This window comes from Mirounga angustirostris, unplaced genomic scaffold (genome assembly GCF_029215605.1).
Source record: "Mirounga angustirostris isolate CCGP_5_RB_7025 unplaced genomic scaffold, mMirAng1.0.hap1 SCAF_11, whole genome shotgun sequence".
Classification (NCBI taxonomy): Eukaryota; Metazoa; Chordata; class Mammalia; order Carnivora; family Phocidae; genus Mirounga; species Mirounga angustirostris.
This window is the reverse complement of record NW_026991719.1, coordinates 112350860-112639217: the sequence shown is the minus strand read 5'-3', so window position 1 is coordinate 112639217 and position 288358 is coordinate 112350860.

The window sequence follows — 288358 nt, the reverse complement described above, 5'->3', positions numbered from 1 at the left end:
GACTCTTCCTTCTGCCAGTCCCCGAGCAGTTGGGCAGCAAGCGCTGGGGCCCTCAGAACACTCACTGGGAAAGACAACTCCGGGCTGCAGGCCACAGCCGCCTTGAGGACCCAGAGGCTGAGCTAGGAGCTCGCATGGGTGTTTCTTTGGAGGCCTCTTAACATATTTTAAATGCAATAAAATAAAGCAGTATTTCTAGTAAATTGCCCCAAGCCATGCATTTTGTGGTTTCAGCTTTTTGGGTGGCTGCCAAGGCCATGACAAATTCGGTCACCAGCCAGAGGCCTGGCCAGGGACTGTCCCTGGAAAGCTGCCCCGGGCTGCGCAGACAGTAGCAACAGAGGTAAGTAAGCTTAGCAAAGGTGTGTGCGCGTGCATGTATGTGCGCATGTGTGTTTCAGATCTCTGCTTTAGAGGCGCCTGGGTGGCCCAGTCCGTTAAGTGTCCGACTCTTGGTTTCGGCTCAGGTCATGATCTCACGGGTCATGGGATCGAGCCCTCGGTCGGGCTGCGCGCTCAGCAGGGAGTCTGCTCGAGACAGGCAAATAACTTGGCCCACAGTTTACACCCTCCATGAAGTTAGTCATTACTGCCTTCTAGTGAAAACCCTGACTGTACACTTTGTGCAGTGGGGTTTCGGGAGCTTGGAGAGATGGACAGGGTCTCTGAGGGTAGGCTTAATGTTTCAACTGCTGTCTGATCCACATTCTGCTGAGAGGAGAAATGTTGAATTGCATCGGAGATTTGAGAATAGCCAGGGAAGAAACATAGGCGCCCACAGGTCCATATTTAAATAAATAAATAAATGGGGAGAAGGAAAAGCTTTTTCCTTACAGGGGGGAAAAAAAGAAACCCGACTAATAAATGTTTAAGGGGTGATTGAATTAGAAAATCACCATTTGGCAACCATCATAGTAATAATTAATCGGCCAAGAAACATCAATGGATGCTAAAATTAATGGGTGAAAGTTTTATGAGGAAGGGGATATTGACATAGTCTCAGAGTACCTCCCCTCCCCACAGAATACTTATTAATTACAAAGGGAATAACTTTCCAGTGGAGAAGGCTGGCAGATACTGCCACCTTAATGAAGTGATCAAAGTGAACATCATTAGTAATGGGACAAATTGAAATCATGGGCCACCTGATAGGATGCGATGAGAACATAGCATCGCTTCTGTGCTGTTCCTGCAGAAGATGCATAACTTGAACCTAATCATGAGGAAACATCAGACAAACCCAAATTAAGGGCCACTCTACGACAGCTATGGCCCTCTACCCTTCAAAACGTCAAGATCATAAAAAGCACAGGAAAAGACTGAGGCACGGTCCAGACTCAAGGAGACTGAGAAGACGGGAAAATCAAATGTGCCCTGTGATCCTGGATTTGGATCTTTTTGCTATGAAGGACATTATTGGGGTATTTGGAGAAACCCGAATGGAGTTTGAGGCTCAGATGGTCGGTGTCAACATCCCGCTTCTACTGTTTGTGTTGTGGTGATGTAGGAGAATGTCCTTCTTTGCAGGAAACACACACAAGCATTCAGGGGTGACGGGGCATCAGGTCGACAGCTTACTATCAAAGGCTTCAGAGTAGAAACACATATCAATACTGTTTTTGCAACGTTTCTGTGAGTCCGAAGTTCTCTGAAATGCAGGTTCTAGAAAAAGAGGAAAAGTGTGCCCAAACACAGACCCTGAAATCCCCACACCCACTTACAGGGGCTCACACCTGCTTCAGCACTTGGCAGACACTGCAGCAGGGAAAGGGGCTGAGGCATTATTATCCCCACGGCATAGCTGGCTAAAGCAAGGCTACTCAGAATAAAAGATGATGCTAGAGCTAGAAGACAAATCACATCCAGGAGCCCAGAGGACTTGCCAAGTTCTCAGAGTCAGGGCTGAAACGGAATCCAAAGGCCAATACCACACTGCTTGCACCAAATTGCATCTCATTAAAAATATGTGCTGTTCATTTGACTTTGTCCATACGATTATTAATTTTTTAGAGGGGAGGGGCGGAGGGAGAGGGAGAGAGAGAACTTTAAGCAGACTCCACGTCAAGTGTGTGACCCCGATGCGGGGCTCGATCTCCCAACCCTGAGACCATGACCTGAGCAGAAATCAAGAGTCAGATGCTTCACCGACTGAGCCACCCAGGCCCCTCTGTTCAGAAAATTACTATGTTCTGGTACATTTAGAGATGGGATAAAATTGGGTTGACAAAAATGTGACCGAATTTGTAGATGGAACAAAATAGAAACATCCAGCATAAAAACCCAAAAGCAGGGATTGTGCAAGTGTGCCTGGCATATGGCAGACCCTCCACGAAGAGTTGTTGAATGAATGAATACTGTTCGAAACTTCCAGGAGAAAAAGGTAAAAACACCCAGGGGAATTGTTTGCTTTTTGCCCCCAAAGAAGCCTCGACCTTCCCGGTCCCCTCCAGGAGACCATGCTGATAAGCCCAGGCCCACCAGGCCAGGAGAACAAAAGCAGGACAGGACTGCAAAAGTCTCCGCGAAGAGGATGCGTGGTTCTTCCCAGAGGCCTAGGTCATGGTTAGTTCTCTGGGCTCCCTTCTAATATTTGCTGTCGCTCTTTCAATGGTTCTGGCTTTTCCACACTGTGGTGGCTCCGTGCGTGGTAACGGGAGCCAAACTGCCCGTGTGTGTGTCTGTGTGTGTGTGTGTGTGTGCACGCGTGCTTGTGAATCCGGGCTCTCCCATTTACCAGACGTGTGATCTCGGATCAGTTACTTAACCTCTGACTCCCCATTTGTAAAACAGATATAATAAGACTGAGACTAATATAATGCTGTATGTTAGCTATACTGGATTTAAAAGTAACACACACACAAGATAAACAGAGATGGTAAGAATACCTAGAGATCATGGGGCCGTGGTGAGGAGGAAGCTAGCATATTTATATAGTAAGCACTCTAGAAATGTTTGCGATTATTCCCAGATCGCCCCAGAGGATTCTCCCAGACTGTTCTCTGGCACATCCACCATAAATTTGTCCCGCTTGCCTGCCTTTCAGGGGCTGTGTCTCAAAGGAGGGGACACTTGAACTAGGTCTGAAGGATGGGTGAAGTGCACGGGATGGACGGGAAGGCACCAGAATACCCCACAAAGGGTGCCCAAGGAGCCAGAGGTTCACAGGTGACATCTCCCCAGCCCCTGGGGGGCCCAACCTTGGGCTGAAAGTCATTTACCCAGAATGGATTGTGCTGACATCATTTCTGTTTACTTAGAGCTCTGGCATGGTCTGTAGTTGGCAGTTTGAGGTGACTTAAAAATAGCACTTTGAAAACCTTTAGAAGCCAAAGTAATGAAGTGACTCACAGAGACAGCAGAATGCAGTGAGCATGGACTGTCTGGGGACAAATCTCAGCTCCACCGTTCCTTAGCTGTGTAACCTTGGACAAGTTCCTTAACCTCTCTGTGCCCCAGTTTCTTCGTCTCTGCAATAGGAATAATGATGATAATGGTACCCGCCTCGTGGGGTTGTCAGGAAGCATAAATGAGTTCATATTTGTAGAGTGCTCAGAACAGTGACTGGTGCAGAGCATGTACTCTACAGAAGTGTCTGTTTAATAGCACATAAATAAACTATGACAATACTCAAAACTGAAACAGAAGATGGGAGGAACCATCCATGTAAACAAACATAATAGTGATGAATTAGTCATGCCCTCATGAATGGAACCTCAGACGTCTTCACTGTCTGTTCCTTCCTCTGTGCATAGTCTGGGGTGGGGGTAAAAATCTCTCTCATTATCAAGAAGACAGAAATTATTTTTAAGTCAATCATGAGTTACGTATTGCAGATCGAAAAAGGCCAAAGCAGAGCGTGTGTTGGGGGGGGGGACACCTGTCTCTATTGCTGCTAATATTGCTTCCAAACGTGAAGACTCATCTGTGCAAATAGATTTTGGTGACTACTTGACTCATTTTTACCTCTTCATAAGCCGCATTTTAGAAACCCTGGCACTGAGTAGAGAAAAGCATTTTCCTCACCATGAAAAGGTCAAAATGAAAGGAAGAGAAAAACAAATCAAACCACTACGTGCATTTTACCACCGTCATTACCTTCAGGGAAAGGAAACATGTCTTCCAGTGACTGATAGGGCATGAATAAACACCTGTTTGCCTTGCTTCTCTACTCCTAGCGGTGATGCAACTGGGTCGAGATGCTGCGAATTCCAGCACATTCGTGGGTGTGGCGTTGGCCTTCGGAAGCCACTGGACAAGGCGCCCCGTTTTGCTTTTTGGCCCCCTCAAGTCGATTCCGATTGGAAGTCCCCACCCGGAGCGCGGCTGCCTGGTTGCCCGAGGAATCACATGCCGGCTAATTGACTGGGACAATTAGGGAGACTGCAAAAGTCGGGTTCCGAAGGCACAAGCCAGAGCGCGCCCGCAAACGGCTCCGTAGTAGCCCTATGCAGATGTCACCCAAATGCAGAGATCTTGAGAGAGTTTTCTTTCCAAAGCTGGCAGAGATGTTGCTGGTATCAGGTGTTCTGCCCACAAAAATGATAAGTGCCAGTTAATGTCAGTCCTTGGCTAAGAGCAACAGGTGTGCTGGGGGGGGCGGGAATTGTATAATCGAGCGGAGCGGAGCTCTCCTGAGCGTGGCAATGCGCAGCTCCCAGTACGTTTGCTTGTAAGGATGTGTTCATGCTCCCCTGGGCCGCCTCTCCCCCCACCGCAACTACACAGCCCGCCGTGGAATCCGAGTACTTTCGCCCCGCAAGGTACAAAGACAGGAAGACGGTAGTGTCCGTGGGTCTTTGCTTCTTTCGTGCCTGCCACGCCTACTTCTCGGGGAGCGAGCATTCACAGGATCACACGAGAGAAGGCTGTTGCCAGGTGTACGATGATATCCAAGTATGGGGGTGATGATGATAATGATTTTGTAGGTTCTCAGCAAGAACTAACCCAACGAAGACTGGTAAATCTCTGAATGTTTAAGTAATGTCACTTCAAATGGCCCTGAGGCTACAGTGATTCTATGTAATCTTAATAGCTCTAAATAATATCTTAATTTGGGGCGCCTGGGTGGCTCAGTCGTTGAGCGTCTGCCTTCGGCTCAGGTCATGATCCCAGGGTCCTGGGATCCAGCTCCACATTGAGCTCTCTGCTCAGTGGGGAGCCTGCTTCTCCCTTTCCCTCTGCCTGCCACTCTGCCTCCTTTGTGCTCTCTATCTCTCTGTCAAATAAATAAATAAATAAATAATATCTTTAAAAAATATCTTAATTTATTATAGCCATTTGAAAATCAGCCTGGGGTGGTAAATAGTACCTCCGTCCTCCCGTTCGCCATCACACTTCTTAGAAGACTGGTTTGTACTTCCGGCCTGCATTTCTTTCTAAGACGTACTCCTTAATCCCTAGTGATTTGGCTCCTACCCTCAGTATGTGAGTTATCTATTACTGCCTCACAAATTACTCTCAAATGTAGTGACCTAAGACAACACACATTTGTTATCGCCCACTTTTTGTGGGTCTGGGAGTTGGGTGTGGTGGGGCTGGAGCTTCTGGCTCAGAGTGTCTCAAAGGCTACAACCTAGATGTCGGCCGGGGCCGTGCTCTTCTCAAAGCTTGACTGGGGAATGATTCATTTCCAAGCGCAGCCATGTACTTGTTGGCAGGATTCAATTCTTCATGGGCAGCTGGACTGATGGTTGTTGGTTGTTGGCCAGAGGCCATCCCCAGTTCCTGGTCACGTGGGCCTCTCTGCCGGGCGGCTTATAACACGGTAGTTGGATTTGTGAGAGTGAGCAAGTGAGAGGGCAAGAGAGAGAGAATGTGAGCTGGGTAGAAGTGACAGTCTTTTTTTTTTTTTTTAAGATTTTATTTATTTATTTGAGAGAGAGAATGAGAGACAGAGAGCATGAGAGGGAAGAGGGTCAGAGGGAGAAGCAGACCCCCCGCTGACCAAGGAGCCCGACGCGGGGCTCGATCCCAGGACCCTGGGATCATGACCTGAGCCGAAGGCAGTCGCTTAACCAACTGAGCCACCCAGGCGCCCGAAGTGACAGTCTTTTTAAACTTAATCTTAGAAGTAAGATGCCATCACTTTCACTGAATTCTAGGTGGTAGAATGTATTCTGTGAGAAGCAAGTGGACAGACCCAGCCCACGATAAAAGGGCAGGGGTCACACCAAGGCGTGAATACCCGGAGGCAGGGATCACGGGTGTGTGGGGGGGTGTCACCTCAGAGGTTTGTGTACTGCACGGAGATGGCTTGAGATGTCATCACCAAAGCCAAAGAACTTTTGATAGGTTGCATCCTTTCCCGCCTCCCTGGAGCCTCTCATCCAGGCAATATCGCCAGCTTGAAATGCTCTTCGCTGCGACAGCAACAGTGCTTCACCTTCCCACCTCTCTGTCACTCCTTTCTGGTCACCACCTCTCCTCCTCTTTCTCCTCTTGCCGGGCTGTGAGCTTGGCCAAGCTCGAAGTGGGCGCACCGACAAAAACGTGGGGACTGACGGGAGCAGTACAATGAGTGTCTCGAGTGTCAGTCCTTGACTCTCGTGCCCACATCTTCCCTTTCTACCGTGTCTGCCCTGGCAATCTCGTCCTGTTCCCCATCTCGTAATAGCCCTTCGCTCATCATCTCCATAGAAGGAAGTCGGATATCTTCATCTGCGACCTTGTATCTCTCCCGAGCCTCACTTCTGTCTAGCTGCCCATAAGGCATCCGAAAGGACGGTGTGCTGAGATCCTCAGACCAGCGGATCCGGCCTTTGCCTTCACTAAACCCCGCTCTTCCACTAGTCCCAATCTCTGACAGTGCCATTTGCCCAATCGCCCGGACCTAAAACCTCAGGATGACATCTGATTCCTCTTTTCCCTCCACCTCTCACACCAGTCACTTATGAAACTTTGTCTACTCTACCCACACATCACCTGTCCTCTCCTCTCTGTCCCCTTAGACTGCTGCCATTGGTCTCGATCTGCCTCTGGGCTCTATCCTTTCTCATCGATCCTATACATTCCTTTCAAATGAATCTTCCCGGAGTGCATCTCAGATCATTCCACTTCTTGCTCAAAACCCATCACGGGTTGCCTGCTGATTACAGAATAAAGTTCAAATTCCTTAGCTGGTCTGTCATCCAAGGCCTGCCACGATCTGGTCCCATCCGTGGTCCCTGCTCATTTCATGCGCTGCGTCCTCCAGTCATGTGGAAACTCCTCATCTAGCTCTCAGGATTTCCTGCCTTAGTGGCTTTGTTCTTTTGCTCTTTGTCCCCTCAGCCTAAAATTCTCTGCCACCACTCCTTACCACTCCTTCTCCAGCGTCAGCTCCTGCCTGCCTCCAAGGTCACTGCCCACACAGAAGTTTCCCTGAGCATTCCACCTTCTCCAAAATCTGATTTGAAGGTAACACTTCTGTACTGTGAAATCCCAGAATCCTGTACTTCTCTACCTTATGGCACTTTACTTAGGTATTTCGGCTCAAATGTGTTCTTTCCTAGTAGACCGGGAACTTCTTGATGGTAGGATGTGTGCTTGATTCATTTTTAGCCTACGCAGTCTATAGTACCTTACATACCCACATCACCAGTCGATTTAAAATCTTTTTATAATGCCCCCATTAAATATGTATACTCATTTGCCTCATGGTCACAGAAAATGAGAGGAGATGCAATGAACACAGTGTTACTACTTAAAGGTTAATATTAGGTTTGGATGACATCTTACAGCTCATTATTTCCTTTTATGCTCTCCTTGATTATATCTGAATTTCTCTCCAAAGGATAACAATACATGTTGTGACCCTAAGAAATGATGTCTACATTTTCCTGTTGGAAACACTAATTAATAAATGTATCAGTCACAACTTCTCATGGGAAGACAAGCCATAGTATTCAGTTCCATAAATAGTCATCAGGGATCTACAATGGATGTTAGAGAAGTAAGACCTAATTCCTCCTCATAAAGGCCTTTCAATGGGGGATCAGAGTATAAAACAAGGTGACAAGTTATAGTACCAGCTAAATTTCTCCCCTGCAGTGTCCAAACAGCTCAGCCATCAATGAAGGTGCAGAAACTCATTTGCTACACATACAGTGTGGGAGATCTCGAGGCAAGAATCAGCCAGTTGCAGACGTCTGTGCGTGGACGCCCATGATTCCCTTGATTGGCGTTAGAGCATTGCTTCTCAGCGTGGGGCCCAGAGCAGCAGGGGCATCACCAGGGAGCTTATTAGAATGATGCAAACTCTTGGGCCCTACCCTAGACCTACTGACTTGGAAACTCCATTGGTAGGGCCCAACCAACTGGGTCTTAACAAACTCCCCCACCCCAGGTGATTCGAATGCACTGACTTAGGATAGTACTCATCTCTTCAAGTTCTTCTAGTTCAACCTGACCCTTCTCCAAAGAGATCCCATTGGTCTTCAAACCGGGGTCTGTATTTTCCTGGGAGTCTGTGAAGACTTTTGATGAAGTTTTAAGAGAACCAAGTTCCGGATCCTCAGTTTCAATATGTATTTTTTTTCCCCTAAAACTTATCCACCTGAGAAAGTATCCATGGTGGGAACAGCAAGCCAGTCTGGCTTGTCTACCTTTCCTTTCGCCTCCGATGTTCTCACACTTTACCAAAGAAAGGCTAACTTTCGCCCATCCCAACTCTCACTCTGGTGCATGGCCCTGGGAATGTAAACACCTCTGGAGAAAACAAATAAGAAGGCAATTTGAAATACTGTGCTAGTGTCAGAAAAGTGGGTGACTCTAATCAAGACTGGGTAACACATCCCTTTGCAAGTAGGTGGTATCCAGTTCTTTGCTTTTGACAAAATTGAAGGAAGGTCGAGTTGTATTGTCAGCTGAGTGATCATTTAAAAATATTTTCCAGTGGAACTCTTGTGCATTGCTGGTTGGGATGCAGCCAGTGTGGGGGACAGTATGCCAGTTCCTCAAAAAAAATTAAAAATAGAACTATCCTTTGATCCAACAATTCTATTTCTGGGTATAAACCCAAAAGAACTGAAAGCAGAGACTCAAATGGATATTTCTCCCCTCATTGTTCACAACAGCCCAAGGGTAGAAGCAGCTCGCTATTCCTGGTCACAACAGCAAAAAGGTGGAAGCAGCATTATTTACAAGAGCCAACAAGCAGAAGCGAGTGGTAAGTCCATCACTGGATAAATAAACAAAATAGAGGACATACGCAGAATGGATGAGTATTCGGCCTTAACAAAGAAAGAAGTTCTGACACCTGTTACGTGTTCCAACATGGATGAACCCTGAAGACATGATGCTAAGTGGAATAAGCCCACCACAAAGGGACCAATACTGTCTGGTCCTACTTATCAGGGGAACCTCCAATTCCTAGCAACAGAAAGGAGAAAGGTGGTTCTGCAGTGGGATGGCCCCGGGGCAGGGGGGAATGGGGAGTCAGTGTTTAGTGGGGACAGAGTTTCAGTTTGGGAAGGTGGATGATTTGTAGAGAGGGATGGTGGCGTGTACTTAAAATCACTGACCTGCACACTTAAAATCGTTAAAACAGGAAATTTTGTGATGTATATTTTACCAGGATGTAAAACAATTCTCAGCAATAATCATTATGTGATTTGGGGAGCATGTCACATAAAAAGAGTTTGGAAAACTCAGGTGACATTTGCTCTAACAAAACTCCACTCCTTCTTCTAGTCCAATATGCCTATTTATGTAAGATTTCTTCCTAAATATCTATAAAAATGAAAAAATGGAAAGAAAATCAATGTTGAATCCTATCCCCTTCTAGCAATAAGTAATAGTTATCTCAGGTACATGAACTAATCAGGCAGAAAATCCTCATCAACGATTGTCTGGGGAGGCTGTGGTGAAATGGGGAGCCCCATGCACCGTCGGTGGGAATGCAGCTGGTGCAGCCACTCCGGAGAACATATGGAGATGCCTCAGACAGTTAAAAATAGAACTACTGGGCGCCTGGGTGGCTCAGTTGGTTAAGCGACTGCCTTCAGCTCAGGTCATGATCCTGGAGTCCCGGGATCGAGTCCCGCGTCGGGCTCCCTGCTCGGCAGGGAGCCTGCTTCTGCCTCTGACCCTCCTCCCTCTCATGTGCTCTCTCTCTCTCATTCTCTCTGTCTCAAATAAATAAATAAATAAATAAAAATAGAACTACTGTACGATCCAGCAATTCCACTTCAGGGTATATATTCAAAGGAAATAAAAACACTCTCTCAAGGAGATGTCTGCCTCTCCACGTTCATTGCAGCATTATTCCCAATAGTCGAGACATGGGAGCAACCTAAGTGACCATTGACAGATGAATGGATAAAGAATGTGTACAAACACACACACACACACACACACATACACACAGGAATATTATTCAGTCATACAAAAGAAGGAAATCCAACCATCTGCAACAACACGGATGGACCTTGAGGGCATTAAGCTAAGTGGAAGAAGTCAGACAGAGAAAGACAAATACTGTATGTTCTCACTTATATGTGGAATCTAAAAAAGCCGAACTCATAGAAATAGAGATTAGAATGGTGATTGCCAGGGGTTGGGGGGTGGGGGAAATGGGGAGATGTTGGTCAAAGAGTATAAACTTCCAGCTGTAAGATGAATGAGGTCTGGGGATCTAATGTATAACATAGTGACCATGATCAACAGTACCCTATTATATACTTGAAAGTTGTTAAAAGAATCGATCTGAAATGTTATCACCACAAAACACCTTATGTCAGGGGCCGGAGGTATGAACTAACCGTGTGGTGGTCATCATTTTGTAGTATATACATGTATCAAATCATCACATAGTATACCTTAAACGAATACAGGTTATATGTCAACAATAAAGCCGCAGAAAGCCATTTTTAAAAGTATATTGTGCATTATACTCCATTAGCCTAAAAAATAAGTAAATAAGAATATGTGTGAGGGATGCTTATTTTTTCAAAATTATTTTAGAAGGGCACAAGGGCAAAAAGTTTGAATATATCCTTGCTTTGAATCCTTTCTTGCCAACTCCTCCTCAGTTACACGTTATACACTCCCAGTCTAAGATTGAGTTCTTTTTCTCAGCTCCCTCTCTTCATGGAAAAGCTGAACACCGGGTGCACCTCTTGATTTCAGATTGAAATCATCATTCTCAGGGACTCTCAGTGAAACTCCTGAATTCTGGTAACAGTGGTTCTCGATCAGGGATGACTTTGCACCCCCCTCCAGGAGACATTTGGCAATATCGGAAGACAGGCTTGGTTGTCACAATCGGGGGAGGTCTGCTACAGGCACCTAGGGGGTAGAGGCCAGGGATCCTTTACACTTAGGACAATTCACAGGACAGCCTCCCACCACAAAGAATGATCTGGCTCAAAATATCAATGGTCCCGAAGTTGGAAAAACCTGTAAGGCATGTATGCCTGGATGATTGGACAAATGAATGAATGAACGATCATGTAAATGAATAAACAAAGGAATCAATGAATGAATGCTAGCTGGTAAAGTCTCCAATCAGTACCATGGGGCAGGTTCCATGTGAGGCTCTCAGAAAATACTGGTGAACCTGACAGACCCAAGGCCAGCTATTCTTTTTCCCCCAGGCCAGCTTTAATGGAGCTTAGGTGCCAGCCCAATACAGTATCTTTTCTAGGCCCAGAGCACCTTGCTCAAATAGCAAAACTGTCCCCTCTATCCAGACCTACATTCTTCTTGCCTTTGGGGTGCTCTAAAAGCCCTCACCTTTGTATTTGCTTGGGTTAGGGGCTTCCATGTTCCCTGTTGAGCCTCCCTCCCTCCCTCAGGTAATTACCTGAAAGCTGTCCTCTCTGTAACACTTCCTCTTCTGTCAAACATCCTCAGGACTCATCAGCATGACTCCTGAGTAGCTGCATTCTCATCCCTCTGGTTCTCATCAGCGAGCTGAGAGCTGAGGTCACCGTGACCACAGTGATCACCCTGGGGAAGGACTCTGAGCCCCACATACCTCTGAAGAAGTAACATGTACAGTACACAACCTCATCTACATACCCGATCCCTAGGTTTTCCAACTCTGTCTAACCAGTGGCGTCTGAGAATGTCCTGTCTTCCAAACAGTGGGCGAATCAAGTTAACTATTTAAACTGTGATAACTGCAAGACGGTCACTTCACAGAGGGCCCTAAGAAGTTGCTGTGTCCTTTCAGCCTCCTGTTCCATCCTGAGTTCTCAGAGCCTGAAGGTTCTGTAGGAAGATCTTCACATCTAGGAGTCCACAGATCCAAATCTTCAGGAATGCAGCCCTTTTGCAACAACTCTAAATCATAATCGCTAATATTGATTGACTGCTTATCATATGCCAGACACCGTGCTCTCATCAGACCACGACCCTGCTGGCACCTCTCTCTGGGGGCCAGCCTACAGTGGGCATCAGGCAAGAGTGATGGCCACAGGCCAGTGAGGCTCTCCTTCTACAGTTTATACAAGTTCTGATGATCTCAGACTTTAAGGCTGCTGAGTATGCCCATAAAACAAAAGCTATTCATCCCCCTCCTCTAAGACATGGTCCTGACCTTCTGATGCAATAGCCATTTAGCGGGCAAGCTTGAGGTGCCTGCCTACCCACACACTCTCTAAGAACTGCTTCCCACCTGTGGTCGCCGATAAAGAAGGGAGCCCAAGCTGTCCAAGTGAACGTGTCCATCCTGCCCTCAGCTGATGAAATCCACCTAAATCAAGTTGGTCCATTCCAATCCCTGTGCTGCGAACATGGAACTGAGGCCCCAGGAAACCGAGCCAGGTAGCTATGGGAAACAGCCATTTGAAGATGATCCTGATGCTCCATGTGCAAGCAGATAGGGGAAGTGAGAAAGCAGGTCCGCAGTGAGAGTGGAGGAGATTGGAGATGCCATGGGACAAGGACTGTGTGATCTGTATAGTATCAGTTCCTGACGGCTTTCAGCTCCTACAAGGCCGGACTTACTTTGTTTATTGACCTTGGGTTCTCTGATAATCCCCCCTGTCATTTATTTTCAATGAACTCTCCCTTTTTTGAGCTAGGTTTGGTGAATGTCTGTCTATTCCTTGCATCCAGGAACTCATGAACCACTAAAATAAAACCTTCACTGAGAAGCTACCAGACAATAAACACCTTGCTAACTCTGGAGTATCCTGGTCCATTGTGATTGACTCTGAAAACTTATAGTGTGTATGTTTTGTATTCCCCAATCGAGGAATACTTACTACTTACCCGTAGTAGGTTATCTACTGTTTTTATTCATTCATCTAGTCATTGAACATTTCTTGGGTGGCTACCATGTGCCCAGTGTTCAGAAGATCACATAAAGGACAGAATGGGACACCTTCTTTCAACAAACTTACAAATTCACTAGCAATTTGAAAGTACAAAGCAAAAAACAGTTTCTGTCATAAAATGCCAATAAAGCACAAGATTTCAGAGGAAGGAGCCACTAGTTTTCCTTGTAAAGGCTGGGGAAGGCTTCCTAGAGGAGGTGCCTTCTGAGCCGAAGTTTGAAGGATGAGTGGAATTTTCGCAAGCAAAGAAAGGAGGGAAGAAGAGCAGATGAGGTAGCTGTTGCCACAGTCGTGCTGTGTAAGAAACCACCTCAAAACTAAGCGGCTGTGCATAATAATCATTTGTTCTTATACAGCTGTATGTTCTCTGGCGATCAGCTGATCTAGGCCGGGCTCCACTGGGGCTTGCCTCCATGATGCAAGTGTGTGCACATGTGCGCTCGTTGCATGCGTGCGCGTGTGCGTGTTGCGTGCATGTGTTCCTTCTGGAGCCCAGGCTGAAAGGGAAGCAGCTGCATAAAGACAGCTGTTCTCACGGCCATGGCAGGCATGTGAGAGAACACATCCAACTACTCCATCACCTCTAACATCCTCCTGACCAGAGTAAGGCACCGAGCTGAGTCCAAAGTTGGAGGGTGGAGAAGTATGTTCTGCCTCTCATGGAACTGCAAGGTTACCGGGCCTGGATACAGGGCAAAGGAATGATTTGGAACAACTATGGCAATCCCAGGCCGAGAGATTAAAGAGATAATCAAAAGCATGGAGGTAAGAATGTATATGGATTGTTTACAGGGAGGTAATAGGGTAAAACTTAAAGTTAAATTTTAAAAACCTTCCAGCAAAATTATGGAGAGCCTTGAAGGTCACAGTGCGGAACATGGGCTTTCTTCTGCAGGTTCCAGAGAGCCAGTGGGGTTCACGGGATTATATCCAGGTCTTAGTAATATTAAAAGCAAGGAGAGGATAAAATTTAGGAGGCCAGTATAATGGTCTAAGAATGTATGGAAGTTGGGTGGATATGAGAGATGTTTGGAATATTTTAACATACGTCCACAAATTATTTGATACTGCCCTTTTTAAGAGGAAATTCATTGTTCTTTCTGAGTGTGGGCTCTAGCCAGTAACTTGTCTCCATTGAGTAGAATATGGTGAGTGAGGGTGTGTAACTTCTGAAACTCGGTCATAAAAGACAGGTGGTCTCCTGTTTGCTCTCTCTTGAATCCCTCAATCTGGGGGAAGCTAGCTGTCCTGTCATGAAGTCACTCAAGCAGCTCAGTGGAGAGGCCCATCTGTGGAGGAATTAATACCTTTTGTCATAGCTAATGAGGAGCTGAGTCCTCTTGCTAATGGCCACATAAGTGACCAGTTTTGAATGCCAATCCTGCAGCTCCAGTCAGGCCTTCAGGTGACTACATCCTTAGCTGACATTTTGACCACAACCTCATGAGAGACTCTGAGACACAGCCACCCAATCTAAGCTGTTCCTGGATTCCTTACCCACAGAAATTGAGTGTGATAGTAAGTGTTTACTACATCAAGATGTTAAATTCCGGGATAATTTATTACACAGCAAGTCAAATGTTAAAATATTCCAAACATGGTCAGTTGGAAATACAGCCGGAGCTCAGAAGGGAGATGCGGCTGGGGAGTCATTGGATCACTGGCATTTGGAGGCAGATGAGCTAGATCAGCCTGAGAGAAAAAGAACACAAGGGGACAGAGGACGGGAGCTAGGGCGGTGGGAGGGGGTGGGGGTAGCACCTACGATTGAGTGGTTCAATGAAGACAGAGCGATGGCTTTGAAGGTAAAAGTCAACCACAGCAGAAGTGCAGGGAGGTTTGGAAGCCGGAGAAGTTGATCAACTGCTCAGGAAATTCATGTAAGAAGAGGATCAAGACAGGGCCGTTAAGATTTCGAATTAGAGGTTCGTTGCTGGCCTCTGTGAGCAGGATCATTTGGCTTCCGAAAAGCCAGCTTACAGTGGGTTGTGGTAGTCACTGTGACTCCACCCCCTCAGCCCTCCGGGTCTCCTTCCAGGGACAGATGTGTTGCTGGGCGGCTGGCGGTACTTTGTGCATGTGGTCTGCAGCAGCCAGTGCTTCAGAAACTGCCTCAGCTGCATAGAGTCCCCTCGCCCCAGGTCAGGCTTCTTTTCAGGGTGGTGTACATCTAATGACTGATCCCATGGCAGCATGAAGGTCTAGCCATGGCAGCCGAACGCAGGGCAACTGAAGGGCCATCTCCCTCTGGCGAGCCCTGTGCGGCCGCCGAGCAATCACGGGGCCTGCGTCCCAGCGCATCTCCCTCAGCCTAATCAGCCTTCCTCTCCCTGCCTTCCACAGATGCTAATCCCAAGGGAGCCCACTCATAAATCTATTGTGTTCTAACTCTGTTTCTGAATCTGCTTTCTTCAGGAAGAACCCACCCTGAGACATGGGCTGAAGGAAAGAACTAGAGGCCTCAAGGATAGACTACTCCTGCAAGGCCTCACAGAGCTGAACAAAGACGGGCCATAGCTGGAGGGCAAGGGTTTTGTCCACTAAGTCTCCTTCTGTAGCAGGCACAGAGCTGGACACACAGCAGGTGCTTTTGCCTTGACTGTAGAACTCCAGCAGGAAGACAGAGTTGGCAGTCGGATGACTAATTCTTCAGATTTTTCCTTTCACACATTCAAATGAAAACATGAGGCCAGAAAATCTTAGATTGATTGGTATTGCCTCCTTCCTGCCTCCAGTATCCGCCCCCCACACACAGGCATGCACACACCCCTCTATTTCCTAGAAATAACGGATCCCCTTTTAGCACTTCCCAGGCCCCGGGTCAGACAGGAAAAGTGATTACACTGTGTGTCTGTTCCCCGTAGCCAAGAAGTGTGCCGGGAAAGGGCAAGAGGGAAGGAGACGGAGGAATGGCCAGAAGCACTTTCCATTGCTGATAGTGCGAGCAGCCCTGTCAGCCAGGGTCAAGCCAACCACTACACTTCAGGCTGAACTACTTTAAACTTACTCCTCAGCTGACAGGAACTCAGTCAACTGGGAACAAACGCATGGCCGGGTTGAAATGTCTCGGGGAATCATGGGGCAGGTCCAGACGGAAACTATCCCATTCGCAGCAGTCCTCCAACATGACAGACCCCAAGCCTCCTCTCCGGAGAAAATGGGGCAGAAAAGAATGCTTAATGAGGTGCGTTGTGATCACTGAAGAGGGAGCTTCCCCGCCAAGGCCCCAACCTGCAACTCAAAGGGCTCCTTTTCCGCACAGTGCTCTGACTGGGAGCCAGTGGGGGACACGCAGGGAGCCAGGTGGGGACCCTGGGTGTCATGGATGACTCAGGCCCCAGAACTGCAAAATGCAGACACTGGGGCATTTCAGGAGGTGCAGATGCTGACTGCGATCTGCCTGAGCACAAAGTTCAGGGCCCTGGAAAAGCACAGAATTATAGGGATGCATGCAGGAAAGAAAACAGGAAGCATTTTACAGGACCCTTTGCAACAGCCTGGTGAAATCATCGATCGTTGGAAGCTTATTGAGTGAATGGTAACAAGGAAGGGACGGAGACATGAAGGGCTGTAAGGGTAGGGTGCACTGAGTTTAAAACAATTCTCCAGAAATGTTGTGGGGAAAAGGACATGCTTCAAACACTGTCCCAGCGTAAGATGCTCTCCAAAATGTCTCTGGGGGTGCTTTGTATTTGAGGTTAGGAGGGTGCTATCCTAGAAAATATGGATGTTCCATGGGCAGAAAAAGAGACAGGAACGAAGTCATAAAAGCTATAGGTTTTTGTTTTTTTTTTTTAAAGGAAGGCAACACCTATAGGAATCTAAATGGACTTGAATTTCTTATCAGTACAAATGGAACAATAATGCTCAACTCCCCAACAATTGCCTTTAAATTAAAAAGCTGCACAATGGGTTTTAAAAACTCCATCCCCCCTGCCCCGGTCTGGGAAAAGAAAAAAAAAAAAAAAAAGAAAAGAAAAAAAAGTTCAAACCAAGGAAAGGCAAAAGAAATACACTCCAAGGATATTCTTACACTTCTGCTTCAAATTACCACCTCCTCCAAAATCTAGTGGTTTTTCACTGAATGGTAATGTTATTGTGTTCCATGGCCTGCTCAAATGAACGTGATGAGAGCAGATTCTAGCATGGGCCCTATGTCACCCCACAACCAAGGTGTTCTTTCCCTTGACTTCTAGTAACTGACTGCTTGGTGATCTACCTCAATTCATGAAACTACAGATTATTCTGAGTCCACCATCCTCGAGTCTCCTCAGTCGTTTTCAAACTGTACATGGCATTGTCCAGTCTTCACCTGCGAATTCAGCACACTTTTATGGCATGTGGCAGGAACCGTGTTAGGCCCTGCGGATACAGCAATGATGAAGCCTGAGTCTCTCTGCCTGCCGGCAGCCCAGAGTCCACACTGGGAGACCCTCAAGTAGACAGGCGACTAGAATATGGAGTAACAAGGGCTGTGGCCAGGGGTGCACAAATTGCACAAGAGGGGCCGAGGAGGGGGCTGGGGAGCCATGGAAGGCTTCCTCCAAGAAGTGAGGTCTGAGCTTCACCAAAACCCAGCCTTTGCCATCGTCAGTCGTGAGCTCTGGGAGAGCAGGGACTGTCTGTCACCTCACCAGGTGTCCCCAGCGCCTAGAGGAGTGCCAGGCACATAGTAGGCACTCGACAGATGATACTCAGCATGTTAGTCTTTCCTCGAAAAGACTGTAAGGCAAAGCAAGCTGCTTGAACATTTTCCCCTTTCCATTTTCTTTTTCTTTTTTTTTTTAAAGATTTTATTTATTTGACAGAGAGAGTGGGCGTGAGCACAAGCAGGGGGAGGGGGCGGGGGCGTGGCAGGAGAGAGGGAGAAGCGGGCTCTCCACTGAGCTGGGAGCCCAACTCAGGGTTCCATCCCAGGACCCTGAGATCATGACCCAAGAGAGTCTCCCCATTAGAAGAAATGCCAAGTTGTCAAGAAGCTCAGCTTATGTGTATACAACTGCTAGTATTTTAAGTTTGGGGGCAAATCGGCAGAAAATCTGTAATCTGATTTCAAACGGTGCAAATCTCATGAAGACTCTTTGCTTTGGTGTGAAGTTTAAACATAAGTAATGCTCGAGCAACCCTTGAAAGGCGTGGAGGCGCCCAGAGTGGAGAACAGGGGTTTCTAGGAATGGAGAGGAGAGGGAAGAAGGGAAGGCTGGCACATGTTGATTGGAACTGAGACTTTAAATAGACACTGCTTAGCATGGCATCCAGCACTGTGAAAGAAAATGTAGAATTTAGAAAGAATCTAGTCAGAACCTCGACAATAGGTAAGCTAGGCAGGATGGCAAACTCTCAAGTAAGGTGGATGGATAGGAGTCAAACTCAGCCGAGGGCGGTGTTTTGTTTGGTCACTAGAGCATTGTGTTTTAAAAAGGGAAGAAGAATTTGAATGTGCTTAGCCAGGACAAGCAGTCCGGTTTGACCTAGCTCCTACCACTCCTGATTGCCTTACGCTCACCCACCCTGCCCTCTAATGTTCCCTGGCTGACCCCTGGGAAGGCATTTGGGTTTAGGACCCCTGAGCTAGGGACTTTTCATTCCCATTCAACAGCTAGATGAGCAAATGCTTCGAATTGGCACTAGGGAACCCCTAACTGTAGGGGGAATTTTGTTTTTTAGATTTATTTATTTTAGAGGTGTGTGTGGGGGGGTGTGTGTGGATGGGGCAGGAGAGGGAGAGAGAGTCTCAAGCAGTCTCCGTGCAGAGTGGACCTGGGGCTCCATCTCACCACCCTGAGATCATGGCCTGAGCTGCAATCAAGAGTCCCACGCTTCCCAGACTGCGCCACCCAGGCTCCCCCAGGGGGAGTTTTAAAAGCGCCAGTAGGTTAGCAAATGCTAGTGAGGGAAACTGCAAGTGGGCCGGCTGCTTTCTGAAATGTCCCGCTGGGATGTTGCCCCAGGTCCCCATGGCTCTAACTCTTGGCTTTCTCATCTGGCAGCACTGCCCCTTACCGCTGCCCGAGTGCCAAAAGTGAAGGGGGCAAGGAGTCCCGGTCCCTCCCACGCCCGCTCTGTGGTCACTTCAGGGACGAGAAAGCTTTTCGTCCATGCTCATTTCCCACTGCCAGCCACTGGAGAGGCAGAGCAATACAAAAGCAGGAGAAAAGACAGTCGGGGCATTGCCTGGAGCACGGGGAGGAGGGCCAGAAGCGAGAGCCCGAGAGCCCCGAGCAGAACAGACAAAGGCCAAGAGGACTCGAGGCAAAGTAATTAGGCAAGAAGGCGCCAGCAGAGCCCTTGAGAGCCTCATTGTGATCCTGGATGCGAAGGGAGCTCTGCTGAAAGGTTTCTCTGCCCCTCCCCGGTCACAGACTCAGAATATCCACACTGGACCGGGCCTAGGGCAACTGTCTGGCCTGACCTTCTTGCAATCCTGAGGAAGGGAAGGACATCAGGAGAGACGTGACTTGCCCAAGGTCACACAGCTCGAGAGCGGCTGTCTGAACTGAATGGTGAACGAAGGGTTCCTGCAATTCCCCCAGCGCTTTGCACTTACAACCACGCAAGGGCTTGGTGGAGCTGCTTGGGCAAAGCATGTCGTCCTAGCTGTCTCTTCCAAAGTCAGTGTTGCCTAGGGTTGGGGCGCGGGAGGGGGCATCCGTTCATTCATTCATTGGAGAGTAAGCACCGAGTACATGTCAGGCGCTGTACTGGACTCCAGAGACGCGCGAAGCAAGAAAACATGGTCTGTTCTACTGCTGGGCCCAGAGTCCGTGTTTAGTCGCCAACTGTCTAGGGAGTGCCCAACAGAAACAGAATTTGAGGCGCCATTGTGAACTATATGTGTAACTTCTATTTTCTGGTAGCCCCACTGAGGAACAGTAAAAAGGCACAGCTGAAAGTAATTTTAATAATATATTGTATTTAACCCAGAATCATTTCCACATGTAAAAGATGAAAAGTATTAATGAGCTATTTAGCATTCATTTTCTGTACTAGGCCTTTAAAATCTGCTGTGCATTTTCCACCTAGAGCATACCTCAGTCCGACCTGCCACACTTAAGGGCTCATAGCCACACATGGCCAGTGACCACCGCACCGGACGATGCTGGCCTGAAGTGAAGGATGGCACTTCCTCCCAAACACCGAACTCTGCCAACTGCCAGCCTCCCCCATCTGTACCTTCATCATCCGTGAGCCCTCAGCTGGGCCACATAAGGCTGGGAAGTGCGGTGGGGGGCGGGGGGGGGAGGAAGGTTCCAGAACACAGTAGACCTCAGGCCTTCAGGGAGTTCATGATTTTGCCTATTCAGGACATGTCTTCAGCCGCTCAGCCAGGGCGCAAGTGCAGATCCACAGCTGTCCATGGCTTTGTTGTTGATTTTAGAAGTTTCATGCCAATTAAGAGTGGAATAACAGGATCAGCGGTAGCTGTACTCTCTGTGGTCAACAAGTCTACTCTACACTCTAGACAAACACGAGAAAGCCCAGTTCAAGCCTCTGCTTCAGGTGTTCGCCTCAGTGTAAAAATCGCGCAGCAGAGGAAAACCAAACCTTCGCTGCTGAAAAGCCCCGAGGAGCACAGAAGTGTCAGAAGTGACAATGGCATTCTTGATTCTGAGGGAAACCAGGAGAATGTGCCGGGCCCACTCCCGCTTTAGTCTTCTGGCCTGGCCCCAGAACCCGAGTCTCCCCTTTGGGAAAAGTGCCTTGGTCTCAGGCTTTTGTTTTCTCCAGAATCTCTACCTGCAGCTCCCCGCGCGCTGCCCAAGTCCCGCCTGGGAGCCCCTGGGAGCCCCTGGGAGCATATGGCTCCCACCACTCAAGAGTGAGTGTTGCTCTCCAAAAGGCTCTCAGGCTGGATGATGCGAAAAGTTAGTATCACGGTGGTCAGCATTGCTTGCCACCTTCACCCCTTCCTGCCTGTTACTCTTTAAGAAACCATGGTTTGAAGACCCTAGAATATGAAGATTAAAGTCTAAGTGGGCTCAAATTTCATTCTGTTCCCAGAACCGCTTACTGTTAGAGCAGGAAGGGACCTTAGAGGTGATCTAGTTCCCCGTCTTCGCCTTTACATTGCGGGTGAAGACTCAGAAACTCAGAGAGGGGAAGAGACTTGCCTAAGAACTCACTGGAAGGTCCTAGAACCAAGGGCTTTCAGTGTCACATCCAGTGCTCTTTACAACATTGCCAGCTGCCTCATGGTTTTGAAAAGGCCTAAGTGTTTCAAGGTATCATGGCCACGCAGCAGACATCGGGTCTGCGTTCAGTGGAAACTCTGACCCCAACTTCATACCCATCAAATCAAGATTTTAAAGGCCTCTTTTTCCAGTCCTGTGATACTCTTACGTTTCAGAAACTCTATGGGTGTAAAACCCTCTTGTTCTCTTTGTGTCTAACCTACAAGAAATAGTCGCTTATTCTCATCTCCTAGATCTCCATGGGAGCTCCATTCCAAAGAGCTTAGGCCCACCATTCCAGCCCCCACCTACCATTGTCACCTCCAAATCTGGAAATGGGGTTTGACAGTGACGAGTGTGCCCTCTGCTGACCGGATGTCTGCTCTGCACTCATGTCCGCACAATCCACACTTGGACTTCGGGAGCCTCAAGCCACCTGAGAGATAAACAGAAAAGACACATGAATGCGAGTCCCCTTACTCCTTCCAGAGAATCTATACTTTTTTTTTTTTTTTGGCAAACCAATGTCCTTGACACTCTTCATCGGTTTTTCTAATGGGAAAACTATTACTCAAGAAATGTCCAGGTTCTGATTTTGTACAGAGTTAGCCAGAGAAGTGCATTTCTAGCATTTGCCACCCTCTCACCCTGTACAAAAAAGTTAAAATGTATAAACAGCGCTTTCCAATTGTGGACTATAACGCAGTACAATAACAAGCTTTTAAAATAGAACTTAAAAGGAGCCCCTTTCCTGGGAGCATGAAAAGTAATTAGAAATACATTTTGAGTCCTTCCTAGATCCCCAGGTCTCCTGGGGTGTGCTTTAGGATGTGTCACTTTTCTCACACGCCTCCTCCTGCCCTCCCCCCACCAGAGTTGCCTTGGGAGACCTGAGCCTCTCATTCTCTGGCCTTTTCAGCTGGAGGCCTCCCAGCGCCCTCCCAGTCTTGCTTTCTTCTGGGGCCTCTCCTTTTCCACTTTCCCTCTCGCGCTTTCTCTCTTTCTTTCTTTCCCTCCTTCCTTCCTTCCTTCCCTCCTTCCTTTCTTTCCTGCCTGAGATAAGAGAGCCACCTCCAAGACAGCCCCACTAGGATGGACACTGGAATGTGTTTGCAGTCAAGTGTGATACCACCGCAGAACAAACACCAACCCGTTGGGAAGTCTCCAGGAGTTCAATGTTACGATTAAAGCATAGATCTAGTTGGGGGTGGGGGTGGGGTTGGAGTCTTGTGATTGCACATTCTCTTAAGCCACCTGGGGGTCAGCACATCCAGAGTTCTGCTTGGGGTTCTGACTCCACTGTGTAGTTGGATGGTCCATAAGGGTCAGGAGATGAGAGGACAGCAGAGCTGTCCCAGAGCTTTAGAGCAGGAAGGGGGGGCTGCAGGGGATGCTTCAGGATAAGCTTCGGGTTTGGAGAGAAGAAACAAAAGAGGGACAGGAACAAAACCCGAGTCTTCATTCAATCCAAAAGATCGTCTGCAAAGACAGGAAAATGAGGGCCTTCCCCACTCACACCTTTTCTGCCAAACAGAGGCGGGTGGCCTTTCGCTCATAGCCTAGCAGCCTGTGGTCCCTGTTTCTGAATCTAGTGAAGGAGACCCCAAAACCCGGTTAGAAAGGACAACTGTTAGAATTCCTGTTGACAGTAGTTTAAGGTATGGGCTCAGTTTTTTTCCGGGGGGGGGGGGGGTGTTGAATCAAGACGTGGTAGGAAATGGCAGACAAACTCTCAAATACTATGGCGAACACAGATTCTTTCCTATTTAATTAGAAGCTGAAAAAGATCACCAAGAGAAAGTTTGGTATGGTCGTTCTTGTTGAGAAAAACTCCACCCCGGGGCTGAAGGAAAGAGCAGATAGGAGTGGGGACGAGGGGGCTCGGGGTGGGGGATGAGGTGAAGGGGAGAGCCGGGGGGGGGGGGGGCCGCTGCTCTGTCTCTGGAGGGCTGGAACCTTATCTTAGCCGCTGCCCAGAAGTGTTCCGAGGACAGTTGGAGAGGTAGCACCCAGCTCCGACGACGGGCCACTCCTAGATTTTGTTTCTGTTCCTTTGATCAGAGGTTTCCTGGATTTGGCGACAAGTGGAGGCCCGGGGGTGGGGCGTGGACGAGTGAGCCCTGGGAGTGTGTGCCCGCAAACGTCCCAGGCTACTAAGAGATAGGGTTAGGCTCCTCAATTTGTGGAGATCGGCTTGAACTGGACCTGGCGAAGTTGTGCCAACCCGATTGGCTTTTAACAGATGTTCCCAGGGGGTCGCTGGGAACTTGGCGTCCACGTTCTTCACGGGACGCGTAAAGCGTGCCAGGCGCTGTACCAAGCGCTCAAGATCTGGGGTTACTGCGCTTAGGTTGGGCTTGGGTCAGGGTTTTTCAGGAGCATGCTTCCCTCTCTGCAGCCCTACTTCCCTCACTTTCCACCTCATCCTCCGGGCCTGGAGGGCGCCTGCGTGGCCCCAGACCTCAAGCCCAGCAGCACCCTCTCCCCCGCCGTGTCTACCTGGAGCTCTGGGTCCTGGAACCCGGGCTGGTCCGCATAATGAGTGCGTTGTGCGGCTCTCTGTGTTGATTTAATACAAGTGCACCGTGAATGCGGAAAAATAAATAGAAGGACCGAACATATGACTCGCCGTAGTGAGAAGTCTTTTCGAATAAATAAAAAGAGGCTGAGTTTTCACTGTTGAATGTAAATTCCTTTGAAGTGGAACTAATCATTTCAAGGATAGTTCACGTTGTCCTAACAACGCGGGTGAATGGCAAGGGCCCTTCTTTTTGTTAAAGATATGTTTTCTTTCTTTCAGTCAAAACTGATGATGATACCCCTTTCACGCTCTGTCCTCCAGGATCGTAAATCTCCACTCCCAGCTACCCAAATCGCACTTTCAGATGCCAGGCCCCGCGGGTGACCGCTTCTCAGGCGGGGCCGGCGCGCACCGAGCTTCCCGCCCCCACCCCGGGACTCCGGGCTCCCCGCGCCCGCGGGTCCCACCTCCCGGCCGTAGGGGGGCGCTGCAGCGCGGGGGGGCGGGGTTGGAGAGCGGGCCGCCTGGGCCCGGGGTGCAGCTGCGTCCTGGGGCCCGCCGAGCCCGGGAGGGGAAAAGTCCTGTGGCGCGCAGGCTGCAACTTCAAACTAAGCGGGACGCCGCGGCTCCCACGTCTTCCAAGGCCCCTGTCAATCTTCCCCTGGCCCCAGGAATGTGAAAAATGTTCACCATGGCCGCATGCATGCCCCTTGCCCGACATCATCAGCTGCTGGTGCCCACGTATTGGAGAGAAAAGGTCATCCCAAAACAATCCGGGGGGGGGGGGCAGGCGGCTCAAATCTGAACTTTTCTCTCCCAGCCCGCGCCTCCCTCCACGATCCCGAAGACCCTTGCGGCCCGCGGCGCCCCGGTCCTCCCAGCCCCGCGGCGCCGGAGCCCACCCCTTCCTCGACGCCCTGGGCCCTCGAGCGGCCACGGGGCCGAAGCGGGTGGTGGCGGGGGAGGGGGCTGGGATTCGCGTCCCGGGAGAGTGTGCTCTTGACCTTGGACGGGAGAAAGTTGCTCCTAGTTCACCAACGCCGAGGCCCGGGGGTGGGGGAGGAGATCCAGAGGGCCAAACGGTCCCTCTTGGGTCCCAGAAATGCTGAGCCCAGGGCAGGGGCCCCGCCTAGCTGGGTTCCCCCGTTCCGGGGTGAGGCGGACCAGACGCCTTCCTTCTGCGCCCCCCCCCAAACGGGGGAAAGGGCCCCACCAAGGGCAAACGGAGAGGTGCTGGGGCCTGAGCAACGAATGCGGCCGACCGAGAGCCCCCGCAGGCCTGGGCCTGTGCCCGGCGGGCCGAGACAGAAGCCGGGCCGCGGCGCTTCCCCGGAAGCGCCCGGTTCCGCCCGCGGACAAGGGGGCCCTCCGGCGGCCCGGCCCAGGCGGGGCCCGCTCGCTCCTCGGGCGCTCCGGGCCGACCCGGGAGCGCCACCCAGCCGGAAATGTCGAGGCGGGAGGCGAAGGGCCCATTTCTTCGCCTGGTTTCGCGCCGGGCGTTGCCTCGTGGGCAGAGAACGTGTCCGCGATGCGACCCCAGCGCTGACCGTTCGCCTCCGCCGGGGTTTTAAACCCCTCGCCTCCGCCGAGGGTGGGGACCTGCTGCGCGCGGCGGGCGGTCTGCTGGGCGCGCGGGGCGGGCGCGGCTGCCCCAGGGGGCGGAGGGGCCGGGAGGGCCACTCCTCGCCGCTGCCCCCGGGCTCGCGGGTGGCGGCCCAGCGCGCACCAACCCCGACCCCGCCGTGGCCCGCTGGCGCTCAGGGACCCAGATTAGCGGCTCCCGGACCGGGAGGGAGCCGGTCGGGGAAAGTTCACCGGCAGGGCAACTCCGAGGAACTTGGAGCCAGCGGTAGCTCAGCTTGGGCTCTGATTATTCAAACGAGCTCTTCTTTCTTTAAAACAAAACGAAACAAAAATTCCACCCTCGAGCCGCGGATTGTGCGCCGCCAGCTCGGAGATGTGGGCTGGACCCTGCGGCCGGTTCTGCCTTGTCCCCACGCTCCCCGCACTGAGTTACCCAGGACAGTATTTGGAGGGCTCTGGCGGGGGGGGGGGGGGTACCGCAAACTGGGGAAGGTTTTGTGAGAACTTGCCTTCTCCTTCCCAAAGAGCCAGGCTTCGCGGGTGGCCCAGGGTAGCCGGGACTTTGTTGGCAGGTTGCTTGCCAAGGGCCCTTCCGGCCTCAGTTTCTGATTCTGTTTAGGGGGAGCGATAGGACCCTTTGCTCAGAGAGGGGCAGCTAATTGTGAAGCTCAGGGTCTGGCGTCCGGCAGGTGCCGAGAAAATCCGTATTCCCTTTCCGCCGCAAGCCCCAGCCCCTGAACTTGCCCAAGTATCTGGCCAGAATGGTTGAAAAGAAAACCCCGCCCGAGCGCCGAAAGCGGCTAGGTCGTCCGGATTCTTGATTGCTGTCTGTGAGGGGGCCTGGGCCCCTCACCCTGGAGCCCACGGCCCGCACGCGGGGCGGCGTGTACTAGCCACCGCGACTCTCTCCGGGGCTGCGGCCTGGGGGCCAGGGCGGGGGACAGAACCGCCAGGTGCCCCCTCCTGACCTCCCCCCCAACCCCCAGCCTGCTGGCCTCTGGCCTTCGCGCCGAGAAACGGGTTTAGAGGCCGGCGTCGAGCACTACGGGGAGCAGGGAACAGAGCCCAGCCGCAGGACCCCAGGCAACCTCGGCAGCTCCGAGGACGCAGGCGGCCCGCGTCTGCCACTGAACTGCACTCCTCCGGCCACCGGGGCCCGGTCGGGGCGCGGCCGCCTGCGCTTCGTTTGGCGGGACCGAGGGCTCGCGGAGGGCGGGCAGGCGGGCAGGCGGGCGGGAGGCGCGATTGCGACTGCTCCTTCCCGCCACTGCGCCGCCGGCTGCGGAGGTAACATCTGTGCCGACCCCCCTCACCCCCCTCCGCCCGCCACGCCACCTCTATTTTTTTTTTTTTTTTAGAAAGAAAGAAAACGAAAAACCAACCTTCCTTTCCCTCCACAATAGACACACCAGGGGGCCTTTCACTTGGCCAATCTCAGGAGTTTCATATGAACTTCATTAAATCAATTACTCGGTGAACACATCACAATTTATTTGCAATTAGTATCAAAATGTCTTACTTTTCCTAATAGGTCGGAGCAGATGTAGCTACAGAAGGGACAACGCGTTTTCGTGAAATCTATCTCTTGCAACATATTAAATCTTCTGGTCAGAAGAGAAGGAGAAATTCAAAGGCAGTTTAGAGGAGGAGAGAGAAAACACGCTGGAGACAAATGCGATTCGTGCAGGTGTTGGAGCAGCTTGTGTTATAATTGTGTCTAGCGAAAAGGTTGCCTTTATTATCCGTAATGATCGAACAAAAGTCACCATAATTAAACGTCTGGTTCTCTCTGATGACTGAGAGGTGCGTGTCTGAAAGGCGCCGGGCACAGGGAGGGACTGCAGAAATGGTTAACAAGACGCCCCGTTCTTTGAATAGTGGCTTTGTCTTTGGGGGGGGGGGAGAGACAGAAAGAGAGAACAGTTATCTAATTTTCATTGCTCCAAACCAGAGATTTATTGATTGCGACAACAGTTTTATTGTACTCGGGGAGGGGGTTGCTGCAGGTTTATAGAAACTGATTTACTTTCGTTTGGAAGTGAAATCATATGCAACAGTCTCCCGTTGGAAGGTTGGACCTCAGCTCCTGTTAATACCATTAGTGACACAGGATCGAATTTCAAATGAAGCCTGGTGACAATTACAGACGGAAACAGATGCCCTTGGAAATTTAGGTCAAGTGTTCAAGATTCTGGTTTCATGGTCAAGGTTGTCTTGGGGGTAACCTTGAGGAGACGCTCATAAATCTGTCCTCCTCTCCGAACTGGGGATGCGCCTTCGGGGGGGGGGTGATGTGGGGAAGACGGGGGGCAGAAAATTTATTTAGAGGGTCCTTAGGTCACGGAAAACAGAAGAGATGCCGAAGGGCTGTAAAACGAGGCAAGCGAGCCTGGGCTGGATAGCGTGAGCGTGTGTGGTGGAGGGCAGCAGCTACGCCTGGGGGAGCCGCGGGGAACCACCAGTGCGCGGGCGGGGCGTGCAAAGACCCCTGGACCCCCGCGTCCTACTTAGCAGTCCCCAGCAGGCAGACCTGGAGGCCGCCCCTTGGCCTCAGAGCCTTTTTTGTACCCATCCGCAAAATGGGAACCATGGGCCCGGCCTGCTTCTCCTGCAAGAGCAGCGTCAAGGATTAAGCGCGACAACGAATTTGAAAGCGTCTAGGGCTTTCAGACGTAAGGTATTATTCTGAACGTGCAGCCCCCTTCCTTTGCATTTTAATCACTTGCCCTACAGCCCAGGGAAAAAGACATCGTGTCTCTTCCCTTCTCCCCGCGGGAACCTTCCCGGCGAGCTGCCGGCTCAGCTCCGGCAGCACCAGCGCCTTCCTTCGGGGTATGAAAACACGTTGCCTTGCCCGGGCTTGCCAGCCCAACCGGCGTCTGTAAGCGTGGCAATCTTCGGGGTTTACGTCCCTCTGGTGAGTGTTTCCCATTTGACAACTCTTTTAAAGACATACAACCATATTTTATTTACTGCCTACTATAAATTATTTACTAGCAGGCTGAGGTAATTCCATTAAAGCCGCACGGTTTGTTTATACTAAATAGTTATCTGGGGACTCCTTGCTCGCCTTAGAGCTGCGAGGCTCCGGGGAGGTGGGGACGGTCCGCGCGGCCAAGAGATGCCCATGGAAAGGAGAGGGATCCAATGGAAACGAAAACGGCCCCATTTCTCTTGATGATTCATTAAAAATTAAACACAGTCTAATAATTGTCGTTTGTGTTTGGTGTGAGGTGTCATTAGCGCCCCCGCTGGCCCTCCCCCCACCCCCGGGTGGACTGGCTCACACTTGATGGCGAGATGCCTTCTTCCAAGGCACCGACTCGACGGCGGTGGCATCAATCAGATTTGGGGGAGGATGGAGGATTTAGCCGGGGGTTGGGGGTGGGGGATGCAAGGGGCTATTCCTAGGATGCGGGCAGGGGGAGGGGAGGGAACTGGGGGGGGGGTGCCTCCTGGCCCGGGTTGCTGGCGAGAGAAAGGAAGCACGGCAAACTTTGCCTCTGGTCCCCTCCCCCAACACGTGCATCCAGGCAGAAAAGGAGGAGTAGAAAAAACCAGCCTGAGGGAAGGCACCAGGCTTTAAGATTGGCTGCGCGCACGCGTGTGTGTGTGTGTATATGTGCGTACGCGCGCGCGCGAGCCTCTGTCTCTCTCCTTCTCTCTCCAAGATTTTAGCGCTGGCCCAGAGTTACTTCTTTCCACCCTTCTGATTCTCTCTGTGTTGTGTGTATATAAAATTTTTTATTTCCATCTCTCAGTTTAGGGAAATACCAAACACCCCAGGAGATACATTGGCCTTTGGGGGAAGGTAAAGGGGTTGGACGAATTAACCATAAATGAAATTTTTCTCTGAAATCGCTGCCTTGAGTTACGTTGGCCTTGGAGAAGGGGGGGGGGTGGTTATCTATTTCTCCCGAAGGCTTTTTTTTTTTTTTTTTTTTTTAAAGGGGGCTCTAGAGGAATGTAGTAATGCTGTGTTAGTTTCCCACCTGGTTTTGCAGATGGGGATTTCAGAATGGTTGGGTTATCACCATAACACAGGGAGAGATAAACATGACACCTGGACAAAAAGCCAGTTGTTTGAAGCAGCTCGGAAGGAATCTACAATAAATAGAAAGGTCGACTATTTCATAAGAGTGTTTTTTCCCCTCTTTTTCTTTTAGCTGAAATAGACATGCAAGGTAGGGAAAAAATCATATTGGTTTCAGTGCATGAAAGACCTACTGCTGTTCATTACAGAGCTGAAGGACTGGAATTGACTTAAACATTCAGGACACATCTTGCATTCCCAATAGTTAGGTTCACCAATCATTTAAAATTCAATGACATATTTTTAATATTCTTGGATTATATTTCTTGGTAATTTGGTTACCTTTATTAGCTTAAATCCTGTTTTATCAAAAAGGGGGAGAAAATTATAATATGTATAAACACCTTAAGTATGCAAGCATGCATGAGGCGTTTTGTGATGATGGAGATGCAGGTTAACCCTGTGAACACCAAGTTGAATGTACACTACAGAACCACACATTTCGACAGCCACATATATACACATTTTTAAAAAAATTGAGGTACAATTTACACCGCATAAAATCGACCATTTTAGAGTGAACAATTCAGTGGTATTTAGTACATTCCCAATATTGTTAAACTGCCACCACTGTTTAGTTACAAAACATGTTCATCAAGGATAGTGATGATAGGAATGTACCTAATACCACTGAGCCGTACACTTTAAAATGGTTAAAATAGTATACATTTTTAAAGTTAACTTCTTCTCATTACTAAATTCAATCCTAGTCCAATCAGACAAAAACACCTACTATTTAAAAAACCCAAGTCCAAACCAAACCAAATGAAAAATAACCGTGATCATTCACCCAAAATAAAACACTCTACCCAGTAAATCATTACTCTCCATTCTCTCCAACTCCCAGCCCCTGGCAGGACTTTTTATTGGTGCTTATATCTCTTGAAGCAAGTATTTTCCTCAGCAGCAAAATTTCTGTATGCCACTATTTCCTTAAAATCTATCTATTCCATCACATTCTATTCCACACATCTAACTATAGATACAAAGAGGGGATAAACGACATAATCTGCTTATTTGTATTTGTTCTAGAAGCCAATAGAAGGTTTCCAGATTGGTATTTGCAACATGGGCCTTTTTAATGAGCGGGTGGATCCCTGGGCAACACTTACAAATACTTTGTTAGTCATTGTGGGAGGGACCTGAGTGTGAGGCAACAGTTAATCTTGCTGTCATCAATAGAAAGTGGATTAGAGTGGTATTTTCTCTTTTGAAATGTAATTCATAAAGTTTAACAAAGCCATAGTTATCGTCAACCTTTTGGAAAAAAGAGCACTAAGATGAGTTTTTGCAAGTCATTTGTTTCTGGGCATCAAAACTGTGCCCTGAATTCACAATTATGGAAAAACTTTGTGAACAGCTTAGAATTGTCAGAGTCCTATCTCCTTGCTCCTTGTGTGTGCTGACGCATTCATTTATTTCACACGGTTCACCACAAAGACCAAAGGAAATATGACCTGCAGCTCAAGAATTTTAATCAAAATCGAAGCTACCATTCACAGAACTAGACCTCCGGTGTCTCAGGCCCTCGGAGAAGCTACTTCTGTTAAGACGGTAGCGAGAGGTCAGGGTTGGCCCAGAGTCATGAGCTCTGAGTGGTTTTGTGTGTTTTCTTTTTTTAATTTTAATTTTTATTTAAATCCAATTTAATTAACATATGGTGTATTATTAATTTCAGAGGTAGAGTTCAGTGATTCATCAGTTGCCTATAACACCCAGTGCTCATTCCATCAAGTGGCCTTCTTAATGCCCCTCCCCCAGAAACCCCCTTCCCCCAGCCCCTCCCCTCCAGCAACCCTCAGTTTGTTCCCTAGAGTTAAGAGTCTCTTACGGTTTCAGACAGGTTTCTGAACCCTATCTGCCACCCTGGATTAACGTGAATTAGAGGAGCAAAGAATGTGTTGGTGGACAAAGTCACGGGAGGTCAGTTCTGTAGTGCAACAGTTTGCTTCATTCTACTTGGAGCATGATACGTTGCAGAGCAGTTAGCTGATTTTGACCCACATGGATAAACTACCAAAGGCATATTTTCTGTTTAATTTTTGAACTAGCCCATCATGAGGGGGAGATAAAGAGTGCCACCTAGAACTGTTCCATTTCCTCTGAGACATTTTTCCCAAGAAGCTTATTTCTTTTTTGCCTTGAACATTCTTTCAACAGCAGGGTTTTCCAACCTTATCACTACTGACATTTTGGACTGCACAATTCCTTGTTGTGGAAAGCTGTCCTGTACCTTCTGGGCTCTGCGCAGCCTCCCTGGCCCCAACCCATTCGATGCTGGTAGCAGCCTGGGCCCCTAAGTCGTAACAATGAAAAATGTCTCCAGAACTTGCCAAATGTCCCCTTGGGGGTCAAAATTGTCCCTGGCTGAGAACCACTGTTCTAGTGTTATGTTTGATTTTCAAACAATTTGTTTTCTTTTTTGATTGAATTTTGTAATTTTGCAAAACACACAGTCTTGTTTTTTAATTCATAGTATTTGTTGCTTTAATGCATGATGATTAGAGTTGAAGTGGAAAAGTTTTTTTTGAAGTGTAGTTGTCACTAAAACACACCATCTTAGAGTCAGCAAGGAGCTTGGAGATTCACTATTCATCAAACGGGGAGGCTGGTAAGAGCATAGACTTGGGTGTAAATTCTATATACTAGTTCTGTGACCTCTGGGCAGTCACTTAACCTCCCTGAGCCTCGGTTTCCTTCTCTGTAAAATGACCCTCAAAAGATCCATGTGGGGTGTAAAATGACCCTCAAAAGATCCATGTGGGGTGTGATTCACTATTCATCAAACGGGGAGGCTGGTAAGAGCATAGACTTGGGTGTAAATTCTATATACTAGTTCTGTGACCCTAGGGCAGTCACTTAACCTCCCTGAGCCTCGGTTTCCTTCTCTGTAAAATGACCCTCAAAAGATCCATGTGGGGTGTGAATAAGTGCCCAGCACACAGTAGGCAAGTAATAAGCATGCACTACAGTGAGTCATGGTGTGCCTACTGGGCGCTAAGCAGAGTGTGAATGTCTCCCCTTCACGGCAGGACTTCTGTTCCACAGCGGGGACACATGGGGCTGGTGAGGGCTCAGCCTTCCTTATTAACACAATGGGCTGTAAAACATGACAGTTCCCCTAAGAAGAGTCACCAGGCTGTAGCCATGACCTCAGGCCTTGTTTCTTCCCCACACTCCTGGGGCTCTCTTCCTTGGATTCTCCAGGCGTCTCTCACTCTCCCCGTTCCTAGTCCCCAAGGCCGGTCCAGTTTGGTACAAAAACCCCTTTTTCTCTTTGCCCTTTAGCACAGCTAAGAAAGTTGACATTTTCCAAGAGAACTTTCCTACTCACTAAAGGGATATAAAAAAGGAAACAATTATGGAATAAACAAGCAGCATAAAGCTAGATTTCTAAAACAGAGGTTTCTGATCCCTTAATCTCAGTCAAGGTTGCAAAGAAGCTTATAACTACGTTCTGCATTCTAATGCAGTCCCTAAGAAGACAGGTGCATTTGTTCATTCACTTATCAAATTTTAGTGCCGTGAAAGCAACAAAAGCAGGTACTGTGACAGAGTTGACTGGGTTGGAGTGGGAGAAGTCAGGGGTGTTTTCTCGTAAGATGGTATTTGTGCCGCAGTCTTAAGGAAGAAGAAGGTGCTGGCTTAGTGAAGACCTGGGATAAGAACATTCTAGATAGAAGGAACAGCAAGTGTAAGTGCCTCGAGGCAGGACTGATCTGGGAATAATAATAATAATAATAATAATAATAATAATAATAATAATAATGCTCACTATATTCCAGGCGCTATTTGAAGAACTTTTCATATGCAATCTCACTTAATCCTCTCAATTAAGTGAGTTAGTATCTATGAGCTAGATACTATTATTATTTCCATCCTACAGATGGGAGACATTGAGGTACAGAAACCTTGAGTAAGTTGCCCAAGGTCAGAGTTGTGAAGTGGTTGAGCCAGAATTCAAGTCCAGGCAATTCAGACCACAGAGTCCAGGCTCTTAACCACTGTCCTGTATCTCCTGGAGCATGGAGAGAGCAAGGGTGAAGGTGGGGTGAGTGGAGGCTGGGGAGGCAGATGGGGGCCAACCCATGCAGGGTCTTTCTAGGTCTTGGGAAGGAAGGTGTCTTTATCCTAAGAGCAGTGGGGGAACCCCGGAAATGTTTTTTTGTTTTTTTTTTTTTTTTTAAGATTTTATTTATTTGAGAGAGAATGAGATAGAGAGAGCATGAGAGGGGAGATGGTCAGAGGGAGAAGCAGACTCCCCGCTGAGCAGGGAGCCCGATGCGGGACTCGATCCCGGGACTCCAGGATCATGACCTGAGCCGAAGGCAGTCGCTTAACCAACTGAGCCACCCAGGCGCCCCCCCGGAAATGTTTTGAGCAGAGGAGTGGCATGACCTGGTTTACACTCTCACAGGATCACTCTGGCTTCTTGTTGAGCAAAGGCTGGAGTCAGCACGACCAGCTAGAGGCTATTGTGGTCATCAACGTGCGAGATGAAGAAGACCTAGACCAGGATGCTGGTGATGGAGGCATGGAGGCTTTTAGCACATCCGTTGACAGTAGAGCCAATGGGACCTCCCGGTGAACCAGTTGCAGGAGGGTATGAAAACAGAGAAACAAATCGAAGATGACTGATCAGTTTGGATTTGAGCAACTAGATGGATGGTGGTACTTAGCTTCTTTTCCACTCTTGACCTGTGTGGGTTCTGGGTGCCATCTTGCCTTCCTGACCTCTAGGAACTATCAGCCACCACCTCTTCTTCTTTCCCAGGACAAATGTCTATGCTTTTTTCCCAGAATGCTCAGAATGCCCCAGGTTCTCCCCACTCAGCTGCGGTGTTCATTATGAGCCAACACCTTGTTCACTGGTTTGCATGGCCAACATCAGTGGTTTACACCCTTGAGACAGTTCTCTGTTCACCCCTAAAGCATTCTGGAATGACTCCTTCAGGTAATTCCATTTGCCATATATAGGCAGTATGACATAAAGATAAGCAAGTATAGTATAGAGGACAAGTTCACTGGCTCTGGAGTCAGACACATATTCAGATCCCTGCACCACCCCTGATTATCTCTGTGACCTTAGGCAAGTTACCCAACGTCTCAAAGCTTCAATTTCTCATCTGTAAAATGGGCATAATATCTTTTCCATTGTTAAAGGAAAGAAGGTATAGTAAGTGCTAATTATAAAGTGCCCAGCACATCATGCATGTTGAAATCAATCTTTGTTATTATTACTATCGTTTTTCACCCTACTAGTTTTAGTTCTGTCCTGGAAGCAATATAATAAATACTCTGGATGATGGGTATTAAAGAGGGCACGTTCTGCATGGAGCACTGGGTGTTATACACAAACAATGAATCGTGGAACACTTCATCTAAAACTAATGATGTAATGTATGGGGATTAACATAACAATAAAAAATTAAAACAAAAAACAAAAATAAATATACTGCCTCTTCCTTGAGGCAGCATTTAGCGTATGTGACGAATTTCCACCTTTCCGAAACTACCCTTCTGGAAAATGCCTAATTTTTTGATCGGTGCATGGGGTGAATACATTTGCACACCCCTCCAGAGCCTCAGCTGGTTCATAGGAATATTGCGAAGAACCAATGAGGTAATGTTAGTGAAAACGCTGAACTGAGGAAGAGCTAAATAAATACTCGCATTCCTCAAAACTGATATAGATGATACATCCTGATAAGTTATCCTAATTTGCATATGAAAATTGGGGCACCAAAATTCAACTGAGACAAATCACGAAGTTCTAAATTTTGTTCTTACGTTATTGAAAGAAAAACTGGCCATACACCGTGAGCAAAGACAACCACGCTGCAGGAAACTAGCTCAAATGTTTGAGTAATTCCCAGGATATATATGATGGTGTTTCGAATGTTTATTACCTAGGCTAGAACTAAACCCTGACATGCGGAGGGCAAATGCCATACTTGATTCTAGATTTACAAATTCCACTCTCTTCTTCTAAATAAAAGGAATACAGCATGCTTTTGTGCCAGGTTCTGTGCTAAATCACATCTTTATCTTTAAAAAAATTATACTCAGTATATCCCACCAATGAAAAGACTACTATACGGTATGCCTATTAAGCAAAATTATTCATAGGTTTATAACCAAAAAATTCCATGTTTTAATTAAAAAATACACCCATGCTTTATGTGAAAGAGAACTGTTTTAAGTATACTTGTCTCAGGGTGATTTAAAATTGTGAACTAAAATCAGTCTGGCAGTCTTGGGGCGCCTGGGTGGCTCAGTCGGTAAGCGTCTGCCTTCGGCTCAGGTCATGGTCCCAGGGTCCTGGGATCGAGCCCTGCGTCGGGCTCCCTGCTCCGCGGGGAGCCTGCTTCTCCCTCTCCCACTCCCCCTGCTTGTGTTCTCTCTCTCGCTGTGTCTTTCTCTGTCAAATAAATAAAATCTTAAAAAAAAATAAAATAAAAATAGAATCTGTCCGGCAGTCTCTCATCATGGCCCTAAAATCTTAGAAATGTTTGAGGTTGGACAGCCTCATGAGAGTTAATGAAATCCTCTTTCTGCTTTCCACAAAAAACCTTCAACACTCTTTGTATTATTGAAGTGGTTCCAAAAGCAAGTTCTTTTTGGCTACATAATAGTTCTAGAAAAGAAATTTGGCAAAGTACTAACAACTGATGAATTTAGGTCACGTTTCTATGCTTTACAATTTTTTCGTCGTTTTAAAACTTTCAAAAGGAAAAGTCAGGGAAGCACAGAAAAATACAAGTTTTCACGAGCCACAGAAATTTCAATGCCTATTAAAGTAATTAAAACATTAACGATACACAAACTGTAACTGCCTTGGCAAAATCGAAATTACATTTACTTTGAGATGTATGGATTCACAATTAACCTACCATTAATATGTGGAAAAACGCATTTTTAAATTTTATTAAGCTACATTTTTTACTGATTTTTAAAAGGACTTCTGCAGTTACCCCTTCCACAGATATTTATCGAGCGCCGCCCCTGGTGGCTAGGAATTGTCCAGATGCTATGCGAGATAGGAAGATCTGTAAGACACGGCCTGTGCCCGCCAGGAATTTACAAGCCAGAAGTATCATATTCTTCAAAAAGCTTTGACAGTGTAAACAGAAACTATAAGCTTATAAAAGAAAGCAAGCAAATCTACTCCAGAAGTGCACTATGTGATATTACAGCCCCAGTCGCTGCAGGTTGACTACTTTCTCTAAAGCAGAGAGGGTTCCTATCACCGCCTCTTCGCCCTCTTTGTCCTTCTCTTTTCCTGCTTCCTCCTCCTCCTCCCTCTTCCTCCCCCTTTTTCTCATTGTTCGAACCATCACGTTTTCATTCATAGCTTCAGAGCGCTTGCAAACCCTTCTTAATCCTGAAGTTACTTAATTGTTTTTATGCTTTTCAATGGAAGAAAAAGGACGGAAGCACCAACTATAATTGAGCTGGGAATGTTAGAAACATTGTTAAGTAAAACAAAAACAGCGTTCGCTTCACACCATCAGTGCTTTCTCCATTACACAGTGGTTTTATCATGTTAGGTAAATTGATCCAATAAGACATTCAGACATCTTTAAAAATCCCATAGTAGAGAACTTCCTGTGTGAAAAGAATGCTTCCTTTATGGTCCCCATCCCTTGCTCCCCTGTGGCCCGGCCTTAATTCTGTTTTAGGAGGATACTGCATTTTAAGATCCTCAGAAATACGGGTTGAGAGGTGTGACTTTTGCATGTTAACAACAATTGTCATAGAATATTATTTCTTCCTCAGGCCTGCCTCTTTAACTGCTCTGGGGCCTTTTCCCTTGCAAAGGAAACGAGGTAATCTAATACCTTCTGGTGTTTGCATTTACCTAGAGAATGATGCTCATTCCCTGTCAGCAAAACATGGGGGTCCGTGAACAACGGCAACAAGAGGGGTTAGGCTGATTACAAGATTCAAAGCTGAGGGATTTTTTAAAAAAGACTTTATTTTTTTAAGCAATCTCTCCACCCAACACAGGGCTCAAACTCACAATCCCAGTAAAGACTCACAATAAAGAGTCACATGCTCCACCAACTGAGCCAGCTAGGCGCCCCAAAGCTGAAGGATGTTTTTAAGGGAGGAAGGGAGAGCATAGCGGTAAGAAGTAAAGAGGATGCCTACCCACCTCCTTACAAGTCCTTATAAACCCTGGAGGTCTTTCCATGCTGACAAGTATAGATCTACTTTATTCTATTAATCTGCTACATACTATTTCATAATGTGGATGGGTCATAATTTATTTAGCCTTTCCCACAGCTAATGGATATTTCTGTTATTTCTAAATATATGTATTTTTAAGTAGGCTCCATGTCCAGCAAGGAACCCAACGCAGGGCCTGAACTTATGACCCTGAGGCCAGGACCTGAGCTGAGATCAAGAGTCAGACACTTAACTGACTGAGCCACCCCTAAATTTTTATGTATTTATTTATTTATATTCATTTTATTTTTTAGGTTATTTCTTTTTCTAAAGATTTATTTATTTGAGAGAGAGAGAGAGAGAGAGAGAGAGATCATGGGGGGGAGGGGCAGAGGGACAGAAGCAGACTCCCCACTGAGCGCAGAGTCCAACGCAGGGCTATCCCAGGACCCTGAGATCATGACCTGACCTGAAACCAAGAGTCACACACTCAACCGACTGAGCCACCCAGGCATCCCTGTATTATTTGATTTTTTAAAAATTTATTGACACTTTGTTTTATGGCATACAATGGGGTACATGTTGATAAATGTCTCATGTGCACATGAAAAGAATGTGTATTCTGATGTTGTTAGGGCAGAGCATAATATAAATGTCAATTAGGTCAAGGTAGTTGATAGTGTCTTTCCAAATTATTGTGTCCTTGTTGATTTTCTGTGTACTTGTTATATCAATTATTGAGAGAGAGAGTTATTGACATTTTTAACCAGAATTGTGGATTTATTTCTCCTTGCAGTTCTATCCTTCTCCAACTTTCTCTGCCATGTTCTTTCTCAGAATTATCTGGACCATCTTGACCTACATAGGGATTTTAGATTAGCTTGTTGAGTTCAATGAAAAACCCATGATTGGGATTCATTTAAATTACAAATTACTTAGAATAAAAATTCTTCTCTTCGATGGACTCTGAAAAACAAACTGCGGGTTCTAGAGGGGAGGGGGGTGGGAGGATGGGTTAGCCTGGTGGTGGGTATTGAGGAGGGCACATTCTGCATGGAGCACTGGGTGTTATGCACAAACAATGAATCATGGAACACTACATCTAAAACTAATGATGTAATGTATGGGGATTAACATAAGAATAAAAAAAAACCTGCTAGAAAAAAAAAATTCTTCTCTTTATGATACTGTGTCTTCTTATCCATGAATACAGTATGTTGTTCCATTTATTTAGGTCTTGAATTTGCTTTCCTATAACTTTTATTTATTTATTTATTTTCAGTAAAGGTGGTGCAAAGGAAGTCAACTAATCAAATATATATTGACTTCCCATTTTGCATCAGGCACTGTGTTAGGATCTGCTGACAAGTAACCAAAAGTAGACATGGTCTCTGTCTTCTTGGAGCATTATATTTGGGGGTACAGTGAATGAGCACCTAATAAAGAAGTAACAAATAAATAAATAGAATATTTTCAAAGGATGACACATCCTCTAAAGGAAGCAAAACAGGGTAATGGAATGGAATGGTGAAGGAAGGTTTCATTAGATTAAATAGTCGTTCCAGCCTACAGTCAGTTGAGCGTCCAATCTTGATACTGGCTCAGGTCATGATCTCAGGGTCAAGAGATCGAGCCCCGTGTTGGGCTCTGTGCTTAGCGCAGATTCTGCTTGTCCCTCTCCCTCTGCTCCTCCCCCCGCCTCTTCTCTTGCTCTCCCTCTCTCAAATAAATAAATAAATAAATCCTTAAAAAAAATTAGAGAAAAGAGGCATTCAAGCTTCTCTGAGGAGGTAACATTTGGGAAGAGCCTCAAATGACAAGCAGAGGCTGACCACAAGAAATCCTAGGGAAAGAAAAGTAACATGCAGAGAGTATACCAAGTGCAAAGGGCTTGTTGAAGAAATAGAGTAATGTCAATACCCCTGATAATAAGAGCTGATGATTGTTGACCATGTCATTTGTATTGTACCAGGCCCCTATTTTAAGCACCTTGCTTTTATTATATCATTATGACTATACACAGTAACTCTATGAGACAGATAGTTATTAGACCCATTTGGAAGATGAGGAAACTGAGAGAAAAATCAAACAAGTTGCTTAGATTCATAGGGCTGGTAAGTGCCAGAGTAAGACTGCGAACCCAGGTTAAGCAACTGCCTTCGGCTCAGGTCATGATCCTGGAGTCCCGGGATCGAGTCCCGCATCGGACTCCCTGCTCAGCGGGGAGTCTGCTTCTCCCTCTGACCCTCCCCCCTCTCATGTGCTCTCTCTCTCATTCTCTCTCTCAGATTAAAAAAAAAAAAAAGACTGCGAACCCAGGGAGCCTGGCTTTCAAGCCCATCTTCTTAACCACCATGGATTACTAAGCTTTCCCTTAAGTACAAACCAGTGTGGCTGAATTGTATGGGGTAATTTGTATGAATTCTGTGGTAGGACTTGACATTAGAGAGGGAGCATTTTAATAAGGCCCTCCCAAGTGATGCAGAGTCTTCAGAGATTACACACAAAAAAGAATACAGACTTGGCATAATTCAGAAAGGTCACTAAACAAACATATTACGGTAGCAACAAGGAACAACAATAAACTCTGGGAAGGGAGAGAATCTGATTTGCAGAATTGTCACATTATATTGTTTAAAATGCCCAGTTTGGGGATGCCTGGGTGGCTCAGTCGGTTAAGCAGCTGCCTTTGGCTCAGGTCATGATCCCAGGGTCCTGGGATCGAGTCCTGCATTGGGATCCTTGCTCAGCAGGGAGCCTGCTTCTCCCTCTGCCGGCCACTCTCCCTGCTTGTGCTCTCTCTCTTTCTGACAGATAAATGGATTAAAATCTTTAAAAATAAAAAAAAATAAAATGCCCAGTTTACAGCAAAAAAGAAAAAAAAAATGAAGCATAAAAAAAAAAAGAAAAAACCCACCCCCAAGAAATTATGGTCCATACAAAGGGAAAAAGTAATAATAGAAACATGTCTTTGAGGAAGTTCAGATGTAGGATTTGCTAGATGGTGAACTAAAATCAACTAAAATCAACTATTTTAAATATATTTAAGAACTAAAGGGAACCGTGTCTAAAGAACTAAAGGAAAGTATGAGAAAGAAGTCTCGCTAAATATCATAAATTATTATTTTTTTTAGAGAGGGAGAGAGAGAGATGGGGAAGGGGCAGAGGCAGAGGAAAAGAGAGAATCTTAAGCAGACTCCCCACTGAGCTCAGAGCCTGACGCTGGGCTTCATCTCATGACCCTGAGATCATGACCTGAGCCGAAATCAAGAGTTGGACAGTTAACTGAGCCACCCAGGCGCCCCTCTTATTTTTTTAAAAAGAAGAACCAAATGAAAATTCTAGAGATGAAAAGCAGAACAACTGAAATGAAAAATTCGCTAGAGCAGCTCATCAGCAAATGTGCTTAGGTAGAAGAATGAGGGAACTTAAGATGATCTAGTCTGAGGAATGGAAAGAATAGAAAGAAGAAAGAATGAAGAAAAATGAACAGAGCTACAAAGAATGCTTTAAACTCAACAATAAGAAATCAAACAATCCAATTTAAAAATGGGTAACAGATCTGAATAGACACCTCACTAAAGCTATACAGATGGCAAATAAGCCATCTGAAAAGATGCTCAGCATTAGAGAATTAGAGGGAGGGATGGGGGACTGGGCAAAGTGGGTGAAGGGGAGGGAGAAATACAGGCTTCCAGGTATAGAATGACCAAGTCATGGGGATGAGAGGCGCAGCGTAGGGAACGTTGTGAATGGCATTATAACAGCGCTATATGGGGACAGAGGGCAGCCACACTTGCGGGGATCACAGCATAACATATAGATTTGTTGAAACACTATGTTGTACACCTGAAACTAGTGTAACACTGTGTGTCAACTAGACTCAAATACAACAAATTAGATAATTAGGTCATTAGGGAATAGCAAGTTAAAACAACAATGAGATACCATTATATAGCTATTAGAGTGGCCAGAATCCAGAACACGGACAACACTAAATGCTGACGAGGATGTGGAGTGAGGGGAGCATTTCATTGCTGGTGGGAATGTAAAATGTTACAGCCATTTTGGAAGAGAGTTTGTCATTTCTCACAAAACTAAACATTCTTTTACCACATGATACAGCAATTGCGTTCCTCGGTATTTACCCAAAGGAGTTGAAAACCTATGTCTACACAAGAATCTGCACATGGATATTGAGAGCAGCTTTATTCATCATTGCCAGACTTGGAAGCAACCAAGATGTCTTTCAGTAAGTGAATAATTAAATAAACTGCGGTACTTCCAGACAATGGAATATTATTCTGTGCCAGAAGGAAATGAGCTATCAAGCCATGGAAAGACATGGAGGAACCTTAAATGCATGTTACTAAGTGAAAGAAGCCAATCTGAAAAGGCTATATCCTGCATGATTTCGGCTACATGACATCCTGAAAAAGACAAAACTATGGAGACAGTAAAAAAAAAAAAAAAATCAGTGGTTGCTAGGGGTTAGCAGGGAGGGAGTAAGGGATAAATGGGCAAAGCACAGAGGATTTTTTAGACCTGTGAAAATACCCTATATGATACTATAAGATGGATACATATCATTATACATTTGTCCAAACCCATAGAATATACAAGAGTGAACCCTAACATAAACTATGGACTTTGGATGATAATGATGTGTCAATCTAAGTTCATCATTTAAACCACTTTATTTTTTTTAATTTTATTTATTTATTTGTCAGAGAGAGAGAGAGAGCACAAGCAGGGGGAGTGGCAGGCAGAGGGAGAAGCAGGCTCCCTGCTGAGCAGGGAGCCCGATGCGGGACTCGATCCCAGGACCCTGGGCTCATGACCTGAGCTGAAGGCAGACACTTAACTGACTGAGCAACCCAGGTGTCCCCTAAAACCACTTTAAAAATAAAGTCCATTTAAAAAAATAAAATTGTCTCATGTATTTTGGATCTCTCGTTAAGTGCATATATTTATAAGTGTTATATTTTCTTCAATTATTGGCACTTTTATCATTATAAAATGTATATAAGAAACAATTGTTTCTAGAAATGATTATTGTCTTAAAGTTCATTTTGTCTCATATCAGTATGGCCACTCCAGCTCTTTTGGTCACTGTGTTAATGTATATCTTTTCCTATCCTTTCACTTTCAAACTACTTGTGTCTTTGAATCTAAAGTGTGTCTTTTGTAAACAGCATTTAATTGTATCATGTATTTTGCATGAATTTTGCAAACCTGTCTTTTAATTGCAGTGTTTAATTGATTTACATTTAGTGTAATTAGTGATAAGGTGGGATATACATGTCACTTTGCTATTTGTTTTCTATATGTTTTATTTTGTTCACTTATTCACCCATTAGCACTTTCTTTTATGTAAATTGATATTTTGCATCTACTATTTTAATACTTGTGCCATTTACTTTATGGTATTTTATGAGTTACTTTCTTAGAAGTTGCCCTGGGAATTTGCTATGAACACCTTACCGTAACAATCTAGTTCACATTAGCATCAACGAAATTTCAATAGTATATAAAAACATTGATCCCAGGGGCGCCTGGGTGGCTCAGTCAGGTAAGCGCCTAACTTGTGATTTCGGCTCAGGTCATGATCTCAGGGTCATGAGATTGAGTCCCACGTCGAGCTCTGTGCTGGGCATGGGGCCTGCTTAAGATCTCTCTCTCTCTCCCTCTCCGTCTGCCCCTCCCACCCCACTCTCTCTCTCAAATAAATAAATCTTAAAAAAAAAAATTGATCCTGTATATCACCTTTCCTTCCCTTCTCCTTTATTCTGTCACTGTCATACAAATCACAACTTTGTCCATTTTATAGCCATCGGTTGACATTTATAATTATTACTCTATGCAGTTGTCTTTTAATTCAGATAGGAGAAAAAAGTGTTATAAACAAAAAACACAATTCAACAACAATATTTGGAAACTTCAGTACCCACATCTGATAATAGATAGAACAATTTGAGAGAAGACCAACAAGGAAACAGAAGACCTAAGCAACAACATAGGAAAACTAGAACTGATATGTATCTATAGGTGACTCCATGCAACAACAGCAGAACACACATCCTTTTCAAGTGCACATGAAAGATTTCATAGGATAGACCACAGTTTAGGCCATAAAACAATAAATTTAAAAGGGTGTAAGTCATAAAATGTACTCTGACCACAAAGAAATAAAATTAAAAACCAAATGTATGGTGATTAACATAATATAATAAAATAAGATTAAAAATTAAAAACCAATAACAAATACGTGGAAATTCAAGAACATACTTCTAAATAGCCAATGAGTCAGAGAAGAAATTGCAAAGGGGATTAAAAATACTTTTGGATGAATGAAAATGAAACACAACATACCAAAAAAATTTTTTAAAGATTTTATTTATTTATTTGACAGAGAGACACAGTGAGAGAGGGAACACAAGCAGGGGGGAGTGGGAGAGGGAGAAGCAGGCTTCCCGCTGAGCAGGGAGCCCAATCCCAGGGTCCTGGGATCACAACCCGAGCCAAAGGCAGACTCTTAATGAGTGAGCCACCCAGGCGCCCCACAACATACCAAAATTTATGGGATGCAGCAATAGCAGTGCCAAGAGGGAAATTTATAGCCGTAACACATGTATTAAAGATCTCAAACCAATAGCCTAAACCTCCACCTTCATAAACTATAAAAAAAAAATGAGCAAACTAAACTGAAAGCAAGCAGAAAGGCAATAATAAAGATTAAATGAAATAGAGAACAGAAAAACAATCCAAGAAAGCAACAAAACTTTGAAAAGATCACCAAAATTGACAAATATTTAGCTGTACTGACAGTGAAAAAAAACATAGAAGACTCAAAATTCCGAAAATCAGGACTGAAAGAAGGTACACTACTACTGACTTTACCAAACCAAAAGGATTATAATGGGATTGACTATAAGGGGATACTACGAATAGTTGTAGGCCAGCACATTAGATAACTTACCATATGATGCAGCAATTTCCCTCCTCGTCATATGCCCAAAAAAACTGAAACAGAAAAGGAAACAACCCTAAAGTCCATCTAACTGATGAATGGATAAACAAGATGTAGTCTAGCCACACAATGGAATATTATGCAGCCATAAAAAGGAACAAAGTACTGATCCATGCTACAGTATGAACATACCTTGGAAACATTATGCTAAGTAAAAGGAGCCAGATACAAAAGGCAACATATTGTATGATTTTATTGATATGAACTCTCTAGAAAAGGCAAATCCATAGAGTGAGGAAGGAGATTAGTAGTTTCAAGGGGCTGGAAGTAGGAGGCCATGGAGAGTGTCTACTGAAGGTATGGTCTTTCTTTTGGGTATGATGAAAATGTTCTAGAATTAGATAGTGGTGATAGCTGCACAACTCTGTGAATATACAGTGGTCTCCTCTGTTTGGGTTTTTTTGTTTGTGTGTTTTAAAAATTTTAATTCCAATGTAATTAACATACAATGTTATATGAGTTTCAGGTGTACAATATAGTGACTCAAGACTTCCATATATTTCTCAGTGCTCATCATGGTAAGTGTACTCTTCATCCCCTTCACCTATTTCCCCCATCCCCCCCACCACCTCCCCTCTGGTAACCACCAGTTCGTTCTCTCTAGTTCAGAGTCCGTTTTTTGGTTTGTCTCTCTGTTTTCCCCTTTGTTCGTTTGTTTTGTTTCTTAAATTCCATGTATGAGTGAAACCATATGGTGTTTGTCTTTCTCTGGCTGACTGGTAGCAGGTCCCCTCCCATCCAGTTTCACTTTCCATGGTTTCAGTTACTTGCAGCCAGCCGCCATCCAGAAGCAGATGATCCTCCTTTTGACACATCATGGGAAGGTCAAGAGTAGCCTAACGCTAATCACATGCCTACGTCGTCCACCTCGCTTCGTCTCGTCACACAGGCATTTTATCATCTCACATCATCACAAGAAGAAGAAGGGTGAGTGCAGGACAAGAAGATATTTTGAGAGAGACCACATTCACAGAACTTTATTATTGTAGATTGCTACACTCGTTCTATTTTATTTGTAGTTATTGCTGTTCATCTCTTACTGTGCCTAATTTATAAATTAAGCTTTATCATGATTTTGTACAGGAAGAAGACATAGTCTATGTAGGGTTCAGTACTATCTGTGGTTTCAGGCATCCACAGGGGGTCTTGGAATGGATCCCCCTTGGATAAGGGAGGACTACTGTTCTAAATACCACCAAACTGTACACTTTGAAAGGGTGGATTTTATGGTATGTGGGTTATATCTCAAAAAAAAATTTTTAAATAAAAATGTATAAAGCCAGCCTGCCTGTATTTGGATCTCAGCTGTTGACACCATCATTCACCTTAGCCAGGTTATGAATTGGTAACCATGGTAGACTCAATAATCGGCCCCAATTCTTCGTGACATCAATAGTGGTATTATACTTGTCATTGCATTCTGGTGAGCAGACTATACTTTTCTACTTTTTGACTTTGGGCTTGGCCATGTGACTTGCTTTATCCAATAAGATATTAGAGGAAAGAGCCAGCAGAAGAGTTTGAAATATGCTTGGGCAGTTGAACTTGCCTTATTGCACTTCTGCCCTTGCCTGAGAACTTGCCACCTGCTAGCTGATGGTCTTCCACTCTGGACGCTAGAATGAGACACGTGGAGTGGGACCACCCCCACTGACCTGCCAACTTGAAAGCAAGAAATAAATGTTTACTACTAAACACCATCGAGATATGTCGCGTGTTTGTTTCACTACCAAAGGTGACAAACGCATCAACAAGTTACCCAAGGATTCTGGTGGCTTATGATCACGATGGTTTAATTCACAGTCGTATTATGGGTACTGTGTGGGTCAGCCTCAGTTCTGCTCCATCTGTGTTCGTTCTCAGACCTGAGATGAAGGAGCAGCCCGTCTCTCAAACACTGTTGGTCGCATGGATGAAGGAGAAAAGAACATGGTGAATTCTTAGCTGACTTTAAGGTGTTTGTTTGGAACACGGTACTTCTTCTGTTTATGTGTCCCGGCACAGAGCAAGTTCTACGGGCCAAGCCGGGTGTCAATGCAGAGGGCGAGAGGATCCACAAGTAACAAAGCCAAGGCTGACAGGGAGGAGCCCTTGATAGTTTAAACACCACTACAATCCACTACGGTGAACTCGAGCATGTTATTTGACCTCTTTGCACCTTGGTTCTCTCATCTCTAAAATGGGAGTAATAATAGAACCTGCCTCATCGGGTTGTTCTGAGGATTACAAGACTTATTCTAGTAGAGCACTTAAAAGAGTGCCTGGCACGCCGTAAATGCTAGGGAAGATGTTAAATAAAAGTAAATAAAAGGTTTGCTCAAATGATTCTTTCCTCTTGCCAGAGTGAGCATCAGACCTTCAGCTCTCCGTTATCTCCACGCCCAGAAAGAAAGGTTCTTTACTTATAGGCATTCAAAAACAAGACCTTTCTGTTTTTGGAAGCCCGTGATTGTAAAATTAAGCCCCAAAGAGTTGTGTCATTGCTTAAACTCCTAGAAAGATGCTCCTATCATGGGCTCGCAGTCAGATGAGCTCTTTGTGGAAAAGGGGCAAGAGTTTCTGTATGGTAGGAATAGGACAGCAGGTGGTGGTAGCAGAAAACAGAAGAAAAGCCTCACCGCTGAGCAAGGATGGCAGCCAAAAGGTCCAAAAAGCTGTTCACAGCAGTGACTGGAAAGAGCATCACAGGCACCCAGGTGTAGAAGCTGCTGAGTTGCCACCGCCCTTGGAATAAAAGAATTCCTATTCACATTATGTGTTTCCCTTTTTTCCTGCTATACTCTGAGTGCTCGGTTGTGTATTTTGATTGAAATACTCTGCTCACTCAGCATGTCTGTTAATCCCCTCCAGGAACACTGAACACACACCTGGGATTTGCTAAAAGCATTGAAAGTTGTTTTTTTCCCCCCCTCGGTCTCGTTGCTTCCTGAGTTAAAAAAAAAAAAAAAATCCATCATTGATCTATACCTGAAAATAAATCGGGAGAAAATGGTAACTGCAGACAAATGCAGCCTGTTCAGTACCTCTTCCAATTCCTACCAAAATAACAACTACTTGTGTGAAAATTGGGAAAGGAAAGATCTGAACTTTTTTTCTTATAGACCCTGCCCTGCACACAAAAAGAGTTTACTAAATGCCTATGATATTACACTTTCCATTAAGTACTTTATATATCTTTTCTTTGTATGTCTTGGGATCTTTAAGGTGCCTCCCAGTCCTGCACATTCTATACTGGGTAGAAATATAATTTAAACCTCACTGTAGGAGTGGGGGGGAGCATCTCTAAGTCCCTCTGTTTCTGATCATTTATGCTCTCCAGTCTTCAGTTAGAAAGAGGCGATCCATTGCCATTAGAATGAGTTGATTCACCTTCCAGGTTAGCCGGAAAGGCTCAGTCTATTTCCCAATGTCTGTAGATCAGATTCATGTCACAGACTCTACCGACCTCTCCAGCCTGGAGGGCTGACAGTAAGGTAACAGTAACTGTCTTAGCTGAGATTCACTGAGCGTTTTTACCATGTACCAAGGGCATGCACTGTTTCACCTCATTTTCCCAGGGAGTTAGGACTTACCCTCTCCTTTTCACAAATGAAGAAATGAAGTCCCCGCAGCTAATATAAATTGCTCAGAGGTAGCATATGCTGGTGATTGAGGGCATGGATTCTGGAATGAGACAGCTTGGGTCGAATTCTGACTTTGCTACTTACTAACTGTTTTAACTTGTCTAGTTTATTTGCCCTTCCTATGCCTCAGTTTTCTCATCTTTGAAAAGAAGATGGTATCGATAGTGCTTACCACTTAAGATAGTTGTAAGGATTAAATGAGTGAATTAAAAGAGTTACTTGTGAATTGTGCATGATACACAGTAAGCATCATAAAAATGTTTGCTAATTCAACATCCATTCATGATAAAAAAAAAAAAAACTCTCAGCAAAGCAGGAGTGGAGGGGGACTCCCTCAACCTGATATAGAACAGCTACAAAAAACCTACAGCTAACATATTTAATAGCGAAAGACTGAATGCTTTCCCTCTAAGATTGGGAAAAAGGCAAGGATGTCTGTTCTTACACTCTTACTCAACATAGTGCTGGAAGTCCTAGCCACTGCAGAAAGGCATTCAAGGTAAATATAAAGTATGCAAATTAGAAAGTAACAAATAAAATTGTCCCTATTTGCAGATGACGTGATTGTCTATATAGAAAACTCCCAAGGGCCACACAAAAAACTCCTGGAACTAGTGAGTTTAGCAAGTTTGCAGGATACAAGATCAACACAGAAAAATCTATTAAATTTCTGTATACTATCAGTGAACATGTGGACATGGAAATTAAAAATGCAATACAATTTACAATCGCTAAAAAAGTAAAATACTTAGGTGTAGATCTAACAAAACATATATAGATTTTATATGATGAAAACTACTCAATAATGATGAGATAAATCAAAGAAGATCTAAATAGATGGAGAAGCAGGGGCACCTGGGTGGCTCAGTCAGCTAGGCGTCTGCCTTCAGCTCAGGTCATGATCCCAGGGTCCTGGGATGGAGCCCTGCATCAGGTTCCCTCTCTCCTCTCCCTCTGCTGCTCCCCCTGCTTGTGCTTTCTCACTCTCTCTCTGTCAAATAAATACACAAACTCTTAAAAAATAAAATAAATGGAGAAGCATATTATTTTCATGGATTGGAAGATTCGAAAGAGTAAAGATATCAACTTTCCCCCAAATTGATCTACAGGTTGAATGCACTTCCTATCAAACTCCCAGTAAGATTTTTGTGGAAATATTCTAAAATTTATAATACCAATCAGCAAAATGGAAAGGGAACCTATGGGATGGGAGAAAATATTTCCAAATCATATATCTGATGAGGGGTTAATATCCAAACATATAAAGAACTTATACAACTCAATAGCAAAAGCAAAAAATAATCGATTAAAAAATGAACAGAGGAACTAAATAAACATTTCTCCAAAGAAGACATACAAATGGCCAACAAATACATGACAAGGTGCTCAACATCACTCATCATCAGGGAAATGCAAATGAAAACCACAAAGAGATATCACCTCAAACCTGTTAGAATGGCGATCATCAAAAACACAAGAGATAAGTGTAGATGAGGATGTGGAATAAAGGAAACCCTTGTTCACTGTTGGTGAGACTCTAAGTTTGTGCAGCCACTATGGAAAACAGTACGCAGGTTCCTCAAAAAATTAAAAATAGAACTACCATATGATCCAACAATCCCACTTCTGGGAAATGAAATCAGGATCTCAAAGAGGTATCTGCACATGCATGTTTATTGCAATGTTATTCACAATACCCAAGATTTGGAAATAGCCTAGGTGTCAGTCAAAACATGCATGATAAAGATGTGAATGAATATATATATATAAAGGAATATTATTCAACGATGAGAAAGAAGGAAATACTGCCATTTGCAACAACGTGGGTGGACCTTGAGGGCATTATGCTAAGTGAAATAAGTCAGGCAGAGAAAGACAAATACTGTATGATCTCACTTTAAAAAGCCAAATTCATAGAAACAGATAGGAGAATGGTGGTTACCAAGGCCTGAATTGGGGTGGGGGGGTAGGAAATATTGGTCAAATGATACCAACTTCTAGCTATAAGATGAATAAGTTCTGAGGATCTAATGTACAGCATGGTGATTATAATGAATAATACTCTATCATATACTTGAAAGTTGCTAGTAGAGTAGATTTTTTAAAAGATTTATTTATTTATTTTAAAGAGAGTGAGAGATAGTGTGCAGGGGGAGGGGCAGAGGAAGAAGGAGAGAGAGAATCTCAAGCAGAGCCCCACTGAGCTGGAGCTCAACTCAGGGCTCCATCCCATGACCCCAAGTTCATGGCCCCAGTGGAAACCAAGAGTCAGATGCTTAACTGACTGAGCCACCCAGGTGCCCCACTAATAGAATAGGTCTTGAGTGTTCTCACCACAAAAAAGAAATAGTAATTATGTGATGGGATGGAGGCATTAGCTAACACTATGCCTAGTGTTAGCATAGTGTAGTCATTTTGCAATGACTACAATAAGTGTATCAAATCAACAGATTTTACACCTGAAACTTACACACTATGTCAATTATATCTCAATAAAGCTGGAAAAAATAAAAATAAAATTAACATGGAAAATCAAGGAAACTAGAATAGCTAACACAATTTTGAAAAATAAAAAAGTGGGAGACTCACCTTTTCAATATTAAGGTTTTCTACATCTACAGGAATCAAGACTCAATGGCATTGGTGGAAAGATAGATATATAGATTAATGGGACAGAATAGCTAACCCAGCAATAGGCCCACACAAATTTGCCCTGCTTATTTTTGACAAAGGTACAGAAGCAAGTCAATGAAGTTAGAATAGCTTTTTCAACAAACGGTCTTGAAGCAATTGGATACCCATAGGTAGAAAGAGGAACAACGACCCATCCGGTATATCTGACAGTCAATTTGAAATGGTTTATAGACTTAAATATAAAATGTAAAACTATAAAAAGTTTTAGAAAAAATAGGAGAAAGTCATGAGGACCTAGGGCTAAGTGAAGAATCTTTATACTTGATCTTGTAATCCTCAGAACAACCCGATGAGGCAGGTTCTATTATTACTCCCATTTTAGAGATGAGAGAACCAAGGTGCAAAGAGGTCAAATAACATGCTCGAGTTCACCGTAGTGGATTGTAGTGGTGTAGTGGTGTTACATGATACCTATTTTTACCATAAAAAATTAAATAAGCAGTTCTGGGGATGTAACGTAGAGTGTGGCAACTCTAGTTAATAATACTCCATTGTGTATTTGAAGGCTGCTCAGAGAGTAGATCTTAAGAGTTCTCATCATGGGCGCCTGGGTGGCTCAGTCGGTTAAGCGACTGCCTTCGGCTCAGGTCATGATCCTGGAGTCCCAGGATCGAGTCCTGCATCGGGCTCCCTGCTTGGCAGGGAGTCTGCTTCTCCCTCTGACCCTCCTCCCTCTCATGCTCTCTGTCTCTCATTCTCTCTCTCTCAAATAAATAAATAAATAAATCTTTAAAAAAAAAAAAAGAGTTCTCATCATAAGAAAAAAATTCTGTAACTATGTATGGTGACAGATATTAACTAGGCTTATTGTGGTGGTCATTTTGCAATATATGCAAATACCGAATCATAATTTTGTACACCTGCAATTCATACAATGTTTTATGTCGGTTATACCTCAATGAAAAATGCTAAGATTTTTAAAATGGTAAATGTGGTAGATAATCATGCCATAGAATACCATAGGACAGTGCAAATGAATGAGTAGCAGCCCCACTCATCAACATGGATGAATCTCACAAGTATACTACTGAGAGACGGCAAGTTACGAAGGAGCATGAAATATAATTTTATTTGTATAAATTTCAAACATAGGCAAGCATAAACCATGTTGTTTCAGGACACATATATAGGTTCAAAATATGAAGAAAAGCAAGGTAGTGATTACTTCGGCAATCAGGAGAATGGTTAGTTTTGAAAGTGACTGGGAATGGATTGATGGGCTTCTGGCACCCTGGCCATGTTCTGTTCCTTGGTGAGGATGGCGACGACCTGAGTTTTTGATTTATATTTATTGTTTCGATCTTTGCTACCAGAAGCCCTGGAAATGCAGAATGTCAGGCTTTACCCCAGACTTGCATTTGAACAGATCGCCAGGTGATTCCCGTGCATATGAAAGTTTAAGAAGCGATGCTGCCAAGTTTAACTATGTTTTATGCGCTTTTTCTGAAGGTGCCATACCGCTGGGAATTAAAAAATATATATATATGGTCCTCGGTTATTTCAGGTTCTATGAGGCTATCAGCAGAAGAGTTGTGTTGCTGTACCTCGAGTCGTATATAATAATCATGATGATAACGAGCGTCCGTGAGGCAGCAACCAGGTCTTAAGGCCGGGCCCTCGCCTTTCCCTTCCCCTCTGTAGGTGGCCCGCTGTCCTCATCTGGCTGCACAGGGTGCTGCGGTCACAGTCAAGGCCAGAGCCCGGCCGGCCAGCGAGCCCTCCCTACTTCGCACCCCACCTGCACCTGGGAAGGCGGTGCAAGTCTTAGGCTCCCTGCAGCCGCGTCACCCGCAGTCCAGAGCCCTTCACTGCGCGTCCACCCGTGGCCGAACTGGGGCGATTTTCCGAAGGAAACTGGGGCCGGAGTGCACGGTGGAAGGCGCAGACCTTGAGCTGCAGGGGCTCCTCTGTTTCCAGTCCTGGGCTGTGTTACTTTCCGCGCCCAACAAGAAATAGACCTAAACGCTGCAATTTTCTGATATCCACCCCTCATTTTTTCCCTGCACAAACTCTCTCCACGTGCATCACAATATAATAAAATGTATTTGCCACTTAGAGGCGCTTTGAAAATTACCTTGGGTTTCCACTTAACGCCCTTAGTTAACTCACAACCCACAGCATTAGTTTCAAAGTGCAAAATTATTTGTGGCGAAGACGGCAATGAGAAAAGGCTTGGGGGAAAGCCTTAAGTGCAAAATGCTTTTAAATACCAGCACCATAGATGGTAACCTACTACAGGAAGTGATATTCTTTTTCCAGTGATTCATTATTCATTACAGTTACAATGAAAGATGCATGATATTAGGACTTAAAGTAGAATGAAATGTTCATTCTTCGAGCTTTACAAATCCAGCTGTTTGTTTTCCGTATTTGTGTATACCTACTAGTTTTAATCACACTAATAATTTCCCTGGGTTCTTAAATTTACATTAGCTTTTAAAATACAGAGAAAACAATCCCCATATAATTTAATCATTTGTGCAAATGGTAGACAGGGAAGTTATTGGTTTGTATTGTAATTATTGTAGTTCATGTTTTGAGCTCATTTGTACAATTGCTAAATTAATAATTATCATTTACGTAAGCAGATTAGGTCATCTGCACTCATTTACAATTATAATTCAGAAATGATTAGATGTTCTTCAAATTGCCCGATTTCTTTAATGCCCTTATTAAAATTGTACATTAAAGAATTTTCCAATTAAGTCTATTATAATAAGTAAATTTGGCTTAGTACCAATAATTACTCCCATGCTAGTGCATATAAATTTTCGATTAATCCATCTCTTTTCCAAAGTGTATGACAAAACAAGTTGATTGTCATAATGTTGTTCGCAGCATTTGCTTAAAAGCCATGCTTGTTAAAATTCACAAGACCAAACCACAATGAGTAGTATAAAATAGTATAGGAAATTCTTCTATAAAACAGGTATCACATTACATATCACTAGAATATTCCTAGCTCTTTACTGTGATGTCTTGTTTGTTGGAAGAGAACTTTGGACCTACTGCAGAAATTCTTCAATAACATAGAACGCCAGGAAATATTTAAAATCCACACACAGTTGAAAAGACATTTTTTTCAAATTATAAATGTAATGCATATTTATTATATAACATTTGGAAAATACAGAAAAGCATGCGGAAGGCAAAAAAAAGATCATGTGTAATTTCGCCACCAAGAGATAATCTTTGTTATCATTTTGGTTTTCATCTTCCAAGGCTCTTCCCTGCATTTTTATCTATCCATTTCTGTGTGTTGTGCAGTAATCAAATTGGAGTTGTATTATATAGACGTACTGTTCCAATTCTTGGTTTTTATGGCTCCAGTGAAAAGAATGATGTTTCCTTCCTTTGTATCTTTGTCACAGAACTGGCTTATTTTTGTATTTATTACAAAAGTTCTATACTTTGAAGAACAAAGATCCTGGTAAGCAAAAGTAACTGAATCCCAATTCTCATGCTTACTAGCCCTGTGACCTTGGACAAGAGACTTAACCACTCTACTATGCCCACAGCCTCCCCATTAGGAAAATGGGGATACTGATGGAGTACCCACTTTAGACACTTGTTGTGAGGATCAAGTAGAGTAATTTAATACGAAGGTCACAAACCAGTGCCTAACACGGAAGCACCGCGTGTTTGCTCTATGAATTACTTTCCCAGCTTTCCGGAGCTTAACTATTTAGGGTGTTGCTAAGGTACCCGAATCTTGGAGATTTTATTTTAGGTTAGTGGTATTATTACTGCGTGAGAGCAATGCACATGAAGAACGTCAAATCTACTCTGTATATGCCACATGAAGACCAGCCCGGGTATGGAAAATGGGAGGAACCAATTTAGAGACAGTACAGAAAGGGTAAGGATGAAAGGATTTTTTTTTTTAGTTAGAGAATTATTAATGGGCTTTCCCAAGATGCTACAACTACTCTTGTTTAATATTTCTATGAACGCTCCGAGAGTAAGAGTACAGATTTAAAGGTTTGTTTTTGCAGGGACGCCTGCAGGGACGCTCAGTCGGTTAAGCGTCTGCCTTTGGCCCAGGTCATGATCCCGGGGTCCTGGGATGGAGCCCAACTGAGTCTCGCTTCGGGCTCCCCGCTGAGCAGGGAGCCTGCTTCTCTCTCTCCCTCTACCTGCCGCTCCCCCACCCTGCTCATACTCTCTGTCAAATAAATAAAATCTTTAAAAAAGGTCTGTTTTTTGCAAATAACACTAAATTCTTCCAGTAGCAAAAAGTCAAATTCATAGACATAAATCAGAGAGAGGTCTTACTAGTTAGTGGGCCAAAACCAGAAAATGCGATTTTTAAATGAAATTTATTGGAAAAGTCAAATTCCTAGACATAAAATTAGAGAGACGTCTTACTAGTGGGCAAAAACTAGAAAATGCGCTTTTTAAATGAACTTTATTGAGGTATGATTTACATACAACAAATTGTGCCCATTTAAAGGATACAGATGGATAAGTTTTTTTTTTTTTTAAGATTTTATTTATTTATTTGACAGAGAGAGACACAGCGAGAGAGGGAACACAAGCAGGGGGAGGGGGAGAGGGAGAAGCAGGCTCCCCGCAGAGCAGGGAGCCCGATGCGGGACTCGATCCTGGGACTCCAGGATCATGACCTGAGCCGAAGGCAGTCGCCCAACCGACTGAGCCACCCAGGCGCCCCAGATGGATAAGTTTTGACAAATATATTCATTCACCTGAGTAACCACCGTCAAAATCACTTTCCACCCCGGCCCCACTCAGAGACTCAGAGAGCCACTGATCTTTCTGGCCCCGAGTTTTAGTATTTCATATAAATGGAACCATACAGTATGTACTCTTTTGTGTCTGGCTTCTTTTATGCAGCATAATGTCTTTGAGATTCACCCATGTTGTAGCAAGCGTTAGTGGTTTACTCCTTTAAATTCCAGAATGGCACTTCATCACACGGAATATACCACGATTTGTTTACCCATTCACCTGTTGATGAACATTTGGGTTGTTTCGAATTTTGAGCTAAAAATCAGCAGCTGGCTCACGCTGGCTTGCGGGGAGCCCATGGTGCACACCTGTTCTCAACTCCATGTTCAGTGACCCAAGCTGGTAGCTTGAAATCAACCGTGGCGGGAGTATTTACACCAAGGAAATTGACTAGTTGCGACTTTCCCCCCACCCCAGGGAACCAGTTTTACCAGTACTCCACTGGCTATTGTGAGTGGAGATGCAATGAATATTTGTGTAGAAGTCTTTTGTCAACACCAGTTTTCATTTCTCTTGGGGACATACCTAGCTGATTAGGATTTCTGGGTCATATGGTTGGTGAAAGTTCAATTTTATAAGAAACTGCCAAGGAGTTTTCCAAAGCGGTTGTGCCATTTGACATTCCTGCCAACGATGTATGGAAGTTCCGTTTGCTCTCCTTCCTCAGCAGTACTTGGGATGGTCAGGCTTTTCATTTTGGCCATTGCAGTGGTTGTGTGGAGGTAGCTCATGCAGTTTTAATTTGTCTTTTTACGAAGATGAGTAATATTGAACATCTTTTCATGTGCTTATTGGCTCCTCTTATTCATGTCTTCTCTTTTGACTCTATTCATGCTTTTTGACCACTCTGGGGGGTGGTGTTTGTTTTCCTATTGGGCTGTAAGACTTCTTTGTATATTTTTGGTACAAGTCCTATATCACATATAGGTATTGGTAAGATTTTCTCCCAGTCTAAGGCTTGCCTTTTCATTTTATTTGTCTCTTTCAAAGAGCAGAAACTTTACATTTTTATGAAGTCCATTTTATCCATTTTTTATGGTCCATATTCTTTGTATCCTATGTTAAGAAATCATTGCTTAATTCAACATCAAAATTTTTTCTATATGTTCTACTAGAAAATTTGTAGTTTAGCTCTTACATGTAGATATGATTCATTTTAAGTTAATTTTTGTGTCTAGTGTGAGATAAAGGTTGACTTATCTTTAAAGGTTGTTTATTCTTTCCCTATATGGATATTTAGTAGCTCCAACATCACTTGTAGAAAAGACTGTCCTTCCCCCTAACTGAATTTCTAAGGCAGTATCATTGATAATCGATCGACTGTATATGTGTGGATTTATTTCTGGAATCTCTCCAAATCCATTGATCTATATGCCTGTCCTTGATTAACATAGCTTCACAGTAAGTCTTGAAATCAGATAGTTTGTCTTCAACTTTGTTCTATTTCATTTGCTTATTTCTTAAAATGCTTCAGCTTTTCTGTGTCTTTTCCATTTCCATATACATTAGAGGTTCAGTTTGCCAATTTCTACAAAAACAGCATGCTGGAATTTTGATTGGGATTATGTTGAATCTATAAATCAATTTTAGCCTTCTAATCCATGAACCTGGTGTATCTCTCAATTTATATGTTTTCTTTAATTTCTTTTGACAATGATTTCAGTGTACAGGTCTTTCTCATATTTTGTTAAATTTATTCCTAAGCATGCCATGATTTTGAAAGCTATTTTTTTAAAAAAATTTTAATTTCCAATTTTTCATTGCTAATACATAGAAATGCAATTGTTTTTTAATTAATTAATTAATTTTTTATTATGTTCAGTTAGCCAACATATAGTACATCATGAGTTTTTGATGCAGTGTTCAACGATTCTTTAGTTGCATATAACACCTAGTGCGCATCACCACACGTGCCCTCCTTAATACCCATCACCCAGTTACCCCATCCCCCCACACCCCTCCCTTCTGTAACCCTCAGTTTGTTTCCTGGAGTCCAGAGTCTCTCATGGTTTGTCTCCCTCTCTGATTTCTTCCCGGTTTTCCCTCCCTTCCCCTGTGGTCCTCTGTGCTATTCTTATGTTCCACATATGAGTGGAACCATATGATAATTATCTTTCTCTGCTTAATTTATTTCACTTAGCACAATATCTATATTGTCTTTGTACCCTGTTATCTTTCTAAATACACTTATTAGTTCTAGTAGCATTGTGGGAGATACTTTAGAATTTTTTTTTAATGTATACAACCATGCCATGTGCCAATAAAACCAGTTTTACTTCTTCTTTTTCAATATGTGTACCTTTGATTTCCTTCTCTTGCCTTTTCCTTCTTCTTGCTCTCTTGCAATAACTAGGATGTCTAATACAGTGTTGAATAGAAGGTGTGGAAGTTGATCTTTGCCTTGTTCCTGATCTTAGAGGAAAAGCATTCAGTCTTTTTACAAGTAAGAATGATATTTGCTGTAGATTTTACATAAATGATTTTTATTAGGTTGACGAAGTTCCCTTCTATCCATGGTTTGCTGAGAATTTTTATTATGAATGGATGTTGAATTTTATCAAATGCCTTCATTGTTTGAGATGATTATATGTTTTTCTCTTTTATTCTATTAATATAGATAATTATATTGATTAATTTGGATGTTAACCCAACTTCGCATTCTGGGGATAAACCCCGCGGGGTCATGTTGTATAGTCTTTCCTATATGTTGCCGGATTCAGTTGCTAGTATTTGAAAGAATGTTCACCTCTGTTTATCAGGTATACCAATCTATAATTCTTTTCTTGTAACAAACACAAAACATCCTATTGCTGTTCTAAGCCGGTCTCAGCAAACTATGGCCTGTGGACTAAATCTGGCCCATAGTCTGTTTTTGTAAATCAAGCCTTATTAGAACACCGCCACATTCATCCATTTATGTATCATTGTCTATGGCGGCTTTCACAGTATAATGGCAGATTTGAATAGTTGTGAGAGAGACCGTATGACCTGCAAAGCCTAAAATATTTATTCTCAGGCCCTTTAGAGAAAATGCTGGCCGATTCCTGCTCTAAGCCACTTCCCCATCCCCCTTACTCCATTTACCTGAATGGCCGTAACACTTTTTTCCAAGTCCAATGACTCTAAACTTTGGCGATTGCAATGAGTGCTCCATATCCTTCTCCACGGTCCAAATAGTCTCCAAGCCCTGTTCGTTTTCTGTAGAATTTTCTTCTCCTATTTAGTCATACTGGTGCCATTCTGGCTCAGAGAGGCTTTGCCTCATACATTCGCTTCAAGGCTTGGCTGATGACCGCTCCCCACACACCAACCACCAGCACCACTGTTGATGCCTTCCCTGGCTGTGGTTCACACTGACTTTGCAGGCAATACCTGTACTTCTTCTTCTTCTTTTTTTTTTTTAAAGATTTATTTATTTATTTATTTATTTATTTATTTATTTATTTATTTATTTATTTGACAGAGAGAGAGACAGCGAAAGAGGGAACACAAGCAGGGGGAGTGGGAGAGGGAGAAGCAGGCTTCCTGCAGAGCAGGGAGCCCAATGCGGGGCTCGATCCCAGGACCCTGGGACCATGACCTGAGCCGAAGGCAGACGCTTAACAACCGAGCCCCCCAGGCGCCCCGATACCAGGTACTTCTTGATTTAAGATTTGATGATATGTAGTTTGGAGATGTTTAAACCATACGTTGGTTACTGTTCCCCTCCCCTCCCCTTGTTAAAACCCTCCACAGTGACTTCCCATTGTACTTAGAATAAAATCCAGACTCCTTTCCATGGTCTACAAGGATCATACGATCTACCCTGCTCCACCTGTCCATTCTCATCTTGAACCACTCTGCCCATTGCTCGTTTCTCTGCAGCCACACTGGTCTCCTCAGTTCCTAGAATGTCGCCAAGCTCTCTCCAACCTTAAGACCCTCTACCATGAAATCTACTTCCAATCCTGCCTCCAAATCTTTGTCCAACTCCTACTGATTCTTCAGGGTTCAGCTCCCAGTTTCACTGACTCAGAGGAGCTGACTCTGAAGCTTTTTCTAGATTTGCCTCTGCAGTTAGTCTTTTTCATAAGATACTGCTCTTGCCTCCCAGGACTTATCAGAAACTGCGATTACATATTTATTTGTGATGCTAAAAACAAGTCTGTTTTACTTATCAAGACCATGAAGGCAGGGATTGTGTCTGTCTCTTCCCTTTCTAAGTTTAACAGTACAGACCCGGGCACATCACAGGCAATTAAGATAAATGCTTATTGAAAGAGGGACTTTTGGGGTGCCTGGGTGGCTCAGTTGGTTAAGCGACTGCCTTCGGCTCAGGTCATGATCCTGGAGTCCCTGGATCAAGTCCCGCATCGGGCTCCCTGCTCGGGAGTGAGTCTGTTTCTCCCTCTGACCCTCCTCCCTCTCATGTGCGCTTTCTCATTCTCTCTCTCTCAAATAAATAAATAAAATCTTTAAAAAAAAAAAGAAAGAGGGACTTTTCATTGTAACAGAATGTCTCCTATTTGCTTGCCTCTGATACAAACTGAATCCCACTTACACTAAGCCATACAATCCTTAAGCCCCCTCCACACTATGGACTAATCTTATTAAGTTGTTTTGACTGTAGGACTACCAGACCCCTGCTCCTGGTTTTATTAGGTGAGATTATGCCAGTCACTTGTATTAATTTCCTAGGGTGTTTCCAAGAATTTCTGCCCAAAATAGCCTTTACGGTTTCCTTCAAGGTGGTTCCTAGATGATCCCCACTGCACTCCACTGTCCAAGCCAACCACTGTCACCGTTCCCAGGCCATTTTCAGAACTTGTATGTTTTGACTTACTTCAGTCAAGTCAAGCCATGAATGTAAGATGTCAATCCTTCGGGGGGCGGAGCAAGATGGCGGAGGAGCAGGAGACCTGGATTTCGTCTCCTCTCAGGAATTCAGCTGGATAGGGATCAAACCATTCTGAGCACCTACGAACTCAACAGGAGATTGAAGAAAAGAAGAGCAACAACTCTCTCATCAGAAAAGCGACCACTTTCTGGAAGGTCGGACGTGCGGAGAAGTGAACCAGAGGTGATATTCGGGAGGATAGACGGCGGGGGAGGGGCCTCCGTGGGCCGCTTCTGGCAAGTGATAGAACCACGGAGCACAAAATCGGAACTTTTAAAAGTCTGCTCCGCGAGGGACGTCACTGTGGTGGCTAAGCGGGGGGTGGAACCCTCCGGGACAGTGTGGTCTCAGGACCCTCGGGGTCACAGAAAGACTGGGGGTGCCCGAGTGTGGCAGAGCTCCCAGGTATCGGAGCAGGGAAGCCGGCTGCAGAGGCGGAGCCCAGGCGCGGGCTCTCAGCTCGGGGTGGCCATAAACCGGGATCCGCGGCACCGTCGGGCCCCTGCTCCTCCAGCAGGGACCCAACAAGTGGCAGATCCGGGGAGACTCACCTTCCTCCCCGGGAGGAGCCGCGCGGGAGGGCACCGCAGGGATCTGCTGGGTTTGGAGACTCCACCCGGGGTCGGGGGCCAGAGAGAGAAACGCGCGGTCACAGGCCGGGTGAGCACGGAGTGCGGCCGGAGACTGGGGAGACGGGAGTGACTGACGGCTTTTCTCTGGGGGCTCACTGAGCAGCGGGGCCCTGAGTTCTCGGCTCCTCGGGGGCGGAGATTTTGGGAGGCCGCCATTTCCACTATCGGCCTCCAACGCTGTACGGAAAGCTCGCAGGGAAAAAAAGCCCCGGAGAGCAAACCCGAGCAGATGACTTAGCCGGGAGGGGGCAAGGGCGGGGCACTTCCGCCTCCGCAGAGACATTTGGAAACCACGGCAACAGGCCCCTCCCCAGAAGATCAGCGAGAACAGCCGGCCAAGACCAAGTTTACCGATCAATGAGAACGGCAGAACTCCAGCGCTAGGGGACTACTGCACATAGAATTCACGGCTTTTTTACCATGATTCTTTAGTCTTTTAAAGTTAATTTTTTTAACTGTCTTTTTGTCTTTTTATTTCTTTTTGAATTTTTCTTTTTCCCTTTTTCAACCAACATCTTATCAATCCCTTTTTTAAAAAAAAAACATTTTTATTTTTCATTTTTAGAGTCATATTCTATCCCTTCATAGTAGTTACCCATATTTTTGGCTTATATATATAAGTTGTTCTCTCTTTAAAATTTTGAGATAGTTTCTTCTAACAGATTAAAATATACCCTAAATCTCTAGTATATGGTGTTTTCTATTCCCCTGCCTGATCACATCCTCTCCCTTTTTTTTTCTTTTTCTTTTTTCTTTTTTTAAATCCTCTTCTTTCTTTTTTCAAACAACTTCTTATCAATTCCTTTTATAAAATTTTCTATAATTTCCATTTTTACAGTCATATTCCATCCCTTCATCATATCAACCCTTATTTTTGTACATATATAAGTTTTTCTTTCTTTACAATTTTGGGAGGCACTTTCTTCTAAAAGACCAAAATACACCCCAAATCTAGTGTGTGGCACTGATCTATATACCATATAGATCATATTTGATCACATTCTGGTTTTGTTGTTGTTGTTTTGTTTTGTTTGTTTTTGTTTTTATCTTTTTCTTTTTCTTTTTTTTCTTTTTCTTTTTTCTCTCTTTCCCTTTCTTATCCCACTGCTTCAGGTATTTTCTGATTTGTTTAGAGTATATTTTCTGGGGACGTGGTTACTCTGCTAGCATTTTGTTCTCTCATTAATCTATTCTCCTCTGCACAAAATGACAAGACGGAAAAAATCACCTCAACAAAAAGAACAAGAGGTAGTACCGACTGCCAGGGACCTACTCAATACGGACATTAGTACGATGTCAGATCTAGAGTTCAGAATCATCACTTTAAAGATACTAGCTGGGCTTGAAAAAAATATGGAAGTTATTAGAGAAACCCTTTCTGGAGAAGTAAAAGAGCTAAAATCCAACCAAGTAGAAATCAAAAAGGCTATTAATGAGGTGCAATCAAAAATGGGAGCGCTAAGTGCTAGAATAAATGAGGTAGAAGAGAGAATCAGTAATATAGAAGATGAAATGATGGAAAATAAAGAAGCTGAGAAAAAGAGAGATAAACAACTACTGGATCATGAGGGCAGAATTCGAGAGATAAGCGATACCATAAGACGAAACAACATTAGAATAATTGGGATCCCAGAAGAAGAAGAAAGAGAGAGAGGGGCAGAAGGTATAATGGAGCAAATTATAGCAGAGAACTTCCCTAATTTGGGGAAAGAAACAGGCATCAAAATCCAGGAAGCACAGAGAACCCCTCTCAAAATCAATAAAAATAGGTCAACTCCCCGACATCTAATAGTAAAACTTACGAGTCTCATAGACAAAGAGAAAATCCTGAAAGAAGCTCGGGAGAAGAGATATGTAACCTACAAGGGTAGAAACATTAGATTGGCAACAGACCTATCCACAGAGACCTGGCAGGCCAGAAAGGACTGGCAGGATATATTCAAAGCACTAAATGAGAAAAATATGCAGCCAAGAATACTCTATCCAGCTAGGCTGTCATTGAAAATTGAAGGAGAGATAAAAAGCTTCCAGGACAAACAAAAACTAAAAGAATTTGCAAACACAAAACCTGCCCTACAGGAAATCTTGAAAGGGGTCCTCTAAGCAAAGAGAGACCCTAAAAGCAACATAGACCAGAAAGGAACACAGACAATATATGGTAACAGTCACCTTACAGGCAATACGATGGCACTAAATTCCTATCTTTCAATAGTTACCCTGAATGTAAATGGGCTAAATGCCCCAATCAAAAGACACAGGCTAACAGACTGGATTAAAAAACAAGACCCATCAATATGCTGTCTGCAAGAGACTCATTTTAGAACCAAAGACACCCCCAGATTGAAAGTAAGGGGGTGGAAAACCATTTACCATGCTAATGGACACCAAAAGAAAGCTGGGGTGGCAATCCTTATATCAGACAAATTAGATTTTAAACCAAAGACTATAATAAGAGATGAGGAAGGACACTATATCATACTTAAAGGATCTATCCAACAAGAAGATCTAACAATTGTAAATATCTATGCCCCTAATATGGGAGCAGCCAATTATATAAGGCAATTAATAACAAAAGCAAAGAAACACATTGACAACAATACAATAATATTGGGGGACTTTAACATCCCCCTCACTGAAATGGACAGATCGTCTAAGCAAAAGATCAACAAGGAAATAAAGATTTTAAATGACACACTGGATCAAATGGACTTCACAGACATATTCAGAACATTCCATCCCAAAGCAACGGAATACACATTCTTCTCTAGTGCCCATGGAACATTCTCCAGAATAGATCACATCCTAGGTCATAAATCAGGTCTCAACCGGTACCAAAAGATTGGGATCATTCCCTGCCTATTTTCAGACCACAATGCTTTGAAACTAGAACTCAATCACAAGAGGAAAGTCGGAAAAAACTCAAATACATGGAGGCTAAAGAGCATCCTACTGAAGAATGAATGGGTCAACCAGGAAATTAAAGAAGAATTAAAAAAATACATGGAAACAAATGAAAATGAAAACACAACTGTTCAAAATCTTTGGGATGCAGCAAAGGCAGTCCTAAGAGGAAAGTATATAGCAATACAAGCCTTTCTCAAGAAACAAGAAAGGTCTCAAGTACACAACCTAACCCTACACCTAAAGGAGCTGGAGAAAGAACAGCAAATAAAGCCTAAACCCAGCAGGAGAAGAGAAATAATAAAGATCAGAGCAGAAATCAATGAAATAGAAACTAAAAGAACAGTAGAACAGATCAACGAAACTAGGAGCTGGTTCTTTGAAAGAATTAACAAGATTGATAAACCCCTGGCCAGACTTATCAAAAAGAGAAGAGAAATGACCCAAATCAACAAAATCATGAATGAAAGAGGAGAGATCACCACCAACACCAAAGAAATACAAACAATTATAAGAACATATTATGAGCAACTCTATGCCAGCAAATTAGATAACCTGGAAGAGATGGATGCATTCCTAGAGATATATCAACTACCAAAACTGAACCAGGATGAAATAGAAAACCTGAACAGACCTATAACCACTAAGGAAATTGAAGCAGTCATCAAAAATCTCCCAAAAAACAAAAGCCCAGGGCCAGATGGCTTCCCAGGGGAATTCTACCAAACATTTCAAGAAGAATGAATACCTATTCTTCTGAAACTGTTCCAAAAAATAGAAACGGAAGGAAAACTTCCAAACTCATTTTATGAGGCCAGCATTACCTTGATCCCAAAACCAGACAAAGACCCCATTAAAAAGGAGAATTACAGACCAATATCCCTGATGAACATGGATGCAAAAATTCTCACCAAAATACTAGCCAATAGGATCCAACAGTACATTAAAAGGATTATTCACCATGACCAAGTGGGATTTATCCCTGAGCTGCAAGGTTGGTTCAACATCCGCAAATCAATCAATGTGATACAATACATTAACAAAAGAAAGAACAAGAATCATATGATCCTCTCAATAGATGCAGAAAAAGCTTTTGACAAAGTACAGCATCCTTTCTTGATCAAAACTCTTCAGAGTATAGGCATAGAGGGTACATACCTCAATATCATAAAAGCCATCTATGAAAAACCTACAGCGAATATTATTCTCAATGGGGAAAAACTGAGAGCTTTCCCCCTAAGGTCAGGAACGCGGCAGGGATGTCCACTATCACCACTGCTATTCAACATAGTATTGGAAGTCCTAGCCACAGCAATCAGACAACAAAAAGAAATCAAAGGCATCCAAATTGGCAAAGAAGAAGTGAAACTCTCACTCTTTGCAGATGATATGATACTTTATGTGGAAAACCCAAAAGACTCCACCCCAAAACTGCTAGAACTCATAAAGGAGTTCAGTAAAGTGGCAGGATATAAAATCAATGCACAGAAGTCAGTGGCATTCCTATACACCAACAACAAGACAGAAGAAAGAGAAATTAAGGAGTCGATCCCATTTACAATTGCACCCAAAACCGTAAGATACCTAGGAATAAATCTAACCAAAGAGACAAAGGATCTGTACTCAGAAAACTATAAAATACTCATGAAAGAAATTGAGGAAGACACAAAGAAATGGAAAAACGTTCCATGCTCATGGATTGGAAGAACGAATATTGTGAAGATGTCAATGCTACCTAGAGCAATCTACACATTCAATGCAATCCCCATCAAAATACCATCCACTTTTTTCAAAGAAATGGAACAAATCATCCTAAAATTTGTATGGAACCAGAAAAGACCCCGCATAGCCAGAGGAATGTTGAAAAAGAAAAGCAAAGCCGGCGGCATCACAATTCCGGACTTCAAGCTCTATTACAAAGCTGTCATCATCAAGACAGCATGGTACTGGCACAAAAACAGACACATAGATCAATGGAACAGAATAGAGAGCCCAGAAATGGACCCTCAACTCTATGGTCAACTAATCTTCGACAAAGCAGGAAAGAATGTCCAATGGAACAAAGACAGTCTCTTCAACAAATGGTGTTGGGAAAATTGGATAGCCACATGCAGAAGAATGAAACTGGACCATTTCCTTACACCACACACAAAAATAGACTCCAAATGGTTGAAAGACCTCAATGTGAGACAGGAGTCCATCCAAATCCTAAAGGAGAACACAGGCAGCAACCTCTTCGACCTCAGCCGAAGCAACTTCTTCCTAGAAACATCGCCAAAGGCAAGGGAAGCAAGGGCAAAAATGAACTATTGGGACTTCATCAAGATAAAAAGCTTTTGCACAGCAAAGGAAACAGTCAACAAAACCAAAAGACAGCCGACAGAATGGGAGAAGATATTTGCAAATGACATATCAGGTAAAGGGCTAGTATCCAAAATCTATAAAGAACTCATCAAACTCAACACCCAAAGAACAAAGAATCCAATCAAGAAATGGGCAGAAGACATGAACAGACATTTTTCCAAAGAAGACATCCAAATGGCCAACAGACACATGAAAAAGTGCTCAATATCACTCAGCATCAGGGAAATCCAAATCAAAACCTCAATGAGATACCACCTCACGCCAGTCAGAATGGCTAAAATTAACAAGTCAGGAAACGACAGATGTTGGCGGGGATGCGGAGAAAGGGGAACCCTCCTACACTGTTGGTGGGAATGCAAGCGGGTGCAGCCACTCTGGAAAACTGTATGGAGGTTCCTCAAAAAGTTGAAAATAGAGCTACCATATGATCCAGCAATTGCACTACTGGGTATTTACCCCAAAGATACAAAAGTAGGGATCCGAAGGGATACGTGCACCCCGATGTTTATAGCAGCAATGTCCACAATAGCCAAACTGTGGAAAGAGCCAAGATGTCCATCGACAGATGACTGGATAAAGAAGATGTGGTATATATATATATATATATATATATATATATATATATATATATATATACATATATATATATATACAATGGAATATTATGCAGCCATCAAAAGGAATGAGATCTTGCCATTTGCAACGACGTGGATGGAACTGAGGGTATTATGTTGAGTGAAATAAGTCAAACAGAGAAAGACATGTATCATATGATCTCACTGATATGAGGAATTCTTAATCGCAGGAAACAAACTGAGTGTTGTTGGAGTGGGGGGTGGGGTGGGAGGGATGGGGTGACTGGGTGATAGACACTGGGGAGGGTATGTGCTCTGGTAAGCGCTGTGAATTGTGCAAGACTGTTGAATCTCAGATCTGTACCTCTGAAACAAATAATGCAATATTTGTTAAGAAAAAAAAAAAAGAAGAAGAAGAAGGTAGCGGGAGGGGAAGAATGAAGCGGGGGAGATCGGAGGGGTGGACGAACCTGAGAGACGATGGACTCTGAAAAACAAACTGAGGGTTCTAGAGGGGAGGGGGGTGGGAGGATGGGTTGGCCTGGTGGTGGGTATTGAGGAGGGCACGTTCTGCATGGAGCACTGGGTGTTATGCACAAACAATGAATCATGGAACACTTCATCTAGAACTAATGATGTAATGTGTGGGGATTAAGATAAGAATAAAAAAAAAAAAAGATGTCAATCCTTCTGAAAAACACTGACTATTTTATACTCAAGTACTCAGATATATCTCCGGAAACTACTTCTTAATAGAGGCCCAAAATGTAGGCCTCTTGAATCAGAAATGTGGGAAGAAGATGATCCACATAAAAATCTAAGCCGTGCCTCAGGTGGGGGTGACAGCAGGTTATGAGTCGATTAGCAACAGAAGACAGAGAAGGTAGTTTTCCTGATTAATTAGAATTGCTTCTTCAGGGCCAAGCCCTTTCTCACTTGCCTTGTCCCGGTGGGTCTGCACTTCTTTGTCTACACAGTACAATTCACCTGAAGATGCAGTTTAGCACAGTGGCTAAGACTTTGGACCCTGGAATTGGCCTGCTGGGGTGCAAATCCTTGACTTCAATATTTCTTAGCTGTGTGACTTGAGTAAGCTACTTAATCTGTCTGAGTAATAGTTTCCTCATTCATAAAATGGGGATAATGAAAAATGATGCTAATACTGGCAGGTACTACGTAGAGTTATAAGAGGATACAATGAATTTATTTTTGTAGTGCTTAGAACAGTGCTGGGCATATGGTAAGTAGGCCATTACGTTAGTTCTTTCACTTTGAATGAAGCTCTTCCTCAGAAGGAATGTGCACGTTTTTGTATATAAACACTGGCCCTTCCCATTCTTATCACTGGTCATTTTTTGAATTTAGAAGTTATAAAAATGACTGCATGGCAGTGGGATGTCACCTAGAGTAGCAGCCCCTCCTGTGAAGTCATGTATGGCTTCCCTCCTTGTCACTCTTCCTGGGTGTGGGTTGATGAGAGAGTTATTGACTACTGGGACCCAAGGATGCTCCATTCTTGTCTCTGATGCACTGAAGATCTCTAGGGGCTTGAACAGACTCAGGTATATGCCAGTCCATGAATCTAGAGCCGTCTAGAATCATGACATTAGGCCCAACTGTGTACATTCCATTGTCCAGGGTGACCTACCATCCTGGTTTGCCCGAGATACCCCTAGGTTTAGCACTGAAAATACTGCGTCCCAGGAAACCCCTCAGTCCCAGGCAAACTAGGACAGTGGGTCACTGTATCTATCGCCGACTTTCACTTGCCTAGGCAGGTCTCAGAACCTTGTACCTTGCACATGCATCTCTGATGTAAAGCTATCAATCCTACTGTCATCTAGGGGGTAAACTCTATTTTATTTTTAAAAAAGATTTTATTTATTTGAGAGAGAGCACGAGAGAGAGAGAGCACAAGCAGGGAGGAGGGGCAGAGGGAGAGGGAGAAGCAGGCACCACACTGAGCAGGGAGCCCGACACGGGGCTCGATCCCAGGACTTGGGACCACGACCTGAGCCGAAGGTAGACGCCTAACCAACTGAGCCACCCAGGCGCCCCTCAATTTTTTTTTTTTTAAAGATTTTATTTACTTATTTGACAGAGAGAGACACAGCGAGAGAGGGAACACAAGCAGGGGGAGTAGGAGAGGGAGAAGCAGGCTTCCCGCTGAGCAGGGAGCCCGATGTGGGGCTCAATCCCAGGACTTTGGGATCCTGAGCCAAAAGCAGACGCTTAACGACTGAGCCACCCAAGTGCCCCATCAGCCATTATTTCTTCAGATGGTTTTTCTGCCTCTTTGCTCTGTCCTCTCCTTCTGGGATTCCCATATGATGATATGCTTTGTGGTGTCCCACGGATCTCTGAGGCTCCATTCATTTTTCTTTCTTCTTTTACTCTCTGTTCCTCAAACTGGATAATCTGAACTGACCTACTTTCAAGCCCATTAAGTCTTTCTTCCATCTGCTCAAATCTGTTGCTGGGCTCCTCGAGTGGATTTTTCATTTCAGTTATTGTACTTTTCAACCCCAGAGTTTCTGTTAGGTTCCTTTTCATAATGTCTATCTCTTTACTGATATTTTCTATTTGGGGGGGCCATAGTTCTCATCCTTTCTTTAGTTCTTCAGAGTTGCTTCTATTTAGTTCTTTGAACATGTTTAAAACAGCTGATTTAAAGTTTCTATGTAGTAAGTCTAAAGTCTTGGTTCCCTCGTGGATAATTTTTATTGATTGCCTTTTGACCCCTGTGTATTCCTTATACTTTCTTCTTTTTTTTTGTATGCCTCACAATTTTTGTTAAAAACTGGAAATTTTATAGCATATGGATCTCCCCCCTTCTCAGGGTTTCTTATTGTTGCCGTTTGTCATTGTTGTTGCTATTTGTTTAGAGATATTTCTGGATAAATTATGTAAAGTCTGTATTCTTTGTTGTGTGGGGTCACTCAAATCAGTGCATGGTTAGCTTAGTGGTCAGCTAATGATTGCTTGGAGTTTACCTTAAATTCTTGGAACCAACAAGTCTTCCAGCCTTGTGAAAGGGTTCTGTGTATGTGTTGAGGTATATCTTCAACCCTAACCCTCAGCTGTGGGTGACCTGGTTCTGCCTGGGTTCAAACCCATAGTCACTCTTTGATGGGGAAGATACACTACATGTGCTATTATTATTTTCTGGTGTAGGTTATTTACTCTGAACTATAACAGAAAGGTATAAATGGTTTCAATAAAGTCCAAAACATTAACAAAATCATTAGATTCCCCATGTGTTTTATTAACTGGAAGGTAACAAAAACTATGTTATAACTAACTTCTTATTGTTCCAACTTCTTTTTGCACTAAATTCAATGCTTTTGGAGAACTACTTCATTATGGTTTGCTGGGCTTAGAATTCAGTTTTGTCCTTGAACTCGACTAAGCTATCTTTTTGGTGTATATTTTATTTTTTGCCCATTAAACTAGTGTCTTTTCTAAGATATGATCTTAAGACATGATCCAGAGGCATGTTAGTGAAGGGTCACTTTGATTTTGACTACCTATGATGCTATCAATATAATTCCTTTGATTTGGTTTTATTAAACATGGAGCAGGTTATGAAAAACCCATATACTTTTAAGCTACCATGGAGTTAGTCATAAAAGAGGACTGGGAGAACTGTTTGATAGTTGGAAATATTTTGGAGCAAAACTTTCCTTGGCTTAAAGCTGAGAAGTCATTTGAGTTAGTCTAGCATGCAAATTAATGTGCTTGATTCTAGTGAAGGAAGATATGTGAATGTCTTGAAGTTTAACAGTTAGGATAGTAAGTGATAAGGAAGCATGACAAAGTGCAAAGAAAAAATGATTGAATTTAATAGTCTCCAAAGAACAATGTTCCAAATCTTCCTCAAAAATTTTCAGACTGCAGTTTTTCTTTGGTACCATGATCATTTAGGACTTTTGGAATAGCAAATAGAGTAAGAATTGACCTCAGTGGAGGAGAGTCATGCTCATTGAAGGGGAAAGTATATAGGCAACAATCAAATGCCAACTCTGGAAAGTGCACTTGTAGTGAAATACCTCATTAGACTAGGGCCTGGCAGGGTGACTGGGTGGTTCAGATGGCTGAGCGTCTGCCTTCGGCTCAGGTCATGATCCCGGGGTCCTGGGATTGAGTCCCACATCGGGCTCCCTGCTCCTTGGGGAGCCTGCTTCTCCCTCTGCCTCCCTCTCTCTGTCTCTGTCTCTCATGAATAAATAAATAAAATCTTAAAAAAAAAAGAATAGGGCCTGGCACACAATGGTCACTCGGTCAGCATTTGTTGAATGAATTATACTAAAATTTATTATGATGAATATTGGGCTGAAGTTCATTTTTTATTGAGCATGGAGGAAAAGATTTGCTAAGCAAGCATTCTTAATACAATGAAATGTTAGCCTCGTTGATAGCACAGGCTGCCTGTGGGGGTATAGAGAAAATATTTTTTGTATTTGCAGCGTTTGGGGCCTTATAAATAAATTTTGTTGAAAACTTGGGATCTTGGGCTAAGATAAGCCTTGGCAAGGTAATTTACAACTGTATAGATAGTGACAGAAGGCCAAGGATATGTGTCTAACTCTGGAGGTATATGTTTACACTTTAAGGAAAAGTGAGGCCAGGGACCTTGTCGACATTTCTAGGTCATACAAGTTGGAGATATATCTGGTCCTTGGAAAGATGCATTTATACTCAAAAAGGTTGGAGTAAGAACCCAGGACCCTTTTCATTTTTCTCCAAAGAGCAAAGGTTTCACTCCCTCCTTTTGGGAGGGCAGGATGAAGTAGCTGCCTCTTTCTCCTATACGTGAAGAAGAGAAAATACATTTTTCTCTCTGTTCCTCACCTGTGATACAGACCTTGGGTGTGCGGGACATTTCACCTGGCTTTCCTCAGGTCACCCCAGGGGCAAGAATCAGAGTGTGGGGAACCTAGGTCATTATTTGGCTTTTTAACTGCATAATGATAAGTTGTCTCTGATCCGGAATATTCCATGTGTGCATTCAGAATAAAATTAATAAATAGGACTATTAATACCATCACAGCAGCATTGGCATTCAAATGAAATGTGTGATTTCTTCCAGCACTTCCAGGATTCTTAAGTATAATACTTGAAAGTAATAACATTGGGGGCGCCTGGGTGGCTCCGTCGTTAAGCGTCTGCCTTCCGCTCAGGTCATGATCCCGGGGTCCTGGGATCCAGCCCCGCATCGGGCTCCCTGCTCCACGGAAGCCTGCTTCTCCCTCTCCCACTCCCCCTGCTTGTGTTCCCCCTCTTGCTGTGTCTCTGTCGAATAAATAAATAAAATCGTAAAAAAAAAAAAAAAAGAAAGTAATAACATTGTAGGTAACTTTTTTAAAAGTCCGTAAGTCTGAGTTCTCCCCAAATCTGATTGACCACCTGATTAATAGGGCCAATTATGGGGGCTTTACAAAAGTTCAAGCTCATTTGAGTTGTAGGACTCCAAAGAGATAAGAACTTTTCTTTAAAAATCAGACCAACAAATGCTAAAATTGTGAAGGTTTTGTATCATTGTTAAGATGATTCCACTTGGTCTTAACTAAAAAAGAACATCTCATATCAGCTGGGAGACAGGCCTTATGAAGGAACAGCTACAGATATTATTTCATTTCCTGCCCATGGACATTTCAAATAGCTCAGAAAACTTACATAATATTATTCAATTTGTGGTAAATGAAAAAACTTTTGTGTTCGATCTTTTCGTTACATTCAGGTCAAAATGATAACAGACACAGAAAAGTCAGAGAATGAGATTCTGGAAATTAAGCTGACTTTGTGGCAGCACAAAATAACTGACCTCTCTTTTCATTTTGTTTTGCTATGAAAGGCTTTCAACTTGGATGCAGGAATTATACAGGCAACCCCGAAAAGCAAGCAGAGAAGGAAGGCGCATCGGTGCCCAGCTTCCTGGCTTCCATTAGAGGCTCAGGCTTCTTGGAGTAGATCCTCGTGACCTAGCCCAGTTTCACGCTTTCTCCCTGATCCTATCTCCTCTCCTCATCTCCTGATAGATGTTATGCTCCAGCCATGATGGGTTCCCTAAAATTTTTCAATCTTGCTGATGGTGTCCCACCTCCATGTCTTTCAACATATTTCCCCCCGCATTGAGAATGGTCTTCCCACCTTGTCTTAACCACCTTGTGTTCCTGGAAAACTCCAGTTCATTCCTTAGGATTCTACTCAGGCATGACTTCCTGCTGTCAGATCTTCCTAGATTCTACTTTCCTGTAATATCACCATGGCTCTCCTAGTCGTACGTACCTCCGTCTTGGCATGCATCAACGTATACTGTTTCCATCTCTTTACCCTACATTTCTGTGTCTTCTATCTCCTGGGCTTGCCGCAGTACCTCACATAATAGTCACATGGGTGTTTGTTAAATGAATTAGTGAATGGCTGCTTGGATGGATAAATGGCATCAGAGAAAAAAAGAATTTAGAGTATGAAAGGGATAACTTTGGAAATTACCTGACCTGGCTCCCACTATGCAAGCATCCTTTCTACAACATCCCCACAGGAGGCTCAGCCAGCTTGAACATCTCCAGGAAGAAGTCTCTAATTTCTGAGTAAATGTATTCTATTTTCAGATAGTTTTTCTTTTTATAAGGTTTTGTTTATTTGTACTATTTATCTGTAACATACTTTCTTGTAATTTCCATCTATTTATCCTAGAGCTTGCCTCTGGAGTAATGCGAAATGAGCCTACTGCCTCTTCTTCTTTTTTTTTTTTTTTAAGATTTTATTTATTTGACACAGAGAGAGAGATAGTGAGAGCAGGAACACAAGCAGGGGGAGTGGGAGAAGGAGAAGCAGGCCTCCCACTGAGCAGGGAGCCCGATGCGGGGCTCGATCCCAGGACCCTGGGACCATGACCCGAGCCAAAGGCAGACGCTTAATGACTGAGCCAACCAGGCGCCCCGACTACTGCCTCTTCTATTATCAAATCATCATGGGTTCATTTAGTCTTCTTCTCTCCAGGCTAAACATATAGTTACTTCAACACTTTTTCATCTGTCTTGGTTTCCAGATCTCTCCTCAGCCCAGTCACCTTCCTAGGTATAGTCTCACACTGTCACTCCGAAAATGCGGTATCTACATTTGACCACGATGCCCAGGTGTATTCTGACCCATGCCCGGTAGAGTTAGCGCTAACGACCTATGTTGGCTGTTGGCTTAAGAAGCTAATGTCACACATGGCCATCTTCCCTGTAAATCTCACCACGACTTCACAACCCTGGAGTTCCCTCTGCCTTTAAATGGAGGTTCTACTTTTTCTTTCATAGCTAGTGATTTGTCCTTATTATAAAGCTTAATATGGTGAGTATGGGCTTATGGGCTGGTGAACAAAAATGTTTCACAGAGGCAACAATAAACAAACTGGTGCTAAGAGATCAGGACAGCATTATCTTAATGCACAAATTGGGCCTTCCAGGCAGGCTGACAATTACTTTCAAAACTGTCACTAGCTCAGTCGATATAATAGAAGATATAGATGGGATAAAGAGGCAAAGCTTTTAGCAATGTTGTTACGTGCGGGTTCAGTCTGAAGAGACAACCCCACCTCACAGCTCCACACATGAACGTACCAAATGATTACTTCGGTCTGCTTGCCAGTGTCCTCGCGAACATTGACACGAGCGAGAGACTCTTCAGCAACAGATGGAAGAGACGATGATCACACAGCTTGCTCTTCCAGGAGACACAGATTCAATAATACCCACGTAGGTGGGCAACATGAGGCCTCCTGGTGCCAGCTAGAACTCATCTTTCCAAGTCAACCTCTTTTACAGGCTCATGTGGCCACTTTGGCTTCAACTTGGTTGACAAGGGGAAAAAAAACAAAACACAAAAACCCCCATGCAGAGGAAGACCCAGACTCCTGTCTTGTCATAAAGCCTTTTGATTAGTTACTGGGATCAAAAAATACTTTTCACAGTCCTATCTTATAGTCTGTGCACATTGGCTATCAAAGGTCTATATAGGAAATGTTAGCCTGAATTCAGAAATCTCAGTCTCTCTCTCTCTCTCTCTCTCTCTCTCTCTCACACACACACACACACACACAGGCTCAGCATTTTAAAACAATAATACTGGGTTTGTGCTGGGGATTTGGATTATTTTTATTCTAGGAAGTTCCATAAGCCTGCCTCAGTCAATCTCTTCTCCCACACTTATAAGGAGCTGAATGTCTCCCCAACCGCACGCTGCTCACTGAATACTGATAAAACATAGCCACAGTTCAAAGTGAATTTCTACAATCTTACATTTACAAAGATTACAGAGAAAAGTCTTTGGATTCCTGACAAACGCAGTAAATCCTCTACCCCTTTCTTTCTTATGGGCTTAAAGCACAAGCTGATGGGAGAATCAGTGGTCTCTATCCTCTGATGTTCCTCCATGTAGACAAGGAGTATTAAATATTTGCTTTCTCATTCTTTGCATTTCGGGGAGAAGAATTTTATTCAGAAACAAGTTTATGAAATAAGGAAGAGGAATGACGATTGGTGGGCTTTCTTATTAATCAACTTGTAGCAATTGTTTAACACGCTGTGGCTCAGTTAAGACGTGTTTTCGTAGTGAGAAAATGAACACAAAATCTCACTTAAAATGAGACTAAAGAATTTCCTGATCCTCAGGGTTCACAGAAACTTAGAGCCAGAAGACCCGTCGTGATTTAATTGAACCAGGATACTAAGAAGTGTTTGTATTTACTGGTCCCTCTGCATCGGGCACTGTACTGATCATGTACATGTATTTTCTTATTTAATCCTCATAAAACACTATGTTACTATCTCCATTGCTTGGGCAAGGAAACTGAGGCCCAGAGAGGTTAAGTGACTCTCTCCAATCCACACACCTGAGAAGTAGGAGAAGCGCCTCTTCTTAACCTCTGTCCAGTCTTGTCCTCCTAATTTTAGAGAAAGGGAGCGAGGCCCCGAGATGCTCAGCAATTTTTCCCAGGTTGTCCAACTAGCTCGTGGCAGAGTCAGGGCCGTAAGCCTAACATTTTGGCTTCTGATCCAGTGCCCTTTCTATGGCTTCTAGCTTCTAAGCTCTTCAGGGAACTGGAACGTGTTCCAGATAGTCAAATCAATATCCTTTCTTCAACAAAACTTAAAAACAAAAGCCAAGCAGGAAGTCACCTTGGTTTTGTCTTACAAAGCTTAGTCATTAAAAGGAATAAGAGGGGCGCCTGGGTGGCTCAGTCGGCTAAGCGTCTGCCTTCGGCTCAGGTCATGATCCCAGAGTCCTGGGATCGAGCCCCGCGTCGGGCTCCCTGCTCAGCAGGGGAGTCTGCTTCTCCCTCTCCCACTCCCCCTGCTTGTGTTCCCTCTCTCGCTGTCTCTCTCTCTCTCTCTGTCAAATAAATAAATAAAATCTTAAAAAAAAAAAAAAAGGAAAAAGAAGATCTTCTGTCCCTTAAAATCGCCCTTTCTGGGCATGCGGCTACATAATGGGCATCCTCAGGCAAATGGAAGCAGGTCAACAGTGGGGCACAGAACCGTCTCTGCAGAGAAAATGACTCCGTATACTGCAGCTCATTGCTGCTTTAGGCCCTAGTTATGTGAAAAATCCAGTACTAGGGAAAAGCTAAGAGCAGTTTTGAAAAACAATTTTCAATAAACCCAGAAAAAAATGTGATCTATTAAAAATAAGAAAATATGTTTCGGCTATTGTTTTTGACGCCTGGATGCTGGTCGATATTTAAGGCAGAGTGAGGTTCGCTGGAATGCATTTGAATATGTGTTTCATGTGAACCTAAAGGCGACACTCGGTTGCTGGGCTTATCCAAGTTTGGTGCAGGTCACAAATGAAAATCACCGAACTGGGTTTCGGATAGAATATCTAATGGTTAGACATTGTCTCGGACTTGTCATCCTATTTGGCCCCTGGCCCCTGCTTTGCAGGGTCTCGGCGCCAAGCACAGATCATAGCATATAGTAGGTGCTTGGTAATTGTCTGCCGATGCGATGACTGAGGGAAGGTTTGGCTCAGATTACCCAGGTTTGAAGTAGGTCAGATCCTGCCTTCTAGAAGGATTTAAGAAACATAAAAGAGGACATAGAGAAGCTATCTGCCCATTATGAGGCTCTTTGGATGAAACAGAAGGAGGTTTTTATGTATTATTTGCTGTTTTATGTGATTTCAACTGCAATGTTTGAGATCATTAACCCTATGTCACAATACGGTCTTGGGAAAACTGGTGTGCGCTTTGCCAAGTTCCCAGTGATAGCAAAGTGCTCGCCTCCCACACACTGCCTCCCTGTAGGGCCGGCGGGGCCACAGGAAGTCCTAATGAAAGAAGGAAGCTCATCTCCTGTGACGGATGAAAAGAGCAACTGAGCCCTTTGGCATCACCCATCCTTCACCTAGATGTCCCCTTGGTCCAGTCTTCCCTAAAGACACTTCCCGAATGTCATTTATAAACTTGAAAGGGAGGCAATTGATCAGAGCAGTTTTCCAGGGAGGAGAGCGGTTCCAGTTTTCCAGGGAGGACAGCTGGATTTAAAATAACCTTAGGGGCACCTGGGTGGCTCAGTAGGTTAAGCGACCGACTCTTGATTTCGGCTCAGGTCATGATCTCAGGGTCGTGAGATCGAGCCCTGGGTCGGGCTCTGCACTGGGCGTGGAGCCTGCTTAAGATTCTCTCTCTCTCTCTCCCTCTGCCCCTTCCCCCTCACCCCCACTCGTGCACGTGTGTTCTCTCTAAAACAAAGTAAAATAACCTTAAAATGTACCTGTAGCTGTCCACTTCTCAGGGCTGTTTTGAGAGGAAAAGGTCATCGATGAAACCTTCAAACAAGTAAATGGTACCTTGCTTCCAAAGAGGTCATACGTTAATACCTTGAATTTTATTGCTCAGAAGCAATAAAATAATCCTTTTTTTAAAAACCTAGTAAATGTCCGAAGTATGGACTTCCCCAGTTTTCCTGGCCTTTCTCTCCCAGCCTGTTCAGCCATGAACCCAGCAAGGCAGCTTTGAGGCTTTGCCCTTTAAACTTCACACAAAAAAATGGAGAAACTCCCTGGGTCCTTGGGGCTGCTACTTTAGAGACAGAGGGCCAGCTTATTAGATGGAGTTCACTGACTGCAGGAAAGAGCCCACGCCTGGGGAGAAAAAGAGACGGTTTTGGTTCGGCCACTGTCCACTGTGCCCCAGTGTCCTCTTCTATAAGAGGAAGGTGGGTGGGCTACATGCTTTCCGAGGTCCTTCTGAGTGTCAACAATTTATGATTCATCGTCATTTCTGACTTCCTCACGATAATGGTGCAAGAAAAGCAAACGAAACAAAAATAGTTTTATCTGTAGCAGGATTACCAATTTCCAGGGAGTTGGATGTGAACCAGTGCGATCATAAATTTCTCTGAAAAAAAAAGCAGAAGCTGTTTATTTGGCATTACAACTGCAAAAACATGTGCTCATCAAAATGCCATTTCCTCTCGGTAATTAAAGCCTTGGCCAAAAATCCAAATACAGCCAAAGTTGCCTGGCAGCCGAGGTGTGGCATGGAGTAGCTCGAAGAACATAGGGATGGAGTTTGAAGCTCAAATTACGGCTCCACCATTTATTAGCTGGGTGACTTTGAGGAAGCTGCTTAAGCCCTCTGGGATTCAGTTTCCTCGTCTGTAAAATAATGTCCATATCTCCAGATTGTTGTAAGAATTAAATCAGATAACATACCTAACTACCCTGGCAGGTAGCAGAAGCTCAATGAATTCATCCCTCCCTCCCACTTCCCACCTCCTCCCCCAGTATAATACAGGGAGAACTCAGCTCCTGCTCTTCAGAAACGTATAATCTTGTGATCAAATCAACAGCAATACATTTGAGAACAATTAGGTAACAGTGTCAGACAGCAGATGAGTGGTAAAAACCCAAAGGTGTTCTCAAAAAGACTGACGTGGTCATGGAAACTTCTTAGAGGAGGTAGGATTTACTAGAAGAGATCTCGTTTTCATCTTTGCATTTAAAAATGTATTGGGAGAGGGCGCCTGGGTGGCTCAGTTGGTTAAGCGACTGCCTTCGGCTCGGGTCATGATCCTGGAGTCCCTGGATCGAGTCCCGCATCGGGCTCCTTGCTCGGCGGGGAGTCTGCTTCTCCACTCTGACCTTCCTCCCTCTCATGCTCTCTGTCTCTCATTCTCTCTCTCGCAAATAAATAAATAAAATCTTTAAAAAAAAAAAGTATTGGGAGACTTTTGTTCTAAGTGTACAGGTGAGGAAATAAGCTCAGAAAAGGTAAGTGACTTGTCTGAAATCACACAGCTTATACTGAGAAGAGCTGGGACTTGAATCCAGGTTTCTGGTTCCAGGTGCAGCGCTCTTTCCAAAGCAAAGAGGCTGAGCCAGAGTGGGTAGAGAGGGTTTGCTTAGGGCGACAGAATATGAGGCTGGACATAGAGCATGAAGAGAGCTACAGATGTGGCAACATGGGCCATCAGAGCAGAACAACCTCCTCTTCTCAGCACAATTCCATCTGCCCAGATACACATACACACTGCTTTCCCTCTGTTAGCAACAGGTAATATGCTCTTTCTTTTATCCAAGACCAAAGACTAGGTTTCAACGCATTTCCCCTTGTTAAGGGCTTGGCGCCTGCAATTTCCTTATTTCTTGCTTCTCATCAACTTCTCCCTGTTCACAGAAAGAGTCTTCAGGATGGTTGTCTCTATTTGCTACCTTTACTTCCTCACTTCCCTTCCCCTTTTCTCTGGCTTCCAATTCTACCAGTCAACTGAACTGGTAATCATCAAGGCCAACAATGACCCCTATCTTGGCCCAAAAGCCAATGGTCACTCTCAGTTCTCATCTTCCTTCTTTTCTCAGCAGGATTCAACATAGCCAATTACTCCTCCTTTTCTAAGACCTTTCTTCTCTCGGCCTCTAGAAATTCATGTTCTCCTGGTTTTTCTCTTATTTGCCTATTACTTCTCAGTCTTCTCTGCTGGCTCCTCTTTCTTCTTTGCCTGACTTCTAAATGGAGGACCAAGGCTCAATTCTTGGATCTTGTCATGGGCTGAATTGTGCCCCTTCAAATTCACATGTTGAAGCCCTGACCCCCAGTACCTCAGAATGTGACTGTGTTTGGAGTCAGGGCCCGTAAGGAGGGGACTAAGTTAGAAGGAGGCTGTCTGGGTGAGCCCTAATCCAATCTGACTGGCGTCCTTATAAGAAGAAGGAATTCGGACACACAGAGACATCAAGGGCACATGCAGAGAGGAAAGACCGTGTGAGGACATAGTGAGAAAGAGGCCATCTGCAAGCCAAGGACAGAGGCCTCAGCAGAAACCAGCCCTGATGACGCCTTGATCTTGGATGTCCAGCCTCCAGTGTTTTGTCACGGCAGCCCTAGCGAACTGATACAGACATCTTCTCTTCTCTGGAGTCCAGTTGGACGTCTAACAGGCATCTTCAACTCAAGAGGATTTTTTTTTGTTTTTAGTCCAAGACCCAAGCTTTTAACCACCATGATAAATTAGAGCTATTTCCTTGTACACATCTACTAATGTGGACTGTGACTGTGATATTAGTTTTTTTCCTTGGTCTATTTTGTTTTTGTTCTTATCAAAATACTGGTGACTCATACTGTGCTTGAGATATTCTCCCCTTGGAGGTCTGTCAGGACAAATATTCCTCATGATGTACTTTGGCAATTGATTTTGAAAACCTAAATGCAGTTCTTTCACTTTATCACTTTATCCTTGTTAAATTTCTTCTTCTTGGTTCTGACCTATCCTTATAGCACATCGAGATTTTGAAACTTAGTTCTGTCATCCATCATGTCATTTTCTCCCTTCTCTTGGTGTCATTCACAAACTTGATAAGCAGGACCATTTTCATTTAAGTCTCAAAGAAAAAGTTGAACAGTGCAAGAGCAAGAAGAGAGCTCTGTATGCAGAGCCCCCCACCAAGTTGTCCTAGGTCTGATAATCTACACTCCGGCCACAGCTACGTAACCAGTTGTCGATCTAGCTAACTAAACCACCACCTAGCCCTTATATCACCTTCTTGTCCTCTAGGATAGCATATGAGACTTTGTCAAATGCCCTGCTGGAATCAAAATATCACAAAATTATGGCAGAGCGGTAGCAGTGAGACAGAAAAATAAGAGATAGGCTGTTTCAAAGGAACATGAATTTCATGGCACTTGGGTAGGAGGAGAGAGGAAAGACATTCAAGCACAGTACAAGTACAAGGCTGCGCATCCTGACATCTCATGGATTGCAGAGGTGGGTTTTGTTTGTTGCTCTACACAGAGATTTAAAAAAATTTTGATAGGTTGCCCAACGATAGGCGTGACAGAAGAGTACTAACTACAGTTCTATGTGTATGAACTTCTAGAACATGAAAACTAATCTATGGTGGAAAAAATCAGAACAGTGCTCACCTTGGACGGGGAAAGGTAGGATGTGACTAGGAAGAGACACAAAGGAACTTTCGGAGGTGACGGAAATGTTTTCTATCTTGATGGGCATTGGGGTTATACAGGTAGATGTATTTGTCAAAATGCATCAAATGGTACACTTAACATTCAGGCACTTCATTGGTTGCAAAACTGGCCTCAATAAAAGAACAAAATACTGTGAACAAATACCTAATGCAAGTGATATACATTGTGAAGTGACACAAATGACACACATTGAGAAGTATTTAGGGGGAGCATCCTGATACCTGTAGCGGACTTTGAAAAGCACTGAAAAGCTGAGTTGAGAGATAGATACATGATAAAGCAAGTACAGGAAAATGTCAATGGTAGAATCGAGATAAGGGGTGAATATATATATGAGTATTCAATGTAAAAGTCTTTTAACTTTTCCGTGTATGTTTAAAATTTTTAATAATAAAATGGTAGAAATAAAACAGAGAAAAAAAACAGACAGGTTGCCCACATTTAAAAATTGGAAAATTTTCCATAAAGATCTAGATATCTGGCCTTTCTTAAAAAGTTGGAAGAAGACCTGATAAGGCTAGTTTTCTCTACAGCTGGAATTGAGTTGTGCCCCATGGGACCCACCACTCCTATTATTTCCCTGATGGGGACAAATTGCATTGGTCTTTGTTTGCTGGGATCTGGTCTGCTTTGCTTACTTGCCTGGCAGCTCACAGGCAGCTAAGTGTTTGACCTCTGCAGTGGGTTTAAGCACTCAGCCTTTGGCTTCACATGGACCTGGACTTACTCCTGGAGCAACTTTATATTCTCTGAACCTCAGTGTCTTCATTGGTAAAATAATCACAATACTTACCTCACAGGACTGTTGTGGAGATTAAATGAGATAATGTAAGTTTCTAGCACAGAGTAGGTTCTTAATAAATAATAGGATTCCTTGCAACGACACGGATGGAACTAGAGGGCATTATGCTAAGCGAAAGAAGTCGGTCAGAGAAAGACAAGTACCGTATGATTTCACTCATATGTGGAATTTAAGAAACAAAACAAGAACATAGGGGAAGGGAAGGAAAAATAAAATAAGATGAAAACAGAGAGGGAGACAAACCATAAGAGACTCTGAACTCTAGGAAATAAACTGAGGGTTGCTGGAGGGGAGGAGGGTGGAACTGGGTGGTGGGCATTAAGGAGGGCACTTGATGGAATGAGCTACCTCTGAAACCAATAATACATCCTATGTTAACTAAATTGAATTTAAATAAAAAATTTTTTAAAAGTCACAGGATTCTTTCTTAAGGGTTTGAGTCGAAGTTGTTGTCAAGATCAGTAGTCTCGATGAGCAGTAGATAGGAGAACGGTGCTAACCTTGACAGAAACAGGGTGGTTGAGTTGGGAAGAAGAGCAGGCAGAAAATAAAGACGTGTCCAGTTGTAGGCAAGCAGAGGAGAGGTAATGGTTGGACATGGGAGTTGCAGCGTGCTCTAGGCATCTGAAGACAGGAAAGTGAAGTTCAGGGCAGAGATCAGGGCTGGAGACAGACTTTCAGAGAGTCCCCTTTAAATAGGTGATCGTTGGAACCATAAGAGCGGGTAAGAACTTTGAAGCAGACCGTAGAGATGTGAGCGGATGTTCAAGGAGTGAACCTCAAAGACGATCACCCACAGGTTGGCAACAGGAACGGCAAAAAGAGGGAGAGAAGCTGGAGTATTTCCTCAAGACCAAGAGAAGACAGTGTTTAAAGGAGAGAGGGGTGTGAATAATCAGAAGCTTGTGGGAGCATAATGCAGAAAAGTGGTCTCCCCTTCCCTGTCAAGCAAGGTTTTCAGATGGCAGTCAGGCCCCGGGCTGCCACGTGCAAACTAAGCGTCATAGTCTTTAGGAAACAGAAGCACCATCTGGCCGCAATCATAATTCTGGTAGTCCTACCGAGGTTGAAACAATACACGCCGTCACAGGAAAGAGAAATAAAATGTCTTCTTTATACCAGGCAGTATCAGACCTTGGGGGAATTGGAAGAGGAGATAAGTGACAAGCTTTTCAACTTTTCATATTTCTTTCCATGGTGACTTGGTATGAAACTGATTTTGAAATCAACATTATACTTGGTATCAACTTATCAATATGGGACTCGAATGATATTTAGTTATGTTATATATTATATTATAACCCTAAAATCCGTGGCTGAGTTGACATTCATTCTTTCAACGTGGGATAGTAAATGAAAATGTTTTAAACCAAGGTAGCACTATGATTTGAAAACTGGTTTTTGGAATCACTACTTTAAAACAATGTTACTGGGGCGCCTGGGTGGCTCAGTTGGTTAAGCGTCTGCCTTCGGCTCAGGTCATGATCCCAGGGTCCTGGGATGGAGCCCCCCACCCCCCCCCCCGTCAGACTCCCTGCTCAGCAGGGGAGCCTGCTTCTCCCTCTGCCTGCCGCTCCCCCCCGTGCTTGTGCTCTCTCTGTCAAATAAATAAATAAAATCTTAAAACAAAACAATGTTACGGTGGAGATATATAGTCATTGTTTTAAGCCTTGGATTCTACTCATATATTAATGTGATTATTTAGCTGTGTTGGGAAAGAACACATTTCTTATCTGAGCTCAGTGTCAAATTTTCTGTTTGACCCCAGTCGTACATTGATATTAAAGACATGTATAAAAATGCATTCTTCACGTTTCAAAAAAGTGATGATATTAATTCCCTAATCAGCATTATTTCCCCAAATTCCTCTTAAAAGTGCTCTTAGAAAATGTATTTCCAGAAGCTCATGAAATTGCACCTGGGATTTCTCCTGTTCATAAGCTGAGCGTGCTACTGGTTTATCCGCTTAGCAAATAAAGCCACAGGAAGGGTTTTGCAAGTTTCATCTATTTCTGTCGTTACCATTTTCCACTAGGCTGCCTAGCTCGCTTCTTTAAGCCTAACTTAAATGTTCCCAATGTTAGCAGTTTTCATTTACAGCTTCCAAGTGGTAAGATCTACAGAAATTTCAGAACTCCTATGTGGAATCAAATTCTTAAGACTCACCACACAGATCTAGCTGTTCAACTTTTCCAAATGCCAGGCCCAGGGCTCTGTTGACTCACTGACAGATCTCAGCCAATTATCCAGGTATCTTCTGTTTTCCTTCTAAAAGGTGGCTAAATACACCATAAGACAAAGGGAATTTGTGCCTTCATCCTTAAATGTGCTCACACTTTATTTCTCACGGGCACCGTTTCAGCACCGAAAATAATGGGTTGTATTTAAGTGAATAAAAATTGTCATTGTTGCAAATGGTATGTCTTGAGATAAACCAGAAGTCTCTTCCAGCATGTTTGAAAATTAGTTATAAACTAGTAAAGGATGGAGGCTGAAAAAAAATTAACGAGACATCAAAAAGCTTCATCGCAAACCTGACTTCAGCCACCAACGTATTTTGACACCACCTGACATGTTTTTCATCTTGAATAGTATTAAAAATTGTTTAATTAGGATTGCACAGTTTGCTTCAAATTTAAATCCAGTGAAGATGTTGTTGTATAGTAAGTTGTAAAAGATTTTCACAACAAGGTAAGCTGTAATTGCCTGGTCTTAAAAAGGAAGGGGTTTTAAAACAGTCTTCCATCCTCGAATGAAAACAGAAAATTGTATTCTTTTGTATTTGAAGTCATCTATCTTCTTTTAAACTTCATTTATTCCATGCTCTCTAACCTTCAGTATTATTAGTTCAATCTTTCATGGAATTCTTTGTTTTCATGTACAGTCAACTCTTGATTATCTCAATTCAACAATACAATTGAACAAATATTTATTGAGCATTTGCTAATGGTACAGCTAATCTGAAATAGCAGACCATTAAAAAAATAATTCATATTTGGTTTCATAATACATTATGATTTTATTATAAAAATACCTTGATTTGTATAGTGCTTTATAATTTTCAGAGTACTTTCACATACATTATCTCATTTGATTTTATGCAGATTCACTTCCCTGCTTAGGAGAGGCTGATTTGGCTTAGGCTGATTGATATTAATACTAATTTGCATTCACTAAGCACATTCTGGCTGAACAGCAGGAGCGGGAGGCTGCTGGAGTGTGCTGGGGAGAAGTGAGCTCGCCTGCGATTACAGCTCTGAGCCGGACAATAGGGCTGATGCACATAATAAGGCAGTAATGACCACACATACACACGGGCATATATGCCTTAATTTATTTTCCCATTGCTATTAACCACTGAAACAGGCATTTTGGAGGTTGAAAATGGATAGCTAATTATGATGGGCAAATAGGATGGCATAATAATTGTGTTTGGATGAGTCACTCACTCAAGATCTAGTAGTTGAGGAAACCTTTGTGACTATCAGTCCTGATTCTGAGAAAAGAACTTAAATGGAAATGAACAAAGTAACCACAGATAAGACTTCGGCATCAGCTCGGGAAGTGGAGGCTGATGGCAGCAAATTCATTAGCAGAGGAGCATCAGATGCTGATTTTAGCCAAAGAAGGAGCGGCGGCCATCTTAGCTCTGGAAGCACGCTCATACTTGGGCTTCACTGGCAGGGTAAACTGAGGTGTGCGGAGAGTATTGGCACCCGTGCTAGAGATTGGGTTTGCATTCCACATTACAGCTGGTTAACTGTGAAATTCAGCTGTGCCGGCTGCGAAAACAGTTCACAGTTCACAGCTCACAGGGTTGTTGTGGGGACTCCAGGAGATAATGTGTATAAAGTGCTCCACACAGGGCCTGACACATCGTAAGCATGGGTAAAATGATAGCTATTACTTAGAGTAGTTTTTAAAAATTACCAACACTCATCACTCATCCTCTCTAGGAGCACAGCCCATGCTCTCCAGCCCATGGCAGCTATTTGGAAACAGAGGGCCTGTAGCAGGCAGTAGGTAGTAGGTGCCGTGCGCAGGGGCTGGTAAGTAGAGAGGAAGGGAGGCCATATTCATTTCCCGTATGCAGACAGTGAACTCGGGACAGACAGGAGTTTGAGCAGACTGGCCAGCAGAAGCATTTAGACAGAGGCTGAAAGCCAACCTCACTGCTTCCCACAGAATGATGAGATGCGCAGAAGCAGGAGAGGCCCTTGTCTCCTCTTTATTGAGCGTAGATCACATGGAGCCTTGTCGTCCATGACAGACCTCCCCACGTCGCCTCCAATTGCCAAAGGTAGACCTTGGCTTTGGCACCCCAGCAGCCTAGAATGGCAAGAGAGGACCGGAGGGGTCTAGGCCTAGAGAAAAGAACATTAAACAAGGATCCAACTTGTTTGGCATGACGAATCAAGGCTTCTGTCAGGAGAGGAACACACACAGGGGACCAGGAGGGAGAGAAGCTCTCAGAAACGAAGAGGTTGTGGGAACAGGAGAAATGATGTACGTAGCAGTCAAGCTGGGTTAACGCAATGCCTTCCAAACATAAAGGCAACCTGATAGGTTAGTTCAAGTTTTTCAAACTGTGCAAAGAGCCGACATGCCCTTCAACAGATGAATGGATAAAGAAGATGTGGTCCATATCTACAATGGAATATCACTCAGCCATCAGAAAGGATGAATACCCACCCTTTGCACTGACATGGATGGGACTGGAGGAGATTATGCTAAGTGAAATAAGTCAAGCAGAGAAAGTCAATTATCATATGGTTTCACTTATTTGTGGAACATAAGGAATAGCATGGAGGACATTAGGAGAAGGAAGGGAAAAATGAAGGGGGGGGGAGATCGGATGGAGAGATGAACCATGAGAGACTATGGACTCTGAGAAACAAACAGGGCTTTAGAGGGGAGGGGGGTTGGGGGATGGGTCAGCCCGGTGATGGGTATTAAGGAGGGCACGTACTGCATGGAGCACTGGGGGTTATACGAAAACAATGGATCGTGGATCACCACATCAAAAACTAATGTGTTGTACGGTGACTAACATAACAATAAAATTTTAAAAATTAAAAAAAAAAAAGTTCAAGTTTTTCAGATGGGGAAGTTGCTGTTAGTCTCTTTGGGGCTGCAGATCCTTTTGGAAATCTAATGAAAGCTATTCTCCCAGGAAAGAAGTAGATGGGCACCTATCTGCAAAATGTGACATGCAATTTTAAGGGGTTTATGGACCATGTTAAGTTCAAATTAAGAACCTCTGCTATCCAAGGACACAGGTTAGCCTGCAAGTGATATCTCAAAAGATGTGCTGGGAGTTCCAGATCTCAAGAGACCGCAAAATTGTTGCCCAGTGTTTACCTCAGTATTGAGTGAAATGAGAAGAGACTAGTTAAGCTTTCTCATCAGGACAGGGGCCCTAATGATCCCAAGCAAGGATACCATTTTGTTACCAATAACCTCCAATTTCCACCAAAGGAATCATACTATCACTGGTGAATTCCTCCTGGGTCCAAGGGGCTGTTCTAATAAGGAGAAATAAAGGAAGAGTGAAATTCTGGAGAGAGGTGTTCTTCCTTGTTGGGCAAGAGATGGTTTCAGAATTTCAGCTCATAATCTGTCATATGCGTCTTTACGTCTCTGCACTGGGCACTAAGAAGACTCACTGTCGGGCCCCAGAGCCCCTCTTTATTTTATGCACTATCTTTCCCTACCTCGGCTTCACCATCAGCACACCCTACCAGCAAAAGAGGAAGACTAGCTGAGCACTTCAGGTGGTCACAAATCGAGTCACCACCATAAATAATGGAATATTTCTTGTTTAGACACTTTCAAGTTCCGCAACTCCAGAAATAGCAATTTAAATGACTTAATTTTCTTCTCCATTGACTTTAATGAAGATCTCCTTGGATTCAGCCATCCGGCAGACGTCAACTCTCAAAGAGTGCTGCAAGTGTTTGGCTTGGGCCAGGAACATCTGAGAAATGGACTCTGGTTATGCAACTGAAATATGAATTTAGATTAAATGTTCTCATGACAAAGCCCTAAAAGGTTAGGTGTTCATTTTAAAAGCTTCTGTACTCCAATATGACTTCAGTGGCATTTCAAACACTCGAGTGGATGGACCTCAAGCCCACAGACGTTTGTGTTTCTTCTTTTCATGTTGTTTTATTTTTCCCTCAAGGACACCTTTAGCATCCTGTTCTTATGCTGGGAGGCTTGGATGCTGGAACTTTCCTCTTTCTTTTCTTGCCCCTGGAGGCCAAACTAACCTAACACGGCCCAGGGCACGGAGATGGCAGATACTGGCTTTGAGAAATCTGGAGGCTAGACAGGAAAGAGCCAAGCTAAAATAAGTGACAACTATGAAAGTAAGTAGGTGTCAGAAAGCATGGGAGGGGGACAGAGCAGTAAAAGTTCTCAGCCCAGGAACACAGCCCGATTTTAGATTTAAGGTTAGGATGTCGATTTGTTTGGATTTAAGGCACTGGGAGCCTAAGAGTCCCAAACTGCCTGGGATGGGCATGAGCTTTATTATAAACACTGTTTTTTTCTTTTGTTTTTTGTTTTTTGTTTTTTGTACTCTGTGATGACCTTAAGATGACATTAACAAAACGTGTCGTGTATTCATTTAAATGTAGTGACGCTGTTTAAATTAACTATTGTTAACTATGCTCCTTTAGTAATTGTAAAATGAATTGTCATTTAATCATAAGTTTGTCCTAGGGCTAAATTGATAATTATCATAAGCCGAAAACCCCCCTCACTTGCAGACATGTTCGGTACATTAGGGCCACCGGTTTTAAAATTAATTTCCCTGAATGGTGTCAACAAGAGTGACCTGATTGTCAGCATGGGCCAGCACCTCTCCACCCGGACACACTGAGATTCAACTCAGAAGAGCCCAAACATCTTAGATGGATCGGAGAGGTCCAGAACACCCAGAGGGATTAGGGTGAGACCAGACACAGACCCCTGTACCCTCACAGTCTCAAAATAGAACTCCCTTTTGGGCACTGAGCTGATACCTTGACTCCTGGGAGGTTGCTGGCCTTGGATCTGGCCATGTTTATTGTACTCTTCTCTTCCCCTCTCCCGCTACAAGAGTTTGAGTGGTTATGGATTGTTTCTTTGATTAAAAAAAAAAGGATAATCAGACCTAATGCTGTGCATAATAACTTATGTTTACTTAGCCTTACTGTATGCCAGGCACTGGGATGACCCTCATTTTATAACTAAGGGGCCCCAAGGTTGTCACTGTCCAGGGAGACCCGTTTAGTAAGGGGCAGATCCAGGATATGAATGTGGGTCTGGCCGACTCCAAAGCTCATGTAGCAGGGCAATTCTGCCTCCTGGTCTACAAGTGCTTTTGCGAGTGTTGCTTTGATAAGGTTCATACCAGCTCTCAAGATAACAGAACATCATAATACCAGGAGGCCACTGGCCTGAGTCTATGGTGACCCCGAGGACTTAGAATTCGCATGTTGATCCCCGTATTACACCACCTACCTCCTTGTCCTCGCCCACACTCTTGTGTCCCTTGGACTGATGTGATCTCATTCAGGATCCGGAAGATCCCGTCTATCAGTCCCAGGGCTTTTCTTCCTTTATGTGCTGAGCAGTCAGCCTGGGTGTGGTGTGGGGACAGGGAAGAGATAAGACGGGGCCCAGTATTTGTCCTTGAAAAGCTCATGTTCTATCTTGTGTGGATTCTAGAAAAGCCCAGTGGATTGACTGCAGAAGCCTGTCTCCAACACCACTGGATACCTGTACGTGATGGTTTACAGGGACGCAAACTGTGAGCCCAGGGCCATGCGGTAGAAGGCACCAAATCCAACTCGTCTGCGCAAAAGCTTTTTTTTTTCCCTTTTCTTTTTAAGGTTATTGCCTTCTCCTTCTCCTTTCCACAATTAGACAATTTAAGCATATGAAAACCACCAAATAGGTCGTGTGCTAATTAGTACGTTTGTGGACATGGAGATGAGCCCTGAGAGAAAGTGTGCATCATGGAAATTCAGTCACAAGTCAAATATTCCCCCAAAATGTCTGTGGCTAATCAGAGAAATTCAAGTACAGGCTTTGCTGATTGATAGGCGTGACCAAGCAATTCCCCACACTATAAAGCGGCCTCCATGCAACCACCCACATATTTGCTGATACCTGGGAGAAGCACAATATAGTTCAAGCTCTGGCGATAGTGAGAGGAAACTCTGAAAAGGCTGTTTTTTCCAGCCCAGAAATAATATATTGCCCATGACCATCATTCCTCAATCTCCCTAAAGAACCAGCCTTCAAAGATTTAAATAACTACAAGGGGATTTAGAAAGTCAGACCAGAAAGAGCCACAGGCAAAGATTAGTGTCAGGAAGGCTGACAGGTAAATTGTCGTTATGGTGTGCTAGGTGGAGAGAAATGTGTGTAGCCTGTCACTAATTTCCCTCACTAATTTCCCCTAACAATGGGGTGGTCCAACCCACACGATCCAGCTCCATGGATTAGGAGTATAAATCAAGCTTCCTGCATCACCAAACATATTATTATTACTTAACACTTAATGAGCACCCACGATACGCTGCAAGTTGGTTCATCTCAACAATAGAGGCTCAGTTTTATTCATAACCCTTCATAGGAAGCCGCAATAGGAGTTCAAGTTTACTTCAGGCTTCTCGTTCTTCAGAGGTGAGGGATAATGTTGTTGGGGCTGGGCCAGCTCTGTAAGGCCTGTGAAAAATCATTCCTTTGGGCTCCTCTGCTTCACTGGGACTAAATAATAAAAGAAGGGAAAAACGAAGAAAAAGGAAAGAGGAAAGAAGAAAACCCTTCACAGAGGGAAACAGATCAGGGGAAAAGCAGACCAGATTCGGAAATGGGGCAAACCACCCCCATCAAGGAAAACAGGCAAGTGCCCTGGTCCTGTGTGGAGAGAGGTTCCTTCAGCAAGCACGCATCAGCCTCTGGGCCCTTTCCGGAGGCGAGTGTAAAGCCCGTGCCTGGAATGGGGCAGTTCAGTCCCGTTTGCCCCAGGGAAACCCACTGCGGTCTTATCCCTCCTGAGTCGCGTTCCCACCGGCCTGAGTCCCGGCACTGGGCCTGGCCTGCAGTGGGGACTCAGGGACTGGCTCTTTACACAGCAACTGCTGAGACCACAGGCAGACCCGACGTGTGTACAGAATCTACAAATAGGCCATATTATTGGGTTTGGGGGCTGGTTTTAATAGGTGTGGGAAGGAGTGGCTAGAAACCACTGTGTGGAGAGCCAGGACCTCAGAAAAAGTAGCAAATATAAAAGTCACTTATAATTCATCCAGAAATTACCACTGTTCGCATTTTATTTATTTTTAAAGATTTTATTTATTTATTTGAGATTGAGAGAGAGAGAGAGCGTGAGCAGTGGGGAGAGGGAGAAGCAGGCTTCCCGCCGAGCAGGGAGCCCAACGCGGGGCTCGATCCCAGGACCCTGGGATCATGACCTGAGCCGAAGGCAGATGCTTAATGACTGAGCCGCCCCCCATTCACATTGTAGGATAGTCTTTGTTTTTTCTTGATCTGGATGGTCCATTGGATGGTATCTGTATGTCTTTCTCCACTTTCTCTCTTCTCCTGGGGCCGTGTCCACGGCCATTGAGCACCCATTTCTTTCGCATCTCACAGAGCTCCTAGAAACCTCGGAGTGGGAAATGACCTGAGAGGTCATGTCCTCCCAGCCCCTAATGTTGCACTTGAGGACACTGGGGGCCAGAGGGAGGAAGTGACCTTCCAAGGTTGCACAGCCAGTAAGTAGCAGAACCAGGATTTGAGGCCAGGTCAGGGCAAGTTCAAAGTCAGATACTTAGCCACTATAGTCTATATATGAAATAGGCTTCCTTCCCTTCTCAGAGGGAACAAGACCTGTTGTTTATGAAAAGCTGATCTCTAATACCACAGAGGGGCAGAGAAGGTGAATGAGGAGAGATAGGAACCCGACCGGCAGGGCCCAGGCCTGGCAGGTTGGGGGTGATTTAGCTCATGCATGTAACGCATAGGTGTGTTCTGAGCCAAGCCCTGCAAGTAGGAAGCTGTCGGGCCGAGAGAGAGACGGGGAGGCTGAAGAAATCAGCAGCCGCTAGGAGCCCGTGTTTCCCCGGTGCACAGGGGGGTTGGGGGGGGTTGGGGGGGGGGGGAAGGACGCTGACAGAGTGTAAATTGGTCAGTGGGAACATCCGGGTCCTCACTCCCTCCTTCCACGCACGTTTATTTATTTTTATTTTTATTTTTATTTTTATTTTTTTAGATTTTATTTATTTATTTGACAGAGAGACAGCGAGAGCAGGAACACAAGCAGGGGGAGTGGGAGAGGGAGAAGCAGGCTTCCTGCCGAGCAGGGAGCCCGATGTGGGGCTCGATCCCAGGACCCTGGGACCACGACCTGAGTCGAAGGCCGAGGCTTAACGACTGAGCCACCCAGGCGCCCCCCATGCACGTTTATTGAGCAGCTATTACGTCCAAGGCACTGAGAGCCGGCGGTGGGGAAAACACACACAGTGTCTGTCCTCGTGGAGCCGACCGCCTGGTGGGAAAGACGGATTTCCGTGGAGCAATCCCTCTCCTGTGGGCTCATGCCGAGGTGGGCCCGAAGCCAGGGATGCCGCACGAAGGGAGCCACGCCTGAGGCAAGGTGTGAGAATGAGGAGTCCCCGGGCTTCCCGCAGCCGCCTGGCCCACCTCCGACCCGGCACCGTGTCCCAATTGCCCGCTTACTTCTCCGCCCTTGAGAGGAGGGAGCGGGTCTGTCGCGGTCACTGGTTCTTGCTGGCTCCCAGCAGTGCCCGGCCCGTAGCAGGTGACCAGTAACTACGTGTCTGGTGACTTGGTGAGCGCGTGTATGCAGGTCGGGGTTGCCGGGATGCGGCAGGTGCTCAGCTAACGGTAGCTCTTTTCTGCCTCTGTACCGTCTCCCTGCTTTCTCAGGAACGATCTCACAGTGCGTGTGTTCCAGACTCACTTTTCTCATGCAATTCTCACAAAGACCCTTCGAGACAGGCATCTCGAGTTTACAGCTAAAGACATAACTAGGTTCAGAGAGATGAAGCAACTTGTTCAAAGTCACTTCGCTCGTCAATTGCAAAGACGGGATATTGACCAGAAGCTGCCTGACTCCGACTCCTGAGCTCGGAGCCACCGAGGTGAAAAATGCGGGGGTTACCCGGAGCTGGGTGCTTCTTGCTTTGCCGTAGCCTCTGATGCCTAGTCTGAATGTCCCTGTGCTCCGGGGGTATCCAGCAGAAGCGAGAGAAATACAGTGGCCAGGTGGCGCCTGGGTGGCTCAGTCCTTGGGCGTCTGCCTTCGGCTCAGGTCATGGTCCCAGGGTCCTGGGATCGAGTCCCGCATCGGGCTCCCTGCTCTGTGGGGAGCCTGCTTCTCCCTCTCCCACTCCCCCTGCTTGGGTTCCTGTTCTTGTTGTGTCTCTCTCTGTCAAATAAATAAATAAAATCTTTAAAAAAAGAAAGAAAGAAAGAAAGAAAGAAAGAAAGAAAGAAATACAGTGGCCAGAAGGCCGTGGAGGGGGGAGGCAGGAGCCAAGGAAGAACAGAGGGACTCCCATATCCCTGCTGAAGGGCCACAAGTCAGCGAGAGGACTTTGACACACAGGTGCTTTGATTTCCCACCCGCGCCCACCCCCCGCCCCCCGCAGCATTTCTTCGAAACCCTCTAAAGCCATGATTCTCACACATCTCTGTCTCAAACGATCCCTTCACGCTCTTAAAAATTATGGAGAACCTCTAAAGGCCTACGGTTTATGTGGCCATATCTACTGCTATATATTGAATTAGAAATTAAAACTGAGAAATTTAAAACTACCTCTTCATTCATTTGCAAAGAATAAATAGTCCATCGCAGACATTTTTATGAAAAATCACTATGTTTTCCAAAACAAAAGATTTAGTGAGAAGAGTGGCATTTACATGTTTGCAAATTTCTGTAATGTCTGGCTTAATGAAACACAGCTGGACCCTCCTCCGCTTCTGCATCCAGTCTCCAGCTATGTTGTTTGGGAGGCGGTGGATGTGGAAAAACTGTTGCACACAGAAATGTAATTGGCAAAAGGAAGGAAGCCTCTCAGGGTTCCTCTGATCCCATTTGGAGAACCCAAACTCTGAGACTGACTTGTTCTTCCAAAGTCTGCTTGCTACCTGCAAACATTATATTAGGGCCACGTCTTTGCCAAAGAGAAACAAAAAGTGCCAGACCTTTTCAGGAGGAAAAACATTTCGGAGCTGCCAGCCCACCACAAAAATAGACTTGGCTTAAAAGAACAGCCCTCCATGAACCGCATCAGTCCAGGAAGCTAAACAGCCTGATTGCCCAGGCTCAGAATGGGCTAATTGAAGGATTGGCAGAAGGGCATATAATATAGCTCGGGAATTAGGGGCATAACTCGCTTCTTCCCCAAGTGCCCAGCTTGAGAGGACCTTCTTAAGCGGTCTTATTTTTATCTCCGATTTTGAGAATGGCAGGGCCAATTAAACACCCACTCCAGTGTTCCAGGCTAACCCATTATGTTTCCATTCAAATGTCATTATTATTAAAGGTAATTGTAGGCGGAGGAGCAGAATCCAAAAGTGCCCTTTGAGACCATCATGCTTTTTTCTTTCTTTCTTTCTTTCTTTCTTTCTTTCTTTCTTTCTTTCTTTCTTTCTTTCTTTCTTTCTCTTTCTTTCTTTCTTTCTTTCTTTCTTTTTTTTTTTTTTGAGAGAGAGAGAGAGAGGGAGAGAGAGAGAACAGGAGAATACATTTTGAGAAGGAGAGAGCCTTGCTGAGTTCTGGGAATCGGAACCAGGGAGGAGGAGAGGTGGGTGTTCATTTAGGAGCTGGCAAAGTACAACCTCCTGACTCCTAGGGAGTAGAAGTTTCCTCCATGTCGGTTACAAAGTAACACTGGACCTGACCACCAAGAAAAGCCAATACCTGTTTGAGTCTCTTACTGGAGGGGTAAGAGTGCGGATGGATAAGGGTGCGGAGGCACTGTACTGCCTAAAAGCCCAGATGTGGAGGGAGTTTCAACCCTGGCCCCCAAACCCGGGCAGCCCAATCTTCTGCTTCTGATGTCAACGTCTACTGATGACTTGAAAAATGATGTCACTTAAGAGCATGAGCAAGATGTCCTTCTCTCAAATTCCCCCAGGGGTCCAGGAAAGGCCCAAGAGGAGGTGAGCTTTGGGGGACCAGCAGGCTGTGCCTTGCCACCTCTTTGAGGGGCAGGGACCCAGCCCCCAGACTGCCATCTATGGACATGAGCTGCCCTCCTGCTCAGCAGGGCCTTTCCTCCTTTGGCAACATCTGGTCTCCTGTCAGTGTCATCTCCGGGAGTACCTGTTGACTTGCTGAGATCCAGAAAAGGACCTGTGAACCTCTGTACGTAGCACGTTCCGCTGTACGAACAGCAGACAACGCACGGAAATCATTAAAGGGAGGGGGGCGTTCAACTAGACAAATGTGCATCTCCCCACGCACTCCTTGTCTCCTACCCTACTCCCCCCATCCCCCCCAGACATGCACACACTCCCATACCACATGTTGTGTGATGCTATTTTGAAAGGTGGCAAAGTTAGGTAGGTGGGTAAACATGAGCTCAGCGACGACATTTTTGTGGTGAGACAAAATTTCATGTTGTATCTAAGCATCTGTAATTTGGAAGCTCATTATCATTGCCGTTGGGGCCTTCTGTTGAGGGATGGCAGAAGGGAAGTCAAAAGAGTCTTCCTGAGTAATTAGAGCGATCTGGAAACGCTCTGTGTGTGTGTGTGTGTGTGTGTGTGTGTGTGTGTCTGGATGGTGAGAGGATTGTGGCATTTCTGGGACTACTGAAGGGCTTTGTGACGTTTCTCCTGCCCTGATTGGGCTACAAAAGTGCCACCTGGATGTATTCTGTCTGTCTCTCTCTGCCTGTGTATCTCTCTGTCTCGGTCTCTCTCCTTCTCTCCAGCCCCATTTCACTCCCTCTGTTGCCCACACAGCCACACTTCAGCAGCAGAGAGCTTTGCAGAGGGTAGTAGTTACCCCACCCATCTGTCCCTGGATCCCCTGCATCTTAGCTGTCACTCACCCTACAGAATCTCTCGCCTCCTCCAGCTCGGTCACCCTGGGGGCTGGAGCCCTGCCCTCCCAGTTGTCCTGGCTCAGCTACTCTTGCTCTCTCCCCAGCAGACCCAGTCACTCTCTGGCATTCACCAACTGTGAGCTCGGGCCCCTTCAGATGGCCTGGGCCCCTGAGAACTGCTCCATTGGCCTCCACCTGCTAGGTCTCCCCAGTTGCATTGAGTTTGGGAGGGCTTCGGCTCAGTTCTATCCGAGGTGTGAACAGGGCTCAGACTTCAAAATGGCCACCTCAAGCAGCAAGACTGTTCACAGAAGGACTCAACAGGGTAAAGAGAGAAAGCAGGTTTTCTAGAGGCTTCATGGTGTAACAGCTTGAGAGTCTTCTAGAACTCTCAGTCCCCATTTGGGCACTTAACTAGTTGCACGATTTGGGGCTTGCTATTGAGCTATCTGATGCCTCGGTTCCCTCACTGTTTGAGGGCATTCCAGGCCCACTCCCCACAGTTGGCAAAAAGACCACGTGAGATGGTGTGTGTTGTGTGCTGGAAAAGACGCTAGTTTTCTTCTCCTTGTGGCTAACTGTCCCCAATTTTCATACAGACACTATACTAATAGAAGCCTCTTAGCCCCCAAAGTTCCCTCTGTGGCATCTATTATAGAGAGAGAGACACTGAGGCCCAGAGACCTCTGGATGTAATTTTCTTTGAGTGTAGGCCAAAGGCACAGCAGATGGTGGGATTCCAGCCCCCAGAAACCCATGGTCTGGCTAGCCGAACATACTAACCCTGGTGTGCAGTGACGGAGTGGTTTATGTTGGGGGGGAGGGTGGGGGAAGGAAGTAAAGTCAAAGGTCCTTCAGTAAATCAAAGGCAGAGACAAGACCAAAGCCCTGAAGCTTTAAGCCTGCGCCATTAGATGTCACCTACCCCCCAAACACTTAGAAGGATCTGTGATTGTCTTAAAAAGATAGGCACGGGTGATGACAGCAGTAAATAACCAAATCCCCTGGCCATTCTGTCTTTATCCGCTGGCCACACTTCTAATCTTGTCTCTCTCCTCTCAACAGCAGTCTGGGCCTTATCTGCCTGCTCTTCTCTTGTTCTAGGCTTTCCCCTTCTCCAGGCCTTATGGGGTACCTGGGCAGAAGAATCCAGCAAACACTCACCTGGCCAGGGGCCTGGGATTGAATTCCAAGTCCTTGGTCTGTGAGCCAGGGAGTCAGCACATGACATTCTATCCTCAGCTTGTCCTTGGCACTGAGGCCTGGGGTGGGAGAGAGAACTGGATTCAGTGTGTCCTTGGGACAAGAAATTAGCAAAAAGCAACTTAATGAGCAGAACAAATGGGAATGACTTTGAAGTCATTGGCCCAAGGTCCTCAAGGGGAACGGGTTTCAGTGGACTGTATAATCCCGGGAGTCGCCAGAGTGGGCATTTTGAGCACCTTAGTGAGGGCAAGTAGGAGAGATTCTGGGAGAATGTCAAGGAAACAGCCTTCTTTGAGTGCTAGAGGAGCAGTGACATGGCGAAGGTGAAGGTGAGGGAAGGGACGAGGGCTGTGTGGGTGAGGCGCATGCGCGCTGGTCTTCCTCCAAGAATTCCCCCGCTGACCACAATGTGGTCTCACAGTTGAGCACTCTTTCTCACTGAAGCTGCTGATAGAATGACAGCTCAAGTCACAGCCCAGGACACCTCAATGTAAAGCAAAAGCTATTTAATACATTAAGGAGAACGGTACTCAGATAATGTCCATTTCCTGTGAATTTGATTCCTGTAGCCTCAGCCTCACCCATGAAAACTTTTATTTTAAAAATAATTCAGATGGCCTCTGTAGTCACGAACACATCCATAACACATGACTGACGAAGCACAATTATTTCAAAAGCACAAAATATGAGTAAGGAAGGCAACCAGTGGGTTCTATTCTGTTTACTGTTTCAGGGGCTGAAAGGTGATAGTTCTACTCAACTACTCCTTGATTATTTTTATTAATCACACCTCTTCCTAGCTAGAAAAGAGAGAGACACAGAGAAAGAGAGAGAGAGAGAGAGAAACCATGGCACTGGAGCCAGTTCTCTTCACCTGCAAGTAGAGGTCCAAACCTTGCTAGGAATAGAGGTAGCACCAGACGTATTCGTGAGCAAATTCCAGGTGTTGGCTTGTATCAGCCTGAGTTTACTTTACTTTCACTAACACCGGTGAGGATTAGGGGCCTTCTTTTTGCAGGGAACTGCCTTGGGGGAAAATCGCCCTGAGTATGTAATCTTTCTCACATCCTAGCCCGTCCTCAAGAACAACTGTACCAGTCCAGGGTGCCCAGATGCATTATCACGGATGTGAGACTGATTGCAGTGCATGCCAAGTGGGCAAGCAGACAAGCACGGCCATGCAGTCGGGGACTATGATCCAGTCTCATTCAGTGCCCAAGAGACAAATCAGATTTTGGACCCTTTGGTCCTGGACCTTTCAAAGACTCATCCCAGTAAGCTCTGGTCCAGGCTGGTGGGACAGTTGCACTCCCCCTGGACATTTTTTGGTCCCTTTAGCCCCTCAAGGAAGTAGGTTCCCTTAGGTAGGTTTTCCAGTTACTAACTAACTCAGGGAGAATGCCCCAAGAGCCCAAGTCCCCTGTAATGGCAAGTCCCAGCTAGGTGCTAGCATTCGTAGACTGTTCTTGGTGAAGGAAGATGCTCTAGCCCCAGTGCCCGGCAAACAGAGCAATATTTGTTGACAGAATGAATGAAGTAGTGATAGAACATTTCCTCTTTCACTTGTACCTTTTTCTATGATAATAATAACAGGCATTTCTGCGATGATGCGGGCAGGGTATCCAGAGTTCTTTACATACATGATCTCATTTGATCGTTGCAAGAACCCTTTGGAGAACCATCACTGCTTGTCCTATCTTCCAGCTGAGGAATCTGAGACTTGGCGAGTACCATGTGGTACCAAATGCACAAAGCTAGTGAGTGACAGAGGCACGACTCACATCTAGGTTGGCCAATTCCAACAAAGCGGGCTTCGGAGACCGAGGCAGTGTTTATAAAGTGCTCAGCACAGGGTCTGGCTCAGCTCTCTGCTTCCTCCCATCCAAACTCCATGTGCTTTCTACTCTGCCCCACCATTACTGAAGGACGAGGACGTAACTCACTATTGCCTCATCTTCTCGTATCTCATATTTAACTGGTCCTGTACTACCAGCTCCTGTGAGAAATAAGATCTCTGCTTCCCCGGCACCCAGCAGCCCTTCAAAGTGAAACCCTAGCTGGGCTGCATATATCAACATCACCATTTATCAGACTATCCTCAGACTAGCTTATTGATCAGACTTTTCTATTTGTCTCTGCACCTTGACATCAAATATCCTTACAAGAAAATATTTATTGACTCCACTCAAAATGATAGCCCTCATTTCAATAAGAACCTGAGCAGTATCAGCAATCCACTTCAGAATCCCTTCTGGTCAGCTGGATCTGGGAAGACTTCACCCTAGAATTGGCATTTGGGTTGGGTCTTTGGGGTAGAGTTGCACATGTAGATGTGGGGGAAAGGAAGGCTTTTGGAGCGATCTAAGCAGAACAAGACAGGGCAGCTGGAAAGCGAGGCGGGACGGGGGGACCTCAGGGCAGATGGAGTAATCCCATTTGCTAGAATTACAGGTGGACAGGAAGAGGAGGTGGTAGTGCAAGGGAAGAAAATGGCGGAAATGGCAGCCCAGGTGATGGCTCTGAAGGAAGGAGGAGAAAGAGCAAAGCTTGGAAAGCTAGCCTGGGGCCAGATCATAGGAAATGGAGGAGCCATCCAGATTGATCCAAGTATTCCTAGAATCTCAAGTATTTTTGTGAAGGATGAGCACACATGACAGACGAGCATACTCACATTTAGTGGAACCATGACCAGACATCCTGCCTCTCACCTGGGAATGTGACATCATATATCTTTCACGTGGAGGACAGCAGGATGACAGGAGCCCCCAGAAACAAACTTACAGACTTTTAAGATGCCTGTCAGGTAATTATTACAAAGCATTCAAACAAGTAGAAAATTGTCTTAAAACCTTTTTTTTTCTACATTATTTCCCCACAAATTCAATCTTTTCACTTTGGGTTGCTCTCTGATTCTGGGACTAAAATGTAGGGTCCTTAGTTAGGCAGGGTATGTTTATTTCCCACCTGAGGTCATGGCCCTGGTGCCTTTCCTTCTATCCCAAAACCGTTCTCCCAACTTGACTACGCTTGATTAACTGCAAACGTCCTGAGCACAGCCCTCCACAAGCTGGCAGCATATTTCTACAGCAGAAGTACCTTTTTGATTCAAGAATCAATTTTAGTATGCAGCAAAGTGACGAGTCATTGTCTCTGGATGGTGAGATTTCAGATGGTTCTTTTTTTTTTTTTTGCTTATCTGTATTGTCTGGTTTTGCTGCAGTGAATACGTATTACCAGCGAGCAGAAGAGCCATAAGAAAAACAGTCCCAAAGAAGATTCGATTTTATTATAACGTTCAAGTAAATGAAGCTAGATACAAAATTGTATAAGCAGTGTGACCTCAACTTAGTGAAACAGAGAAATGATTCGGAGAACGGACCAGAAGGAAATGTGCCAAAAAATTAATAGTTGTCTCTGGGATCGGGACTATGTGTGCTGGGCTGGGGCGAGCAAGGGGAGCTCTAGGCTCTACAATGTAAGGAGGTGCACGCTTGGAGGTTCACACAAGCACATGATGGGTCCCTGGACAGTGAGTCTGGGCCCTGCCAGGGTGACTGAAATGTGAAGGGGTCTGAACTCTGAACAAGCCTCTTTCAAATGACTACGATTGTGTACTTGTAGGGAGGACGGTAGTCCTGATGTTACCCATTTCCCCCTGTCGGCAGCGGGCTAGCTTTATGACTTCTTTCCCCAGCCTTGTTCCTCAGTCAGCCTGCTTTTCAACTAGTCTTTACCAATACTCTGAATTCATTTGGCCTTTGGCAAAATTCTTACCAGGGATCAGGCAAGCAACTGCTTTCTCTGATCCTGCGTAAGGGCAGCTTCCGGCCTTTGCTGGGGCTTCTTCTTTTTCAGGCGCCCAGCACTCCTGCGTGCCCCTTAGCGGCTCCCCCCTCGGTTCCCCAGGAAGGTGATTTTCCAACCTTCTCTGTCCTCCCTGCCTCTCCCACATCATGTTACCTCTCGTTCTCAGTCAATGACTTCGTCTTGGTTATCAGTCCGGGTCCAGGCAGGAATCAGATGTCACATCCAAACCATCCGGATACTTAAAAGGAGTTTAATGAAGGGACCATTTATAAAGGAGGAGGCCGAGTTCCAGGAAACCGACATGACATAGTACAGACCCCAGGGGCTAGCAACAGTGGGGGTGCTGGATCACTAGGCTCTCAGGGGCCAGGAGGGCAGGCAGTCATCAGAACGTGGCCACCCCTTATAACCTTCTGCATTTTACTCTTCTCGTGTATGTTACCAGGATCGTGATTTTGCTGTCCCTTCTATTCTTTATCCTTACTGCAAGACCTTACTCAAAAACCACTGCTTTTGCTACATCCAGATGCTACTGACCACTCATCTCTATCCCCCATCCTGACCTCGTTCCCATGCTCAAGACCGTCTATGGACATATCCACACGAATGTCCCTCTGGCGTTGCAAACTCCACGTGTCTGAAACCACACTCATGGTCTTCCTTTCATCTTCCATCCGTGCTCCTCAGCTCAGGAAATAGCACCAAATGCTCTCAGCTGCACCAGCTAGAAACCCGGGCTCCCTCTTGAAGTACCCCTCTCCCCAGTTGCGCCCTCTGCATTCAGCCAATCCACCTCCTACTGTCTCTTCTGCTCCTTCATGTATTATGAATTCCTCCGCTTCTCATCGCAACAGTGATTACTTTAGCTTGCCCGCTCATTACTTCTTACGTGATCACTATAATTGTTCCCTAACTGCTACCAGCCTGCTGTCCCACCCCCCCATCCCTCATCATCACCTGCCAGAGTGCTCAATCAGAAATGTGACCCTCATAATGCAACTGCTCCCCATGGCCTTCAAGATCAAGTTTAGGCTCCTTAGAAAGAAAGTCTATCATGGTCTGAGTCCTGCATATTTGTTCGTATCTCTCCCCTAACAACACCGTACACTCAAGTCACACCAACTATTTTCAGGCCCACCAACTGCCCATGCTTACTTAGCAGCTATTGCTGAAATCTTTTGTCTCCTTGGAAGACCCCTTTCCTCCACCTGCCCCCCACCCCCGGCCTCTCCTGACTGGCTCCTACATATTCTTCAAGACTCAGCTTCAACTTCACTGCTTCCTGAATGCCTTCTTGACCTATCATGCTTCACCTGCCATGCTCTAATGTACTGTTGGGTTTACTTTGATACTCTACATCAGAGTCAGCAAACTAGGGCCTGTCTCCTGTTGTTTTCTTTTAAATAAAGTTTTATTGGAACACGGCATGCCCATTCATTGATGTACCCTCTGTGACTGCTGTTGGCGTTTCACCTACAGGGTTCAGTAGTTGCGACAGAGAACACGCGGCCCATGAAACCTAAATTATCTACTCTTTGGCACTTTCCCAAAACATCTGCCAACCCCTGTGGTAGATCTAGAATTCTTGCTGCATAGTCAAACCAGCTGAACTATCCTGATGCTCAGATTGCACCCTCTCCCACCAGAGATTCTGACTTAGTCGTTATGGATGCAGCATTGAAAGTGAAAAGCCTGTTAGGTGAATCTAACGTGCAAGTTGGAGAATCACTGCTACAGAGGGTAAATTCCTTGAGTATAGGAACTGGGTTTTTGCCTTTCATCCCCCCATCCCTGGTTCTAGCACAACGAGGAGTTTGTGGAGTTCCTGGGAGTCAGTACGTGATTGTTGACTCACTGGGCTCCAGGACTTACATACGTTATCTCACTTTATCCTCACTATAAACCCACAATACAAGGACTGTTATTGTCCCCATTTGACAGATGAGAATATTAAGGTTCAAAGAGGTTGACTGACTTATCCAAGGTCACACAGCTAGTAAGGAATAGAACTATGACTCGAAGTCAAGCTGGTGTGATTTTAGGACCTCTGTTCTTAAAACAAATCTACTATGTCACTTTGAAGAATCTCAAGCAACCGGTTAGAGAAGAAAGTAAATTGGTTTGTTGAGAATGAGGGAGTTGAGATGGTGAGTAAGAGAAGCATTTTCTAAAAAACAGGGACATGGAAAGATCATAATAGTAACAACACTATGACCAATAATAATAGCACCTCCCATCTCTTGAGCACTTACCAGTGCTAGATGCTGGATAATCACTCTAAATGCATGATCTCATTTTATCCTCACAACTGGGAAAAGAGTCCTTTGGCAGGGCTGGCAGCTTATTAGGTAGGATAAGCTGGTGAAGCATTTCCAGCACTGAGAAAGTGAGAACCCTGTAGGCCTTTGGGCTCCAGGAGGCAGGAGAAGGAGTGGGTGATGAGAAAGATGAGCTATATCTACCTTGAAATGCTCACTGAGGTCAGCTTTGCCTGCATAAGATAGCAGTACTACTACCAATCACTGAGTGCTATTTTATGCCACTTAATATATGTTAAGACACCTAATATATACCATCTCAAACGACGCCTGTGAAGTAGGTATTATGATATCCATTTTATAAATTTCAAAAACTGAAACTTAGGGTAAGAAAGCTTACCACAAATCATTCAGCTAGGGAGTGGCACAACCTGGAGTCAAAGCCTGTTTCTTTGGCTCCGAAGCCAGCGATCCTAGCCACAGCGTTAGGGAGGAGTAAATCAGTTATATATAACAGGATGTTACAATGAAACTGTTTGGAGGGCACCTGGGTGGCTCAGTTGGTTAAGCATCTGACTCTTGGTTTCAGCCAAGGTCATGAGCTCAGCATCATGAGATCAAGCCCCACGTCGGGCTCTGTGCTCAGCTCGGAGATTCTCTCTCTCCCTCTGCCCCTCCCCCTGCTCACTCGCCCGTTCTCTTTCTCTAAATAAATAAATAAAATCTTAAAAAAAAAAAAAAACCCAATGAAACTGTTTTTGTCTTAGTTGCCAAGGCTGAGACCTGAAGCCTAAGGAAGTTTTACAAAGTGGCTTTTGATTATTAATATCTCTCCAACACTGAGAGCATAAAGGACCATGAAGTAGGTCAGAGAGCAAGAGCCTGTTTTCAACACCTGCTAAGCCCAAAGAGCTCTGATGCTGGATTATCATGGCAGCACTAGCTAAGTAAGGTCCTTCATGCCCCCTTACCTCTCTTCTCTGTCCCTGCTTTGGCCACTGAGGAGGTCACAGGAACCGTGGTTAGCCAGGTGGGGGAGTGGAACAGAAGTGCAAGGTGTAGAACTTGAGAATAAGGTGACCACCATCCCCTATCCCCACTGCAGGCCCGAGTTGAGGGGATAGAGAAGCTTTACCTAAAATAAAAAATATTTTGTATATATTTTAGCTTTAGATAGAGGTAGATAGAGAGCAAGCCATCACTAAGGAATGAGGTACAAATCAACAGTATACTTGGGAGACAGTTCATAAGACCTTAGTTGTGTTTTTTTGTTGTTGTTTAGTTTTTCAAAATCCAATTGCTTTTTATAGTTACATATAACTAAACCTACTGTTTCCATGTATTCTTTTTTTTTTTTTTAAAGATTTTTTTTATTTATTTATTTGAGACAGAGAGAATGAGAGACAGAGAGCATGAGAGGGAGGAGGGTCAGAGGGAGAAGCAGACTCCCTGCCGAGCAGGGAGCCCGACGCGGGACTCGATCCCGGGACTCCAGGATCATGACCTGAGCCGAAGGCAGTCGCTTAACCAACTGAGCCACCCAGGCGCCCTCCATGTATTCTTGATTCCTCGTGCTGTGGGATATGATTCTAGAAGCAATGCTATTGTCTCCCCATCATAAAACACAAAAAGAGAGGCAAACATGATTATTTCAAACAATAGTGGTGTATGTGTGTGTGAGTGTGTAAAAGAGAAACAGAGACAGAGAGTTTGGAGCTGTTGTTGACCAATTGTTGAGTCATTACGACCACGGCCAAAGCCTGGACCGTCTGTTTTGTGTGTCCTCAGTACGACAGTATTATTGCAGGAAGCCAGTTTCCAGGCCGGCAGTGAGAAATGTTTCACCTTTAGCCTTCAAAAATAATGAACGGTCCATTTTTACCCAGAGGCTCTTTCCTTCCTAGGCTGCATTTCCCTCCCTTCCTGCAGAAAGCTCCCATCCAGACCCAAACTGCATTTCAGACTTGAACTGGGGAAATACTAAGACTGCGATTGCTCAGTACCGAAAGCCAGGATGCTTGTAGCTGCATCATCAAACTCCCGACAAAGAGCCACCCCATTAGTCTCAATCTCGGCTAATGATAAGTGGGGAACTGAGCTCATGGTCACCGGCCAATGGCTACATCGCTGCTCCAGAACCACCTCCCAAAGGGCAGAGGTGTGGGGGAGTGGACTTCAAATGCGTCACTTTGTGACTTGGCTGTGGAAGTGGGTCCAACACAGGCAGGTCTGAGTTCACACCCGAGCGTGACACCTCTCTTCTGTGAGCTCCTGTGCCCTTTACCTGTGCCTCCCGAAGCCCCTTACTCCCTTCTGCCCTGGGGTATAGTTCTGCATGTGTTTTATCTTCTCTCCTAGACCACACTGGGCCTGCGTCTAGAGTACGGAGCACAGTGCTGGGCACTAGAGTCGGCTTCAATGGGTAACAGTCGAACGAAGGACAGAATCATATCTTGACGTCGGCCAGTTCTTGGAACCTGCTGGGCAGGAGGAGTTGTTTTCCCAGAATAGGTCTGTTTTCCTATAAAGGCCTTTATGGCCTGCTTCAGCACCTGTGACTCCAGCTTCAGCTTGGGTTACGGTCGGTAATTCACACAGCCAGTCCCATTCTGTTTCGTTCATCTTTGTTGCCCCTTGGAGAACGAATGGAACATTCGTGTCAACCAACATAATGGAGCATTATGTGTCAACCTTCATCAGCTGGTCATGGCTGCCTGGAGCACCCCGGTCAGAAGGGTCCTGACAGCAAATCTGGGCCCAATGGGAGAAGACAACTGTGTTTAGTTGGCAATGTTTTCATGGACACAGCGAGAAGAGTGGAGGCGCAGGTGACCCATGGTCCCCAGCGCCTTCTTAGTGTTTGCCCTCGCGGCCTGTTTTTATCCCCTCCACAAATAGGCTCTCAGTTTATGTGGCTCATAATACGCTGCAGAATCCTAAGTTTTCGAGTTCCTGCTTCACCTCTTCTTTCTCATGAGCAACTGATCTCCACAATACTGTTGGTCTCAATCTGACCTCGGCGATGTTCCAATGTGATAATGGACATGAACAGGATGGGCAAAGAGAAAAATACTACGTAGGCGGAAGGGGCTATTACTCCCTCACTCCATCCAGAACACTGGTTCTCAAGGGTCTCCCTGGAACCGCCGCTGCATTATGAGCACCACCTGGGAATGTGTCAGAAATGCAGATTCTCAGGCTGCACCACAGACCTACTGAATCAGAAATCACTGTTCCAAGCCCTCTAAATAATTCAGCAGCTCAACCAAATATCCGATTGGCCCTGGATTTTGCCCTTTTCCCCGAAGGGAGAAGGTACTTTATTGCTAGGATTAGGCTCCCAAATAGGAACTCCAGCAGGGCCTCTAAGGAAATACATATTCCTGAACCAAAACCAAAACTAAAAGCAACACCTTTAATTCTTTTCCCAATCCACCCAACCAAAATATCACTAACCCACTGGGAAAAGCATTGCATTTTATTATGACTGATGTGATATTTAACATGGAGACTTTGTCCAGACACAGTCTTAACACAGACCTACCACTGGTTTCACAGAATGAAAATTATATCCCAGTGACTGCAAAGTAAAGAGGCTCTTTGGAGTGTGGCTCACAAAGTAGTGCTTATTCTCAGCAGCAAAGCAGTGTTATGTGGATTGTTTGTCAGGACATGAATTGCTGCATGATGACCATCTCCGGTTAGGCATTAAAGTACTCTTGTTCAGAGAGAATTCTACTTATGATATAAACAGCTAGCATTTATTACTACTAGGCATGTGCTAAGGGCTTTATGTCAACTCTCTCATTTACTCTTGCCATCCTTGGGGGAGGTAGTATCATCCCCATTTTCCAGATGAAGAAACTGAGGCTCAGAGGGGCTAAAGGATTTGCTACCCAAAATCAGACAGTGGAGCTTGAATTTGAGACAGAATCCATATTTTTGAGAGCCCAAGTTCTATTTCCTCACCATTCTGTTATAGGAAATCTTCGATTTAGACGCTCTGGGAGAGCCCATTTTCCTTCCCTACTTCAGGCCAGGCGAACAACCTATTCTCACTTCTCTGGTGCATTAAACACACACACACACACACACACACACACACACGAAAGAAGGAGGGAAGAAGTTGCCTGACTTCCTGGGGACCCCATTAGCATTTGGAAATAGACTTCAGTAGAGCATGAGGGATTTTAATAATCCTATTGTCTTCCTTCTATCTAATCTAACTCTGAATCAAGTTACTGGGGGAAGGTTGTTAAATCCCTTCCCCCTCACCATGATTCTTAAACATTAAAGAGCTAATCTTCTTACAGGGGTGCTTGAGTTCAGCCTTCTGTCAGGTTTCACCAAAGTCTGAGAATTCGGATGAATGAAGGAATTATCCATCACCAAACATTGTTTATCTCTTGAAAAATGTCATGATAAAATTAATATTGCCTTTGAAAGAATAAACCATATAGAATCTTAGTAACAAGAAAAAAATGATCTGCCCTCAAGGAGAATACAGTTTAGATGAAGGAAAGAGATTAATTCATCATTTCTACCATTAACAAGCATGGATGGTGTTCTGGTGATGCATCGAGCACTGTGCAAGGAAATGTGGGAGACAAGGGTGTGAAATTCTCGATAAGGATGTTTTCATAGACCATTTGGGCATGGGACATTTTGTTGCAATTGTATCAAAATGCGTGTCAAGAAAGCTGCATCAGGATGTCCTGTGCCCCTTTAAAATATGGATTCTGCCCATAAGAAGCTTGGAGTCATGAAAGAGTTGGTGCTTTATGTGCATTGCCCCTCATTGTCACCAGGACCCACTGCAATATGGATACCATCCCCTTTTTCTGGAAGAGGAAACTGAGGCTGGGAGAGTTATGTAATCTGCCCAAGTTCACACATCAGGTGAGAGACTGAGCCACTGTTGGAATCCAGGTCAGTCTATTTTGTTGGGCCAAACCAATGGAATGGAATGGGGTAGAGGCAGCCAGATTGCAGTGGATGGAGGAGTCATTTGTAAGTAAGGAGACAGAAACAGGGAACGTAGAGGACTTTTCCCCCAAGCCTGGTTGTAAAGTTTGGGAGAGAAAAATGTCAGATATACGAGGGTCAGGGAAAGTCGGTTGTGCTGGCTTGGTCTGGAGGTAGATGTGAGGATGTGCCTGCCTTCTAGGTATTTATAGAAAGAAGCACTCCACAAATATGTCATCTGGAAAACCACTCCCAAAGGCCTGATGTAGACACTACGAGCTCCAACTGATCTTTGGTATTCAGCAAACAAAGAAGGGAGAGCATCATCAGAAGACAGTGAAGGAGGCAGGTATGAGAGACCAGGAACAGGAGAACTGTACCTTCTAGATCTCTCCACCATGGTTCTGTAGCATGAACAGCCTGCCATTCTCAAGAACTAGCTTGACATCCATTTGTGGTGGGCAAGATCCTAAAATGGCCCTGAAGATTTCTGCCTCCCTGGTGCACATGCCTGCCCAATCCCCTTCAGTGTGAGTGGAACTGCAGAATATGATGAGATATCATTCCCGTGTTTGTTACATTATGTGGCAAGGGGAGATCATCCTGGATGGGTCTGATCTGATGGGGTGAACCCTTCAAAAGCAGAGTTTTCTATGGGTGCTTGCAGAGGAGGAAGTCAGAGATTTGAAGCTTGGGAAGGATTTGACATCCAATTATTGCTTTGAAGATGGAGGGGACCACACGGCAAAGAATGTGGGTAGCCCTCGGAACTGAATGTGACCCCCAGCTGGCACTCAGCAAGGAAACAGGGACTTCAGTCCTGCAACTTCAATGAACTGAATTGAGCCAACAATCTGAACGAGCTTGGAAGCAGATTTTTCCTGGACTTGCCAGATGAGGATTCAGCCCAGCCCACACCTTGATTTCACCCTAATGGTAGCCTGACCAGAGAAGCCAGTTGAATCGGGTCCTGCAGACCCGCAAGCTAACAGATGGGTGTGATTTGTAGTTACTGCGCTTATAGTAATAGAAAATGAATATACCAACTCTTCTGAGGAACGTTCCCTAACTAATCCTGGCCTTACACGTCACCATGCCCCTCATTGAGGTCCACGTACGGTTTCACACAATGAAAAGCACTCAGGAGATGAAAGTTGACCGACTAGAAAAATCAGAGAGTAAACATTCCCCTGGAAAAGTAATTCTTGCTTTATCAAACCACAGGAGAGGTGCTCCCTGGGAATGAATGAGCGAGTGAATGAATTAGTGAGTACCTCTTGCCCTTAAGGTGATGGCCTATCCTAGGTCATCCTAAGAACTCAGCCTTTCATGCAGAGTGAGGCCCACCTGCAACTATACTTGCGTTACAAAGTCTGAACAGTACCCAGCTCTGGGTTGGCAACTCTGCTTCCTGTGACCCTCGCACCCCCCGGGTTTACCGTGGCTGATGGAGGATTTGCATCATCCAAACAAGATTCTCCATAATGGATTCGACCAACCCTGTCCTTCACTTGTCATACTGAGACAAGCAGATCAGTTATTCCTCTTTCTCTTCTTCATCTGTCAACAGTTACACAGATGTGGCAGCTAATTTCCCTTGCACTGTGAGAGAATGCGGGGATATATATATCCAAAGGGAGTTAAATACATGTATAAATTCTGCAGGAGGAATAAGGCTTTATGTTCTTTGGAGAACACAGGACTGCTAATGATTTATTTCAACAGATGAGATCGGGCATGTTCAGGGTGGTATGCCATAGACTGATTTATTTCATATAGGCACACATAGTTGTATATATGTATACGTGTGCACATACACACACACACACACACACACACACCCCTCACACACTTTACAGTTTACAAAGACCTCTTTGGCTCTTGGGTTGTTTGAGCCTTATAACTCTCTGAGGCAGACAGGGCAAAGATTTGTATCTTCATTTTCAAATGAAGAAACTGTGGCTCAATGACATCATTTGCCCAAGTGCACAGAGCAAATTAGGAGCCTTGCTAAATGGGCTAGATCTCCCATGCCTAGTGGTGTTGCCTGCAATCATTACTTAGGGATGCCTTTGATGAGCTTTTCATGAACACATAGAAAGACTCATGGGGACCAACTTATAGCTCTTGGCTAACTAAAAGCCCTTAAAAGTGACGTTAAAGTCACAGAACCTCCCTTCATCTCATTCATTCATCCCTTCAACAAATATTTATTGGACACCTACAGTGGACACTGCTCGACTTGGGAGATGGGGTGGTGAACAAGGCAGCCATGGTCTCTTCCTTATGGAGTTTAGATGGTCAAGTCAGTCACTGAGTTACACAGAAATACTGCCATTGACTTCAGTTATAAGAGCCCCTGTGCCTCCCCCTTCTACACCCCCCTGGGTAGAAGTAGCTTCCATCACCATCTCCTTGGGCATCGAAGGACTTTAAAAGTTCTCTGTGCCTCACCTATTTTTTTTGAAAGGTATAAAGAAATGCTTCTGGGCTATGCCACTGAAAACTCAGTTCTTCTCCATTCTTCCCACATGCAAATCCGACAAAGGATGCCCCTGGCAGCTGACAGAGAACACGTGGGTCCCGAGCATCCATGAACACCAGCACCCCTAGAGCAGGACTGTGAGCTGCTGGTCCAGGAAGCCAGCCTGGCCTCACCAGGGTCATCAGTACCAGCTGCTGCAACCAACACCTTCCCCCACCCTACCTTCACCAGCGTCTGCTCACAATAAAGGGCATGGCACAGTCGGCCGAAGGTGAAGCAGATCTCCTCGGCAGCTGTCCTCCAACAAGCCACTGGGAGATGCCTGCTACTTCTGTTGGGCAAGGCCACCATCTTGGAGCTTTTAGCTTCCAGCCGAGCGAAGGGGGAGTGAGCAGGAGGAAGGAGCACACCATTTTCAACTACCTTGGACTGAAAATGACATTATCACTTGCACTGACGTTCCCATTGGAAAGAAGTTACAGCAGCCCTCCAAGAGAGGCTGGGAACGCACTCTTCCTGGGAAAGGAGGAGGAGACAGGGTGGGGAACATAGCACTGTCCTGGCCACATGGTCCGGAGGAAGAAGCGAGTCTCCCAATCCCTTTCCCTCGCATGCTGGTTTTAATCAGCCTCTTTTGTTACGTGGCAAACTACTCAAGTTACCTGCAAGACAAATGGACGGGGGCTTGCAAGGGCATGCATGGGTTGGAACTGGCCTCAAAAGATGCCAAGAACAGAGTCAGCTACTTTCTCCTGGGATCGCTCAGGGGCTGCCATCTCTGGGGCATGCCTGTCTCACCCTGCCTAAGTGCTCTGATCGCCTTTTCACTAACCTGATTTCATGACAATTCTACCCAGTACATTGCTGCACCGGCCACGCTGGCCCTGAGTGTCTCTGATTACTTCCTAATTAGCTGCCCCAGCACGGTTTCTCCATTTCCTAGGTTAAATTTCTGATGGCAAAAGTCTATTGATTCAGCTCCTTTTTTCAAACCAGGCCATCCAAGCCATGTAAGTCCCTGGCTTGCCTACATGTATGAGACGCAATTGAGCTAATGGCTCATCCCAATCACATGGAGCACAGCGAGGAGACCAGGTCACATAATCTACTGACTATTCAACAAGGCCATGGGACAGGAAGCTTCTCTTGAAGTGGACAGGGCAATCAACAATTGACATATTTAGCATGATGACGTCTTTAGGACAATGGGTCTAGCTGAGCACAGGACAGGAAGTTCCTAAGTGCCACAGCCATGCAAGGCCAGCAGACGCTCCCAGAATCAGCTTGTGGGGACACTGTGTTTTAGCTCCCTCCGTCTCCACCACACCCTCCCCCCGCCCCCATTCTGATCTACCTTCTCATACTGCAGAGGCTGGGAAGCTAGAACCTACATTTCACAGCCTCTCTTGCAGCTGGGGTTCTGGATGCAAAATAGGTTCCCTTAGGTGCACTTGCTTGATTTGTCAAAGGCAGAAGTGAACTGTAGGTAACTGCCCTGCTCTTTTAGTTGTTTTCTGCTGCTAAGCAAGGTCTCCAAGACACCAAGTTTTCCCATACTGGGGATCCCGTGTCCCTAAATCTGGTGGTTCCCCTGGTGGCCTTAGGGACAGCAGTTCTCCAGATGAGTCTCTTCTCTCAGGATGTCTAGCCTAGAGCCCACACCTCTAGCCCTTCAAGTAATGTTCCCGGATGAAGTTCCTGTGTTAAATCACTTCTAACTGCTGTACCTTGAGTGGTTCCTGTTTCTGGCGCTGAACCCTGACTGATACCCAACTGTGTCCCGCGCACAGGTGGCGCGGAAAACAAAGCAGACCAAAAACAATGGTCCGTTCATGGGCCTGGCTTTGGCCTGTGAGAGGGTGATGGGGGCCTGAAACCGGGAGGGGTCTGCCCCCAGATTTAACTCCCCAAACATAAAAGCATCTTCATTCATCACCAAAGGCACTCTATCACAAATACGTTGCAGCAAATCTCGGAGTCAAAACGATTGCGAGTTTAGATTCAAGCCAGCCAACAGCAGCCGAGAGCCTCCTCCGGGCCAGGCGTGTGCCGTAAACACTGATCCGTGCAGAGTGCACTGCCTCCGGGCTGGGGACAAGAGCCTGGACGCAAAGTGACACTTGATAAATACCAAAGAAGAGTGCTAGTCCAAATGCAACACCCAGGGAAGCTCTGCCCGAGGTAAGACAGAGAATGAGTCCTTGATGAGGCATCCACCAAGCTGGGTCTTGAAAGATGAGCAGGATTTTGTCGGGAGGAACAATATAGCTCCTCAGGGGGATCCACGAAGCTCTGTCTTCACTCTGTTTCCTTTACTTCCATGTGCATGTATGTTTCACTACGTCTTTTTCTCCTACCTTTGCCTTTTCCGTGGAAAGTGCATGTGAGCCCCGGGTGTAGCTTGGGGCGAGCAGGAAGTGGGAACTACAGATGTGAATTGCACTGTGGAAGCTGCACGGGGCGGGGGGGGGGGGGGGGCACCCATCAGAGTTAAGCACTTGCTGAAATTACTTCCTCTCAGCCAGACAAGATGTAATCAAGTTAAAGGATGCAGGCCTTGGGCAAAACAAGGAAGAAAGAAAACAGTATGAATTATTTTCTAGGGGCTGCACAGTAAAGCAGTTGAAATTCTAGGGACAGGAGGACCCAGTTGAAGGTGCAGGGCAAGGAGCGCCAGAGAACTTGAGCAGCCAGCCAACACTAGTCCAGATTCCAGAAGCCTAAAAACCAAGAAACTAAAGAGGTCCTCAAATGCTTTTATGCATTTATACCAACCCCGATCCTCACTACTTCTATCTCATCTAAAACAAGAGTGACCCATGAATTCACTTTACAAAACCTTTCCCCATGGAGACCCTGGCCTGGAGAATTCAGTGTGAGGATGAACCCCCCTCCCCTCCCCCCCCCCCCCCCGCATTAGACCCTCCTGGCCGTATTTAAAGTCAAACAGCTACTTAAGTGTCAGGGCCGGTCCCAGAACTCAAGTCTGTCTCCCACTGGAGCCCAGATGCTTAGCCACTGCCCAAATAATGCTGAAATAGCCAGAGCACTTACTACCGAATCTTTTCAACCTCTTCTGGAGGTGTGACTATTTGGCATTCTCCCCCACCTTTTTTTAAGAGAAGATGAGTAAGGCTCATGAACTTTATATGCAGTTGTTATTTCTTTTATTTTTAAGATTTTATTTATGTATTTGACAGAGAGAGAGAGCACAAGCAGGCAGAGCGGCAGGCAGAGGGAGAGGGAGAAGCAGGGAGCCTGATGCGGGGCTCGATCCCAGGACTCTGGGATCATGACCTGAGCTGAAGGCAGACGCTTAACCGGTTGAGCCACTCAGGTGCCCCCGGTTGTTATTTCTTTGTAACAAATTACCACAAACTCAGTGGATTAAAACAACACCCGTGTATTATCTCAGTTTTCATGGGTCAGGAGTCGGGGGCCAGCTCTGCTCAGGGTTTCACGAGGCTGTCATCAATGTATTGGCTGGGGCTGGGATCTCATCTGAAGCTCAAAGTCCTCTTCCACGCTCACGTGGTTGTTGGCAGAATTCATTTTCTGGAGGCAATAGAACTTGCGACAGCTTCTACTTCAACGCCAGCACGATAGAGTCTGACTTCTTCTAGTCTCTTCTTTCAGGGAAGGCCTGGAACCTCTTTTAAAGGGCTCACCTGACTAGGTCAAACACACCCCAAATCATCCTTGTTTTGATTAAATCAAAGTTAACTGATTAGAGACCTCAGTTACATTTGCAAAATCCCGCCATCTTTGTCATTCTATTGGTTAGAAGCAAGTAACAGGTTCCACCCACATCCTAGGGGAGGGGATTCCTATGTGGTGGGGGGTGGGGGGGTGGGGGGGGATATTAGAGCATGGCAACTAAAAGGGCCATCTTAGAATTTTGCCGATCCCAAAGTTGAAGCAGCTTTTCCAATTGATGTTTTCCATGTTTCTATCAGAGGCATCCAAGTGATTTCTTATCTCTGAAGACACAATTGCAATTATCGTTTTTAGCACCTTCTTCCCAATAGTTGTGTTTTTATTGCCATTAAACACTTCAAGACATAAATCTACAGAAACAAGTGCTAATAGAAATACTGCCTACCAGGCGCCTGGGTGGCTCAGTTGGTTAAGCGACTGCCTTCGGCTCAGGTCATGATCCTGGAGTCCCTGGATCGAGTCCCACATCGGGCTCCCTGCTCGGCAGGGGGTCTGCTTCTCCCTCTGACCCTCCCCCCTCTCATGTGCTCTCTCTCAAATAAATAAATAAAATCTTTAAAAAAAAAAAAAAGAAATACTGCCTACCTTTCGGGGTTGCTGAGAGGACTAAATTCAATAAAGTACGTTAACTGCACTCAGTGAATAGTGGCCATGGTAAGGGAGAGCCGAGAGGCCCATCCTGCTACAGGAGCTTGCCCAGGTCCCTGGGAAGATCCATCATAGAGGTCGCCATCCACTACTTCCTTTGATCTGGAAGCCCAAGGTGAGTTGGTTATGCTGAGTCCAAGGGACCACTGAAGGAAGAAAAGTAAGAAAAGATCTAAAAGCCTTTGGGAAAAATATGCTAGATGGTAATATAAAGATAATACACCATCCCTTTAAAGGCAAGGTATAAGATATATGCTATTTGCTCTGTCAGACAATTTGAATGTTAAAAAGCATGCTTTGTGAACAAAGGGGGAAAAAAGAGACAAACCGAAAGACAGGCTCAAAGAACAAATGATTATCAGAGGGGAGGTTATCAGGTGAAGTAGGTGAAGGGGATGAAGAGCACACTTATCTTGATGAGCACTGAGTAATATATAGAAGTGTTGAATCACTATTTTGTACACCTGTAACTAATAGGACACTGTTATGTTAACTACCCTGGAATTAACATTTTTTAAAAAGCATGTTCTGTTTCTGAGTCATGAGTTTGTCTTCTTTAAAATGAATAAGGTAGATAATAGGATCCCTTTTGTTTGCATTATAAAAACTATTGATTTATCTCATGTACGCGTGGGCATGTGCATGTGTGTGGTGAAGAGTAATGGAATGACCCTACCTATTCTCTCTTTTTTCCCCTTCTTCTTCTCTTGTGTGCATGACCACTTCCCAGCCCTATATTATTTGGTGACCCCAAAGGGTGTGCAAAGGGAGCAGTGTGGATGAATACCTCAATTAACAAAAAGAACTTTTGAAGAAGCGTATTATAGTCATTATTTTTGGTGTTATATGTTCAGTTACTATAACAACAGAGCAGAGAAAAAGAAACTGTAGTAGAGGACACAGTCCAGGAGTCAAACCCAGTAGGTAAATTTCCATTGCATGAATAAATGTGAGTAAAATCACATTTAGTCAGATGAATTTTAGGTGGACTTCTGTTTTTTTGGCTAAAGCCAAAGCCAAAATAAAATTACATTCCCATCATTCTTTCCAAAGTTTCTCTGCACAGTACAATGCATGGTTGGATGTTATCCTAACAGATGAAGCAATGACACTTTCCATTAATTGTGCATCCTGGTTTATGACAGTGAAATGTAAGGGCCTGACCCAAATACTCATGGTTCTTACAACTGGTAAACCCAGTTAATGGGGCGGATGCATGTGCTCTTAGCTTAACCTGCAACGTGTGATGAATGGGTCAACCTCCATGAAAGTTCAGGTCAGGTAGTGAACTCCACGGTACAAAATTTTGTGAGGGTTGGCAATTATCTGGCTAAATCCATCAATGCCAAGAGGCAGTCATAATAACTCAGATGTTGTGGAATTTACTTCAAGGATCCAGTTATTTAGCTACCCAAAAATGCACCTCAAGAAGCAGAACTATCCTGACTTGTATGTCTATATTCATGTAACTTGGCATGAAACTTGCCATTTCTCCTCTCCCTTGAACACAGCAGACCGAAGTCTCAGTCATGTACGGCTTTGCGTTTCTGCTTCGGAGCCAGAGTAGGATGATAGCGAGGGCATTATCCCACGTGACCTCATCACCTTCCCTTTATATCAAACTGTTCAATAAAGTCCTACAGAACAAGTTTATAAAATGAAATGCTTTCCTTCCTCTTCACATCACATCACCAGGCAGCCAAAAAGTTGGAAGCTGCAGTGACCCTAAGATAGTATGGACACAGCCAACCGCCTCTCAAGGGACGAACCAGAGGAGCAGGTTACGTTCAGCACAGTCACTTTTCCATATGTTTCTAAGAGCAGCTTTTTCATCAGTCCAGGGAATGTGTGCATATCTGAGAGATGGAGTGACTCACGGTATCAAAGTCTCCAGGGCTATGTTTGTATACAATATAATATACCCTCAAAGTAATTCTCAGTTGAAGAAGAAACAAAACTCCTAGAAAGGTAATTATTATTATTGTTATTAGTCATATTCAACGGTGCCTAATTCTAGTATTAGCGAGGAGCTCAATGACAATGAATATTTAAAAAGGTGAGAATAATCATTAGAAATATTTCTTATCTCTCTACAACAGATGAACACTTCATCCCATTATTCTCCAATGTCCTATAGGAAGAAGAGAATATGGGAATTCATCTAGACTGAGAAACTGAAAGAGACCTTTTTCTCTTTTGAAGTAGTAATTTGGCACTTGGTGTATCTGCAACAGTGACTTTTTCCTGGGCTGTTTTGGGCACAGTCCTGCCCAAGAGAAGAAAGCCCAGGTAAGGGTAGGCTCATCTTCCACCGTCCACACACACATCTTATGGACACTCTCCTCAGAGGAGGCCCTGATTGGTGTCCCCTCTGAAAGTCTGAGGACGCGGGATGAAAAGGAATGGACACAAGAGAATCCAGGGAGCTGTGAAGCCAACTAGGACGAAAGAAGAGAGTAGGAGTTGAACGTGGTACTTCCCTAACTTACAGCTGTTGGCCAGGGCACGTGGCTGTCAGCGTGATTTTCTTCCCCCCGCCCTTAAATAGGCCACGGAAGTGTCAGGATGCGAGGTGAAGAAGCAGAGTTTCACGGAATCATGGTCTCACACAGTGGAAGACTGGGAAGGCCCTGAGAAACCACGTGTCTGAGTCCCCACACTTGACAGATGAGGAAACTGAGGCACAAGCACAGTAAGGAACTCGCTTGTGGCCCTAGAGCAAATTAGGGGCAGAGAGGGGGCTTGAACTAAATTGAGAGCTTGTGAGGGCAGAGAGTGCATGTTCTTCTCCGTGGTCTCCACAGGCGTGGCGCTCTGTGCATGGAAGGTCTGCAAACCATTGGTGACTTGCTGTGACTTCAGATGTCTTGACTCTCATGGCTCCTTGTGTCGCTGCCTTTCAAAGTTGACTCTGTGAACCACACATAAAAGTGATGGCCAGTGTGTACCAGATGCTGAGAATAGGGGGTGGGGGCAAAGGACACTGATGGCCTAGACACATAGCCATAGCTTTTCAGAAAAATATTTAACAGAAAAAATAGGAAAAAATGCATAGGAATAAAGGGGCAGCACTCAGCCAGAGGGGGCATCTGCTTTCCGTGCTCAAATGCCCCTAAGACACGTTATTTTTTTTCACATGTCCAAAGGTCATCTTCTTAAAAGATTCTTCTGGCTGATGTGTGGAAAATGAACTCTAAGGAGGCAAGAATGGATATGGGGAGAAAAATCAAAAGAAATCATGAAGTAGAAGGGAGTTGTTCACTGACTTAAGGCAGGCAGCTGGAAAAATACCACTCCTTTCACAACATATGGATAGACGGCAAGGTGTATTTTCTCAATTGAGGGCATAACATTTCAGTGGTTTAATAGGTGTGTTTTATTATACCAGCAATTGATGAACCTTGAAAAGTGATGTTTGGGGATGCTGCTATTAACGTGCACCATTCTGAGAAATTCCAGAAGGCCATTCTAGCGTATTCCTTTATAAAAATAACCTTGTTCATTCTCTAGTCACTTGCTCACACCTCCTCCAGAAAACTGCAATGCTGTTCATCCTCAGAAAGCTTTTTGTTTGGTTTTATTGAGCAAACACCTGCGTATGAATTAGATTACCCTCTATTCCCTTCCCCTGTGATCTGCTAGAGCCAGGGCCAGAGTCTATGTCTTTTAAGCATGTGGCTTTCTACCTCCCTATTATTTTCCAGTGCAATGGTTTACAAATGGTGGCCATGAACCTAAGGATTCAGAACTATCACTTCAAGAGTTCTGCAAACATTTGACTCAGAGGTTTTCTGTGCATGTGTACACATATACATATATGTGGAAATCGATTTAAATTATATTAAAATTTGTAGTAACTTTAATCTAGGCACTCAGATGTTGTCTACACCAAGTTTCAACATTTTGGCTCTCATCATTGCTTTAGCTGGAGCTACCAGGTTGATTCTTTCTGTACATTCCTTGAAAGAAAGCCCATTCCGCCATCTTTGTTTTTGTTTTGTTTTGTTTTCAATTGAAAAATATTTGAGGGGTGCCTGGGTGGCTCGGTCTGTTGAGAGGCTGCCTTCGGCTCAGGTCATGATCGCAGGGTCCTGGGATCGAGCCCCGCATCGGGCTTCCTGCTCGGTGGGAGTCTGCTTCCCCCTCTTACTCTCCCTCTGTTCTCTCTCTCTGTCTCTCAAATAAATAAATAAAAATCTTATAAAAAAAAAGAAAAATATTTGACATATAGCGATGTGTGAATTTAAGGTGCACAACATGTTAATTTGATACACTTATATATTGTAATGTAATTCCCACCGTATCAATAATTAGCACCTCTGTCATGTTATATAACTATCATTTCTTCTCAGTGGTTAGAATAATTAAGTTCCAGTTTCTTAGCAAGTTTGATGATTAGAATACAATTTTGTTGGGCGCCTGGGTGGCTCAGTTGGTTAAGCGACTGCCTTCGGCTCAGGTCATGATCCTGGGGTCCCGGGATCGAGTCCCGCATTGGGCTCCCTGCTCGGCGGGGGGTCTGCTTCTCCCTCTGACCCTCTTCCCTCTGACCCTCTTCCCTCTCGTGCTATCTCTCATTCTCTCTCTCAAATAAATAAATAAAATCTTTAAAAAAAAAAAGAATACAATTTTGTTGTCTATATTCACTATCCTGTACATGAGATCTCTGGGATTTACTTACTACTTGAGGGTCTGTACCCTTAAACCCCATCTATCCTATCCCTGTACCCCCACCTCCTGGTAACTATCATTTTACTCTCTTTCAAGGAGCTTGGCGCTTTTAGATTCCACTCACCATCTTTGTTGATTGAAGCAGATCTTCACATTGCAAGGCAAGCTATTATATTACTTGGCTCAGGCTGCCATAACAAAATGCCGTAGACTGGGGTGGCTTAAACAACAATAATTTATTTCTCACAGTTCTAGAGTCTGGGAAGTCTAAGATCAAGGTCCCAGCTGATTTGGTCTCTGGTAAGAACTCCCTTCCTGGCTTGCAAATATCAAAAGGAGAGTGGAGGTCAGACACCGGCTGTTGGGTAGAGTCATGGATCAAATTGCTTAAGCTAGGAGAAGTTTGATCCATCATTTGGAAGAAAAGGGCAGCTGTGGGGGAGCCGGGAAAAGTAGGAATGGAAAGGATACATACCAAGAACAGCTTCAGTGGCAGGGGCAGGAGGACACAAGGGGCTCATGAATGATCAAGAAGGAATTTCAGAATTTGAGGTCGTGGGGGTGGTGGGGCAGTTCTGAGAGAGGCTGAGGCCTTTGGTGTGATGGCATGGTCAAAGTCAGGGAAAGGAGAGGATCAGGGAAAGGGGAGGATCAGAGACTCAGATATTTGCAGGGTCTTCACGGTACACTCAGAAGTCTCCAAAGATTCTGGCAAAGAACAAGTACAGAAAGAATATGGAGCCAGGGGGCCGGGTGGTGCAGTCGGTTGAGCGTCTGACTCTTGATTTCAGCTCAGGTCATGATCTCAGGGTTGTGAGATTGAGCCTCGCGTGGGGCTCTGCACAGGGTGTGGAGTCTGCTTGAGACTCTCTCTCCCTCTCTCCCTCCCGCTCTCAAATAAATAAATAAATAGGGAGGAAGGAAGGAAGGAAGGAAGGAAGGAAGGAAGGAAGGAAGGAAGGAAGGAAGGAAGGAAGGATGGATATGGAGCCAGAAGACAAAGACCTAGAGACTGGAGGCAGTGTACACATTCAAAGGCTTTTGGAAGTGGCCAGATCTCAGCATCAAGGAAGCACTAGCTCTTTTCAGTGAGAGTAAGACAAAGAAAGTGGGATTCACACTTGGGCTTTCTCTTGTCTCTGGGAAATGTCTGTCTGGAGGACCAGCGGGGTGCTGGATGGGCAGGGTTGGGGCCAGCCACCCGCATGTTCCCAGCTCTGCCCATGATCCCCCCTTCACTTCCCAGAGTTGGGGGCTGGAGCCAGTTCCATAGCCAGCTCCAGTTTGAGGGTTTACTTTTGGCTTGCCCAGAAGCCCCCTGTCTCCAAAGGAAGTGCAGTATCGTGGTTTCATGTTAGAGCTCCAGAATCAGACAGCCCTGTGTGGGGATCCCAACTATGTGGAGTAAGGCAAGTTAACTAATTCGCGGCACCTCTGGCTGTGAGGTGGGGATCATCAATCCAGCTACCTCATGGGATCCTTCATTAATTCGGCAAATTTTTATCACATACCAGGCATGGTGCTAGGTTCTGGGGACACAGCGGAGAACAAAGCAGACAAAAACCTTGGCCCTTGTGGAGACATAAATAACAAGTAGATCCACCCCATGTTACCCAGTGATAAATGCTGTGCATTTATGAGAGGGGCTAGAGTGTGTGTTGGCATTGTGGGGGGAGGAAGACAGGAAGGCCTTACTGAACAGATGAGGATGCGAAGTAGGTGAGGGAGCAGGCCCTGGGGATACCTGTGCAGAAAGAGGATCACAGGCAGAGGGCAGAGGGCCCAGCAAATGCGAAGTTCTCAAGTGGGAACACTGGCGGGCGTGGGAAAGGCAAGGGGGCCAGTATGTGTGGAAAGGGTTGAGCGAGGGGATGGTTGTGGGGATTCAGTGAGGTACTGTGTGGCAAGCATGCAGCCCAGGGCCTGGCACTAAGGGGTTCCTCGGGGGGCTGGGGTCTGGCCGGAAACAGAAACGCCAGCAGGACTGCCGGCTGGTGTCTAGATCTGAGCAGCCCCCTCATGGAAGGACATGTGTGACGGGGTCGTCAGCCTCCTTTCTGAGGAGAACATGGTCTGGCTCGGGCACAGTGAGGACAAAAGGAACGTCAGTGCCATTTTCACCTGGGACCTGGCATCTGGCACCCAGCCTGCTGGCCTCTCACGTGCAAAGCCGCCCTGGCGTGGCGGGGGGGGGCGTGCCGCAGGCCAGTGAAATGTGGCTCTGTGGCCTCATTCTTTCCCATAAGGTTGGGAGGCTCGAGGTATTTCAGGTTCACATAGAAGCACCACGAACCATGACTCAGGCCCAGGCTCAGTGGAATCCCTGTGAGGTGGAGGCCACCATTCTCCCCAGGTCATGGTGGAGACATCAGACACCATGAGGTCAAGTAGTTTGTATGAGACCGAGCAGGTGGTGAGAGATGGTTCCCCCTCTGAACTCGGTGCTGCCACATTATGAACGACTCCTAGACCGAGAAGCACCTGAGGGCCACAGGGCACCCGAGTGGCGGGTGACCGTGGGCACGGCCCCCCACTTGGGCTTTCTGGGCTTGGAGGGCTACTGCAGGGAAGTGGTCGGGGTTGACGACAGATGGATGTTGGGGCTGCACCACGCCAAGATGAGCGGGGGCGGGGGCAGATGTACCTCGGCGGGCCAGGGAATGACAGTATGAAAATCCGGAATAGCACACTGTCACTTCTACCTCCAGGACTGTCCCCCCCCCCTTTGCTGGACTATGCAGGGGGGTCAGAGGTGAAATAATCAGAAGCAAGGACTGCTCTAAGCACACTCCCATCAGTGCCTCACTCGGGCTTCCCAACCACCCTGAGGCAGGGTCTATCTAGCCTTAGCCCATTGTACAGATGAGGAAGGTTCTACAGCCGGTAAGTGGTAGACCTGGGGTTCAAACTTGGGTCTGACCGAAGCTAATGCCTATGCTTTTCCCCAAAGCCCTCTCGATAAGGGGCTGGGATGGACGCGTGATGGCCAAAGACCCTGTCTGAACCCCACCCTCTGTTCCCCTTGGCTCCTGGGACACAAAGCCCAGCCCGGCTGGGAGCTGAGGTTCTGGTGGGGCCAAGGCTTAGCAGGGGTCCCCACTAGATGGTGGGGGAAGGGGTCCTGGGGCCAGAACAACGACCGAAGCTGGAAAGTACGCAGGCATGCTGAGAGCCTGCGTGCCAGGAAGGCGGCCAGAGGGCTGTTGCATGCAAGGGAGCCAGGGGTGGGTACGGAAGTTGGGGGTACTGGGCCAGGAGATGGGATGTAACACAGGCAGAAGGAGAAGGAGAGAGAGAATCTTAAGCAGACTCCCCGCTGAGTGTGGAACCCGACACGGGGCTCCATCTCACAACCCTGAGCTCATGACCCGAGCTGAAATCAAGAGTCTGATGCTTAACCAACTGAGCCACCCAGGCGCCCCACCACCACTTTGTCATGGGGGAAACTGAGGCTCAGAGAGATGAAATGACTTGGCCAAGGCCACGTAGCAAGGGAGTAGCGGAGCTGGCAACCAACTGAGATCTGGCTGACTGCAGAGCCCAGGCTTCCAGTGGCCAATCCTCCTGACCTGAGTGTGGGAAGTATATATTGGTGAGTGGCCAGACCTTTTGAGCCCTGCAGATAAAGAACCTGGTGCCTGTAATTCCTGCAGCAGACAGATCAGGATTCTTCTGTTCTCCACCAACAGATCTCCAGGCGATTAAGTACAACCTCCCAGGGTAACGTTTCTCATTTCTAATTCTAATTTATCATCAATCAAAACTTTCAGAAAAATCTATACACTTTAGGTCTAATTCTTTGTAAGCGTCTAAGTACAGCCTGTAGGAATACTACAGAGATTTTATTCATTTATCCCCTGTACTAACTCATTCATGGCCTATAGAAAGTATAATTAAAAATGAGATGTCACCAAAAAATCAATTAAAAGAATTGAGCAATGCTAGAGAGATTTTACTTTTCAAACCCATTGACAATGGAAAAAACACTATGTCAGAAGTTCCAAGAACAAAGGAGGCTAAGGAGCACCTGACCAATCAGGAAATGCATCCCCCGGTTAGCATTTTTAGAAGCATGGTCTTAGGGAATGAGCCCAGAGTCACTAAAAGTCCTATTTTCAACTTACTGCTGGTCTTGTTGGATGGCCTTGGAATATTAGCCATGCCCAACATTCTCTACTTGTCTCCCCCAGATCCACTCACTACCCCTCTCCGTCCTGCTTTGGGCCCCAACAGGCAGACCCATGTGGACCACATCACCTGGGCTCCCTAGTCTTCTGGCTTCCAGTTGGGTCTTATCAATGAGAAGCACTGGCAGAAGATCAAAGCGTGGAAAGAGAGAGAATGAGCTATTTCCCCTGGTTCCTTTACTGTCTGGGTGCTACAGACTGAATGTTTGTGTTCCCCTCCCCCCAAAGTCATAAATTGAAACCTAACCCCCAGTGTGATGGTATTTGGAAGTAGGGCCTTTGGGAGGTGACTAGGTCAAGAGAGCAAAGCCCTTATGAATGGGATTGGTGTCCTTAAAAAAGAAATCCCAGAGAGCTACCTTGCCTCATCCCTCAGGTAAGGACACAGCAAAAAGACTACCATCTACGAACCAGGAAGAAGGTCCTCACCAGACACCAGATCTGCCGGCACCTTGATCTTGGGCTTCCCAGACTCCGGAACTGGGAGAAATAAATTTAGTTGTTTATAAGGCCCTCAGCGTGTGATAGTTTACAGTAGCAGCCTGAGTAGACTAAGACACCACGCCCCAGGTTGGTAGAGCCAAAAGGCACATCTCCTGCTGTAAAGTCCTTCTCCCACAGCTGTGGCTTTCGGTGGGTTCTGGATCTGCTCCCTCCCCTGTTGCTTCAGGCCAGGGGTGGTCACAGGTCCCTGCTGTGACTAGGCTGGGGCCCTTCACCGTCCCCTGTTAGCTCCCTTTACCTGGCCAACAAACACCTTTGTGTTTTGTTTGTTTTTTTAAGATTTTATGTATTTACTTGAGGGAGAGAGAGCAAGACAAAGAGAGAGCAGGAGCAGGGGGAAGGGCAGAGAGAGAGGGAGAAGCAGACTCCCCACTGAGCAGGGAGCCTGATGCGGGACTTGAGCCCAGGGACCCCAAGATCATGACCTGAACCAAAGGCAGACGCTTAACCCAGGTGCCCCAACGAACGCCTTTGTAAGTAGTCCTTTCCTTGGACTCTCAAGTTACCCTTCTAGGAACACCATCTCTTTGCCACCAATGCCATGATGGATGCACTCATGTAACATCTGTGGGCCTCCAGGCCTCTGGGTAATGGAATTTGTCTTCCAACCATTCCAGAAAGATTCAATGATTCACCAAATGTTTATGGAATGCTAATATGTGCCAGATGCTCAGAGGAGAAACAAGAAAGGCAGAGATGTCCTTGGTCCCCCTAATAGAAGGAGAGGGTGTTTCAGTCCCAGGAGGGAAAGGCGCTTCATTCCATTCCCCCCCATCTCCAGCATTTCCAGCAGGGAGATCAGGGCTGGGAGGGGGCTGGACTCACTCACCGAGGAGCATGTGCCCTCCGAAGGCAGAGTTCCTGCCCAAGAAGCCCCGAACTCTGGGGTAGCAGGTTCAGGGCAAGATGTAGAACAGAGGTGTTGCAAAGGTCGGAGGAGATAAACTTGGCTTATGGGACCTTTATGTGATGACGATAATGGATTAAATGTAAAAAAACAAGTGCGTGGGTTTTGGATCCGGAAAACTTGAGTTACAGGTCCAGCACTTTTACTTGCATGAAGAAATGCATCTAAAGTTCGACGCATAGGACATGGCACCCAGTGAATGCTCGGTTGGTGGTGACAAGCGTGAGGACAACAGTAGCTACTGGTTACAATAGGCCAGCCACTGCTGGAAAGTCCTCTGCACGTAGTAATCCAATGAACCCTTATGGCGACCTTATGAAGTGGATCCTATTATTAGCTCTATTTTCCAAGTGAGGAAACTGAGTCATGAAGATTGTATTAGCCATTTCCTATGGCTGCGGTAACAAATGAGCGCAAACTTGTTGGCTTAAAACAAGAGACGGTTATTCTGTCACAGAAGCATTCTGGAGGCCAGAAGCTCAAAATCAGTATCACTGGGTGGCAATCAGAGCTGCGCTCCCTCGTAAGGCTCTAGGGGGGAATCCATGCATTGCCACTTCCAGCTTTGGCAGCTGCCAGAATCCCTTGGCATGTGGCCACATCCCTCTAATCTGGGATCGCACTATGGTTACGCTGTCTTCTCCTCTTCTGTGTCTAGTCTCTCTCTGCCCCTGTTGTGCATGTGGGCCCACCAGATTATCCACCAGGATAATCTCGAGGTCCTTGACTTAATCATATCAGCAAACTCCCTTCTGCCATGTAAGGTAATATATACAGGCCCAGGGATAAGGACCTAGATACTTGGGGGCCATTATTCAGCCTATCACAGAGAGATTAAGTAACATGCCCAAGATGGCACAGATACCTATTATTGTTAATTCTGTATCATTGTGCGATTTAGGACAAATGACTTTAACCTCATCTGGGAAATGGCAGTGACAATCTCTGCCCTGTGGTACACAAAGAAATAATAAGATTTTCAAGGAGAATGTCAAAGTACAAAGGCATACCCCCTATTTCAGCTTTGTGTGTACCCAGCTCATAATAGGCATGTAGAACAAGTTTATTGAAGGAACAAATGAACGCACCAGTAAGAGCACAGTACATTCACCCTCACCTTCTCAGCTCACAAAGTCTTTTCTATCATCTTATTGGACCTCATAAGAAGCCTGTGAGGTAAGTAGTATAGACCCTACTATCCCAGGTTTATCCAGGTAAAACAGGCTCAGGAAGGCTAATACCAGCCATCACATCAGCTTACCTTAAGGAATGCTTGCTGTATGCGAGATGCTGTGCTAAGTCGGCCCTTGCTCAGGGTTGCATGGCTAGTAAGTTGCATGACGGTGAATGACAGAGCTGAACATGTGAAAAAGAAGCTGGGCCTCTCTGAGCTCAGGGCCCAGGCTGTGCAGGAGGTGGGTGACCACAGGCCCTGGATTTTCCTCCTGGAGACATCTGGTAAACCCCATGTTTGTGGACTGCTAGGCCATGTGTTCTGATTTGGGGCTAGCAACTCCAACGTCAGAGAGACCTTGGTTCCAATGTGGGTTCCATTGCCCGACATGGGCTAAGCTACTATACGTCCCTGAACCTCAGTCTCCTCATCTGTAAAATAAAGATGGTAATGGTAGCAACTTCACTGAGTTGTTGGGAGGACAAATCAAAGCAATCTGTGTAGGACCAGCCTTTGATGTTTAGCAACGGCTGACTAAGATTACTATTGTCCCTGTTACTACTATTGTCGTTATCCACTGCATTGTTCTTTTTAAAGATTTATTTATTTATTTTAGAGAGAGAGAGACAGAGAGAGAGAGAAAGAGAGAGAGTGGGGGAAGGGGCAGAGGGAGAGAATTTCAAGCAGATTTCCCGCTGATCGTGGAGCCTGATGTGGGGCTCAATCTCATGACCCTGAGATCACACCTTGAGCTGAAATCAAGAGTCGGATGCTTAACAGACTGCACCACCCAAGCGCCCCATCCATCGTATTATACAGCCGACCGGGCTTTGGAGATTTCCACTGCTTGAATGACCTTAGTTAAAGGATGTGGCTTTCCTGTCAAAACTCAAAACTCCTGGTACTTGGTACCCCAAGCTATTCTTTCATCCTTTCTTTCCCTCTCAAGGTTGCCTGATGGCCCTTCACTTGGGCCATTTTCCCTGGGTTTCGATGCCTTCCTGGGTAAGAGGCAGAGTGGCACCCCACAGAGGGGCTCTAATGGTGGGCTGACTCTTCTCCATGTCCTTGGCCTCCTCTAGGCCCAACAGTCTGCTACCCAGACACTGTCCAGTGGCACCAGGCTCTGGGCTATGCCTTCCCCTGGCAAAGAGCTGCCTTAGAAGCCAGGACCCCTCAAAGAGAATGAAGCCTTCCCTGGGACCTATGCACCTTCTTCCTGAGGACAGCCTTGCGGCCAGCCACCTGCACAACTCTTAGGTATTTGACATGGGCATGGCTCTGGGGGCCTTATTTATATCTTGTTCAGCGCCCCCACCCCCACCCCTGCTGTTTCACAGGAGATGAGCCCTCTATTGGGACAAGTGAGTCACCTTGCACGTCACCCCTTCACCGTCACCAGGCTGGCTAGGGACTGGGCCAGCTGTGTAATCTGGGAAGCTTTCCAATTCTGTCTTTTAATAAAAACCTGAGCTGCAAACTCAAAGCTGACTGCCGGGGAAAAGGGGCTGCCTCTGAAACTTGTTCTGACCTCTCAGAAAGCTCATGTTTTATGTATTAGATTTTATATAATATAAATAATACGATGCCTCAATAGTAGTAATGACTATTTCAGATTTGCTATGTGGAAGACACTGTAATAAGCATCTATTACTCCCATGATCTTATTTAATGTTCACAAGGACCGTATAAGCCATTTTACAGATGAGAAAATAGAGGCACTTCTCTCAGGTCACTGAGCTAGGAAAAGGCAGAGCCAGAGTGCAGACCCAGGCGTGAGAGATTCCAGAACACGTGCTCTAGATGTCTAACCACTGACACGAGTTGATATGACTGCGCCAATTCTCCTCTTCAATCTCTAACCAGCAGCTGACCGCTAAGCTAACCAAAAAGAGACCAGTGGCCACCCATGACAAAGAATACAGGCTTTACAGATTTTGTTCAGGAAAGTCAATAAACAAACAAACGATGACAGAAAGCCACAGCAATGGATGGTGGTGAAGAGAGCTGGGGGAAAACTGGAAGGTTCCATGTGATGTGAAACCAGGAAAGGAGTATATTTCAAGAAAGAGGGAATAGTCATTTGTGTTGCATGCTGCCAAGAAGTCATGGAAGATGAGGACAGAGAAGTGACCCCTGGATTTGTTAACAGAGAGGTCACGGGTGACTTTGATAAGAGCAGTTTCAGTTAGACAGTGGGATTTGAAGACTGACTAGTGTGGACTGGAGGAGATAAGGGAGGGTGGGCAGGGTGTATAGAATAACTCTTTCAGTTGACTCTTTTTGAACAGAGGCCTTCAGGTATATCAAACTGAAGTAGGTGAATACTACGAAAAGACTATGGGTGTACTTAAATCTTTTCTGAAACACTCTTCCCAACCTCCATTCCACTTTCTGCCTCACACTCAGAAACCACTGGCTAACTGGGTGCCTTTCGTTCAGGTCCTCCCCCTCTGTGCGCCTCACTTTAATCATTTGTAAAATGATATAACAACCCCCAAAGCAAGTTTCACAACATACTAATTGCAACATTTGTTTGGTGAACACAAAGAACTTTACGGGCAAATCCAAGTGGCAAACAAAGTTAAACAGATGATCTTTATTGCAGGACTTCTCAGAGCCTTTAATGGACTAATGTGAATATCCCTTTTCCAAGAGTGGGATATAGTATGCAGCATGACTCTAATCTAATTAAGGAAGGAAACTTCATCTCTTGGATGCTCTACAAACAACCTGTGAAAATAGTGTTCCAAAAAAACACATTTTAAGAAATACTGGATCTCTAAAGGCTCTTCTAGAGATAATCTCCTTTGACTCTTATGCTAATATAAATGTATAATGCATTGATTAATTTATGCTCAAATCAGTCCAAAATATTAAAATTATTATAATAACAACAGCTATTATTTTATTGCATGCTTAGTATGGATGAGATTTGTGTAAAGTGCTTTACATGTATAATGAGAAAAAAATCACCCTCCACCCCATTAAAAACAGGGAAGTGGATGGTAACTTGTCCAAAAACTTAATTAGGTCTGTGTAGGAGGTCATTTCTAAGCCTCAGCCAGACCCTTGCTTATTAAAAAAAAATTTTTTTTGAAGCGCAATGCCAAGCGGGGTGGTTAAGGGCTGGACAGAGCTGAATTGCTTTGCATCAGAAAATAGCAAACATTTAGTTCCTTTGTTTCCAGGAGAGAAGGAGTGGAGAAGAGCCGAGAGAGAGGCCAGCTGAGCAACTCGGAGGGGCCGCCAAAGGACTTCGCTGCAACAACTTCTCCTTCCCCAAACCTTCCCTGAAGTATGCTGTACAATACAGACTCTGTGTGTCACTGCTTCTCTCGTTGTTAATATTCCGGGGCGGGGGGCAGCTTTACCGTGGCTGCGATCAAAGAAGGGGTTTGAAGTCTAAGTTTGGGTTAATACTGGGAGGGAGCTACAAAACCTCAAAGAGCCATAATTTGGAGAGTAGGAAGTCAGGAGTCGGGGGAAGGCCAGAGATAGAGGTCACCGTGCCACTGTAACGTGCCCCCTCCCCGAAATGTGCACATATCCTGGGGAGAGGGAATGGGAGTTTGAGTCAATGTTGTCAAGATCTTAAGGGTTCGAAGACTCCAGCAGCTGACATCTGTGTCACATCAGCAGAATTTCACGTACTCTTCACAAGAGCCCTACGAGGTAGGTACTAGTCATTACCCCTACTTTTCCCCTGAAGAAAGTGAGTCAATGGAGGAGATAACAATGACTTGTCCAAGGTCACACAGCATGGCAGAGGCAGAGTCATGGTCCTAGACCAGCTCCGTGTGACTCAAAAGCTCACGTGCTTAACCACTTTCCCAAACTGCTCCTTTTATAAAGGTCCACAGGTGGAGGGGGCATGAAATAAGACTCAATTTCTGTTTGGAGACGGGGCTTACTGATCTGGCCACAGACGTTAGGACTGCCAATGGATCCATCCTCGGGCAGCCAGCGCGGGAGTGCTCAGATTTCAATCGGGGTCACGGTGGGCATCACAGTGCCCACCACACACTGGAGCCGCAATCCTCTGCTTCTAGAAAGAAATCCCTTCCTGCACCCTGGCTGTCCGATTATTATCCATTATTCTAGACTAAGCCAGACATCAACTCCCTGATGCCCTGCAGACAAAATTATAGCACGTATCGCGCGTCCTTCTCCCCAGCTAGGCTACACACTCCCCGAGAGAAGGGACCCAGCATTAACCTTCTCGGCATCCGCAGTATGTAGAGGAACATGGGGCCCAGCAAACATTTGCTGAATGCCTTTGAATTTTGACTCCTGTCAGGTGGAGACCTTCATGAGAAATGACGGCCCCCACCCCCATGGCAGTCTGGTCTCACCACTCCCTGCACCGTGGACCCCTGGGCTGCCTGCACTCCAATGACTCTCAGCAGAAGGGTGCTCAGCACGTCCACATCCCTTTTGCTTTCTGTCAACGGTCTTATTTTTCTTGGTGGGACACAGGCAGGGTGGAGACGGAGTGCAGACTTTTTATTTTATTTTAGGTTATTTTTAATCTGCAGGAGCCAGTTCTCTGAAATCAGCTCTTCAGCCTGAAAGGACAAAGCTACCTTAAATCGAAAGTCAGCCTGGTATAGCCAAGTGTCATTATATTAATATGCAAAGCTCCCAGCCAGCTAATCTCCACAAACCATTTGTTTCCTTAATTGCCCTCTCAGGGCAAAAGTGAAAAAAAAAAGGGGGGGGGAGATGAATAACAATTTTATTTAATTCACCCTTCCCATTCTCCCCAACTCCACTTACTATTGCAGCTCAGAAGCTGGCAATTTTTTTTTTTTTAAGATTTTATTTATTTATTTGACAGAGAGAGAGATAGCGAGAGCAGGAACACAAGCAGGGGGAGTGGGAGAGGGAGAAGCAGGCTTCCTGCTGAGCAGAGAGCCCTATGTGGGGCTCGATCCCAGGACCCTGGGATCATGACCTGAGCCGAAGGCAGACGCTTAACGACTGAGCCACCCAGGCGCCCAGAAGCTGGCAATTTTTAGCATAAGTGGTCTACCCCCACCCCAGCTTCCCACACCCACGTCAGCATCTGCCTCTCGGCACTTCTGAGTCCCGTCCGCTGACCCCACTGCGAGCAATCTCTCAGGGCTTTGAGCCTCAAGAAGATCCTCAAAGAGGTGGAAGGCAGTGACAAAATGGCAGCGCAGAAGCTGGTTGGAGTCCCGCATCCCCAAGCAGAGCAAGAGCGCCTCAGATTCCGAGTTCTGGCTCTGAAGCCGACCACGAGGCTTCAATCCTAGCTCTACCCCTTACTGGCTCTGTGCCCTCGGGCAGCTCACTTGACCTCTCTGGGCCTTGGTGCCTCATCAGTGGAAACCCGCAGGGCAGGTCCAGGGTTTAACAGTACCTGCCACCTAGGGCTCTTTTTTGTGAGGATTGAATTAGGTCTTGCTGAAGCCTGTAAGGACTTTAAACCTGGAGGATGCTGCGTTTTTATCGTGAGGTCAGTTAACTGCCAACAGGGTTTTCTTTCCCACCCACGGCACAGCCGGACCACGAGAAGCAGGGAAGCTGGCGGCATTTTGGATGGCAGTTGGGATGGCTAAGAAGGGAGGAATGAACTTGGTGATTTCCGTGAACCAGCCGCCTAGGCCCTTCCTAGTCCCCATCTCCAGTCTCTGGAACGGCCTCCCTCAGCAGCCAGTACGTTCCCAGTAGTCTGTTCGAATCTTAGAGCATCAAAGTGCATTCCAACACAATGGCAAAACCAACAGAACCCCCCCTGGGGCGGGTCACTTGAGCACAACGTACCCCTCCAGTTCACAGGAACTTGAGGGCAGCCAGGCCTAGGGTCACGGGGCTCCGGCCCACTGATACGTGATGTGCTGAGCATTATATGCATGTATGCACAAGCCAAAGTCCGAATCGGGACAGATCAGTGGAGACCCTGAAACCATCTTACGGAGGCCAAGGGATGCCTGTGGAAGTGCCCTCAAGTTCCTTCCTAAGGTTTAAAACACTTCACCCCAAGTAACAGCTCTCCCCACCAGACTTGGCCACCGACAGACTCAACAGTCTTTCGCCTGTCAAGTGGGAATAGCAGAATCCACCTCACCAGGGGAGTTGTGAGGATGAAATGCAACAAAGCATGTTATCAATAAAGGCTGGTTTCCCACCCCTCCCACCCCTCATCCCTAGCAAGGCCCCAAGTAAGATCTTGGGCCAAGTCCCCACTTACGGGCCCTGGAGTCAGCCATCTTGGATTTGACTCCTGGCTCTGTAATTTACGAGCTGTGTGACCCCGGGGCAGTTGACAATCTTGTTTCAGACCCTCAGCTTTCTCACCTGTAAGTTTGGGCTGATCCTAACACCTACCTTAATTAAGCAAGAGAATTTCTATGAAGAGCTCGGCAGAGTGCTTGCGCACGGGTAAACACTCAATGCAAGTTTGCTTACAGTAAAATGACAGTAAACGTTACCATTTGTTTTTGTGCTCCTTGGAAATTACTTCTGGGATCTCCAAACATATTTGCTTTCCCTCTCAGTAACTTCCTGAGAATTTCCTATCATTTGTATCCATGCCACTGCGTTCACTCTTGCCAAATCCTAAGTGGAGACAGGTGAAGCCCACTCTGCCTGGGTCTCCTGGCCCTTCCTGCTCCAAGAGCCATGGTCAATGCTGGTGCTTTGGTCAGCTCTGCAGATGCTGCCCCAGATCCCACTACACTGTGGAATTGTAACCCAACCCTCCCACAGACGACTTCATTGGGTTTCATTATTGGTGCTCAGGGAGCTGGCTTAATTACAATTTTTAATGGCGCACATGTTCATACAACTACTATATTAGCTGCCATCTCCTTGAACGCTCTTTAGTATGTAATAAACATTATCCTTCACTGGAGCGGAGATCCTATTTCTCATCTTTAACACATTAGAATCATTTACAAACCTCTGATTCCACTGACATAAAGAGGCTCAGCTGAGACCTTGTGGCTAAGGACAGAACGTGCTCTTCCCTGCTTCCAAGGGAGCCCGTGAGCTCCCCAGTGACTCTTCTGCTACAGGCAAACTCAAGTTTTGAGAGCTGTTGTGGGAAGAGTGGGATGGGGGCTTTGCTGCACTCCTTGGGGGTACCTGTGAGGTGTGAGTCTGGAGGAGATACACGTGCCCTTTGAGCATGACATAGCCCCATGTGGACGATTCGGTGCCATCACGTATGCGCACAGAGCAGTGGTGGCCGAATGCTGTTCCTCCATCAGAGACACTCAGATGGTGAGGAATCTGCCAAGTCTACTCAGAAAACAGGAAAGGCCAGGGAACCCGAGCTCCTGCATTCAGCCCCTGCCAGACCGCCAGGCTCCCTTGCGCTAGAAGAAAGCCCTCTTCGTGACAGTGCAGCACAGGATGAGAGCAGGATGGTTTTATTGAGTGAAAATAAAATTTTATTGAGTCAGAATTCACCACTTTAAAATAAACAATTCAGTGCCCTTTAGTACATTCATGATGTTGTCCCCAAGTACTTCCTCACCCCGGAAGGAAACCCCGTATGCCTCAAGCATTCACATTCTATGGCCCTGGCAAACACTGTGCCGATGTCTCTAAGGATTTCCCTATTCTGGATACTTCATTTACAGAGAGTCACACAGGACACAATCTTTTGTGCTTGGCTTCTTTCACTTAGCGTCGTATTTTCTAGGTCTATCCATGTCGTGGCGTTATTGCAACTTCCTTCCTTTTATTGGCCGAATAATATTCCAGTATGTGGCTACAACACATTTTGTTTTTCTGTTAATCTGTCCGTGGACATTGGGTTGTTTCCTCCTTTTGGTTATCGTAGATAGTGCTGCCGTGAACAATGGTGACCCAGTATTTCTTTGAGGACCTGTTTTCAATACTTCCAGGCATATACCTGTAAGTGGAATTGCTGGGTCAGGTGGTAATTGTGTGTTTCACTTTTTGAGGAGCTGCCAAACTGATTTCCGCAGGGGCTGCACCCTTTCAGGTTTCCACCAGCAATGCCCAAGGGGTTCAATTTCTTTAGATTTTTGCCAACAGGTATATGCCTTTTTTAAAAAAATATAGCCAGGGGCGCCTAGGTGGCTCAGTCAGTTGGGTGTCTGACTCTTGGTTTTGGCTCAGGTCGTGATCTCGGGGTTGTGGGATCAGGCCCTGCGTTGGGCTCTGCGCTGGGCGTGGAGCGAGCCTGCTTAAGATTCCCTCTGGGGCACCTGGGTGGTTTAGGCTGTTGAGCGTCCAGCTCTTGGTTTTGGCTCAGGTCATGATCTCATGGGTCATGGGATCAAGCCAGGAGTCAGGCACCATGCTCAGTGCAGAGTGTGCCTGGGATTCTCTCTCTCCTCTCCCTCTGCCCCTCCCCTGCCCGAGTGTGTGCTCTCTCTCTCTCAAATAAATAAATCTAAAAAATTAAAAAACATATATATATATATTTAGCTCTCCTAGAGGTTATAAAGTGGCATCATTGTGGTTTTTATTTGTATTTCCTTAATGACTAATGACATTGAGTGTCTTTCATGTGAATGTTGACCATATATGTATCTATATATATGGCCTATATCTCTTTCTATATATATAGATATATATATTAGAAATATATAGATAATTAATAATATAAATATACATAAATAAAAAGATATATATAAAGATATATATAAAAGATATATATATATAAGATAGATCGATAGATTAGAAATATCTATTCAAGTCCTTTGCTTATTTTTAAAATTGGGTTGTTCTTTATATAGTCTAGATAATAGACTTATCAGATACAAGATTTAAAAATATTTTTTGCAAACAAATCAGTTGACCATAGATGTATGGGTTCATTTGTAGACTCTCCGTTCCCTTGCACTGATTTATAATTCTCTGCTTCTGCCTGCTCCAACTGGCTTGCTCACTGTACCTCTGCAGTACATTGTGAAACTGGCAAGTGTTAAGTCTTCCAATTTCGTTCTTTTCCAGGATTGTTTTGACTCATTAGGGTTCTCGGTAATTCGACATGAAACCTAGGATCGGTATTTTCACTTCTTCAAAAATAGTTGTTATGTTTTGAATAAGGATTGCATTAAACCTGTAGGTCGCTTTGGATAGGAATGTCATCTTAACAATAGTAAGTTTTCCACCATGAACCCAGGATGTCTTTCCATTTGTTCAGGTTTTCTTTCATTTCTTTCAGAGAGCAGGCTTTTGGGGCCCAACTTTTCCCAGGGATGGTAGTGAAGCTGCGTTGAGGTGAGCTGGAGCAGAGTCATTTGCATTGAGACTGGCGCCTTCTTGGATTAACACAGGCTGAGTTCAGCACATGCTGCCAACAGGAGTGAATGGGGATGAACTTCAGAATGTAGATGATGCTAGCAATTTCAAACGGGGAGAAAGAAGCCCAGAATGGAAGTAGGGGGTGTCTGAGAGGGCATGGCTTAGTGTTCAGCAGATGTCAGCTGCCCCTTGTGGTCTGGCCCAGGGCAACGGCTCTCACACTGAAGCCTGGTCCAGCAAGGCTGACCTCAGGCTTTTGGTTAGAACATAAGCCTATCTCTACTTGGGAGATCTAGAACAGTTTCCTCATTATAGCTAGTTAGCAAACTGGACACTGCACAACAGAGACCTAATGAAGAGGGAAACTGTTCTTCCCATTTATCCGTCCCTGTGAGGTACTGGAGGCGTAAAGTCGGATTTGGGGTACAGAGGCAAAAAGATCCCAGGGTCTTCTGCTCCCCCAACATGCCCCAGAAAGAGCACCTTTTGAACTAGACATCCAAAAACCCAGGCTTGAATGCCACTCTACTCACTGTGTGGCCTTAGGAAAATCACTATAGTTCCCAAAGACTACTTCCTTTTTTATTATATATATTAAATTATACTATATTTTCTCATATTCTCATATATATATGGATTTTTATAATAAATGCCTAACTCACAGGAATGCTGTGGTGTGCAAACAAGAGGTATAAGAAACACTCAGGAGACTGATAATAGCAACGTCGATATCAGGTATCATTGCTGTCCCCACCTGGGGTCTCAGCCCTTGGGGGCAGTTCTCCCACCCTCAAGGGTCATTGAGGATGTTAAGGAGTTAGGGTCTATACCTGTGCCAAGTTCAGACTACAGGGATCACACCAGAAGATAGTGACAGACAGAGAGACAGAGAGAGATTGCTATTCTCTCTGAACCTCAAGGAGGGAGATTGTTGTGTAAAAGAAAGAAGGAAACATGGAATGAATGAGCGAATGAGTGAGGGCAAACACAAAGTGAGAGGGCCTGGTGTTTTGCTGTAAAGAGACCAAGGGGCGCCTGGTTGGCACAGGCAGTTAAACGTTCAACACTTGATTTCGGCTCAGGGCGTGATCCCAGGGTCGTGAGATCGAGCCCCGCATCAGGCTCCACGTTCAGCGTGGAGTCTGCTTGAGATTCTCTCCCTCTGCCCCTCCCGCTTGTGCTTTTGCGTGCTCTCTCTCTCGGTGTCTGTCTCTATAATAAATAAATAGATCTTTTTTTTTTAAAAAGAGACGAAGACACAGTGAGCAAACCACAAGTATATACTGAGTCTATGATGCATGTCAAGGTGTCACATGGAGCTCTGGGAAACGTCCAGTGGGATGTAAAAACCTCCATGGCGGATGGGGGAGGATAGTCTGGTTTGAAGGCTGAAGGTTACTGAGGAGAGTATAAGCTGACTAAAATTTGGTCCCCGGGCTTTAGGGGTTTCTACTAAGTAGGGGACATAGGATATGTACATACAAATAAGAGTAATGGGCAGGAAAAAGTTATATTTAAAAGTAACTAAAACCTGGGGCGCCTGGTTGGCTCCGTCGGTTAAGCGTGTGCCTTCAGCTCAGGTCATGATCCCGGGGTCCCAGGATGGAGCCCCACGTGGGGCTCCCTGCTCAGCGGGGAGCCTGTTTCTCCCTCTCCCTCCACCTGCCACTCTCCCTGCTTATGCTCTCTCTGTGTCAAATAAATAAATAAAATCTTAAAAATAAAGAAATAAATAAAAGTAACTAAAACCCATTTCATGGAGGAACTGGGGAGCAGAATATATCACATGGTTGTTCTGAAAGTGCCCATGCAGAGAAAGCAGTCCTCCTGACTCTGTTTCCTTGTTATAACAAAGCAGAGAAGTTGGGAAAATGTGGTTCTTTTGGAGGCGGGGAGGCAGTATTTGTTTTTGGGCCTATCAACACCCCTGGTCAAGGCTGGGTGTGTATAGTCTGCTGACGCTTCTGTAGGTGTGACCACGTAGACTAGGTCTTTAGAGGTGTCAGGTTAGACAGCAATCCTCACTCTTGATCTGGCCTGGCAGAGGGGTTCGGGGGAGGACTGCCTCTTAATTAAGTCCTACCCTTCCCACTTCCTGCAAAGTATATTGAAAAAAATCATAGTCTCTGCCACTTACCAGCAGCTCTGGGATCCTGAACAAATAAAGTAACCTCCCTGATAATAATACCTACTTCATAGGGTTGGCATTAAAACACAGCACTATACAGCAATTGCTCAATATTAACGGGATAGCTCTTACCATGATTATTTCATGGTTGGGAAGTCTGATTATTAGAGACATCCTGGGATCAGAGGAAAAAATAAAACACCTAGATCCATTAATAAACTCTCCTGGTACCTGAATGAATTCCTAATGAAGCAGGAACTACATGCCCAGGAAAATGTGGTCTAGACTCTAATCTTTCAGTCCTGCAGAACTTCTGATCTCCTAACAGCCAGTCAAGGTAACTCAAACATTTGGGGACCAGGGCCACTTTTGGTGACTCCCTCTCCTGTGGCCTTTCAGTCTATCTTAGTGTGCAAGAGGGAAGAAAAGAAGAAAATAAAGGAATAGGTCAGGAAAAGTAATCAACCACAATGAATATTTCTACGGATGACCCTTCAGAGTAAAGTCAAAGGTCACCCTTTGACAAACATGTTTGTTCCCTTGTTATTCTCAGGACTCCCTCATGGCGCCCGGGGATGGAGGGACTAGGGTATTCCCACTTCCACACTGGACACCAAGCAGAGGTCTCTTGGAAGTACCCAGACCTTGATACATTCTTTCCCTCATTCAGTCTGCAGGTATTTTCTTGGTGAGTATGGCGGGCCCACCACTGTCTGACAGCCTCGCTGGGGGAGAGGGTGTTGGGTCGGGAGGCAGGAAAGAAACAGATAGCAATGGAAATATGGATGGCAGGTGATAGTAACGTGGCAAATAAGAGGCAGGTTAAGCATGGTGGCGAAGGACTCTGGTTTCATTTGAGGGGCTCAGGGATGATCCGGTTGATGAGATGACATTTATTTTTTTTATTTTTTTATTTATTTTTATTTTTTTAAAGATTTTATTTATTTATTTGAGACAGAGAGAATGAGAGACAGAGAGCATGAGAGGGAGGAGGGTCAGAGGGAGAAGCAGACTCCCTGCCGAGCAGGGAGCCCGATGCGGGACTCGATCCCGGGACTCCAGGATCATGACCTGAGCCGAAGGCAGTCGCTTAACCAACTGAGCCACCCAGGCGCCCGATGAGATGACATTTAAACAGAGACCTGAACCAACTGAGGAGTAGCGCTCTGTGGTACCTACATGTCTTCAACAGCCATTCTAGCCCCGTGTTTACCCAACTCCTGACCTTTTGACCTTCTCTCTCCTTTTCTCCCCTCTTGACTCTTTGGTGCTTTCTCCTATATGCAGTTTGCATTGACTGGTTGTTGTCTGGTTCCTCAATCTCTTGCCCCTCGGGGGAGCCCCCCTCTCTTCATCAAACCCTTGTCCTTGGGACCTCACCTTGCCACATGGCCGACACCCTCTCTCCCACATCGGGGATCATACACCCAGTACGCCACCTTGTTTGGTTTGTTGAACTAGTTAGTCAAAGAGGCCACTGGATGGAATGAGCACTGGGTGTGATATACAACTGATGAATCACTAAACTCGACCTCTGCAACTATTAACACCCTATATGTGAATTAATTGAATTTAAATTTTAAAAAAAAATCACAAACACAGACAAACAGAGGTCACCCAGACCATAGGGACGACGGGTTAGCCTGCCCAGGAGGATTAATCATACATGTCTAAGCAGTGCAACAGCATTATTTTGTGTATCATTCGAATGCTGATTTAGAAATGCTTACCCTGGATGGGAAGAAAGGAAAAAGATAAACATAAGCATGGCGTAGACAAGTGGTTGGCTGGTTAGCAATCTGCCTTTGGATGCTTTGGCCCTGCAGAAGACAACGGTCCCCAACCTCACCAGAGCATCATAGTGCTTGACCTTTATGGGGCAGCCTTGCACGGGGGTGCCTAAGAGGGGGCTTTGCCAGCCACGCTTGCAACAGATATTTATCGAGCACTTACTATCGGCCAGGCACCACTTACTAGACTCTGGAAATAGAGCCATGGAACAGACAGAAGTCTCTTATATCTTGGAGATTTCCTTCTAGTCACTAGAGCCTAGTGGGAGAGCCAGGCAATAAATGCGTCATCAAAGAGATATCTAAGGTAATGTCAGATAGGAACAGTTGTCGTGTTATGACGAAAATTTAAGAAGAGTAGAAAGATAGAGGGCTATGGGGCAAGGGTACTATTTTAGATAGACCAGTCAGGGAAGGGCTCTCTAAAGTCATGTTATTGAGAAGAGACCTGAGGGAAGTGGGAAAAACAAGGTCAACGGGCTGAGCGGTAATTCTCAATGGGGCATCAGTGCCCCCCCAGAGGGCATTTTGAAAGCGCGAGTGGGTGTTTCCGGGTTTTTTTGTTTTGTTTTTCAATTGTTCCAGTGATTAGCACTTCCTACTTGGAAGAGGGGCGTGGGTGGCAGGAAAGATCCTAGTTCATTTTGTTTGGAACTTTATCAAGAAATATGCACCATTTTGGAAAAAAACCACATCACCCGCAGCAACGCAGTTCTGTGTATTAGAATAGCCTGTGCAACATGCCGTGTCTCTCACTGTGACTTTTCATCATAGACCCAAAGCTTCTTACTACTTCATTACATTTGCAAGCGTAGCTGTGGCCCAGGATTTACCTATTAAATATTAAACTATGTACTATTTTATTATAAATTATTTCCCTGTGTTTCTTTTATGTCATTTGGGGGGCATTGTATTGATGTTTTAAAAACACATGCATAGGCAAGTTATCTTATGTATACAGTTCATTTCATGATAATAAAAGGGGCATTAAAAGTATTTGTTATCAAGAGAGGGTACTAGATCTTTTAGGGTTGGGATCCTCTAAGGTAGAGGAAGCGAGGGTAGAGCGGTGAGAAATAAGGTCAGGAAATTAACAGAGGGGCCAGGTCATGCAGAGCCTTGTAGACCTTGGCAAAAGCTTTGGCTCAGACTCTGAGCGAGCCAGGGAAGTGAAAGAGGGTTCTGAGCAGACAGGTGACATGAGCGTGTGGAGGGCAGACTTTGGCATATGTGAGTACAAGCAGAGAGGTAGGCTGAAGACTCTTACAAACAGTCCTGGGAAGGAATGACAGTGGCTTGAATCAGGGTGGCGGCAGTGGAGGGAGTGAATGGTGAGACATCTCTGGATATGTATTTTGCAAGTAGAGCCGGGAAGACACGCGGAGGAAACCAACTTTGAGCGGAGCCTTGAGAGGATGGGCGAGGGTAACAGGTGTGAGGACAAGAGCCAGGCCGCACGCGGTATGTTGCGTCTTGAAAAAGAGGAAAAGGAAAGAATGTCCAGGGAAGGTGTCATCACATCCCTTTCAGAGGCAAAGGGCCACAAAAGCCCAGCAAAAGAGTTTTGACATCGAAGCTCTTGAAGGCTTTGGAACAAGACTGGGAGCTGCCGGGCAGAAGGGGTTCTGCCTCCTTCTACTGGGTCCCTTTGTTTGCCATTGTGCTCACAGCACAGTGCTGACAGGTAGCAGGATGTTGAATGGATGGAGTAACATATGACAGACCTTAGGAGGCCAGTCTTTGGAGAGAGAATTCAGAATGGAATTATTTTTAAAATTTACAGGACATTTCCGTGTAGTCCTAAACTCGGTTAGAACTGTGAAAACAAGAGAGGCAATTAACTGTAGAAATGTACAAGAAACATACACTGCTTGGAGGCTGAGTGGGCTTTGCCACTTCTGCAAAGATTGCTGGCCTTCCAAATGACAGAGAAGAGTCTTATCAGATGATCAAACACTTAGGAGTTCCACTTTACAGTTCTTTCCCTTCATCAGAAATCACAACAATCATTTTCTCTTAACTTCATTGTTGCAGGAACAATATCAATGACAGAAATTGGCTTTGTGAGACTCTATTGGACTTTTTAAAAAACTGCTCAATGAAATTATTGTCGAAAGAGTACTCTCCTCCAGCTTCATCAAAAGTACAAGAAGAAACTAGCTGGTGGCTGGATCATTTACATTTATACAGAGCAGCGCTGCAGCTGAACAAGATCCATCAGGCAGCCCTGCTTTCCTGAAATAGATGAGAATCCTCCTCCGTGCAGTTAGCTAGGGTTCCATCAAGTCCTTGAGCTGCTGAGGTCTTCTCGCCTCGCAGACGCTCTTCCTCAGGCTGCACCTAGCAGCTCCTTACCGTGGGGGCTTGAAGACCCAATGAATGTTTTGTTTGTTTGTTTGTTTTTGGCCGTGTCTCAGTGCCGGAGCAAAGCCCGATGAAAGCGTGTGTCCAGGCTCCCCGTGCCTTTGCTCTAAGAGGCTGTGGGGTGGGTAGTTAAAGCACTCCTTGGATCATGGTGTTCTCTGTACCATAGCATTTTCCTCACTCCGGCATCACGCTTCTGGAACCTCCCCTCCACATCATGGGTTCATGAGACAGTGGAGAGAGAGCAAAGTAACTTGACTGTAAAGTAAGCAGCCTTCAGGAATCAATCCGTATTCAGATGGGGTGAGTTTTGGCTGCACCACCTTGTAGGCAAAGCCAGCGGGGCACGGAGAAACCATCCATCTCCCAGCCCCTTGCCTCGGTTCCAAGTTTGGAATTTCTTAATCCATTCGTGCTGGCCCTAAATTCTGGGTGCACTAAGATACCAGTCACAAGCATTCTCATTCACACATCTTACAGACGCTGAGTTTTTGCCTATTATGGGCTAGACTCTGAAAATATAGCAGCTACCAAAATGGACCTGTACTCTCATAGAAGAGACAGGAAATGAGCAAATAGGAGGAGTACTGTCAACCATCAGGAACAGGGTGCCATGGGAGCCCAGAGAATAGGGACTGCACCTCTTACCTAGGGTTCAGGGCGAGGTGCTGGGAGGGAGTGAGGCTCCAGCTGAGCCCTTAGAAAGGAGGATTCAGGCAGGTGAAGAAGAGAAGAACCACCACAACAGGTTATGTGGGAGGCAACCACAGGCTGTAAAAGATACCGATCCTGAATGTGTAAAGAACTCTCCATACGGGGTATGCACTTCAAACATTCATAGCGACCATCTCCGGGTAGTAGAATTATGAGTTACTTTTAGTTTTGGCACAATATTCAGTATTTTCCAGAATTCCTGCCATCAGCGTGCTGGCACCTGTAGTCAGAAAGTAAAATTTGATCTTATGCAAAACAAACCTGTCTCTAACCCCAGCCACGTCAGCCCTCACGTAGTGGCCGCGTCTTTCACTGGAGCCCCTCCAGAGCGCTCTTCCCCGGCCCCTGCTGGCCAGCCAGCAATTTCGAACCAGGGCCAGCCCCCTCACTCCCAGTCAGTTAATGCAACCCTCCCCTGGGAGCCCCCTGTGTGGCTCCACATGCCACACCAATCATCCTGTCACCTTGCCCATCTCCCTACGTTTTCTGAGCCCTGATTTCTCTCAAAAGCCCTATTTTTCTTTCCATAAATTCCCTCCCCTGGAATTGCTGTCAATGGAGATTGCCTGTAAAATAATTCTTGAATGCTACAAACAGTGTTAGTCTATTTTCCATTATGTGCACTTCTGGCCCAGACGGAGAAGGCTACTCTGCAGTCCATCCATATACGATTTTGAAAGACTTTTCTCTGTAATCGGTGGCCCGCTAAGAGTATTTGCTCATTCTCTCCCCTAGGTAATATTTCCCTTCGGAGGCAGGAAAGGAACCAAAGCCTCACACCTGGGTCTACGCGCTACCAGAGCCAGGGACAGGAGTGAGACCAACCGCAGGCCCCATAAAGTAACACTCTGGGATGTGCAGAATTCTGGTGGCGACCTTTCCCGCTTTTCCTTTTACCGGCTCAGACGGCCCAAGTTCAGCCATTGAACTTCTCTGGTTTGAAGTTGTCCTGGGAAACCTTACCGGGAAGCCGTCCTGGGTCTGGGGAAGGTGCCCAGAACCTGGAGGGAAGAGGTCGAGGCAAGGTGGAGGCAACAATAGGACTCACTGGCACAGTTCTACGTGCCCGCTCCCTGGTGCCGTCCAAAGCCTCTGTTCGACAGCTGCCCGGCTGCTGAGCAATGAAGTCTAGTCCTCTCCGAATTTGCACAGGGACAGAGATAAAGGTTCTCTCCTCCTGCTCAGGCCACAACCTAGGAAGTTGTGTGGAAGACTCATAGGGGAAGCCAGAAGGCAAGAAAGGACAGAGAATACTGAGTGAGTTCTAGAAACTGCCCTCCAAAAATGTATCCGAGAATCAGAGTCTTATAAGGAGTTGGGAGGGACATTCACAAATATGTTCCCCGTGACTTATAATGCTTATCTGCTGATTCTGAAAAAGAGGAACAACGTGACGGTTTGCTGGCCCCTCGCTCGATGGGCGGAGGTGTTTGTTTCTCGGCCTTAGAGCGAGGCAGTAGGAGGCTGCTTCCGAGGCCACCAGACGGATAGCCCGTGATGGTATCCACACCCGCCGCCAGCGGCAGCCACCTGGGCCAAGTCAAGGCTTGCCGCCCTTCGGCTGCCGAGCGTGGAGACGTGACATTAGTTCTTCACAGGAGCGCTCAATCCCATCGGCCCCTTCCATTTTCCAGGGCGCCCCCTTCCCAGTGGCCGTGGCTAGTTTCCACTTCCTTCCCTTCTCTAGCAGCCCTTGGGGATGGCGTGGAGAGGGAATCGGGGTAAGCAGATTTAGTCTTACAGGGAACGGATTGTGCCAGAGCACGACGACGGTTTTGGTTGGTGTCGACGGCTGGGGTCTCATTTCTTTGACGAAAAGGGACAGCCACCTCCAATGTGTGCTTAATGCTAAAATCCTGCCTTTTAGAGTGGTAGCACGTAAAATTTTATTTGGCACTTTTGGCCAAGGAGTTTCAAGGACTTAAAACGCTGGCCTCCTCGTCCAGCAGATTCATTCTAGACCTGCCGAAAGCCATGAAAGCCAAAATTGAAGAATGGATTTCTAGACCAGTTTTCCCAGTGAGTCTCAACCTTTTGCTGGGGCCGGGGAGGGGCCAAAGGAAGGGTATAACGGAATCTCCGAAGAAGGGAACAGAGGTAGTGCGTGGAATACAATCACAACATTCCTATAGTTTTGTTTTGTTTTTTAAATATCAACTCTAGAGAGTAAAGCTCTGAAAAATCTTCCTGGCTAGAGAGAATGTGCAGAAGATAGAGTAGAAAATATTATAGAAGGACTAAGTCATAAAAAGGAAGTGAACACTGCCTGGCCAAGCTCTGTGCTCTTGATATGAGGAGAACCAGGTGAGAGGCCAGCGATGGGTCAGCACCAATCGATCTGCAACACTGGAGACACTCTCCCTGATGCAGCCCCTTCTGTTTGCTAGAACACCAGCAGGGCAAACTACCAAGCCAAAGCGAGCTGCTGGAACCACAGCTGTACCGTGTTATCCCTGAGGTCAAAGGCCAGGTCTTATCCACAGCTCCGTCCCCGGTGGCTGGAGCTCTGCCTGGCACATAACGGCTTCCTGATAAATAAATGTTTCTTCTATAAATACACTACGAAAAGAAATGGATCAGCAACACCCCAGACGTGTGTGGTTAACTCCCTTTATACCATATTTCCCCCTCTATGTGTACTCGACAAAATAACTCACTTCAAGAGCGACAGAGGATATACCAAGCAAATAGAATCCATTTGTATTTGATCTACCCAAACAAGGCAAGGGTAGATCCGTTTCCCCCGGAACATAGTGCCTAGAACAGTAACATAAGTATTTCTTGTACGATTAAATGTAGGTGTGACATCAAAAGAAATACATACTAAGAAAATACCTTACAAATAGTGGCCCTATTTTCAGCTTCATGAAGTTCAGAAACGTATCAGGTCAATTAAGACAAATCAAGTCGGCCCAAAACAATACTGAACCACTCTCGCTGGGGGAAGGTGGGCTGCATTCTCAGTGCCTACATAAAGTTGAATATGCTTTTTTTTTTTTCCTGTCCACGATCCAGCAAGGAACATTGCAAAATCATTCCAGGAGCCATATTATATCCGAAGAGCCAGTGGGGGAAAAACAAATGAGTTGTTGAGAATGAAGTCCAGTTGGTATCACTTTCATTATGGGACCAAACAGACTTTTGAAGAAATAAAGCAAATGAGAGGTGATCTGTTTCCTTCATGCAGGTATTTACATAGAACCGTTTGCTCAATCTGGAGAGCTTCCTCATCTCTCCTCTGTACTGCGGGGCCATCTCAGAGACGGTTTGCATAAGTAATGCATTTATTTACTAATCTTCAAAGAGTCTCTATTTTTCCTGCCTTCCCACTGTAGTCATTAGGGGTCACAACCCTGCAGGAAATATGGGCTGCCATGGTAACACAAAATGTCTGCTGCTGGGCTTAGCGTAATTCCTCCCTAATAGAAAAACAACGAGCAGTAAATCCCATCTTTGATAAACTGCCTTATTGTTTTACAGAGCCTCAACCTGGGAGGTGGAGAGCCCCCAGAGCAGTTTTAAATGATACAAATGTGATCTGCATCTGGGCTGATTTCTCATTTTGCACAAGGAACCGGGTAAAATTATACCGGGTCAAGTCAAATTCCTTGTCGCATTTAAAAATCATTGGCATTACACTCAGTCAGTCATCTGCTGGGCACATTTATCAGATGCTGGGTGGCACTGTGCTAGGGGCTAGAACAAAGCAAATCATTTCCCCCAATCGCTTTTAATCCCCATAGAAAACTACAAATGAAATGCACCAACTCCATCATTTTCAACTCTTTAGCGATGATAGCTATTTTATTAGTTTACAATCTTGTGGACCGAAAGTGGGATAAGTCTGTTCGGGGTTAGGGAACCGGACATGAGAGAAAGACATTCTAATGTTGACCTCCAAGACAAATCACATGCAACAACAAGAAAAGGTTCTCTTGCTTACATTTGGGAACAAAAGAAATATAAAGTAGTAAACAGAAAAGCTACTGCCCAATTATTTTGTTCTGAAAGGGAAGTGTTCAGAAAAACATCCTGCATGTAGCAATGATTACTTAAATTACCCTGTAAATGCTAAAAATCATAATTCTTGTCCAAGTATTATCATACTCATCAACATGTCAACCTTTGAGGCCCAGTCACATGGTCACCCCCTTGGGCACTGGCAGGAATATCCATTGGCAAGATGATGATTCTTCTCTCCAATGACTCTAATTCTCTCTCAGATCTCTGAGGCATACTTGGAATCTGTTCAGTTCTTCGGCTTTCCATTACAACTCAAAACTTACTCTCTGCTCACCCAGACTGCCGGTCTCACTGTCCCCTGAACATACCATGCTGTTCTGTCTCCACATCACTGCACACTCTACCTCTCTGTGTCGCTGATCCTCCCCATCAAAACTCTATGAATTGGGGCATTTAATTGCAGTCTGCCATATTCATTGCCTGCCAATTGTTCCCTATATGCAGATCTTGCCTCCCTAAAGGAGACTGGCAAGTCCCTGAGAGCAAGCATCAAGAATCTCTTGCATCACTGGCTACCACACTTTGATAAAGCAAGCTGCCGTGATGGAAAGGTCCACAGGGCAAGGAATGAAGGGTGATCTCTGGCCAACAGCCAGCAAGGAACCGAGACGCTCCATCCAACAGCCCTCCAGGAACTGAGTTCTGCCAACAACCACATGAGCTTAGTTCAACCTTCAAATGAGATCCTAGCCCTGAGCAATTGCAGCCTGTGAGAGACCTTTAAGCAGAGTACCCAGCCCAGCCACGCCTGAATTTCTGACCCAGAGAAACTGTGAGATAATATATGTGTTTAGATGTAAGCTGCTAAGTTTGGGGGTCATTTGTTACACAGTGACAGATAACTAATACTATGAGCCTAGCAACTGGCTCTATAAATCCTTGTGGAGTTAGAGGTACGTAAGAGAGAATTCTATTTCTGGTATATTCTCCAGTGACTTCAGTGTTTGGGGAAATAGCATCACACTTCTTATTAGGTGAAGGCCAAGAACTTTGATTATCTGCATCAGTTGCCAACTTCAGAATAGGGAGTGTGAAGCCCAAGGCATCGATTTCTCATTGGCCCCTTCATGGTTTGTACCAAATAATATCTGTTGAGTTCACACAGGACTGTCTTACAAGCATCCAGTTCACCTGCCTCTGCTTCTGATGGGTCCTCACTGCCCACACAACTAAGTCCAATGCCTTAGCCTGTTGTCCAGGCACTTTCTCAGCTGGACCCCAACTGCCTCCCCAGCCTTGTCTCTCACCACGTATCTTTCTCAGGCCCGTAGTAGTCAGAGTGATCTTTTAAAAGCACAAATCTGGCCGTGCCTTTCCCATGCCTAAAACCCTCCAATGGCTTCTAGTTCCTTTCAGGACAGAGATTCTACACAGCCTAGCCCCTGCCCACGGCTGCAGCCTTGTCTTGTGCTACTGATATCTGAATTTTCTCCTCCCTAGCCATGATGGCCTGCTTTCAGTTCCTGGTGCTAGTTACAGTCTACCTTAGCACTGAGCCCTCAAACATGCTGCCCCTTTGTCACCTGCTTAGCTCCTACCCATCCTTCAGCTCCAGCCATAGCATGACTCCCTCAGAAAGGCATCTGCTGACCTTCTAGACCGGGTCAAGCACTGCATCCTAGGCTTCCATGGCACCATGCACCTCTCCTTTCTAGGACGTGTCATATTTATTTGTGTGACATATTAATGTTAGTACCTCTCATTTGCTGTGATGTCAGCTCCATGAGGCTGGGCCTTTGCCTTGTTCACGGCTATAACCCCAGCGGTTGGCACACACTACGTACTCAGTATGTATGTTTGAGATAAGCGTTGAATGGAAGGTACCTCTCCTCTTTAAGCTTCTATTTCCTCCTCCATCTAGAGAGAGGTAATGTTTCCTTCTCTCTTCCAGGTCAGACAAGTTTATGATTCCAAGTTGGACACCATCACCACCTTTCACCTCCAACTCCTGAGGCAGCAACCTTTCTGGATCACTGCACTCCATTTGCTGAGCCTCCTGAAATAGAGGGTAGATCCCTGGTCCACTTTTCTAGTTCCAGAAAGTAAACATTAAAATTCAAAAGAAATATCAGAGAGCACAAAAATGTTTCTCTTTTGAAGTCAAAAGAAAACCCAGGGAATTAAACAAGGATTCCAAATTGATAAAAGTGTATGAGTCATTTGTTTGTTTGTTCATTTGGTTGGTTGTTTATTTACATCCGATTGCGCCGTAGGAGCTGTCCACACCTTTCCTGGGGTGAAAAGCTATTTGTGAGTGCATCCTCGTGTTCTGATGGCATTAGCCCTGTGGCTACTCAGTAATAACAACTATGGATCTCTTCTGGAAGGCGTCACTGAGTCAAAGAGCTACAAATGACAACAGATGTACAGCTTGAGGTCAAAAATTCCTATAATGTCATACCTGGAAGAAACTTAGAGATAATCTGCTCTAAACTCCTCACTTTATAAAGAGGGACACAAAGGACTAGAGCAGGAGAGCGACCCACCCAAAGGCAGAAAGCTAGGCAGATCACCTACCAAAGACATGTCAGTGCAAAACTGGGACTACAAACCAAGATTCTTGGCCCCCAGTTGCTTCTCTCAGTATCAGCTCTTGTCCTTCCCACCCCACAAGGAAAATCTGCTCACTTTCTTCTGAATCTCTTCCCATCTCTGAATAAGCATTTTGCTGTATGCCTTGCATTTAAGAAAGATTTAATCAAATGAACGCTAAAGAGAAACAAATACCTGCAGACTGACTCTCGGAGTATTGTGATTAGGAAACTAAAGTACAATGAACCCTTCACACTCAGGAAGGGCATCCAGAAAAGGTCATCTCTAACCTCCCCCCAGTTCACAAATCCTGCAATTATATAACGGGCATGTGGTTTCCTCTGTGATACTTCTGTTTTCCTCCTAAGAACCATCACCTCCTGACTAAGCCAATTGCTCCATCCCGTCAGCCTTGAAGTGTATGCAATTCAAATTTATGCCTCAGCAAAATTACAAATTAGTACATGTCATGGGCCTTTAAGACCCACTCATGAATACTTGAAGCTATGAATGTGATATCAAAAAAGGCCCAGGGTCTGCTGATTCTTTAAAGTGACAGTCTCACCAGACCTGGGTAGGTGTTTGAGTCACAGGTCCTAATTCAAAGGAGAGGCCACACTATGCCAATGTGAAATCGGGAAGACTACTGGCTCACGAGCCACATGTGAAAGCCGAGAATAGATCCGGCTTTCCTCGACACATCCGAGAATGTGTCGAGGGGGCCTAGAAACGGAAGAGTAAGGAAAACCAGATCCATCCTGATCATGGAAAAGCTTTCCCTCTCCCTCCTGTCTGGGTGTTGGCGTCTATGTCTACAGCTATGAATGGGGGATTTGTGCCCAGCCCTGTGCTAGGCTATGCTGTGGGAATTTAGGAAGGAATATATAATATGGGTTCCTGCTCTTGAGAAACTTAAGAGTGAAGTTGGAGAGGCCAAGTAAGTGCACTGGAAATTGGTAAAGAGCAGTGCAAGGGAAGAGAGGATATTTAAAAGCGTGGAGTGGAGAAGAAAAGCGTTTGAGCAAGGGAAGACGAAGTGGGCTGAAACAGACTCTGATGGGTGTTTGCAGGAGCCCAAAGATGGACTAGGGTTTGGCTGCAGCTACCCTAACCATTAAGGGGAAACCGAAGGGATCTTTTGCCTATTTTGAGTTTTATATTTTGATCCCTTTGGAAGAGAAAAGAATCCCCAGTGTTCCCCAGCATGGGAATTGATACAGGTGGGAGCTCAATAGTCCCTTATCTGCACAAAATGTCACTGAAGTATAACCTACATGCAGAAATGCACTCAAATCCTAAGTGTTCCGTTGGATTGATTTTCACAAATCAAATGTGCTCTTGGAACCAGCAGTCAGATCAAGAAACAGAACTTGACCAGCCCTCCCGAAGCCCCTCCTCGTCCCCTTCCCAGTCACGGGCCCACCCCTCGAGGTTAAATGGTGTAATCTTCCGTGGCTTTGAACTTTATATAAATGGAACCTTGTAGTATGAGAGCATGTTCTCTTTTGTGTCGGCTTCTTCCACTCAGCATTGAATTCGTGAGATCTGTCCCTGTTAGTGCACGTAACTGTGTATATAGAGCTTTTGGGGAGCAATTAGGCAGTTTATACACAGTTATCAGGAACACAGAATCATCCACTCATTGCTTCTGGGAACAACAAAGTGGGATAGACATTCAACAGTGAAGGAAGGAAGGGAGGGAGGGAGGGAGGGAGGGAGGAAGGAAGGAAGGAAGGAAGGAAGGAAGGAAGGAAGGAAGGAAGGAAGGAAGGAAGGAAGGAAGGAAGGAATGGATGGGAATTGGATGAAGGAACAGACAGGCCTCTAGAGCCAGGTCCTTGAGGGAAATTGGCTCCCAGCAATTAGGTGAAAGGTGAAGGAGACAAGAGGTCTGAGCGGCAGACCTGATTGAGATTAACATAAACCATTAGGTTAACCCGCGGCAAATAGGAGTGGCACTTGAAATTTACATAAACGCTAGGCCCAGCCGCAATCAAGGTTCTGTAGGAAGAAGAGAACTGACAAGAAAACTTGCAACCTGAATTGAGGAGAAACAAGTTGACCTTCAACTGTGTTTGTCTGGTAGGAAGGAAGGGAGACTTTTAGACAAGATTATCTTAAACTCTTAGCATAGATGTTTGTACCCAGTGGATGCTGGGACTTAACACCACCCCTCCTGTGGGGGGGAAGGATAAACATGTGTGTCCTGCTGGGATTTCTGCCAATCCTTCCCTCATCTCAGGTTCCCGGGCCTTTCTGAGACTTCCTACTGGGGGCCAAGCAGTCGGCTAGCTGTACGGGGAACAGACCGAGCCTCTGCCCTCGGAGTTCACGAGCATCACCGCACGCCACGCAACAGCGGTCTGGCGCAGCCACGAACCACACGGCTTGCCTCTGCCACGGTTTTTCACCAGAATGAAAAGCTGCCCCCGTCCCTCCCAGCCTCGCTCTCCACTCCACTCCGATGCAGGGAATCCAGGCGAGGCCGGAAGTTACACACGGTTTACCCATCCTGCACCTCAGGAGAAAGCACCCTTTCCCAGCACCTATCAGTGGCCAGAGGGGAAGGAGATGCATTCTGGGGAGCTGGGACAGCTCCTGGTTCTGGACGGGACATCACAAGTCCAGAGAGTTTCTCCAGGGTGACTCTGAGGATCTTCCTCCCTGCCTACCCTTCCCTTCCCTGCATAAGGCCCATGGCTCCCTGCTTGAGAAAAACTACAGCAAGTTGCTTGCAGTTTGTCATCTGAGATGGGCCTCTGTTTAAGTTCTCAGAAACTGTGTAGCCCGGGACTATTTCTGAAGGCAAGTGGGACTGGTGGCCAACACCGCAGCGATAGGAGCCGCCATGTTTTTGTGCCAAGTACCTCACTTAGTCCTCCCGGCGATCTTATGATATCGGCACTATAATTACTCCCGTTTGACAGATGATGCCATGTGAGCTTAATCAAATTGCCTCAGGTCACAGAACTGGTAAATCAAGGCAGCTGGGCTGGGATTCAAACTCAGACTATCTGGTGCTATAGTTTGGGCTCTAAGCAGCACCCCGTGCTCTCTCTTATGTGCAGCATCGTATGTCACTTTCTCGCCAGTCCTGTGAGGTAGGCGTGATCCCATTTTGCAGAAGAGGAGACTGTGGGTCAGAGAGAATTGCTGAAGTTCTCACAGCTAGCAAGTGATAGAGCAGGACGTGATGCTTCATCTGTCTCTGTAAAACCTCATCTTGAAGCCAGTGGAGTAACTTCAATGGCTCAGAGGCTCAGAGGTGAGGCAAGCAGGTTTGTTTGGTCCAACCATGGTAAGGCTTCTACCCCCAAGTTTTCGCCACTTTGTTCTCTCTCCACTCAACCAAGGGAAGCGAGGTCCAAATCCCCCGGGACAAAGATGAGAGATCAAAACTGTGACCTGCTTGCAGAAGGGGTGGGGGCGAGGGGACTGGATATTTTTATATGATCAAAAGACGAATACCGTACAGCAGTGGAAGGCATGGGAACGAGAGTGTAACCAGCCTGGGCCTGAATCTCCATTTCTGTCACTCGCCAGCCATGTGACCCTTGGGAAAGCCACTGAACCTCTCTGGGCCTGTTTTCCCATCTGTAAAATGAAGATACTAGTTCCTACAACACACAGGTTTTCGGGGGTTATTGAGTAACAATTCTTGAAAGCCCTTTGTTGCGGTACCTAGCTTAAGGGAAATGCCCAGTGAATGACTGCTGGTATTAGTTTAAGCTCTCTTTCTTGCTCTTTCTCCCTGATCACCTGGTGCCTGGTCTACAGTCCTAAGCCCAAGGTGCCAGTTTTCATTCGGGAGACCTGTTGGTATGGAAGCCATCAAGATGAGGACAGGGAGGCAGACCAAAGCCACTTTCAATTGCAACATGAATTTTCCAAATCTAAAATCATTCCTCCCGTAGATGGGCTGGCGGATGAAGACTCTGCCAAAACTCTAAACCAACTTTGATTTTCATAAATGACAAGAGGCTGAAGCGTGCTGCAACTTCCGAGAGCAGACTGTTCCCCTGATCTTTAAGGATGCTTATCGAAATGATAAATGATTACACATACAGCTGGCCCAAGACTGCCCCTAGGTTCCCAAGATAATCACTTCCCAGAAACAGTTTTTGTTGCATGGCTGATAGCTTCACGGGTACAGAAGGAGCACCACCTCCTTGCCAACTTCAAGACGGGGGTGGGGGTGGGAGGGTGGAAAGTGAGCGGGGAGGGAGATCTAGGTCAGCCTGGGCTTCCTATGGCTTTACCAACCCACGGGTTCCGACTGCTGGAAGCTGGGGCCATTTCGACTTGTTTTGCAGCAATCAACGGTGGTTTTATGCAGTCCTGCTCATTTCTTGCCCCATTCCTCAGGAGATGAGGGTAGAGCTATAGACCATACTTCTAAAAGCCTGTTATCTTTTTATAGCACCGGCCAGAAAAGCCACTTCCTTTTCTCCCTGCCTTCTTGAGTCTGAGTTCCAAATGTCACTTGGGACAGAGCTAGGAATCAAACATGATTAGTGATAATAATAATAGTTTTTAAAAATGCTATTTATTGTGCTGGGCACTTAGGCAGAGCACTTTGCCTGCATGAACTTATTTTAATGTTCTTAACAACTATATGGGTCCGGTCTCTGCACTGACCCTTCATTTTATAGATGCAGACGCAGGCCAAGCAAGGTTATGTTAACTTCTGAAGTACTCACTACTTGGCAATGGCAGAGCCAGGGCTGGAACCCAACATATTTTGACCAAAAAATAGAGCGAGGCTTCTTTTGGGGAAAGAAAAATAACTTTCAGGATTCAGGTGATTGCTACCATTGTGTGAGTAAGTCAATTTGTGACTGTCTACCACTGTCCCTGTTCTCAGCATCCCTCAGCAACTCCTACTGGAACCAGGATTCAGACAGGGAAACTCCCAAACCCCAAATGGGATGGAAAATAAAAGTGAAATGGTTTCATGATACTCTACAAAATGAGACAACATTTATATGGGCCGTGTTTCTGCTGTCTCACTATTAAATTTTAAAAAGATCTTATGACATTAAAACTCATTTTTTTTTAAAGTATAAGACCAGAAAGCACATACATAATGATTACAGAAACACAAAAGTGTTTCCGTGGAAGAGAAATTTTAAATGAATTTCAATGAAGTGAAAAAACCGAACACTAAACGCTTTTATTGGAAACAAGCTACCCTTGTGAAGAATTACTTTGCAGCCCCTGAATTTCAAGTTCTAATAGCTGTCAGATAGCATTGTCATATTGTGGAGGAAAATGTGCTCACTTTCTGTAGATGGGCCTATTTCTGGCACTTACTAGCTGAAAAATCACTTGTAAAGAATTAGGTAAAGGATAACATGAAAGGCCTCAGGATTCAGGAAGTACTTTCTCCTGGATTTCATTAAATCTAATGAGTCAGATCACTTTGGGGCCTTCAGATTTTGTGTGTAGTATTTTTTTTTTAAGGGACATCTATTGGATCACTAATAAAAGAAAAAAAAATTTTTCTGTCCTCTGTCCTCCTCTAAACAAGCTCTTTGAAAAAACAAAATCAAATCCCTTTCAAAAGCATGCCTTTGGTGGCCATTTTATTTGCCCTCAAATGCTTGGCTTGAGCTCACTTGAAAATCCTAGTGTGCAGCCTATGCAGAGGGTTTCCTCTACAGATGAAAGCCTGATAAGGAAATCATTATGGACTTGGGTTTTTTTGTTTTGTTTTTAAGATTTTATTTATTTATTTGCCAGAAAGAGAGAGAGAGAGAGAGAGAGTGCGCGCATAAGCGGGGGGAGGGGGTGGCAGAGGGAGAAGCAGGCTCCCCGCCGAGCAGGGAGCCCGATGTGGGGCTCGATCCCAGGATCCCGGGATCATGACCCGAGTCGAAGGCAGACGCCCAACCGACTGAGCCACCCAGATGTCCCAAATAATTATGGACTTTGTATCCCAAGTCAGTCTGAAAATGTCATGGCTTTTCATGAAATGGACTAGCATCCAGTAAGTGCAAGACATGCTATACCAGGTGCTGGGAAGGGCACAAAGATGACTAAAGCCCAGTCCTTGACCTCGAGATGCTTTGTCATGTTGTGAGGACACATGCAATCCACAGAGGGCCAGACACCTTGGACGAGTCTCTCTGGGCCTCCATTTCATATCCGTAACATGACCTCAGAGAACATTCTCTAATTCTGTGAACGTGAACACTCCAGGAATAATACAGACTATAACTGCTGGAGAAGTCCAGAGGAGGGGAAAGGTTGCTGCACATAAATAAGCCTACAACTCCATCCTTTCTACGCAAAAACATATACACGGCATCGTGCTGACTGGCATCTTGCAATTATTATTTCTGGGGGAAAAGCTTGAAAAATGGAAAATAGCACTTTTCAGGCCATAGTCACAAGGAAGCAGACACCTCATGTGATTGCCCCATCCTCTGAGTGATGCACCCAGATCAGAGTAGTCAGTCCACAGAGGCTGGGTCTACACAACGGTAACCAGGTACACAAATCCAGACCATCAGCTTGATGATGCATTTTACCCACACTTGTTTGGGATCTTGTAGATGAAGCCTCCAGATCAAATGAGCAAGAGGCACATTTAAAATTTTTCTGTTAAATTAGGAGTTATTCTGTTCAATTAAAAGGAAGCTTTGCAAATTTCAAGTCTAATGAAATGGATTCCTTTCTCAAAACCCAATTTATGGAACTTTTCTACCGGTCAGCAGGGTGATAACGAGTGAGAACACAGCTGTACCAACCTCTCCACCCTAGCAATTTCCTGAGAGCCTCTTGTGTGCTAGTCATTGTGCTAGGATATGGGGAGGCTCCAGAGAGGAATAACATTCCATGCCTGCCCCTGAAGATTTCTCTGCCTGTTGGGAAAGACCGAGATCTAAACCAAGGATTGGAAATTTTTTTCTTTCAGTTGAAAATGAGACCCTAAGAAAGGTACTCAAGACAGTTTGACAATCAGTGGTTTAGTGTTGGGGGGCATTAAAGCTCAAAATTTCACAGGACATAGGCAAGAAACAGGGAGGATGTGGTAAAGACTGACAAAGTGGAGGTTTGCCCTGGGGGGTGGGGGCAAGCCACAACTCAGTCCTGGTGAGGGCTTACCACACAGAAATGACAATCCAGGGTTGCCAAAGCTTTTGATTCTACCCGCCCCCCCCAATCTAGAAATCCTGATTTTTTTTTTTATAATGCGAAATCTCTCAATTTTTAGATGGTAGCAACTAATTTAAAAACATATTTGTAACACTGTTCAAGGGCCAAACAGATTATCTGCACATCCACTGCAGAAGTCTACAGACTGCCAATGTATCATGCCCACTGTAACCAAGTCATGCTGACTAGGTTTTGGCCTCTAACTGGCCACAAAATTTAGTGAGTCACTTGACTTCTTCTCTGGGCCTCAGTTTTCTCAACTGGAAAATGGGGATCAATATCTACTTTCTCAGACTCTGATACGGAATCTAACGAGATGAGAAATGTAGGAACAGTTAAGAAAAGATTTTTTTCATAGTTCAAAGTGTGGGACCCCTGAGATATTCCAGCTTTGGTTGTCTTGCCTAACCAGCTCATTCCAAATCCAAACAGTCCCAGTGGATTCAAGCAGACCCAGCACGTCTCTTTCCATTTTCATAAGGTGAGGTACAGCATTTCTCTATATGTGAGCTTATTTGCAAATGCACCCAAGTCCACACGACATAAACACTGGGTTAATGGGTTTTGAGTAAATAATAAAACTACATTCATGTGCATCTGATTTGGTAATTATTTAGAATCAATCATATTAGACCCTGCCTGATGCAGAGGACATAATTGGCCTTTCTCAGAACTACAGATTAGCACCTTTGTTCTCACTATTCAAACCGAGAGACTCGATTTTATAAATAGAGAAATCAGTATCGTCTCTACAGTTCAGGGAGATGTTTTAAAGTGTGAAGTTTGAAACATATCTTTAATTCCATTCTGGTCATCCCACTCCGAATCACATCGCTCCAGCCACACTGACAAATAACATGGCAATTTCTAATAAACAGCTGCATTAAGGCCAGTTAAGCTGGAAAGACCATTGTGAATTTAGAGATGGCAGTTCTACTGAATGACAGGTCAAATCAGTTCCTGAGTTTTATCCCAGCTATTCTGCTTGTCTGTTTTAGAGAAACAACAACAACAACAACAACAACCATGTAGCTCCATATGGTTTCTCCGGGATCAAATTTTGTTCTGAGGTTGGAGTTTACTGCCTCAAACACCAAAAACCAACTTTTCAAAGGTGCTGCCAGAAAGCTGAGCAGGATGCAGATTTTTCAGTCTCTGCAATTAGCTCTTTGGTAAGATTCTTACGTGGAATGTCTGCTTTGAGAAGAATGGAGAATTTCATTTGAAAAGAAAATTTTGCCTTTTGAGTACTTGCTTTAAAAACTCTTTTCCCTTTAATTCCATCAGTGTTTCTATGCGTCTTCCTGTCTTTATCATCAAAGAGGCCAAAATGTCCCTTCACTCTGTATACAGAAATCGAGCTGGATTTTTGGACAAAATAAATAAAACTCGTGATTGAAAACTCCCGCAGATTGTGCCTGGGTAGGCAAATCAATCTGTAAAAAGGAACGACCTATCTAATGTGAAACCCTTCTATACAGACTTCTCAACGAACACATCGGGCCAGGGGACGACAGATCAGGGACTCTTGCAGCTGTGATTTCGAGTCTTTTTTTTTTTTTAAATCCGGAGATAGCTTCCCTAAAAGAGAATAGCCCCTTTGGAGACCGTTCTGTGTTTCAGGCTCTTTCATAAGCTCTACTTGACCACCATTGAGCATGTGGACAGACAGATTTTTAAGCATTAATAAATGGACTTTTGGGGAAAAAATTAAAGAACAAGTCTTTATGGCTTACTGATGTGAAATCTTGTCCTAAGAAATGCTACGCAAAAGAACTGAAACATGTAGAACAAAAACTGACTTACTTATTTTTTTGCCTGTACTAACCCCATACGAATAAGACGCATAGTTCTTCAAAATGGAACAATATTTCAACCCAAGGCAAGACCTCCCAGAGCACAGATTGAGGCCATGACAAAACACTGGTCATCAGCATCATGATTAATTGCTTTTTTAGATCTTGGCTATTCTGGTTTTTCCAATCCGTATCCCCCAACTGTACAACACCTGATTTAATCATTCATCTCGACCCTTTGTCAAAGTGGCAGGAGCCGAAGAGCACACAGAAATAAAATATACGAATGATCTCTCTATCCATACAACATTTTGTATATAAACAATTTCCAAAGCATTGCCCTGAAAACAAGAGTTTTCCTTTTCAGTGACACCAAGGAACACTAATTCCTTAAGACAGAAGCAACACAGTGCAATTTTAACTACACAACTACTTTTTAAAAGAAAACCACAACTTTGAAAATACCCAGTTAGAGGGAGCAGTGTTTGTTGACTACATTTGCAACATTTCACAATCCAGCCAAACATCTTTTATGCCCATGGGCGGGGAGAACCCAGACAAACAAAAAGCAACGGTAACTTTCCTTTCCTGCCTTTAAGTGGACATTTCTATACATGCTAATCGCTGCACTGCTGATAAGAAAAAGACATGAGATTCAATAACCCTATTCTATTTTTGTTTCCAACAGAGTCATAAGAACTTCCCAATATTGCCACATTTTAAAATAAAATTATAGCTGTCTTCCAGCACTGCACATAATAATTTATTGTACCTGAATATTTACTCCCATCAAATAAAGTCCATCTGTTTCAAATAAACCTGAAAGACATTTGTGTTTTTTTTAATCTAATTCTCCCAGTTAAACAATATACTAATTAGCCACATATTTCATAAAAGTTACAGGGATGTAATAGCAGCTTGTGAATTGCCTTGCATTGCAATAATATACGATTCCATAAATCATCACAAAGCATAAAATCATGAGCAAGACCAAAGGCTGGGTAAAAAAATAAACTATAAAACACGAGTTCAACTGAATTTATCATTTTCTCTTCTTTTAAGAAGCACTGACTGGACATCTAGAAATAAATGGAGAAAATGTCCATGAAAAGACAACCCGTTTTGTTCAGATTGCAGCCATCTTTGGAACTGGTAGAGACATGCAGAGGAAACAGGATCAGGCAGCCACTGATTTCCATGTTTAAGAGGAATTAATAGCTAACCAACCAGTTCGGATTTGATTACATATAAAAGGTCTCTATTTCATGTGGGGGAGGGTAAGGGGCAGGGATCGAGGTGCCGGGAAAAACACCATAAATGGCACTTACTCAATCACTCACAAAATTAGAAATCGAACTGCTTTTTACCCCTCCTAGGTGACATTAAAGCAGGAGAGGCATCTACTTGCACTGCATATATTTATAACCTCATTAAGGAAATTTTGTCTCTCTTTTCTCCCACTAAATTCCCCGTACTAGGATCACAGAAATGAGGTAGGATTAACCAAAGCGTACAATTTGAAAATCTTTCCAGAAAATGCTTTCCATTCTCTTTACATATTCCGTCTGAATTCAGGGAGCTCTGGTCCTGCCTGGATCTCTAAGTGAGCTACTATTTGCTGTAACCTGCAGATCCCCACTTTCTGTAGCCTTCTCTCAGAAAAGCCAATACGGGATGCTGATTTTTTTCCCATCTAGATACAGAAACACGAAAACAAATAGTCCTACATTTCCTAAGTGTCTTGGACAACAAAGAAACAAACGTCTGTTTTTAAACGACAGCATAACCCAATATTTCAAAGAAAAATACCACGAGTATCAATATCGATAGCATTCTACAGAGACGTATAAGCAATTTTTCTTTATATTATTTCTCATCGAGTAAAATGTGTCCCTTTTTTGCATTTGCACCATCAAACTCCAAAGAAACCACCCCACACCAATAGAAAATTCCATTCTCATATCCAAACGGTCTTACCCAAATACTAGAAACCACCCAACCAACTTTTCAGAATAACAAGTTTTAAAAATCATAGACATATTAATTACACTAAAAACCTCTCCAAACTTCACTTAATTTCATTTACAGCCTCTGAAAACATCATCGCTTCTTTAATACCTTGGTGCCCCCTTTTGGTGTAGATAGATCAAGGCATTTTTTTTTTCAATTAAAAAAAATCATATACACTGTATGTATTCATTCACAAGACAGTAGTGTTTAACTTGGGAAATGTTGATTCACACTGCAGATGGCTCATGGTTATTAGAGCTTTTGTTCTGCCTTTACTATCACCAGTTATTGATCTAAAACATGTGCAAACGAAGCTAACTCTTTAAGTGGGAAAGGAAAAGCAGCCTTTCCTTTAGACAATTGGCATAGCACTGCTCAGATTCCGTGAGTTCTCGTCTCAGTCTTCATGGTAAATAAGTGACCCGTTACCTTTGCTACAGGACATTCAATGGCTCGCTGACGGCTGCATTCAGAAGATATTTTTTGTCTTCGATACATTTATGCTGTATGTCTGTCTATCATCCTGAGGAAAGAAAGGCTGGTGAGTGCGTATAGATCCCAACGTCTATTGACAAACAGCAAAGCCCAAGCACGGAGACACAGTCTAGTAAACAAGCTTTGTCAAAGGAGGAAATCAAAGTTAGCGTTCTAAAGAGTTTGACCGAAATTTAAGAAAAGGAAAGAAATGAAATATCCTTACGACTTTTCATATGTTAGAGCTGGTAATTATGCCTCAGAAATAAGTTCTTTCCACGTTCAACAGCCCTGTGTGAAGAAGACGAGCTGATTTCCAGCAGGGATATTGAATCCTTCCATCTGAAGGACCAATCAAGTGTGAAGTACAGTATAGTTTTAGATTCAATTGAAAGGAAAAAGCTTGACTACTAGTTCATAGCATGACAACTTTCATGGATTAGTTCAGACCCTATTCTCCTCCCTGAAAGGGTATCACAGCATGAAGACAGTTTTCAATGCACTAAACTTTAATAGCTGAGTGGGGGAGCCAAAGCTTTCCTTTGGTCTCTATAGAAACAGTATAGCCAAAATTTGAGGCAAAATTAGGGTCTTTGGTCTTAGGTGCTGTATCTCCTCTCAGAGGTTCCTTTTCACAAACAGACTTTGGCCCTTATCAAATGTACACTCTTTTGGGGGCGACTGTAAAAGAGAAGAGGCAAAACCTACTTCATTATTTTTCCCTCTGAACTCCACACAGGGGCCATTTCAACGAAGCCCCAGCAAGCCAGATGTGTGGCTCCTGGTGTCAGAGGCAGGTGGAATTATCTCTAAGGAAAGACTCTCCATTTTGTTGCGTTGGTGGTGGTTTTGGTTGTTGACAGAAAGCACTTCCTGCTCATCTCTTGGACCACCGCCCTGTGCCCGCAGTGCTCTGCTCTGCCCTGGAGCAGGCCCCTCCCTCCTGCCCTCCCTCGTCTCCCTCTGCCTTCCCCCCCCCCCCCCCCCCCCCCGCTCTTCTGGCCTTTGGGATTTTCCCACAGCGGCCTCCACAGCATTCCCTGAATTGTCCCCCACCCCACCCCCCATCATAACAGCCCATTGTCAGAAGAAAGAGGTATTTCAACAACACCGAAGGGGTGTTAAAGGTAGCACGAATCAGCCACTTCATGAAGCATTTACCATGCTCGAATTTTCTTTGTCAGAATCCTCAAAGGCACCAAGACCCCTCAAACTTGAGGATTCTCTCCTAACAATACAGCTTTCTTGCCCACTCACATCCGCTGGGTCTGAACCTACCTAAAACATTGTTTTGGTTCTTTTCTTTCTCCCTGGTTACAACTTTACCTGCAGTTCAGGACTCCTCAGCTGATAAGAAAGTGTAGGCTCGTCCTCTGCCTATGAAAGGGGACTCCAAACATGCGGTGAAGAAGATCTAGGATTCACTTCCCTGGAGGCTTATAATCACTATCCAAAGATGGGAATGGGGAGTACCTCTCATCCCTCAATCGGGCTGATGGGTTCAGAGAGTGATGAGAAAATCTCTAAAGAACATGGATTAGGGGATGTCAGAGATGGCTTTCTTCAGAAAATCCTATCAATAGCACCGCAATAGAACTGGCTTGAAAATCTATCAAACCAGCCTCTACGAGCCTTAAGACCCCACGGTTGGGGTCCCCTTGTCTAAAACGTCATATTCATCTGATGCCTCCAGTGCTACAATACAGTTGTTACCTAGCATCTGGACTTCCAGAACCCTCAGGAGGCAGCTCAAAAAGATTTTTTATAGTGAAAGAGTGACCCCCTGCCATCCAGCATCAAACAACTTGGCCACAGGGGCCCCGGGTGGCTCAGTCAGTTGAGCGTCTGACTCTTGATCTCAGCTCAGGTCTTGATCTCAGGGTTGGGAGTTCAAGCTGTGCTTGGGTTCCATGCTGGATGTGGAGCCTATTTTTAAAAAAAAAAAAAGGCCAAGAGGCACAGCCTGTGGAATTACTCTGAGTGGAAGGTGACTCCTTGGGTTGCCACCGAAAAGAAAAGTGACGCTCTTAGTAGCTGGCAATATGGAAAAGGTCCTTTTTCACATTTGCAAGCATGGAGCATTGGAGAAGCAACAGAAGAAACCAACAAGAAATGGCCATCACTGACAGCAGACACTGCAGAGGGTCCAAGGAGGGCTGGAGAGGCTATGGTGATGTGGCAGGGACAGGAACAGCTGCTCAACGTGAGAAGCCATGATGCCCAGAAGTTTCTCAAGCCATCCTAATCGATAACGTTTCACCGAATGGAGAAGAGGGGACATTTGCCACATACCGAGCAGAGTGACAAACTCATTCATGCATCCCTGCATCCCACCCATCCTGAGTTACATCTAGGGAAAAGGCATACGTGCATATAGCGCCTTGTGGAAATATTTTCATCAATAGCCATTTACAATTTTAAAGTTGATGTATCAATCTCGAAGTACCTAGGACATTTACCCACCCAGACAGGCTCATTCCTATGAAGGGGCTATACGACCGAGATGTTCCTGGAATGTTTGTGATTCACTAGTTTTACTATATTGATTGAAATTATTCCCAATGCTTATTATTATTTTTAAATGGCCCAGCATTGAGCCATGGACCCAGCAGGCACTACACAACTGTTTGTCAAATGGGTGAATAAATTATGAAAAAAAATGTTAATAGTAAAATAACCAGGAAGGATTTGTTCTGGCCAGCTTCTTTAAATAATTCATTTATGTACTTATGCATTCGACTAGCATGCATTGACTGAATAATGCACAGAATAAGTGTGTGTGTTAGGGGATACCAGAGTTGGCAAAAGTCACTGCGATACACAGCAAAACCCCCCTCGCACCGTTCGATTTCATATCCGCCTGCTGGAGCCATCAGACTAATGTGAAAATATAATCGGCCGAGAAACACTTGAAAAAATATTCATTTTCACTAATAATAAAAGAAACGACAATCAAAACAACGGGATACATATTGATAATTGCCCCTAGTGGGGTTGGTGTAGGTAGGCAAACAGCCTTTCGGGAGGGAATTTTGCCAAGTTCAAAAGCATATGTAGTAACTGTTGGGCTCAGTCATTCCATTTCCAGGAATGTATCCTAAGGTAGTAATTAAAGAGATGTGCACAAAGATTAAACGACAAGGATTTCATCACGATGTTACGTGTATTAGTAAAATACAAAACAACCAGGATCACGGGCCTGAATACTTAATGCTACAGCCATACAATGAGATACTCAACAGCTATTAGAGACCACTTTTGAGACAAATACTACCATTGGAAAGATGGTCATGAAATACAGAGTAAAAAGAGCAGTTTCAAAAAAAGATAGGTATTGATTTTGATTATCAAAGTAATTCATATTTATAATAGTTCAAACAAAATTGAAGGGAGTTAAAAGTAAGAGTTCGCTGTGCTGCCAGAAGCGAGCGTTGCTAGTGGTTCGGTAGACTTCGTTCTTTTACATCTACAAATGTAATCAGCAAGTGGGACTAACAGAAGTCAGGGAATAAAAAGGTATTCACTATCTATTTCCAATTCAAATTTAACTGGGCATCCTGCGTTGTAATTTGCCCTAGCTGGTAGCCTTAGGCCAGAGGCAAAGCAAGGAGCTGGAGAAGATGTAAGGGAGACGGGGAAGTCTTTTTCTTTCTTTCTTTCTTTTTTTTTTTTTTTTAAGGTTTTATTTATTTATTTATTTGAGAGAGCGAGAATGAGAGAGAGAGAGAGAGCACATGAGAGGGGGAAGGTCAGAGGGAGAAGCAGACTCCCTGCTGAGCAGGGAGCCTGACGTGGGACTCGATCCCGGGACTCCAGGATCATGACCTGAGCCGAAGGCAGTCGCTTAACCAACTGAGCCACCCAGGCACCCGGGGAAGTCTTTTTCTTGACTGATACTCTGGTAAATTGGCTTTGCATTGTCTGGGCCCCAAAGGTGTTTAAAATCAACCCTTTTGGGGATGTTTCTGTGATTCCGTGGCTGCTTTTGAGACCCCCCCGCCCCCGACGTTGCAGACCACTAACCTGCAGATCTCCCGTGTGTGCATGCGTGTGTGCGTGGCCCTCGTCTGGTCCCCGGGGACCCTGGCACATTCCTGGCTCTGGCAGCCTCCGGGGGCACGGGCATTTCCCAGCACAACAGCGACACACGCCTGCGTGCTCCCACTGTTAGAGCAATGGCCCCCCTCTCACGGTCTCCAAATGAGAGTCAGACATCATTTCCTCATGCCTCCCTACCTGCAGGCAACACGGAGCAAGCACTCTGCATCATCTCTTGAAATTCCTCTCTCCTGACTTGAGGTAGAGGGAGAAGCACCCTCCACCCCTCCTTCCTGGGGAGAGAGGCTCACAGCCTAATCTCCAACAACCAGATCCTCTTATATCCTTACTGTGGGCGAAGTGTTGAAGAGTTCTGAAGTCAGTTCTTGGTTCTCTACTTTGAAATTCAGACAGCTTGGCCTGTCTCGTTAATCATTTCAGTATCTAGTACCTCTTGATGTCTCAGTCAGAACTGCTCATTGAATATCCTGCCACACCAACGCTCTTACGATGGTAAGATGCTTCCTCCAGTCAGCTCTCTCAACATTCTCTGTGACTGCAAACCTTCTTAGCTGTCCTCACACCCTGCCCCGCCACCAGCATCGGGATTCATGTCTTCCGATGTCAGTACTGTTTGGCAAGCCTGGGGGTTCTCCAGACCGTGGTCCCTGGAAGAACAACATGAGTAGCACACGGGCGCTTCTTCGAAATGTACGTTCTCAGCCCAGCCAGACCTGCTGAGTCAGAATCCCCGCGTCCATGAGGCCCAGCACTCAGTGTTTTAATAAACCCTCCAGGGGATCCTGATGCAGACTCCAGTTGGAGAACCAAGGCTCTAGCCACATGTTTTCTCTCCTACTTTCCACAGATGTCCTGTCAAGCCTTCCTTCTTTTCATACCCCCCCATACCCAATGGCCACCTCACCCTTCACTCCCAGCAAAGGAACATTCAAATTCACACGACAAACTAAAAGCTTCAGATAGAGGTTTTTAAGCTTCCTGCCACCAAATCTACAGACCCACCTGCAGTTGTGCCCATCCTTCTTTCCTATGAACACATGGACAACTGGGGAGGCCTGGGTGGCTCAGTGGGTTAAGCATCTGCCTTTGGCTCAGGTTACGATCCCAGGATCCCGGGAATGAGCCCCGTGTCGGGCTCCCTGCTCAGTGGGGAGTCTGCTTCTCCCTCTGCCTCACACCCTGCTCATGTTCTCTCTCTCGTTCTCTCTCTCTCTGTGTGTCAAATAAATAAATAAAATCTTAAAAAAATAAAATGGACAAGTGTTCCGTTTTAATTGTCCAGGGGCCATTGGACGATGGTCCCTATCCTGCTTGATGTTCAGCCCAATGCTGTCCAACAGAATTTTCTGCAGTGATGAAAATGTCATGTATGCGTGCTGCCCAAGACAGTAGCCACTAAGTACATGTGGCTGCTGATCACTTGAAATGTGCCTAGTGTGACTAAGGACTGAAGTTTTTAATTTCATTTAATTGAAATTTAAAGAGCCACTGTGGCCAGTGGCTACCATATTGGGCAAAGCAGTTCCAGACTATAGGCCACTCCCTTCTCCTTGAAGCGTTTTCTTGTCTCCGGTTTTTGTGTTGTCAGCTCTCTCCACATCTCTTTAGGCCTTTCCGGCTTCCTTTGTTGGCTACTTCTCTGCTATTAGACATTTTAGTTTCTACTACAAGTCCTTGATCTTTGTACTTTATACTCTCTCTAGGCTTCAAAAGCCACCTCTAGGGAGATAATTCAAAAATTTGTATACCCAGGGAGAGTTTGTGCCTTGAGCTGTATGTCTGTTTAGTGTATGTGTTAAGAAATTTATCTTTGGGGCACCTGGGTGGCTCAGTCAGTTGTGCATGTGACTCTTGGTTTCAGCTCAGGTCAGGAACACGGGGTCGTGAGATCGAGCCCCACATTGGGCTCTGCACTGGGCGTGGAGCCTACTTAAGATTCTTTCTCTCCCTCTCCCTCTGCCCCTCCCCACCCTGCTCACATGCACTCACTCTCTCTCTCTCGCTCTAAAAAAAACAAAATGAAATGAAATTACATTTAAACAAAGGTACAGTTAATAATACTGGATTGTATACTTGAACTTTGCTGCGAGTAGATCTTCAATGTTCTCACTACGCCAAAAAAAAAAAAAAAGGTAAAAAGATGGATGTGTGAATTAGCGGGATTATGATAATCACTTAATAATGTGTCCGTATATCAAAACACTGTGTTGTACATCTGAAACACATACAATTTTTATTTGTCCATTATACCGCAACAAGGCTGGGAAAAGAAATAAAAACACAGAGATGCACGCACATACACACAGAAAGTTCTGGACGAGTTAGCCTTCCTGATACTATCTTTCCGGAAAGGAATTTGGAAAAACGTATCAATTTCCACACTCACCAGTACACTGAGACAACCAACCTAACTGTACTATCACGAGGGACTCAGTTCTGAGCTGCCTCCCATTTGCGCACTCACACTGAGCTCGCTTCCTGACTTATCAAGACAAGAAAGCTGAGAATACCTATTCTGAGCAGTGACCCCAGACCTCCCGCCCCCCATGTTTTCATCCGACTTTTCTTTCCTTCCTGAGCCTAGGTTTCCTGGCTTTCCAAGCCAGCTTTTTGTCTTATTTTGTTTTGTTTTAGCCTCCAACATTTTACTTTGAAAAAAACTTTCAAAATGACAGGGAGAATTTCAAGTATAGTCTGGTGAACATTTACATTCATGAATGTAGACTTGTGAATGATTAACATTCTGCAGCATCGGACACCTCCCTCCCCTTCTCTCTTTCTACACACGTGCACGCACACACGCATAGTCTTATCATTATTATTGCTAGTTTTGCTGGGTGATTTTGTCCCTGCATACTTCCCTGTGAATCTCCTGGGAACAGGTACATTCTCGGGGATAAATACAGCTAAATGATCAGGTGTGGGAGATATAGTACTGACACATTATCACCTAGTATGCAGACAGTCCATATTCAAATTTTATCAGTGACATTCTTTATAGCAATTTTCTTTCGATCCAGGCTCACACATTGTGTTTAGTTCTTATGCCTCTCCTAAGCCAGCTGCCTTTAACTATTTTGGTTCTGCTACCCTACCAGAACTCTGTTTCAAGAACAGTAAGACTGTCTTTCCCAGCCTCACCGGAAGCAATGCAGACTGGCTAATGACAACCCCTGGAACCTTTCCTGACTTCCTCCGACTCAGGAACCTTCAGTCTGAGAACTGAAGAGTCACTCTTCTATAATATTTTATCATAATCTTCCCTATGGGAGGGGTCATGCTGGTGATGGATTTCCCTAAAGGGGGCCACTGCCCACAGTGACTGAGGTCCACCTACAGCATCTGGAAGTAGTCTAAGTCAACCCTCAAGCTGAGCCCCAGCCCCAGGCCACCTTGTCGACCCTCACCTTGAAACTGATGGCAGCTTCGAACAACAGGAGGCAAAATTCTTCTCCCAGGCTGGGCACTCTGATGGTGAATGACCATTTGCAGGTTGAAAATGCCTTCAGAAAGCAGTCACCTCAGATGGAGTGACCATGACACTGCGGTTCATGTAGCAGATCATGCCATCTGAAGAGTCACTGTACAGAAGGAAAAAAGAACCCTTAAAATTGACCCTCGCCAACCCAGGGGATCACCTTCCTAGAGCAGGAGAACTGGGTACTTACTAAAGGCTGGTACAACTTTACAAAAACAAACTATATTTATAGCCAGACCTCTCCAGTCTCATATCTAACTGCCTAGCTGACATTCCTTTACAGGTGTTTCCAACCCAGTAACCCCAGACAGAATTCCGGAATCCCAATCTCCCAAAAGCCAATTTCTTCTCCAGTCTTCCCCGTCTTAGCAGGTAGAACTCACATCCACACAGTTACTAAAGCCAGAAAGTGGGGGGATCGCCTCTACTCCCAAGGCTTCACTTACCATCAATATGTTGATCTTTGTCAAATCTAGAACTCTAACTGTAGAGAGTCAAACCACAATTAGCCATAACCTTTCACGTTACCTTGGTCAAATATTACTGGGCAATGGTATCGTTGGGTCATACAGTTATTTCATGTTTGACTTTTTAAGGAACTGCCACACTTTTCCACAGTGGCTGACCATGTTATATCCACAATAACTGATGACTTCGAGCATCTTTTCAGGTGCTTATTGGCTCTCTGTACATCTTGGACAAAATATCTATGCAAATTGTTTACCCGTTTTTAAACCTTTTTATTTGTGAATAATTTTTTTAAAGATTTTATTTATTTATTTAACAGAGAGAGACACAGCAAGAGAGGGAACACAAGCAGGGGGAGTCGGAGAGGGAGAAGCAGAACTCCCCGCTGAGCAGGGAGCCCGATGAGGGGCTTGATCCCAGGACCCTGGGATCATGACCTGAGCCGAAGGCAGATGCTTAACGACTGAGCCACCCAGGTGCCCCTATTTGTGAATAATTTTAGATTTACAGGAAAGTTGTTAATACAGTACAGAGTTCCCATTCTTTTTTGCTCCTCATATACTTTTTAACCAGCTTCCAAGAAACACGTTCATTCTCCATGGTGCATTTGTCCAAACTCAGAAACTATCGCTGGTACTGTTGTATTAACTAAACTACAGATTTTATTTGGATTTCACTAGTGTTTTTTCTCATGTACTTTTTCTGTACCGGGACCTAATACAGGATAGTGCATTCGTCTCCTCCATCCTGGGACAGTTCCTCAGTCTTCCCTTGTTTCTCATGACTTTGAGAGTTTTGAAGAGTACAGGTCAAGCATTTTATACAGCGGCCCTCAATTTGGGTTTGCTGAGATTTTCTTATGATAACACTGCGGTTATGAATTTTTTGGAAGAACATCACAGGCCTGAAGTGCCCTTTTTATGACATCATATCAGGGAGTACATGCTGTTATATCAGTAAGAATGGAGCTGCAACTCTAATCCACAGCGTGGATCAATCTTACAAAGAAAGAAGCCCTACACAGCATCATTCACAGTACATGATTCCACAAGACTAAACTTATTTATGCCATTAGCAATCAAGATAGAGATTGCCCCTGGGGGTGTTGTGAGTAGAAGGAGGCAGAAAGGGGTCTTCTGGGTGCTGAGCTCTGTTTCTTGGTCTGGGATCTGCTTACCCAAATGGGTTCACTTTGTCATAATTCAGTGGGGTTTATATTTATGATTTGTGCACTTTTATGAAAGGCTGTGGTACTTCAGTTAAAAGTTCCAAAAATTTCTCTGAGGGTCAGAGGACCTGGCTTCACATCCTGGCACTTCCCCTTACTGTGCTGGTTGTGTGAGCTCAGGAAATTTAGTTTCTCCAGTTTCAGCTTTCTCATCTATAAAATGGGATAACAACATTTTTACAAGACTATTGTGAGGATTCAATGATATGATACATGAGGACAAGGGATATTAATTTCCAAAAGCATACAGTGATGGCAGTGTGGATCCGGATGGATTCCAATGAGAAGAGAAAGGATTTCACATTTCTTCCTATAGAGCTCTGGCACCAGGACAAAGACAACAGTCAGAAAATGGTATGACAAATGGTTACAGTTTCATGGGGATGTGGTTAATTAAAAAAGAGTACAAATTAAATGCAAGTGCTTATGACTAAAACATAATTAGATGTGGAGCAATCTCTAGCTGCTAGGGTACCTAGAATTTCTTTTTGCACGTCAGCTAGATTTTCATATGAACAGATTTTCAAATAATGATACAGGTAGTCAAATGCAAACTCCCCCTTATTTCAGTTTTATGTCTATTTCTTACCAAATATATTGGAATTAGAAATAATAAGGAACACATTTAAATGCTTTGAGATGGGACCCTAATAATTTAAAAAGTCTTGATGGTCAGAAGAAGAGAGAAAGTTACTATTTTAAACACGGAAGCAGTCTTCCTCCTGTTTTTCTGAGTGGATGCACAGTTCTTGTTTGGGGTGAATATTTGGATGGCATGGTACTCAGCTTTCAAGATGACTACAGTGATTCCTGCCTCCTAATATTCACACCTTGTGTAGGACTCTCCCATATTAGACCAGGATTGGTCCATGTGATCAATAGAATTATGGCAGAAGTGTTGGTATATCATTTCCAAAATAAGGTTGTAAAATAGAATGGCCTCCATCTTCGGTTCTCTCTTGCTCTTACTATCTCTTGAATCACTCACACTGGAGGAAGCCACTGTATGCTAAGAGAACACCCAGGCAGCCTACAGCAAAGAAAGAGCCAGCAAAGAACTACTTAGCAACCACAGGAATGATCTTGGAAACAGATGCTCCCCGCCCCAGCCAAGATTTCAGATGAGACCACAGCTCCAGCTGAGAGCTTGACGGCAGCTTCATGAGAGACTATAAATCAGAGGATCCATTTAAGCCATTCCTGGATTCTTGATGCACAGAATCTGTGAGATATCATGTTGTTTGTTTTAAGCTGCTAAACTTGGGGGATAATTCCTTACGTAGCAATAGATAACTAACAGAGATGGTTACTTCTCTGTGCAGACACAAAGCCAGAATCCTATTTTGCAATGGAGAGGTTTGGGACAATGTAGGGATAAACAGATTTGCACAGTAATGTAAAAAGTTGTCACTCATCTTCATTACAAGCTTGCATCTCTTTAATGATTATGATGATAATGCCATGAAAGTGAGGGGGGCGGGGAAGAGACTCTTCTTCTCTGCTGTATGGGGGGGAGAGTATTGGTACCTTGACTGGAGTATATGTCCAGATCATTCCCAATGAGGACAAATAGGCTGGCTCCACACCGTGGTGGCAGGCTGGGGGTTAGTAAGAAAGAAGGCTAGTTAGGCGATCACCTGGGCAGGTAGCATATTAATCTTGCCAGAAGTTTGCCTATTTTATTAGTCAAAGAAACAACTTTTGTCTTTATGATCTTATTATATCTTTAATTTCTGCTCTTTATTAACTCTTTCCTTCTACTACTACATCTTACTCATTTGTTCTTATTTTAATTTTTAAAATTGGATTTTTAGCTTATTAATTTTTAGTCTTCTTCCTTTTCTTATATAAGCATTTGAGGTCATACATTTCCCTTCTAAGTACTTCTTTAGCTATATGACTTAAGTTTTGATATATAATCTTTTCATTATGATTTAGCTGTATTTTCTATTATGATTTCTTTTTTGATCCATGGGAGTTTTCAAACATACACAAAAGTAGAGAAGCATGTAATAAGGTGCCATGTATCTATAACCCAATATTTTTTATTGGGGTCTAGATCATATAACATAAACTTAACCATTTTAAAGTATACAATTCAGTGGCATTTGGTACCTTCACAATATTAGGTAATCATTACCTCTACCTAGTTCCAAAACATTTTCATCATTTCTAAAGGTAACTCCATACCCATTAAGCAGTTGCCCTCCGTTCATCCTAACCCCAGCCCCTGACGATCAATATTTTTTAAATTATCATGACAGACTCATAAGTTTTTATATATTTTATGATTTTTGACCCACTGCAGTCACTGTTCTTGTTGCATTCAACTTATCGCATATTAGGCCAGTGGGAGTCCAGTTCTTTCAAACTGGGTCCTACATCCTTTTGACACGACCCTTGTAATCTTTGATAACTTACTTGCTTTATGGCACAACAGGATGTATGAAGCTTATATTGTCCATTTCATAATCCAAATCTGTAATCAGTCATTCTGCCAAGGAGCCCTTTATACTATCTAGTGGAAAAATTAAACACCATGATATGGGGGCTAAGGGGGCTCATTTGCTACTAGAATTTTCCTAGCTCTTTTCACTGAACTAGGAAAGAACTATATTTTCAGTAAGTGAAAAATAAATTATGAGATCTTACTATATCCCAAATCAAATTTAAGGACACAAGGTTTTTAGTTAATTAATTATGCACTTCTATCCCTCTTATCTTGAAAATCTCAGATCCTAATGACATTAACATCATTACATATTTGGTAGTTTCAAAATAACACTACCAATATTACTATCCACAAAAAGACTACTTAATGCAGCCTAATAGTCTTCATAGCTCTTTTTGTCCATTGGATATATTCCACTAGGCATGTATGGTCAAAATAGGGTGTTCTCATGTCACTTGAGATAAATTATTTTCCTTGTGTGGTTATGATATATAGCTAGGTTTCCCTTAGATTTGGATAGTCACAATTAATAAAATTTAAACCCATTCAGTATGTCTATTCTTTTCCTAAAAAGGGTCTTAGAACATTTTAACCCCATTTTCCCAGCTTAAATAATTTTGTCTCGGGGCGCCTGGGAGGCTCAGTCGTTACGCGTCTGCCTTCGGCTCAGGTCATGATCCCAGGGTCCTGGGATCGAGCCCTGCATCGGGCTCCCTGCTCAGCGGGAAGCCTGCTTCTCCCTCTCCCACTCCCCCTGCTTGTGTTCCCTCTCTTGCTGTGTCTCTCTCTCTGTCAAAAATTTAAAAAAGAATTTTGTCTCCACTTTGGTTTTTTATATTACCCAAATTAGTGATTATTATTGCATTTTGCTGAATCGAAGACTCATTGATTGTAAGGTGCACCATTATTTTACCGACTCCAAGTAAAGAAAAAAATACTGCCAATTAAACCATAACACATCAGTCTACAAGGGGCATCTCAACTTCAGAAATGTTGAAAAGTTTTTTAAAAGAGCATTTCACAATCAATTAACTATGATATTATTACTGTTTGATACGTTGTTCCTTGTTTAGTTTTACTTATGTTTACCAATTTCTTTGCTCTCAATTGTTAAACCTCACTCCTTTTGATTTAAATTTCTCTTTCAGAAGTATGTATTTGGTAGTTCTTTTATTGTGGATCTATGAATGGTAAAAACTCAAGACCTATGCCTGGAAATATTTTGAAATTTTTTATTCAGGTATAGCTTTCATACAGTCAAATGTACAAATTAAGTGTACATTTACATATTTGTATACCTTTATCACCACCATCCAGTTTCTGAAAATGTTTTTAAAAGGTTTTCCATCATATTATGCCCTCAGTTGTTGTTCTTGTTAAGTCTTCTATCCATCTAATTGTTGTTCCTTAGAAGGTAGTTTGTCTTTTGGGTTGTTTCAACATCATCATATATTTCAAAGAACAGAAGTCTTACATTTTGGTGAAGTCGAATTTATTAACCTCTTTCTTTATGACTTGTACTTTTTGTGTCCTAAGAAACCTTTTCTAACATCAAGGTGGTGAAGGTTTCCTCCTATGTTTTCTTCTAGGTATTTCTAGCTTCCACTTTTTCTTTTTTGTCTATAATCCATTTGAGTTAATTTTTGTGTGTGGCAGCAGATAAAGATTGAGGTTCCTTTTTTAAAAATCTAGATATTTAGTTCTTCCAGCACATTCTTAGAAAAGACTCTTCTTTCCCTAATTGAATTGCCTTGGCACCTTTGCCAAAGGTCAGTTGATCACATACTTGTGAGTTTATTTCTGGACTCTCTTCTATATGTCTGTCCTTATGCCAATACCATATTCTTTTGATCACTATAAAAAAATTGCTAGAACTGATACAAGAATCCAGCAATGTCACAGGATATAAAATCAACACACAGAAGTCTGTCACATTTCTATACACCAACAATGAAGCAGCAGAAAGAGGAATCAAGGAAGTGATCCTGTTTACAATTGCACCAAAAACCGTAAGATATGTAGGAATAAACCTAACCAAAGAGGTAAAAGAGCTATACTCTTAAAACTATAGAACTCTTATGAAAGAAACTGAGGAAGACACAAAGAAATGGAAAAAAATTCCATGCTCAAGGATTGGAAAAACAAATATTGCTAAAATGTCTATACCACCCAAAGCAGTCTACACATTCAATGCAATCCCTAGGAATATACCACCAGCATTTTTCACAGAGCTGGAACAAACAGTTCTGAAATTTGTATGGAACCACAAAAGACCCTGAATAGCCAAAGGAATGTTGAAAAAGAAAACCAAAGCATCACAATTCCGGATTTCAAGCTGTATTGCAAAACTGTAATCATTAAACAGTATGGTAATGGCACAAAAACAGACACACAGATCAATGGAACAGAATAGAGAACCCCCAGAAATGGACCCTCAACTCTATGGTCAACTAACCTCCAACACAGCAGGAAAGAATATTGAAATTCTTTAAATCAGATAATATAAGTCTTTTAACTTTGTTCTTTTCCAAGATCTATTCTAGGCTCTGTTCGACCTTATAGAATCAGATCATCAATTTCTTTAAAAAATTATGCTGACATTCTAATTGGGTTTGTGTTGAATCTCCAGAAAATTTGGGAAGAATTGGGATGCCTGGGCGGCTCAGCGTCTGCCTTCGGCTCAGGTCATGATCCCAGGGTCCTGGGATCGAGTCCTACATCAGGCTCCTTGCTCAGTGGAGAGCCTGCTTCTCTCTCTGCCTGCAACTCCCCCTGCTTGGGCTCTCTCTCTCTCTGTCAAATAAATAAATAAAATCTTTTTAAAAATTTGGGAAGAATTCATGTCCTAACAAAAACACCTGCAAATCCCCCAATCCATTTATTTAGATCTTCTTTAATTTCCCTTGGCAAAGCTTTGTACTTCTCAGTGTGTAAAAGTCTTGCACATACTTGGTTAAAATTATCCCTAAATATTCTGTTTTGGAGTGCTATTGAAAATGGTATTCTTTTAAATTTCACTTACCAATTGCTCATAGCTAGTATATAGAAATGTGTACATTGACCTTGTATTCTCTGAACTTGCTTAACTTACTTATTTGTTTCAGTACCTTTTCTTAGATTTCTTTAGAATTTCTTGTGGAGACAATCATGTCACCAGGAATGGAGACACTTCTATTTCTTCTGTCCCAATCTATATGGCCTTTTATTTTTCACTGGCTAGCACCTCCAGTATAATGGTGAGTAGATGTAGTGACAGCAGATATCCTTGCCTCATTCCTGATTTGGTGGTGGTGGTGAGGGAAGCATTTAGTCTTTTACCACTGAGTATGATGTTACTTATATGTTATTCACAGATGCTTTTGACCACATTGAGAAAATCTCCTTCTATTCCTAGCTGGGTGAGATTTTTTTTTTTAATGGATTTTTAATTTTCTCAAGTGCTTTTTCTGCATTTATTGAGATACTCTCACGTTTTTACTCCTTTATTCTTTTAATATGGTGAATTCTACTGATTGATTTTCAAATGGTAAACCAGTCTCACATTCCTATGATAAATCTCATTTGGCCATGATATAGCACCCTTTTTGTATACTACTGGTTCAATTTTCTAATATTTAAGACTTTAGCATTTGTAGTTTTCAGTCCCTTCATTTCTTGTCCCTGAGGACTTCCGATACTTTGTGAGCCTATTTATGCATTTAAAAGTGTGTTTGACATATATTACTCAGAATTTCTTAGTGTTTGTTAGGCTGTATGTTCATGTAAGGTGATTCAGGATAAAAAAAAAAAAAAACATCTTACTGGTATTAGAATCTTCCATGGAAATTGACATAGTTTGACTGGGACAGAAAGTTTATGTAGGGAAACAGTGGCATATAATATTTTGAAACATAAGATATAGAACCAGATATTTCTGGTTTCAAATGCTGGCTCTTCCATTTCCTTTGGATAAATATCTTCTTTTGTTCACTCAACAAATATTTATTGAAATCCCACATTCTACTGTATCAATTAGTGATAAGCTAACTATGAAGAAAAAATACATTAGGCTAAAGAGCTAGACAGTGACGTAATGTTTTGTATAGGTCATTAGAAGGTTTCTCTGATGAGTTTCCATTTCAGCAGAGACCTGAAAGAAACAAAGGAAGAAAACTCTTTGGATTGCTTGGGGGAAAGCATTTGTAACACTAGTAAGTGCAAATGCCCTGAGGTGGGGGGTATATTGGACTATATAAGAAACAACACAGAGACCAGAGTGGCTAGAGAAGAGTGACTGAGGAAGAGAGGAGTGGATGACTGGGTTGCTTTGAGGACGTAGCAACTACCATAATATGGACTTTAGATTTTACACTGAGATGGGAGCCACTGGAATGTTTCTGAGCAGGGGTATGACAAAATATGACTTTTGCTTAACAGGATCTCTCTGGGGCTGCTGTGCTGAGAAACTACAGTAGGGAGCAGAGGTGTAAGTGGTCAGTATAGCTAGGGAACTATTCCAATAATCTAGGTGAGAGGTGGTAGATAAATTAGACCAGGAGTATAGTGGCAGAGGTGGTGAGAAATGGTTATACTCGGGATATATTCTGATGTTAGAGCCGATGGATTAGGTGTGTGGTTTTAGAAGATGAGAAAATCAAAGACATCTCCAAGACTTTTGGCCTAGAAAACGTGAAAAGTGGAATTATCTCCCCAAATGGAGAATGACTACAAGAGGAGCAGGTTCAGGGATGAGAAAAATCAAGAGTTTAATTTTGAGTATCTTGAAGTTTGAAATAAGTAATCTACATCCAAATGGAGATGTCAAGTAGGCATCTGGATAGACAAGCATTAACTTCATGTGAAAGGGTGAGACTAGAGATGCAAACTGTGACTCAGTTTCTCTGTGTGTAAAATGTGGAGGTTAATTGAACCTGACTCCCAGAGTTTTGCATTAAATGAGACCATGTATGAAAAATGTTTGCCACAGTGCCTGGTACATAGAAATCATTCAGTTAAGTGGTAGGTATCAGTGTAAACTGGAAGGAAAGTGGAAGCCAGACTTTGGAAGGTCTCAGATTATTGTCCAAAGAACTAAACTTCATCCTGAAAGCAAAACGAACCAATGGAGGTCGCTGAGCAGAAAAGTGACATTATTAAAGTGGTGCCAACCTGCAGAGAGGTCAAGGAGGATGACTACTGAGAAGAGGCTGCTTGATGTGAGAGCAAAGAAGTCACCAGAAACCTGACAAAAGACTGTTTCAGTGGTAAGAAAGTAGCTTCATGGTGCAAGTGATCAATATGTAACTTGTAGGGGAGGAATTAGAAGTAAAATCAAGAAGAGAGAACTAAGCAAACAAAAGCAGCATCCAGATAAAAGAAAGAAGTTGGAGAGGTGAGCATTGAGGAAGTCAGCTAACCTAGTAGTCAATTTCTCCAAATCCTTACCCTGCATCCAGGGCCTTCAAGGCCATGCAATCTACAACCTCTACATGTTTTTGTCCCCAGAAGACTGGCTTCCTCACTACCTTCTCCCCTGAACGCACACACAAAGCCAAGCCTTCACACCCCGTGGCCCATGTTCTTAGGCTTACCTGGAACAGCAAGGTCCAACCCACCGCCCACCCCCCGCTCTAATGCAACTAACTCTACCTCCGACGTTCATTTCCTTCTGGAAGCCTGATGTCACTGTCCCACCCCACAGTATGTTGTCCCTCATCTGACCTTCTTCAGCACTTGTCTGTACTCCTCATTTGGTCTTTATGTGCTACCTTTTATTGTTATTTATCTTTCCTGTATATCTTCTCTCTCTCCAAGTGGATTATAAGGTCCTCAAGGGCCTTATTCATCTTCATATTTGCAGTAATGAGCACAAAGAAGCGCTCAGTAACTGGCTGTTGTTGATGAAAATTACAACAAATTGAATTGGGGAATAATGTCATCAAGCTATGGCAGCCTGGTGAGTCACCCTTATCACTACAGAGAGAGACTTATCAAGGAAATAGGAGTACTCGCATTAGCTTGACAGGGCTCTCTCCCCTGGGGTGGTGCCAATGTCACAAGACTGTTTCTCCATGTTGGTGCTTCCATTTAGCTATTTGAACATCCAGCATCTAACTTTTATCACATGCTCTGCCTTCTAAGCCTTTAGCTCGTTTAAGGTTGTTTGCTTCTAGATGAAAACTGGGGACACACCTTAATCTCATGAAAATAACCCTTTGGGCTGCATAATTTACTCCAAATAACTTACTCTACATTTACGATGTGGGGATCCTGGTTAATTTCACAAGGGACTCATATCTCTGTTTATGTCTTCTGTTCCAACTTTTCTCTAATTTCCAAGGGCCAATTGTGTTCTACCTGGGTTTGCATTAATGTAATCAGCAGGGTCACCTAAGGGTTTGAACTAGAACAGAAGGGCCATTTTAGGTGATGATGGGGGAATGATAGGACACAAGTGACTTCATAAGGCTCTACATTGTCTAGCCCTTTATGATTTTTAGCCTAGACTAAGGGCTGCTATAGAAAGACAGTTTCTGAACACCCTTCTAATGTATGGGGTGAATCTTATGTTTAGGGAATCTCTCATCAAACGAGTCGGAGTGAGGCAGAGCTTGTTAAGAAAGAAACTAAAAAATGCCATCCCTGATACTTCCTACAGCCAAGGTGTAGGCACGTGATCTGAGGCTCGATCAGTCAGAGGCGTGGGACCCAATGACACACAGAAGCAGAGCCTGGGCGAAACCGTACTGGGGCTGTAGGCCGGTCCAGTGTCCAGGCCCAGCGCTCTGGGGTTCAGGGTTCCATAGCAACAGCAGTGGTAGTGTCCTCACCGTGGGACTTGCAGCTTGAGTGTGTCTCTGGCTCCGGCTGCAGAGCTGCTCTTGTTCCCACCTGTTTTCTGAGTCTAGTTCTCCTGCCTTTCCAGCAATTCTGTGAATGACAAGGTGGCCTCCCCCACACCCATAAATTTTTATTTTGAAAAATTCTAAACATTCAGGAAAGTGGAAAGATTAGTATAGTTAATTCCTGTATGCCCTTCATTCGGATTCCCCAATTTGTTAGCATCTTGCTGCATTTGCTTTCTCTCTCATATATATATGCACATAGGTATATCACATATTATGACATGCATATATCATGCATTATATATTTGAAAACAATTTGCAGACATCATGAGATTTCACCCCTAAATACTTCAGCACATATCTCCTAAGAACAAGAACAATCTCCTACATAATCACAATACCATTTTCATACCCAAGAAATGTAATAATCATGTGCCACATGATTATTAGAGAAAGGATAAAATCCCTATGATCAATTCAATAGATGCAGAAAAAGCATTTGACAAAGTGAGAAAGGGAAAGGATAAAATCCCTATGATCAATTCAATAGATGCAGAAAAAGCATTTGACAAAGTACAACATGCATTCATGACAAAAACCCTCCACAAAGTAGATTTACAGGAAATATACCTCAACATAATAAAGGCCTTACATGAAAAGCCCACAGCTAACATCATACTCAATGGTGAAAAACTGAGAACATTTCCCCTAAGATCAGGAACAAGACAAAGATGCCCACTCTCACCACTTTTATTCAGCGCAGTACTGGAAGCCCTAGCCACAGCAATCAGACAACAAAAAGCAATAAAAGGCATCCAGATTGGTAAGGAAGAAGTGAAACTGTCACTATTCACAGATGACATGATACTATAATACAGAAAACCCTAAAGACTTCACCAAAAACTATTAACTAGAACTGATAAATTAATTCAGTAAGGTCGCAGGATACAAAATCAATATACAGAAATCTGCTGCATTTCTATATACTAATAATGAAGTAGCAAGAGAAATTAAGAAAACAAACCATTTATAATTACACCCAAAATAATAAAATACCTAGGAATAAACTTAACCAAGGAGGTGAAAGACCTGTGCTCTGAAAACTATAAAACACTGATGAAAGAAATTGAAAACCTCACAAACAAATGAAAAGATGTATCATGTTCATGGATTAGAAGAACAAATATTGTTAAAACGCCCATACCACCCAAAGCAACCTACAGATTTAATGCAATCCCAACAGCATTTCTCACAGACCTAGAACAAATAATCCTAAAACCTATATGGAACCACAAAAGACCCCAAATAGCCAAGGCAATCTTGACAAAGAAGAACAAAACCAGAGGTAGCACAATTCCCGATATCAAGATATACCACAAAGCTGCAGTAATCAAAACAGTATGGTACTGGTACAAAAATAGACACATAGACCAATAGAACAGAACAGAGAGCCCAGAAATAAACTCACGATTATATGGTCAATTAATCTTTGACAAAGGAGGCAAGAATATGTGATGGGAAAAAGTCTCTTTAACACATGGTATTGGGAAAACTGGGCAGCTACATGCAAAAGAATGAAATTGGCCCACTTCCTCACACCACAAAAAAAAAATTAACTCAAAATGGATTAAAGATCTAAATGTGAGACCTGAAAGCATAAAAATCCTAGAAGAGAGCGCAGGCAGTAATTTCTCTGACATTGGCCGTAGCAACATTTTTATAAATATGTCTCCCGAGACAAGGGAAACAAAAGCAAAAATAAACTATTAGGACTATAACAAAATAAAAAGCTTCTGCACAGCGAAGGAGATAATCAACAAAACTAAAAGGCAACCCACAGAATGGGAGAAGAGATTTGCAAACGACACATCCGTGAAGTGTTAGTACCCAAAACATATAAAGAACTTCTACGACTCACCACCAAAAACCCTGCAAATAATTCAATTAAAAAATAGGCAGAAGACACAAAGACATTTCTCCAAAGAAGACATCCAGATGGCCAACAGACACATGAAAAGATGTTCAACATCACCCATCATCAGGGAACTGCAAATCAAAACCACAATGAGAGTACACCTCACAACTGTCAGAATGGCTAAAATGAAAAATACAAGGAAGAACAAGTGTGGGTGAGAATGTGGCAAAAAAGGAACCCTTATACCCTGTTGGTGGGACAGCAAACTGGTGCAGTGGCTACACCAGTTTTGGAGGCTGCTCTAAAATTTTAAAATAGAACTACTCTATGATCTAGTAGTTGCACCACTGGATATTTACCCCCAAAGTACAAAAAACAGTAGTTTATAGCAGCATTATTTACAATAGCCAGATTATGGAAGCAACCCACACGTCCATTCACAGATGAATGGATAAAAAAGAGGTGGTGTATATATACAATGGAATACTACTATTACTCAGCCATCAAAAAAGAATGAAATCTTGCCATTTGCAATGACATGGATGGAGCTAGAGAGTATTATGCTAAGTGAAATAAGTCAGTCAGAGAAAGAAAGATACCATAGGATTTCACACATATGTGGAATTTGAGAAACAAAACAGATGAACATAGAGGAAGGGGAAAAAAAGAGAGAGGGAAGCAAACCATAAGGGAGTCTTAATGATAGAGAACAAACTGAGGGTTGATGGAGGGAGGCGGGTGGGGGATGGGCTAGATGGGGGATGGGGATTAAGGAGGGCACTTGTTGTGATGAGCGCTGGGTGTTATACGTAAGTGATGAATCACTGAATTCTACTCCTGAAACCAGTATTACACTTTATGTTAACTAACTAGAATTTAAATAAAAATTTGGAAAAAAAGAGTACACTTCTCTTAACAAGCACTGAGTAATATATGGAACTGCTGAATCACTATATTATACAACTGAAACTAATATAATACTGCGTGTTAACTACATTGGAATTAAAATTTTAAAAAAAGAAGGAAATCTTGCCATTTGCAACAATATGGAACTAGAGGGTATATGCTAAGCGAAATAAGCCAGTCAGAGAAAGACAATACCATATGATTTCACTCATCTGTGAATTTAAGAAACAAAACAAATGAACAAAGAAAAAGACAAACAAAAACCAGACTGAAATATGGAGAACAAATTGATGGTTACCAGAGGGCAGGCAGGGTGGGGATGGGTGAAATAGGGGAAGGGGATGAAGAGAACACTTATCATGATGATCACTGAGCAATGTATAGCACTGTTGAATCACTATACTATACACCAGAAACTCATACAACACTGTATGCTAACTATACTGGAATTAAAATTAAAAAAGAAATGTAATAATCATTCTATGAAATCATCGAATATACAGTACATACTTACGCAATAAATAGCACATACCTCAGTTGTCCCCAAAATGCTTTGTATGTTTTTCTTTTCCCCAGTCCAGGTTCCAATGAAAATTTGTACACTGCATTTAATTGCCATGTCTCCTTAGTCTCTTAACCTAAAACTATCCCTTCCCCTTTCTGTCTTGACATAGACTTTTTCCCAAGAGTTCAGGCTAGTGGTTTAGAGCATAGCTCACATTGTGAATGTCTCTGATTATATCCTCATGATTAGATCCAGATTAAACACTCTTGGCAGAGGTATTTCTTACATGCTGTTGGTACTTATTATATCATATCAGGAGGCACATTATGTCATATTGGTGATGCTAAGACTGATCACTTAAAGTAGTGACTATCATATCTCACCATATCTCACCACTGTATAAATACGTTGTTTCCTTTGTAAGTAATCTGTGGGGTAATAGCCTGATACCATGTGAATATCCTGTTGCCCATACTAATTTTCATTCGGTGGTTTTAGCACCCGTTGATGATCTTTGATGAATTATTACATTGGAGGTTGGAAAATGTTGAGTTTCTCTCTTTTCTTCTGCATCTGAAAATTAGTATTACTCTAAAAAGAAGAGCTTTCCTTCCACTCTCACCCTCCCTAAGCCCCATCACTTCAGCCTCATGGATTATTTTAATTCAATGTATTATAATCCATTACTAAGATCATTATTTATGATGTTAAAATTGTCTACAATTTGACCAGTGGGAACCCTTCAAACCAACCCCTGTGTCCTTCTGACTTGACCCCATTAGTATTTCAGCTTCCTTTCTTTCCAGGCTAACCTCATACTTTTCACTGCCCCAGCCCTATAATCAGCCATTTCTTCAAGGCGCCTTGGTTCTTTTTAGCGGGGAATGGTATTTAGAAACAAATATCTGAGCTCTAGGTATGCTCATTGCCACTGCGGGGGGTTGGGGGTCATTACTTCTAAGTCTTTTGAATGAATAGAGCTAGGAAAAACATATATACATACATAAAGTAAAATCATACTGATGTTCTTGATTCAGATTTAACATTAAAGGGCTTCCCTTTACTTTCTGTTACTTTATACTTAAATCCCTTTTCTTATACCATGAAAATCTTGGTTCCTAGTAACATGAATATATTTCCTTATTTGCTTCCTCCTACAGTTGATGTAAATGCACAAATATAATGTACTATTAACAATACATGTACTAAATAAAGATGACAATTACTTTGCAGCTCTTTTTGTCCTTAGAACATATTCTACTAATGATGTATATAATCAGAGAACTGTGTTAAAATTTTTGAAACAAAATTGCATTTCCTTTTCTCTCTGTGGTTGTTACAAATGTGATATTTACCTAGGTCCATTTGTTTTTATTTGGAGTATGTTTTAAGGTTTGATTTTTCATCCCTTTTTATTGATTTTTTAAAAGATGTAAAATGTTTGTCTGTTAAAATGTCATAAGTATCTAAAAAGCCACCATTAGAGAAGTTCGTTTTCTATTCCTACCCTCTATACCCAGTTTCCACTAACCCCTTAGATTCTGTCTTATCCTTTCTCTGCTTTTGTAAGGAAAAAAACATATGTATATTGTTATTTCTTACACAAAAAACCATCATGCCATATTTTGCACTTTTCCATTACACTTAATATGTCCTGGAAATTACACCATATCAGTTCATAGACTGTGCCTCATTCTTTTTTTTAAAGATTTATTTATTTATTTTAGAGAGAGAGAGTACGTGAGCAGGGGGAAGGACAGAGGACGAAGGAGAGAATCTTCAAGCAGACTCCCTGCTGAGTGGGGTGCCGGACGCGGGGCTTGATCCCAGGACCCTGAGATCATGACCTGAACCGAAATCAAGAGTCGGCCGCTTAACCAACTGAGCCACCCAGGCACCCCTGTGCCTCATCCTTTTATACAGCTGTTTGCATTCTGTGGTACTCCATGCCTTAAAATTCTTTCTCTCTGCCATGGTACCTAACACTATCTCGGGATGATAGCAGATAAATTACAAATATTTTGTGGATGCTTAAACAAAATAATAATGGTCTAAACTGCAGCATAATCTACTGTGGTTAGTAGTAAGATTAAATTCCTTAAGAATTGCTTTAAGAGGTTGTAGTAAATCTTTTCCTAAGGATCTTAGGAATAACAAGTGGGGGAAACAGCAGTCTAGATTAAGGTATATAGCTGGTCCTGTATCCACGCTAACAAACTTCATTACTCAGAAAATTTCAGAAGCTGAAATAAATTAGAATAAATACTACACCAACGTTAAGACTGTTTTGAAATACCACTGCAGAGCTAAAATATTCACCCAGCTGAGAGCACTTTCTTCACGACACTACCAAGATGTGATTTAGTAGTGAGTTTCCTTAAACGTCTTAAAATCCTGTAATCATAGGTCATTTAACGAGCTCTAGTTTTTTTCCTCTCAATTATGGAGTTTGGCACAAACTGTTCCTTTTCATTGCTTGTAATTATCACCGAGTTTAATTTTTAAAAATATGCAAAAGCGTATGTGTTGTTCACTGGCAAACTTCTCTATGAATGTGAAAAAAACCTGATTCACATCCAGACTTTGATACATATGCCCTGATGCCGGGGTACCTCGTGACGGTCCTCAACAGCTTCATTTAAGTTTTTGTGCCTAGATGCAAATGCTTGATTCTCTAACAACCCAGCATTTTCACAAAACGCCTTGCTTTTAAAGTGTGGTTGGGAGGAACCAGTGTGGAGTCTTGCCATTCAAAGTGTGGTCCAGGACCCAGCAGCAGCAGACGCATCTGGGAGCTTGTTAGAAATGCAGAATCTCAGGCCCCATCTCAGACCTATCAAGTCAGAATCTCATTTTTAACAAGATTCCCCAGGGGATCCGTGGTACACATTAGAGTTGGCAAAGCACTAATGTCACATATGTAGGAGAAAATCAAACAGCTAAACAGGGACATTGCAACCAATTGACAAGTGGACAGTGTTCATCACGTGTGGCTAATAGAGGTGGTGGAGAAAAGATAACGATGGAGTGGAGTCATTGCATAACGTCCTGGGGGAAGGGAGTGGTAAAGAATGATTATTTAGATGATACCCAAACCAGAAGTTGGGTTCTGCCAAAAAGCCAGAGAGCTTTGTAAAATCCCTCTCACGGCAACAAAAGGGCTTGGGGGAAGGCATGGAAAGAGGAAGAGATATAGATAATAAGTACTGCAGAGGATGGAAGATGCCAGAAAATCAGAGCTTTGGTCCTGCTGGCAGATTCATTGTAACTGGAATGCAAATTATTGATGAAGGAAGGATAATGAATAAAGCCCCAGTTAAGAGCAGCCAGCAGAACAACGAAGAGTGTAGGGCTCAGAGGATCCGGCACCCCCCCACCCCCAGTAGAATCCTCTCCTCCCCTTGATTTATCCTCCAGTGATTGTGAGTTTTCTGAAGACGTACATATACCAGATTATAATGGAGATTTTGTGAAACTTTTCTCCTTGATATGCAATCTACAAATTTATTATGTATTTTCTTGATTAATTAAACCTCTTCCCATAATGATGTCTTAAGAGTGCTTGTGCATGTGAGTATGTGTGGGGGGTGGTGAGGAGCAATCAAGTACCATTTCTAGATCTAATAGGAAAAATATACCAGTGAGAAAGTGAGTGAAGACAGTTAGATGTCCCCCAAATTACTACAGAGACCACCCAGTTTGTGCTTGATCAGGACAAGGCTGAGTTACATCCTTAAATTCACAACTGGAAGGCACCATTGAAATCCCTCGACATTTACCTATTCTGTATCTTTATCAATTTCCAATTTAAGACTATGAAGACCCTGTCCCATCCCCCAGGGTCGGGAGTTGCCAAAACGTGAACTAAGTCATCTAAATCTGCTATGATTTGTATTCTTGGTCTACGTGTGAGCGAGAGAGAGAGAGAGAGAGAGAGAGTTTAGATGATGCCAGGAAAGCAATATTTCCCAAAACAGAACCAGGCAATGTAGATCCTGTTCTACCTTCTGTTCTAGTTGGAAAGAGATTTATCTTCCAAGTTTGCAATAATTTGTATTATTTGAGGCTTTTTCCTCACTCTCCCCACTCCTCAGCCTCTTTGGCATCCTTGTTTAGAATCACAGGGAAGGCCAGAGGCACCTTTCACCTGCATTTTCAATAACCCTAGCAAAGAAAGAGAAGCCCAGAAGAAATATTAAGTAGCATGGAGTGTACCCAGCTATTTCTTTTAATAAAGGAACAAGTAAATTAGCTTCACAGAGTAATGCTGAAATTGGTTTCCTCCCCACACAAAACCATGAAGATATTTATATATAATTTATCTTTCTAAGTTGTCATGTGGCAAAAGACCACTCGCTGTGCAGCAGGCTTCTCTTGCTACTTAAAGAGAATTACGTGATTAAATAGAGACCTGAAAAGTTTTGAACAAGCACTGAAGAAGAAAAGGTTTCCTCTTCAAGCCTTAATGAAGTGAGCTCATTCCTCCTCCAACATCAACTTAGCCTTGTGTAGTTTGTTTTCTCGCGGGTTAATCACTGACCAGAGCTGCAGTGCGGACCACCAGTTTCCAATAAACCATAAAAGGCCGATCAGCAGCCTTTGTGCTTTTCTGTAGGGCTTAGCAGACAGCAGCTGAATAAACCTGTTCAAAGTCAGAACAGTCAAGCAGGAGCGCAGAGGCCCAATCGGTGCCTCTGGTGAATCCTGAAAAGCAAATTAATTTATTAGGACATAATTGATAGCATGTGCAAATACACTAGCCAAAGACTCCCCTGTGCTAATTTCAGCATAATTAAATATGGGGCCGTTAATGAAGAGTGTTCCGGGGAAGCAACATTATGATAAATATCCAATTATTACTTACTGTATCCCATACTTGCCATGTTATATGCAGGCCAATGCCTCTGCTTTCGGGGTTTAGAGAAAACCCAGAGGGAAAGAAAAGACCTAACAAACTGTGGTTCCTCTGAATTAAGCTTTAAATAAAGGCTGTTACAAGTGAAATACGCCCAGAAAAAGAATTACTTGAATATGCAGAGAAAGGAGGACATGAAATCTATCAATTACATTTTCATGTAAATGTCCATGTTCTTTCTTTTCTGGAGAGTTTCACATTTGCGAATCTATGGAAAGCCTCTGTGCAAACGTTGTCTAAGCAAGGGCTTCCCTTTAAAACAAAACAAAACAAAACAAACCACTAAAACCCTCCACCTGCCAAGGTAGTACAGAACAAACGTAAAGTATCCGCCAATGTGCGGCTAGCTGTCTGGGGTCATCTGGCGCTGGCTCACTTTTGTTTCTGCCCTTTCCCCGCCAACTCGCTTCAGAAATTACTGCCAAAAGCAGTGCCCCCCAAGGGTCAGGGCCTGAGCTTCGGCAGGCTTTCCAGACTCACGACGCAGTAACAACTCCATCAAGCACTTTCTGATGCAGCCCTTGGCTTCAGACTCCACAGGTTAAGAAAACAAAACAAGAGTGTGGGGGGGGCGGGGGGAGCGACATTCCCTGGCAAAAATAAATAACACCTCGCTAACCGGCTTGGTTGACTGGGCTTTTGAAGTTCAGGCATCAGTATGCATAGGGAATGTCGAATGTCTAAATTGTGCCGTTTTTCTCCAAAGGATCTTTGAAGCAACCTCTGAAGATGGGAGAGACAGTCCCCTGTGTGCTTGTAAACAAAGGTGGCCTTCCCCATCATCACCGCCCCCCCTAACTCCTGAGGCTGATAGGTGAGGGAAAGGTGGACACATTCATTTCCTACATTCATCGACAAGGATTTTCTTCTGAGAAGTCTCAGATCTGTGGAGAGTTCATTGTCACTTGGAGTTATGTTTCTCTTCCCAAACAGGAGGCTCTTCTAACACATTTCAACTGCTTGTCGCCAGTTGTGTCATCAAAGGGCCTGGGCTTTCCAAATTACTTGCTGCTGGTTAGTATGTGACAGATCCGAAAGGCAGAGGTAATAGGAGGCTTCCCCCATCTGCTCTGGTCACTTTCTTTTCCCCAGCTGGCATCAGGGTGTCATTTCTATTCTCCACACCCTTGGATTTCCTGACAGCTAAAGCCGCCAGATAAATGATCATTCTGGATACATTTGTGATGCGTGATAGGCCAGAGAAAGCAACCAACATTCGAGTGACCCTTGGTATCCTTGTCGATATCAGAATATGTGAGTCCATGTGTGCATCCGCTACGTGTTTTCTCTGAGGATCCTGATGGGTTTTCAATCAGCTTGAGATGATTTATTCCAGCTTTGAGCATCATACGAACTTAAATCAACAGAGAGTTTATGCTTTTCAAGACCTGTGCGATCACCCTGTGGCCAGAGGCTGGACACTGCCACTTGGCCTTCAGAAGACAAATAACTATGAGAGATGTCCTTCCAAATTAAACGGCACTTTGGAAAAAGTGAAACAGAATTTTAATCCAAGCAGCAGAGACTCTAGTTACATTTTCCAAAGTAATCCAGAGACAAAAAGAAAAAAAAAATCTAAGGACACTTCAAAGGGGGAGAAGAAAAAAAAAAAAAAAACCTCAGCATTAACTGACTTTTAAAGAGAGACCTGGCCCGGGGGGGGGGGGGGGTAGTTTTCAACAGAGAGCGCGGACCTACAGACCTGGGAGGGCAAGAGAAGTGTCATCACCGGTAGGTAGATGGGAGTCTGAATGGTGACAAAACGTCGGTGACTCACCTGAGTCTCAGCAGCACAGGCCGCTGGGCCAGAGAGGAACCAGCAGCACCATCCATCTGTGTCACATTATTAGGCAGCTTTCCAGTGGCTACTTTATTCCAGGGAGTCTTGCAATGCGGCTGCCTTAAAGTTGGTTTTTTGCGTGTAATTTGCTATTTCAGAGCAGTTTACTTCTCTCACCTGCATACCCCATGGGGGAGGCACTGATTGCTTTAATTCTAACATGTGGAGTGGAACCCATTCATGAAACTCTCTGGCTGTGTGATTCAAACGAAGGCTTCTCTTTCCTCTTTTTGTTCTCACAAGAAAATCAATTCACTTGAAGAGCCTCTTAATCCCATTTTTGCAATCAACAATTGCCACTTGTATATCGCTCTAATAGATTAAGAAGTGGGATGATGCGGTTGTCTGGTCTAATTCAACCCTATTCAGGTGGCCGAAGCCCGAGGCACTTTGTAGTACCAAGTGCAGAGCTCGACAGGAAGACTTTTGCTATCATAATTTCCTGTGGAGCTCTGCACTGCCCCCACTGAGGAGCCTGAATTACTTTGAATTAGGCTCGACAACCACAGAGAGTGGAAATCCAGCAAGCAACAATAACCAACTCTTTGAGCAGGACTTGCATGGGTTATTTTTTTCTTTGCCTTAGCACAGAAAGGAGGAATTTCAAAATGCACATCTATTTAAGTGACAGCGACCTGCCATAAATCAAGTGTGAAACAAAAGGGAAAGCAGTTGAAGGGAGAGAGAAGTTGGAGCGGGGAAAAATTAATCAAAACAGTTTTCAAAAACTTCATCGCCGGAGCCTGTGAAAACGGTCAGGCCTACACGATCACCATGACAACCCCGTGTTGGGGAAGCCACTTCGGCCCTTAACAAACACAGCCGCTCGTATTCAGCCTAAGTTCAAGTCTCATGTCTGAACGCCTGAAAAATCACACACGCACGCACAAACAAATACATATGTGAACTGAAAAAGCTACGCGGGCTTCTTGGGCGCTCTGGTGGCAGGCAAAACCTTCTTGCGCGGTTATCAGCCGAGCTCAACGCCAAGTTCATTCCGAAGCCCCGGCAGACTCTGCCTCAGGTGGGCGGCGCTTGAATCATAAAGCGTCTGCTGCGAAGTCTCAGGCCGGAGTGGCAAAGAGACAGCCCTCCCCGAAACCACGGAGCGGATGCCAAGAATGGTCAAAATCGGGAGCGTGCGGTTATTTCCAGAGACACCAGTTAAACAAAGTGTTCTAGGTTAAGGAGACGCCGATCTCCGTTCGGTTCGCCGCGCCTCCTTCATTGTTACCCGTGCGCTCCCCCACAAAACAAAAAAATGAATGAAATCTAAATAAATATGGGTTTCTCTTCTCCAGAGTTCCAATCCCCATTCCTCCTCTTTTACCTTTCTGTGTTCAGAAAAGAAAGAGGACAAAGAGGAAGTCCCACTGATTCAAAACGAGCAGAACAGCCTAACAACAGAGCACAACTGTTCTCTCATGCATAACTGGGATTAGGAGAAACGCAGAAAAAGACTTCTGAGAAAAAGGAAACGACAAAAGAAACAGGAGTGCTGACAAAACTTTTTTTTCTTTCCATTGAGGCAAAAGAGAGGGAAAAATGAGGACTGCTTGAAAAAAGACAGAAGAAGAAAGATTAAGAAACAGAAGTGAGGGCTTTCACCTCTTGTTTTACTTTTCGCCCAATCTGGCCAGAGAAACAAAACCCAGAAGGAGAGCAGGCCAGGGCCTCAGACACTTTGGCAATTTTCTCGCAGATATCCAGGCTGGGGGACAGTGTCTCCTGCTCGCACTTCTCCCTGCACACCCAGGACAGGATGCCTGTGAACGCATTCTCGGACAGAGGGAAATCGGGGGAGGGCAGGGGAGCTTGGGCATTGGGAGATCGCATTCACAAACTAAACATACGTGTTTAGAAAAGAATGACCCTGAGGGCAATGCCACCAGTGTGGTTACGCTGGACGGCTGGGGTGAGGGATTCAAAGCTCCAGCGACCGCAAACTTTGATTCAGGGCTCCTCACAAAGGCTTTCAGATCAGTCATATTCCGCTGTGACTCCCGCAAGCCCGCTCTCTCCTAGAGGTTTCACAGATCCCATTAGACTCTAACGATCACAGGGCTGAGTAGAACACCCATTTTTACGCGCTTTCGACCCACATCTTGAAGATTCTTACCACAACTTAAAATAAGAATTAGACTCTTTCCCCATGACTTGTAGCCACTTTGATTTTTTTTTTTTTAATTATGTCAGCTCACATACTGGAACCTTATTCTTTCACGATATATTTCAACCATGAGAGTACCAACAGACATAATGCCTGCTCCTGGGATCCTTAAATAAACTACCCTCCCAGCACCTGGAAAGTGAGCAGAAGAGTCTATGTGTAAGTAGAAGCTTCGGTTAGCAGAAGAAAAGGCCTTTTTATGGATGTGACAGGACCACAGGACAAATATTAGTAAGCCATAGTTGACAGTAGGAAAGTATTCTGAGATGTCTAATACAGTGCTTTCCCATTCTGCTTCCCCCAATACACCAAGCAAAAGACCTCACCAAATCCATAAACAGTCGAGGTGCTTTGTGTAACATCTGCTAAGCACCTACTGTGTGCCAGGCGTGATGTACACGCTCTTTCATATAATCCTCTCAATAACTCTGTGACATCCACATCATCGCGATCCCGGACCCCTAACCTGGTCAAAGGTGAAGAACGAGGCAGTGTGGCAAGATTGCTTAAGAAGGGGGAAGAGGGAGTGTGAATAGGAAAACACTTGTGCATTGAGGAACTACAAGGAGAACACGGGGGTGGAGGTTCGTGAACGAGGCCGAGAGTGGCAGAAGATCAGGTGGACAGTGGACCATGCGGGGCCTACTTTACGGACTACTTAAATATTTTTTTATTTCAAGTTCAGTGCAAAGATCTGAAATGGTTTGAAGCAGGTGAGTGGTGGAATTCGATTGCTGTCTTTCACTCTGACTGCTGTGGGGAGAATGGAATGGAGCGGGGCAAGCAGGACTCTCCCATGTACAGGTGCGCAGGCTGCTGGTGCAGAAGAAGGCTTTACCTGGGGGCAAGTGGAGGCTGAAATAGGGCCTGAGCTCTTCTTGTCAAGCCCTAAGTCCAGGATCTGGGGTGTGTCTACTCAAAGGGAGCTTCTTTTTCTAAGTCATACAAAGACATAGTATAGGCTAGTGGTGACTCAGACTGAAAGGAAGGGCAGCAACGAGAAGGCTGTTGAAACCATTCTGGTGATAATCAAACAACTGATTCAGGCCATATCATCAATGAAAACTATGCTAAAGTGTTAGGTTGAAACATTCATGGGGACCTGGATATTTGCATGATGCCAAAGCATTGCCCCAACAGGTTCCTGCTTGCAAGAGGGACATGTAGCTTTATAACGGAGGCAACAGGATGTTCCCACGTGACCTCAGGGATCCATCAATCATAGCATCTCTAATGGGGGGACAATCAGACATTACGATGGAATGCAATGTGAGCATACAACTTCACCTGTGAGGATTATACTGGTTTGTTAGAGCTGCCATAATAAAACACCACAGACTGGGTTGTTTAAACAATGGCAATTGATGTCTCACAGCTCTGGAGGCTTGAAGACTGAGATAAAGGTTTCTGCAGGATTGGTTTCTTCTGAGGCTTCTCTCCTTGACTTGTAGATGGCTGTCTTCTTGCTGTGTCCTCGCATGGTCTTTCCTCTGTGCACTCACATCCCCAGCATGTCTCTCTCTCTCTCTCTGTAGGTCTTAATCTTCTCTTCTTATAGGGACACTTATAAGTCAGATTGCATGAGGGCCCACCCTAACGGCCTCATTTTAGTTTACCTCTTTAAAGGTCCTATCTCCAAATACAGTCACATTCTGAGGTACTGGGGGTTAGGGCTTCCACATGTAAATTCTGATGGACATAATTCAGTCCATAACAAGGATTCTTGCCTAAAGTATTTAACCTGAATCCAAAGAAGTCTTAGATTTAGATCTAAATCTCAGTTTACAGAGAATGCTAAGGACAGAGGAACAAGTTAAACACCACCATAAGGCAGCAGTCATTAAAATCCAGAAAAGTGAGACCTTCTACAGGACAACTGGCTAGCTCTATTAAAAAACTCAAAGTTTAAAAAAAAAGTGGGGGTGCTTGGGGGAGACTAACATTCTAGATTAAAAGAAATTACAAATGCAATACATGGTCCTTGATGGGATCTTCCTGGTTTGATCACATTTCAAAGATTTTTTTTTTAAAGATATATCCATCCACCTGAGAGAGAGAGAGAATGCACAAGTGGCGGGGAGGGGCAGAGAGAGAAGGAGAATCTCAAGCAGGCTCCCCGCTGAGCATGGAGCCCAGATGCGGGGCTCGATCTCACACGCCTGAGATCATGACCTGGGGCCAAATTCAAGAGTCAGACGCTCAACCGACTGAGCCACTCAGGCGCCCGTCCAAAGATGTTTTGCAGACAACTGGGGAAACCTGAATATGAAGTGTTAGATGTTATTAAGAAATTATTGGTCACTTGTTAGATGTGAAAATGCTGTTGTGGTCATGTAGGAATATAACTTTAACTTTTAGAGACTTATACTGAGGTGTTTATGTTGGTAGTTCACCTTAAAACACTTTATGAGACAGATGAAGCAAATATGCAAAAGATTAAGAATAGTTAAATCTAGTGATCCATATATGGCTGTTCATTATAGTATTCTATCTTTCTGAGTGCTTGGAAGTTTCCATTAAAAAACATTAAACATGAGATTTGCCCTAAATGTGAAAAACAAAGAAGTACAGGAGAGAGATAATGATGGCTTGATCTAGGATGACAGTAGGGATAGAAGGAAGTGAATGGATCCAAATGATGAAGTGGGTGAAGAAAATGGGCAGAATTTGGAGGCCTTAGCTGGATGTGGGAGCTAAGAGAGGAGGAGGTGTCGGGGCAATCCCTGGATTTCTGGCTGGGCAACTGAGTGGACAGTGGTGTCTTCACTGAGACGTACAAGACAGGGAAGAAACCGGTTCGGTACTAAAGAGGAGTTCAGTTGAGGGCATGTTCAATTCAAAGTCCCTTTGAGATGCAAGTGGACATATTCATTCTGAAGGTCAGAGGAGAAGTCTGAGCTGGAGACACAAATGTGAGAATTGTTCCCATGTAGCCAGTAATCCAAGCCAGGGGGTGGGTGGAGAAACAGCTTAGGGAGATGGTATAGAGTAAGGAGAGAAACAATAATAAAAAACCCAGAAATTTCCACCATGAGCTAAGCAGAAGAATTCATGGTCAATTTGACACACATTTACTGAGAACTCAGTGTCTAGTCCAGGAGAATTATGTGAACAATCTGAGAACATGTAGAATGTGCTAAGGACACATGGGAGTGTGATCCATTTTGCAGAGACACATCTTAAAAACTAGAAATTCCCCATCAAAAATAATTATATCTAGTTAATTGAAAGTGTGACATTTGGAGTTGATTTTTAATACATAGATTCATGAAATGTTATTAAAACAGCTCACTAAAGATAGTTTCACTGAAATGTGCAAAGTGGGGTTTTCGTTCTTAACACCACAGATGTCACCTGTAAACCTAAAAAACCAACAAAAAAATGCATCAATCCACGAAATAAATAAAAGGACCCGAAGGAAGCAAATCCGTTTGCCTTATAAGAAATATTCCAAATCAGCACATTCAAAAAGCATTTGCAGAGCTGTTGTCACATGCCAGGCACTGCGTTGGTCTCATTTCCACAAATTAGCTCATTAAGTCTTCAACATAAGTAATCTCATGGTTGTAATCCCTGTTTTGGTGGAGACAGCTGCAGCTAAAAAGAGGTGAAGAACAGGCCTGCCCGGGGTCCAGCCAGCTAGCAGCCAAAGCTGTAAGAAGCCTCTTCCTACCAAATTGGAACTACCCTAGAGAAGTGTGTTATTTCAAGAAACCCCATGGCTACTCTTTTTTAAGGAAAGAATAACTTCTTATGTCATTGATCACCCCCTAAATTCCCCATTTTGTAAAGTTTAGGTTTTCATGCAGCAGGTTTCCTTTAAAATATAGCCACCTATATTTTAGAAGCCTTTCAAGAAGCAAATTGTCCCTTGAAATTGCTCCTTACTACTAAAGCTCCACGATTAAATAACCCAACCCAACACCTGCCATGGGAAATGGTAGTCCCAGCAGTACACAGACTACACATTCAGTAAATGCATTTTATATTTCCTCTGGTTTTCCACAATAATTAGGTACTTACTGTTATGATTCATGGAATATGGACCTTTAAAAAAAGGATCTATAGCCACCTCATGGGTTACATTGAAGCTTTAAAAGGGCACTGTTTTAATACCTTCACAAATCAGAATTCATATGAGACCATTCAATTCTCTAACCCTTTACAAGTGCTGGTTAATAATAAGCTTTAAAGGCATGAGCTATTTTTCCTCCTTTAGGCAATCAGGTAACTGTCCAAGAAAAGTCTATGGGGTATATAGGCGAGCAGCATTCACGGAGATGAACGCTACCAGAGATATTTTCCATCGCGATGATAAAGACTTTCTTAAGTGGTCATCTTGGATTGCACCAGTTCTATCCATGGAACATAGTAAAGAAACAGAAAGGAAGTTTTGAGACCAGACCAAGAAAACAAGTATATAATCTAATCAGAAGCATCTGAGAGTAGAGAGAAACTTGCTATCAACATTTTCAGGAATGAAGTGCTTTCTTCATGCACGATGGAGAGCCCTAAAAACAATTAGGGTTTGTCTTCTTATTTTTAATACATTGACCTTTACAATCACCGACATGCCTCTCTTGACCCTCCTCACATGTATGAGCATCTTTTGGAACCCTATGAGCACAAGGCAGATTTACCATGAAGGTAATACAGTTTCAAGCTTCAAAACCCGTCACTGGGAGGGGCCCTAGTAATGTGTTCACATGGCCATGTGTTATTATAAAATTTATAAAAGTCAGGTATTTTTGTATTATTTTTCTTAAGAATACTCCTCCCCACCAAACATTATAAATGCTTTTAGGTACCACAAAACCTGGCTCTTCAGTCAGGAAACTGTTAATGAGCACCCATCCAGGATGTACAAATGCCTCATGCTTTGAAGTCCTTTTCCAAATCAGCTAAACAGAGACCAGATCAAGCCATAAAGGACCTTCTTAATCAGAATTTTAAATCAGCATGAGAACCTCAGAAAATAATGCATAGAAGATCTAGTCTATAACAGGTCCATATTTTCTTGAATCTTCTAATAGTCCCAGTATGTTTTGGATTTAAAAAGCCAATGATCATATGTAACCTTGACGTCCAATACTGTTAAACTCTTAATTTTGTTTTTCAGAAGAAAACAAAATCTTTTTCTCTAAGACCGAAAATGTACCACTAGGATGGAATACATCCTCCACCAGCCCGTGGACTCGGGTCCCTTCTCCACCAGCCCGTGGACTAGGCTCCCTTCTCCAAGAACAGAGTTCTCTCCTGGGACTCACTTTGTACTGCTTTGGCATGTCTGGGATGTTGGGATGGAAATTCCACAATGGCTGAGCTTCTGCTTTTCCAGACTTCTGTTCTGAAGCAAGTGACGCTCTTTCCAGCAAGGAACTTGAGTAGTTCATGACATGAATTCCAACTTAGATATGCAGTTGAAAGGGAGACAAGCATTCTTTCTGCCCTGGTTTCATCACCCATGAACAGGAGGAGGGAGCAGGGAGGCACCATCTGACCTTCATTTGGATGCATTCCAAGGCAGACTGTTCCAGCAGTTTTCCCATTGACCACCGGTTGTCACGATTATAACACACATACACAGACACACAAACTCACAATTACTAGCTTTCTGGCTACAAATATCAGATCCTTAATGAAGGATATTCAGTACCTAGCACAGTACATAGAAAGTGTACAATGTGTACCAAAGGAAATGAGGGTTTGACTGTTTGAGATGAGAGCTGACTATGTATCTCTTTATCAGCATGTATATTCTTTCTGCATTCTGTCACACACACACACACACACATACATTCACACACTCCTCTCAGCTGTCTATGGCTACAGTTCAGTCCTTAAGCGCCAACTGGCCTGGACCCTGGGGATTCAAACATTCCAGCTGTCCATTCCAGATCCCAAATCCTAGAATATTTCTGAGTAGGTGGCCCCTGTCTGAGATTTGGCCAAGATTCTTCCAGTTCCTGGCGACATCCTGTGTCTCATATCTTATTTCTTAAGAGTTTTAAAATACAAAATAACATCACAACAGAAAAAAAATACAAGTTATGAGTTCACCAGGCTTTAACGGAAATACTCTGAGCATGATATATCACCAATATGTCCAATTTCACAGTATTTTGTAAAATCCTGGCTTTCAGTACATTTTTCCTACTCCTGAGGTGGTAGGAAAACATTTTTCAAGAGGTAGTGCAGAGGCAGGAAAAAGTCAGCCAAATATATATCCCACTGATCACATTGCAATGACCCAAGCATCAGGATGGAACCATTCGGGGTCTTCTTCCTCATGGAATGAGTGCTCCAGCCAGTCGTCACCTGCGGCAGCTCACTTGCCTCTGATTTCCCTTCCCGAGTTTAGCCAACGATACCCCTGACATTCCTTATAGCATTTCAACAGTAGGTAGTGCATGAATTCTGTCATCGGGATAGTTCGCTTTCAAATGTATTCTGGAACAACAGACTCTCTTGGCTCTGGGCCCCAGGTGACAGTTCTCCCTGGGTCCTGTACCTGTTACTGAATTTCTGTCATTAAGTATCTGATATTTATCACCAGAAAAAATAAGAGTTTTATGTGTGTGGGAGATACAAAAGTGACAGCGGGTGGTTAATGAGAAAACTCTTTCAGGAGAGGAAGGAATGTCCTTTTAGTACTGCCTACTTATGTTGATTACCATATGCTTTAGACAGCTTTAAGGTGAACAGGTATGTGATTTATAGTTGAAAAAAAAATTATGGCATATGACATTTCTAGATAGAAGTGGGCTGGTGGCTTTTAGATAATATTCTTATTCATCCGACAAATACAAATTGAACATTTGCCATGAAAGAGGAATTATGCAAAACACTGAGAATGCAATGCAGAAAAAGACATATTCCCTGCCTTTGGGGACTTAGACTCGAGGGAGACAGGCAGAGAAACAGGTCATACTAATTCAGTGCTACAGGTGGACATAGGAATGAATGACCCCAGGGTACTATGGGAGCACAGAGAGATGCCTAAACCAGTCTCAAGTGGTCAGGGAGGGAGGGAGGAATATCTAAAGCCGAGATGTGAAAGATCATTAAGAGTGACCAGGTAAAGGAGGGAGTCAGAGAAAACAGTGGTATACTCAAAGGATATGAAAAGACCCTGGGAGGAGAGAAGGGTGGTCTATACTGGAGCTGGAGAAGTTAGGGAGTTTGGACTTTATCCTGAGGGTAGTGGGAAGCCCCCAAATGGCTTTCAGCAGGGAAGAGATAATAATCTCATTTATATTTCAGAAATACCATTCTGGCTATATTGCGGAAGACAGATCAGTAAGAGACGAGCAGGCCCCTGCTCTTAACCACCATATTCTCCTACCTCTTCAGGTAAAAACATCGGGACCTGTTGAACAGATTGCTAGGGTGACAGAAGGGTAAGAGTCAAATATGACCCCAGTTTCCTGGCATTGTCAACTGGGAAGAAGTTTGGGGGAGAGTAGGGGAGTAGTAGAGTGATGCATTCGATGTTGTACATGTTGAGTTGGGTGTCTATCAGGATTTCAGGGTGAATGACCAAAACGTGTGAATATATGGGCCTTGAACTCAATATATGTAAAGAGGCCACAGATCTGAAGGAGAATTATTGGTCACGGGAGCAGGAGAGAGCACCCAAAAGAGTGTGTGGGATGATCTTGTCATGATGAGTGCACCGGGCGATGTATGAAAGTGTTGAATCACTATGTTGTACACCTGAAACTCACATAACACAGCATGTTGACTCTACTGGAATTAAAATTTGGAAAAAAAAAAAAAGAGTGTATAGAATGAGGAGAGGCCCGAACGATTCCCGAGAAGTGCCGACATCGATGGGACAGCCCGAGGAAGTGGGCAGGGCACACACAAGAAAGAAAAGACGAGATGAAGGAAGAAAGCCAGAGAGGCTGGTGGCCTGGAAGCCAAGGGAAAGGGTGTTTCCAGAAGGAAGCAGTCAGGGTTTGCTGAGGCTGCAGACAGGTCAGGTGGGATGCAGAGTAAACCTGTCCCCGGGCTTTACCAACAACGAGGCTGTCCGTGACCTTGCTGAGAGCCTCGCCAGTGGAGGGCGAGAGGCGGGAAAAAGGAGACCAGAGGGGGAGACCGCTCTTTCAGGGAGTTTGGGTGTGAATGGCAAGAGAGGGCTAAGTCCCATATTGTCTCATTGGATTCTCACAACAACCTCATGACCTGGGCCCCAGGATCGCATCGCTCCCATTCTGCAAGTGAGAGAAACGAGGCACGGAGGGGGTCAGTCGCTTTCCGGGCTGACCCGGCTAGCCCGGGGCAGAGCCAGGACGCGACCCCAGGCAGTCCGGCTCCAGACCCCGCGCTGCTGATGGGCACAAGGAGGTCAGCACTCCTGTTTGCGGAGCACTCTTTATACGTCCAGACACTATGCCGTGTAAAGGAGGTCACATTTGCCCCATTTCACAGAGGAGGAGAACGAGGCTCAGAAGCAGCCCACAACACCGTGCTACCTCCAGTAACACGTTTCCCTATAGGAAAAAATCAGCCTTGAGTTTTCTGTCTTCACCTATAGCGCCTATTCCGGGAACGTAACATCTAATTTAAGTACTTGGGTATTTACATCTGCGGTGTAGATATTTCTAATTTGCCTTTCAAGTGATGTTGTTTTAGGTGGCTGATCAGTAAAGAAAATTATGTTACCTGATTCAGAGAAGCCAAAGAGGAAATGGCTCTAGTGGGTGAACAATAGCTAACAATAATGTTATAGTTGTATAGCACTTTAATGTTTTACAAAGGACTTTAACATATTTTATTTGATCCTCCCCAAAGAAGAGTTTCCTGAATATGAAAGTTCTAAGACCCTCGAATACAATACCTAAGGGAAACCACACCTCGGGAGGCTTGCTGTTGTTATTTTATAAGGTACAAACAGCTATTGTGTCTATGAGGGTGACAAACAGTTCCCTCTGGAGGCAGAGGGATGGTCTAGTCTAGAGTAAACTCTAAATCATTTAAAATCTTTGAAACATTGTGAGAACACTGAATTCATATCTGTATTCTGAGGCAGAGATTCCCAATCTTTTGGGCAATAGGGTACCCTATTTTCAATCCCACCCACCTTGGTCCTGAAGGTATCATAGGGCATATTTTTTTAAAACCGTCGTTAAAACCAATTTTATTTTGGAAAATGCTATGGTCATCTAAGATTAGCGGAGCTGTCTGATGTGCCACAAAACGGGTTACGGCTTGAGCTGAAACCTCAGTACTTTAACTCAAAACATTACCATCTGACAATCATGATGACAATGGCAGATTAAAATAGGACAAAATTGGGGCACCTGGGTGGCTCAGTCATTAAGCATCTGCCTTTGGCTCGGGTCATGGTCGCAGGGTCCTGGGATCGAGCCCCGCATCGGGCTCCCTGCTCTGCGGGAAGCCTGCTTCTCCCTCTCCCACTTCCCCTGCTTGTGTTCCCTCTCTCGCTGTGCCCCTCTCTGTCAAATAAATAAATAAAAATAAAAATAAAATAGGACAAAATTAACTGCCTCAACCCCAATGCCCAAGAAAGTCACTGTGCTAAGAACTAAAGTCCTCAAAGATCACTGTGTTAGTCAGGGTCAGGGGAGGCTAACTGGCGGAGCTATAACAAGTAAAATCCCCAACTCTCAGTGACTTAACACAGCAAGAGGTTACGTCTCCTTTGTGCAAAGTCCCATTCACGTGTTCCTGGCAGCTCTCTTTAAAATGGGGACTCGAGCATCCAGGCTCCTGGCATCTCCTGGCTTCACCATCCTCTATGGCCTCAGAGTCCTCCACGGGATACCTTGCGACTGGTTGGTAACAAGGGAAGAAGGGGTGAGCAGAGGAACTCGTGGGATGTTTCAGGAGCCAGACCTGGAAGTGGCACACGACGCTTTTGCCCACATTCCATGGCCCAGAACTTGGCTGCCTAGCCCCAACTGTACTACAGGGGAGGTGGAAAATGTAACCTCCCCATGTGCCCAATACAAAGAAGTTGGATTTGGGGACCGCCTAGCCAGTCTCTGCCTCCATCACGTGACTCACTGTTTCTCAAACTTCAGTCATTCTCCAGTCACCTGTGTGATTTTTGCTATGTGTATCAGCTGTATTACTATTTAATTAGTATTTTTCTGGAAGTCGACTCACCTTTTTTTATACTTAAATACACCTATTTTAAAAGGACTTTTGGTCACTCTACTGAGGAGGAAAGCGGTCTCTCTTCCCATAAATAGAATGTGACCATAAACATAAATACACCCGCACAACGATATTAAATTTAACTAAAGACCGTTTCCTGCTGGAGGCCCTGAGCTGAGGCCCGAGCTCTCTTTGTTAGAAAGGGGAGATTAGCAAGTGTTAAAAAGAGAGAAATCAACTACCCGAGCACCAGTCTGAAACTTACCAGGAAGACTGAAAGAGACCTGGAATTAATGGATAGTAGTCCTAACATTCTCAATACTCCTCTTTCCTGGGAACTTTTTTTTTTAATTTCCTTTTACTAATTACTTGGTTGTTAAAGCATAACATTTTTTAGAATTGGATTTTCTACAGATAAGCAAATGGAGTCCTCCAGAGGTGAAATCACCATGAAATAACTGGCACGGCCACAAGTAGAACAAAGGCCAACTGATGTTTGATTCATAAACGTTCATATGAACTGTAAAGTTTATCCTGATACATGTTCTCTCTCCCTCTATTTTACTCAACTGAAGTCTGAAGTTGGACATATTTGCCCAATTGCTGGCTCCTGTGAACACACAGGGGCAGGGAAGTCATGGTTAGGTTTCTGTAAATCTAGAAAAGAATTACCAAAAAAGTAAAAAGAAAGAAAGAATTTAGAATCTCCTTGGAATCTCTGAAAAAGAAAAGTAACGGAGGGGGAGTTACTGTAGGACTGAATTGAAATGCATTATAAGTCTGTCGACAGGAATTAAGGAGAATGTCTTTTTGATAAAGTTATCGTTTCATATCAGTGGGGGAAATGCGGATATTTCAGGAAAAGGAATTTGAACACCTGGTAGCCGCAGGAATAACAATTATCATAATTTCATCACATACGCTTGCATATACACATGTGCTTATAAGACACATAGACTATCTCTAAGATACACGTAAGACATTGATCACAGTGGTTGCCTCAATAGAGGGATACCAAGTGGTGGACATACTATATGCACGTATTGTCTATTATGATTTAATTAAAACCCAATAAGCATTACAGAATAACACTGATGACTTCACACAACTAACTATCCCTAGGCGACCTAGAATTTTCACATTTTTCTGATATTAGTAAAGCTTTCAAAGCATTTTCTATTTTTATTGCCTATTGTGTTTGTTTATGTTTGGGGTTATTTTATGACGATGACTCTCAATTCTGAGAGCATAGAGTCTCCCAGAGCAGCCCCGTTCTCTGCCTGATTTGACACTCCAAAACACATACACCTGTTTCCAGGATCTGAAAGTTCTTGCTTAGACTATCAGGCTGGCAACAATGCAAATTTTAATAACATGGGCATTCCTAACAGGCCTTCATCCTGTATTTGTCTAAACTCTAAATATTGCCCAGTGACCCAAGAAAGTATGACTCCCAACATTTAGAGCATCAAGATGGGGAGCTGAACACTTTCTAAACCGGTAATTAAATTTTTCTATTAAAATGTTGATTTTTCGGGGTGCCTGGGTGGCTCAGTCGTTGGGTGTCTGCCTTCGGCTCAGGTCATGATCCCAGGGTCCTGGGATCGAGTCCCACATCGGGCTCCTTGCTCAGCGGGGAGCCTGCTTCTCCCTCTGCCGCTCCCTGCCACTCTGCCTGCTTGTGATTCCTCTCTCTCTCTCTCTCTCTGTGTCAAATAAATAAATAAATAAAATCTTTAAAAAAAAAAAAGAGTTGATTTTTCTATCTTTTGGCAAGCCTATCTCGGGATAGATAATCCCTCCTATCAGATAGGGTTGCTCTAAAACAGCCTGAAGGGAGCAGGGGTGCAAGAGATCACTGGAACATTCTCAACAACTTTCATTTAGCTTTTATGAATCACACATACACACCGCCCAATTTATCAAAATACAGTAGCTCAACCATTTCTCATCCTTGCCCCTTTTTCCCTGCACTCACCATGTTGTATCAAAGCCTGATTAAATGGTTCTTGCCCCAGTGAAACCATGACTTCTCAAGGGCAGGGACTGCATAATATTCATTTTTGACTACCCAAGGGTTTCACGTCGTGCTTAGAATATGGTGACTATCCTATGAATAAATGAACGAACAAATGAAGGAGTTCTCTTCAACTAAACAGAGTTGTACCAATGTATTCACATTGTGAATTCTCTCTCCATTTAGCAAAATAATGCATTCACAGAGGTAGAAAATGAGGTGTGGTATTTGTATGAGAGAAAGACATTTGCAAGTATAATTGCAAGTTGTTATTTACATTCTGGATTTTCACTGTGCTTGAGATCCTGGTTCTGGGCTTACTCGCCTTGGGTCCAAGGGAAGACAAATCTGGGCAGGCACTTCTGTAGCCCCAGCTGCTGGAAGTACAATGAAGAACCTGGTGATTCTTTACTTGCAGTCTGATTCGGGGGGTGAGAAAAGAGAGAGGCGAAAGCCAACTGGGCTGAGGTAAATGAATGAATGCTTAACTAAGTCTCTCCACCCCAACCAGTGGCAAGTTACCAGCTGTGCCTTTAATTTAGCCCTTTGTCTTCCCTAGAAAGGCCAGAGCCATTGTGTTTGAAAAGAAGGCTCCTCCAGCAAGCTGTTCAAAAGCACCCCCCCAGAAGGAAATTTCAGGGGATGGGAGAGATAATATTTATTAAAGAAAAATCATATTCTCAAAATGAGATAAAGGGACACTACATGAGAAGCAGAAAAGTACATGAGCAAATTTGGTCCTGTGACTGCATTCTTTTTCTGCAGATGAGAAACCCAGCTCAAAGGACAATCGGGATATATTTGAAAGGTTGGGATCTTGGTCTCTTTTTTATTTAATACTTTAAGACTTAATACCAACCATGGCATAGCTTAGTGAGAGACAACACAGAGCCAAGCCTGAAGTCAAGCACCCCAGGAGCCAGACGCCAAGAGGAACCATCACAGGGTGGTAAAATCAGCATTCAGTTAAGGTTTTCTATATTTTCCCCTTGGGAGGAAAAAAAAGATGCAACAAATTGTTACTGGTTTGTGGTTTGTTTTGAAAAAGAAGCAGTTTCAACATGAGAGACAACAGATATATAAAGCACATAGCGAAGTGCTTGACACATAGCATGTGCTTGGTAGAAATTAGCTATTCATATTTTAACACGATATGAAGGGGGTGGATTCTGACTTCAGCTGCAGCAAAAGAAATGAGCACCGGGCTGGAAATAGGCTGTTACAATTGTCGTCCTGGCTTTGCCATAGCCGGCGCGACCTTGAACAAGTAGTCACTTCCCCTCTCGGGGACTCAGTTTCCCCGTGGGTAATAGGGAGAGGCCGGACTAAGTAATGTGTGAGGTCCTTTCAATGTCCTGGATTCTCTGCAAACCAACAACCTAAACAAATACAAAATTCTCAGGGGTTTTTTGCCCCTCTTGGAAGCCCCAAGTGCTGCCAAGAAGAGTTGCATTGGCTTGTCTGCCTCCTCAAAGCAGCCCACCCAGCATCCTGCAATCCTTTTTAACAAAGGTGGGGGGGCAAACTGCAAAAGCAGCAAGCAGTCAACAAAACAGCGTGGACAACAGACCTTGGGGTCCCACTCCTTCTGCCACTCAGATCTGGCAGGAAGAACAGTCGCCGACCCATCTGACCTCCAAACCACAGCAATGGAAAGAGCACTGATTGACCCCGAGGAATGTGGATCCTGGGCCTAAGCTTTCCTTTTCCCATAGAAAATGGACCCATTTGGAAGGAGCTTTTATGTGCATCTAAGACTCCAACATTTTCGGGCTTGGTGTTGTTCTCTGAAGAGTTGATGTGGCTGAAGCAGGAAATATCAATCCTTGTGCATCCTGGACAAGAGGATGGAGCTCTATGGCCCTGTCCTGGCTCTGACGCTAATTTCCAGGGTCGTCTGGGCCCGATTACTTAAGCTCTCCATGACAGTGTCCAGATTGGTACATGGAAATGACAGGTTGTTGTGAGCCTGAAATGAAGTAACATATGCGAAACTCCTTTGAAGAGCATAATGGTGACACAAATGTATTCTCTCTCCACGTGTCTAGAATGCATGTGTATGGCTAATCCCATTAGGAAAGTAAGGGAGCTTCACTGAATGTAATTACTCATTATTCTCGAAATAGCATTTGGTGTACCACATCACTGGGTTCTCTTTATCATTGACAATCAGATGATCACGATTTCACCTAGGCATTCGCAATCGTTCAACGAAAGAAGTTTTACCGCTCAAGGATTAAAACGAGACCACTGCCCCTGTGAGAAAGCTCATTTGTATCTCAGTGGAAAAGCCGCTTTAAACCCCTCATAACAAGAAATAGACCATCCTTATTTCACAAAAGCAGCTGAGACACAAGCTGAAGTCTCACTGGGCAGTTAATGCCTAATTTTAAGCAACTAGGGACACTGCCTTTTGTGGGAAATTTCAGTTCAAGCCAAAGTTGAGTTGAGGGCCTACTCTATCCTAGACACTGTGGTGGCATTTGGGATCCAATGATCAGAAGAAACAATTCTGTCCTCAAAGGGAGAAGTCCGCCTGCTAGACAGGCCAGTTCTAGGGCATGGTGTAATCCGTACTGTAACAGACTTGGGAAGGAGCAGTGAGCGTCCAAGACCTGGGAGAGGTGGGACACACCAGAGCTCCCAGGGAAGCAGTTCCTAATTAGAGAGACAGACCAGCATGGCGGGGGGGGGGGGGGGAAGGGGGGGTGCCTCCTGCCTCTGTAACTGGCTGGCTCGGCAGTGGTGGTGGTGGGGGAGGCTGAGAGAGGGTGTAACCATCTTCTGCTGCAGAGACTCCTTTTGTCTGCTGTGGCAATATTTCAGAAGGCCACCAGATAGGGGTGTTACTCCGTGGAAAACAGACCCTGTCCTCTTGCCACTGAGACAGGAGACTTCCTTCTTTTCAGAGCAGGAAGTTGTGGCTTTGGCCCACTGAACCCTGGGGAAAGACACTTATTGAGACTACCAGAAAGTACAACGCATAGATAGGAGCAAAGCATTTTAAATAACAAAGTTTCGCACTGTGTAGCTGTGTTAAAAAACTGATCATCTCATTGTAAGTAGCAATGGTAGCTGAGATAGCACAGTGCTTCTAGTTCATTCATCACTTTACTTTTTCCCCCTCATTTATTTAGTGCATTTGTCTCTAACTTCCTTAATTGTTCATGCTTTAGAATTAGAATGTACCTTTCATCATTTGCTATATATACTGAATAGCTTTATTTTTTTTCCAACACCATTTCTTTATCTTTTTTCTTTCCTTTCTTTCTTTTCATTCAAGCACAATTAACATAGTGTTATATGAGTTTTCAGGTGTACAATATAACGATTCAACAATTCTATACATTACTCAGTGCTCATCATGGTAAGTGTGCTCTTCATCCTCTTCACCTATTTCATCCATGCTCCCCACCCACCTGCCCTCGGGCCACCACCAGCTTGCCCTCTGTACGTTACCCAAAGCAATCTACAGATTTATTGCAATCCTTATCAAAACACCAACAGCATTTTTCACAGAACTAGAACAAATAATACTGAAATGTGTATGGAACCACAAAGGACCCCAAATAGCCCAAGCAATCTTGAGAAAGAAAGAGCTGGAGGCATCATAATTCCAGCTTTCAAGATATACTACAAAACTGTAGTCATCAAAACAGTGTGGTATTGGCACAAAAACAGATTTGTAGATCAATGGAACAGAAAAGTGATACAGATGTCCCTGTGCACAAACTCAGACCTGGTAGCTGGGGTGCCCCTCACCCCTCGGAATCACTACATTCCCAGGGGCATCAGTATTCTAACAACACCCCCTCCACCCACTGCCAGGTAATTTTGAGACATCCAGGATTAAGATCTATAACCTAAACCCTTGGCTTATAAATCCTTCTCTCTTCCTATCAAAGATCACCTTCCCCGAGAGCATGCCTCTAAGGGACAGCCAAGTGAGACGAATTGCTCAGTCTTCTTGCCTTTTCCTGCCTCTAGACAGTTGTGACGGTGATCCCAAAGGATCACCACAAGATCAGGTTATCCCCTGGACGGGAGCACCTAGGGAGAAAGCGAGAGGGACAACAGAGAATAAAAAGGACCAGGACTAAGTCCCAAGACACTTGGGCAGTTAGAGTTCAGAGAAGGAGGAAGCAGCAGAGGTGATTTAACTTCTCTACTGGAGTTCAAGACTGACTGTGTTTTTCATCTGAGACGTGCATCACACATTTCCTCACTGCTCAAGGTATTCAACTGACAAGCAGAGGAATTTCTATTTTTATATTAATTTTGTTTTGTAACTGCTATGGGTAGGCAGGTAAAGATGATTCAACTTGCATTAAATCAACTCTTTGGAGGTGATGGGGGTTGACTTATTATGAGGCCTTCTTGTCTTCTGAAATATAATGTTCTGCTTTGTTTTCATGAGGCTCCTCCAATTGACTAATCATTCCGCCTCTGTTCTCATTTCCCTGAGTGTGTTCCAGAACACCTTTCTCAAGAGAGAGGAGTGGGCTAAGTTGGGGGTGGAAGGGGGGGGGTGGCGAGTGCTCGATTGCCTTCCATACACGCAGCTACAATGATCGTGAAAGATTTCTTTCTCTTCCTAACTGAACTAGGAACCCAAGTCTCCGATAGCCATGTCAGATCCCCAAGCTCGCCCATTTCTCCAGTCCGGTCTGCATTTCCACCACCTCTACCAATAAGCTGGGCTCCTATCACCTCCCAAGGGAGACAAGAGTGCAGTGTGCTGGAGTTAGGAGCACAGATCCTGGGGCCGCCTGGGTGGCTCAGTCGTTAAGCGTCTGCCTTCGGCTCAGGTCATGATCCCGGGGTCCTGGGATCGAGCCCCGCATTGGGCTCCCTGCTCCGCGGGGAGCCTGCTTCTCCCTCTCCCACTCCCCCTGCTTGTGTTCCCTCTCTCACTGTCTCTCTCTCTCTGTCAAATAAAGAAAATAAAATCTTTAAAAAAAAAGATTCTGGGGCGCCTGGGTGGTTCAGTCGTTAAGCGTCTGCCTTCGGCTCAGGTCATGATCCCGGGGTCCTGGGATCGAGCCCCGCGTTGGGCTCCCTGCTCCGCGGGGAGCCTGCTTCTCCCTCTCCCACTCCCCCTGCTTGTGTTCCCTCTCTCACTGTCTCTCTCTCTCTGTCAAATAAAGAAAATAAAATCTTTAAGAAAAAAAAAAAAAGAGCACAGATTCTGAGCCGGAGGGGGCTGGTTTCAATCTTACCTGTACCACATCCTAGCTGTGTAACCTTGGGCCAGTTGGTTAACTTCTCTGTGCCTTAGTTTCCTTACTTGTAAAATGGGGCTAATACTAGTGCCAATTTCATAGTCACTTATCGTGAGGATTAAATGAGATCATGTCCATGAAGCCCTCAGAACAATGTCTGGTTCATAGCACATGCCACGGAAGTGCTGACTCTTACTGCAACTGAGGGGCATGCCAGGGGCCCCCCGCCTCCAGTCTCTCTGTGTCTTCTCAACTGCATGGTGCTGTAACTGAGTAATTTGCAATCAAATACCATGATCCAGGCACTGCCCTAGATGCTGAGGATATGGCTGTGAACAAGAAGCACAAAGTCTTTGATTTCCTGCAGTGTGCATTCAAGCCAGAGGAGACCTACAATAAACAAACAAAACAACTCCAAGCAGCAATGTACACGAGAGTTAACGTGATAGAGTGAGACGCTTCTCGTGAGTGATCAGGGAAGTCCTTTCTGAGGCAGTGACTTTTCTTGTTTTCTTTTCCTTTTTTAAGATTTGTTCATTTGAGAAAGCGAGAGAGAGTGAGTGCACAGGGAAGGGGCAGACGGAAAGGGAGAAACAGACTCCCTGCTGAGCTGGGAGCCCGACTTGGGATTCGATCCCAGGACCCCAGGATCATGACTCGAGCCGAAGACAGTCGCTTAACTGATGAGTCACTCAGGCATCCCGAGGCAGTGACTTTTCATCAGCCAGTCAAAGGGCACGGTTCATAAAAGGCACAGGAACAGCACTTGCAAAGGCCCTGGGCAGGGAAAGGATTTTGGCATGTCGGGAGAACAGATCATGGGAGTCCCAGGGGCATGTGGCAGAGGGGGTGAGGGCTCGCCACCACCTGTGCTCTCTTCTTCCTGGGCATCCAGCCAGATGTCATGTCCCAGCCTTCTCTGCCATTATATGCGGGCCTATGACTGAGTTCTGGCCAATGGAATGAGAGCAGAGGGGAACCACGCCATTTCCGGGACTGGCCTATAAAACCCTCCAATGGTGATTTTCTCCCTTCTTTCACCTACTTGTGGGTTGCAAGAGAGTCAACAAACAATTCCAAACCCCGTGGGAAAAAAAAAAAAAAAAGATTTCAGACTCACAAAACGGAAGGCTCGGGCTCCTGAGTGCATGGAGTGGGAGCCAGAGTTGAGAATTTGAGGGTGACCACACCGGCACTAGCATTTCTTACCTCAATACCAGGAGCATGGCACAAGATGAGATCAGAGGGAAGGAAAGGGCCCGTTCGTCCTAAAACAACCTTTTCCCCATCTACCCTACTGTCCGGACTTCCCCAGCGCATCACGTGAGGCCCCCTCTGGTGATGCCCCCCCAACTGCCCACCCCACCAGAATCTCTCCCGGACCTAGATCTTGGCTACATTCGGGTGGTCCTCTCATTGTCTCCTGCCTTGCAATGTAGCCAACCCCAGCAGCCTCGCAGTCCCCACCACCTCGAGCCACCACGTTCTCTGAATGCCTAGGCTTCTCAGCTTTTCATCTCACTGCTCAGAGAGTATTTCACATGTTAGTTTCTTTGCTTTGCAGGCTCAGTGACAGGGTGGGGAAGCCACGTCATATGCTTCTTCTGGATCCCTTGCGATGCCTAACAGAACCGTGAGCATGGAGCAGGCAATTGACAGATGCTTGATTGCCCACACTGAGGTCTTTGAGATGAACTCCCCCCTGCCCCTCTTGTCGGTGAAGGTGGCAATTCTGACAGCCAGGGCTCCGTGACTGTGTGGTTTGCAGAGAGAAGCCACACAAATGTTCCTACCATGGCACTGACTCCCCATTGGGAGGAGTAACTTGGATGTACAAGCTCTCCCTCGAAGCCTCTGCCATTGCGGAGACAACTGAAGCCTCCAGCTCCCTCACAACAAACCTCAGAAAACAAATATTGCAGAACCCCACCTTGGAGACATCTGAAACGCTGGTTGTCTGGGCTCCCAGCTCTACATCTAACATAGCCCCACCTTTCCAGAGCTTCTACCTTGTTTGAATTCCCATTTGCATCATTCCAAATTGAGCAATTTGAGCCCTGGACATCTAGGCAATGTCAGGAGGTTTTCTCCAACCCAGTCTGCCATGACCTCAGTCCCCTCCCAAATACGCTCACAGGTCTCGGCCGTGGGAAATAATCAGGCCTTATCCAGCAGAACCATGGCTCAGGGAGCAGTGCAAGTTTTGTCCAGAATCAGCCCCAACCGGATATTTTCCCGGATAACCAAGGGATCAAGAAAGTACACCAAAAGATATCCATTTAGCTTGATTTGGCTTCTGAGGAAAGGGGCCCTCAGCTCCCCGAACAGACAGCCTTTGGAGTTGGCACCATGAAGGGGAGAGGAAGAGAGGGCCAGGGAGCCATGTCCCACCTGCCTTTCCCGTTAAGGCTTCCATGCACCTCCTTCCCAGAGGGACAACAGCAGTGGCCGGGCTGTGTGTCCATTGGCACGTTTATCCCCAGCGCTGCGGTCCACGTGCACACCGTGGGCTCCCACCGGCACAGATCGGGGTTAACCCTCTGCAAAGAAGACATCCCTTGCTCTGGAATTTGGGCCCGAGCCCAGAATGAAATTATTCACATCTCCCATCCGCCTTTCTTCCCCTTTTCCCTCTGTTCTTCCCATATGGTGGTTTTTTATGCTCGCCTACCTTTTGGATTCTCCCCTGTTTGTAACCACAACAGGGGAGAGAGTTGGCATATGATAAATTTCAACTCAAGTACTGTGCTAAGCCATTTGAGATAGATACCCAGACAGACAGATCATCTTTTACTGTTTTATACCAACTTTACGAACTACTTGTTATCACCCTAATTTTCAATGTGAGCAAAGTGAAGGTCAGACAAAAGAAAGGAGGCCTGGTCTGGGGCCAAATGGTAGGGCTGGGATTTGAATCTAGATCTGGTTGGCTTCACAGCTCCTTCCTCTGCACAACGACAACATCCCCTGTTCTGAAGCTATCACATGCGAATAACAGGGTTGCCGAAAGCTGCCTGTCCCAGTGCCTCTCTAAGTATCAAAGGAGAGATTATTTCCGCACTGTACCTGTGTGATCTTCTCCCGGGGAATGAAATAGCAAGTGTCTATTGAAAAACTCCTTTCGCCAGTGTTCAGCTAAGACCGAGGCTTGGCAAAATGATTCCAGAATATTACTGTGCTGAGTCAATTGAGACTTCTGTTGCCAGAGAAACAGAAGGTACCCAGGAACAGGATATTCAGAATAGCACCGTGGACAAGCATGCAGGCCAGCCTCAGGAAGCAGCCTGCCGGTTTTCATCATCCGCACCACTCAGTAGCTAGAGGAGGCTGGGCAAGCTACTAAAGCCCAAATGCTCTCATCTGTAAAAAAAAAATACCATCTAATACCTAGTAAGACCCCACTGTGTGCCCGGCATGACTCTAAGTACACATACGGACACACAGGGCACTGCACATACGGACTCATTCACTCTTTATATCGACCCTCTCAAGTAGCTTGCTCTTCTAATCTCCGTCGTATACCTGAGAAAAATGGAGGCACAGGGAAAGATGGGCCAATTGCACAGAGTTCCACAGCTGGGAGTTGCGTTCAAAGTGGGCAATCCCATTCCAGACCCCATGCTCCCCACCATGACCGTTCTTACGGGAACAGTGATGATACCTGCTACATAGAGTTGTTAGGAATGCTATGCTAGATGCTGCATTTAAAATGCCTTGCAGTAAATAAATAAGCAGGTAAATAAACAAAGTGCCTTGCACAAAGTAAGCTCTCAATCAATATCAGTTGCTATTATTATAATTATTATTATTATTATTGAAAGCTAGAGTTTTTAACTGTTGGGCAACAAGTCACCTTGAATGGATTAGTTCGGATAGCAGTCTGGGTTTGGACCAAAGGTAAGCCTGGGTATTGTGAGAATGCAAGCCGCACGAATTGCCCCAACCACTCCAATCGTGGTTCAGCACCTCCAACCGAGCCCAAGCATTGACATTCTGGCTCCTCTGGTGAGGGTGGCAAAGTGTATTGTATTCCCACTTCATGAGCTTAGGTTGGGGTGTCAGAGGATATCCTCGCGGCACCTCGTATTTCTCCATAGCACTGAACACATGGGTAGTTCATTATTTGTGTCCTTAGAGGTCTATTAGCCTCTCTTCCCCTGAAGCAGATTGTAAACTCCTTGAGGGTAAGAGCCATGTGTGCTTTTCTGCCACTGTGTCTCCAGCCCCTGGCACAGAACCTGGCACGAGGCAGGAGGTTGGTGAGTGTTTGGGGGGCAGATGAACGGATGGGATGAAGGGGCTACAGCGCCAGTTGATGCTTGTGCTTTGTCTCAGGAGGCCGGAGAAAGTGCAATTCCTAGGTACGCCAAGAGGTGGCAGAGTGACTCTGCAAACAGTCACTTCCCAGCATCCAGAGGAGAAAATGACTCCGCCTGGGAGCTGGGTCGTTGTCAGAGACTGGAAGATGTGGGATAATCTCTATTGCCCCCACATTGCTCAGCACAGGGCACTGCACATCGTCCATCACAAATCTTTGTTGGAAGGTGACAACTCTCCTTTCAGTCATTTCTCTTGCTTCAGTAAGAACTCTCAACAACTATTGAGTGCCTGCTAAGTAGACCCTGAGGCTACAATGGTGAGCAAGGCAGATCTAGTTTCTGCCCTTTTAGAGCTTACATCTAGCAGGGAAGGGGAGGGGGTGAGCCAATTAAGTACAAAATGCTATGGGCCAGGGCCCCCTGTCCTGGTCCAGGAGAATCACGAGAGATTTTTGCAAGTGTCATTAAAGCTAAGGAGTAGTTATATATTTACACACCCATATGAGTCATCGAGCCTTAAGAAAAAGACAATTCCTTGGTTATGTAAAGTGTTTCAAGGCAGAGAGAATGTCAAACATCCAAAAGTTTAGGAAACTCCACCATTGGCCTTTTTCAAATTCACCACCTAGACTAAACGTCACTATTTTTAACAGAAGACATTTGTTGAGAAGGAATTCCAAATACAGGTCAAATCCCAAGATGCAAACGGACTTCCCTGAATTCTCATCTAGCATTTCTTATATGTGTCCAGGGCTTTTCATTTCCTACAGTGTTAGCTTATTTGATTCTCACAGCAGATCTGCCAGGTAGGAAGAACAAACAACGCGAGCCCTGTTTCATAGAGTCTAGCATTTTACAGGATGAAATGGAAGCTCAGAGAAGTTACATGACTTGCTCAGATCCCCACTGCACTGAGAGGCGAAGCTCACACTATAACCTGGACCACTGACTCCCTGTCTGATGGCCCGTGTCCTACCCTAGGCTGTCTGTGGATTACGGTGACACGCCAGGGCAAACACACAGTGCAAACGTAAAGCAGGGACTTCTGTAGGTCCCTCACCTTAGCATGAGACCTGCGTTTGTGTTTGCTCTTGTTCTCTATGCGCTGGAACAGTTTATATAAGAAAGAAATTAGGCATTTTCTAAATTTCTCCTATGATAATAGAACTATTCCCATTTTAAAGCCCTCCTTGAGTTAACTTTGGAAATATATTTTCCTAGAAATTCGTCCCTGGATTGTCAAATTTACTGGCATACAGTGGTTAACAGTAGTCTTTAAAAAGTAATTTGACAACATTTTCCCACATTAGCTTTATGTGTTCATGAATATATACAAGTATTATGTTTTGCCTGAACTATGGCAAGAGTGAAAAACCCTCAGCAGGCCTACTAAAAATAAGAATTTTTCTTCCATAGTAACAATAAAATGATCAAATTCAAGACCTTTAACACTAATACAATATTTTTACCGCATGTACCTTCCAAATTCTAATTGTACTAATTATTCCAATTAAGTCCTTTATGGCAAATAATTTTCTAAGCCAGGCTCCAGTCTAGGATCGTGTATTGCATTTAGTTTAAATCCTGTCTCTTCAAATTCCTAGGACAGTTAGTTCCTCAGCCTTCCGTTATATTTCATTACATTGCCATTTCTGAAGAGTACAAGTCAGTTACGTTGTAGAAAGGCTGTCAGTTTGATTGGCTTTTGGATTGTATTTAGGCGATGCGTTTTAGGCAGGAACACCACGGAAGTGATGCCCAGTCCTTCCAGCAGGAGGCATGTGATGTCAGTTTGCTCCAGGTTTTGGTGATACTCGCTTTGCTAAGGTGATGCCTACCAGTCTTCTCCATCAGAAATATACCTTTCCCCCCCTTTATAATTATTAAGTAATCTGTGGGGAAATAACTTGGATTCACTTTAACAAGCTTGCACCCAGGGGTTTTTAGCTTTCTGCCTACATCAATTATTACTATGTAAATTGAAAAATACTGATTTTGAACTCCATTATTCCCACTACATTTCTTAGTGAGCACTCTGTTGTAGAGAAGAGTTTTCCCTTCTCTCTCCTGTTTTAGTGTATTGATTTTTTTTTTTTCTGTTTTTGGTTTTCAGTATCAGTTTGGACTTGGGGATTCCCTTCACTTCAATGTGTTAAATCTTTTACTTCCATGATTCATTTTGATGGCAAAATTGACCCCATTTCGTTGTAGAAACCCCTTCAAGTCAGCTCCTATATCCTTCTGACATGCCCTATTGGTGTTTGATCACTATCTTACTTTTTGGCACAAGATGGTCCCAGTTTCCCTTAGCCCTTGAACCAGCCTCTTCTCCAAAAGTCTCTGGTTCCTTTTACTGGAGAATGATATTTAGAAACCAGGTGCTTGGCAATAGCTGGGGTGGTACTACTTCTCAGCCTTTTTAGCAGACAGGAATGACTTAATACTGCTACCTCTAATTCCAGTCCAATACCACAGGGTTCTTCCTCTTCTTTCCCCATTCCAAAGATGTATCTTCTTTCTCCCATAGAGAGAACCCTAGCTCTCAACAAATTAATAGAATTAATAGAATTACTTATTTGCTCAGTCCTATAAATACACACAAAGTAGCTTTAGAATGGTCAAAAGTTACTTGGATTCGTGTTTTGTTTTGTTTTTTTCATCTTCTGTGTTGGTAATGTTATCAATTTGGTATATAATTAGGTCATCTATATTCAATTTTAGGGTTTTCTCAACTTTACTGATTCAGTTTCACTTTTTGAATATGTAAAATATTAACATGATCTCAAGAGTCAAAACTATACCAGAAAAGGTCTACCCAAGTCTCTGAAAATGTTTTAATATTTCAATATTGATTATGTTTTCCTTCCTGTTGAATAGGTTGCTTGTTTAAAATCTCTTTTTTTCTTAGACTTGTCAAAGGGTTTATTTTTTATCATTTTATTGGTTTTTTTTTAAAGAATTAGCTTTTGGTTTTGTTAATCAGGTCTAGTTTTGCCCATTTTCCACTTTAGTAATTCTTGTATCTTATTAATTGCTCCCATCTTCATTCCTTAGGTATATGTTACTGGTTCTCTCCTAGCATCTTGAGTTGGATACTCATTCCATTAAATTTCAGGTTTTCTTCTTTTATAAGCACTCTAATTTTCTCCTGTTTTGGCCACTCACCACAGATTTTAATATGGAGTTCCTTTATTTTCATTCAATTCCAAATATTGTTAGTCTTCTATTTTTCCCAAGTCTTCATTTTCAAACTTCCTTTATCATTTAATTTTAGTTATGCATCACTTATAAACTGCATATGCTGTTTTCCAACCCAATCCAGAAGTAATCATGGAATTTAATTCGTTCACATTTATTGGAATTATTGATAATGTTTGAACTTAATCCTCCATCTTATGTTCCTCTTTATGGTGCCTTTCATTTATTTTTTCTTCTCCTTTTCTGTTTTGTTGATGGATCTCAGGACTTTTAGTCACAAAAAGAGAGAAACTCACTTTAGCTAGTTTAGAACAACAACAACAAATGAATTAAGTATTTCAGATCACAGAATCTCTGGTAAGAGAAGGTAAGAGAAACAAGCGTAGAGTCAACACAGTAATGACATCCAAATCACACTGCAGAACTCCTTCCATGGAGACCTTTCCGCTGCTGCTGAGTGCTGAGGACTCAACATCTGCCACGCTACCTCTGGCCAGCTGGATGCATCTCCCACCACCCTTACTAGAATGCCCGCATGGTGCCTCCTCCTCTTTCCAATTCAAAGTGTCACGGGGATGAATCTGATTAAATCTAGGTCCATGACTGTGCCTTAGCAGCAAGGCAGGCTGGGAAAACAACTTTGTGGCTTCTACATTGGAAGGTTCAGAGCCTTCAGGTGAGAAAATTTCCCAAACATAAGGAGAATGCGCAAGGGTACTGAAAATCCAAAAGGAATGATGAACGTCTATGACAGTTGCATTGATTGATTTTCTTTGCTCCATTTTTTCCTCTAGTGGTTTGGAAGCCAAGAATCATATTTCTATTTTTCCAGCAGTTACCTTAAGATTTTAAACATGTTAAGTTTATATTATTCCATAAATATCTACAATCAACAAGCCTCTATGTCCTTTCTCTAAACGAGGTAAGATCTTTAGGGGCGCCTGGGTGGCTCAATCGTTAAGTGTCTGCCTTTGGCTCAGGTCATGATCCCAAGGTCCCAGGATCGAGCCCCACGTTGGGCTCCCTGCTCAGCGGCGAGCCTGCTTCTCCCTCTGCCTGCTGCTTCCCCCAGCTTGTGCTCTCTCTCTCTGATAAATAAATAAATAAAATCTTTTTTTTTTTTTAAGATAAGATCTTTAACATGCTATCACTAACTTGTCTGGTCTCACTGTCCCCTCATCTTCTCTCTCAAGGTAGGATCACTTCAGTTCAGTTCCAGATTCTTACAAATTGCTTTTGCCTTCCACATTAGCAATTATTTAGACTTAACTGAAGTTTTTACCTTGTTGTTGTTCCTCATTGTTTCCTGCATTGGTGTGATGGAGCCAATTCATACTGGCTCACAAGAGCCAACTATTAGCAACTCCTTCCAACTCTGTGTTCAATGGCATGTTGGTAGCTCGATGTCAGCCATCATGGGACTATATATACCATGGAAATCACCAAACACTACAAATACGGGCTCTCCCCCACAAAGAGTCCATTGTTAAATATTTAGCAGCGCACCACTGGTTGCTTATATGTCATGCCTTTTTCTTTATTGCATTACTTTCTAGTTTTAGTACACCCTTGAGTATTTCCCGAGAGGGTTCATGAATAATAAAATTTAAAAGTATGTATTTGCCCTCATACTTGAATGTCAGCTGGCCTAAGAACAGGACTTATTTAAGAGACTGCAAATTGCCTAACCCAAGTCCAGTTTTCCCTTTTTCCTCAGAAATTAAACCTCAATTTTTAGCAGAGTACACTGCTGCCTGGAGTAAACACTATATTTTTTGGTCTTTCTTTAGTCAAGTGTGACCACATGATCAAGTTCTGGCCAATAAAATTAAAATAAATATTGTGTGGGACTTCCAGGAAGCCTCCTTAAAGAGAACTGACAAAACTGGGAAAAGCATCCATTTTCCCCTTCCTCCCACTTCCTTCATCTGGCTGTTTGGATTATGGACAAGATGGCTGGAGCACCAGCAGCTACCTTGGATTGTGAGGTAAATTTAGGATGGAAACCACACTCTGAGAATGTTGGCAACAGAAAGACAGAAGGAGCCTGAACACTGATAACTTCGTGGAGCTGGGTTGATCCTAAATGCCTCGACTTTTTTGATATCTTTCATCTCTTTGTCTGTTTATTTCATATTTGGGGAGATTTCCCCTCCCTAGGTTTCCAATAACTAATTCCTTCTTTAGCCACACCCATTCTATCATTTAGCCATTTTGCTGAATTCTTAATTCTAGCAGTCAGGTTTTTTTTTTTTTTTTAAAGATTTTATTTATTTATTTGACAGAGAGAGACATAGCGAGAGCAGGAACACAAGCAGGGGCAGAGGGAGAGGGAGAAGCAGGCTTCCCGCTGAGCAGGGAGCCCGATGCGGGGCTCGATCCCTGGACCCTGGGATCATGACCTGAGCCGAAGGCAGACGCTTAATGACTGAGCCACCCAGGCGCCCCAGCAGTCAGGTTTTTAATATCCAAAGATACTTTCAAATTTTCTGATTGTGGATTCAATAGTGTAACAGGTTCTGATTTTTCCTCTTCGCTCAGCTCTGCTCCAGATGGATATTTTATATTCACATTACTGGACAGAATGAAAAGCTATAGTAGCAAATGATATTTTGAATTCTGGATATCAACTTCCAAATTACTATCTGGTGCTCTACCTCTGTGAATTCCTTGAGAATATAAAAATAGATAATAGTTCCTTGCTGAGTTAATATTTGTGGTTACATTCACTGCTAAAGATTTTTATTGAAGAATCAATTAACAGAAAAGATAATTAAATATCCATTTTATCCTCTTCCAAATTGCTTCAGGTTTAAGGATGTGAGCTGATAAATAGTTATCATCTAATAAAAACCAAATAGCCATTCATCATTCTAGCTGAGGAATTGGCAAACTTTCTCTGTAAAGGGCTACATATCAAATATTTATGGTTCTGTGAGCCATATGTCCTCTGTTGCAATTACTCTGCCATTATAGTGTGAAGGCAGCCATAGACAATACATAAATGAATGGATGTGGCTGTGTTCCAATAGAATTTACTTATAAGCACTAACATTTGAATTTTGTATAATTTTTAAGTGTCATGAAATATTATTCTTCCTTTTATTTGTTTCAATCATTTAAAAATGTAAAAACCGTTCTAGGTAACTGGCCATACAAAGTCAGGAAGCAGGCTGGGTTTGGTCCACAATGCCTGTTTTGGCCAAACCCTACAGCATTTATGACTCTTCTTTCACCTGAATTTCATCAACTAATGGATGTTTGGGAAGGGATCATAGGTGTTTCCTTTCTGTTATTTCCTTTCTAATCAGCCTTATTTTGGCCAATTTGCATACATATTAAAAGCCTATAGACTGGCCCCAGCATTATTGCTTTACTTTGACTCTGGTTTTCCATCATAATTTTATGTTTAACCTAATAATGATGTAAGCTACACACACACGCACACGGGAAGGGGGATGAAGGGAGGAAGAGAGGAGGGTTCAGAGAAAGACTGAGATGCTGAGATAACCATCCTTCCTCATCACTATGAGAAATTGGGATGGCTGGGTTCATTAACTTTTTTAATTTTGGTGCTTCAGACAATGAATAAAGCCAGTCTTTTTATAAGGAAGGGAGTCAGTGCACCCTAATCCCAGAACTGTGGGTTTTAAAGTCAAAAAGGATTAGAATATTCATTCATGCAGATCATTCCATTTGATGGAACTTAGCTAATTCTCATGTGCTTCAGAACATGGTCCTGGCATCTGTGGACTGAGAATTCTAATCCATCACTGTACTAATTCCTTTAGCCACCTGGGCTTTGCTTTTCTCATTTTACTTTTCTGAAATAAGGCCAGCCAAAATATAATGATAAATAATAAAAATAAGGCCGCCAACTCCCCTAGCTGGTGGTGTTGAGGAAACAAGGTGTGTAAACTTCACAAAATTATGTGCCAGAGCACACTGTCCCTCAGCACCTCATATCATATTTGCATAAGAATTAAAAAATCTGATGTTGATAGCTTTTGTTGTCCAAACAACTGGGCACTTGTAAAGGGTTTGGCCTTATTCTCTTTTTGACACATTCTTAGTAGAATAGAATTAAGGTAAATCTCTGGAGAAAGCAGGCACAGTTGCTTCAGGCTGGGCCACATTACTGAGGTCACCACGAGTGCCAGTGTCTGGTCCTCAGCTTAACAAATTCAGAAACTTGATTTTTATGGCATTCATATAGAGGTGATCAGGCTTCAGGGGGCTGACTCATGCTAACCAAATTTATAAGAGACTGATTAAACGGGAAGCCAATTGATTAATTTATACTGAAAAATAGAAGTGTCAGTGAGCCAGTGCGTCCTCCGTCAGAGAAAAAGATAATTTGGAAAACCAAATTAAAGTCCAAAGGTTGTTTGAAAAATACAAAAGTCAAGACAAGAGTTGTTAGAGGGACCAAAGTACAGTCACCAAGCTATGGCAGCCTGATGAGTTCTGCTTCTCTGATGGAGCGGACAGAACTTTCTAGTAGATACCAAGTTTTATGTTGACTGATGAAGCACCCCTCTCTTGTGACCACTGCTAGAGATACATTGACTATGTCTTACTCTACATAACTCCTTTTTCTTTTTTTTAAGATTTTATTTATTTATTTGACAGAGAGAGAGAACAAGCAGGGAGAGCAGCAGGCAGAGGGAGAGGGAGGAGCTGTCTCCCCGCTGAGCAAGGAGCCCGATGCGGGACTCAATCCCAGGACCCTGAGATCACGACCTGAGCCAAAGGCAGACGCTTAACCAACTGAACCAACCAGGCGCCCCTACATAATTCCTTTTTCAAGTCTCTATGAAAACTGTGTGATATGAAACATAGCCCAGGGCACACAGGCAATATTCTGCCACCACCACCCCGTGGACCAAATATTTCTACATCAAAGTCCACTGTTCTTTCCCTAAACTGCTTTTCTTATAATCTTGGTCCATTTTCTGAAAATTACTTTCCCCTTCTTGCTCTAACTGAAACTCAGCTCTCCCCTGAGAATATCTTTTCCCCTGTCGCCTTCTTGAGCAGTGGCTCTTTTCTTTTTCTACCAAACCCTCCATATTATTGGGTCTAGAGGTGGAAGAGTTATCCTTGTTTTTCATTGCCATTTCCAGAACATTCTTCTTCCTGCCACCAAAACACCTTCATTTTGAAACCCATATTATCAGATCAAACCACTTACTATGCCCTCCTTTTAGTAGCCATCCACAGACCCCAGATCTCTTGAATGTTTTAGCTCTTGGCACACTGTCACTCTCTCTAATGCTACATCTGCCTTAATCCTTGACAAGTTCAATAATACACATAGATCATCTTACCTGCACCCTGAACTCTGTTTCTTGACCTCCTCTTCTCTAGTGATCTTATTCTCCCCTCTCATTTCAGCCGCTCACTCTCATGACCAGACCCTAGAGCTGGTCATTTTACGCATATCTACCCTACCTGCTTGCCTTTGTAATCCAAATTTTATGCATCCCACTACCCCACCACTACTCCTTATTTTTCCACTCATTTCCTCTAGTACTCCATCTCCAGCAATCCTTCAACCCCATCAGGACCCTTAATTCATTGATCCTATCCCCTTTCCACTGTATCTTATCCCTCACAGTCTTCACATCCTTCAGCACACAGATTGCATAGCCAATCATTATAATTTCTCTCTTGTATATACCCATGACTCCCTTGCCCTTGTCTTGCTTTACCATACCCATCTGACAAAGTCTCTACTCTGCTTTAATCAGATTTCTGCCTCCTCTGAACAGGCATCTGTGCAGCTAAACATGCCTGGGGAAAACACACCAAATGGTTACTGGTCTCACTTTAATCTCATGACCACTATTCTCAAGTGGGCCTTTAACGTTGCTCAGTAATTTTATTAGATTTACTCATTCATTCATTCTCCCACTCTTCCTAACAAATAATACCTTAATTTCCCCCCCTACCCCCACTACCTTCCTCACACTTCTCAGCTGATGACTTTGTTTATTTCACTAGAAAGTAGAAGCAGTCAGATGAGAAGTTGTTTCCCATACCCTCACCACCAGCTGACCGCCATCTGTTTACGCACACTGCCTTCCCGTGTTACCAGAGATGAACTCTGTGTTTTTAGCTAAGGCCAGTTCCTCCACTTGTGCACCCAGCCCCATCCCAGTCAACCTACTTAAGGACGGTCTTCCAGCAATTCAGTTCTCTCTCTCCTACATCATCAATTTTTCCATCTTACTGGATCATCCCATCATCGTACAAACATGCTATTTCTTCCCCTATCTTAAAAAAAAAAAAAAAAAAGTTTTCATCTTATATTGCCCTTCAATTATTACCCATTTCTTTCTGACCTTTTACAGAAAAACTCCACAAAAGTGTTGCCCATACTCATCATCCTCAATTCCGCTTCCCTAGTTCTCTTTTAAGCTCATTCCAATCAGGCTGTTACTTCTGCCACTTGACTAAAACTGCCCTTCCCGAGGTTACTGATGACTTCTCCCTTGGTGACCCCAAATGTTCACCTCTCAGTCCTCTTAGCACTTGACTTACCAGAATCATATGAGACTGAATAACATTTCTTCCTCCTGGAAACACTTGCTTCTGTTGGCCTCCAGCACTCTATACTCTCCTGGTCCTCTTCCACTCACTGACCTCTCCTTAGTCTCCATTGCTGCTTCATCTTCACCTCCCTTCCTTTTTCATATTGAAATTCCCTGGGATCATTGCTTTATTGGAATGGTCCTTTACTCTCTCTATACTCTCTTCCTTGGTAGTCTCTTCCAGTCTAATGACTTTAAATGCCATTTATACACTGACAACTCCCAAAGTTATACCTCCAGCCGAGATCCCTTCCCTGAACCTCATACCCATGTATCCAATTTCCTACACTTCAGAGCTCCCCTCAGGTGTATCTTTGGCATCTCAAGATTAACACACACAAAATCAAACTGTTGACATACCTTCTCCACCCATGCCCACTGCTGAAACCTGCTCCTCCTATAGTCCTCACTATGTCAGTGAATGGTGCCCCCATCCTTCCAGGTGCTCAGGCCCAAAACTTTGGTATCACCTTTGATTCCTTCCTTCTTCAAATACTTCACATCCAATTTACCAGCAAATTCTGTTGACACTCCTCCAAAATTTAACTAGACTCTACCCTCTTCACACCACCTCCTTTACTACCACCCTGGCCCAAGCCATCATTATCTCTTACCTGGGTTATTGCAGTAGCCTTCTAACTGGTTTTCCTGCAACCCCTGCCCCATTACAGTTTATTTTCAGCGCAACATACAGAGCGGATACGGTTAAAATGAAAAATCAAATTATCCCTCTGCTCGAAACTTCCCATCTCCCTCCAAGTCAAAGCCAACATAATCACCTCATTCACTCTGTTCCAGCAGCCCTGGCTTCTTTGTTCTTTCTCCAACCTATCAGGCAGTTCCTGCCTTAGGGACTTTGCTCCACCTGTTTCCTCTGCCTGGAGCAATCTTCTCCCAGGTATTCTTGTGGCTCACTCCCTCTTCTCTTTCAGGCTTTGCATAGATGACTACACTATTTTAAATTGCTCCACGCACATCCAGCATTCTCTGTCTCCTTCCCTGCTTTATTTTTCTTGATTAACTGCTGTATTTTTCTTCATTGCGTTTATATACAAACTATATATTTTACTTACTTGTGTTGCTTATTGTCTGTTCCCCACAACCACCACCATCTCCACTAGAATGTAAGCTACATGAAGACAGGGATTTTTCTCTGTTTAATTCATTCTGCATCCCCAGGGCCTAGAAGAATACATAGACTACAGTAAGTACTAATAAATATGTTTAAGGGAGGGAGGGTGGAATGAATGCTTAAAGTGCAAAGGATTTGTTTATTTTGTCACTATGGGAAATCCTAAAATGAATTAAATCACTTGCTTGGAAATAGGAATATATTTTGTCATAGAAATAACATACATAAGATTGTTATTAAAATTAATAGCTCTCTAAATGCAATGTTGTATCCTAGATTGGAGCCTGGAACACAAAAAGGATATTAGTGGACATCCTAATAAAGTCTGCAGTTAATACTAATATACCAGTATTGGTTTCTTAATTGTTACAAATGTACCATGGTAGTATAAGATGTTAATATTAGGAAAAAATGGGTAAGAGGGGTATCTGGGAACTCTCTGCATTATCTTTAGGATTTGTAAATTTAAAGTTGTTCAAAACAATTTTTAAGTTTTGTGTGTATATGTGTGTGCATATGCATGTGTTAGGCAGAATAATGACACACACCCCCACCCCCCGGGGCCAAAAGATGTCTATATCCTCATCCTTGGAACTTACGAATATGTTAGGTTACATGGAAAAGGGGAATTAGGTTGCAGATTGAATCAAGGTTGTTAATAAACTGACCTTTATTTGGGGGAGATTATCCTGGATTATCCAGGTGGGTCCAACATAATCACAAGTGTCCTTAAAAACAGAAGAGGAGGAAAAAGGAGATGTGATCAGGAAAGAATGGTCAAAGAGATACAATATTGCTGGCTATGAAGATGGAAGAAGGAGCCAAGAATTCAGGAAGCCTTTAGAAGCTGAAAAGACAAATGAACAGATTCTCCCCTAGAGAAAGAATCAGAAGGGGGCACGGCTCTGCTGACACCTTGAGCTTAGCTCGGTGAGACCCAGGTCAGACTTCTGACCTACAGAACTGTAAGATAATAAATTTGTGTCATTTCAAGATACTAAGTTTGAGGTCATTTGTTATGGCAGGAATAGGAAACTAATATAATCTGTAGTCATTACCACAAACCCAGAAAGGTAGGTATCTTCTCCCTTTTATAGAAAACTGAGCTTTAACAAAAACTAAGGTCATATGGTGAGTAAGTATAAGAGCTGAGACGCAGACCAAGTCCTGATTCCTAATCTTATGCTTTATTATCAATGTGGGGCCTCTCTAGTTAGGGTCCAAGGCTTAGCCCACAAAACCCTATTTAAGCCATAGTATGGCCAAAATATTGTATGTTCACAAGTTTAAAAAAAAAAATTTTTGAAAAACAAAAGTGACTGTGAAGCCACTTGTTAAACAGAAAGTATATTTTAAAAGGGCACATTTAGATACTTTAAAAAATATAGGTGCACCAGTTCTCTATCCTGTTCTAATACCAGCGAATGAAATGCTGTATACTTGCATAAGTACTATTTGTTTATCTTGAAGGTTGCTTAAGGTAAATCAGACTTAATTAAGAAAAATAAGGAGGTAGACAGAGACTTCCGCGGAGAAGCTAAAAGTGACTTTGGGCTACTTGCCAGGGCTTTAGAGATTGAGGGCACTGTGTTTTGTTTTGTTTTTTTTTAATATCTAATTTTACTTCAAAGCTTATGGATACAGATGCATCACTAGCGCTGCTCTTACCTAGCCTTGATCAGGATTGTTTTCAGCTCACAAAAGAACATTGCTTTCACTCAGAAACAACAAAAAGATTGCCCCAAGCCTCAAAGCAAAATTTCATAATCCATTTTGTTTACTCTCTTTCTCTTAGTTTTTGGGTTTCTCAGCGTCTTTGTCTTAGGCTCTGTGTTTTTCTCTCTCCACTTAGGGTATGGGTACATGTGTTTGGAGTTGACAAGGTACTTCCTTCTCCATTAATTCAGTTTGATTTTGCTATTCTCAAAAACCAAATAGTGTCACTATTCACATTTTATAGATAAGGAAGCCAAAACTCTGGAGAGATGGAGCTGGGCAGCAAATCCAAGAGAGTCTGAGTCAAAGTCAAATTCTGTTTCCACCACAGCCGACTATTTCATCCCCACATATGAAGCCACCCACCACTGGAACCTAGGCTGAGGAAGAGCTGAAAATGAGGAAATGCTGTCCCCAAGGGGGAAAATGTGGAGGAAGGGAAAACCAGGCGAACAATGGTGTTACTGTTCCTACAGGCAGGGAGGGATGGAGGGAGAAGAGAAAGACAGTGCTTATGGGGCCTGGGGATGAGTGCATGGGTCAATCATCTACACCACTGACGATGGTAGATGAGGAAAATGGAGGCCCAATGGTATGGGAAGGAAAGGAGACTCGGAGTCGGCAGCATCAGAGGGGAAAGTGGAAAGCAAGGAGACCATTCATATCCAAGCGATGTTCATAATTTGGGAGTTTATCAGCTGGGGCTCAAATGTCTGAGGAAATCTTGAAGCAAACTATCTGCAAGCTATATAAATTTCAGATTTGACTCTAATAGATCTCCCTAGCTTCACTTTCTAGCCCATCCTTGCTTCTAACTGCAGGCCAAAGCCAGTTCCCTTAGGCATCAGGGAAGCAAAGTCCTTTAGGTTTGGACCCCAAATTTATCCTATCTCAGCAACCCCCAGGCTGACTCAGAGGTGTCTCTGGGTTATGCTTGCTGGGATTCCTGTACCAAACATCATTCACCTCTTAGCGCCCCCGCCCCCACCCCATGCTGGGGTCAATTCCTCAGAGCTCTTCCTGATGAGGTGGTTCCTATCCTTTCTCTGATGTTTAGAGATACATGCCTCAAGTTTACTAAATTTTCTTCCCCTCTTTACTATCTCCCCACTAACCCCCAGCCCCTCAACAACAACAACAACAAAAATACCCAACACAATTTAGAGATCAGCTTTCCTGGTAGGAAGCAGATCATATTTTTCTAGACCTTTCTGTATTTTCCAAACAAACATCAGCACATCTTCAACTTTATATTTTTAGCTACTTTTGCTTACTCAACTGAGACTTCCCTCCCATCTATGATATTACTTAAGGAATGCTTATAGCATCAGGATCATATGATCTGTTTAGTCTTATCTGTACTAAACCCTGTCTGAGAATTTTTATTTCTTAATAAAATGTTTTGGATAAGATTATCCAAAGCATTTAGCACAGTGCTTGGTGATTGTCATAATTTCTTAGAACAGTCCTTTAATTCCATGTCACCATGCCCAAATCATTCATTAATTCAGGGTATTTTCTTCCTGATAATATGTATAAATACCTAAATCTCAAAGGATGAGTTCCTTCTTATAGGGGTTTCTATAAACAATTTAGCCCAGTCATGGCATGAAGATTCTTACTGCTTCAATCCCAGAGTTCTCACCTCTCTCGTGGCTGTCCAATTTTCTTCCTTTTTGTCCTAATCATCCTTTGTTGTACATTGTAGGCCCCATCTGACTTTGACGACCTGTAGCCCTTTACTATTACCTGTACATTTATAATTGTACTTGTCAAATAATTCATTAATTATTTTGGTTTCAAAATTAAATCTAATATGTAAATTCCAAGAACCATACAAAACCACTTCAGTTATCTGAAGGTGGGGCTTCCAGCAGCTTTAACCATAGAGAACACAGCTGTAAACCCACAAAGAAATGAAAAAATGTATGAGTACTGAGGGCAATAGCCATCCAAAAGCCTACCTCCAGCCTATGGATTAGAATGTGTGTCAACTATGAGTATTTGCTTCTCAGGTGTAATGCTCAGTTTTATGTGTCAACTTGGCTAGGCCACAGTCCCCAGTTATTCCACCAAATACTAATCTAGTTGTTGCTATGAAGGTATTTTGGAGATGTGCTTAACATCTACAATCAGTTGACTTTATGTAAAGGAGATTATTCTCAATAATCTGGGTGGGCCTCATCCAATCAGTTCGAAGAGAAAAACGGAATAGTTCCCTGAGGAAGAAAAAAATTCTGTTTGTAGACTGTGGTGTCACCTCCTGCCCAAGAAGTTCTAGCCTGCCCTTCCTGATGGCCCACCCTACAGATTTCAGACTTTCCTATCCATCCTCCACAATCATATAAGGCAACTAATATATACGTATATATTGTGGGTGTACATATATATATGTGTGTGTATATATGTATATACATATATATATAGTGTTTGTGTGTGTCTGTGCACACAATTATTCAAAAATATATTAAAAGGAAGACAAGAAGGGGGATGTTTGAAACTGACACACTAACAAGTTAACAGAAAGAGAGAAGGTGCCAGAACCACCAAGTCGTCATGAAAAGGTTAACTTATATTCAGTGTAGTAAAGACGTAAATATGGAATACAATGCTTAAAGGAACTTTCAAAATTCTGTTTAGTTTCACCATTAAAAATATGCCTTCTAAGCAACCTCTTTGACCTCAGCCGAAGCAACTTCTTCCTAGAAACATCGCCAAAGGCAAGGGAAGCAAGGGCAAAAATGAACTATTGGGACTTCATCAAGATAAAAAGCTTTTGCAAAGCAAAGGAAACAGTTAACAAAACCAAAAGACAACCGACAGAATGGGAGAAGATATTTGCAAATGACATATCAGATAAAGGGCTAGTATCCAAAATCTATAAAGAACTCATCAAACTCAACACCCAAAGAACAAAGAATCCAATCAAGAAATGGGCAGAAGACATGAACAGACATTTTTCCAAAGAAGACATCCAAATGGCCAACAGACACATGAAAAAGTGCTCAATATCGCTCGGCATCAGGGAAATCCAAATCAAAACCTCCATGAGATACCACCTCACACCAGTCAGAATGGCTAAAATGAACAAGTCAGGAAACGACAGATGTTGGCGGGGATGCGGAGAAAGGGGAACCCTCCTACACTGTTGGTGGGAATGCAAACTGGTGCAGCCACTCTGGAAAACTGTATGGAGGTTCCTCAAAAAGTTGAAAATAGAGCTACCATATGATCCAGCAATTGCACTACTGGGTATTTACCCCAAAGATACAAAAGTAGGGATCCGAAGGGGTACATGCACCCCGATGTTTATAGCAGCAATGTCCACAATAGCCAAACTGTGGAAAGAGCCAAGATGTCCATCGACAGATGAATGGATAAAGAAGATGTGGTATATATACACAATGGAATATTATGCAGCCATCAAAAGGAATGAGATCTTGCCATTTGCAACGACGTGGATGGAACTGGAGGGTATTATGTTGAGTGAAATAAGTCAAACAGAGAAAGACATGTATCATATGATCTCACTGATATGAGGAATTCTTAATCGCAGGAAACAAACTGAGTGTTGTTGGAGTGGGGGTTGGGGTGGGAGGGATGGGGGGACTGGGTGATAGACACTGGGGAGGGTATGTGCTCTGGTAAGCGCTGTGAATTGTGCAAGACTGTTGAATCTCAGATCTGTACCTCTGAAACAAATAATGCAATATATGTTAAGGAAAAAAAAAAGAAGAAGAAGAAGGTAGCGGGAGGGGAAGAATGAAGCGGGGGAAATAGGAGGGGTAGACGAACCATGAGAGACGATGGACTCTGAAAAACAAACAGGGTTCTAGAGGGGAGGGGGGTGGGAGGATGGGTTAGCCTGGTGGTGGGTATTGAGGAGGGCACATTCTGCATGGAGCACTGGGTGTTATGCACAAACAATGAATCATGGAACACTTCATCTAAAACTAATGTTGTAATGTATGGGGATTAACATAAGAATAAAAAAATGAAAAAAAAAATATGCCTTCTATATTAAATGAAAGCAGATATGGCTATATTTTGCAGGTCAAAGTGATGGTTAGGACTTCCTAAGGGTCTGGATAGGAGGGTGAAGGAGTGAGATGTATCAATGATGACTGTTAGGTTTCTGGTTCATGGAACAAGATAGATAAAAGTATTATCAGCTGAGACAGAGAACACTGGAAGAGGGCCAGGTTTTCTTAAAGTCAGGGATGTGAGAGAGAGAGAGAGAGAGAGAGAGAGAGAGAGGACGGAGAGAGAAAGAGCATGAGTTCTTAAGACCTGTTTCATTTGGAATTTCTGGGCGCCACCTAAGAGGAGATGTCAAGCTGGCCGTTACATGTATAGGTCTGGAAATCAAAGCAGAGCTCTGGTCTGAAGATACAAACATGTGAGTCATCTGCCTATGGGTGGTCATTGAGGCAGAGGCTGTAAATGAAATCCCCTAAGGAGAGAGTATAGAGTGAGAAGAGATGAATAGCTAGCACGGAGCACTGAGAAGCTTCATATTTAACGGCTGGATACATATGCCTGCTCATGGTATAGGTTCAATAAACGTTTATGAAAAAGGTTCTGAAGCACCTGTTGTTTGCTGAACCCAGAGAGATCCCAAACACATAACTTTGAATGTGACAGTGGAGTCTAGCCTGAAATATCTTCCATCCACTTGGCACCAGTCCAGTCTTCCCCACAGAGACCTGAGGGATCGCTGCCAAGAGGTGCTGAGCTTCATTCAAGCTGGATCTGTTTCCCTCCTGCTTTCTTCCGCCACCCAAGATACAATCCACACAGGCTAATTTACTCGTGTACTTTCTTCACACCCTTCCAAACTACACCCTGTGCCAAATGGAATTGTATAGCTAGATGCCTAGTACTAGGGTTTAAAGTAACCATTAGTTTAAAAAACACACACACGATGCACATTTTATAAAATGCACATTGACATTTCATAAATATTTATTGAATGCAGATTCTTTGTCCAGCTCTGTGGGGAATAGGAGAGAGGCACAAGATACAATATCTACCTTTGAGGAACTTTCAGTCTATTTAGAGAGACGAGACCAAGGCTCATGACACAAGTAAAGAAACAGACCTCATGAATCAAGTGTACCTCGCACAGCATAGGGTGCCAAGGTCTACCAGAGTTCAGAGTAAAGAGCTCTAATTCACATTCACAGAAGGCATGAGAGAGGCTTGAGGGAGTTGTTCTGCTCTCACAACTCTGCTATTCTTACTCCTAGAAGGAACTGGACAGAAACCATATTTGACAAACATATCTCTAGGGGAGAAGGTTGCACAACCACCTGCAGAAACCAATTCAATCTCGCATAATAGAATTTGAACTTCTTTTAAATGATTTAGGCCACTTGAGAGTTTTACAAGTCAGTTCCCAAATTAATTTAGCATTTATCTTCCAGACAGGCTATTACAGCTAACAATAAACTCCCGTTACAGGAATTCAGATGAATGTGGCCGAGGAAAGGAAGTCCCCATTTCTCACCACACTTGGCTTTTCTGCAGCATTTGACCCTGTTGACCAGCTACTCCTGCTCCCCACCCTACTCAGCACGGTACTCTTCTGGGTCCCTTCCTACCTCACTGACTGCTCAGCCTCCAGCCCAGGGTCTGGCACATAGTAGGCTCTCAATAAGTATTTGTGAAGGATTAAAGGCTTTTTAGTATCTAGCATCTGCTCCACTGACTCTTCCATTTTCATCTAATACTTAAAGGTAGACATCCCCCCGACCCAGGATTCCAGTTCGGGCCATCTTCTCCTCTACTACACCCCCTCCTCATGAGTGATCGTGACCACTCCTATGGCTCCAGCTGCTGCCCAGATGCTTATCTCCGCCTGTCCTCTAAGCCCCATATTTTCAACTGACTATACGACCTCTCCTAGGTGTGCTTCTGGCCACTCAAGGTCAATAGATCCAAAACGGAACTCATCTTTCTCCTCAAAGTTACACTCATTTCTATGTTATAAATGTAGGTTTACAGACCCACCGTCGCCTCGGCCACTAGAGCTAAAACCTTCTAAAGCATCTTCAGCTCCTCCCACTTCTGCACCCTCCCCCAGTGTCCAATCAGTTGGCCAGGTCCTATTAGTTTTCCCTTCATGTTGTCTCTGATATCTGTCTCCTCATCCTCACTGCCATGGCATCTTCATTGTTCATCACCTGGATTCTTGTCATTACTACCTCACTAGCATTCCCTACGGCCATGCATCTCTCTATTTTTCACCATGTTATCAAAATATAACTGAACACATATAAGTCTCCTTCTCCAAAAATTATTCCTTATTTTTATTTTTTAATTTTTTGTTCTTGTTTTGGTTTTTTTTGGGGGGGTGGGTACCAGCATAAGGTACATCGTTAGTTTTTGATGTAGTGTTCAACGATTCATTAGAAATCACTGTTTGGCTTCTAAAGTTCTTTCATAAACTCTGTATCAGTTAAGAATGATTTTGGCTGCAGGTAAGAGAAACCCCAACTAACTTCTACAAACAGTAGGCTATTTTTCTCACATAAGAATAAATCCAAAGGTAGGTGGTTGCTGGAATTTGTTTATTGGTGCCATCAAGGTCCCAGACTCTCTTCCAATATTTCTGCACTGCCACCCATCCTTAACATGTTGGCTTTTCATCTTCATTGCTGCCAATCATTCAGCTGCAAAATGGCTATTAGAGCCCCAGGAATCATGTCTGCATTCAAGGCAGAAACTAGAGTAGTGAGGCAGACAGCATTAGCAATGTCTGTATATTTTCTTGAGGAAAGAAAAACTCTGCTAGAAGCCCCTCAGCAGTCTTTTATTTATCATTAGCCATAAGTATGTTATTGTCATGTGGCTATCTTGAGCTCCAGGGGAGACTGAGCATGTTTTTGGCTTTTCAAACCTCTGCTCTAGATGCAGGTGCGGGAGAAGGGCATTAAGTATAGATGGTGGGTTATTCAGCCCACAGTGTCTGCCACATTCCCCTTTCATTTGATCAATATGGCCACTTATGTGTGGGATGATTATCTTCCTTTTCAGGTTAAGGAAACTGAAGTCCAGGAATATTAGGTGATTTGCCCAAGGTCTCAGCTAGTCAGTAGTAGAGTCACAGATAACATTTTATGATTCCTACCAAGAGCATTACTACACCACTGCTGTGTGAAATGGAAGTCCTATCTCAGAGAATATTCCAAGCTCAAGGGAATTCAAGGGCCCCCAGAATCTGACCCCAGGCTACTTTCCAGATTTATCACCCATAACACCTTCCATACTCCTTATGCACTATCCAAAATATTTTTTTATTATGTTCAGTTAGCCAACATATAGTACATCATTAGTTTTTGATGTAGTGTTCAACGATTCATTAGTTGTGTATAACACCCAGTGCTCATCACAGCATGTGCGCTCCTTAATACCCATCACCCATCACCCAGCTACCCCATTCCCCCACTCCCTCTCTTCTGAAACCCTCAGTTTGTTTCCCGGAGTCCAGAGTCTCTCACGGAAACTGAGGGTTTTTTTACTGAACTGAATTCTTATTCCTACTTCAAGATCCAGGTTAAATTCTGCTTCTTAACTGAAGCATTCCTTAACTGCATCAGTCGTAACTATTCATTTCTGCCAGAAGCCCCAAGCTCTGTTATAGCACTTTCTTTTACTCTATCATGATAGTTGCTTCCTTTTTTTTCTGCCTCCGTCATAATCTCCTTGAAGGCTTCTAAGTCTTGGTTATCTCTGTACCCATGCCCTGAGTGCCTGGTACAGCACTAGGCACAGAGAATGGGGCCAACAAGCATTTACCCTGTAACAGCTTTATTAAGATATTATTCACAGACCATAGAGTTCACCCACTCAAGGTGTACAACTCAATGGTTTTTAGTATATTCACAGAGTTGGGCAACAATTTTAAATAATTAAAAAAAAAAAAAGATATATGATTTGCAAACATTGGCCAGCAAGCATTTTTAAAGGATTTCCTAAATTGCTATTTAAAATTTTATATGTTTCTTATAAAAGCTAACATCCCACCAAAGTCTGTTTTAAACCCATAAAATTGGAGCTGGATCTCCAGGGGAAAAAACTTGACCACCTAATGTAAGCAAGGCACACTCAAGAATGCAACAAGTTTTCTAAACAGGCTTATATATATTCTGATAAAATATGGCAGAATATTAACAACCCCAAATATTATCAGTTCCCCCAAAGTAGTCTCAAAATGAAAGTAATAAAACAGCAACAGAAGCAAACCTCTAGCCATAGATTTGCCAGTTCCTCCTGACCACATAGTGTTCCCATTCTGGGAATAGCCAGTCTTAAGTAGCCCTAACATTTTGGCAAAGTTTTTCATCAGCCTCAAGGTACCTTAAGACTTCCAAATTTTCACCGAAGCCCTAACATTTTCTTCTGTTTTCCATATCACTGATTAGTCTCTTTCCAGACATATCCAGCCAATAGCATCTGGTTGTTTTGACAATGCTATTGAAGGGAAGAAGGTAGTAATGCATAAAACCAAACACTGGAATCCCCAGGTCATATTCAGCTTTGAGGGAGTGACCTCATATCTATTGGCACTAGCAGTGGTGAAGGATCAGTGCTCCATTCAGTACGTGCCCTCCTTAATACCCATCACCGGGCTAACCCATCCCCCCACCCCCTCCCCTCTAGAACTCTCAGTTTTTTTTCAGAGTCCATCATCTCTCATGGTTCGTCTCCCCCTCCGATTCCCCCTCTTTATTCTTCCCCTCCTGCTATCTTCTTCTTTTTTTTTTTTTTAACATATAATGTATTATTTGTTTCAGAGGTACAGATCTGTGATTCAACAGTCTTGCACAATTCACAGCACTCACGATAGCACATACCCTCCCCAATGTCTATCACCCAGCCACCCCATTCCTCCCACCCCCCACCACTCCAGCAACCCTGAGTTTGTTTCCTGAGATTAAGAATTCCTCATATCAGTGAGGTCATATGATACATGTCTTTCTCTGATTGACTTATTTTGCTCAGCATAATACCCTCCAGTTCCATCCACGTCGTTGCTATTTTATACATTTTCCCAGTAAGTATGTTTTACTACAAAATAAGTTGTCCTGATGTTTCTGAAACGATAGCTGGTTGTTCTAATCAGTAGGGGGATTCTAGCATTCCAAGTCATAGCAACAGTAAGAATCAGAGAGCAGGCCTAATTCAATGAATTTGAAGGACTTCCTGTCTTAGAGGAAACGTGTGACTGTTTATTGTGTTCTTTTAAGCTTTGTAATTCTCTTCTAGGAGAATGAAAAGAAGCCAGAATCCATAGTCATAAAACCTAGGTTCCAGTCCTGGTTCAGTGTTAGTTCGGTTCTACCTGTGTTATTACTGGCGAGTCTCTGTGCCTCAATTTTCATATCTTTAAAATGGGAATGATGATTATACTTGCATCAAATTAAATTGTGTAGTGGAGGACATAGTTTATACAGTGAGTTAAGCTCTCTATTTATTACAAAATCTATAGGATTCATTCATTCTCACTCTCTCCTTTCTTCTGGCCTGGTTTTCTAGTGGTTTCCATCTCTACTCAGATTACAAAGTATAAAACTAACCGAAAAACTGTGATGTATGTAGGAAAAAGGAAATCATTTACTATATAACAGGAGAGGGGGGGTGAAAAGCATGGGTGGAGAGGATGAGAAATATGGTTCCAATACAGAGCCAAATTATAAGCTTGGAGGACCGTGGTAAGAAATTTAAACATTATCTTGCCAAAAATGAGAAGCCATCAAGGAGTTCCAAGTAGACGAGTACCTGCCTATTTAGAAAACTCACTCTCGCAGCTGTGTTGGGGAAGACCTAGAGGGAAGAGAGCTAGAGCATTTAAGAACAGGTGGGCAGTGATTTGTTAGTCTCACACAAATTTAAGATAGTGGTAGTTGTTGTGGAGATAAGACAAATTTGGGGAAAACTGGAGAGGACTTGATGTTTGATTCAATGTGGGAGAAAATGGAGGGAGAGGAGTAAAGGATTCTAACTTAGACAATTGGGTAAATGATGGAATCATTAACAAGAAAGGGGATGCAAAAGATTTTGAGAGAACATAATTTCATTCCAGACACGTTGAACTTGAACCCATTCATGTAGAGATGCCTAGAAAGTCTTTAGAAGTAGGGATTTATAGCTTGAAGAGAAAGGACAAGAGATCTAGTTTGGATTTCATCATGGGTACCTAGAGATGATAACTGACACCATCACAGCAGATGAGATGGCTTAATGAAAGAACATAGAGTGAGGTAAGTTTGCCAGGAGTAAGCCCTGAGGAACAAGAGTTTCCAAGGGGCAGAGGAGGAAGAATACACGAAGAAGATTGGCATAGAGTGAAGTGGAAGAATATTCAGGGAATAAGAGTCTTAAGAAGCAGGGGAAAGTTCAAAAGAACCAAATACTACCAAGACTGTGGGTAGGATGCGAACGGAGAAATAAAAACCACTGGTGTTCGAAATTAGATAGTATTCAGTCATGGCCAAGTCTAAGACCATTTCAATTGATGTGGAGAAAAATAAAAATTTCCTGAAGGGCAATTCTGAAGATACAACAGCACTGAAATTCTCTTAGGAAACTTGATGAAAGGACCAAGGAAGGAAGTGGTTATAGAATAAAATGAGTTCAAGTGGGGTAATGTATGTGAAAGTTCTGTAAAAAAAAAAAAATGTATAAGACAGTTATTATTCTGTTAAGCAAGGGCTATTCCACACCCCCACCCCCCCCAAAAAAAAAGAAAGAAAGAAAAAAGGCACTCCCACCAACAAGTGAATGAATCATAAGGTAAAGGAAATGAAGGAAATGGAGTTCCTGTTATAATTCCTGTTGAATATAATTCCCCATGAATATGTTTGTTTTCAGGAATCTCACTAAAAAATCACTCCCTCAGTTTGATTTGGCAGCTTCCTTTGATACCCAGAGTAGTCGAGGGCAACAATGTATTGTGTTAAGCAAAAGGTCACCAGCTTGCCACGGTCTCTTAAGCTAGGAGATTGAGGCTGTACCTATGTAAAGACCAATCAAGGGGCTTCGTGACTTTGTGCGCTGAACTGATCCTGATTTGATATTGTGCTGACCCAGCCTGGGTCTCCCAATCAACCACAAAGCCTCTTTATCAAATTGTACATCATACACACTTTAAGAGCAAGAGAGAGAAAAGATGGCTGGTGCAACTCAGCCTGAGAGTTCTCAGGGACAAAAGCTTTGAGACAGAGACAAGATTTGTTATTGCATCAAAACATCAGGCTATGGGCAAGTAGGAATGTTAACAAAGTGAAAATTATGACCCATGACACTGGTTTGCTGCTATTTCAGTGTTGCCCAAAATAAGGAAGAAGAATCACTCTGACATTAACAGTAATATCTTTTACAATTGACAAAGCCCCCTCACATCCACTCTGCCATTTGATCCTAGCTACCCTACCAGGTAGGTTAGGCAGTGGCTACAGTCCTCCCTTGCAGCTGCAGAAACAAAAGCTCAGGGGTTAAGTGGCTTCTCAACGTGGCACAAACAATAAGTAGAGCTGGGACTCTACCCAGGATCTCCCGACTCTGAGTTCACTACCCTTTCTGCTAACTACACAGCCCGTCTAAACAGACAGCAGCCAAATGGTTCTGTGGCCCCAGTGCACCATGGGTACAGTGCTAAGAATGTAGAAACAGGTGCTCAAGGATATTTTGGGGCCTATCTGTAAAGCCAGGCTTTTGTTCCTGAGAGTTAACTTTTTCTTCCTAAACTGCAGATCACTCACTTGAATTCTTGGTGCATTACATAAAGATTCTTGTTTGAGTTAGACAGTCTTGCCCATGCTGTGCCCGTGTCTGATTTTCTGAACAATGCTTCTCACTTTGTTAAATCCTCCTAGATTTCTTACTCATCTACCCCCCACATTCAGCTGAGAAAAGCCACCACACCTGTGAATCCCACATTCTGAAATTTGAATCACAATTTGGATTTATTTCCATGTCTATTATTACTGTCGGGATGTTAGATGAGGGAAAATGGACACATTAGAGAAATGAATTCAGCATAATGAAGGTCATTTTCAATTGTGACTGCCCATTATACAACTCTTTGGCTAGCATTACAGACAGATGCCATGCAATAGAATTTTTTTTCTGATATCAAGTTAGCTTCTTGGCAGACTAAGGCAGCTCATTAGTAATCTTGGATCTCTTTCTATATTTGTGATTCAACTCTAGATGTTGGATAGTAGGTAATATGGGCTTTGTGCCGTTAAAATCCACAATGACATTTCCATGCAAATCCTGATTATTGAGAGGGGAGTGCTCCTTCTTAAGACCCAAGTCTGTTTTACCCTGACTTAGCAACCCAAGTTCAGTATTAGCCAGGGAATGAAAAAAGAAGGAATGTGGGACAGAACAGGGAAGAGGCAGAGAGGAGGAGGAGAAGAAAGAGCCAGATCTTAGTTTTAGTTTAAGAGTAGCAGTTGCACAGAACATCAAAAAATGACCTGGGGCGCCTGGGTGGCTCAGTCGTTAAGCGTCTGCCTTCGGCTCAGGTGATGATCCCAGAGTCCTGGGAATGAGCCCCTAAGCGGGCTCCTTGCTCAGCAGGGAACCTCCTTCTCCCTCTCCCAGTCCCCCTGCTTGTGTTCCCTCTCTCGCTGTGTCTCTCTCTGTCAAATAAATAAAAATAAAATCTTTTTTAAAAAATGACCTAAAACAAGCTCTATAATAGTTTTAAGGGTGTTCATATAAATGTCTGGTGTGACATTGGGGGGTGTGTGGGTGTGTGTGTCTGTGTGTTTGTGTGGGTGTGTAGTAATGGTAATCAATTTCATTTAATTTCATTTTGCTTAGTTAATTTCCTAAGATTCTTTTTGTAATGTAAGTTTTTATTCTCTGGGACTGGATTTCTACTAAGTGAAGCAAAATTACGAGTTCACAAGATTCTTCTGCTGACACCTCGTCTCCTTATTTTCAGTCTTTCCCCCCATCAAGTCCATCTCGCACATTTCCACCACTGATCTTCCCAAGAACAAATGTGACCACAGTACTCTTTTGCTTAATGCTTCAGCGGCTCCACCTCTCACTCCCACACACCCTACACTTTGGCCATACTAAATTATAAGCCATTCTGAAGATACACTACCATTCAGTGAGTCATGCAGCCATTAAACTGTACTCTTTGGGTTTGCTCATCACAGAAACTTAACTTGGACTAGCTTAGACAAAAAAAAAGTGGGGGGGGGGAATAACTGAAAGGATACTGGGATAAAGCTATGATGAGCATCCCTTATATGGTGAAAATCATGACCAGCAGCACCTCCTGAGTTTTACCTGTTACTATGTCTGCCAATAGATCCTGAATCTATTGATTCTAGTTTAAAATACCCTAGAGAAGAATTCTATCTACCTAGCTAAGGGGAGAGACTTGCTAGAATCATATGAATGGGGAGAGGGGGGCAGTTCCTAGGAAAAGGGAGGGTTGTTGTATAGATATGCCATAAATGCTCATTACCTTATATTTGCTCCTATGCTTTACCCTCATTTCTGCTTGTTGTGGTTGTTCTACTTTGGCCTATATTCTTCTCTCATTTCTCTAAACTCCTGTAGAACTTGCTAATATCAACTACGGGGTCCTTGTTTTAACACTGTCTTCTTTTTTGCCTATTTCACATTTGACTACTTGTATGCCAATGACCTTGTAAGTGGTTTGGGAGACAGGGGCACAGCTTGAATTTCTTTAGAGTCCCTCCACTGTTCCTAGAACTGTTTTAATACATAGTAATTGCTCACATGCTTCCTGAGTTTAACTGAACATTTATTAGATTTCCATGGTAGAGAAGCTTAGATCCTGAACAGAAATAATTCATCTATCCACACCTAGCTCTAGCCACTGAACGGAGAACATGGCATTTTATTTCATTCCATCCATCCATCCATCTGTTGGAAAGCATTTAATGAATTGCTACTCCATTTCAGTCTCTGTGTTAAGTGCTAAAGATACAGAGATTAATTAGATAAGGTATCTGCCCTAGAGGGCACAGTCTAGCTGGAAAACAGACATGGAAACAAATAAATCATCACCACCCCAGATAATGAGTGTGTAAAAAGAGTACAGAGTACTCTGTAGGAGCCCAGAGGAGGTGATTATATAGGTGGGTCTCTGGTGTTGGGACTACAACTCCTAGGAAACAACTTCACAGCTAATTGATCGTAGCCTACATAAGATCACTCATCTTTGACAGTTTCCTTACAAGCTTACGAGACTTCAAAACCAGTGAAAGAAACCAAAAGAAGCATTTTTTTTTCTTTTCAAACTTCTGTTCTCAGGGGTGGGATTCAGTGTCCTGACTTCCTTCCTATTGACACCTTATGGGTACTCCCCACTTCCCCCTTCCCCCACCAGCTGTCTGCTGTCTCCTGAGCAATCTCAGGAGATGGGGCCATGGCTGCTTCTCTTTGCCCAACCCTGTTTTATGGAGCAGGACAGCCAGGAAATCAGGCAGTTGAAGGAAAGGATCTTATGACTGGGGACTTCTGCCAAATTATTCCTCTTCTGATGACCTTCTGTCTTAAATATTACTGGCTATTGTTTTTGGATGATGTGTTGAGACCCGGAATATTTCCTCTGTGAAACTACTGTGCAGAAGGGAAAACTGTCCTCTGATTCGCAGGTGTGACTTGACGGAGATGTGAGGCAGATTTTGCTTCACGGCTACTGTAAGGAACCTGACTCAGGTTGTCTGAAAGATCCGACAGTTTGGAGAGCGGCTTCCCTTTCCATGGTCCTGATTTGTAACTAGTAGTTTTGTAAATTTCATTTCCCTGCAGACCTCTTTGTTTACCAACTACTAAACATGCAGGAAACTACTCTTCAAAGGTTCCAAATGCAATGGGAGAGCAATCAGGTTGGCAGTGGAGGGAGAAGAGAGGAGAACCAAGTGGCATTCATCACAGATCTGAAGAAACAAGGAGAGTTCCTATGAACCATTTGGCATTTTTAGATATTTATTTTCTCATCACAGACGTTGCTTCAGAATCTGGCCACACCTTCACCATGCCAACACCCCCACACAGCTGTTCTTGGGAACTGGACAAACAAATCACACTAATGATGTGAACATCTGCGATCTTAACTCTCAGTGGACATGAAACCATTTTCAGGGAATTTCTTGATGCTAAGCTTGAGGCATTCTCACTCTACGTAAGATACCAAGAGGTACCGGGGCGCCTGGGTGGCTCAGTCGTTAAGTGTCTGCCTTCGGCTCAGGTCATGATCCTGGAGTCCTGGGATCGAGCTCCCTGCTCGGCGGGGAGTCTGCTTCTCCCTCTCTCACTCCCCCTGCTTGTGTTCCTTCTCTCACTGTGTCTCTCTCTATCAAATAAATAAAATCTTTAAAAAAAAAAAAAAAAAGATACCAAGAGGTACCACCGCTTGTGCTGGAGCATGCAATAGAGGTTCGGTCCCGAGCATGACCATTAACTGCAACATATGAAGGAGACTGCATTGGGCATTTCCCCTGCTCACCAGCATTCTAAAAGTGAGAACTAAACGTGCAAATTCAACAGAGTCCTTAGGTTTATCCTGAGTGGTTTGTCGGTACACAAATAAAATAAAAACTGCAACTACCTATTATGCTATATTCTGCTATCACGGTGGTTTTCCACCCAAGCATTTAAAATTGTCCTAGATCAGTGAAGTCGTCCTTGCCTTTGACATGAGCTGTTAGGGGAGGGGACTTCTGTGTACTTTCTCAATAGATTCTTAGGGTGGTTTTTTTTTTCTTCTTTTAAGGCAGATCTTGGAGACTTAGTTTGAAGTTCTTATTCCAGGATCCTTCTAGGGCCCATCTTCTGATACATATAACTTATTCCTCACTTTCATTTAAGAGCTGCTGTTTGCCTTACTTTGATGTAACTCTTCTATTAAATAAGTCCTGCAAAAGAATCCAGGCTACTGTTGGGAGACAGGAAACTGGAAATCCTGATTCACTTGGTCCAACAAGCTATATAGGAATATATGTTATTCTGATCAACTCATATGGCATTCTTCCTCTTTTTTGATTATGAAGAATATATATAATATACATATTATATATATATATAATAATTAGAATGGTATCGTGAACCTCTATGTATCATCGGCTTCAACCATTATCAACTGGCCAATCTTGAATGGTAATGAAAAGGTAATGACCTTTTTATCTATAACCATATCTACCTCACTCTCCCATATTATTGCAAAGTAAATCCTACACATCATATAACCTCATCCACAAATATTTCAGGATACAGATTCATTTTTTTAAATCACAGTACGATTATCACACACAAAATTAAATAAAAATATCCTCTCTTCTTAGAAACACTCTTAACACAAGTTTAGCAGAAGACCCACCCTAGAGCCTGAAGCGGAACACCATGAGATGCCTGTATGTGAGTACATATGTGAGTCTCCCTGGGAACCCCTGGGTCTAGATTTGATGGGGCCAGGGACTTGGGGTACAGCACTATGTGGATGGAGGCACCATCCAAAGACATCTAAATTATCTCTGTTACTACAATCCCATTGGTGCCCATACACTCGAAAGGCCTGGAGAAATTAAAGTTACACTAGGATACAAAATGGGGTTACATTAACAAAAATTAGATTGTACATGGAGACTGAAACCCCCCTCCTCACCCAACCCCTTACATGTTCTCTGGTTACTGGAGAAGCAGGAATCTTCTTGACCTGGGCTCCCTATGGTCCCTGTCACATCCTGCTGTCAGCTCTCCTACCTCATCAACTCTTCCAGCCCTGTGTCCTTAGCCTAACTTCCCTGGGACCCACACAAGTGGGATCCCTCAAGTCCATCCTCAGCATTTCTCCTCAATTACCAAATACCTGTCGACTTGTTTATAAATTAACCACTAGTTCTAATGGAGAGATGAGGCAGAAAAACTCTCCTTTTCCCTCTGGTTTCCTATTTAAGGAGAACAATCTCCCCTCTGCTACCAGAAGCCACCAAAATCCTGTTTCCTCAATGCTGTTACAGCCCCCAACTCACACACCCCCTAATGGCTGGCCCAGTTCCTCCCCCGCCACCACCACCACTGGGTTATATTACCTTTTCATTAAAAGCTTTTTATTCACCCTATCATCCCAGAGAGTTCTTCTTTGACTCCACCATCCCTAGGGTGGATTAAATCCCCGTAGCACCTGAGCTAACCTGTATCAGTATTTATAATGCTGTACTGCCATTGTTTCACCCACTGACTGTGCATCCCTCAGGAGCCAAAAACCAGGTCATCTTCATCTATGTGAATATGGGGCCCAAGACAGCATTTGGTGCACAACTCATATACAATAAATGTTGCTTGAATTACTGTTGCTGGACAAGATTTCTGACTTCTCTTCCTCAATTGTAGCCTCAGCTTTGGGTTAATGGGCTCCTCTAACATGTGCTTCTAACCCTCTTTAGAAGCTCCCCTCCCCCCCCCACACACATTTAACTGTCTTTGACTACCATGAAAAAATGTCCAGTAAGATTTTTATGAATATTTCTACTTTAATGTGTATTATACTTGGGCTTATCCATTATACTCAGTCAAGTGATATTCTTTGCCCATGTACCATGTCTTGTTGAACATTCTTGGCACAGAGTTATATTGAGAAGTTTAATTCACAGCAAGCAATATTTAACAACATTTGTTCAGTAGTTGGTATATGGAGCTGGCAAGCTCCCCTTCCTCCCACACTGCCAAATTCCTGTTCTTATAAGCCAAGAGTCTTTCCACTCTGGCTTTATTGCTTCTGCTGCATGCTCTCCTGACTTTCTCACTTCAACCCTTCAACTGATCACCTCTTCGTGGGATCTGGGAGCCACATAGAGGTCACCTCTTGTTCCAGCTCTGAGCCAGACTGTCTTACTAACTCCCAAACTCCATATTATTAAGCTTGTTTTGCTGGAAGGCAAAGGCTCTTTCCCCACTGACCTTCACCTCCAATTCTCAAGTATTCCTTTTCTTTTTAACTCCTTTTCTCATTTTTGCTCTTTTGCTTAGGCAAAGAGTTATTTCCAGCCAGAAGGGGAAGCCTTTCCTGGGTAATCAATGGATAGACACTCACATGCATACACTAAATCCTTATCAATGCCATGGAAAAGCCTTGGGATTGGCAGCTATTCTCCACTTATGATCAAATCATATGCAGACATGTCCATGACTCATAGAACTCAAGGCTGGAAGAGAAACTAATGGTACCCTGCCCTAGTCTCACTGCCCTCCGAAAGCTTGAGTTCTCTTGATTTGCAATGGATTGAGGACAGCTAGCACAAAATCTAGCCATAACAAGATTTGACTCAGTCACTGTCCTACAGGTTTAGTAGTTTATTGTGCAGGTTATCCTGCTGTAAAATCAAAAGGCAAAGCTAATGTGCCCCTTCTCACGAGGTCTTAAGGTTTAGACCAAATTATCAAGAGTATCGCTTTACAAATGGAGTAGCGACTGCTACCATGTATACATACATGCTCCAGCATGACCCCTCTTAGCCCTTGTATTAACCCTCAGAGTTGTGGTGATGAGACCAACAATGGCAATAACACAAACTCTCTTGGAGGTGGAGGCATGCAGGGTATCTGGAATGAGAAGTCTTCAAACTCCTTTCTCGGGCTACTCTTTTATCTCACTTTGGTGCCTTTTTCTTACCTGCTAATTACACCTCCCTCTTCTCTTGAATCCCAGATTCTTCTAGAGGACATTGGCCTTAGTTTTTGTTGACAGCCTCCTCACAAGGCACACATGATTTCAGTCTGAACATGATTTCAGTTTTGTATGAACCTTGACCACTCAACCTAAGAGCATGTTCTTCCTGCATTTAATCTCTCTTTTAGCCCAGACTTGTTATCACCCTGCTCTCTCAGGTCATCATTCAAGTGTTCAACCATGCATCCAGGTTAAGTCTGAGAGGTGCAATATAGACTCTTCTGATTTGATACAGAAGATTTAGATTCAATTAGAATTTCACCATTCATGTCAACACATACTTCATACTGACACGTCTCAAAATGGTTCCGGTTTCAATCTTTTTCTTCACTCGGTTGCACATTCTAACAGGAGACCTGTACACTTTATACAAAACAGGGACCTAGACAACTCAGCAATTTGGAGCAAAATCCTTAAAATGTGTATGTTCACTGACTCAATGATCAACATCATTGAATAATATTAAAGAACATAAGTGTGTGCAAAGATTTAGCTATAAATAGTTATCCATTAATGCATCATTTATAAGAAGGAACCTACATGTTCAACAAGCATAGTTTTTATTTCCATAAGATGGGATACTGTAATCATCAATAATAAGATTATAGATTTGTATTTATTGGTAGTCAAAGATGTGGATATATTATTCATTGACAACATCAGGTTTCAAAGCAGCAGGTATGTTACGCTCCCACTTAAAAATATATATGTGTGACCTCTTCGACCTTGGCCACAGCAACTTCCTGCTAGACACATCTCCAAAAGCAAGGGAAACAAAAGCAAAAAGCGAACTATCAGGACCTTATCAAGATAAAATGCTTCTGCACAACAAAGGAAACAATCAACAAAACTAAAAGGCAACTGACAGAATGGGAGAAGATATTTGCAAATGACATATCAGATAAAGGGCTAGTATCCAAAATCTATAAAGAACTTCTCAAACTCAACACCCAAAAAAACAAATAATCCAGTCAAAAAATGGGCAGAGGACATGAATAGACATTGATCCAAAGACATACAAACGGCCAACAGACACATGAAAAAATGCTCCACATCACTCAGCATCAGGGAAATACAAATCAAAACCACAATGAGATACCACCTCACACCTGCCAGAATGGCTAAAATTAACAAGTCAGGAAACAACAGATATTGGCGAGAATGCAGAAAAAGGGGAACCCTCTTACACTGTTGGTGGGAATGCAAGCTGGTACAGCCACTCTGGAAACAGTATGGAGGTTCCTAAGAAGCTAAAAATAGAGCTACTCTATGACCCACCAATTGCACTATTAGGTATTTACCCCAAAGATACAAATGTAGTGAGCTGAAGGGGCACCTGCACCCCAATGTTTTTGGCAGCCATGTCCATATACATACACACACACACACACATGCACACACACAAAATGGAATATTACTCAGCTATCAGAAAGGATGAAATCTTACCATTTACATCAACGTGGATGGAACTGGAGCATATTATGCTGAGTGAAATAAGTTAATCAGAGAAAGACAATTATCATATGGTTTTACTCATATGAGGAATATAAGAAATAGTGCAGAGGATCATAGGGGAAGGGAGGGGAAAATGGAATGGGAAGAAATCAGAGAGGGAGACAAACCATGAGAGACTCTTAACTATGGGAAAGAAACTGAGGGTTGCTGGAGGGGAGGTGGGTGGGGGGATGGAGTAACTGGGTGATGGGCATTAAGGAGGGCACATGATGTGATGAGCACTGGGTGTTATGTGCAATTGATGAATTACTGAACTGTACATCTGAAACTAATGATGTTCTGTATGTTGGTTATTGAATTTAAATAAAAATGTGTGTGTGTCTGTGTCTGTGTATGAATACATGTACAGGAAGATATCTGGAATGCCATGCACCAAGATATGAATAGTGATAATCCATAGGTGGTGGCACAATGAGTGATTTTAACTTTCTTTTCTTTTTCCTTCTCTATATTCTTAATCTTACTATGTGAAATTTACATTGCTTTTATAACTTATAAAACAACCCCAGAGACTTACAACCCATATCAGAAAGGGGCTATGGTGGAAGCAGGACGGTCAGCAACAGAGTGGCATTCTGATAGCAGCCATTGGAGTAAAATTGCTTACACATAAAATTAACAGACTACACAAACCCTTAGTGGCTTAAATAACACAATCTTTCTTTTTCTTATGATTCTGCAATTTGGGCAAGGCTCAGTGGGGATGGCTTGTCACCGCTCCATATGGCACTAGCTGAGACAGCTCAACTGGGGCTGAAAGATCCACTTTCAAGAGGACACATTCACAAGGCTGGCAAAACGGTGGCAGTCACTATCCGGGAGTTCAGCTATGGCTGTTTGGTTCTTTTCCTCATGGACATTTCCACAGGCCTTCTTGAGCTTCTTCACAGCAGAGTTCTGGGTCCCAAGAAACCAGGTAGAAGCCTCAAGGCTTTTTGTAACTCAGCTGCAGAAGTCCTAGAATCTTAGTTCCATGACATTCTATTGGCCAAGCAAGTCACTAGAGCCAGTCCAGATTCAAGGGGAGGGGAATTAGACTCCACCTTTTGATAGGAGAAATAGCAAAGAATTTTTGGCCATCTTTAATCCCCTGCATATGAGAACAGAAGTAGCTCTTCCACCTGGCCAGAGGCCCAAGTCCTAGTGAAGGCCACAAACACTTTGATTTCCCATGACTCTCTCCTGAGGTATTATATTACTGTCAATATAACTATTACGCAAATAGAGAAGCAGCTGTTTAAGAATTATTGAAGAATGAAGAGATCACATCAGTAAATGTTGGATTTTCTTCATTTTTGAATTCTTCATTTTAAAAAGTTGTAATCCCAGGGCAGCAACCCCCCACTATGGTTTCCAATTACCCATCTTTTTAAAATGGGGATATAAAAAGCACAAGTTGACACCAATGACTGTATGTCATAAGACTCTGAGTATGTCCTAATCTCTCCAATCTCTTGGCCTTTGTTCTATCCTCTCTGCTTAGAATGTCTGTCCCATGTTGATGTCCTTCTTACTCATTCTTCTACTTAAGTCCTGCCTCCTCCAGATGGAATTCTCTCCATCACTCTATGTATGTTTTAGCAATTATCACAGTCTACCTTTCTAGCACAGGCCCTTCTCCATAATAGATATATAGTAAATAGTCATTTAATGGATAAGTAAATGAGTGCTAGAGTTGATTGTGTGGCTGTCTTCTTTACTGAGCAGGTAGTCTCTGGAAGGCAGGCTCCACATTACAGTAATTACCATAGTCTCACTCCATCTTATAACTAATGAAGAAGCTAGAGCTCTTTTCTTTTTTCCTTCCTCTATACTTCTTTCCTACTTTCCTTCCTCCCTTTCTTCCTTTCTACCTTCTTTCTTTTCTTTATTCTTTCAATAAATACATGTTGAAGCCCTACTGTGTGTCAACCATTATGCTAGTCCCTATCCTCATGTAACTTAGATTCTGATGGAAGAGACACACAAACAAATGAACTAATAAAGTAATTATAATTGTGATTAGTGCTACAAAGGAAAAGAATAGTATGCTATGGCTGAGAAGAAGAAAGGATAACATTTAGCTAAGACCTAAAGAATGAGCAGGAGCCAGGGCGCCTGGGTGGCTCAGTCGGTTAAGCGTCTGCCTTCAGCTCAGGTCCTGATCCCAGAGTCCTGGGATCGAGCCCCACATTGGGCTCCTTGCTCAGCAGGGAGCCTGCTTCTCCCTCTCCCTCTGCCTGCTGCTCCCCCTGCTTGTGCTCTCTGTCAAATAAATAAAGAAAATATTAAAAAAAAAAAAAAAAGAATTCCTGCAGGAACCAGCCATGTTAAGAGTAGGGGGTTATTCTGACTTGTGTGAGGTGGTATCTCATTGTGGTATTGATTTGTATTTCCCTGATGCTGAGTGATGTTGAGCACTTTTTCAGTCAGAATGGCTAAAATTAACAAGTCAGGAAATGACAGATGTTGGCGAGGAGTGGAGAAAGGGGAACCTTCCTACACTGTTGGTGGGAATACAAGCTGGTGCGGCCACTCTGGAAAACAGTATGGAGGTTCCTCAAAAAGTTGTAAATAGAACTACCCTGCGACCCAGCAATTGCACTACTGGATGTTTACCCCAAAGATAACAAATGTAGTGATCTGAAGGGGCAACTGCACCCCAATGTTTATAGCAGCAATGTCCACAATAGCCAAACTATGGGAAGAGCCCAGGTGTCCATTGACAGGTAAATGGATAAAGAAGATGTGGTGTATGTATGTGTGTGTGTGTGTGTAACAGAATATTACACAGCCATTAAAAATGAAATCTTGCCATTTGCAAAGATGTGGATGGAACTAGAGGGTATTATGCTAAGCAAAATAAGTCAATCAGAGAAAGACAATTATCATATGATCTCACTGATATGTGGAATTTAAGAAACAAGGCAGAGGATCATAGGGGAAGAGAAGAAAAAGTGTAACAAGAAGAAACCAGAGAGGGAGACAAACCATAAGAGACTCTTTTTGTTTTTTTTTAAATTTTATTATGTTATGTTAGTCACCATACAAACACATCATTGGTTTTTGATGTGGTGATCCACGATCCATTGTTTTTGTATAACACCCAGTGCTCCATGCAGTACGTGCCCTCCTTAATACCCATCGCCGGGCTAACCAATCCCCCCTCCCCCCTCCCCTCTAAAACCCTGTTTGTTTCTCAGAGTCCATAGTCTCTCATGGTTCATCTCTCCCTCCAATTCCCCCCCCATTTTTCCCTTCCTTCTCCTAATGTCCTCCATGCTATTCCTTATGTTCCACAAATAAGTGAAACCATATGATAATTGACTTTCTCTGCTTGACTTATTTCACTTAGCATAATCTCCTCCAGTCCATCCATGTTGATGTAAAAGTTGGGTATTCAGTCCTTTCTGATGGCTGAGTAATATACCATTGTATATATGGACCACATCTTCTTTATCCATTCATCTGTTGAAGGGCATCTCGGCTCTTTCCACAGTTTGGCTATTGTGGACATTGCTGCTATGAACATTGGGGTGCATATGGCCCTTCTTTTCACTACATCTGTGTCTGTGGGGTAAATACCCAGGAGTGCAATTCCTGGGTCATAGGGTAGCTCTATTTTTAAATTTTTGAGGCACCTCCACACTGTTTTCCAAAGTGGCTGTACCAACTTGCATTCCCACCAACAGTGTAAGAGGGTTCCCCTTTCTCCACAACCTCTCCAACATTTATTGTTTCTCTCCCTGTCCATTTTTGCCATTCTAACTGGTGTAAGGTGGTATCTCAGTGTGGTTTTGATTTGGATTTCCCTGATGGCTAATGATGATGAACATTTTTTCATGTGTCTGTTAGCCATTTGTATGTCTTCTTCAGAGAAGTGTCTTTTCATATCTTCTGCCCACTTTTTGACTTGGTTATTTGTTTTTTGGGTGTTGAGTTTGAGAACTTCTTTATAGATCTTGGATACCAGCCCTTTATCTGTAGTGTCATTTGCAAATATCTTCTCCCATTCTGTGGGTTGCCTCTTTGTTTTGTTGACTGTTTCCTTTGCTGTGCAAAAGCTTTTGATCTTGATGAAGTCCCAAAAGTTCATTTTTGCTTTTGTTTCACTAGCTTTTGGAGATGTATCTTGAAAGAAGTTGCTCTGGCCGGTGTCAAAGAGGTTACTACTTATGTTCTCCTCTAGGATTTGGATGGATTCCTGTCTCACATTGAGGTCTTTCATCCACTTTGAGTTTATCTTTGTAAATGGTGTTAGAGAATGGTCGAGTTTCATTCTTCTGCATGTGGCTGTCCAATTTTCCCAGCACCATTTACTGAAGAGACCGTCTTTTTTCCATTGCATGTTTTTTCCTGCTTTGTCAAAGATTATTTGACCATAGAGTTGAGGGTCCATATCTGGGTTCTCTATTCTGTTCCATTGGTCTATATGTCTGTTTTTGTGCCAGTACCATGCTGTCTTGGTAATCACAGCTTTGTAATAGAGCTTGAAATCGGGCAACGTGATGCCCCCAGCTTTGTTTTTCTTTTTCAACATTTCCTTGGCGATTCGGGGTCTTTTCTGATTCCATACAAATTTTAGGATTGTTTGTTCCAGCACTTTGAAAAATGTCTTCGGAATTTTGATCGGGATGGCATTGAAGATATAGATTGCTCTGGGTAGCATAGACATTTTAACAATGTTTATTCTTCCAATCCATGAGCATGGAATATTTTTCCATCTTTTTGTGTCTTCTTCAATTATAAGAGACTCTTAATCTCAAGAAACCAACTGAGGATTGCTGGAGGGGAGGGGGGTGATGGACACTGGGGAGGGTATATGTTGTGGTGAGCACTGTGTGTTGTGTAAGACTGATGAATCACAGACCTGTACCCCTGAAACAAATAATATATGTTAATAAAAAAAAGAGTAGGGAGCTAATAAAGATTTACTTAATTGAACTGATTGCTATGGATAGATGATAGTCCAAGCTTATCCTTGATAACCACATCCCCTGATTTTTTAGCATTCTCCATTCTAGTTCACAAGTCAGCTCTTTTTAAAAAAGAAAACCAAGATTTTAAATTACTGTATTTATATGAAATAATATAATGCATGGTATTTGCTTCAAAATAATCTCAAAGTAAGTAAGTTACAGGTGAAACAAGATTGGCCATGAGTTGATAATTGTTGAAGCTGGTTGATTGGTATATGGGACTTCATTATACTATTCAATATACTTCTGTATAATTTAGAGGTTTTCTATAGGAAAGGTTTTTAAGAGGACTTCCAGGGAATATGGCAGAGTAGGAGGATCCTAAGCTCACCTCACCCCGGATACAACTAGATAACACCTACATCAGTATAAATAACCCAGGAAAAAATCTGAAGACTGGCAAAACAGACTCTCCACAGCTAAATGTAAAGAGGCCACATTGAAGAGGGTAAGAAGGGTGGAGATGTAGTCAGGAGCTAAATGGACCCACGGGACTGTCTGCAGGAGGGAAGGACACCATGGGACACGATGGGAGCAGAGAGAGAAGAGGAGCAGACCCCCACACCAGCCACCCAGGAACAGAAAACCCACACTAGGAAGACAAATCCCCATAACATTTGGCTTTGAAAATCAGAGAGGCCTAACAATCACTGGGGCTTAATACCTGGAACTTTAAAAATCAGTGGGTTTGGCTCTGGTAGAGCTGAGAGGGCAGAGTCCCTGCCCTTAAAGTGACAGTACAACAAACAGCCCCACTGAGATACAGCATAGAAGCAGCAGTTTGAAAATCACTTGGAATATATGGGAAGGAGATTTATTTACTAATCTCAGAGCATGTACTGGAGGGACAGGGATCTTTGGGAGACTTCTCCAAGAACAGAGTTATTTCTGATCCCACATGCAATGGGTTAAAGATGGCCAAAAATTCTTTGCTATTTCTCCTATCAAAAGGTGGAGTCTAATTCCCCTCCCCTTGAATCTGGACTGGCTCTAGTGACTTGCTTGGCCAATAGAATGTCATGGAACTAAGATTCTAGGACTTCTGCAGCTGAGTTACAAAAAGCCTTGAGGCTTCTACCTGGTTTCTTGGGACCCAGAACTCTGCTGTGAAGAAGCTCAAGAAGGCCTGTGGAAATGTCCATGAGGAAAAGAAACAAGGACCCTGGCCAACAGCCATAGCTGAACTCCCAGATAGTGACTACCACCATTTTGCCAGCCTTGTGAATGTGTCATCTTGAAAGTGAATCTTTCAGCCCCAGTTGGGCTATCTCAGCAAGGAAATGGTGACTTTGAAAGACACACTGGACCAGATGGATCTAACAGATATATTCAGAACATTCCATCCTAAAACAGCAGAATACACATCTTTTCAAATACACATGGAACATTCCCCAGAACAGATCACATGTTAGGTCACAAAACAAGTCTCAACAAATTCAGGAAGACTGAAGTCATATCTTGCATCTTTTCTGACCACAACGCTATGAAAATAGAAATGAACCACAAGAAAAAATCTGGAAAGAACACAAATACATGGAGATTAAATAACATGCTACTAAAGAATGAATGGGTCAACCAAGAAATCAAAGAGGAAATTTAAAAAAATACATGGAAACAAATGAAAATGAAAACACAATGGTCCCAAATCTTTGGGATGCAGCATAAGCTGTTCTAAGAGGGAAGTTTATAGCAGTACAGGCCTACCTCAAGAACCAAGAAGTCTCAAATAAACAACTTAACTTTATGCCTAAAGGAGCAACAAAAAGAAGAGCAAACAAAAACCCAAAAGGAAGAAGGGAGGAAATAATAAAGATTAAAGCAGAAATAAAGGAAATAGAAACTAAAAAATAAATAAATAAATAATAGAACAGAAAAATGAAACCAGGAGCTGGTTCTTTGAAAAGATCAACAAAATTGATAACCTCTTAGCCAGACTCATAAAAAAAATAAATAAACTAAGAGAGAGGACTCAAATAAACAAAATCAGAAATGAAAGAAGAATAATAACAACTGACACCACAGAAATACACAGAATTATAAGAGAATAATATGAAAAATTATATGCCAACAAATCAAACAACTGAGAAGAAATGGATAAATTCCTAGAAACATATAACCTTCCAAAACTGAACAAGGAAGAAATAGAAAATTTGAACAGACTGAGTACCAGAAATGAAATGGAATCAATAATCAAAAAAATCCCTAATAAACAAAAGTCCAGGACCAGATGGTTTCAGAGGTAAATTCTACCGAATATTTAAAGAAGAGTTAATACCTGTTCTTCTCAAACCATTCCAAAAAATAGAAAAGGAAGGAAAGCTTCCAAATTCATTTTATGAGGCTAGCATTACCATGATACCAAAATCAGATAAAGACACTACCAAAAAAAGAGAACTACAGGCCATTATCTCTGATGAACATATATGCAAAAATCCTCAACAAAATATTAGCAAACTGAATTCAACAATACATTAAAAAAATCATTCACCACACTGAGTGGGATTTATTCCTGGGATGCAAGCATGGTTCAGTATTTGTAAATAAATTAATGTGATACATCACATCAACAAGAGGAAGAATAAAAACCATATGACCATGTCAATAAATGCAGAAAAAGCATTTGACAAAGTACAATATCCATTCATGATAAAAGATAGAGGGAACATGCCTCAACATAATAAAGACCTTATATGAAAAACTCACAGCTAACATCACACTCAATGGTGAAAAACTGAGAACTTTTCCCCTAAGATCAGGAACACAAGGATGTCCACTCTTGCCGCTTTTATTCAACATAGCACTGGAAGTCCTAGCCACAGAATCAGACAACAGAAAGAAATAAAAGGAATTCAAAATGGTAAGGAAGAAGTGAAACTTTCACTATTCGCAGATGACATGATACTAAATATAGAAAACCCTAAAGACTCCGCCAAAAAACTACTAACTAGAATCGATAAATGAATTTAGCAAGGTCGCAGGATACAAAATCAATACACAGAAACCCATTGCATTTCTTTTTTTTTTTTTTAAAGATTTTATTTATTTATTTGACAGAGAGACACAGCGAGAGAGGGAACACAAGCAGGGGGAGTGGGAGAGGGAGAAGCAAGCTTCCCACGGAGCTGGGAGGCTGATGCGGGGCTCAATCCCAGAACCCTGGGATCATGACTTGAGCCGAAGGCAGATGCTTAATGAATGAGCCACCCAGGCACCCCGAAACCCGTTGCATTTCTATACACTAATAATGAAGTAGCAGAAAGAGAAGTTAAGAAAATGATCCTATTTACATTGGCACCAAAATAATAAAGTACCTAGGAATAAACTTAACAATGGAGGTGAAAGACCCATATGCTGAAAACTATAAAACATTGATGAAAGAAACTGAAGACGACACAAACAAATGGAAAGATATTCTATGCTCATGGATTGGAAGAACACATATTGTTAAAATGTCCATACTACCCAAAGCAATCTACAGATTTAATGTAATCCCTATCAAAATACTAACAGCATTTTTCACAGAACTAGAATAAATAATTCTAAAATTCATTTAGAACCACAGAAGATCTTGAATAGCAAAAACAATCTTGAAAAAGAACAAAGCTGGAAGTACCACAATCCCAGATTTCAAGATATACTACAAAGCTGTAGTAATCAAAACAGTATGGCACTGCCACAAAAATAGACACATAGATCAATAGAACAGAATAGAGAGCCCAGAAATAAACCCACAATTATATGGTCAATTAATCTTTGACAAAAGAGGCAAGAATATACAATGGGGAAAAGACAGTCTCTTCAACAAATGGTGTTGGGAAAACTGGACAGCTACATGCAAAAGAATGAAACTGGACCACTTTCTCACACCATACATAAAAAGAAACTCAAAATAGATTAAAAACTTAAGTGTGAGACTTGAAACCATAAAAATCCTAGAAGAGAACACAGGCAGTAATTTCTCTAACACCGTCCACAGCAATATTTTCTTAGATGTCTCCTGAGGCAAGGGAAACAAAAGCAAAAATAAACTACTGGGACTACTTCCAAGTAAAATCTTCTGCACAGCAAAGGAAAAAATCAACAAAACTAAAAGACTGAATGGGAGAAGATACTTGCAAATGACATATCCAATAAAAGGGTAGTATTCAAAATATATAAATAACTTATACAACTCATCACCAAAAAAACAAACAATCCAATTAAAAAATGAGAAGAAATGAACAGACATTTCTCCAAAGAAGACATCCAGATGGCTAACAGACACATGAAAAGATGTTTGACATCACTGATCAGGGAAATACATATCAAAACTAAAGTGACATCATCTCACATTGGTTAGAATGGCAAAAATCAAAAACACAACAAACAACAAGTGTTGGTAAGGATGTGGACAAAAGGTAACCCTCATGCACAGTTGGTGGGAAAACAAACTGGTGCAGCCACTCTGGAAAACGGTATGGAGGGCCCTTGAAAAATTTAAAATAGAATTACCATATGATCCAGTAATCCCACTACTGGGTATTTACCCAAAGAATATGAAAATACTAATTTGAAAAGATATATGCATCCCTATGTTTATTGCAGCATTATTTACAATAGCTAAATTATGGAAGCAATGCAAGTGTCCATCAATAGATGAATGGATAGAGAAGAGATTATACACACACATACACACACACACACAGGAATATTACTCAGCCGTAAAAAGAATGAAATCTTGCCATTCGCAACAACATGGTTGGATCTAGAGAGTGTAATGCTAAGTGAAATAAGTGAGTCAGAGAAAGCAAATACCATATGATTTCACTCATATGTAAACAAAACAAATGAACACAGAAAAAAGAGGCAAACCAAAAAACAGCCTCTTAACTACAGAGAACTGATGATTACCAGAGGGGAGGTGGGTAGGGGAATGGGTGAAATAGGTGATGGGGATTAAGAGTACACTTATCATGATGAACATTGAGTAAGGTATAGATTGTTGAATCACTATATTATATACCTGAAACTAATATAACACTGTACGTTAACTATACTGGCATTAAAATAAAAATAAATGAAGAACAAGTAAAATAAATAAATTTTAAAAAGAAAGAAATGTTGTTAAATAATATTTGCTTACATAAGCCATCCATATTTTCCCTAAGATTCCAGTTATCGGCTATGCAAAAGACAGGAAAAGAGCTACAATAGTGGAGAAAGCAAGAAGGCAATAAAGGATCATGGTGAGGAGTGTTTTTCTCTTGGATCCCTAGGTACTGAGGTATTGTAAGGTTGCGGTTGGTGAATGTGCAGAAACTGCTAGCTCCCCTCTGCTTCTATAGTCATAGAGTCTCCAATTTTTACCTGGGTATATGGCCAGTCAGCATAAAAACTACATTTCCCAGCCCTCCTTGCAACTAAGTGAGGCTAAGTGATAAGGTTCTGGTCCATTGGTCATGAACAGAAATGACTTTCGCAACTTCCAGTTTGTGCTTTTAAGAGTAGGAATACCTCTTCCCTTATTTTGCTCCTTTCAGCTGACAGGAGACATGGTCATGAGCTTGATGACAGCATCCCTGCAAAAGCTAAACAAAAAGAAGTAAGAAGCCTGGACACTGGACAGACCCACCAGAGTAAGGTCACCAAGGCCCCTGAGACCTCTAATGAATGAGAGAATGAAATTCTCTTGCTTAAGCACTGTTATTATGGGTGCCTTACATTTAGCTAAATCTATACTCAACTAATGCAGTGAATTAGATTGCAAAGGAAGAGGGACTTGGAAATCTTAGTGCAAAATTATGCTTTTACAGAAAGCTTCCTCTGGATCATAAAATCCTAATGCAAATCAATCAGAATGTCTCCTTAGAGAAAAAGAGCCTGCACACATGCTATCAAATGCAAAGAGTACAAATATGAAACTAAGGGTGCCAACACACAGGCTCAACCCAATACAGAACAAGGCACATATTATAGGCAAATTATAGATATGAAAATATCTGCAATAAAGATGACAAATGAGTTCATGACATCATTTACAAGGAACTCTTGAAAACTGAAAAGAACCAGGCAAGTCCATAAAACATGGGCAAAATAGGGCGCCTGGGTGGCTCAGTTGGTTAAGCGACTGCCTTCGGCTCAGGTCATGATCCTGGAGTCCCGGGATTGAGTCCCGCATCGGGCTCCCTGCTCAGCAGGGAGTCTGCTTCTCCCTCTGACCCTCCCCCCTCTCATGCTCTCTCTATCTCATTCTCTCTCTCAAATAAATAAATAAAATCTTAAAAAAAAAAAACATGGGCAAAATATAGGATAGTCCAGTTAGATATGACCAAATCCAAAGGACCAAAAAACACATAGAAAGAGATTCAAACTCACCAGTAGTCAGAGAAATGAGAAATAATGTAAGACTGACATAGCACATTATGTTCGTCAGACTGACAACAATTTAAAGTGTGGCAACATCTACTCTCTTATATGTGTTAGTTGAAATATAATTCATTATGGCCTTTTGAAAAAAAAATCTGGCAGTATCTATAAAATTTAAAATATGATTGCCCTTCTACTCGGCAATCCCATTTCTCAGAGATCATGTGGATATAAAGCACCAGTACAAAATGATATACATGCAAGGATGTTTTTTGCAATGTTGTTCTAAGTGGCAATTTTTTTAATTTAAATTCAATTAGACCACACATAGTACATCATCAGTTTCAGATGTAGTGTTCAAAGGTTCATCAGCTGCGTATAACACCCAGTGCTCATCACATCACGTACCCTCCTTAATGCCCATCCCCCAGTTACCCCATCCCCCCACCCACCTCCCCTCCAGCATCCCTCAGTTTGTTTCCTCGAGTGAAGAGTCTCATGGTTTGTCTCCCTCTCGGTGGCAATTTTTTCTTAACAAGTTGATGTCCACCAATACCAACTGATAGAATGAATTTAGGTACACATACATCTGTACCCTGAAATATTATGCACCACATGAAAGAGGGAGAGGAGGGGAAGGGAGGGAAGAGAGGACAAGTGAACTTAGACTTCCACAGGATATTGAAGAGTGAGAAAAGCAAGACACAGAACTCCATATATATGCCTCCATTTTTCAAAAATAATAACCAAGAAAATTTTGCATGCATACATGTGTTTGTATATGATCATATGAGCATGGAGATATAGAATTGTATATAGAGAGAAATATTTATATCAAAATGTATACTTATATTTATAGATGTGTATATATAGTGTTTATATGTGTGGGGAGAGAGAGAGAAATTCATGAAAGAATGATCACTAAAACATTAATGGTGATATTACACTTACATGTGCTTTCTTCCAGCTTATAGTATTTGAGTTTTATTTTACAATGAGCATGGATAGTCAAAATGACAGAAAAAATAATATTGTGCCTCATTCTCTACTCTCCACCCTTCTCCATCCTGCTGGAGTTCTTCTAACTTTCTCTACAAGACAAAACAGGTTGCTAACAATTTTAGTTATTTTTTATAATTGCAAAACTGTCAATAGTAACTCCACAACTGTATTCAGGATGTGCGTGACCCTAAGAAAATCCCTAGATATAAAGTAAAACCGTGGAGCCTGGATTTCTGTCTCAGGTAAGCCTGAGTGCTGTTATAGACATTGACCTCTGTGTTTCTATGCTGCACCCCAGTGAGTGACCTTTACTCACAGAATGAGAGCCCTTGGATTTGCATTTATATAGCCCATTTGCTACAGTCTCAATCTTACTGAGTTTTTTAAAATCAGAACTGGAATAAAAGATCAACTTATCAGATTTTGATAGGTTTTTGTTCCTTTGTCCAACTATATTGCAATTGTCTATCTTCCCACCCCCCAGGTGTGTATAAGTGTTAGGAGGTTCTTGCATATAAGACCAAGGGGGAAAATTGTACTTTTGTCTTTGGAAATGAAAAACACAATCTTTTATGGCCCTAGCTCCAATGAGGTCTCAGCCACATGAGCACAGGCCACATTTAAATGGCCCCCTGAGATCCCTGCTATTGTGATTATTGAATCAATTACTCCCATGATTAGATCGCATGGCAGAATATAGACAAAAATGTTTCTTGGCCAAAGGAAATATCTTACAAATGATTGCAATAGTCCTCAGAGCTTGGATGAGCCCGAAGGAAAATACTGGGTCATTACCTGAAAGAGAAATAAAAAGATTGCTAACCTGATTGTCTCTTTAACTTACATGAAAATGCAGCCCTGAGAGAAAGAAAAAGAGAGAGAAGCACTTGTGTGTGGTTGAAAAATACAAGCTGCTCCAACATCATAAATGGGATGTGTTTCAAAGGGTCCTTTATAAGTCAGTTGTTTGGATCTAGAATGGTGTTTCGCCACAGACAACAGGCTCTATAGTTGAGGGGGTCCTAGGCTGGCCCCGCAAAGCTCATCATCCTGCTTCCAGGGACTATCTCCATATACCCTAGACCTGTCAGGGAAATGGCTTAGGTTCTGCTGGAGGGAAGAGGGGAAAGAGTAGATATGCAGTTGTTAAGAACTGGGCTTTGGAACCAGATCGGTCTGTGTTTGCATCTCTACCCTTGTACCTGTTATCTATGAAACCTTAGGCAAGTCACCTAAACTCTACGCTCCCCTTCCTTCCTCTGTGAAATGAGAATTATAATTCCTATCCCACAGAGCCATTGTGGAGTTTAACAAGATAACGTATCAAAAGTGCCTGGCATTTGATAGAAAATGAAAGATAATTACCATTGTTAGGCCAGATATGACCACAAACAAAAGTTCAATAATCAGTGGTGTTCATCTTTAATATCCTTTTATCTGCCTTCCTTCTTGCAGCTTTGTCTTCCTAATGTCCTAGATCCCTGAGTACTCACAGCTCTGACCTCTGCTATAAATTACCCACTAGGACACTTTACCCAACTGCCCTCCCTCGATTAGTGCTCCATGCTACAAAAATACACACAGTTCTTCTCTGCTCTTTCCCGAAACCATCAAGACTCCTATTCAATGTGGTGTGGAAAATTAGCGGCCTGTTAATCTGAAATATGTCTAATTTTTCAGAAGAATCCTGGTTAACCTAAATGATACTCTAATTGGTGAAACTTCAGGCAACATAACAAAAAATTCTAGACAGTGTCAGAAGAGATATTTTGGGAGCCCAGATGCCAGGGAAGTGAGAGCATCTCTCGTGAGGAACTTTTTAAAAATACAACTTTGGGGGGTGCCTGGGTGAGTCAGTCAGTTAAGTGGCCGACTCTTGATTTCAGCTCAGGTCATGATCTCCGGGTGAGATTGAGCCCTGCATTGGGTCTAAACTTAGTGGGGAATCTGCTTGAGATTCTCTCTCCCTCTGCCCCTCCCCCTGCTCGCACTCTCTCTCTTTTACTCTCTAAAATAAATAAACAAATCTTAAAAAAAAAAAAAACGTACAACTTTGGGCTTCTGCATCCGGAAAGATAGATGTACTTTTCCCTACTCCTCTCACTAAATACAACTAAAACCCTTGACTCCTACACACTATATATAAAACAACCGTAAGAAGACTCTGAAACATGAAGAAAGCAAACTGGTTAGAGACCTCGGGACCCAAGGCATGACATAGTAGTAAATTCCTTGGGTTTTTGCTGTTATTGTTGGGGGTTTTCTTTTCTTTTCTTTTTTTTCTTTTTTGCCTCATATATCTCAGACACAGAGCTAAAGAAACTGATAATTTGGAAATGCCAACAGAAGCAGACGGGGGAAAAAAAAAAAAAAAACCCACAAGTTTTCTCTCTCTTGCCAAAAGACCAGGAAAGGAGCAGCCTACTAAGGAAGAAACATTTTAGTCTATAACCATTCTGCTCCAGCCAAATGTAACAGAAAAAAACTGTGATCCCATTACTACCCACACAAGCAAAGGGCAAATAGGGAACCTGGACTTCCATTCTTTTTTTTTTTAAATTAATTAACATATAGTGTATTATTAGTTTCAGAGGTAGATTTCAGTGAGTCATCAGTTGCATATAACACCCAGTGCTCATCACATCACGTGCCCTCCTTAATGTCTGTCACCCAGTTATCCCATCCCTCCACCCCCCTCCCTCCAGCAACCCTGTTTGTTTCCTATGCTTAGGAGTCTCTTATGGTTGGTCTCCCTCTCTGATTTAGTCTTATTTTATTTTTCCTTCCCTTCCCCTATGATCATCTGTTTTGTTTCTTAAATTCCACATGAGTGAAATCATACGATAATTGTCTTTCTCTGATTGGCTAATTTCACTTAGCCTAATACCCTCTAGTTCTATCCATGTTGTTGCAAATAGTAAGATTTCAATTTTTTGATGGCTAGTAATATTCCTGTGTGTGTATGTGTGTGTGTGTACACAGATATATGGATAAAGAAGATGCATTCCCACCAGCAGTGTAAGAGGGTTCCCCTTTTTCTGCATCCTTGCCAACATCTGTTGCTTCCTGACTTGTTAATTTTAGCCATTTTGACTGGTGTGAGGTGGTATTTCATCGTGCTTTTGATTTGCATTTCCCTGATGCCGAGTGATGTGGAACATTTTTTCACGTGTCTGTTGGCCATTTGGATGTCTTCTTTGGAGAAATGTCTGTTCATGTCTTTTGCCCATTTCTTAACTGGATTATTTGTTTTTTGGGTGTTGAGTTTGAGAAGTTCTTTATATATTTTGGATACTAGCCCTTTATCTGATAAGACATTTGCAAATATCTTCTCCCATTCTGTCAGTTGTCTTTTAGTTTTGTTGACTGTTTCCTTTGGTGTGCAGAAGCTTTTTATCTTGAAGTCCCAATAGTTCATTTTTGCTTTTATTTCCCTTGCCTTTGGAGATGTGTCTAGCAAGAAGTTGCTGCGGCTGAGGTCAAAGAGGTTGCTGCCTGTGTTCTTCTCTATGATTTTGATGGATTCCTGTCTCCCATTTAGGTCTTTCATCCATTTTGAGTTTATTTTATTGTATGGTGTAGGAAATGATCCAGTTTCATTCTTCTGCACGTGGCTGCTGGACTTCCATTCTTGGAAGGTTGTAACAAGGCATCCCAACATCCCTATCAGGGTGGTGTCAGAGAAGGCCAAGGATGGAGCCAGAACTTTCAGCCCTGACGGCCAGTAATGATGCCCTATCCCCACAGTGTCATTGGAAACCACATGAGGAGCTTGTACTTCTACCTCCACTTGGAAGTTATGAAGTGCCCTTGTTGGGCTAGTGTTAGAAGAGGCCTAGCAGAGAGTCAAGACTTTTGCCACTGTCCAGTGGTTACAAGGCCATCCCCACCACAGTGTCAGGGAAGACCACGTGTGAAGCCAGAACTCACACTTCTACCCGACAGCAATGAGGGGCCTGATCCCTGGGTGTCAATGGAGGCTGAGTGGGGAACCCAGACTTTGCCTCTCCACCTGGCAGTAATGAAGGGGTGCCCTCACCTTTCCCTGTCACGGTGGTGTCAGGAAAAGTTTACTAAAACAGAAGACTTAAATAACACCCAGAGTCTTAAAATACAAAACTGACCAGATTTTGATAAAAAAAAAAAAATCACTGCTCATACCAACAATCAGGAAGATTTCAAACTGAATGAAGAAAGACAAATGATAGTTGCCAACACCAAGATGACAGAAATGTTAGAATTATCTGACAAAGTTTTTAAAGCAACCATCATCTAAAGTGCTTCAAGGAGCAATTACAAATATTCTTAAAACAAATGGAAAAATAGAAAGCCCCAGAAAAGAAATAGAAAGTCTCAGCAAAGAAATAGAAGATGATAGAAACCAAATGGGACATTTTGGAACTGAAAAATACAGTTAATAAAATTAAAGGCTCAGCACATAGGCTCAACAGCAAGATGGAGGTGACAGGGAAAGAATCAGTGAACTTGAAAGATAGAACAATAGAAATTACTCAAGTGAATAACAGAGAAAAAGTAGACTAAAAAAATAAACACAGCTCCCAGAGAATTATGGGAATATAATGGGATATTTAACATTCATATCATCAAGAGTTGTAGAAGGAGAGGAGAAAGAGGGAAAGGTTTAAAAATTACCTTGAAAATAATGGCTGAAAACTTTCCAAATATGGAGGCATAAACCTACAGATTAAAGAAGCTGAGCAAGGGGCAACTGGGCAGCTTAGTCAGTTGAGCATCTGACTCCTGATCTCAGCTCAGATCTTAATCTCAGGGTTGTGAGTTTGAGCCCCATGTTGGGCTCCACTTAAAAAAAAATAAAGAAGCTGAGGAAAACACAAACAGAATAAACCCAAAGAAATCCATGCCACAACATATCATAATTAAACTTCCGAAAACTAAAGACAAAGTCTTGAAAGTAGCCAGAGAAAAATGACACCTAACCTATTGAAGAAACGTAATTCAAATGACAGCATATTTCTTATCAGAAACCATGGAGGCCAGAAATAAGTGGCACAATATTTTTCAAGAACTGCAAAACTATAATCCTATAGCCAGCAAAAACATTCTTCAGGAATAAAGAGTCAATCAAAACATTTTCAGATAAAGGAAAACTGAGAATTTTTCACCAGCAAACCTACCTTAATAGAATAGCTAAAGAAAGTTTTCTAAACAGAAATGGAATGATAAATAAGGAACCTTGGGATATGAGGAAGGAGGGAATAACACAGGAGGCATTCTAAACAAAGCCTTTCCCCCTCCTTTTGATTTTTCTAAATTATATTGATGGTTGAAGCAAAATTATAGCACTGTCTGATGTGATTCTAGTATATGTGCTACCGAAGCGAGCACTGTCTGATGTGATTTTAAACAGGTAGAGGAAATATTTAAGATAATTATATCATAAATGGGGTAGGGCAAAGGGATGTACAGAGAGCTATGGTCTCTATACTTCACTCTAATGGATAAAATGACACCACCAACAGATTACAATATTATGTATATATAAAATGTAATATCTACAGCAACCACTAAAAAAGCTATACACACAGAGATATGCACTCAAAAGTACTAAAGATTAATCAAAATGAAATTCTAAAAAATGTTCACTTAACAAACACGGAGGCTGGGCGCCTGGGTGGCTCAGATGGTTAAGCGTCTGCCTTCGGCTCAGGTCATGATCTCAGGGTCCTGGGATCGAGGACCGCATCGGGTTCCCTGCTCAGTGCAGAGCCTGCTTCTCCCTCTCCCTCTGCCACTCCCTCTGCTTGTGCTCTTCTGTCTATCTCTCTGTCAAGTAAATAAATAAAATCTTAAAAAAAAAAAACAAACAAACAGGGAGGCAGGAAAAAGAAAACAGAGATGAAAAGCAAAGAGAGCAAACAAAACAAAAAATAAAAAGTAGAGGGGCGGAGCAAGATGGCGGAGGAGCAGGAGACCTGGATTTCGTCTCCTCTCAGGAATTCAGCTGGATAGGGATCAAACCACTCTGAACACCTACAAACTCAACAGGAGATCGAAGAAAAGAAGAGCAACAACTCTCTCATCAGAAAAGCGACCACTTTCTGGAAGGTAGGACGTGCGGAGAAGCGAATCCGAGGCGATATTCGGGAGGATAGACGGCGGGGGGGGGGGGTCTCCGTCGGCCGCTTCTGGCAAGTGATAGAGCCGCGGAGCACAAAATCGGAACTTTTAAAAGTCTGCTCCGCCGAGGGACGTCACTCTGGTGGCTAAGCGGGGGGTGGAACCCTCGTGGGACAGTGTGGTCTCAGGACCCTCGGGGTCACAGAACCACCAGGGGTGCCTGAGTGCGGCAGAGCTCCCAGGGATCGGAGCGGGGAAGCCGGCTGCAGAGGCGGAGCCCAGGCGCGGGCTCTCAGCTCGGGGTGGCCATTGACCGTGATCCGCGGCACCGTCGGGCCCCTGCTCCTCCCGCAGGGACCCAACAAGCGGCAGATCCGGGGAGACTCACCTTCCTCCCCGGGAGGAGCCGCGCGGGAGGGCACCGCAGGGATCTGCTGGGTTTGGAGACTCCACCCGGGGTCGGGTGCCAGAGAGAGAAACGCGCGGTCACAGGCCGGGTGAGCACGGAGTGTGGCCGGAGACCAGGGAGACGGGAGTGACTGACGGCTTTTCTCTGGGGGCTCACTGAGCAGCGGGGCCCCGAGTTCTCGGCTCCTCCGGGGCGGAGATTGGAGGCCGCCATTTTCACTCTCCGCCTCCAAAGCTGGACGGAAAGCTCGCAGGGAACAAAAGCCCCGGAGACCAAACCCGAGCAGATTACTTAGCCAGGAGGGGGCAAGGGCGGGGCAATTCCGCCTCCGGCAGAGACATTTGGAAACCACAGCAACAGGCCCCTCCCCAGAAGATCAGCGAGAACAGCCGGCCAAGACCAAGTTTACCGATCAATGAGAACGGCAGAACTCCAGCACTAGGGGACTACTGCACATAGAATTCACGGCTTTTTTACCATGATTCTTCAGTCTTTCAAAGTTATTTTTTTTTTAACTGTCTTTTTTTCTTTTTATTTCTTTTTGAATTTTTCTTTTTCCCTTTTTCAACCAATATCTTATCAATCCCTTTTTTAAAAAAAAAACATTTTTATTTTTCATTTTTAGAGTCATATTCGATCCCTTCATAGTAGTTACCCATATTTTTGGCTTATATATATAAGTTGTTCTCTCTTTAAAATTTTGAGATAGTTTCTTCTAACAGATTAAAATATACCCTAAATCTCTAGTATATGGTGCTTTCTATTCCCCTGCCTGATCACATCCTCTCCCTTTTTTTTTCTCTTTTTCTTTTTTCTTTTTTTAAATCCTCTTCTTTCTTTTTTCAAACAACTTCTTATCAATTCCTTTTATAACATTTTTTATAATTTCCATTTTTACAGTCATATTCCATCCCTTCATCATATCAACCCTTATTTTTGTACATATATAAGTTTTTCTTTCTTTAAAATTTTGGGAGGCACTTTCTTCTAAAAGACCAAAATACACCCCAAATCTAGTGTGTGGCACTGATCTATATACCATATAGATCATATTTGATCATATTCTGGTTTTCCTTTTGTTGTTGTTTCGTTTTGTTTGTTTTTGTTTTTATCTTTATCTTTTTTTTTTCTTTTTCTTTTTTCTCTCTTTCCCTTTCTTATCCCACTGCTTTAGGTCTTTTCTGATTTGTTTAGAGTATATTTTCTGGGGACGTGGTTATTCTGCTAGCATTTTGTTCTCTCATTAATCTATTCTCCTCTGCACAAAATGACAAGACGGAAAAAATCACCGCAACAAAAAGAACAAGAGGTAGTACCGACTGCCAGGGACCTACTCAATACGGACATTAGTACGATGTCAGATCTAGAGTTCAGAATCATCACTTTAAAGATACTAGCTGGGCTTGAAAAAAATATGGAAGTTATTAGAGAAACCCTTTCTGGAGAAGTAAAAGAGCTAAAATCCAACCAAGTAGAAATCAAAAAGGCTATTAATGAGGTGCAATCAAAAATGGGGGCGCTAACTGCTAGAATAAATGAGGCAGAAGAGAGAATCAGTAATATAGAAGATGAAATGATGGAAAATAAAGAAGCTGAGAAAAAGAGAGATAAACAACTACTGGATCACGAGGGCAGAATTCGAGAGATAAGCGATACCATAAGACGAAACAACATTAGAATAATTGGGATCCCAGAAGAAGAAGAAAGAGAGAGAGGGCCAGAAGGTATAATGGAGCAAATTATAGCAGAGAACTTCCCTAATTTGGGGAAAGAAACAGGCATGAAAATCCAGGAAGCACAGAGAACCCCTCTCAAAATCAATAAAAATAGGTCAACTCCCCGACATCTAATAGTAAAACTTACGAGTCTCATAGACAAAGAGAAAATCCTGAAAGCAGCTCGGGAGAAGAGATATGTAACCTACAATGGTAGAAACATTAGATTGGCAACAGACCTATCCACAGAGACCTGGCAGGCCAGAAAGGACTGGCAGGATATATTCAGAGCACTAAATGAGAAAAATATGCAGCCAAGAATATTCTATCCAGCTAGGCTGTCATTGAAAATTGAAGGAGAGATAAAAAGCTTCCAGGACAAACAAAAACTAAAGGAATTTGCAAACACAAAACCAGCCCTACAGGAAATCTTGAAAGGGGTCCTCTAAGCAAAGAGAGACCCTAAAAGCAACATAGACCAGAAAGGAACACAGACAATATATGGTAACAGTCACCTTACAGGCAATACAATGGCACTAAATTCCTATCTTTCAATAGTTACCCTGAATGTAAATGGGCTAAACGCCCCAATCAAAAGACACAGGCTAACAGACTGGATTAAAAAACAAGACCCATCGATATGCTGTCTGCAAGAGACTCATTTTAGAACCAAAGACACCCCCAGATTGAAAGTGAGGGGGTGGAAAACCATTTACCATGCTAATGGACACCAAAAGAAAGCTGGGGTGGCAATCCTTATATCAGACAAATTAGATTTTAAACCAAAGACTGTAATAAGAGATGAGGAAGGACACTATATCATACTTAAAGGATCTATCCAACAAGAAGATCTAACAATTGTAAATATCTATGCCCCTAACATGGGAGCAGCCAATTACATAAGGCAATTAATAACAAAAGCAAAGAAACACATCGACAACAATACAATAATAGTGGGGGACTTTAACACCCCCCTCACTGAAATGGACAGATTGTGTAAGCAAAAGATCAACAAGGAAATAAAGACTTTAAATGACACACTGGACCAAATGGACTTCACAGACATATTCAGAACATTCCACCCCAAAGCAACGGAATACACATTCTTCTCTAGTGCCCATGGAACATTCTCCAGAATAGATCACATCCTAGGTCATAAATCAGGTCTCAACTGGTACCAAAAGATTGGGATCATTCCCTGCCTATTTTCAGACCACAATGCTTTGAAACTAGAACTCAATCACAAGAGGAAAGTCGGAAAGAACTCAAATACATGGAGGCTAAGGAGCATCCTACTGAAGAATGAATGGGTCAACCAGGAAATTAAAGAAGAATTAAAAAAATACATGGAAACCAATGAAAATGAAAACACAACTGTTCAAAATCTTTGGGATGCAGCAAAGGCAGTCCTAAGAGGAAAGTATATAGCAATACAAGCCTTTCTCAAGAAACAAGAAAGGTCTCAAGTACACAACCTAACCCTACACCTAAAGGAGCTGGAGAAAGGACAGCAAATAAAGCCTAAACCCAGCAGGAGAAGAGAAATCATAAAGATCAGAGCAGAAATCAATGAAATAGAAACCAAAAGAACAGTAGAACAGATCAACGAAACTAGGAGCTGGTTCTTTGAAAGAATTAACAAGATTGATAAACCCCTGGCCAGACTTATAAAAAAGAGAAGAGAAATGACCCAAATCAACAAAATCATGAATGAAAGAGGAGAGATCACAACCAACACCAAAGAAATACAAACAATTATAAGAACATATTATGAGCAACTCTATGCCAGCAAATTAGATAACCTGGAAGAGATGGATGCATTCCTAGAGATGTATCAACTACCAAAACTGAACCAGGATGAAATAGAAAACCTGAACAGACCTATAACTACTAAGGAAATTGAAGCAGTCATCAAAAATCTCCCAAAAAACAAAAGCCCAGGGCCAGATGGCTTCCCAGGGGAATTCTACCAAACATTTCAAGAAGAATTAATACCTATTCTTCTGAAACTGTTCCAAAAAATAGAAACGGAAGGAAAACTTCCAAACTCATTTTATGAGGCCAGCATTACCTTGATCCCAAAACCAGACAAAGACCCCATCAAAAAGGAGAATTACAGACCAATATCCCTGATGAACATGGATGCAAAAATTCTCACCAAAATACTAGCCAATAGGATCCAACAGTATATTAAAAGGATTATTCACCATGACCAAGTGGGATTTATCCCTGGGCTGCAAGGTTGGTTCAACATCCGCAAATCAATCAATGTGATACAATACATTAACAAAAGAAAGAACAAGAATCATATGATCCTCTCAGTAGATGCAGAAAAAGCTTTTGACAAAGTACAGCATCCTTTCTTGATCAAAACTCTTCAGAGTATAGGGATAGAGGGTACATACCTCAATATCATAAAAGCCATCTATGAAAAACCTACAGCAAATATTATTCTCAATGGGGAAAAACTGAGAGCTTTCCCCCTAAGGTCAGGAACGCGGCAGGGATGTCCACTATCACCACTGCTATTCAACATAGTATTGGAAGTCCTAGCCACAGCAATCAGACAACAAAAAGAAATCAAAGGCATCCAAATTGGCAAAGAAGAAGTCAAACTCTCACTCTTTGCAGATGATATGATACTTTATGTGGAAAACCCAAAAGACTCCACCCCAAAACTTCTAGAACTCATACAGGAATTCAGTAAAGTGGCAGGATATAAAATCAATGCACAGAAGTCAGTGGCATTCCTATACACCAACAACAAGACAGAAGAAAGAGAAATTAAGGAATCCATCCCATTTACAATTGCACCCAAAACCATAAGATACCTAGGAATAAATCTAACCAAAGACACAAAGGATCTATACTCAGAAAACTATAAAATACTCATGAAAGAAATTGAGGAAGACACAAAGAAATGGAAAAACGTTCCATGCTTATGGATTGGAAGAACGAATATTGTGAAGATGTCAATGCTACCTAGAGCAATCTACACATTCAATGCAATCCCCATCAAAATACCATCCACTTTTTTCAAAGAAATGGAACCAATAATCCTAAAATTTGTATGGAACCAGAAAAGACCCCGCATAGCCAGAGGAATATTGAAAAAGAAAAGCAAAGCCGGCGGCATCACAATTCCGGACTTCCAGCTCTATTACAAAGCTGTCATCATCAAGACGGCATGGTACTGGCACAAAAACAGATACATAGATCAATGGAACAGAATAGAGAGCCCAGAAATGGACCCTCAACTCTATGGTCAACTAATCTTCGACAAAGCAGGAAAGACTATCCAATGGAACAAAGACAGTCTCTTCAACAAATGGTGTTGGGAAAATTGGATAGCCACATGCAGAAGAATGAAACTGGACCATTTCCTTACACCACACACAAAAATAGACTCCAAATGGTTGAAAGACCTCAATGTGAGACAGGAGTCCATCCAAATCCTAAAGGAGAACACAGGCAGCAACCTCTTTGACCTCAGCCGAAGCAACTTCTTCCTAGAAACACTGCCAAAGGCAAGGGAAGCAAGGGCAAAAATGAACTATTGGGACTTCATCAAGATAAAAAGCTTTTGCAAAGCAAAGGAAACAGTCAACAAAACCAAAAGACAACCAACAGAATGGGAGAAGATATTTGCAAATGACATATCAGATAAAGGGCTAGTATCCAAAATCTATAAAGAACTCATCAAACTCAACACCCAAAGAACAAAGAATCCAATCAAGAAATGGGCAGAAGACATGAACAGACATTTTTCCAAAGAAGACATCCAAATGGCCAACAGACACATGAAAAAGTGCTCAATATCGCTCAGCATCAGAGAAATCCAAATCAAAACCTCAATGAGATACCACCTCACACCAGTCAGAACGGCTAAAATTAACAAGTCAGGAAATGACAGATGTTGGCGGGGATGCGGAGAAAGGGGAACCCTCCTACACTGTTGGTGGGAATGCAAGCGGGTGCAGCCACTCTGGAAAACTGTATGGAGATTCCTCAAAAAGTTGAAAATAGAGCTACCATATGATCCAGCAATTGCACTACTGGGTATTTACCCCAAAGATACAAAAGTAGGGATCCGAAGGGGTACGTGCACCCCGATGTTTATAGCAGCAATGTCCACAATAGCCCAACTGTGGGAAGAGCCAAGATGTCCATCAACAGATGACTGGATAAAGAAGATGTGGTATATATATACAATGGAATATTATGCAGCCATCAAAAGGAATGAGAGCTTGCCATTTGCAACGACGTGGATGGAACTGGAGGGTATTATGTTGAGTGAAATAAGTCAAAAAGAGAAAGACATGTATCATATGATCTCACTGATATGAGGAATTCTTAATCGCAGGAATCAAACTGAGGGTTGTTGGAGTGGGGGGTGGGGTGGGAGGGATGGGGTGACTGGGTGATAGACACTGGGGAGGGTATGTGCTCTGGTAAGCGCTGTGAATTGTGCAAGACTGTTGAATCTCAGATCTGTACCTCTGAAACAAATAATGCAATATATGTTAAGAAAAAAAAAAAGAAGAAGAAGAAGAAGGTAGCGGGAGGGGAAGAATGAAGCGGGGGAAATCGGAGAGGTAGACGAACCATGAGAGACGATGGACTCTGAAAAACAAACAGGGTTCTAGAGGGGAGGGGGGTGGGAGGATGGGTTAGCCTGGTGGTGGGTATTGAGGAGGGCACATTCTGCATGGAGCACTGGGTGTTTTGCACAAACAATGAATCATGGAACACTTCATCTAAAACTAATGATGTAATGTATGGGGATTAACATAAGAATAAAAAATAAATAAATAAAAAAATAAAAAGTAGACTTAAGCCCTAACTTATTAATAATTACGTTAAATGTGAAATGGTCTAAATACACCAATTAAAAGACAGAAATTGGCAGAGTGTATTTAAAAACATGATCCAACTACATGCTATCCAAAGAAATTTACTTCAAAAATAATAACATAGGTTGAAAGTGAAAGCATAAAAAAGATATATCATGCAAAGGAAAGCACAAGTAACTATGTATTAACTAATTAATATCAGATAAACTAGACTTGAGATCAAAGAAGATTACCAGAAACAGAAAGGATATTATATAATGAAAAGAGGGTCAATCCACAAGGACACAGCAGTCATAAATATGTGTGCACCAAATAACAGAGCTGCAAAATACACAAGGCCAAAGCTGATAGAACTGAAAAAATAAACAAATCTACAATTATAGTGGGAAAATTCAACATGCCTCCCCAAAACTGATAGAATATCTGCAAACTTATAGAATAACTGTTGACAGAAAAATCAGCAAGGATATAGAAGAAATCAACACCATCAACCAACAAGATCTAATCAACATTTGTAGAACACTCTACTCAACAACACTATAATACACATTCTTTTTAAGTGCCCATGGAACATACATGAAGATAGACCATATCCAGGGCCATAAAATAAACTTTAAAAATTTAGAACTGAAATCATGCAGAATACAGTGTCAAACCAAAATGAAAAATCAAACTAGAAATCAATAACCGAAAGATAACAGTAAAATCTCCAAATAGTTGGAATCTATGGAACTTTTAAATAACCTATGGGTCAAATTTTCTTTGATTACATTTGAATTTGGTTAAATCTATAGACTCTCTCACCAGAAAAGTCCCCCTGCACACAAAATTTAGAGTATAATTTAAGGGAGTTTTCCACAGTATAATTTGCTCATTTTAGTGAACAAATGATCCCATTTAAAATCAACAACAAAACAAAATAAAGGGGCATTTTAAGAAGGCACAAACTATTGTAAATACTAACAGATCTATTACTTTGCTGTAAATAAAAAATTCTCTATTTAACTTATAATGATAGGCAGTGTGATATAGTGTTTGGACATGCAGTCTCCAGAATCTGACAGACCTAGATCCTGCCACCTTCTATCAGAAAAAAGCTAAGCCATCTACTTAAATGCTCACTCTCAGGCACCATGTCCATAAAATGGGCATCAAAGTAGTGTCTCTTGTGGTTATTTTGAGGATAAAGTGATAAATCATGGGGCGTATAGTGTACCTGGGAATTAACATACACTTCCTATTAAGGCTAAGAAAAATTAACTTGTACCTGATTACACATAGGGATTCAGGGAAAATAGGCATTCTAAACATTAAAACATTATAAACTACTCATGCAATAAAACCCTTCATATAAATCAGACTTGACATTTTCATAATTAAGGAAAAGTCCTTTACAAACTTACCTGTTTTAAGCAGGCTGGATCACCTTGTATTTAAACAGTAAAATACTGCTACTTGGCATATTATAAACATTTCTGTGTATCTGAGGTTTCAAATCCTGTTTTAAATGAAGCAAATAAGTTCAGTTACTCTTGAGGTTTTTAATTTATATACTTATTAAGTAACCCTCTTAAAAATCTTAGTGAATGGGGGTACCTGGGTGGCTCAGACGGTTAGGCGTCTGCCTTCAGCTCAGGTCATGATCTCCAGGTTCTGGGCTCGAGCCCCACATCAGGCTCCCAGCTGGCTCAATGAGGAGCCTGTTTCTCCCTCTCCCTCTGCCTCTCCCCCTGCTTGTGTGCTCTCTCTGTCTCTTTCTCTCTCTCTCAAATGAATAAATAAAATCTTAAAAAAAAAATCTTAGTGAATCACTCTACATTCAATACAATTGACTACAGTAGAACTTTCCCAGTGGAAACTGTCCCCTTGCTGGCCTTGTTCTGAGTTCTAATGACCCACAAAGCATTAAAGCCACTGGGGATAACCTTTTTCAAGCGTGTCATTTCAAACACCAAATCCTGAGGTGTATGCCTGGGCATCCCTGTACATCTATAATCTAGATGCATTCCTCTGGCAGCCATGGGGGTGAGTGGTAGGGATCTCCATCCAGGAAGCAATGGCTGATCGTGCCAGGAATGTAATTAGCAGAGAGCTTCCAGCTGTGGTGCTTTAGGGATCTGCTGCAGCATTTGAGCGGAGGCCATTCTCTTCCCAGGCTGTCCCCAGTCAGTGACTGGGAAAGATTGGGGGGCGGGGGTCTTAGGGCCTGGTCAGTTCTGTCCAACATGGACCTCCCTTATGAGAAATCGTGGTGCCAGAGGTCCCTGCTGGGCTGGCCAAGACTTTCTACACACTACACTGATGTCTGAGGCTCTTCATACTCAATTTTCCTCCCCCCTGCCATAGGTATCAGATCAACATTATGATCTGAAAGGCTCCCCCTGCCTACTCCAGCCCCTTCTCCCATTTCTTTCATGGGCATTACTCTGAACAGCTCTCTGGCCCTTCAAACTCCATCTTGGCTTCCCAGCTGACCCAAACTGACACATGTACCTACACTGTGTTTCTAAGCAAAAGAACCCATGGAGACTCCAAGAAATAATCAGGTATAGAACTCTGCAAACTGTGGGGATCCTAAAATAGACAATGGGGTTAAGAACTCACAAACATGGGTTACAGAAGTTCCAGGCTGTTGGGAGGGAGGGATTTATAACACTAAAAAGTGGTCATGTGCAAGAACCATTCAGTGCCCACATCTTTCCATTTTAGTCTCTTCCCCTTTAAATTCAGATGCTAAAGATGCTGAATTCCAAACTGCCAGAGTTGATCAGAACACACAAGTTAGTTAATCAATCTAGGTGGTGCTTTTTGGGTGGGGGGGGATCCTATTTCTGTTGAATAGCTGATCAATTTACCTGTTTAGTAATCATTTAAAAATCAGCAATAGCTCCCCGCCATGCATTTTGCTTGTCAAACTGAATGACAAAGATGTTGTAAATGAGGAGAAGAATATAGCATGTTGTAATTAGTGCATAAGTTAAGGATTTGTTTGATTGTGTTTTAATCCAAGAAGATGCCTAAGTGATATTCTAAATTAAATCCAAAAGCCATTTCCACCACTTACAAACTTAGCCTTTCTTCCTGGCAGAAACCCCTGAGTTCATGTGTATTCATTAAAATCCAGCCCTAATTGCTCCCTAGTCAGCTATGAATCTTAAGAAGCTTAGCTGTTAAGTGCTTAAATTGTGTTTGCTGACAGAAAATGGAATTTCTCTAATGATTTGCTATGAAAGACTCCATATTGTTATTATAGTGATTTTATTCATAGTAAGTTTCAGAGACTGTTCTAAGAGCATTCACATTAGGATTGATTGATTGATTGATTGATTGATTTAAAATTGAGCAGGTTGAGCCATCTCTGCATCCTTCCTCAGGCCTGTTAATATTGGCCAGTGAAGGAATCTCTACTGGATATGATAGAATCCCTCTCTAATAGAAACATGTAGATCCAACATTACTTCCTAGATCCAGAATTTCTCTTCCAAAGATGGTGGTGGGGTTGGGCAGGGGAGGAGCTCCTGGGACAAGGACCCTCTGCTTCCCCTGTTCCAACCCCCAGCACAGCCTCTTTGTCAATACTCTCCCAGCTGGTTCATAAGAGGGCAGGGACACTGCCTTGCTCCTATATGCCCATCAGCACAGAATTTGGCATAGTTTTGACTACTAGATTCCTATATTTCCCACCTCAAGCTACTCGCAACTCGAACCATTTTTAACTAAGCTGCTCTTCTACATAATAATTAAGACATAATAATAAAATAGTCATAATGCTCTAAAACATAATAATAATACAGTAAGAGCAGCTAACATTGAGTCATTTCATTGTGTAGGCCAGGCATTTTACATGCATTGTCTCCTTCAATATTCTAAAACCTATGAAATCAGTAATGAATTTTTGTCTTTTTCACATGAGGAAACAGACTCTGAAGGGGAAATAAAGAGATAAGATCTAGAACTGGACTGAGGAGCAGGAAGTCAGCGATCGTCCCCAGTGCATGGTCATCACAGCACGAAGAAGCAACCACTCTCCCAGGTTGCGCCTGTCGCGGCTAGAGAGGGGAATCTCACCGTCTTGTTTCTCCAGCACCGGCCCCCTCCTCAAGCCCGTGCAATCTGGGTCTTCTCCTCAGCACTCCATGGAAACTGCTCTGAGGTCCTCAGTGGACTGCTTCTGGCCAATTCTAAATGTCTCTTCTGCAGTTTTCCTCTGTTGTCTGTGGAGCTATTTGTCACTTGCCTCTCATCCCCTCCCACTTCTGTAATCTCCCTCCCCTTTGGATCATTTGTTTTTTATCTTCAGTGGCTCCTAAACTTTATCTTGGTCTTGTTCTGTGGCTACCCCTTTTCCATTTCCCTCCAAATAAAAAGAACTGCCTCGGAAGTTAATCAGAGAAAGACATGTATCATATGATCTCACTGATAGGAGGAATTCTTAATCTCAGGAAACAAACTAGGTGTTGCTGGAGTGGTGGGGGGTGGGAGGGATGGGGTGGCTGGGTGATAGACATTGGGGAGGGTATGTGCTATGGTGAGCGCTGTGAATTGTGTAAGATTGATGAATCACAGACCTGTACCTCTGAAACAAATAATACATTATATGGGGGCGCCTGGGTGGCTCAGTCGTTAGGGGCATCTGCCTTCGGCTCAGGTCATGATCCCAGGGTCCCGGGATCGAGCCCCGCATCGGGCTCCCTGCTCCACAGGAAGCCTGCTTCTCCCTCTCCCATTCCCCCTGCTTGTGTTCCCTCTCTCGCTGTGTCTCTCTCTGTCAAATAAATAAATGAAATCTTTAAAAAATAATAATAATACATTATATGTTTAAAAAAAAAAGAAGATAGCAGGAAGGGAGAAATGAAGGGGGGGAAATCAGTGGGGGAGACGAACCGTGAGAGACTATGGACTCTGAGAAACAAACTGAGGGTTCTAGAGGGGAGGGGCACCCCCCTCTAGATGGGGGATGGGTTAACCTGGTGGTGGGTATTAAAGAGGGCACGTACTGAATTGAGGACTGGGTGTTATACGCAAACAATGAATCATGGAACAATACATCAAAAACTAATGATGTAATGTATGGGGATTAACATAATAAAATAAAAAGTTATAGAGGGAAAAAAATAAAAGTAAAAAAAAAAAGAACTGGCATTTTTACAGATAAGGAAACTGAAATTCAGAGAGCTAAGTACCTGCCCAAATTCATAGTGCCAGGGAGAGGCAGGATGGGTATTCAAATTTGGGTCTTATTCTTCATTACTGTGCGTCCAACAACCTCCTTCTCACTTCAACTCTGCTCCCTCACTCCCACCATTGGCTTTCAACAAAGGGGAAATAATGTGGTGGATGGAGACAGTTCCTATTTGCTCAGGAGGTTGTCTGTCTATTTAATATGACCCCAGAATTAGTAATTATAGTGGGGACAAAGGCTGTATTTCTTTACACCTTCTTTCTATTTTCAGTCCTCCAACTCTGGGAGCATTGTGGTTTGGCGAAACTGGAGCCCCATTTTCAATCTCTCATGAACCAAAGGGCCAGATTTATATAAAACAATACCTCAAAACTGAGGGAATGAACCTAGCATTATGATCTTTGTAAAAATATCAAGGCGGAGGTGCCAAGAGCTGACTGCCAGAATGTGCACTGTCTCCTTGGAGACCCCTGAGTGACAGCACTATGGAAGTAGCGTGGGCAATTGAGATGCACAATGAACCTACTGAGCATTACAGATTCTCTGACAATCTGTAACTGATGTGAAAGAGGAAGGCACTGCTGGCTCCTATTGTTTTCACACTCTCCTCTGCAAGGGTCTTATTTTCTCACCAGAATGGAAGCCCCCAGAGGGCCATAAAAGGGCTCTAGAAAGGCCATGCAGTGTGTGGGAAGAGCACAGAACTATAGGGCAGAAGGCCTGGATTCTGGTCCTATTTCCATATCTCATTAACTATGGGAGATGAGACCATGGGCAACATTTTAACCTCTCTGAGCCTTAATTTCTTCGTCTTTCAGTGACGGTCACACTTTGCGCCTTACATAGTTGTAAACCTATTAGTATTTGCATCCCCCAAAACACCCAGTTAATGATGGGCATGTATATAATAAATCCATGCTAGATTTGCTCTCAAGTCAAATGAAAGATTTCCATCCATCAGTAAAATTAACAACTGGGGTAAATTCTTGAAAAAATATGTCATCAGAAATAGAATGTTGAATTTAACCAATCAGGTAATTAGGCAAGCAAGAAATTAACAATTATTGAGTACATATTTGTGCAAAATAGTATGAAGCCATGCTGAACAAAGACTGAGCTCCTGCCTTTAAGAGCTTGGAGATAACCTGGAAAGCTAAAACATACACATCTGAAACAATTTGATAACAATAATCAATAATGACAGCAATCATAAATGCTATTTATTTAGGATTTAGTCTGTGCCAGGCACTGTGCTAAGCACCACACATCTTTGACCTCTATAGGCCCTCACCACCACTCTCTGAGAGGCATGTCTCCATTAAGTTAGTAATTATGATATTAAGGAAATTTCTTATGGACCATAAATCTGAAAAGGTCACAATAAGGATGGGGACTCAAGTTCATCCACTGAGCCCATATCAAAAAGTACTAAAATGAAACTGAGTACGAGATGATGAGAGTTGATTAGAGTTAATCAGGGAAGAGTCCCTAGATGAAGAAAGCTTGAGATAACATTATAAAGAAGGTGAAAGAAATGAAATGGTGGGGTGCCTGGGTGGCTCAGTCGTTAAGCATCTGCCTTCAGCTCAGGTCATGATCCCAGGGTCCTGGGATCAAGCCCCGCATCGGGCTCCCTGCTCAACGGGAAGCCTGCTTCTCCCTCTCCCACTCCCCCTGCTTGTGTTCCCTCTCTCGCTGTGTCTCTCTCTGCCAAACAAATAAATAAAATCTTAAAAAAAAAAAAAAAGAAATGGCATAGAGGGGTAAAAATATAAGATGTTCTGAACGGAGGGAATGCCTAGGTCAAAGAGCAAAAGAGGAAACAAACCTTTCCTGTATAAGCACAGGAAAGCACTGGGTTTGCTAAATTAGAGATGGAATGAAATGGTGAAGAAGAAGAAAAGAGTTTGTGGAGGATACTTTATCTAGATTTTCTAAAGTTTAAAATGCCCTATAGTTTGACATAAAAGGGCTTGGGCACCTCCAGGTGTTTATTCATGCCACCACCTCTTCCTGGTATGCCTTTCCTTAACCATCTCTCACCTAGCAAGCCTTCAAGTCTCATCTCAGGCATCACCTCATTTCAGAAGGCCCTCCTTAACCTGTTCCCCCATTAAGGCTGTTTGGGTCACCTCCCCTGGGTTCCCATGGTCCCCCGTGCAAACCTCTAACCATATCTCCCAATGTAGAATTTTTATAGTTTTGCATTTTATATTTAGGTCTGTGATTCATTTTGAGTTATTTTTTGTGAAAGTTGTAAGGTCATTTTGTTTTGTTTTTTGCACATAGATGTTCTGTTGTTCTAGCACCATTTGTTGAAAAGACTATCTTTGTTCCATTGCATTGCCTTTGCTCCTTTGTTAAAAATCAGTTGACCATATTTTATGTCAGTCCATTTCTGGGCTGTCTCCTGTTCCACTGATCTATTTGTCTATCTTTTCACCAACACCCCCACTGCCTTGATTATAATAATATATATAATTTATAATAAGTCTTGAAGTCAGGTAGTGTCAGCCTTCTGCCTTTGTTCTCCTTTAATATTGAGTTGGCCATTCTGGGTCTTTTGCCTCTCCATATAGATTTTATTATTGGTTTGTCAATATCCACAAAATAGGGGTGCCTGGGTGGCTCAGTCGGTTAAGCGTCTGCCTTTGGCTCAGGTCATGATCCCGGGCTCCTGGGATTGAGCCCCGCATCGGGCTCCTTGCTCAGTGGGGAGCCTGCTTCTCCCTCTGCCCCTCCCCCTGCTTGTGCGTGCTCTCTTGCGTGCTCTCTCTGACAAATAAATAAATAAAATCTTTAAAAAATATATATCCACAAAATAATTTACTGGGTGGGATTTTGATTGGGATTACATTTACTCTCTAGATCAAGTTGAGAAGAACTGACATCTTGACAATACTGAGTCTTCCTATCCATGAACATGAAATATCTCACCATTTATTTAGTTCTTCCTTAATACCTTGCATCAGAGTTTTGTAGTTTTTCTCATGTCGATCTTGCACATATAGATCGTATAGATCTTATTCATCAGTGCAGCTTATAGAAAGTCTTGGCTGGCCCAACAGGGACCTCTGGCACCATATATAGATTTATACCTAAAATATTTCATTTGGGGGGTATTTATATATATGGTAATATGTCTTTATTTCAAATTCCACTTGTTCTTTGCTGGTATATAGGAAAGCAATTGACTTTTGTATATTAACCTTGTATTTGCCAACCTTACTTTATTTGTTCATTAGTTACAGGAGAGTTTTTTGTCAATTCCTTTGGATTTTCTACATTGATGATCATGTCATCTGCAAATAAAAACAATTTGATTTCCTCCTTCCCAATCTATATATCTTTTATTTCCTTTTCTTGCCTTACAGAATTAGCTAGGACTTCCAGTATGATGTTGAAAAGCAGTTATTAGAGGGGACATCCTTGTCTTGGTCCTTATCATAGCAGGAAAGCTTTGAGTTTCTCACTACTAGGCATAAGGTTAGCTATATAGGTTTTTTTGTAGATGTTCTTTATCAAGTTGAGGACTTTTCGCTCTATTCCTAGTTTACTCAGAGTTTTTATCATGAACAAGTGTTGGATTTTGTCAAATGCTTTTTCTGCATTTGTTGATGTGATCATGTGATTTTTCTTCTTTAGCCTGATTTGATCAATTAATTAATTCTCAATGTTGAACCAGCCTTGCATACCCAAAAATAAACCCCACTTCATTATGGTGTATAATTCTTTCTGAATATTGTTAAATCCAATTTACTATTACTTTGTTGAGGATTTTTGTATGTATGTTCACAAGAGATATTGGTCTGTAGTTTTCTTTTCCTGTAATGTCTTCATCCGGTTTCAGTATTAGGGTAAATCTGGCCTCACAGAATAAGTTAGAAAGTATTTCCTCTGCTTCTATCTTCTGGAAAAGACTGTAAAGAATTGGTATGATTTCTTCCCTAAATCTTTGGAATAATTCACCAGTGAATCCATTTGGGCCTGGTACTTTCTGTTCAAAATTTATTAATTATTGATTCAATTTCTTTAATAGTCATGGGCTTATTTATATTGTCTATTTCTTCTGTGAGTATTGACAGATTGTGTCTTTCAAGGAATTGATCCAATTTTATCTAGATTATCAAATTTGTGGGCATATAGTTGTTCATAATATTTTATTATCCTTTTGGGGTACCTGGGTTGTTCAGTCGGTTAAGCGTCTGACTTTGGCTCAGGTCATGATCTCAGGGTCCTGGGATCGAGCCCCACGTCAGGCTCCCTGCTCAGTGGAGGGTGTCTGCTTGTCCCTCTGCCCCTCCCCCAACTCATGTGCTCTCTCAAATAAAATCTTTAAAAACAACAAAAATTATTTTATTATCCTTTTAATAACCATGGAATCTGCAGTTATGTCCCCTCTTTCATTTCTCATATTAGTAATTTGTGTCTTTTTTTTTTAATTAGCTGGCTAAAGGCTTATTGATTTTATTGTTATTTTCAAAGAACTCCTTTTGCTTCCTTTGATATTCTCTATTGATTTCTTATTTTTAATTTCATTGAGCTCTGTTCTAATTTTTATTCTTTCTTTTCTTCTGCTTACTTGGGATTTAATTTGCTCTTTTTTTCCTAGCTTCCTAAGGTGGAATCTTAGATTATTGACTTTAGATATTTTTTTCTAATATATGTATTCAATGCTGTAAGTTTCCCTCTAAGCTCTGCTTTCACTGCATCCCACAAATTTTGATAAGTTGTATTTTCCTTTTCATTTAGTGCAAAATATTTTTAAATTCCTCTTGAGATTTCTTCTTTGTGTTGTTTAGAAGTATATTGTTTAATCTTTAAGCATTTGGAGGATTTCCACCTATCTTTCTCTTATTGCTTTCTAGTTTAATTCCATTTTGGTCATCTAAGAGTAGACACTGTATGATTTCTATTCTTTCAAACTTGCTAAGGTGTCTTTTATGGCCCAAAATGTGGTCTATCTTGGTGATGTTCCATGTGAGCTTGCTGTTGTGGGATGAAGTAATCTATAGATGTCAACTATACCCAGTTGACTGATGATGCTATTGAGTTCAACTATGTCCTCATTGATTTTCTGCCTCCTGAATCTGCCCATTTCTGATAGATTTGTGTTGAAGTCTCCAACTATAATAGTGGATTCATATATTTCTCCTTGCAGTTCTATCAGTTTTTGCCTCATGTATTTTGACACTCCGTTGTTAGGTGTATATACAATAAGGATTATTATGTCTTCTTGAAGTATTGAACTCCTCTATAATTATGTAATATCCTTCTTTATCCCTGATAATTTTCCTTGCTCTGAAGTCTGCTCTGTCTGAAATTAATAGAGGTATTCCTGTTTTGTTTTGATTAGTATCAGCATGGTATATCTTTTTACAGCCTTCCACTTGTACTCTATATGTGTCTCAGTATTTAAGTAGATTTCTTGTAGAAAACATATAGTTGGGCCTTGTTATTTGATCCACTCTGACCATCTCTATCTTTTAAGTTGAGTATTTAGGCTACTGACATTTAAAGTGATTATTGATATAGTTGAATTACTATCTGCCATATTTGTTACTGTTTTCTATTTGTTGTCCTTGGTCTTTGTTCCTATTTATGTCTTTCCATACTTTTCCTGCCTTTTGTGGTCTTTTAAAACCTTTTTGTTGAGATATAATTGACATACAAAAAGGTGTACATATTTAATATATACAACTAAATGAGTTTGGAAATAAGTATACACCCACAAAACCATCACCACAGTCTGTGCTATAAACATATTCATTACCTCCAAAAGTTTTCTTATTTTTGTTATAAAAAATACTTAAAACCTACTCCTCTTAGAAAATTTGTAAGTATACAATACTGTGTTAACTATAGGTTTTATGCTATACAGTATATCTCTAGAACTTACTCATCTTGTATAACTGAAACTTTGTACCCCTTTACTAATACCTGCCAATTTCCCCCTTCCCCAAACCCCTAGAAACCACCATTCTACTCTTTGCTTCTATGAGTTTGACTATTTTAGATTCCTCATATAAGTGGTATCATGAACGATTTATCCTTCTGTGTCTATCTTATTTCACTTTGCATAATGTCCTCGAGCTTCATCCATGTCATCACAAATAGCAGAATTTCCTTCTTTTTTAAGGTTGAAATAACATTCCATTGTATGTACATACCACATTCATCCGTTTTTGAACATTTAGGTTGCTTGCATGCCTTACCTATTGTGAGTATTGACAGATACTTCAATGATCATGGGAGTACAGATATCTCTTCAATAATCCTGATTCTAATTCCTTTGGATATTTACACAAAAGTGAGATTGTTGGACCTACTTTTGCAGTTTTTATTTAAATTTTTTTAAAGATTTACTTATTAGAGAGAATGGGGGTGGGGCAAAAGGAGTCGGAAAGAAACAGACTCCCTGCTGAGCAGGGAGCCCAATTCGGGGCTCTATCTCACAACCCTGAGATCATAACCTGACATGAAATAAAGAGGCACTTAACCAACTGAGCCACCCAGGTGCCCCTACCTTTTACAGTTTTAATTGAGCATTTTATGATTTCATTTTCTCTCCTTTCTTAGCATATTGATTATATATTTTTTTACTTTTTTTAGTGGTTGCCCTAGAGTTTGCAATATACATTATATATGTATGAATATATATAAAATATATATATATTTTACTTTTTTTAGTGGTTGCCCAAGAGTTTACAATATACATTTACAACTAATCCAAGTCCACTTCCACATAACACCATACCACTTCACAAATAGTGCAAGTACCATATCATAGCAAAATATTCCTGATTTGTTCCTCCCATCCATTTTATCATTACTGTCACTCATTTCACTTATATATAAGCATATGTAATCAAATATGTTGTTGCTATTATTATTTTGAACAAACTGTTTTCTGTTAGATAAATTAAGAAAAAGAAAAGGAAAAGGTTTTATTTTTACCCTCACTTATTCTTTGTCCAATGGTCTCCATTACATAGATCCAAGTTTCTGACCTATATGATTTTCCTTCTCTCTAAAGAACTTTTAACATTTCCTGCGAGGCAAGTCTACTGATAACAAATTCCCTCGATTTTTGTCTAAGAAAGCTTTTATTTCTCCTTCACTTCTGAAGGATAATTCACAGGGTACAGAATTCTAGATTGGTGTTTTTCTTCTCTCAACACCTTAAATATTCACTCCCCTCTCTTCTGGCTTGCATGGTTTCTGAGGAGGTCAGTTGTAATTCTTATCTTTGCTCCTGTATAGGTAAGGTATTCTTAAACTCTGGCTTCTTTCAAGTTTTCTTTATCTTACGTTTCTGCAGCTTGAATATGATATGCCTAAGTGTATTTGCTATTTGGCATTTATCCCATTTGGTATTTTTGAGCTTCCTGGATCTGCAATTTAGTGTCTGTTGCTTCAAATACTGTTTCTGTTCTTTCCTCTCCTTCTTCTGGTATTCCCAGTATGCATATGTTACACCTCTTGCAGTCGTCCTACAGTTCTTAGATATTCTGGGGTTGTTTTTTCCAGTCTTTTCTCTCTTTGCTATTTAGTTTTATAAGTTTCTATTGTTATACCATAAAGTTCCCAAATTCTTTCCTCAGCTATGTCTAATCTACTAATGAGCCCATGAAAGGTATTCTTTTTCTTTTACAGCATTTTTTTCTTATCTCTAGCATTTTTTTTTTATTTGAGACAGAGAGAATGAGAGAGAGAGAGCACATGAGAGGGGGGAGGGTCAGAGGGAGAAGCAGGTTCCTTGCTGAGCAGGGAGCCCGATGCGGGACTCGATCCCGGGACTCCAGGATCATGACCTGAGCCGAAGGCAGTCGCTTAACTGACTGAGCCACCCAGGCGCCCCTCTCTAGCATTTTTTTATATTTTCTTAGAATTTCTATATCTCTGCTTACATTGTCTACCTGTTCTTCCACGTTATCTAGTTTTTCTGTTAAAGCCCTTACGTATAGTTTCTCCTGAGGCCAGACCTTGTTAAGAAAAACAGAATGCTCTAGTGTATTTAAAAATTGTTTTATTTTCCCCTCCACCTGTCAGAATCATGAGGGGATTCCATTCCTCTCTGATATTCACTGTGAGGACCTAGTCAAGCTCCTGGAAGTAAAACTTATAAAATTGTGGGAGCCCCCCCCATGACTGGGTCCCTCTGGAGTTTTTAACTCTTAGGGTTGTCCACATTGAGCCTCCATCTCAGCTTACTGTAACTGTAATTCATCGATTACAGTTCAGCTTTTCCTACCCCAGTACTGGGTCCCATGGAGGTTTCTCCTCATTGGATTTCTGCTTCATTAAGTTGTGATTCCCTGAATATGCCTTATCTGTCTTTCCAATTTGGGGGGCAGCAGTTTGTCCTATGACTTCACTCCTCCAAAAGGATCTAAGAAGAGTTGTTGATTTTTTCAGTTTGTTCAGCTCTCATTATTAAAACAAAGTGGCAACTTCTAAGCCATAGTTATTTGTTTTTCCTACCTAAGTATACCTTCTTTATCAACTCAGTCCCTGTTTCCTATGGTAAAGTGATAAACAGATTTGTTTGTTTTTTAAAGGAAAATGACGCACAACCATAAAGATGAAAATTACAGTCAATTCTTTAGATGATGTTTTATTTTCATGAACATATTTTCCTGTTATTGCAAATTTATACTAAGTAAATAATGATGGCATTAACTGGCATTCTTGGTGTGTTTTTGATCATCTTTTTCCAAAAGTGACTGCCAAAAGAACTTCCTAACAAACATCACTTAACCACTAAATTACTCTATTTCTTATATAATGATAGCTTATTTAGATATTGCTCTTCATTCCATTTTCTTCTCTATTCTATTGCCATTAACAGTAATATGATTTCTACACTTTCTCTGAAAAAAATATAATAGATTCTTTAAGCAATTGTTTCCCTGCTGAATCTTATTGTAGAAAATGGAACATGTCTTCAAAATCATGTTTAATGACTAGCCTTACCCAAAGCCCACAAGCTTAGGATTCACATCTGATTTGAAGTTTATTAGTGGCCCTTATCATACTGTACTATAATTGACTGTTCACTTCTCTGTCTCCAGACTAGACTTGGAGCTCTTCAAGGGCAGAGGCCATATCTTATTCATCTTGGTATCTTCCACACCATGTACTGTACCTTGGCACATAGTTGGAACTCAGGAAACATTTGTTAAATTGGGATGTACTTCCTCTTACCCTTGCCAAATATTCATTCACTCGCTGACTAATTGAACACACATTCATTGTAAAAATGTCCTCTGCAAACATGAAAGGGAATTTTTCAAGTACAACCTTTTCTGTATAACCTTTTCAAGGAAAATTTTTCATTGTGCATCATTCATTCAATAACAAAAATTTTTATTGAATACATCATATGTGCTAGGAATGATGCTAGGCACTGGGACAATACTGATAAACAAGATAGATGAGGTCTTTGCTCTTACAGTGAAAGAGACAGACATTAAACAGTTATTTAATCACAGCAGCATGTGTCTGCATCACAGCACAATCACACTGTTTCTAAATTGCCTTTCCTCATCTGACTACCCCATTGGACTCTTACGTCCTTAAGGACAAGAATTCTACCTGCTTGGCTGAGACTCATCCTCATTAACTCCCAGCAAAGTGCCTGACACATAGGAAGAGCCCAACAAATGTTAGACAAATGAATTAAAGAGTAAATGACCAAATGAATAAAGATTATCAATGTTACCATGTGGTAAGATTAAGTAGGCAATCTTCATACTCTTGCTAAACAGGTCTTCTTGAATTCATAAACAACAGATACAACTTACAGAATCATAGCCTAATGTGGTCATGGCCTATAGAATTTAAGCACACCCTATCCTGTCAAATCATTCTCCTTCCCAGAGGAAGGAGAAGCACTGATTAAAAAGTTAAAGATTTGCAAGGAAAGACTCAGTACATAACAGTTATTGAGCATGGACCAAAGTCTGCACTAAGAGGTTTACATAGATTATCTCATTTAGTACTTAAATCTCTTTGATACGGTATAATAATTATCACTCTCATTTTAAACACAAAGAAACAGGCTCAAGGAACTTAAGTGATTTTTCCATGGTCACACAGCTAGTAAATAGTATAACTAGAAATTGAACTCAGGTCTGTCTCTAAACTAGAGCCCTAAAACCCCATGACAGATGCCCAATATAATAGACCAATGTTCCTCAGTATGAGGAAAGGAAATCAAAATCTGCAGAGGGTCATATAGAATATGAAAAAAGTATATTCACCTGGTTAAAGATGTTCAGTTGACAGCACATATTTATCTCCTTTCCCTCCTAAGAATTCCCAAAATGATAGCAAAGAAATAAAAAAGGCAAAAACCTATAAGGACCAAAAAGATTAGGAGAGAAGCCATCAGTGAGTGAGAGATTTCAACCATTCTTGGAAGTAGAGCAGAGAGGGGGAAGATACAACTTTAAATGCCTGCAGAAAAGGATGCTAGACAAAAGCCAGCTAATCTGTTTTGTGAAATCCCTGAGAGGCACCAGTAAGGCAGGGGTGAAGTTCAAAACTGAAAACAGGAGATTCGCTGAATATTTGTATATAGACTGAATATTCTCTGAGGTCCCCCCTATCATCCCAAGCAGACTGGCAAGAAACTAGAGGTTTTATCTCTGGAAACATTAAATGGATAGAGTCAGAACTTAAAAGACACCAGATATACTGGAGAGCAGGGTTAAGTCTTAAAACAAGATGAAGGGGGCAAATCAGAGCAGGAAACGAACCATGAGAGACTATGGACTCTGAGAAACACACTGAGGGTTCTAGAGGGTTCTAGTGGGGGGAGGGGTTAGCCTGGTGATGGGTATTAAAGAGGGCACGTACTGAATGGAGCACTAGGTGTTATACGCAAACAATGAATTATGGAACACTACATCAAAAACTAATGATGTAATGTATGGTGATTAACATAACATAATTTTTAAAAAAACGCCAAAAAAAAGATGTCCTAAAGGTCTGTTCCTGCAACTGTGAGACCATTCCCACCCTCAACCACAGGTTCACCCCTGCTAGGCTTCAAAAATGACAGTAACCAGGCTTATAT